Source organism: Lacerta agilis, chromosome 2, assembly GCF_009819535.1.
Source record: "Lacerta agilis isolate rLacAgi1 chromosome 2, rLacAgi1.pri, whole genome shotgun sequence".
Taxonomy (NCBI): domain Eukaryota; kingdom Metazoa; phylum Chordata; class Lepidosauria; order Squamata; family Lacertidae; genus Lacerta; species Lacerta agilis.
The window spans coordinates 103,696,888-103,967,450 of NC_046313.1; the positions used below are offsets into that span (position 1 = coordinate 103,696,888).

General features: G+C 45.9%; 19 protein-coding genes, 1 long non-coding RNA gene, 3 other non-coding genes and 1 pseudogene across 26 annotated transcripts; 10 read left to right on the forward strand and 14 right to left on the reverse strand.

The window, feature by feature from the left end:
- The first annotated feature begins 3,592 nt into the window (after positions 1–3,592).
- On the forward strand, positions 3,593–13,944 carry LOC117042044 (E3 ubiquitin-protein ligase TRIM39-like). The gene is made up of 8 exons (XM_033141496.1): positions 3,593–4,197; positions 4,363–4,458; positions 4,995–5,075; positions 7,361–7,543; positions 9,883–9,905; positions 10,229–10,335; positions 12,262–12,303; positions 12,712–13,944. The coding sequence occupies exons 1-8, from the start codon at positions 3,754–3,756 to the stop codon at positions 13,227–13,229; spliced, it is 1,494 nt and encodes a 497-aa protein (XP_032997387.1). The 5' UTR covers positions 3,593–3,753; the 3' UTR covers positions 13,230–13,944.
- A 4,766-nt stretch (positions 13,945–18,710) lies between these two features.
- LOC117042058 (zinc finger protein RFP-like) lies at positions 18,711–40,802 on the forward strand. Its single transcript, XM_033141517.1, has 5 exons — positions 18,711–19,292; positions 36,381–36,476; positions 38,266–38,448; positions 40,320–40,342; positions 40,658–40,802. The coding sequence occupies exons 1-5, from the start codon at positions 18,849–18,851 to the stop codon at positions 40,785–40,787; spliced, it is 876 nt and encodes a 291-aa protein (XP_032997408.1). The 5' UTR covers positions 18,711–18,848; the 3' UTR covers positions 40,788–40,802.
- Positions 20,844–21,950, forward strand: LOC117042075. Its single transcript, XR_004426044.1, has 3 exons — positions 20,844–21,022; positions 21,551–21,573; positions 21,890–21,950. It is a non-coding gene; the product is annotated as an uncharacterized LOC117042075 (long non-coding RNA).
- LOC117042358 (thaicobrin-like) lies at positions 40,803–42,710 on the forward strand. The gene is made up of 4 exons (XM_033141910.1): positions 40,803–40,830; positions 40,951–40,992; positions 41,615–42,172; positions 42,208–42,710. The coding sequence occupies exons 1-3, from the start codon at positions 40,803–40,805 to the stop codon at positions 42,133–42,135; spliced, it is 591 nt and encodes a 196-aa protein (XP_032997801.1). The 3' UTR covers positions 42,136–42,172; positions 42,208–42,710.
- A 2,263-nt stretch (positions 42,711–44,973) lies between these two features.
- Positions 44,974–45,450, forward strand: LOC117042065 (histone H2A-like). The gene has a single exon (XM_033141526.1). It carries the CDS (start codon positions 44,974–44,976, stop codon positions 45,448–45,450), a length of 477 nt encoding a protein of 158 aa, XP_032997417.1.
- A 2,622-nt stretch (positions 45,451–48,072) lies between these two features.
- On the reverse strand, positions 48,073–48,594 carry LOC117042064 (histone H2A-like). Its single transcript, XM_033141525.1, has one exon. The coding sequence runs from the start codon at positions 48,592–48,594 to the stop codon at positions 48,118–48,120; it is 477 nt and encodes a 158-aa protein (XP_032997416.1). The 3' UTR covers positions 48,073–48,117.
- Positions 48,595–51,656: 3,062 nt separating this feature from the next.
- LOC117042063 (histone H2A-like) lies at positions 51,657–52,133 on the forward strand. Its single transcript, XM_033141524.1, has one exon. It carries the CDS (start codon positions 51,657–51,659, stop codon positions 52,131–52,133), a length of 477 nt encoding a protein of 158 aa, XP_032997415.1.
- A 20,524-nt stretch (positions 52,134–72,657) lies between these two features.
- Positions 72,658–85,823, reverse strand: LOC117042047. Its single transcript, XM_033141503.1, has 6 exons — positions 85,588–85,823; positions 79,853–80,010; positions 79,558–79,671; positions 77,690–78,262; positions 74,326–74,406; positions 72,658–73,226 (listed from the first exon to the last, which is right to left on the reverse strand). The coding sequence occupies exons 2-6, from the start codon at positions 79,884–79,886 to the stop codon at positions 72,784–72,786; spliced, it is 1,245 nt and encodes a 414-aa protein (XP_032997394.1). The 5' UTR covers positions 79,887–80,010; positions 85,588–85,823; the 3' UTR covers positions 72,658–72,783.
- Positions 85,824–91,829: 6,006 nt separating this feature from the next.
- TRNAY-GUA lies at positions 91,830–91,918 on the forward strand. The gene is given in 2 exon segments: positions 91,830–91,866; positions 91,883–91,918. It is a non-coding gene; the product is annotated as a tRNA-Tyr (tRNA).
- Positions 91,919–93,058: 1,140 nt separating this feature from the next.
- On the reverse strand, positions 93,059–93,147 carry TRNAY-GUA. The gene is given in 2 exon segments: positions 93,059–93,094; positions 93,111–93,147. It is a non-coding gene; the product is annotated as a tRNA-Tyr (tRNA).
- A 6,918-nt stretch (positions 93,148–100,065) lies between these two features.
- MGAT1 (alpha-1,3-mannosyl-glycoprotein 2-beta-N-acetylglucosaminyltransferase) lies at positions 100,066–139,936 on the reverse strand. Of its 4 annotated transcripts, XM_033141498.1 has the most exons (4): positions 139,841–139,936; positions 137,857–138,433; positions 131,390–131,523; positions 100,066–101,764 (listed from the first exon to the last, which is right to left on the reverse strand). In XM_033141498.1, the coding sequence occupies exon 4, from the start codon at positions 101,683–101,685 to the stop codon at positions 100,336–100,338; it is 1,350 nt and encodes a 449-aa protein (XP_032997389.1). In that variant the 5' UTR covers positions 101,686–101,764; positions 131,390–131,523; positions 137,857–138,433; positions 139,841–139,936; the 3' UTR covers positions 100,066–100,335. The 4 variants fall into 4 exon arrangements, with proteins under 4 accessions (XP_032997389.1, XP_032997390.1, XP_032997393.1 ...); XM_033141499.1 differs by lacking the exon at positions 131,390–131,523; XM_033141502.1 differs by lacking the exons at positions 131,390–131,523; positions 137,857–138,433; positions 139,841–139,936 and adding an exon at positions 120,594–120,721.
- A 6,869-nt stretch (positions 139,937–146,805) lies between these two features.
- On the reverse strand, positions 146,806–147,957 carry LOC117042048 (carbohydrate sulfotransferase 5-like). Its single transcript, XM_033141504.1, has one exon. It carries the CDS (start codon positions 147,955–147,957, stop codon positions 146,806–146,808), a length of 1,152 nt encoding a protein of 383 aa, XP_032997395.1.
- Positions 147,958–152,613: 4,656 nt separating this feature from the next.
- Positions 152,614–153,558, reverse strand: LOC117042053 (olfactory receptor 2G3-like). Its single transcript, XM_033141512.1, has one exon. The coding sequence runs from the start codon at positions 153,556–153,558 to the stop codon at positions 152,614–152,616; it is 945 nt and encodes a 314-aa protein (XP_032997403.1).
- Positions 153,559–161,263: 7,705 nt separating this feature from the next.
- Positions 161,264–162,218, reverse strand: LOC117042056 (olfactory receptor 2G3-like). The gene has a single exon (XM_033141514.1). The coding sequence runs from the start codon at positions 162,215–162,217 to the stop codon at positions 161,273–161,275; it is 945 nt and encodes a 314-aa protein (XP_032997405.1). The 5' UTR covers position 162,218; the 3' UTR covers positions 161,264–161,272.
- A 5,459-nt stretch (positions 162,219–167,677) lies between these two features.
- On the reverse strand, positions 167,678–168,649 carry LOC117042055 (olfactory receptor 2G3-like). Its single transcript, XM_033141513.1, has one exon. It carries the CDS (start codon positions 168,647–168,649, stop codon positions 167,705–167,707), a length of 945 nt encoding a protein of 314 aa, XP_032997404.1. The 3' UTR covers positions 167,678–167,704.
- A 10,794-nt stretch (positions 168,650–179,443) lies between these two features.
- On the reverse strand, positions 179,444–180,448 carry LOC117042069 (olfactory receptor 2G3-like). Its single transcript, XM_033141531.1, has one exon. The coding sequence runs from the start codon at positions 180,437–180,439 to the stop codon at positions 179,513–179,515; it is 927 nt and encodes a 308-aa protein (XP_032997422.1). The 5' UTR covers positions 180,440–180,448; the 3' UTR covers positions 179,444–179,512.
- A 5,394-nt stretch (positions 180,449–185,842) lies between these two features.
- On the reverse strand, positions 185,843–186,794 carry LOC117042052 (putative olfactory receptor 2B8). The gene has a single exon (XM_033141511.1). It carries the CDS (start codon positions 186,792–186,794, stop codon positions 185,850–185,852), a length of 945 nt encoding a protein of 314 aa, XP_032997402.1. The 3' UTR covers positions 185,843–185,849.
- Positions 186,795–189,402: 2,608 nt separating this feature from the next.
- On the reverse strand, positions 189,403–195,931 carry LOC117042359 (annotated as a pseudogene).
- A 3,768-nt stretch (positions 195,932–199,699) lies between these two features.
- LOC117042057 (putative olfactory receptor 2B8) lies at positions 199,700–200,667 on the reverse strand. The gene has a single exon (XM_033141515.1). The coding sequence runs from the start codon at positions 200,665–200,667 to the stop codon at positions 199,723–199,725; it is 945 nt and encodes a 314-aa protein (XP_032997406.1). The 3' UTR covers positions 199,700–199,722.
- Positions 200,668–211,070: 10,403 nt separating this feature from the next.
- On the forward strand, positions 211,071–212,015 carry LOC117042361 (putative olfactory receptor 2B8). The gene has a single exon (XM_033141911.1). The coding sequence runs from the start codon at positions 211,071–211,073 to the stop codon at positions 212,013–212,015; it is 945 nt and encodes a 314-aa protein (XP_032997802.1).
- A 2,117-nt stretch (positions 212,016–214,132) lies between these two features.
- Positions 214,133–218,185, forward strand: LOC117042068 (DNA-directed RNA polymerase I subunit RPA12-like). Its single transcript, XM_033141530.1, has 5 exons — positions 214,133–214,217; positions 215,013–215,163; positions 216,063–216,163; positions 216,767–216,876; positions 217,958–218,185. The coding sequence occupies exons 2-5, from the start codon at positions 215,034–215,036 to the stop codon at positions 217,980–217,982; spliced, it is 366 nt and encodes a 121-aa protein (XP_032997421.1). The 5' UTR covers positions 214,133–214,217; positions 215,013–215,033; the 3' UTR covers positions 217,983–218,185.
- Positions 218,186–222,405: 4,220 nt separating this feature from the next.
- On the forward strand, positions 222,406–231,387 carry PPP1R11 (protein phosphatase 1 regulatory inhibitor subunit 11). Its single transcript, XM_033141528.1, has 3 exons — positions 222,406–222,661; positions 226,315–226,423; positions 230,256–231,387. Exons 1-3 carry the CDS (start codon positions 222,596–222,598, stop codon positions 230,474–230,476), a joined length of 396 nt encoding a protein of 131 aa, XP_032997419.1. The 5' UTR covers positions 222,406–222,595; the 3' UTR covers positions 230,477–231,387.
- An 8,198-nt stretch (positions 231,388–239,585) lies between these two features.
- Positions 239,586–259,606, reverse strand: RNF39 (ring finger protein 39). Its single transcript, XM_033141529.1, has 3 exons — positions 259,231–259,606; positions 242,139–242,164; positions 239,586–240,468 (listed from the first exon to the last, which is right to left on the reverse strand). The coding sequence occupies exons 1-3, from the start codon at positions 259,579–259,581 to the stop codon at positions 240,465–240,467; spliced, it is 381 nt and encodes a 126-aa protein (XP_032997420.1). The 5' UTR covers positions 259,582–259,606; the 3' UTR covers positions 239,586–240,464.
- TRNAY-GUA lies at positions 241,071–241,157 on the reverse strand. The gene is given in 2 exon segments: positions 241,071–241,106; positions 241,121–241,157. It is a non-coding gene; the product is annotated as a tRNA-Tyr (tRNA).
- Positions 259,607–270,563: the final 10,957 nt, after the last annotated feature.

Below are 270,563 nucleotides of genomic sequence, written 5' to 3' on the forward strand. Positions count from 1 at the left end.
CTGCTGTACAGGCTGCAGTTTCCATCCTATGCTCCAGTCCCTGCTTCCGTCTTCAGCATAAGACAAAGGTGTTTTGGTTTGACTGTGCAGATGACTACTTTATAATTCAGTACAGCAAAGGAGCACTATAATATTGCAAAACAAAATAAAATAAAAAATTCCTTCCACTAGCACCTTAGAGACCAACTAAGTTTGTTCTTGGTATGAGCTTTTGTGTGCATGCACACTTCTGCAGCTACTATTCAGATAATATTGCAAATAATCGAAACAAAATAGAAAATTCTTTCCAGTAGCACCTTAGAGACCAACTGAATTTGTTCTTGGTATGAGCTTTCGTGTGCATGCACACTTCTTCAGATACACTGAAACAGAAGTCACCTGATCCTTAAATATAGTGAGGGAGTGGGGAGGGGTATTGCTCAGAAGGGTGGTGGGAATGGGTGATCAGCTGATAGGTGTGGAAAACCTGTTGACAACTCTTAACGGCTGCAATTAGTCTTGCAGGGAAAGGCAAGGGGTGAGATGGCTAAAGATAGCTTTGTTATGTATAATGAGATAAGAATCCAATGTCTTTGTTCAGGCTAGGTTTCTCCATGGTTTTAAGTTTGGTGATTAGTTGCAATTCAGCCACTTTGTTCCAACTATGGCAGACCAACAGGCTACCCACCTGTAATTGCAAATAATGTTGCTTTAATTTTGCACCCTCTTGGTGGTGCCAATGGGGAATTTCCTTCCAATGCAAGTAGCAACTTCAGAGGGATTTTCCTCGGGACCAAAGCAAAGGAGGAAAGGGTTACCGTATTTTTCGGTCCATAAGGTGCTACGGACCACAAGACGCACTTGTTTTTTAAAGGGGAAAAACCTCTAAAAAACATGGAGGGGAGCGCTGGAGGGGAAGCCCCTTCTCCCTTCACAGCGGCTCATCCCCGCTTCCTTAAAGGGACATGGGGACGAGGGGAGAAGGTTTCTCCCCTCCTCCCCATGTGCCTTTAAAGCAACAGGGGATAAGCCTGCTTTTGGCGTCGGGGCGCAGGGTGGTGGAGAAAGCAGCAGCATCCCCGCTGTTTCCTCCACCATCCCATGCCTTGCACCGATCCCAAAAGCCTGCTTTTGGGATTGGCAGGCAGCGCGTGGGGTGGTGGAGGAAATCCTCTACCAACCTCCCTGCCGCCCACCGATCCCAAAAGCAGGCATCGCAGCTGCCTCCCCCCACCTCCCTCCGAATACGGCGGGGGATGGGGGGAGGCGGCGGGAAGCGAAGGGGATGTTGGTGGATCGTGCTAGCAGCAACGGAGCTGCTGGCACGATCCACCAACATCCCCTTCGCTTCCCGCCGCCTCCCCCCATCCCCCGTTGCGTTCGGCGGGACATGGGGGGAGGCGGCGGAGGTGTTGGTGGATCGTGCTAGCAGCTCCGTGAACGGAGCTGCTGGCACGATCCACCAACATCCCCTTCGCTTCCCGCCGCCTCCCCCCATCCCCCGTCGCGTTTGGCGGGAGGTCGGGGGAAGCAGCGGAGATGTTGCTGGACCGCATTTTGTGATTCTCATAATCATCAGCTTCTTCCCTCACTCAGCGTTTTGCAGTTTTAAAATACTGCATGCTAAATGCAAGGCCATATTTTGTCTGGTTTTGATCGTTAGTTTATATTAACTTTACTATTTATTAGCATGTAACTCCTCAGGTTTTTTTCTTTAGCTTCTTACCTGTGATTTTATGTCACCATTGTGGTCTTTTACTCAATTCATTAATCCGTCAATAAAGTTATAAAAAAATCCTTTTAACCTTTGTTTTGACTCAACTAATTTTTTATGCTGCAGTTCTGTTAAGATATGTGTAGTATATTAAATTGATTTTCTTAAAAGATTAAAGGCATCCTAAAAACTTTTTTTAAGTACCATACTGAACAAAAATGATACAGATAATGTTCATAGCATAAGAATTATTTTTTAAAAAACCACCATCCCAGAAAAATAAGAAAAGTACGCTAACCAATTAACCAGGCCTATGTTTAAAACCATCCCATCCTAACCCTTTTTCTTTTTTAAAAAAGAACCATACTGAACATTCATATTCATAGCATAAGAATTATCTATGAAACCCACCATCTCAGAAAAATAACAAAACCAGGCTAGCCAATTAACCTGTCCTATCGTCACCTCACATCCCATGAAATGCCTGCAACTATAGGAACATCTTAGCATTGTGCCAGAAAAATGACAATGTTGGTGCCAATATTTTAAGATACATGTTTTCAAGATGGAGTATTGTATTTTGTGTGAGGCCCCAGTCTCCTGTCCCTCTCCCCCCCCCCCTTTAAAAAAAGGTTTTTACTATTATTTTGAACATTGGGCAGTTGAGCATGCTGCTAAGTGCAACCCCAGTTAGACCCCTGCTGGAAATGGAGGGGTGCTGGGATACTGCTAGTGGAATACCATATATTTTTCCAGTTGGCTGCTGAAAAATCCTGTCACTATTTATTGTTTTTATTGAATATTTATTGTATTTTATTTTCAATGTATTATAATACACACCATCCTAATCTGCACGAGCAGAAGATTCCAGGAGTTGTAGCTGTCCTTACCAGGGATTGTGCCCTGAGCGAGGACAAAATTTGGTACCACCCCCCTAAATATTTATTTTCACAATAATTCCTTATTTATGTATTACTGTTTTGCCCCCCCTCACCTTGGCGCCCTGTGTGGGGGAACATCCTGCACCCCCCTAAATCTGGTGCTGGTCTTTGTACCCTTTGGGGACAATGAGGACTAGCAGCATGGGAACACTTTGGTAATCTGGCACCTTGGGCAAGGCCAAAATTTGGTGCCCCCCATAGATCTCTTCGATTATTCCTTATCTCAATTTTGCACCGCCTCAGGGACCACCAAACAGCCCTAAACCTGGTGCTGACAAGAGAGACTGTGGTCTCTTTATGACACATGGTATTGTTTACATACAAACTGCACCTACATGGAGGAGGGATCACAGAGCATTTACTGTTGGGTTCAATCAGAACCTGTTGGGGATTGTCAGAGCACCAAAGACCTGCTGGCGTTTCCCTACTAGGCAACCAAAACTCCTATTCCCTTGGGTCCAGTACCAGGTTTCCAAGTATTGTTCATAAGTGTACCAAGCAAACATGTACATGAATGTAAGGGCCACATGTCTGAAGCCGCACAGGAAGACAGGCCTGACACCATTTTGACACCCCCCTGACCAAGTGTTTCTCTGCAAGGAGGGAGGAGGTGAGGAAACCTTCCCATTGTGTCAGGAACAAAGTGGGGGTTGCCCCTCCAGCTACTCAGCAGCCCTCTGCCTGAGTGAAAATCTCTGGCATTCTGATACCTGAGTGCCAGACACGTAGCCATTCCGGAAATAACAAACCCAGATGAAAACAAGGGTGTGATTAACTTGGCTGGGAGACAGGGAAATGTAAATATCTTTTCATGGGTGCGAGTCATTTCCTGAAAAGTGCATTTTCTGTAACCTCGCGGCACTTTCTCAGTTCCCATCAGCGCCACGCCCCCTTCAGACGATTGACGTCTTGCTCGTCTCCGTGTTGTGCTACGTGTTCACTTTCGATTTCCCCGTCTCCTCGGTTCGAAGGGATCTTCGCTTTGCAGGGATCCAGGCTGCGGCGACAGAAGGGATCCTCCGTCTTTGGACCCCAAATTTACCTATACCGCGGCGGGGCCGGATTCTCTTTCTCCCGCGCTGCCCAGACCGCGCATTTTGCGCTCAAGGAGGCGCACCCATGGCCGCCGCCGGGGACCCCTCCATAACTCTCCAGGACGAAGCGACTTGCTCCATCTGCTTGGATTACTTCCGCGACCCGGTGATGATCATCGACTGCGGGCACAGCTTTTGCCGAGCCTGCATCACCCAGTGCTCGGAGGGGCCGGGCCGCGACCTCTCCTCTTGCCCCCAGTGCAGGATAGCTTTCCCCCGGGGCGACCTCCGGCCCAACAGGCACTTGGCGAATATGGCCGAAGCGATCAAGCGCCTCCGCCTGCAGCGCCTGAGCCTGGCCGAAGGGGAGCCCAAGAAGGAAGCGCCAAAGTTGTGCGGGAAGCACTACGAAGCCCTCCGGCTCTTCTGCCAAGAGGACCGCGCCTTCATCTGCCTGGTCTGCAGGGAATCCCGGGCGCACAAAGCGCACGTCGCCCTCCCCATCGACGAGGCTGCCCAGGATGCTAAGGTAATAGAAATCGCCCTTCGTTTGGGGAGAATTTGGAGCAAGAAGGGGATGGGGAAAGGGTGACCATCCAGAATTCAGACATAGGCAAACTTTTGTGAAAAAGTGGTTTCTAAATCTTTTAATTAATGGTATAAGCGCTGAATGCCATTTTTTCTTTTCTTTCAGGATCAGCTCCAAACTTGCCTAAGAACCTTGAAGAAGGAGAGAGATGAAATTTTGAAGGAGGACTGGTGCAGTGAGAGAACAATTCAGAAGATGAAGGTAGGCAGGCTCCCAGTATGCCATCCACTGAACGCAGCTGCCTCCTTTTTGTGCTCTCCAGATGTTCTGGACTGCAGCTCCTCTCAGGCCCCTTAGAGGAGTTGTTGTTATTTAAATGTATATACAGACCTTCATCTGAGGCTCACAGGGAGTTGTCATCCCAAACATGTGGAGGGCATCAAGTTCAGGAGCCCAGAATATCTGTGTGTGCTCTCATGGGACTAAAATGACTAAAATAACCTGTGTATATTCATAAAGGTCTATAGTTGATAAATCATTGTATGACTAATAATCAAGAATGTTCACGGTTATATGGGCATGGATGCATGGGACTAACAACAAATCACAGCTAAATGCAGATAGGTCCATACAGCATAAGCTGAAGTGTATCAAGGCACCCACAAAATGCTTTCATAACATTTAAGATATAGAGATGGATGAACACGTTTAGGGCTTTAGAGGTCAGCACCAACACTTTGAATTGTGCTCGGAAATTTACTGGGAGCACTGAATGCCAATTTTTTTTTTTCTTTTAGGATGAGCTCCAAAGTTGCCTAACAATCTTGAAGAAGCATAGAGATGGAATTATGAAGCAGAAAACAGTTCAGAAATCGAAGGTAGGCTGGCTCCTAGTTTGCCTTCCACTGAACGCAGCTACCTCCTTTTTGTGCTCGCTAGATGTTCTGGACTGCAACTCCTCTCAAACTCGTTAGAGGAGTTGTTGGTGTTATTAAAATGTACATATCGACCTTCATCTGAGGATCACAGGGAGTTGTCATCCAAAACGTATGGAGGGCATCAAGTTTAGGAGCTCTGAATACCTGTGTCGGCTCTCATGGGACTAAAATAATCCGTGTATATTCATATAGGTGTATAGTTGATAAATCATTGTATGACTAAGAATGCTCAAGGTTATATGGGCATGGATTCACGGGATTAAGAACAAATCACAGCTAAATGCAGATAGGTCCATACAACATAAGCTGAAGTGTATCAAGGCACCTACAAAATGCTTTCATAACATTTCAGATACAGAGATGGATGAACACAGGATTTCAGTCGTGAATAGCTTTCAGGGGCAAAATGTGCAGCTGAAGACCTTTCGCTGGCAGGGGTGCCAACTTGAATAAAATATTGGAGGGGGCCAGGTAAGCCCCGCCCCACATAATTGATCATGTGAGGCAGTGCACACATACCATTTGAATGGCAATGCCTATCAACTTTGGGGGGCCCAGCCCCCTCAAATACCTTATTGGGGGTTGAAGACCACTATGAGCTGGCACCTCCTATGTTTGCAAGTACAGTGGTACTTAGGAAGTCGAATGTTTGGGAACCAAGGCGTGACTTCCGATTGGCTGCTGGATGTTCAGGTTCCAAAGAACATTCGAAAACCAGAACAATCCCTTTGTTCGACTCCCAAGGCGTTTGAAAACCAAGGTATGACAGAAGGAATCAGATAAGATAGTGGGCCAAGGTTGGAAATGTGTGGTTTGCAAAACAGGAGGAAGTAATGTTCTCGTCCAGGTCAGTAATAGCAAAGAAGTGGGTGAAAGGTTATCGCCAGGAGACTGGTGGTGGGTTTGGGAATGAATGAGAAAGAGATGACCCCAAGATGGCTGCTGGGAGTGTTCATTCTATTCTCACAGTGGCCAAACAGATGCCTTTGGGAAGCCCCCCCCCCCCCAAAAAAAAACCACTGGAAAAATGACCACCTCACCGATGGTTTTGTTAGGTGACACTTTCTGTTTGTTATGGTGCAATGAATAAGCCCTGGAGGAAGACCCTTCATCGCCTACAGACAGCCACCCAATCTCAAACAACTCCTCACCCACAATAATACAACAACAACAGGACTCAACATGGACACTGGCACCAGAGCCTGCAATAAACCCAGATGCCAACTTTGCTGCCACATAAACCCGGACAACACCATTACTGGTCCCAACAACATCAAACATACCATCTCAGGACTATTTAATTGCTCATCTTCCAACATTGTGTATGCCAGGGGTGTCCAACCAGTAGATCGTGATCTACCAGTAGATCCCCGGCTGATCCTGGTAGATCGCGGGATCCTTATCGTGTACAAAAAGTTACAGGGGGAAAGCTAATAAACTCTGTGCAATCCAATGACAATGGGTAGATCACTGCCAGGTTTTTTATACTGGGAGTAGATCACAGTCTCTTCGGAGCTGGACATGCCTGGTGTATGCAGTCAAATGCCAACAGTGCCCTTCAGCTCTCTATATTGGACAAACAGGCCAAACCCTACACCAAAGGATAAATGGACATAAATCTGATATCAGGAATCACAAGACAGAGAAACCAGTAGGAGAACACTTCAATCTCCCAGGACATTCTATAAAAGATCTCAAAGTAGCTGTCTTAATACAAAGGAATTTCAGGAATAGATTGGAAAGAGAAGTGGCTGAATTGCAACTAATCACCAAACTTAAAACCATGGAGAAACCTGGTCTGAACAAAGACATTGGATTCTTATCTCATTATACATGACAAAGCTATCTTTAGCCATCTCACCCCTTGCCTTTCCCTGTAAGACCCTGTAAAAATTGCAGTTGTCTTTCCTCACCTATCAGCTGATCACCCATTCCCACCACCCTTCTGAGTAATACCCCTCCGCACTCCCTCACTATATTTAAGGATCTGGTGACTTCCGTTTCAGTGTATCTGAAGAAGTGTGCATGCACACAAAAGCTCATACCAAGAACACACTTAGTTGGTCTCTAAGGTGCTACTGGAAGGAATTTTTTATTTTATTTTGAATAAGCCCTGGTGAAACTAAGCACAACTGGCTCTTTCCCCCTGTTTGTGCCTGTTTCCCTGGGGATGGAATCACAACAGCATGCTGAATTCGGTGTCTTTTGTCCTCTACTCTTTGCAGAAAGGTGCGGAAAACACCAGGAATCAAATTGCGAGAAACCAGGAACTTCTAGATGGAGTTGAAGAGATTAAGAAGTCAATTGACAAAACAGCCAGGGAATTCTCAAAGCGCAGTTCTCATCTCGCCAAGCTGATTAAAGAGATAGAGGAGAAGTGTCTGCTGTCTGCCTTTGAACTCCTGCAGGTGAGATTGCACTAGTAGATGTAAAAGCCCAGGGAAAATGGCGTGGAGGGACATTCCTCTCATCATTATTTTCTTGTGTACCCCTCCCCAACAAAAAAATGGGAAAATTTAAAAATTGTTGGACTTTGACATGTGAAAAGCGTACTGCAGATTTGTTTCAGGACAGACAAACCTTCATTTTTTTTACAAGTCATTATAAATATGATGGCAAATATGAAGACGCAGAATCTGATAGCAATATCACACAAAAAATGAGACTTTTGTGTTCTCTCACCCCCTCCCCTTTTGACACTGGAGAAGCCATAGGGTCGGAGTTAGTGCTAATCCTACTCAGAGTAGACCCACTAGAGACTTCCGGCGGCGACGCCATCGCCGGGTGGTCGAAGGCTGCTTCGGGTCCGAAGCGCCTTGTCCATCCCGGGGGTTAGGAGCCGCGCTACCGCAGCGCGCGGCTCCGGTTGGGGTGCGGGAAGAGCGTCCCGCACCCTGGGCTCCCCGGCTGCGCCCGCGGAGGCTCCGAACCCTTCCCCTGCCCCCCTGTAAAGGGGGAGTGGGGGTGAAGGGACAACGGAGCCGGGCTTACGGGGATATGCCCCAACCGGGATGCAAATGCGGCGGCAAAGCCCGCGGTGAGCGTCTAAGTTCTACCTGTGAAGAATGGAGCCAAAGGAACCCGGTGGTCGTGAGTAAATAATCTTGGCAGAAATCGTGTTTTTGGAACGATCCGGGGGGAAGGAGAAAGGCAGCCTGCCTCCCTCCCTTCGAGCCTAAGAAATTAACCAATTTGAGGGATTGCTGCCACAGAACTGGTTATAAAGTATTTAAAATCGATACATGAGACTGGCAAACTTTTTTCTTGGGAAGCTAACTAGCGGAAAATATCTCTATTTAAAGTTGCGGTGTTTGCGCTCCAGCTTAGGAAAATGGCGACGAACAAAGAGACAGGAGAAGAAATATGATACCCACTTCCTCCTCCTCTGCCAGTATGCTGGGTTTCGTCCTTGAACTGGTATTGAACTCTGGACTAACAGATGAACAAAGGCTCACTGCCTTGAAGGTGGAACTACTTTACAGAAAAGTTAAAGTCTTGTGTGGGGGTCTGAAATGGAACCAACTGCCCACAGAGGAGGCTAACAAAACTTTTGACACTTTGGAAGAAAATCTTGTCAAAGAGCTGAGAGGATGGATGGAAAGATGGAAAGAAACGAGTGAGCTACTTCGGAGAAGAAATTCGCTTGTTGGGGGTGGCAGCCCCAAGGCGATGTCAAGATTTGCTATATCCAGTCCCCGAGGTGTGAGCTCGGGGGCCAGGGACAGAGAATTAAGGTATTTACAAGAAGAAAAGGAATGCTACAAAGAACCGGAGAAGCTGAGAGAGGGAGAGTTGGACACCTCGGAGCTCGTGGCAAGGAGAGCTTTGGACTATGCCTGGATCTGTGGACGTTTGGAGAGGGAAGATGCATGGAAGTTCAGTGCTGATGCCATCAGGAGAAGAAGAATGGACAGAGGGGGTGTGGGGTGATGTATTAAGCAAAATCTAAAAGTAATCTGTTATGGTACTTTGAAATTGGAGGGTGAACACTGTCAACAATAGTTTGTTTTATTATCTGTTTGAACATGAAAAGAGATATTTTAAGTTTTTATGTTATTAGCAGCAGTTCAAAGGACAGAAGAGATAGATTTGATGAGGATGATCTGTGAGGATTTATGAGGATGTAGTATAAATAAAGTCGATTTAAGTGGTTTAAGTTTATAGATTAAGACGATTAAGATTAAGATGAAGATTAAGATGAATGTTTTTCTTTATATATATAATTAAGTTTAATTTTTTAAATGAAGAGGTTAAAAAGTAGATTATGGATATAAACTCGAAGGTGAAAAGGCAGGGGAAGTCAACTGTCAAGATTGGAAAAAGAAATTTTTTTTTTTTTTGAGATGTCTAATTAAGAAGGAAAATCATGGCAATTTTTGTATTAGATGTGTAATTGTATTTGTTTAGTATGTGTATAAATGTAGGTGTGGTTAAGGTTGTATGTGGTTATATGTAAAAATGTCAATAAATTCTTATAAAAAAAAAACAGAGTAGACCCACTAGAGTTAATGAACATGGTCAACTTAGGTTTGTTAATTTCAATGGGTCTACTCTCAGTAGACGCTATTTGAATACAACACATATTAATGGTCTTTTTTACTATAGTGTTGATGGTCTGTCCTGTTTTCATTGTCCTGTCTTGAAAGGAAGGTGGGCTGTAAATTTGCAAAATGCATTAAGAGTTAGTACTTGATGAACTGTAATAAACTTTGAAAAATGGAGCTCATTGATTTATCTTTCCTCCCAGGATATGGATCCCTTGCTGAGCCGGTAAGCCCCTGTTTACAGAATCATAGCATTGTAAAGTTGGAAAGGATCCTGAGGATCATCTTAGTTCCACCCCCTGCAATGCAGGAATATGCAGCTGTCCCATATTGGGATTGAACCTGCAACCTTGGGGTTATCAGCACCTTGCTCTAACCAACAGAGCTATTTTGCAAGATTGGGACAGTCCTGCCATTAGGCAGATTAAGGCCGCCATCTCAGGCAGCTGATTATGGCATGAATGTGAAGCAATTGCCAGTTATTCAACAGGAAAGTAATCAAGGAGCAATATAAGGCAATGCTTTATTTTAAGTCATATGTTCTTCCAGGTGCAACATAGAAATATCTGGGAAACCCAAAGCTGATCTGAATGAGAAAGTTGAGTTGTTTAATGAAAAACTACAGCTGGTGAAGACCAAGTTGCGTGAGGTTTCAGGTAACAGATTATGTTTTAACTAGGATAATAACAATCACATGAGTCAGTCAGGCTCACCCCCAAAAGAGACAGAAGTTTCCACTGCTGAGTTATATATATGGGAGTCCTTCCTCATCTCACATAGTGCATATCAGTATTGGCAGTTCACAAAGCCAGGTCTTGTTCTGTGTCTGTGGTTAATCCTGAAGTAATTAGAGCAGATCCTTATAAAAAGTCTGTAGAGTTATTCAGAGTACCGAGTCACAATAACACGACAGCTCAACCAAAGCTACTACTCAGTATTGAGAGACTCAAACTTTCTTTCTGAGACTGCTTTCCCTCATAGGGAACGAAGTAGTAAATATTAAACAAGTGTCCCTTTAACTCCCAGCATGACCAGCTAAAATCTTGCCTGCACGATTGGGACCACAGTTAAATATTGCAGCCTTTCTGGTTTCTCCCTCCAAAAATGAAGAGCAGTCACACACACACAAACACATATCCTGGTATATAGAGTATACATCGAATGTGAACTGTTCTAACATAGATGGTATCTGAAACTTTGTCTGAGTTTCCTCTTCACCTTTCTCTCCCCACCTCCAAAACTGACCAGTCCGAGAGCAGGTGAATTTGCATCCATCCTGGAATGGGAAAGAAGCATTTGGTCTAGAACCTTCCATGAGATATGAATGTTAGCAAATGTCCCACCCGGGGTCAGTTGTGAGACTGCCCCGAAACTGGAACAAAGCCTTGTGCACATTCCCAGCTACAAGAGTCCGGTGGCACATTCACATGCAATTGTTGCCCAGCGTGAAGAACAACACACACAAGCCATTGATTGAGGCTAAACTATTTATTGTAGGTAAAATGCAGAGTATGTCTCTGCTTGCCAGCTCAGAAAGCCAGAGCTGTGTGTAAACGCATCCAGCATCTATTGAGCCAGAAGAGAAAGTAAATAATGTACAATAACATCACATGGGTGAGAAAGCAGATAAGACAGCTGAATGCAGCTGGCTTTCTCACGGGTAAAAACGGACACAAATCACACCAGCCTCGCTGCTGCTGATTTTGCAGCTCGGCCTGTACAAATGTCCCAACAATAAAAGCTGGGCCCCAGTGGCTGGCATGGTTGGGCACTGCTGCTGAGACTGCTTTCAGATGGAGGGGAACTGGGAGGTGTTTGGCCTCATGTGCATGTTCAGACATGCGTATAAGACTGAAATTAACCGATCAGAGGGTGACTGTTGTGTTTTTGAATCCAGGAGGTGTGCCACAGCAGCTCAATCAGCACAGAGCCTAGGGGTCTTTTCCTGACCATTGACAATTGTTTTTGACCATTAGTTTGCGGGTCTAACGACACTGGGTCATCAAATGGGGTGAAATAGACGAATGCATGCCGTGCCTCTCCTGCCCCCTAGAAAGGAGGCAAAGAAACAGCGAAAACGTATATTTAGGAGTGACCGATTTTCGAGACTGTAGTGCTATACTTAATACCTCGGAGTAGGCCCAATGAACTAGAGAGGGCATTCTTCTGAGAAGACGTGTAGTCCATCTAGCTCAGGGGTGGCCAACGCCCAAGAGACTGCGGTCTACTCACATAGTTTTTTAGGAAGGAGGAAAGCCCCGTTTGGGGGGGGGGGTGAAGGGCAAAGATGTTGAACTTTTTTTAGGGGAACCAAAGTTGTTGAGCTTCTTGGGGGGGGACAAGGGTGCTACCGGTACATCACGATCTACCTGTTGGACGTGCCTGATCTAGCTCAATATTGTCTGCACTGGTTGGCAGCAGCTCTGGGGTTTCAGGAAGGAGTCTCTCCCAGTCCTACCTCAAGATTCCAAGGCTTCAACCGGGGACAGTAAACAACACAACTTCACTGGTATATGATTAAACATGCTGCAAGGTCTCTTCTGTTGGCCTTACAGCGGATATTTTACCTTTTTCTCTCCTAGACCGTTATCATTCCAACACAGTGAAATCAAAATGGATAAAAGGTAAGCTTCTATTTCTGGAGAGCAAAAACAGGCCGTTGCCACCCCAGCAAATGGTTACATTAACCATTTTCCAACTCAAGGGCCACATTCTCTTCTAAACAGCCTTTCAAGGGCCACTTGCCATGGCGTGGGGGGCCAGAGGGAAAAGTGGGTGAAGCAGCGAATGTAAATTTCATCTTCGTTTCTTCACACACAGTCTCCAGCTTTCAGCTCTCACCCTCCGGGTGCCCCTGTATTCTTGCCATCCAAAATTGGTTGTATGAATTGGCCTACTTTCGTCCTGCATTTCTCCCCTCCCAAAGAATACATGCAATTTGCGAGCTCGGTACGCTACCTTACGGAAGTAACTGATTCTGTTAAGTGTTTTGTCTTGTTTGTTTTACCATCCTGCTTCATGTTGTGTTTCAGAAAATGTGGTGTTGGATCCGGATACAGCCCATCCCAGATGTATTGTGTCTTCTGATGGAAAATCAGTACGGTGGGGAAAGGTCCGTCAGGACTACCCCTACAGTCCAAATAGGTTTGAATATGCTCGCTGTGTACTAGGAATGCAAGGATTCAGCTCCGGGAAGCATTATTGGACGGTGGATGTTGAGGATGTTGACCATTGGGCTGTGGGTGTAGCCAAAGAGTCTGTGGAGAGGGATAGAGAAATTGATTTTGAACCTGAAGAAGGGATCTGGGCAGTGGGGTTTAGCAATGGTCAGTTGAAAGCTCTGACTTCACCTCCTACCCCTTTGGAACCAGAAGAGGATCCAAGAGAGATCCAAGTTTCTTTGAACTATGAAGCAGGGACTGTGGCTTTTTATGATGCTGAAGATAAGACCCGCCTCTTTATTTTCCGCTCAATTGATTTTGAAGGGGAGGAAGTTTTTCCCTTTTTCCGGATCGTCAATTCGTCAACTTGCCTCCAGCTGGGCTCTTAAAGCACGAGGTCCTTGGCCTGTGCTTTGCCTTTCCTGTGTGCTCAGACGTTGCTGCCGAAAATCGGCTAATATCCATTCTATGCACATTGTCTTTGGAAGTCTGCACAGAAGAGCTTTCCGAAATGTGTAGCGGCACATTAGTGTGTCAGCTGCAGTGTGCAGGTGTGTCGTGCCAACGCTCCCCGTGCTCCTCCCGGGGCTGGGAAGCGGTTTAACCTTTGCTTTGCTAGTAAAACTGAATTACTGTGTCGTGAAATGATGCATCTCTAAAAGCATGTCACCAACATGGATATTCTGGAAAGCTCTGCTGTACAGGCTGCAGTTTCTATCCCATGCTCCAGTCCCTGCTTCCCCCTTCAGCATAAGACAAAGGTGTTTTGGTTTGACTGTGCAGATGACTACTTTATAATTCAGTACAGCAAAGGAGCACTATAATATTGCAAACAATGTTTCTTTAATTTTGCACCCTCTTGGTGGTGCCAATGCGGAATTTCCTCGCAATGCAAGTAGCAGCTTCAGAGGGATTTTCCTCGGGACCAAAGCAAAGGAGGAAAGGGTTAAATCTTCCACCGCATTTTTTTGATTCTCATAATCATCAGCTTCTTCCCTCACAGCATTTTGCCATTTTAAAAACCTGCATGCTAAATACAAGGCCATATTTTGTCTTGTTTTGACCGTTAGTTTATATTAACTATACTGATTATTAGCATGTAACTCCTCACGTTTTTTCTTTAGCTTTTTACGTTTATAAATCTGTGATTTGATGTCGCTATTGCAGTCTTTCCCTCATTTCATTAATCCGTCAATAAAGTTATAAAAAAATTCCTTTTAACCTTTGTTTTGACTCAACTAATTTTTTATGCTGCAGTTCTGTTAAGTATATTAAATTGCTTTTCTTAAAAGATTAAAGGAATCCTAAAAACTTTTTTAAGTACCATACTGAACAAAAATGATACAGATAATGTTCATAGCATAAGAATTATTTTTTTAAAAACCACCATCCCAGAAAAATAGGGAAAGTACGCTAACCAATTAACCAGGCCTAGGTTTAAAACCATCCCATCCAAACCCTTATTCTTTTTTTTAAAAAGAATCATACTGAACATTCATATTCATAGCATAAGAATTAACTATGAAGCCCAACATCTCAGAAAAACAACAAAACCAGGCTAGCCAATTAACCCGGCCTATTGTCACCTCACATCCCATTAAATGCCTGCAACTATAGGAACATCTTAGCATTGTGCCAGAAAAATGACAATGTTGGTGCCAATATTTTGTTTTAAGATACATGTTTTCAAGATGGAGTATTGTATTTTGTGTGAGGCCCCAGTCTCCTCTCCCTCTCTCACCCCCTTTTTTAAAAAGGTTTTTATTATTATTTTGAACATTGGGCAGTTGAGCATGCTGCTAAGTGCAACCCAATTAGACCCCTGCTGGAAATGGAGGAGTGCTGGGATACTGCTAGTGGAATACCATATATTTTTCCGGTTGGCTGCTGAAAAATCATGTCACTATTTATTGTTTTTATTGAATATTTAATGTATTTTATTTTCAATGTATTATACACACCATCCTAATCTGCACTAGCAGAAGATTCCAGGAGTCGTAGCTGTCCTTACCAGGGATTGTGCCCTGAGCAAGGACAAAATTTGGTACCACCCCCCTCAATATTTATTTTCACAATAATTCCTCATTTATGTATTACTGTTTTGCACCCCCTCACCTTGGTGCCCTGTGCGGGGGAACATCCTGCACCCCCCTAAATCTTGCACTGGGAACACTTTGGTAATCTGGCACCTTGAGCAAGGCCAAAATTTGGTGCCCCCCATAGATCTCTTCGATTATTCCTTATCTCAATTTTGCACCGCCTCAGGGACCACCAAACAGCCCCAAATCTGGTGCTGACAGTAGGGACTGTGTGCGGGGATTCGGTGCTGGAGCTTCCCGTGCGTGGGTCTAGGCCACCCACGCACGAGATACCAGTTGCTGGGGATTTGCGGCCAGCGTTCCGCGTGCGTATTGGCACAGGCGCCGGCCAAGCCTCAATATCTGAAGGTGCGTGAGTCGTTCGGAATGCCTCGAAAGTGAAAGGATGCCTCGAAAGTGGATAGATGCCTCGAAAATGAATGGATGCCTCAAAACTAATCTTAAAGGGACTTGTGACCGCCTGTACTGTTACTAAAGCAAAGGCTACTAAACCAAGGGCAAAGTTAAAGCATTAAGTAAAACTGACTTTTTAAAATAAAATTAAATACTAAACCTTTTCCCCAATAAAGACAGACACCGATGTTTCTTTTATGGCTTTGGCTGACCCGCATAGGCTCTTACACTGACTTTGACCTACCACTATTCTAATCTTCTTCCCTAAGCTCTCAGTCCCTGCACCGCCAAATCTTCCGCAATGTTAAGACTAGCTAGATCTTTTTTTAAAAAATGTTTTTTATTAATTTTATATGCATACAAACCATAAATAAAAATTATTGCAGAAACTATACATTGAAAAAATAAACTTAGAAAATAAAAAGTCATATCACAAATAATCTTACAAGATCTTGAGTCTTTTGACTTCCCTTCTTTCATGTTATGCCTTCTTTATATCACATCATTATTTACACGTTTTTTTTTTGCATTTCCTCATACCTAAATTGCCCTTCTACACCTTCCCCTTTCCCATTCACCCTTTACAATTTATGAAATCCCATCTTCCATTTAACCCCTTCTTTGTCATTTCATTGACTTATTTAATTTGTTGTATCCTCTTATTTCTGTTTCTTTGTACGCCTTGAGTTAAATGTCAATATTCACAATTTGCAAACCTTGTCTAGATAGTCAGCATATTTTCCCCATTCTTTCTTAAACGTTTCCTCCCCCTGTTGTCTGACTCTCATAGTTAGTTTAGCAACTTCCATATATTCGGTGACTTTTTGTTGCCACTGCTGTGTCGTTGGTATCGTTTTTTGCTTCCAAACCTGAGCCAGCAAAAGTCTCGCCGCAGTTGTAGCATATAGAAAAAACTTTTGATCAGTACTCTGGATCTCGTGACCTACCATACCTAGAAGAAATGCTTCTGGTAGTTTTTTGAAAGTATATTTTAATATTTTTTTAAGTTCATTATAGATATTTCCCCAAAACTGTTTTATTAAGTCACAAGTCCACCATAAGTGATAAAACTCCCCGTCCTTTGCCTCACATTTCCAGCAGATTTTACTGCCTGTTTTGTATAGTTTCTTTAATTTTATCGGTGTGAGGTGCCAGCGATACATCATTTTATAGAAATTCTCTTTCAATGATGTACATGCTGTAAATTTCCAATTTACATTCCAAAGTTTGGTCCATTTTGAGAGTTCAATATTGTGGCCGATATCCATAGCCCACCTTGTCATTACACACTTGACCTCCTCATCTTTCAGATTCCATTCTAACAGATAATCATAGGCCTTAGAAAGTATTTTGGTGTTGTTTTGGACAACCTCTTTTTCTAGCCATGACCTATCTGGTTTAAAACCTTTCATTTGCTTATCTTTCACAAAAACACTATTCAGTTGGTGATATTCCAGCCAACTTGTTATTTTTCCTTTAATTTCTTCATATGGTTTTATTGTTGGAATGTTTCCTTCCATCTCCAGTAGGTCTCTATATGTTAACCAATTTAATTCCGTATTTGGTTTTTTAATTGTAAAGGCTTCCTGTGGTGACAGCCAGCCTGGCGTTTTCCCTTCGAACCAGTCCTTATATCGGCTCCACACTTGGTATAATGGTTTTCTGATTGTATGGTTCAGGAAGCTTTTGTGAACTTCAACCTTATTATACCAAAGGTAGGCGTGCCACCCATATCTGTTTTCCACCCCTTCTAGGTCAAGTAAGTCAGTATTCTTTAGCCTAAACCATTCGCCCAGCCAGTCAATGCACGCCGCTTCATAATATATTTTAAGATCAGGTACCGAGAAACCCCCTCTGGTCTTTTTATCTGTTAAAAGTCTGTATGCAATTCTCGGCTTTTTACCTTGCCAGATGAATTTCGAAATTGTTTTCTGCCATTGGCAGAAGACTATAACACTAGCTAGATCTATACCGCCAAATCTTCCGCAATCTAACCTATGCTAGGTCTAAAGGCTATCTAACCTTTGCCGCCAATTCTTCCGCGAGCTAAACCCTAACTACCACCTGCACGCGCTTCCAACCCGTTCAACCCATCCAACCCTCAGCCCCGAAAACCCTTAAACTAAACTGAACTGAACTAAGATCAAACTAAGAATACTGCCTAAAGCGGGGAGCCTCAGCCTTTTATTGATAACCAAGTGTGACATCATAACCAATATATTTACCAATAGGAATGCTGTTGCTGCCCCCCAAAAAGGCGGGAAGCAGAATAAACGACCATTGATAACTTTGAAAACCTCTGGAACTAAACTTTTAGGCGGAGTGATCTCAGTGGCAAAATGCCTACTGAGTCTTACTTTTACTTTCACTTTTAAATGGAAGGATACATAAAATAGTACTTAAATAATCATTAAATTAAACAAATAACCGCGGATTACAAAGAATCCATGAAGTGTATTCCGACAACTGTGGTCTCTTTATGACACATGGTATTGTTTACATACAAACCACCTGGATGAAGGAGGGATCACAGAGCATTCGCTGTTGGGCTCAGTCAGAACCTGTTGGGGATTGTCAGAGCACCAAAGACCTGCTGGAGTTTCCCTAGGCAACCAAAACTCTTATTCCCTTGGGTCCAGTACCAGGTTTCCAAGTACCAGGCCCCTTTGTAGCAGAATATCATGCATCTTCCAATAGCATAGGAGTCACATGTCCAGCAGGGAGTGTAGAAATAAACCACAGGAAACAATTCAGTACAGACAAAAGTCCTTTACTGTTCTTGTGCGTAATGGTTACAAATTCTACAATCATCTGACTGAGAAACAGGAAGTGTAATAAGAATATTAAGGTCTTGTATATATAATAATTGTTCATAAGTGTACCAAGCAAACATGTACATGAATGTATGGGCCACATGTCTGAAGCCGCACAGGAAGACAGGCCTGACACCATTTTGACACCCAGCTGACCAAGTGTTTCTCTGCAAGGAGGGAGGAGGTGAGGAAACCTTCCCATTGTGTCAGGAACAAAGTGGGGGTTGCCCCTACAGCTGATTATCAATCAGCCTGAGTGATAATCTCTGGCATTCTGATACCTGAGTACTAGACAGGTAGCCATTCCGGAAATAACAAACCCAGATGAAAACAAGGGTGTGATTAACTTGGCTGGGAGACAGAGAAATGAAACTTATCTTTTCATAGGTACAAGTCATTTCCTGAAAAGTGCATTCTTCTGTTTTCTGTACCCTCGCGGCACTTTCTCACTTCCTATCAGCGCCACGCCCCCTTCAGACGATTGGCGTCTTGCTCGTTTCGGTGTTGTGCTACGTGTTTGCTTTCGATTTCGCCCGTCTCCTCCTCAGTTTGCAGGGACCTTCGGTTTGCAGGGATCCAGGCTGCGGCGACAGAAGGGATCCTCCGTCTTTGGACCCCAAATTTACCTATACCGCGGCGGGGCCGGACTCTCTTTCTCCCGCGCTGCCCAGACCGCGCATTTTGCGCTCAAGGAGGCGTACCCATGGCCGCCGCCGGGGACCCCTCCATAGCTCTCCAGGACGAAGCGACTTGCTCCATCTGCTTGGATTACTTCCGCGACCCGGTGATGATCATCGACTGCGGGCACAGCTTTTGCCGAGCCTGCATCACCCAGTGCTCGGAGGGGCCTGGCCGCGACCTCTTCTCTTGCCCCCAGTGCAGGATAGCTTTCCCCCGGGGCAACCTCCGGCCCAACAGGCACTTGGCGAATATGGCCGAAGCGATCAAGCGCCTCCGCTTGCAGCGCCTGAGCCTGGCCGAAGGGGAGCCCAAGAAGGAAGCGCCAAAGTTGTGCGGGAAGCACTACGAAGCCCTCCGGCTCTTCTGCCAAGAGGACCGCGCCTTCATCTGCCTGGTCTGCAGGGAATCCCGGGCGCACAAAGCGCACGTCGCCCTCCCCATCGACGAGGCAGCCCAGGATGCTAAGGTAATAGAAATCGCCCTTTGTTTTGGGAGAATTTGGAGCAAGAAGGGGATGGGGAAAGGGTGACCCTCCAGAATTAAGGCATAGAAAAAAATTGGCCCTCCGGATGTTTTTGGGACTACAACTCCCATGATCCCTAGCTAACTGGACCAGTGGGTCGGTGAATTGTAGTCCCAAAACATCTGAAAGGCCAAGTTTGCCTATGCCTGCTCCAGATAATGTTGGTCTTCTGGTGCCACCATTCCCAGGATTTTATTTACAGTTTTACTTGTATACTATTATGAGAGCTCTTTAGTGAAAAAGTGGTTTCTAAATCTTTTAATTAATGGTATAAGCGCTGAATGCCATTTTTCTTTTCTTTTAGGATCAGCTCCAAAGTTGCCTAACAACCTTGAAGAAGGAGAGAGATGAAATTATGAAGCGGAAATGGTGCAGTGAGAGAGGAGTTCAGGAAATTAAGGTAGGCAGGCTCCCAGTATGCCATTCACTGAACACAGCTGCCTCCTTTTTGTGCCCTCCAGATGTTCTGGACTGCAGCTCCTCTCAGGGCCCTTAGAGGAGGAGTTGTTATTGTTATTTAAATGTATATACGACATCATCTGAGGCTCAAAGGGAGTTGTCATCCCAAACATGTGGAGGGCATCAAGTTCAGGAGCCCTGAATATCTGTGTGTGCTCTCATGGGACTAAAATGTGTATATTCATATAGGTGTATCAAGGCACCTACAAAATGCTTTCATAACATCTAAGATATAGAGATGGATGAACACAGGATTTGAGAAGAGAATATGGTTACATTATAGATTTCTGGAGCGAAATGCGTAGCTAAAGACCTTTCGCCAGCGGGGGTGACAACTTGAATAAAATATTGGAGGGGGGACAGGTAAGCCCCACCCCGCATAATTGATCACATAATGCTGTGCACTCCCCCATTTGAATGGCAATGCACATCAACTTTGGGGGGGCAGCCCCCTCAAATACTTTATTGGGGGGTGAAAACCCCTAGGAGTTGACACCTCCTATGTATTGTGTTTCTAATATTCGATTGGGAGCCGCCAAGAGTGGCTTGGAAAACCCAGCCAGATGGGCGAGATATAAATAAATTATTATTATTATTATTAATTATTGCTAGTATAGCTTAACTGAAGGTATCAGATAAGATAGTGGGACAAGGTTGGAAATACGTGGTTTGCAAAACAGGAGGAAGTAATGTTCTTGTCCAGGTCAGTAATAGCAAAGAAGTGGGTGAAAGGTTATCGCCAGGAAACTGGTGGTGGGTTTGGGAATGAATCTCAAAGAGATGACCCCCAAGCTGGCTGCTGGGAATGTTCTTTCTATTCTCACAGTGGCCAAACAGATGCCTTTGGGAAGCCCCCCCCCCAAAAAAAAAACACTGGGAGGAAATGTCCACCCTACTGACTTTTCCATTAGGTTACACCCCGGTGAAACTAAGCACAACATGCTCTTTTTCCCTGTTTGTGCCTGTTTCCCTGGGGATGGAATCACAACAGCATGCTGAATTCGTTGTCTTTTGTCCTCTGCGCTTTGCAGAAAGATGTGGAAAACATCAGGAATCAAGTTGCGGGAAGGTGGGAACTGTTAGATGCGTGTGAAGAGATCATGAAGTCAATCGACAAAATAGCCAGTGAATTCTCAAAGCGCAGTTCTCATCTCGCCAATCTGATTAAAGAGGTAGAGGAGAATTGTCTCAGGTCTGCCTTTGAACTCCTGCAGGTGAGATTGTACTAGTAGATTTGAAAGCCCAGGGAAATTTGGGGTGGGTGGACATTCCTCTCCCGAAGCCTTTTGTTGTTGTTGTTGTTCCTCCAACAACAACAAAATATGGAAAAATTAAAACAAAGTTGGTCTATGACATGTGAAAAGGGTACTGCAGATTTCTTTCAGTCCAGACAATCCTTCATTTTTAGAAGTCATTATAAATGTGATGGCAAATATGAAGCAGAAACTGATAGCTATAGGGTGGTAGTCAGTGCTAATCATACTCAAAGTAGACCCACTGGAATCAATGAACATGGGCAACTTAGGTTCGTTAATTTCAATGGGTCTACTTGGTAGACACTATTTGAATACAAACCATAATAAGGCTTGCCTTTTTTACTACTGTATAGTGTCCTGTTTTACTATAGTCTGTCCTGTTTTCATGGGTGGGCTGTAAATGTGCAAAATGCATTAAGAGTTAGTACTTGATGAACCGTAATAAACTTTGAGAAGTGGGGCTGATCAATTTATCTTTTCCCCCAGGCTATGGATCCCTTGCTGAGCAGGTAAGCCCCTGTTTATAGAATCATAGAACTGGAAAGAATCCTGAGGATCATCTTTGTCCCACCCCCTGCAATGCAGGAATATGCAGCTGTCCCATATTGGGATTGAACCTGCAACCTTGGGGTTATCAGCACCCTGCTCTGACCAACAGAGCTATTTTGAAAGACTGGGACAGTCCTGCCATTAGGCAGATTAAGGCCGCCATCTCAGGCAGCTGATTATGCCATGAAAGCGAAGCAATTGCTAGTTTATTCAACAGGAAAGGAATCGGGGAGCAATACAGGGCAATGCTTTATTTTAAGTCATATGTTCTTCCAGGTGCAACATAGAAATATCTGGGAAACCCAAAGCTGATCTGAATGAGAAAGTTGAATTGCTTAATGAAAAGCTACAGATGGTGCAGACCAAGTTGCGTGAGGTTTCAGGTAACAGATTATGTTTTAACTAGGATAATAACAATCACATGAGTCAGTCAGGCTCACCCCCAAAAGAGACAGAAGTTTCCACTGCTGAGTTATATATATGGGAGTCCTTCCTCAACTCACATAGTGCATATCAATACAGTGGTACCTCGGGTTAAGAACTTTACCTCAGGATGAGAACAGAAATTGTGCGGCAGCAGGGTGCCCCATTAGCTAAAGTGGTACTTCATGTTAAAAACGGTTTCAGGTTAAGTATGGATCTCCGGAACGAATTAAGTACGTAAACAGAAGTACCACTGTATTTGCAGTTCACAAAGCCAGGTCTTGATCTGCGTCTGGTTAATCTTGAGGTAATTAGAGCAGATCCTTATAAAAAGTCTGTAGAGTTATTTTGAGTACCGGGTCTCAATAACAAGACAGCTTAACCAAACTATTACTCAGTATTGGGAGACTCCAACTTTCTTTCTGAGACTGCTTTCCCTCATAGGGAACAAAACAGTAAACACGACCAGCTAAAATCTTACCTGCACAATTGGGACCACTGTTAAATATTGCAGCCTTTCTGGTTTCTCCCTCCAAAAATGAAGAGCATTCACACACACACACACACACACACACACACCCCGCGGTATATAGAGTATACATCCAGTGTGAATTGTACATGGTATCTGAAACTTTGTCTGAGTTTCCTTTCCACCTTTGTCTTTCCAGCACCTCCAAAACTGGCCAGTTCGAGAGCAGGTGAGTTTGCATCCATCCCGGAATGGGAAACAAGCATTTGGTCTAGAACCTTCCGTGGGATATTAAAGCTGGGCCTCAGTGGCTGGCATGGTTGGGCACTGCTGCTGAGACTGCTTTCAGATGGGAGGGATACCGGGAGGTGTTTGGCCTCATGTGCATGTTCAGATGTGTGTGTAAGACTGAAATTAACTGATCAGAGAGGAATGGGGTGACTGTTGTGTTTTTTAATCCAGGAGGCGTGCCACAGCAGCCCAATCAGGTCATATGTGCTTCTGTTTTTCACTACCCAGGATATGCTGCAGGTAAAAAATGGGAGAGCATGGGGATAAATATTTGGGTGGCCAGTGGCTGATGGGAATCTAGCAACATCCTGAAGGCTCCAGGTTTGCCATCCCTGAGTTGCAAGCTATTTAGCAAAATGAGACTGTCCCCTCACTTGGCCCCTCCTTTGACAAACTGCCTGTTTTACCTTTGGACAGGTAACCCAATGACTTACATACAAGTAATGTACGTTCTTGCCCTGAGCGTAACTCTTGTCCTCATTTATGTCTCCTCTTTTTCTTTTGCCAGAGCCTAGGAGTCTTTCCCTGACCGTTGATAGCTTTGACTATAAGTTTGCGGATCTAACAACACTGGGTCGTCAATGGGGCGAAATAAACAAATGCATGCCATGCCTCTCCTGCCCCCTGGAAAAAAAGGCAGACACAGCAGTTGTTCATATGACAGTTAGCCTTAAGAACATGATTCATGCATTAGTCAATAATTATTGTGAATGATTCTTGTAGTTTAATTAGCAACAAAATTTCATTGCTGCATGATTAAACAGGCCGGAAGGTCTCTTCTGTTAGCCTTACAGCAGACATTTTACCCTGTTCTCTTTTCTCCTAGGCTGTTTTCCTCCCAACACGAGGAAATCAAAATGGATAAGAGGTAAGCTGCTATTTCTGGAGAGAGAAAGCAGCCCAGATGTTGGAGAGTTTCAGCATTTGATGTCCTGACGTTTCTCTTTTGAAATAAAAGTTGCTGCAGGGGGAGATCAAACTGGGCTGAGGCCCCGGCAGCAGTGCTGATGGGTGGAAGAAGCGAGTTAGTCCCTGCGCTGTCACTCCAGTCTAACCCCCCCCCCCAGCAAGTAAATGGCTTAAGGGGGACTTAGATTGGGGGAAATGGTGTTGTGGAAAGGGTTACATTAACCATTTTCCAGCTCCAGGGCCACATTCTCTTCTAAACAGCAGAGGGAAAAGTGGGTGAAGCAGTGAATGTAAATTTCATCTTCGTTTCTTCACACACAGTCTCCAGCTTTCAGCTCTCACCCTGCGGGTGCCCCTGTATTCTCGCCATGCAAAATTGGTTGTATGAATTGGCCTACTTTCGTCCTGCATTTCTCCCCTCACAAAGAATACATGCAATTTGCGAGCTCGGTACGCTACCTTACGGAAGTAACTGATTTTGTTAAGTGTTTGTCTTGTTTGTTTAACCATCCTGCTTCATGTTGTGTTTCAGAAAATGTGGTGTTGGATCCGGATACAGCCCATCCCAGATGTATTGTGTCTTCTGATGGAAAATCAGTACGGTGGGGAAAGGTCCGTCAGGACTACCCCTACAGTCCAAATAGGTTTGAATATGCTCGCTGTGTACTAGGAATGCAAGGATTCAGCTCCGGTAAACATTACTGGACGGTGGATGTTGAGGATGTTGACCATTGGGCTGTGGGTGTAGCCAAAGAGTCTGTGGAGAGGGATAGAGAAATTGATTTTGAACCCGATGAAGGGATCTGGGCAGTGGGGTTTAGCAATGGTCAGTTGAAAGCTCTGACTTCACCTCCTACCATTTTGGAACCAGAAGAGGATCCAAGAGAGATCCAAGTTTCTTTGAACTATGAAGCAGGGACTGTGGCTTTTTATGATGCTGAAGATAAGACCCGCATCTTTATTTTCCAGTCAATTGATTTTGAAGAGGAGGACGTTTTTCCTTTTTTCCGGATCGTCAATTCGTCAACTTGCCTCCAACTGGGCTCTTAAAGCACGGAGGTCCTTGGCCTGTGCTTTGCCTTTCCTGGGTGCTCAGACGTTAGTGCCAAAAATGGGCTAATATCCATTCTGTGCACATTGTCTTTGGAAGTCTGCACAGAAGAGCTTTCTGAACTGTATAGTGGCACATTACTGTGTCAGCTGCAGTGTGTCGTGCAAACGCTCCCCGCACTCCTCCTGGGGCTGGGAAGCGGTTTACCCTTTGCTTTGCTAGTAAAACAATTACTGTGTCGTGAAATGATGCATCTCTAAAAGCATGTCACCAACATGGATATTCTGGAAAGCTCTGCTGTACAGGCTGCAGTTTCCATCCCATGCTCCAGTCCCTGCTTCCCCCTTCAGCATAAGACAAAGATGTTTTGGTTTGACTGTGCAGATGACTACTTTATAATTCAGTACAGCAAAGGAGCACTATAATATTGCAAACAATGTTTCTTTAATTTTGCACCCTCTTGGTGGTGCCAATGCGGAATTTCCTCGCAATGCAAGTAGCAGCTTCAGAGGGATTTTCCTCGGGACCAAAGCAAAGGAGGAAAGGGTTAAATCTTCCACCGCATTTTTTTGATTCTCATAATCATCAGCTTCTTCCCTCACAGCATTTTGCCATTTTAAAAACCTGCATGCTAAATACAAGGCCATATTTTGTCTTGTTTTGACCGTTAGTTTATATTAACTATACTGATTATTAGCATGTAACTCCTCAGGTTTTTTCTTTAGCTTTTTACGTTTATAAAACCTGTGATTTGATGTCGCTATTGCAGTCTTTCCCTCATTTCATTAATCTGTCAATAAAGTTATAAAAAATTCCTTTTAACCTTTGTTTTGGCTCAACTAATTTTTTATGCTGTAATTCTGTTATATGTTTAGTTTATTAAATTGTTTTTCTTAAAAGATTAAAGGCACCCTAAAAACTTTTTTAAAGTACTATACTTAACAAAAATTACACAGATAATGTTCATAGCGTAAGAATAGTTTTTTAAAAAACCACCATCCCAGAAAAATAACAAAAGTACGCTAACCAATTAACCAGGCCTATGTTTAGAACCATCCCATCCTAACCCTTTTTCTTTTTAAAAAAAGAACTGAACATTCATATTCATAGCATAAAAACTAACTATGAAACCCACCATCTCAGAAAAACAACAAAACCAGGCTAGCCAATTAACCCGGCCTATTGTCACCTCACATCCCATGAAATGCCTGCAACTATAGTAACATCTTAGCATTGTGCCAGAAAAATGACAATGTTGGTGCCAATATTTTGTTTTAAGATACATGTTTTCAAGATGGAGTATAGTATTTTGTGTGAGGCCCTAGTCTCCTGTCCCTCTCCCCCCCCCCACTTTTAAAAAAGGTTTTTACTATTATTTTGAACATTGGGCAGTTGAGCATGCTGCTAAGTGCAACCCCAGTTAGACCCCTGCTGGAAATGGAGGAGTGCTGGGATACTGCTAGTGGAATACCATATATTTTTCCAGCTGGCTGCTGAAAAATCCTGTCACTATTTTTTATTCTTTTGATTGAATATTTAATGTATTTTATTTTCAGTGTATTATATTACACACCATCCTAATCTGCACTAGCAGAAGATTCCAGGAGTCGTAGCTGTCCTTACCAGGGATTGTGCCCTGAGCGAGGACAAAATTTGGTACCACCCCCCTCAATATTTATTTTCATAATAATTCCTTATTTATGTATTACTGTTTTGCACCCCCTCAGCTTGGCGCCCTGTGTGAGGGAACATCCCGCACCCCCCAAAATCTGGCGCTGGTCTTTGTACCCTTTTGGGACAATGAGGACAAGCAGCATGGGAACACTTTGGTAATCTGGCACCTTGAGCAAGGCCAAAATTTGGTGCCTCCCATAGATCTCTTCAATTATTCCTTATCTCAATTTTGTACCGCCTCAGGGACCACCAAACAGCCCTAAACCTGGTGCTGACAGTAGAGACTGTGGTCTCTTTATGACACATGGTATTGTTTACATACAAACTACACCTAGATGGAGGAGGGATCATAGAGCATTCGCTGTTGGGTTCAATCAGAACCTGTTGGGGATTGTCAGAGCACCAAAGATCTGCTGGAGTTTCCCTAGGCAACCAAAACTCCTGTTTTCCAAGCGGAGAGCGCTTACCTGACAGCGGCTGCTTGGGGGGGGGGGGAGGAAGAGCAGCCCAGGTTGACGCCCCTCCCTGGCCCACCCCTCGCCTCCGCTCCAGCTGGAAAAAGGAAAGCGCGCGCCGAGCAGGTTTGCGAGCAAGCCATCAGCGAGCGCTTTTTACCTGGCGGCGGGGCTCGGCTTGGGCGTCCCAGGGGGGCACCCAGAGTGTCACCCCCTCCAGGGTGGAACAGGGGGCGGCAAGCACTCAACGCCCCTACCTTGCTACGCCACTGGTCCAGCAGGGAGCGTAGAAATAAACCACAGGAAACAATTCAGTACAGACAGAAGTCCTTTACTGTCATTCTTGAGCGTAATGGTTACAAACTATACAATCGTCTATCAGATCCCTCCAGTTCAAATTTATCCAGGCCTAGCGCCATAAGCTGCCAGACCGTTTCTCACACTAAGAGAGCATAGATCTCTAAACATCCCTTTTTCCAGCCCAGAAGCTTCAGAGTGACAAGCCCAGCTTCTGGACATTTCACCATGTTGTTTATGGAATCGATGACGCCCAGTCATGTCCTGTGGGGGTCTGGTTTCCCCCTGAAAGGCAGTAGTGGATTTATAGGAGATAAAAAAGCCAACCTCTGTCTCTTAGTTGCAGCCTGCCATCCCCAGCTCACGTGGTATTCTCTGCAAGGATCATTCATAGTTGAACCCCTAAACCTGACTTTCTCTCTATGCACTAGCCCCCATCAAGGAAGAGGGCCCACTCCCCTATGCCTGTCACTCTTGTCCTCTAAGGGGTTTCCTTGATGGGCTATCACTGGTCCCCGCTAATGACCCATCCAGCCAGCTCTGCAGATGTGGCTTGGCTCATTAGCATAATTAATCTGAAGAAGTGTGCATGCGCATGAAAGCTCATACCAAGAACAAACTTAGTTGGTCTCTAAGGTGCTACTTAGTTTTTTTGACAAATGAGGTGATGCCGGATCACCTCATTTGTCTCCTGAGAAATCTCTATGTGGGACAAGAAGCTACAGTTAGAACTGGATATGGAACAACTGATTGATTCAAAATTGGGAAAGGAGTACGACAAGGCTGTATATTGTCTCCCTGCTTATTTAACTTATATGCAGAATACATCATGCGAAAGGCTGGACTGGATGAATCCCCAACTGGAATTAAGATTGCCGGAAAAAATATCAACAACCTCAGATACGCTGATGATACAACCTTGATGGCAGAAAGTGAGGAGGAATTAAAGAACCTTTTAATGAGGGTGAAAGAGGAGAGCGCAAAATATGATCTGAAGCTCAACATCAAAAAAACTAAGATCATGGCCACTGGTCCCATCACCTCCTGGCAAATAGAAGGGGAAGAAATGGAGGCAGTGAGAGATTTCACTTTCTTGGGTTCCATGATCACTGCAGATGGTGACAGCAGTCACGAAATTAGAAGACGCCTGCTTCTTGGGAGAAAAGCAATGACAAACCTAGACAGCATCTTAAAAAGCAAAGACATCACCTTGCCGACAAAGGTCCGTGTAGAGGTTTGGAGCTTTTAGAGTTAACAAGCTCAACCAGATTGTCCCACCCACAGGAGGAAGAGCGTCACCGGATGCTCTGTGTACTGTTGTACTGTGTAATGTGATACTTTCTGTTTCTGTTGTCCGGAGAACGGAGAGAAGGGAGAAGCCACCAACATGGCTTGCGACTCTCCCGGAATGTAATGATTTATGCCTTGTAAAATAAAGCTTCTAGATTAGAAAGAAGCCGGACTCTGTTGTCTGTAATATGCTGGCATGCACACATCCCGTTGCGTGAGAGAAGATAAGAGAAGATAACTCTGCGGAATAGCACAGGAGACGGCAGCAAGGAAAGGCGCTTCAGTAAGGTACGCGCAGAGGAAACGTGCCGGGCTCCAAGAAGTGCAGAAGTTGGTTTGAAGCGTTTCCAACAATCAAAAACACTTCAGGTTATGGATCCAGGTTTTCCCGATTCTGGACTGATTCTGGAGCAGTTCCAAGGATCCAGAACGTGTGTGCCAAGCTGAGAAGTGCCTCCCTGGTTTGGACTGTGATGGAGCATCCAGGGAAGTTTGCTTTGCCAGCAGGAGCATTCAGCAGTCTGCTGAATGGCTCAGGAGCCTAAAACCTGCTGCCAGAGGTTGGAAGGCAGCAGGGAAGCCCAGATTGAGGTGTGCCCAAGCAGTGTACCCTCTCTGGTGAAACCCCCATCTGTGGAGCCGGGTGAGAAGCTACAGATTCGTAAGTACGCTACCCCTGGGCAAGATGGAGGGAGCCATAGCATTCCCAGCAAGGAGGAGGGAAGCTTTTGTTTGCAAGCACCTCCAGCCTCATAGCTTCAATGCAGAGGGCTGTTCCCTGAGAGCGTTGATGTTCTGGCCAACGCCTGTGAGGAGGAAGGTCTGGCCAGTGCTTGTGAAGCCTGGAAGAAGACCCTAGCCCAGTTTCACGGGGCTGAGGGACTGGCTGAAGTGGCTTTGGAAAGCTCGCCCCCAGCTCGGCTTATGGCTGTTGTGCAGCAACAGTGCCATGGAAAGCAGGAGGGGGGCCAGATCGCCGTGGGCTTTGCTCCCAGAAGAGGGGGGGCTGTTTCCAAGTCTGAAGCCAGCGTAAAAGTTTTGACTGTGGATCTGTGTTTTGTCACGTCGCCTGCACCTGGTCTTTTGTTGACGTGCATGGCTGAAGATAAGGGCAAGGCCATTTCTCACAGCCATCAGGTCACGTGCCCAGCTGAGTGAGAAGGACGGAGCCAAGATAAGCCCTACTGTTGTGATGCAGTCACCGAGGCAACGCTGAGAGAGGCCAACCCTGGTGGGCTGCGAGTGATGAGTGCCTGTGCAGCGTCTCTTTGCATCGTCATCGTTCCTCCTGGTGGACATGTGAGGAACTGCGAGTCTCCTATAGAGCAGTTTGGAGAACTGACTGTTGGAGGCAAGAAAAGGCTTGACTTTTTGCTAACAGTCAAGGGACAGATCCAAGGGACAGAACTGGCGTTTTCTGTGGCTGTTGACATAACTCTGTATTGGTTGTTTATGTCAAACCTTCTGTCCAATGTTTTTGCTGTTTGCTTTGTGATTATCACCTGTTCTGATTGCAGGGGCCAGAAGATGCTTCTACGCATGGAATGCAGCCAGGACGGGCTGTTTGCTGTTAAGACGTCTCAATCCAGAACAGGGGGAGGTGGCACTGATGGAATGTTTGCTCGGTGCACCAGTGTGCCCATGCACCACTTATGTTTGTGTCAGTGGTACCAAAGGCTGGCAAGTCGCCACTGGGACAGTGTGCTGAAGCAGCCTGAGTTCTCTGAAGGGTGCAAGTTAAGGGCATGTAACAGCTTTCTTGATTGCAGGGTTTGCAAGGTCGAGGAGTCGACATCCTGCTACCCCGCGTCTGAAAGGGAAACCACGCGTCCCTTTTCCCTGGTTCATGTGGCTGTTTCTGAAGGGAAGCCAGAAGCTAACCTGGGGGGAGCGTGTTGTTCTGAGTGTTTGGCTGATGCTTTCTCTCACCACATGTGGTCTGCGTTGCTCAAGGAGCCAACTGAGGGAGTACCACTGGTGGAACAGCAGGTTTCTACTGGAGTAGGCTGTTCCCAGGTCCTCAGTGAGAGGGGGAGTAAGCACAGTGTGACTAACCTGCTTTCTTCACAGGTATGTGGTTTTGCAGAGAGGCAGCAAAGGATGCTGCATGCTGCCACTGAAGACATGCTCTTGGATGCAGAGCTTCCACAAGGGTTCCGGGTGGAACTGGGTGATACCAAGGTTCTGAAAGTGTCTTTCTGTGGGTGCGAACCCAGCTTGCATAGCTGGAGGTTAGTTAACCCAGATAGTGACCAGACCCAGGTTCTAGTCAGCAGGAGTGCTGAATTTTGTGAGCAGAATGGATTGGAACACATCCCTAGAAGCCCTGATGTTCTGGATGGTCCTGTCAGTGCTGGACAGGATGCGCCACCTGCTGGTGGCAGTGGTCCAGGTGGACCAGCCCCAAGAGGGGGTATTGCTGTGGCTTTGGCACCTGCTGGTGGCTTGGGCCGAGTTCCCGGCCATCACCAGGGTGCAGCGCAGCTAGGGGCAACTCCAAGGCAGCAGCCTGGGAGTGCACCCGCAACTCCTATGTCAAGGACTAGGAGGCAGGCCACGCATGGTGACTCTTTGTGTGGCAACTCTTCTCCAGGAGAGCCTGGCGCAGGCCTCGTCCTGGTGCAAGAGGGGGGTTCTTTGGCAGTGAAGCAGGAGCCCAAAGGCGCGCCAACGTCATCCTTGGGTGGTTCAGTTAGGATGCACAGGCGCAGCAAGTCTGTAGGTGAGATGCCTGACGTCAAGGACGTGCAGGTGGAATCCAGTGCAACTGGAACAGAGGGAGAATCTGAAGTGGTATCACAGCAGTCTGCACGATCCACTGAAGGGATTCTGCCCGAAAGGTTCACGGCCACTAGCGTGAGTGCTTGTTTGGTTCAGTGTGAACCGGAAAGCCTTGTGAAGGTTCAATGGGTATCTCAAGGTGAGGCCCAGAAATGGCAGGATGCCATGGTAGAGCAGGTAAGCTCAATGAGGTCTTTGGGTGTGTGCACAACCACGACGCTGTCAGAAGGTCGTTGGGTGTGCAGACTCAAGACGGCAGCAACTGGCGAGTTGCAGTGCGAGGCTAGGTCAGTAGCCAGAGGTTTCACTCAGGAGGAGGGGGTCCATTGTTCCGAGGTACTGGACGCGCCCTCTCTCAGAAGCGAAACCACGCGCATGCTGTTAGCGGTCGCGACTCAAAGCAGTTTTGAGGCAAGCCACTTTGGTTTGGATGCCTGTTTGGATTCCGACCTGGATGAGGAGAGGTACGAGGTACCTCCGCCAGGGTTCAAGGACAACGGGCCAAATCAGGTGTTGAGTTTGCACGAGGCAATCACTGGCTTGAAGGAGTCAGCCAGAGATTGGTCCTCAGGCATGCAAGAAGCTTTGAGTAAGCTAGGTGTCAGCCAGAGTTGTGCTGATAGCTGCCTGTTTCTGGCAGGAGTAAGTCCAGAGCAGGAGCTAGTTCTGCAGTCCGGTGCGGACATGTTTTACCTGGCGGAGTCCAGGGGACAGGTGCAACGGTTCGCAGAGGAGCTTGGTCAGTCTTTCCAGCTCAGGAACCTAAGCCCTGTTGGTGTTTACCTAGGTGTGCAGGTAGACAGAGCCGAAGACGGTAGTGTCTTGCTCAATCAGACTGGCAAGGTAGTGCAGTCGTTGAAGAAGTTCAGAGTGTCTGAATGTGCTAGTGTCAGAACACCCATGGAGACGTGTCTAGGTGAGGACAGTCAGACCGGGGAACGCTCTGAGTTCGAGAGCCCCGAGGTGTTTAGGTCAGCTCCTGGGAGGCTGTTGTTTCCTTCACGGTTGAGCAAACCTGACATAGCAGTTGCTGTGGATCTGTTCAGCAAGGTGGCTGCAAATCCCAGCATGCATGCCTGGAATGGCATGGTGAGAGTGCTCCAGAGTTTGCAGGAGACTTAGGAGTTTTGCCCGGAGTTGTCAGCTACCGGTGAGCCCCAGCTCACGCGCTGGTGCGATGGCGGTTGGGCAAATTCCGAGGACAGGAAATCTGTGTCTGAAATGGTTGTACAGTGTGAAGGAGCTCTAGGCGGGCTGAAGTCCCAGTGCCAGAGCCTCATTGCTCGTTCTCGTGCAGAAGCCAGGTACAGTGCGTTGTCAGTGCTTTGCAGGGAACTGGAGTTCTATAGGTGTTTGGTCCAAGAGATCTGCGTTCAGAGTTGCCTGCCCGTGATGGTTTGGGAGGACAACCAACTCTGTTTGTTGGTGGCAGAGTCTGGACAAGTCAAGGCCAGACCCAAACACCTAGACGTTCTCTTTCGAGACGTGTGCGTTCAGACCGGCTTGGAGAAGCTGAAGTACTGTCCTGGTCAGGTGAACCAGAGGGTTGGGTTCACGAAGCCCCTGAGCTTCCAACGGCATGGGGAGTTCTAAGAGGGTTTGTGTGAGGTAAGCTGCAAGCTTACAACGCCCCTGTGTGCGGGACAAGAGGGGGTGTAGAGGTTTGGAGCTTTTAGAGTTAACAAGCTCAACCAGATTGTCCCACCCACAGGAGGAAGAGCGTCACCGGATGCTCTGTGTACTGTTGTACTGTGTAATGTGATACTTTCTGTTTCTGTTGTCCGGAGAACGGAGAGAAGGGAGAAGCCACCAACATGGCTTGCGACTCTCCCGGAATGTAATGATTTATGCCTTGTAAAATAAAGCTTCTAGATTAGAAAGAAGCCGGACTCTGTTGTCTGTAATATGCTGGCATGCACACATCCCGTTGCGTGAGAGAAGATAAGAGAAGATAACTCTGCGGAATAGCACAGGAGACGGCAGCAAGGAAAGGCGCTTCAGTAAGGTACGCGCAGAGGAAACGTGCCGGGCTCCAAGAAGTGCAGAAGTTGGTTTGAAGCGTTTCCAACAATCAAAAACACTTCAGTCCGTATAGTTAAAGCTATGGTTTTCCCAGTAGTAATGTACGGAAGTGAGAGCTGGACCATCAAGAAGGCTGATTGCCGAAGAATTGATGCTTTTGAATTATGGTGCTGGAGGAGACTCTTGAGAGTCCCATGGACTGCAAGAAGATCAAACCTATCCATTCTCAAAGAAATCAGCCCTGAGTGCTCACTAGAAGGACAGATCCTGAAGTTGAGGCTCCAGTACTTTGGCCACCTCATGAGAAGAGAAGACTCCCTAGAAAAGACCCTGATGCTGGGAAAGATGGAGGGCACAAGGAGAAGGGGACGACAGAGGATGAGATGGTTGGACAGTGTTCTTGAAGCTACTAACATGAGTTTGGCCAAACTGCGAGAGGCAGTGAAGGATAGGCGTGCTCTGGTCCATGGGGTCACGAAGAGTCGGACACGACTGAACGACTGAACAACAACAAAGGTGCTACTGGAAGCAATTCTTTTTTAAATTTTATTTAGCATAATTAAATACAGGTGATTTCAGTATTTGGCAAAGTTTAATCAAACCTTGATAATTTAAACTTTTCCTAAATCCAGGAATTATGGGAAGTCTGCTCCCCCCCCCCCCAATTCAAAACAGTATATTTCTTTCTTTTATTGACATGTTTTAATGTTGTTCACTACTTCTGGGAGTTTTGGGGCTAAAAAGCGGTATATAAATAAAACATATCCTAACAAGACCCCAGACACCCACCAGTCCTGGTCCTCTATAGTCAACTGGATCCTGAACTGATTAAGAAAGAGGAAGCAAAGAGCAGGAAAAAGGCAAACTCAGGTACCACTTCTTAAAATTTGGACACAGGTGGGTTCCCATCCGCACGTGGCAGCACTCTGCCACGGCTGCTCAGCATAACCTACCCAACCGAGTTGTTGTGAGGGTTAAGCGGGAGAAGCTTCTCTGCCTTTTGGCGAAGATCAAACGTAGTACCAATTTAATATCTTACCAGTATAATATCTGACATGGCCTCTGTTCGGTGCCGGATTTACGTATGAACTAAACAAGCTGTAGCTTAGGGCCCCACTCTCTTGGGGGCCCCAAAAAATTTTTTAAAGGGGAAATCCCTGGATGTACATTTCCAAAATATAAAACCTACATACAGCAACAGTGGCAAATGGCTTTAGAAAACTATTAGGTCCATAAATTACCATATAGTACATATTCAGCACAAAAAAACAGTGACAATTTGTTGTTGACAAAGGACAGCTGGACATACAAAGGGCCCCATTACCTTCAGTAGCTTAGGGCCTTATCAAACCTAAATCCTGTCTCTGTTAAACAATAATTACAATATTTGACCTTTTAAACTTCTGGGGGGGGGGCAGGCCATTGCTTATGAAATAAGCAAAAATCTACCCTTATTCCCTTATGGGGTACACAAGAGCCCTTGTAGGTTCTCCATCAGTAGGGGAATATAACAGGCCCACCAGAGAAGATTGAGAAGCAAAGTCTTTATTTTCGCTGTCCTTATTTTCCTTTCCTTATAAAGACATTTTTTAAATCCCTCCTCCAGTCCAGGCCAACCCCCAGAACCCTCACACATACCGGTACATCACAGAAGAAGTGCAGCCCAAAGGCCCGTCTCCTAGACACACCACACCTACATCACACAAAAAGACGGCCTCCAACAGATTTAAACAGGAATCTGAGAAGTTTGTTTTTCCCCTTCCTGCCAGGCTACCTGTTAAAAGCCTTATCTGATTGCCTTTTGTTAGCAGCATGGCCATTCCTTTGAGATGGTAATGTCTTTGAATTCCTGGGCAATTGGGAAGTAATCTTCGGATGAAAGGCGGAGCAGAAATTTAATACATGCCGCCGCCCTGCTCTCCTTAAGGCAAAAGCGAGATGCAAATGTAAGAAAGACAAGTGGTGCAATCAAAATCAAAAGTGGTGCAAAAAATTAAGCCCTACGATCAGGCATATCTTCACAGGTGTGAGTCATTTCCTGAAAAGTGCATCTTCTGTTTTCTGTACCCTCGCGGCACTTTCCCACTTCCCTCCAGCGCCACGCCCCCTTCAGACCAATTGGCGTCTTGCTCGTCTGCATGTAGTGCTGCGTTTTCGCTTTCGCCGGTCTCCTCCTTTCCGTTCCTCCTCGGTTTGCAGGGATCCAGGCCGCGGCGACAGAAGGGATCCTCCGTCTTTGGACCCCAAATTTACCTATACCGCGCTGCCCAGACCGCGCATTTTGCGCGCAAGGAGGCGCACCCATGGCCGCTGCCGGGGACCCCTCCATAGCTCTCCAGGACGAAACGACTTGCTCCATCTGCTTGGATTACTTCCGCGACCCGGTGATGATCATCGACTGCGGGCACAGCTTTTGCCGAGCCTGCATCACCCAGTGCTCGGAGGGGCCTGGCCGCGACCTCTTCTCTTGCCCCCAGTGCAGGATAGCTTTCCCCCGGGGCAACCTCCGGCCCAACAGGCACTTGGCGAATATGGCCGAAGCGATCAAGCGCCTCCGCTTGCAGCGCCTGAGCCTGGCCAAAGGGGAGCCCAGGAAAGAAGCGCCGAAGTTGTGCGGGAAGCACTACGAAGCCCTCCGGCTCTTCTGCCAAGAGGACCGCGCTTTCATCTGCCTGGTCTGCAGGGAATCCCGGGCGCACAAAGCGCATGTCGCCCTTCCCATCGACGAGGCAGCCCAGGATGCTAAGGTAGGCGAAATCGCCCTTCGTTTTGGGAGAATTTGGAGCAAGAAGGGGATGGGGAAAGTGTGACCCTCCTTAATTAAGGCATAGAAAAAATTGGCCCTCCGGATGTTTTTGGGACTACAACTCCCATGATCCCTAGCTAACTGGACCAGTGGGTCGGTGAATTGTAGTCCCAAAACATCTGAAAGGCCAAGTTTGCCTATGCCTGCTCCAGATAATGTTGGTCTTCTGGTGCCACCATTCCCAGGATTTTATTTACAGTTTTACTTGTATACTATTATGAGAGCTCTTTGGTGAAAAAGTGGTTTCTAAATCTTTTAATTAATGGTATAAGTGCTGAATCCCATTTTTTTTCTTTTAGGATCAGCTCCAAAGTTGCCTAATAACCTTGAAGAAGGAGAGAGATGAAATTATGAAGCGGAAATGGTGCAGTGAGGGAGGAATTCAGGAAATTAAGGTAGGTAGGCTCCCAGTATGCCATTCACTGAACACAGCTGCCTCCTTTTTGTGCTCTCCAGATGTTCTGGACTGCAGCTCCTCTCAGGGCCCTTAGAGGAGGAGTTGTTGTTATTGTTATTTAAATGTATATATGACATTTGCTTTTGAATTATGGTGCTGGAGGAGACTCTTGAGAGTCCCGTGGACTGCAAGAAGATCAAACCTATCCATTCTCAAAGAAATCAGCCCTGAGTACTCACTAGAAGGACAGATCCTGAAGTTGAGGCTCCAGTACTTTGGCCACCTCATGAGAAGAGAAGAATCCCTAGAAAAGACCCTGATGTTGGGAAAGATGGAGGGCACAAGGAGAAGGGGACGACAGAGGATGAGATGGTTGGACAGTGTTCTTGAAGCTACTAACATGAGTTTGGCCAAACTGCGAGAGGCAGTGAAGGATAGGCGTGCCTGGCGTGCTCTGGTCCATGGGGTCACGAAGAGTCAGACACGACTGAACGACTGAACAACAACAACAACAATGACATCATCTGAGGCTCAAAGGGAGTTGTCATCCCAAACATGTGGAGGGCATCAAGTTCAGGAGCCCTGAATATCTGTGTGTGCTCTCATGGGACTAAAATGTGTATATTCATATAGGTGTATAGATGATAAATCATTCTATGACTAAAATCAGGAATGTTCACGGTTGTATGGGCATGGATTCACGGGACTAAGAACAAATCACAGCTAAATGCAGATAGGTCCATACAACATAAGCTAAATTGTATCAAGGCACCTACAAAATGCTTTCATAACATTTAAGATATAGAGATAATAATAATAATAATAATAATAATAATAATAATAATAATAATAATTTATTTGTACCCCGCCCATCTGGCCGGGCCTCCCCAGCCACTCTGGGCGGCGTCCACCAAACATTAAATACATTTAAAATATCAGTTTAAAAACTTCCCTAAACAGGGCTGCCTTCAGGTGTTTTCTGAATGTCAGGTAGTTGTTTATTCCCTTGACTTCTGATGGATGAACACAGGATTTCAGAAGTGAATATAGTTACGTTATAGATTTCTGGAGCAAAATGCGTAGCTAAAGACCTTTCGCCAAATATTGGAGGGGGGACACGTAAGCCCCACCCTGCATAATTGATCACAATATGTTGTGCACTCCCCCATTTGAATGGCAATGCACATCAGCTTTGGGGGGCAGCCCCCTCAAATACTTTATTGGGGGGGGTGAAAATCCCTAGGACTTGACACCTCCTATGTATTGTGTTTTTAATATTCGATTGGGAGCCGCCAAGAGTGGCTGGGAAAACCCAGCCAGATGGGCGGGATATAAATAAATTATTATTATTATTATTAATTATTGCTAGTATAGCTTAACTGAAGGTATCAGATAAGATAGTGGGACAAGGTTGGAAATATGTGGTTTGCAAAACAGGAGGAAGTAATGTTCTTGTCCAGGTCAGTAATAGCAAAAAAGTGGGTGAAAGGTTATCGCCAGGAGACTGGTGGTGGGTCTGGGAATGAATCTCAAAGAGATGACCCCCAAGCTGGCTGCTGGGAATGTTCTTTCTATTCTCACAGTGGCCAAACAGATGCCTTTGGGAAGCCCCCCCCCAAAAAAAAAGCACTGGGGGGAAATGTCCACCCTACTGACCTTTGCATTAGGTTACACCCTGGTGAAACTAAGCACAACTTGCTCTTTTCCCCTGTTTGTGCCTGTTTCCCTGGGGATGGAATCACAACAGCATGCTGAATTCGTTGTCTTTTGTCCTCTGCTCTTTGCAGAAAGATGTGGAAAACATCAGGAATCAAGTTGCGGGAAGGTGGGAACTGCTAGATGCGTGTGAAGAGATCATGAAGTCAATCGACGAAATAGCCAGTGAATTCTCAAAGCGCAGTTCTCATCTCGCCAATCTGATTAAAGAGGTAGAGGAGAAGTGTCTCAAGTCTGCCTTTGAACTCCTGCAGGTGAGATTGTACTAGTAGATTTGAAACCCCAGGGAAATTTGGGGTGGGTGGACATTCCTCTCCCAAACACCTCAACAACAACAAAATATGGAAAAATTAAAAAAAGTTGGTCTATGACAGGTGAAAAGGGTACTGCAGATTTGTTTCAGTCCAGACAAACCTTTTTTTAGAAGTTATTATAAATGTGATGGCAAATATGAAGCAGAAACCATGGGTGTTTCTAGCCCCTTGGCTGCCTGGGGCGGGAAGCCAAGAGGGACCCCTGGGGGCGGGGCAGGGCGTTGTGTGCGTGCATCATGCCCCCATGGGTGCTGGGCGGCGAAGGCGGCACCCCCTCAGGCCGCGGCTGTTTGCGCAGGCAGGCACGAGCAGCCGCTGCACGAAGCGGTGCCGGGCAGCGGATTCGGGGGTGTGCAGCCCGCAGAGACACCCTAAGCCGCCACCCGGGCTCCCTTGGCGGAGCGCAAGTCGGGGCAGGGAGAGGGACAGGCCCCAGCTCCGCAAGCCAGGCAGCGGCGGAGCGCGGCATAAAGGCAAGGGGTGGGCCAGCGAGGAGAGGGTGGCACCCCTCTTCGCTGGCCCGCCCCTTGCCCCCATACCGTGGCAAAAAAAGCTGCTGGAAGGGGGGGACTATGTTCGGCGCTGCTGGGGTGGAGCCGCAGGGGCGGCCAGCGAGGGGGGGTGACACCCCTCCTGGCTGGCTGCCCCTGCGGCTCCACACCGGCAGTGCTGAAAATAGCCTAAAAAAATAAAATAAAAAATAAAAAAATAAAAAGCCCAGGGGGTGGGGCCAACGCCCGAAGTGTCACCCCCCCCAAGCAGGGCACTGCCCAAGGGCCCCCCCTTGCTACGTCCTTGGCAGAAACTGATAGCAATAACACACTCCTTTTTGACACTGGAGGAGCTATAGGGTGGTAGTCAGTGCTAATCCTACTCAAAGTAGACCCACTGGAATTAATGAACATGATCAACTTAGGTTTGTTAAGTTCAATGGGTCTACTTGGTAGACGCTATTTGAATACAACCCATAATAAGAAGGCTGATCGCCGAAGAATTGATGCTTTTGAATTATGGTGCTGGAGGAGACTCTTGAGAGTCCCATCGACTGCAAGAAGATCAAACCTATCCATTCTTAAAGAAATCAGCCCTGAGTGCTAACTAGAAGGACAGATCCTGAAGTTGAGGCTCCAGTACTTTGGCCACCTCATGAGAAGAGAAGACTCCCTAGAAAAGACCCTGATGTTGGGAAAGATGGAGGGCACAAGGAGAAGGGGACGACAGAGGACGAGATGGTTGGACAGTGATCTTGAAGCGACTAGCATGAGTTTGGCCAAATTGCGAGAGGCAGTGAAGGATAGGCGTGCCTGGCATGCTCTGGTCCATGGGGTCACGAAGAGTCGGACACAACTGAACAACAACAACAATAAGGGTTGTCTTTTTTACTACAGGTGAAACTCGTAAAATTAGAATATCATAGAAAAGTCCATTTATGTAAGCAATTTGTTATAATTGTGATGATTATGGCGTACAGCTGGTGAAAACCCCAAAGTTGAAATTGTTGATTTGGGGTTCTCATCAGCTGTATGCCATAATCATCACAATTAAAACAAATAAAGGCTTGACATATCTTGCTTTGCATGTCATGAGTCTATCTCATATATTAGTTTCACCTTTTAAGTTGAATTACTAAAAAAACGAACGTTTCCACGATATTCTATTTTTTTACTTTCACCTGTATAGCATCCTGTTTTACCAGTCTGTCCTGTTTTCATGGGTGGGCTGTAAATGTGCAAAATGCATTAAGAGTTAGTACTTGATGAACCGTAATAAACTTTGAAAAGTGGGGCTGATCAATTTATCTTTCCCCCCAGGCTATGGATCCCTTGCTGAGCAGGTAAGCCCCTGTTTACAGAATCATAGAATTGGAAAGAATCCTGAAGATCATCTTAGTCCCACCCCCTGCAATGCAGGAATATGCAGCTGTCCCATATGGGGATTGAACCTGCAACCTTGGGGTTTTTAGCACCCTGCTCTGACCAACTGAACTATTTTTCAAGATTGTGACAGTCCTGTCATTAGACAGATTAATGCCGCCATCTCAGGCAGCTGATTATGGCATGAATGTGAAGCAATTGCCAGTTATTCAACAGGAAAGTAATCAAGGAGCAATATAAGGCAATGCTTTATTTTAAGTCATATGTTCTTCCAGGTGCAACATAGAAATATCTGGGAAACCCAAAGCTGATCTGAATGAGAAAGTTGAGTTGTTTAATGAAAAACTACAGCTGGTGACGACCAAGTTGCGTGAGGTTTCAGGTAACAGATTATGTTTTAACTAGGATAATAACAAGAACATGATTCATGCATTAGTCAATAATTATTGTGAATGATTCTTGTAGTTTAATTAGCAACAAAATTTCGTTGCTGCATGATTAAACAGGCCGCAAGGTCTCTTCTGTTATCCTTACAGCAGACATTTTACCCTGTTCTCTTTTCTCCTAGGCTGTTTTCCTCCCAACACGAGGAAATCAAAATGGATAAGAGGTAAGCTGCTATTTCTGGAGAGAGAAAGCAGCCCAGATGTTGGAGAGTTTCAGCATTTGATGTCCTGACATTTCTCTTTTGAGATAAAAGTTGCTGCAGGGGGAGATCAAACTGGGCTGAGGCCCCGGCAGCAGTGCTGATGGGTGGAAGAAGCGTGTTAGTCCCTGCGCTGTCACTCCAGTCTAACCTCCGCCCCCCCCAGCAAGTAAATGGCTTAATGGGGACTTAGATTGGGGAAAATGGTGTTGTGGAAAGGGTTACATTAACCATTTTCCAGCTCAAGGGCCACATTCTCTTCTAAATAGCCTTCCAAGGGCTAGCTACATGCCATGGCGTGGGGGGGGGGCAGAGGGAAAAGTGGGTGAAGCAGCGAATGTAAATTTCATCTTCGTTTCTGCACACACAGTCTCCAGCTTGCAGCTCTTACCCTGCATGTGCCCCTTTATTCTCGCCATGCAAATTTGGTTGTATGAATTGGCCTAATTGGTTCTGCATTCCTCTCCTCCTAAAGAATATGTGCAATTTGCAAGCTCGGTACACTACGTTACGGAAGTAACTGATTCTGTTCAAGCGTTTGTCTTGTTTGCTTTGTTTTACCATCCTGCTTCCTGTTGTGTTTCAGAAAACATGGAGTTTGATCCGGATACAGCCCATCCCCGATATATTGTGTCTTCAGATGGAAAAACAGTATGGTGGGGAAATGTCCGTCAGGACTACCCCTACAGTCCAAATAGGTTTGAATACGCCCGCTGTGTGCTTGGAATGCCGGGATTCAGATCAGGGAAACATTATTGGACGGTGGATGTCCAAAATGTCAGCAATTGGGCTGTGGGCGTAGCCAGAGAGTCTGTGGAGAGGAATAGGGAAATTAATTTTGAACCTGATGAAGGGATCTGGGCAGTTGGCTTTAACCGCCGCGATCAATTCAAAGCTCTGACTTCACCTCCTTTCTATTTGGACCCAGAAGAGGGCCCAACACAAATCCAAGTTTCGTTGAACTACGAAGCAGGGAAAGTGTCGTTTTATGATGCTGAAGATAAGTGCTGCCTCTATATTTTCAATTCAATTGATTTTGAAGGGGAGGAAGTTTTCCCCTTTTTTCGGATTGTAGATCCATCAGCTTGCCTCCAGCTGTGCTATTAAAGCACATGTTCCTTGGCCTTTGCTTTGCCTTTCCTGGGTGCTCGGATGAGTCCAGGTATTAGTTCCAAAGAGCAGCACGTATCCTTTCTGAGCACATTGTATTTGGAAGTCTGTACAGGCCGCAGTTTCCATCCCAGGCTGCTGTCCCACATTCCCCTTCAACAAAGGACCATGGTGTTTTGGTTTGACTGTGCAGATGATTGCTTTATAATCCAGTACAGCAAAGAAGCACTGTATTATTGCAGATAATGTTCCTTTAATTTTGCACCCTCTCAGTGGTGCCAGTGGGGAATTTCCTCCTAACACAAATAGCAGCTTCAGAGGAGGGATTATACTCGGGACCAAAGCAAAGGAGGAAAGGGTTAAATCCCCCACCACCTTTTTTGGGATTCTAATAATCATTAGCTTCTTCTCTTAGCATTTTGCAGCTTTACAAACCTGTATTTTTAATGCTAAACCAAATATTGTCTATTTTTGACCCTTAGTCTTCCCATATATTAACTGTACTATTTGTTAGCATAGAACTGTTAGCATTTTACTTTTAATAAACCTGTGATTTGATGTCACCATTGCATTTTTTCAGTCATTTCATTAATCTTTCAATAAAGTTTTTTTTAAAAATACATTTAACCTTTGTTTTGACTCAACTAATTTTAATGCTGTACTTCTGTTATAATTTTAGTTTATTCTATTGCTTTTCTTAAAAGATTCAAGGCATCCTAAAAACTTTTTTTAAAGTACCATACTGAACAAAAATGATACAGATAATGTTCATAGTGTAAGAATTTTTTTATTTATTTTTTAAACCACCATCCCAGCAAAATAACAAAACTAAGTTCACCAATTAACCTGGCCTATATGTTTAAATCCATCCCATCCTATCCCCTGAAATGCCTGTGAGTATAGGGATGAGGGGAGTTGTAGTCCCAAAACATCTGGAGTTTGCCTATGCCTGGCCCAGGGTCCTGACTCCCAGGTATTTTGTGTCCAATCTCCTGTCCCTCCCTCCCACTTTTTTTTTTTTTAATAAAAAAAGTTTTATTATTTTGAATATTGGGCAGTTGAGCATGCTGCAAAATGCAATCCCGGTTAGATCTAGAGATGTGAAGGCCCGGAAAAACCCTGGAAAATTCGGGGGGGAACCATTTTCTTCCGCTTTTTTCCTGAAGCCTTTTTTGTTTTTTCCCGAAAAACTGGAAAAATTGTTTCAATCCGAGCAAACATTCAGTTTTTAGAAGTCCATAATAATAACTGTGATAATGACAGACACAACAGAGTAGATGCAGAAGCAGAGACTGAAACTGATACTGATCATTACAGCTCAGAAAATGATTCTGATTAAATTACATTCATTGAAATTTAGTCCCACTACCTTCTTCAGTTCTTTTTATGAGAATGTTTTTTTTTAATACTGTGGAGAGGAAATATGAATAATTGTTAGTTCTTTTAAAAATTGTTTTGTGGAGTTTTGTTTGTTTGTTTGTTTGTTTTTGTTCCGCATAAACTAGTAAACAGTTCAGGAGATTGTTGCTCCATTTGTTACAAATACAAATAGTATTTTAAAATGACTCCAATTAATTTCAGTGTATCTGAAAGCTCATACCAAGAACAAACTTAGTTGGTCTCTATAAGGTGCTACTGGAAAGATTTTTTTTATTTTTTATTTTGTTTTGACTGGCAGGCCAACATGGCTACCTACCGGTACCTGTAACTCCAATTAGTTTCTCAGGCACATGCAAAAGATCTGGCGGTAGGCAGAAAGGTCAGCCTTTGTTGGATGGCCATCTGTCAATGTTGCTTCAGCTGAGATTCCTGCATTGCAGGGGGTTGGACTAGATGACCCGTGGGTTCCCTTCCAACTCTTTAAGATTCTATGATTCTGCTTCACACCATGCTTTGAAGGCGCTCGGAAGCAGGGAGAGGGATTATTGCTGCTTTCAAGTACCGGCAAAGGCCAGCACTGAAAGAGGCCGACTTCTTCCCTCCCCTGTTCCCTTCAGCTTCAAGAAAGGACCTCATCACACTGCTTAGCTGCTCTCCTAAGTTTTTGGTTTTTTTAACTTTTGTACAGCATTTACAATATTTCTGCTCTCCTAGTACGGAGAAGACTCGCATGTCTCTACAAAATAAAATAAAAATTCTTTCCATTAGCACCTTAGAGACCAACTAGGTTGTCACATGTCTCTGTCATCCTTTCAACCCACTGAGGCGCTTGGCCGCCATTTTCCCCAATTGCACAGAAGCGTCAAGCCCCGCCCCGCTCTGCTTTCCTCACCGCAGCCTGGGCCTGTTAAGTCCTAAAGTGAGAGAGGGGCACATTTACGAAGTATTGTAGGGAACTGCCTAAAGCAAATGGAGTAACAAATATTTGGGCAGACCACTGTAGCTTTCACGGGCTGGAAATGTAGAGGCAAAGGAATGGGCTAGAGACTCTATACACGGGGGAAACTTGCAAAATATCCCCAGCTCTCACCAAACTTCGTATGGGTAAAAAAAAACAACAACAATCCACGAGCATCAATAGTTCCATTAGAAAAGCATTCGGGAAGGGTCGGATGAACCGAAAGCAGAGAGAGACAGTACAGTATTTGCCCTTCCTTCTACATTATTAAATATATTATTGTAAATTAATCTGCTCCCCTCTCGCAGGAAGACCGCACCCGCGCGCACTCGTTTCCCATTGGTTTAGAAATAGAATCCTTTTTTCTATTGGCCTGTTCCCCTTCGACCAATCGCAGCCAGCTCAAGAAATGTATAAAAGGCGCCCACTCCAAGCACCTGCAGTCTTTCCGTTATTTCTTCGAGAAAGAAGTCGGGAGGTGTTTTTTTTTTTTTAAGATGTCCGGTCGTGGCAAGACAGGCGGCAAGGCGCGAGCCAAGGCCAAGTCCCGCTCTTCCAGAGCCGGCCTGCAGTTTCCCGTGGGCAGAGTCCACCGGCTGCTGCGCAAGGGAAACTACGCGGAGCGCATCGGCGGCGGGGCGCCCGTTTATTTGGCCGCTGTGCTCGAGTACCTCAGCGCGGAGATCCTGGAGCTGGCCGGCAACGCAGCCAGGGACAACAAGAAGAGCCGCATCATCCCGCGCCACTTGCAGCTGGCGGTGCGCAACGATGAGGAGTTGAACAAGTTGCTGGGCGGAGTGACCATCGCGCAGGGAGGCGTCTTGCCCAACATCCACGCCGTCTTGCTGCCCAAGAAGACGGAAGCCCTGCATAGCGCCCCCAGCGCCAAGGCCGCGGCCAAGCCCGTGACCAAGGCCGCCAAAGGGACCAAAGTAACCCTCAAGGCCAGCACCGCGCCCGTTGCAGTCCAGTGAGGCCAAAAGGCCAAATAGCCCGGACCAGGCCCGCAGACAAAATAACCAGACCCAAAGGCTCTTTTCAGAGCCACCCACAACGCTCCTAGAAGAACGAAACACTGACGCAAATTAAAAACAAACACATAAAAAACCTTTGAGCTCGCGCGACACTTACCAAATTAAGGCTCCCTACCGTTTTACGCCTTACTTAAAAACACCTTTAGTCTGCTGCTGGTCACAAGGGGGAAGTTACATACGGTACACATCACTGCTTGCTTTACAATCTTCACTCACTTGGGAATGGAAATCGACCTTTTTGTGCCCATGATAGCTATTTCATGGCACCCACAGTACATCTATATAAGCGCTACGACCAACAAGGACTTTATGATCCCCTGTCTGGTGAAGAAGAGATACAGCCTGCAGCCAATAATCTAGCAGCTACACGCCTTTTTCTTTTGTAAGCCAATTTGTACCAAAAGACACTGACTCCACGGCTCTGCACTGTTCTCCACCTGCTAAAGAATGCTAGGACACTGGGGGATTTCCAAAAAGTTCTGAATCGTTTTTTTTTAAAGAAGTACCACCACCAGCAATGCCAAAGCATTCAACACACCCAGCCCCTTTCCTAGGTTGCTGAAACAGCGACAGCTTGGAGTGAACCAGGAGCGGTTTATGGGGTATCATAATTTTGAAAAACAATAAAAAAATGGCTAAAAAATGGCAAGAAGAGGGGATTGTGGGGAAAACCAATATCAGTTCTGGTACAAAAAACACAGGTTGCGCAGGTGCAATATATTGCCCTGCTTCCCCCTCTCCAGTGTTTTGAATCAGCATCCTATGATAATCCAAAGATTCACCAAAGCAGAACTGACAAACTCATCTCTAAGAGGGGACCCATGTGTCTTATACTTGTCTGTGGTTTCATCTCTTCTCCACCCCTGTTGTTAAAACTTTATCCTTCCTCTGCAATATGGCTGGGTGACATACAGCTAGCCTGGCTAGTCTCTCTAGCAAGCCATACTACAGAGGAATGGTAAAGTTCTAAAGTCCAATTCAGAGCCTTCAAGTACACCTGGGCTCCATATCTCAGCAGCATGAAGAATGGAACAATTATCTCCCCAGCAAAAGCAACTGTCATGAAAGTGGTAATCAAACTACTGGAACTGGCATCAAAAAATGCTATTCTCCCTCCCTCGTAGTCCTGATAAACACGGATTCTGCTGGACTATGCCCCCCAGGGCAGAAAATTGAGTTATGATTTCAGAGCCCAGATCCCCTCATCCAGATCCACTGCAATTTCACCTGTCGTTTTGACAGATTCCATAGCAGCATCCACACCCCAATAAATTATCGCTACCTCCCAGTAATGCCTCCCTGAGGCAAACCCCTCACAGCACAGTGCACAGAAAACCGAATCAAAATACATTAGGTAGTTAGAGATCCATGCTTCATGCACTTTCAATTTTCAAACAGCACTGGGTGTGGATGCACGCTAGTTGGATCCTTCTTCAGATTTGCTTGTGGAAGAGCAGAGAAAATATACATTAGAGGCAAGCCCAGGCTAGGGGCAGACTTGGGTAATACGGAGCCCAAAGCAAAGAAAAAATTAGGCTTCCTAAATATTTATTTGGTGCCCTCCTCCCATCACTTTCCGTTATGTGTATGCTCTCAAGTGCACTACATAATAGTCGTGGCAACTCCATAGCCTTTCTGATTGGGGCCCAACTGATGATACCTCTGGTTACGTACTTAATTCCTTCCGGAGGTCTGTTCTTAACCTGAAGCACCACTTTAGCTAATGGGGCCTCCCGCTGCCGCTGCGCCGCCAGAGCACGATTTCTGTTCTTATCCTGAAGCAAAGTTCTTAACCTGAAGCGTTATTTCTGGGTTAGCGGCGTTTGTAACTTGAAGCGTATGTAACCCGAGGTACCACTGTACTTGTATAAATGTAGGGATTTATATGACAATATGCCTTAATGCTAGTTCCACATCTCCCAGATGTAGCATTCTGTAGCAGATGGAAAACAGGGCAAGCGCACTGGAGCTAGCGTATTTTTGTGCAAGTTAGTATACAAAACAAGAAAAAACTCAGTTGGTCTCTAAGGTGCTACTAGAAAGAATTTTCGATTTTGTTTTGACTATGGCAGACCAACACGGCTACCCACCTGTAACTAAAACAAGAAAAGTTACTAAGTATTAATTGCTACAGGCTGTAGCTGCAAATTTAGGGGATCAAGTCGTTTAGTGCCTGATTGGGGTTATGCAGTGCTTTTCACAGAACGTGGGGTCCTAGTGTTCATACTGATGTGTTGTGGATGCCAGCAGAAAATACGGTAGCTGTCATGGGCAGCTGGGCTCAAAAGATGTTATAATCCTCTATGCAAGCGAGCAGTCGGATGGATTTCCATTCCCATGGGACTGCAGTTTGTAAAGTAACCAGGGATGTGTATGTAGACTTCCCCCTTGAGACCAGCAGCAGCCTAAAGGCGTTTTTAAGTAAGGCGTAAAACGGTAGGGAGCCTTAATTTGGTAAGTGTCGCGCGAGCCCAAAGGTTTTTTATGTTTTTTTAATTTGTGGCAGTGTTTCGTTCTTCTAGGAGCGTTGTGGGTGGCTCTGAAAAGAGCCTTTGGGTCTGGTTATTTTGTCTGCGGGCCTGGTCCGGGCTATTTGGCCTTTTGGCCTCACTGGACTGCAACGGGCGCGGTGCTGGCCTTGAGGGCCACTTTGGTCCTTTTGGCGGCCTTGGTCACGGGCTTGGCCGCGGCCTTAGCGCTGGGGGCGCTATGCAGGGCTTCTGTCTTCTTGGGCAGCAAGACGGCGTGGATGTTGGGCAAGACTCCTCCCTGCGCGATGGTCACTCCGCCCAGCAACTTGTTCAACTCCTCATCGTTGCGCACCGCCAGCTGCAAGTGGCGCGGGATGATGCGGCTCTTCTTGTTGTCTCTGGCTGCGTTGCCGGCCAGCTCCAGGATCTCCGCGCTGAGGTACTCGAGCACAGCGGCCAAATAAACGGGCGCTCCGCCGCCGATGCGCTCCGCGTAGTTTCCCTTGCGCAGCAGCCGGTGGACTCTGCCCACGGGAAACTGCAGGCCGGCTCTGGAAGAGCGGGACTTGGCCTTGGCTCGCGCCTTGCCGCCTGTCTTGCCGCGACCGGACATCTTAAAAAAAAAAACACCTCCCGACTTCTTTCTCGAAGAAATAACGGAAAGACTGCAGGTGCGTGGAGTGGGCGCCTTTTATACATTTCTTGAGCTGGCTGCCATTGGTCGAAGGTGAACAGGCCAATAGAAAAAAGGATTCTATTTCTTAACCAATGGGAAACCAGTGCGCGCGGGTGCGGTCCTGCGAGAGGGGAGCAGATTAATTTACAATATATTTAATAATGTAGAAGAAAGGGCAAATACTGTACTGTCTCTCTCTGCTTTCGGTTCATCCGACCCTTCCCGAATGCTTTTCTAATGGAAATATTGATGCTCGCGGGTTGTTGTTGTTGTTGTTGTTGTTTTTACCCATACGGTGTTTGATGAGAGCTGGGGATATTTTGCAAGTTTCCCCCGTGTATAGCGTCTCTAGCCCATTCCTTTGCTTCTACATTTCCAGCGCGTGAAAGATACATATCTTTTGCAAGATATTAATTTAGAATGTATTTAATGTAGACTGCCTCATTGGCTGTATTCACCCAGCAACCCAAACCAATACTTTGAATTTTCTGTTCCTTCCTTTTGGCTTCCACGCACTCGAGATGGTTTGCAGTGATTTATAATCTCAGATAGGAGATCTTTGCTCCGATCAATCTCGCGTCCCCCGGGCTGTATGGAAAGGAAAAATAAAACAAAACAAAACGCGGAGGCAATTTATAACGGCGACTACCAATGCAAATACGACTGAGCAAAACAAAAAGGGTTTCCCTAATGAGTTCATACAAGGGATGCATCATCTGGTGGTACCATGAGTGGTATCGGCTTGGGGATCGTGGATTCTTTGAAATTGATTTAGCTTTGCCACAGCTCTGCACGTTTCAGTGCATGATTCCGCAATACGTTTATTAGGAGAAGCCAAAAGTCACAAAACATGGAACAAGTTGTCGTGTTTACAAAGCTCTTCGTTATGTAAGAACAGCAAAGGCGAAGTGAGAGGCGGGAAAGCTGTCTTGATATCAGCCTCTTTATGCACATACACAAACTCCTGTTTTGTTTACTAATCATCCTGATGATTAATACAGATTGGATTCTTAAAAAGTAGGTTCTAATTGGTCTACAATTTAATAATAAGTTAGTAACGAAGGTCAATGCATGCATGTATTTAAGCCAGACTGTTCCCACTGAGTAAAGGACGGGATAAGTACCGGGGGGGGGGGAATCTGCCAACAAAACCTCACGCGTTAATTTGGACATCAAGGAACAGAAGAAGGATTTTGCGTGGTGTCAGAAATGTTTACACTAAAAATGGGATGACTGAAAGGTGAAAGGAAGCCAGGATGTTCTGTGGTTCTATGGTATTATGCAGATTTGGCAATTGGTAAATGAAAAAGACTTCATAGTGGATAGCAATATGAATACAATAATAGCTAGAGACTGTTCATGGCGATGGCTAATATGTTGGAATTGTCTGGAAAATACAGTGGCGCTTGGATCACATCTCAGTCCGGTCCTGATGTGAAGTGAACGCAGAGATTCCTACAATTATTTTGCTGCAACTGTAAAACCTTTACTGCTACAGAAATTAACGAAAGTCATGCTCAGTCTGCCTCTCTGACATTCGTTGGCAATAACCGCCTTGAGATCATATGATGAAGGGCAGTATATAAATCGAATGAATGAATAAAAGGACGTAGATCTGAAATCTTTTTCCAGGTTTCAGACTCTGAACTAACCAGGAACAATTTAAGGCTGCGCTTGTGAGAGAATCAAATCAGCCGCACTATATACATACAGAGTAATACTATTATTATTTCAATTTATTTGCCGCCTAATACAAACGCCCAGAATATTTCTGTGCATATTTTTTAAAAAAGAATCAAATCTAAAAATGAAACAATGCACCCAAAATATAACACAAACGCAGTTCAGTATGATATTCCTATTTCCTCAGATACCTGGAAGAGGTGATATATTGTAGGTGTGTCCCACTGTATTCAGTGGCTTACTGACAGGTAAGAGGGCACACAATCTGTAAATCCTTAACATCTTTAGATTAAAAAATGTAAGATAAATGTGGGACTGCAGAGCACAAAAAATGCCACAATATACTTATTAGTTTTTTTTAAAGTTGCCATATTAAAGACTGCGGTGTTTGTCGCAACAGACAAAAACGTGGCTCCTCATCCACTTATAAGATTACACATAGGGGTGATTATTATTGAAAATCAAAAGTTTTTGAAATAGAAATTGGAGTTCATGAAAGGTAACCATGTCGCACAGGGATTATATTTTAAACGAAAAGATTAAAATGAGGTATCTCCTCAGATGTTATTTGTTGGTAACCTTCTTTTGCCTATGTGAACATCAAAAGTGATTAAATTTACGTCTCCCAGAAGTGTCTTTTTGAGCGGCACTTTTCCCTCAGGCAGGCGAGCGAGGTGCCGGGGAGGGGAAAAGGCGGGAAAATCTGAAGCGCTTGGCCGCCCGCCATTTCCCCCAACTGCTCGGGACCATCAAGCCCCGCCCCCTCTGCTTTCTCCTCCGCAGCCTGGCCCTATTTAGTCTTGGAGTCTAGAGGGGCACTTTTACGAAGTATTGCAGGGAATTGCCTAAAGTAAACGGCATAAGAGATATTTAGGCAGACCACTGTAGCTTTCACGCGCTGGAAATGTAGAAGCAAAGGAATCGGCTAGAGACTGTATACACAGGGGAAACTTGCAAAATATCCCCAGCTCTCACCAAACATCGTATGGGTAAAAAAAAATCCACGAGCATCAATATTTCCATTAGAAAAGCATTCGAGAAGGCTCAGATGAACCGAAAGCAGAGAGAGACGGTATTTGCCCTTTCTTCTACGTTAAATATATTGTTAATTAATCTGCTGCCCTCTCACAGGACCGCACCCGCGCGCACTCGTTTCCCATTGGTTTAGAAATAGAATCCTTTTTTCTATTGGCCTGTTCCCCTTCGACCAATGGCAGCCAGCTCAAGAAATGTATAAAAGGCGCCCACTCCAAGCATCTGTAGTTTTTCCGTTATTTCTTCGAGAAAGAAGTGAGGGGTTTTTTTTGGGGGGGAAGATGTCCGGTCGCGGCAAGACAGGCGGCAAGGCGCGAGCCAAGGCCAAGTCCCGCTCTTCCAGAGCCGGCCTGCAGTTTCCCGTGGGCAGAGTGCATCGGTTGCTGCGCAAAGGAAACTATGCGGAGCGCATCGGCGGCGGGGCGCCCGTTTATTTGGCCGCTGTGCTCGAGTACCTCAGCGCGGAGATCCTTGAGCTGGCCGGCAACGCAGCCAGGGACAACAAGAAGAGCCGCATCGTCCCGCGCCACTTGCAGTTGGCGGTGCGCAACGATGAGGAGTTGAATAAGTTGCTGGGCGGAGTGACCATCGCGCAGGGAGGAGTCTTGCCCAACATCCACGCCGTCTTGCTGCCCAAGAAGACCGAAGCTCTGCATAGCGCCCCCAGCACCAAGTCCGTGGCCAAACCCGTGACCAAGTCCGCCAAAGGAACCAAAGTAGCTCTCAAGGCCAGCACCGCGCCCGTTGCAGTCCAGTGAGGAGCAAATGGCAATAAGTACTGCCCAGGGCGACCAAATTTCCAGACCCAAAGGCTCTTTTCAGAGCCACCCACAACGCTCCTAGAAGAAGGAAACCACTGTCTTAAAACAAAAACAAAAAACTTGCCTTGGAGAATTGGCCCATTGATTTTTAACACGCCTGGAAAATGTTTCAGGGTCATCTTAGGCCATTTTTAAAACCGCATTTAAGCTGGTCACAATCCCATCCCTTTCTCTGGTTAGACACTTAAATCCCATGTGAGCAGAAATCCCAACTTTTTATGGGACTCACCACTTGCACAGGGGATTAGCAGTTTTGGGGACAATGACGGCTAATTTGTGCTTGCATGTGCAATACATCCATATGAGCACCAGCACCCCATGTTTTAGGAAAAGGACTGCATAACTCCAATGGGCCACTTACCTGATGATTTCCTGTCTTAACTGGTGGAGCTAGCTGTACTGTCAGGGATACAGCCTGCAGCCAGTTATACTTTATTATACTTTCCAACTGCCTGCAGGGCTCTGCGCTATTCTCCCAACTGCTACATAATGCTAGTACACCTGGGAGATTTACAAAGGGTTCTGACTCACTTTGTAGCAGCAAGGCCTCAACCCACCCCATCCCTTTTGCAGGTTGCTGAAACGGTGACAGCTTGGAGTAAACCAACAGGGTATTGTGGGGAAATATAAGCTCTTCTGGTAACAGAAATACCATACACAGGTTGAACAAGTGTTATGTATTTCCCTGCCCCCAGCCTCAGGTCACTGTTTTGGATCCGCATTCTGTGAGAATCCAAAGATTCACTAAAGCAGAACTGAAAAACTCACCTCTGTCTAGGACAAACCATGTGTCTTAAACTTGTCAGTCCTTTCATCTCTTCCCCACCCTGGGGGCGGGGCGGGGGCAGGTCTAGCGGCATAAGAAAACACAAAAGCTCAGAGAAATATTTCAGCACTTTATTAATTTTTAGCTTTGGAGGAAAATGTACAACTTTTGAGATTTACAAACAATCCTATGAAAACATTACCCAGTAAGCAGCTTAACTCTAAAACTTAGCATTACTAGACTGGCTAGCTTCTCTAAGTACCGGTAAGTCGGTTGCCAGTCCATAGCCTTTAAGTACATAATTTCATCTGGGCTCCATATCTCAGTAGCATGAAGAAAGGAAATATTGTCTCCAGGCAGAGGGTATTCTTGGTAGTGATGTCCTCCCTGTGGAACACCCTCCCTTTAGATGTCAAAGAATTAAACAACTACAGTACCTGACTTTTAGAAGACATCTGAAGGGAGCCCTGTTTAGGGAAGTTTTTAATGTTTGATGTTTTATTGTATTTTTACTATTCTTCTGGGAGCTTTCCAGAGTGGCTTGGGAAATGCAGCCAGGTGGTTGGGGTATAAATAATAAAATTATTATTATTATTATTATTATTACTAGCAAAAGCAGCCTTTGGGCATGTGGCCAGGGATCTTGAGCCTCTAACAGCTGTGTGGCTGGCAGAAACCCAACAGGTCAAGCCTTTCCTATACAGTACAGTAGTATGGAAACACTGCAAGAAATGCGTATGCCAAAAGGCAGAAGTATCTCTTTGGAAAAGTTGAAACTGAGGTGTCAGAGCTTTGCCAGCACCAGACAATATAAGCAGTTTTAAAAATTGTACCTGCAGTCCAGAATCACAGGCTCCTTAAGAATCTCTAGGCAGATCGGACAGGTGGCCTCAGTGTGGGATGTGGACTAGATCAGCTTTCGCCAATCTGGTGAGCCCTCCAGATGTTTGGGGGCTGTAGCTCCCATCAGCTAAAGCCTCTGGAGGGCACCAGGTTGGCATAAGCTGATCTAGTCCACATCCCATAGAAGCCAAGAGGTCCGGACATAGACGGACTCCTAGCAATGGGCACTTACTACCTACACAACGGAGCTTCCACTGTCATTTTGTCTATAACTGCTTGCAAAGACCTTGCACAGAGTTGATTGCCGCACCTTTAAATACCCAAGACACCTAATCAGGACACAGGTATGTCACCTGCCTGCTCTAAGGCAGAGTTAGAATGCCAGTGGCCACAGCTGGTAGCATTCACTTTTGTTGTTGATCTGCAGCAATGAGCAGGAGATGATGTTTCATCCTCATCATGAAAAGCTTCATTTGCTGGTTTCTGCACACCAGTCCGCTTAAGGGACAGGAGCAGGCAGGTGTCTTTCTCTAAATAGCAAACAATCCTAATAAACAAGGTGGATGGCAGAAGACAGGGAAGAAGCGGCCTCTATGGCAAAACAGGAAACATATGCAAATATTCCCGTTATAATTGTATTTATATAATGGTTTTGATTTCTACGTTGTATTGATATTATGTTATGTAGTTGTGTGGTGTAAAGTGCCCTGTGGTCTTCTGATGGAAGAGTTGTATATAATAATAATAATAATAATAATTAATAATAATAATAAAAGAAAGTGAAGTTTATGTGTCTGAATTAGCTCCTCCACAGACAAAAAATTCAACAGGTATGGCTTTCTCATCTCTGCATTAAAGGTAAAGGACCCCTGACAGTTAAGTCCAGTCAAGAATGACTCTGGGGTTGCAGCACTCATCTCACTTTACTGGCCGAGGGAGCCAGCGTTTGTCCGCAGTTTTTCCAGGTCATGTGGCCAGCATGACTAAGCCGCTTCTGGCGAAACCAGAGCAGCGCACGGAAACACCATTTACCTTCCCGCCTGAGCGGTACCTATTTATCTACTTGATCGGCAAGCCCAAGGCTCAGTAGTTTTAGAGACCACAGCACCACCCATGTCCCTGCATTACCATGTTGAAAAACAGCACCTTCTGTACAATGGTTCTCAGCTCAAGCCCAGATGAAAAGGTGACCAACTGCAGCAACCCTATCTAGGTGTCAGCATAGCTTAGTCTGCCTAAAGGTCCCCCACAGAGTTTCATGGCTGAGTGGGGATTTGAACCCTGGTCTCCTAGGTCCTAGCCCAGCACTCTAACCACTACACCACACTGGCCCACTGCCTTTTCCCCTTCCCATATTTTCTATACATCCACTTCAGCTTTCTCCTTGCCCCCCCCCTTTTCATAATGATCATAAGGGGCGCCTCTTTTAAGGGAGATGTGGGGCAGATGTTACTTTACCTTGATGAGATTTCTTTCCAGCATATTCCAGTGTGGGGAGAGGTATAAATTGTCTGCCCCCTTAGTTCTAGACACTTGGGAGTCCCCAAAGGAATGGAGTCTTGGTCAACGAGAGCTCACAACCTTGAGTACATTTTAATAATGATAACTCTAAACATTTATGCAGCACCACAGATTGCTGAAAATATGTTCTCTTAGCATTTCTTATGACACTGCGAGGTAGGTTGGAATATTAGGGTCCCCACATTAATTTTTATGTGTGATGGGGAGGAGACTAAGGGAGGAGAAAATGAGTCAATTGAACTTCATTTTGACTTTAAATGTAATTGATAATGGTGAGGTAATACGTCCTGGGTATATGTGAAGTTAATCTCATCCAACCCCTAATTAAACAGACTTGTTCCTGCCACACGGGCCTCTGCAATTGGTGGCACAGTGTCTACCTCTGGAAAAAAGTCTTGACAATTGTAGGTGAAGTTAGGAGTGAAGCCTTGAGTGTCTCTACTTTGGGAATATCGAGGGGGGCATCGATTGCCACAAATTGGTTGCCCTCCCCCCTCCCTTCCCCCAATTTGCCTCCTCCTCCTGCCAGCTTTATATAATTATAGCAGGCATCCCCAAACTCGGCCCTCCAGATGTTTTGGGACTACAGTTCCTATCATCCCTGACCGCTGGTCCTGTTAGCGAGGGATGATGGGAGTTGTAGTCCCAAAACATCTGGAGGGCCGAGTTTGGGGGTACCTGTATTATAGGAATATTTATAAAACAAAATAAAAAAAATTCTTTCCAGTAGCACCTTAGAGACCAACTAAGTTTGTTCTTGGTATGAGCTTTCGTGTGCATGCACACTTCTCCAGATACGAAGACACGAAAGCTCATACCAAGAACAAACTTAGTTGGTCTCTAAGGTGCTACTGGAAAGATTTATTTATTTATTTTTTACTATGGCAGACCAACACAGCTACCCACCTGTAACAGGAATATTTATGCTGTACAGTGGTACCTTGGTTCTCAAACATTTCAAAAGTCAAGCGGACTTCCATAACAGATTAAGTTTGGCGCTTTTGTTTTTTTTCTGTTTTTGTTTTTGAGGCTTTTTTGATTAATTTTTTTTGTGACTGTGTGGAATCCAGTTCAGCTACTGATTGTGTGTCTGCAGAAATGGATAAAAGCCCCCCCCCCATCCAAACAAGCACTATAATCAGTGCAGGTAAGATTTATTATTATTATTATTATTATTATTATTATTATTATTATTATTAATTTTTATGATCTACAATACTATCTTAATTATTTTATAGTACAGTACATTGATTACTGCTTTCATTTTATGGATCAATGGTCTCTTTAGATAGTAAAATTCACGTTAAATTGCTGTTTTAGGGGTTGTTTTTAAAAGTCTGGAACGGATTAATCCGTTTCGCATTACTTTCTAGGGGAAAGCACGCCTTGGTTTGGGGACGCTTTGGTTTTGGAACGGACTTCCGGAACGGATTAAGTTTGAGAACCAAAGTACCATTGTACTAGTATCCAAACCTTTCACATACATTCTTTTGCAATTCTTACAACAAGCCTGCAAGGTAGGTCAGCTTTATTATCTGCAGGCTGAAAATGGTGGAGGTGATGAGAGAGAGAGAGAGAGAGAGAGAGAGAGAGAGAGAGAAGCTTGGCTAAGATCCCTGAGTGGACTCATTACAAGAGAGGAGATGGCAATTCTCGAATTCGTAGCACAGGTGTTCAGCCATTATGCCACAACATCCCTTTCCTCTACATGAGAGCCAGCCGGGACCCACGTATTTCATAGCTGCTGATATATATATCTCGCCCTAAACCCGGAGGTCTCACAGAAAAGATCACAATATATACCGGCATATATATATATATAAAAAAATGACCCAATAACACCCGCCAAAAAAGGGCTGCATTTTAGTAACTATGAATTTTACAAACTCTACTAGGATAAAAGAAAATATGATGAAAATCCAACACAGATGGTATCTCACCCCTTCAAGATTGTCGAAAATTTATAAAGGATCTAGTAGTGTGTGTTGGAGATGTGGGGGAAATAACGGAGATCTATTTCATATGTGGTGGGCTTGCCAAAAAATAAAGAAGTTTTGGGGTTCGATTTATGAAGAACTTAAAAAAATGCTTGGAATTACTTTTCCTAAAAAACCTGAATCCCTCTTATTAAATATTGTTGATAAGGGAATTCCAGTGAAATTCAGAGAGGTTTTCCTTTATTATTTTTTTTATAAGGTTTTATTATTTTCCAATAAGACAAAGAGAAAACAAAATACAACATCAACACAAAAGATAAGAAACAATAAAAAACAAAATCAACATTGAACATAATCAACAATAAACATAATCAACATTCGAAACAATAACAGCAATAAAAACATAAAGAAAACATATACAAACCTTAACCAATATCTATCTTTGTATATTTCTTGTTTCTAACTTCTCTATTTGGGGACTTCCCCCGTTCCCTCCACTGTCTTCAAAGAAACAAATACTTCTTCAAGGTAGCTTTATATATTGTTCGATTCACATTTACCCAAATTTTAATATACTTAGCTTTTACTTAGTCAAATATCTCAATAACTATGTATCTTATCTTGACGACCTATCTTAACATATTTTGACACATACATCTTTCACATAACAACAATTCCTCTTACCATTTATATCTGACACATATCTACCAAAGCCGATATTCTGTCTAATTCTGCTCAAATATTCAGTTTAACTGATTTAACTAAATAGTCTTTAAATTTTTTCCACTCCTGCGACGCCTTCCCCTCCCTCTGGTCCCGGACTCTGACGGTCAGTTCTGCGAGTTCCATGTATTCCATCATCTTCATCTGCCATTCCTCCACCGTTGGTATCTCTTCACCTTTCCATGTTCTTGCCAATAGAATTCTGGCTGCTGTTGTGGCATACATAAAAAACACTCTATCCTGACTGGGTATCTCTTCATTGGTTATGCTCAGAAGAAATGCCTCTGGTTTCTTACAAAAGGTAACTTTCATTACCTTCTTAAGCTCATTGTAAATCTTATCCCAGAAAGCACTTACCGCTGGGCACAACCACCACATATGAAAAAAGGTACCTTTCGCATGTTTGCATTTCCAACATACATCTGACATTTTGGTATTCATCTTAGCAATCTTAACTGGTGTCAAATACCATCTATAAACCATTTTCATTATGTTTTCTCTTAAACCATGACAAGCAGTAAATTTGATACCTTTTTGCCACAATCTCTCCCAGTCATCCATCATAATATTATGTCCTACATCTTTTGCCCAATCTATCATTGAGGATTTAACCAGTTCATCTTTTGTATGCCACTCTAGCAGAAGATTATACATTTTGGAAAGGTTTTTGAAGTTCGATTCTATCAGTTCTGTTTCCAGTTTTGATTTTTCTACTTGAAAACCAACTTTTTTGTCCATTTTAAATATTTCATAAACCTGATGATAGTGCAGCCAGTCGGGGACCTGACTTTTTACTTGATCATAGCTTTTTAGCTTAAAAGAGTCCCCTTCCTGCTGCAATATGTCCATATATCTTAACCAGTTTGCAGACATATTCGGTCTCTTATATGCCTTGGCCTCCACTGGAGAGATCCATCTAGGAGTCTTTCTCTCAAACAAGTCTTTGTATCTAGTCCAAACCTGATATAGGGATTTTCTAACAATATGAGACTTAAAAGTTCTGTGGATTTTAACCTTGTCATACCAAAGGTATGCATGCCAGCCAAACATATTATCATGTCCCTCCAAGTCCAACACATCAACGTTCTCTAATTTAAACCAATCCTTTAACCAGCAAAAGGCCGCAGCTTCAAAATAAAGCCTTAAGTCCGGCAGGGCAAAGCCTCCTCTGTCTTTAGAGTCTGTTAAAATCTTAAATTTTATTCTTGGCTTTTTGCCCTGCCATATAAATTTCGATAGGTCCTTTTGCCATTTCTTAAAACAGTCTAGTTTGTCCAATATTGGTATGGCTTGGAATAAAAACAGCATCCTTGGTAGGACATTCATTTTAACCACTGCTATTCTTCCCATTAACGACAATTTAAGTCTTGTCCAGATCTCCATATCTTTTTTTATCTCCATCCACAATTTTTCATAGTTATCCTTATACAGGTTCAAGTTCTTATTTGTGAGATTGATACCTAGATATTTTACAGATTTAACAAAATTGAGGCCTGTGGCTTCTTGAATTCTTTGGATCTGTTCTGCACTCAAATTTTTACCTAAAACTTTGGTTTTCTGCTTATTTAATTTGAAGCCAGCTACAAGTCCAAATTGTTCAATTAATTCCAAGGCTCTGGGGACACTGCCTTCTGGTTCTTGCAGGGATAGCATCAAATCGTCCGCGAAGGCACGTAGTTTGTATTCCTTCTCTCCCACTTTAATTCCTTTTGTCTGTTTATCTTTCCGAATCATATTTAGAAGGACTTCCAGGACCGTAATAAAAAGTAAAGGGGAGATAGGGCACCCTTGTCTTGTTCCTTTCTCTACTTCGATCTCCTCCGATATCACACTGTTTACAATGACTTTTGCTCTTTGTTCCAGAGAGGTTTTCCTTTATGCCACGGCGGCTGCAAGAATTTTAATTGCAAAAAGATGGAAAAAGCAAGAACCACCTTTAGTGATTGAATGGCAAAGCAAGCTACAAGAACTTGCCGAAATGGCTCAGCTAACTAATAATCTGAGAGGGGGATCAAGGCAAAAGTTCCAAGAAAAATGGGGTACATATACAATATATGTACAAAAATACACTAAGGGACAAATAGCTATGCCAGCCTTTCAATAGTCTTGGAGATAGAAAGAGGAAGATGATATGATAACAGGGTACCGGTTGATATTGCAGTGGAATGATGATGTCATGATGTAATGAAGATATGTGGATTTGTCGACCTACACTTACAAGTAAGAATTGGTAATATGTTTGGGGCGGACAGGAAGTCAATTGGGTTTGGATCATATGTTAGCATTCGTTTTTGTTGTTTTTGTGTGTGTCTTTGTTTTTCTATTGGTGGGTGGGTGGGGGTGTTTCTTTTTTGTTTCTTTTTTATTATTTCTTTATTTTCCTTTTTTCCCCCCTTCCTGTAGCTATTTATTTATATGTATATTATTGATGTTACTTTTAGGTGTGGTTTAAGACTAATTGTTGTATGGTAAATATTAACTGAATATTATTTAAAAATAATATGGATGTATGTTTAGAGATAAAGATAAAGCGTAAAGAGTTTTGGAGCAATAATTAAGCAAAATGATAACAAAATGGGACAACAGATTTCTGTTCAAAGTTTTTTTATTTATATTTGTATTTGGAATATTTACCGTACATCTTTGTAAAATACTGTGTATAAGATTAATTTAAAAAAGAGCTGCATTTTAAAAGGGTATAGGATGTTGATCAGGTCAACCAAATGCCTAGTTAAAAAGGAACATTTTTGCCTGGCGCCTAAAGGTGTATAATGAAGGCGCCAGGCGAACTTCCCTGGAAGAGCATTCCACAGACCGTTTGTCACTGCAAAGAAGGCCCGTTCTTCCCAAGACCTGCCATGAGGGTTCCTTCAGGGGAAAGCAACAGATTCAGTCTGATTCGCCCCACTCTCTCCTTTCCATGTACGTGCTCAAAAGATCCCTGATCTCCCGCGCTCGGGGGTTGGCTGCGTACACCGGCTGCCTCTCCGGCTGCTGGTAAGACCGCGAGACGGATCTCACCACTTCCTGCCAGCCTTCTTGGAGAGGCTCCCCTCTGGTCTCGCAAATGTTGTGGAGGATGCAGCAGGCCACGATGACCCGGGGGGCATAGCGCTCCCTCACGTCCAGGCGGGAGAGCAGGCACCGCCAGCGGCCCCGAAGGCGCTCAAAGGCGGACTCTGCCACAGCGTGGCAACGGCCGAGGGCGTCGTTGAACCACTGCTGTCGGGCATCCAAGTGCCCGCCGTACGGAGTCATCAGCCAGGCCAGCAGCGGGTAAGCGGGGTCTCCGAGGATCACCGGCTTCAGCTGCTCGCCCCCCACGTCCATGGTCACGCCGGGACCAAATGTGCCTTGGTTCATGGCGCGGAAGATGGGCGACCCACGGAAAATCCGGGCTCCGGGAAGCTTCCCAGAGCGCCCAGCGTAGACGTCTGTGAACCTGCCTCTGTGGTCCACCAGCACCTGCAGGACCATGGAGTAGTAGCCTTTGCTGTTGATGTACTCGGTGGCTCTGTGCGCTGGGGCAATGATGGGGATGTGGGTGGCATCGAGGACCCCGATGCAGTGAGGGAAGCCCTTGGCAGCAAAGCCTTCCATCACCTCCTGGGCGCAGGCTAGGTGGACCACGTGGTGGTAGACGTCGTAGAGCGCTTGGCAGACTTCCATGACAATCCTGGAGACCGTGGAGCGGCCCACCCCAAAGCACTCGGCCACCGAGCGATAGCTATCTGGGGTGGCCAGCTTCCAGACGGCGATGGCCAGCTGCTTCTCAACGGTGATCGGAGCGCGCATGTTGGTGGTCTGCCGCTCGAGGACGGGCCTCAGCCGGTCGCACAGCTCCGTGAAGGTCCTCCTGCTCATGCGGAAGTTCTCTTGCCAGAGTTGGTCATCCCAGTGGGGCAGAACCACTTTCTCCCACCACTCGGAGCGGCCCGGCTGCACCCAGAAGGCCCTCTCCATAATGTAGAGTTCGTCAATCAGGCCAGCCAGGACAGCCGGCGACTGGAAGAGGCACGAGCACATCATGGCCTTCAGAGAGTCAATGCTCGATTCCACCACTGCCCGGAGGCGCATCGACGCGGCGTTCTCCACCATCTCCTCCAGCTCGGCCAGGTCGTCGTGCCCTCGCGGCAGAAGCTTCCGGTGTGTTGCCAGCCGTGCAAAGATGCGCGACTGGATCCCCGCGACGGTTGCGATGGCGGCCACGGCAGCTGTGGCGGCAGCGAGAGCCGCTGACGCTGTCTGATCGCTTTCTGGAGAAGAGGAAAGACAAGAAAGATCGTTTCAAGAACACCAGGAAGGACCTGCTTTGTACCAGGGCATATTCCAGCGATGGAGCCCCATGTCTGATAGGCAATGGGTCTCAGGAGCCTCAGCGGGGAAGAGCCTCGCACCAACTTTGGCCTGAGCAGGAGATGCCCAAGACTGAAGGTGCAGGCCAAGTAGCCTCTCTCCGGCTGAGCTGCAGTCCTCCTCATTTCCAGAAATGGGCATCAGAGAACAGGATGCTGGAATAGATGGGCCACTGGCCTGATCCAGCAGGTTCTTCTTATGGTCTTACTTTGGGGTGCTTGCACCAACAGTTATCTATTTACCTGGAACTTCCCCTGACAACTAGTAGAAGAAGAGTAATTTGGATTTGATATCCCGCTTTATCACTACCCGAAGGAGTCTCCAAGCGGCTAACATTCTCCTTTCCCTTCCTCCCCCACAACAAACACTCTGTGAGGTAAGGGAGGCTGAGAGACTTCAAAGTGTGACTCGCCCAAGGTCACCCAGCAGCTGCATGTGGAGGAGCAGAGACCCGAACCCGGTTCACCAGATTACGAGTCTACTGCTCTTAACCACTACACCACACTGGCAAGTGAGAGCACTTGCAGGGGTCAGCTGCCCCTCAAGATGCCATAGCAGCCAGAGGTTTCCCCCCCCTCCCCATCAGTGCATTTGGCTGGCCTGTGGAGGCCGTGAGACACAATATTTGAATGCTTCCTCCTGTACAAGGAGAATTTCCACATTTGAAACTTGCAGTCATAGAAAAGGCCAGGCTACTTCTGTAGGTCCAGGATTTTGTTGTTGTTTTTTTTACATTGAATAGGACAGACTTAAAAAAAGAGAGGGATTTCCTGCTTGTAGCCGGAAATGCTGAAATTCTTTTGAGTTTTGCCAGCCGTTGAGAGTATAAAACAACCTTGACATGTTGGTTTAATCTCTCAAAAGCTGAAAACATCCCAGAGTTTGCACAAGCTAGGGCCGGACTGGTATGTCCTTGGAAGCCTGAGAATATCAGTTTTGTATGCACACCCTTCATAGCAACCCTTGAAGGCTCTTCCTGGTCACACACCCACATTCTCAAATCTAATAAACTAAAAAAACAAAAACCCCTACCCTCTTTTAATTCTATGAACATGTACCTAGGCATGCATCTTTTAAGTCTAATAGCTTTGCAAGAGTTACAAATATAAACAAAAACACTAGCTTATTCTCCTACTTTGTGAAACGAACAACTTATTGTGGGCCAGAGGATACCCAGTTTAGATGTACAGTCGTACCTTGGTTGACAAACGCTTTCCGAGTTAAACGTTTTGGCTCCCGAATGCCGCAAACCCGGAAGTGATTGTTCTTCAGGTTTGCAAACATTCTTTGGAACCCGAACATCCCATGCGGCTTCTGATTGGCCGCCCGCAGGAGCTTCCTGCAGCCAATTGGAAGCCGCCCCTTGATTTTCAAACGTTTTGGAAGTCGAACGGACTTCTGGAACGGATTCTGTTCGACTTCCGAGGTACGACTGTACTGGTACTTCAAAAGGCAGCCTCTTAGGCACACCAGAAAGAAGGAACACAAAGGCCAGCAAGCACATCCATCTCCCACCTGATGAAATCAAACTTATGACTCACATGGCTGCCACTGAAATACTCTTCTGTTTTGTTTTTCTGTCCCGAGTCCTTACCTGGGCTGCTATTCCTTGGCACCTCCTCTTTCTCAGGATCCTGGGGGTCCAGGTTCGATGTTTCTTCTTCTCTCTCCATCCTCAACCTCACCTTAGGCTTTAAGAAAGGAAAAACCTAATCAGGAAACAGGTAGACTTCAAAGAAGCGTGACTAGCCCAAGGTCACTCAGCAGCTGCATGTGGAGGAGCGGGGAAGCGAACCCGGTTCCCCAGATTACAAGTCTACCACTCTTAACCACTACACCACACTGGCAAGTGAGAGCACTTGCTGTGTTGGTCTGCCATAGTCAAAACAAAATAAAAAATAAAAAAAAATTCCTTCCAGTAGAACCTTAGAGACCAACTAAGTTTGTTCTTGGTATGAGACTTAGTTGGTCTCTAAGGTGCTACTGGAAGGAATTTTTTAATTTTTTATTTTGTTTTGACTAATCAGGAAAGAGAAGCCGGAACGAAGGCCACCATCAGGGGCTGGCAGAATCCAACAAGGCCTGCCGCTCCTACTGCACCAAGATGCTGCCTTTACAAGATGAGAAGCTCCAAAGATTATAATCATCCTCGCAGCATTTGAATAATTTCAGTAGTAGCTTTAAGAAAGATATGAGACCTAAGATAAACCAATAATTAGTTAATCTATGATAAAAGTGGGTACTGGCAACAAATAATAAGGAAATAAGGAAATAGGCGGGAGGTCGGGTCTATAGTTCAAGGGCCACTTTTTGCTTTATTGATTTGTAATGAATACTGTCTTTATCACTGTTTTTATTTGTATTTTTGTTTTGTTTTTTCCTTTTTTGTGTATCAATAATAAAAAAAGATTATAATCATCCAAGCATGTGCTGAGCAGAGTAGGTTCTGGAGCAGATTTTCATAGGATTGTAGAGTTGGAAGCGACCTCAAACGTCATCCAGTTGGTGGAGCATGAGACTCTTAATCTCGGGGTCGTGGGTTCGAGCAAAAGAATCCTGCATTGCAGGGGGTTGGACTAGATGACCCCTGTGTTCCCTTCCCAACTCTATGATTCTAATGCAGGAATTACAGCTTGGTTTCCTGGTAGAGCTGGAAAAGCTGCAGAAAAACGCAACCAAAATTGTCAAGAGGCTGGAGGCACTCACATACTCCGTATGACCATACTGAGCAGGGGCAATGCCCGACATCCTTGGGCATCAGAGCTGATCTACCCAGCGCTCTGAACAGTGCCAGGCATTGTGGCTTATCCTCCATTTTAATGCCCACCAGACCCCGCAGCAACACCACATCCCCATCCGTACTGTACATTTAAAGCAGTATCCTTCCGCTCAAGAGTCATGGCTTCCCCCAAAGAATTCTGGGAAATGTAGTTCGTTAAAGGTGCCGAGTGTCATTGGATGTCTCTGACTACCGGTACCAGTCGCTGGGAACTGCAGCGGGGCAGAGTACTGTTGTGGTCATGTCCTGCTGGCAAACTTCCCCACAGGCCACTGGGGGAACAGGATACTGGTCTGGATGGGCCACTGGCCCATAGCTGTCAACTTTTCCCTTTTCTTGCAAGGAATCCTATTCGGAATAAGGGAATTTCCCTTAAAAAAGGGGAAAAGTTGACAGCTATGCATTGGCCTAGTGAGGCAGGTAAAGGTACGGGTACCCCTGACCGTTAGGTCCAGTCATGGATGACTCTGGATTTGTGGCACTGATCTCGCTCTATAGGCCGAGGGAGCCGGTGTTTGTCCGCAGACAGCTTCCAGGTCATGTGGCCAGCATGACTAAGCTGCTCCTGGAGAACCAGAGCAGCGCATGGAAACGCCATTTACCTTCCCGCCGGAGTGGTACCTATTTATCTACTTGCACTTTGACGTGCTTTTGAACTGCTAGGTGGGCAGAGAGCTGGGACCAAACAACGGGAGCTCACCCCGTCGCGGGGATTCAAACCGCCGACCTTCTGATCGGCAAGCCCTAGGCTCAGTGGTTTAGACCACAGTGCCACCCACGTCCCTAGTGAGGCAGGTAGGAGACCCCTATTCCACTCGCAGAGCTGCCATTCCCAGAGTTCCCTGGGGTTAAACAACACTGTTCCCAGTTCCCAGCATTCTTTGGGGGGGGGGGAAGCCATGGTCTTTAAAGTGCCATGACGCTGGTTTAATGGTATATAGTGCAGAAGATGAGTGTTGGACCCACTTCCAGGGAATTGTGCAGGCGGGTGCAGACTTAAAATAGCAACCCTTAAACAAGCTTCCTGGGAAGTGAGTCTTGCTGAACTCATTGGCGCCTGCTCCAAAGGAAACATGCTCAGGATTGGGCTGGGATTGGGGGAGGTGGTCAGGTTTAATCCCAGGCACCTCAGGATTTCAGGTAGCTAGCCTGAGAAGGCTTAGGACAGGCATCTCCAAACTTGGCCCTCCAAATGTTTTGGGACTACAACTCCCATCATCCCTAGCTAACAGGACCAGTGGTCAGGTAAGATGGGAATTGTAGTCCCAAACATCTGGAGGGCCGGAGTTTGCCTATGCCTGCTCTAGGGCAGGGGCGCCCCCAGTGTGGTGCTTTCCAAATGCTTCAAACTACGACTCCCAGAAGCCCCTGCATTGCCAAAGGTCAGGGAGGATGGGAGCTACAATCCAAAACGGTTTAAGGGTGCCGGTGGAGTTACCTTGTGTTTCTGAGCAGCAATAATTTATTTCCAGGGCCAGAAATGAATTGAGCCAGAGCTGAATTTCACGCATAAGTCCATTCCTGATTAGGGTGTTGTTTTGTTTTCCATTTCAGGAATTTATGTTTAGGTGGAGAACATCATTTCTTCGCTGCAGATGGGACGACCGAGCGCTGGAAGCCCTCGCCGATCTACTGCAAACCATGCAGATCTCAGCAGATCTCGAGCCACCTTCCGCCTACCGGATTCCCACTTGATCCAGCCTTGTCGGCGTCTTCCTCACACCACCCTAACGTTTGCATTCAGGGAGGCGCCGGTCTCCTTTATCGCAAGCTGCGGACCACAGGAATCATCTTGGTCGCTCTATTTGGGAGATGAAAAGATCTCAGATCCCACCCCAGGATCGGATCGGATCGCAAAGTTGGGTTTCTAAAATCCGCCCCCAATCCCTCGCACGATTCCTACGCCTTGTAAGCAGCAGAGAAGACTGGGATCTACTGGGATCCCCCACTTCCCGGAGGTCTCGCGGATTCTGCAAATGCACGCAGGAAATGCGCGTGTGTACCGTTGCAAGGAGAGACACGAATCCAGGATCGGCAGCAAACCCTCCTCCGGCAGCCACGGGGCCCGAGGAGATCCTCTTCCTGTTGCGGCTGCGCCCGAAGATCGTGTCAGCTCCCCTCAGGGTCCTAAAGCCAGCCAACTCGTAGGAGTTGTTATTCTGCGTTGGCTTATTCACCAAGACTGCCTGCGATCAGTGCCGGATTTACGTATAAGCTAAACAAGCTATAGTTTAGGGCCCCACTCTCTTGGGGGCCCCAAAAAAATTTAAAAGGGGAAAAAACCTGGATGTACATTTCCAAAATATAAGATAAAAAACAAATAAAATAAAACCTACATATAGTAACAGTGTTTTGTGTTGTGTAGGCTCCTAGGATCTAAGTGATGGGCCCCGCCTGCTAGCCTGCCCCCTAAAGTATCACAGGTTTGCTCATTTCTATATATAGGGTGCCTACATTCTGCATGGACTGGTTGCATGGCAACACGTGCAAATAGTTTTAGATACCTATTAATATAGCATATTTTCAACAACAAAAAACAGCAACAATTTGTTGTTGACAAAGCACAGCTGGACATATAAAGGGCCCCATTACCTTCAGTAGCTTAGGGCCTCATCAGATCTAAATCCGGCCCTGCCTGCGATGCAGTTCTTCCTGCTACTAAGGCATCATGACTGTGCCCTGGCACCAGGGGTTGGCCCCATGACCGTGGGTGCCCGGGGCCATGGGTGCCATGCAGCATGCATGGCCTTGGGGCCGAAATTTGTGGGTGCCTGGGGAATTTTGTGGGTGCTCGGGCACCCAGTTAGCCGGCACCTGTGTCCAGGAGACTCTGGCTCCTTCAAACTTCATGCAGTTCCTCCAGACCCCGGGACTGCCATGGGTGCAGGGCACACAGGGTGATCAACTTGGTCAAGAATCAGCCTGGCCTGCTCAGACAGGTCAGGCATCCACAGGAGTGACCAGAGGGGGAAATGACCGCTGGGTGGAGCCCAGAGAAGAAACACCATGGGACATCGGCAGTGGCACAACTACAGTGGTACGTCGGGTTACATACGCTTCAGGTTACAGACTCCACTAACCCAGAAATAATGCTTCAGGTTAAGAACTTTGCTTCAGGATAAGAACAGAAATCGTGCTCTGGCGGCGCAGCGGCAGCAGGAGGTCCCATTAGCTAAAGTGGTGCTTCAGGTTAAGAACAGTTTCAGGTTAAGAACGGACCTCCGGAACGAATTAAGTACTTAACCAGAGGTAGCACTGCAGACGCCATCATCTGCCCCACCTGCAACAAAACATGTCTCTCCTACATCAGTCTCTACAGCCATGGTAGGTGCTGTGACTCTCCAGCGGTTTGACTTTACCCCCCCCCCCCCGTACACTCTTTCTTGGAATCATAAAACTGTAGAGATGGAAGAGAACCGGAGGGTAATCTAACCCAACCCTCTGCAATGCCGGATTCTCAACTGAAGTACAGTGGTACCTCAGAAGTCGAACGGAGTCTGTTCGATTTCCAAAACTTTCGGAAACCAAGGCGCAGCTTCCGACTGGCTGCAGGAAGTTTCTTCAGCAACCGGAAGCCGCGTCGGACGTTTGGGTTCCAACGAACGTTCGCAAACCGGAACCGGTTTGCGGCGTTCGGGAACCAAAACGTTCCGACTCACAAGGCGTTTGGAATCCAAGGTAGAACTGTATATCCATGATGGATGGCCACCCAACTTCTGCTTAAATAACCCCCAAGGAAGGAGAGTCCACCACCTTACAAAGGAGTGTCCATTCCACTTTTGAGCAGCTCTGACCGTCCTGATGTTTAGTCGGAATCACTTTTCTTGTAACTTGAAGGCCATTGGTTCAAATCCTGCCCTCCGGAGAGGAAAGAAGGAGCTTTCTCCATCTACCATGTGATAGCCCTTGAGATATTGGAAGGTGGCTATCCTATCTCCTTCTCACTCTCCTCTTTTCAAGTCTCCCGAAGCTCACAGGGACCAAGTAACACACCTGATTGGCTTTCAACTGGCTGCAGCAGAAATGTTTAGCTCTGCGAGGAATTCTCCCACCAATCATCCCATCACTGTCTCATGGGAGATGAATTCTCCGCTACCTGTAGCCTTTGGGATGTTACTGGACTTCCAACCCCCCACCCCTTAGGGATGATGGGTCTTGTAGTGCCATGTCACCTGGCAGCCTTGGGGTGTGTGTGAAGCTTTGTGTCTGAATTCCCAGTACAGAAACGCTTACGCAGTAATACTTAGAAGAGAAATGGTAACAAGGAAGGAGGGCGGGGTTGTTTGGGTCTGCGTGATTCATGGTTCAAGGCCCGCCCCGCCCCAGTGTGGAGGCTGTTTGTTATATTGTGTCTAGGTAGGAACAGCTGGTTCTTGCATCCCAGAAAACAAAAGTTGCTCCAGGCCATTCTCAAAGAAGAGGCCAGGTGGGTCAACAAGAGCCCTCTTCACGCAAACAGACCCAGCCAGGCAGACACGTCTTAACCCCCCCCCCCCCCGCTGCCACCTCCAAAGCTTTTGCCAAGGACAAATCTGTAGTGAGAGAGCAAGGTATTCTGGGAGTTGGGAGAGTAGGCTGATGGGAATGGCCTGGGACTGGCCTTGGTCAGGAATTCAAAGCGTTATCTTTAAACCCTTTTACAACCAGCTATTCCGCTAGGGAGTGTGAAGCTCACATGTGAACCATATAGCCTTGATGCCCTGATTACGGGTTCCGGGGGCAGCTGGACATCGTTAGCTGCTATGAGAAATTTAGGGAGGTAACATCAAAAGGCTACAGCTGTCTCTTCTTTTGACAGCTGAAGAGGAATGACCAAAGGATAGGGATTGGCTAATTAGGGCGAGAGGGTCCTAGCTAACTGGTGGAAAATCGGGACTCCACGTGGGGAAAATCCTTTAATTACCTGGCCCCTTTGTGAAGCAAATGAGCTCCAGCAGGGATAAGCTATTACCAACATGCTAACCCATCAAGGGCAGACGCCTAAGAGTTACCTGCTTTTTTAATGCAGATTCTGGCTAGAGAGGTCCATGCCATTAGGAGATTAAGTTTCTGAGTTAGTGTACTTGGTGTTTTTATTTTCTTTGCTTGTATCTGTTATATGGGAACCATGAACTGTGTTATTTTCAGTATTCTTTTAATAAATACATAAAGGAATAATTGTTCTGTGTTTTGTTCATCCAGGTGGCGCTGTGGGTTAAACCACAGAGTCTAGGGCTTGCTGATCAGAAGGTCGGCAGTTCGAATCCCTGCCACGGGGTGAGCTCCCGTTGCTCGGTCCCAGCTCCTGCCCACCTAGCAGTTCGAAAGTACATCAAAGTGCAAGTAGATAAATAGGTACCGTTCCAGCGGGAAGGTAAACGGCGTTTCCGTGTGCTGCTCTGGTTCGCCAGAAGCGGCTTTGTCATGCTGGCCACATGACCCGGAAGCTGTCTGCGGACAAACGCCGGCTCCCTTGGCCTATAGAGCGAGATGAGCGCCGCAACCCCAAAGTCGGACACGACTGGACCTGATGGTCAGGGGTCCCTTTACCTTTTTAAGTTGCTGCTTGGCTAAACCAGTGCCTGCCGCTTAAATCCATGCTACTGGGGAAAAGGTTTTGATCTGTGGCTCCATTGAGCAAAGGCAGTTGCGTTGCCGGTATGGGACCGGGATTCCCTTTTATCTCTGTCCTGGGAACGCAGCCGAGTTTGGAACAAAAAGGGTGGTGGCAGCAAACCGAGAGGAGGAGTTTTGGGGGCAGCCTGGGAGGCTGGTCCAAAACAGACACGAGTGGAACGCGCATCCCTGGCGCCGGCAGTGGGAGACTGCTGGGCAAGGGGGTGCACGTTCACTGCAAAATTACCACTTCTTTGATGTAGCACCTCCCCTGAACAGCTTGCAGAAAGGCCACCCCAGAACCCATTTTCCTGCCTTGTCCATCCTCCTCCTCGTCCCCACAGCAACCTTGCTCAACCCTGCCTCCCAGTGTCGTCTTCTCCCCCCCCCATAGAATCATAAGAGTTGGAAGGGTACCCCATAGGTCATCTAGTCCAACCCCCTGCAATGCAGGAATCTTGCCCACAGCCATCCCTGGGTGGGCTCAAAACACCAACCTTCTGGTTAACATCCAGGGGCACCGACCCATTGCGCCCTTATCCATTGCTGCTTGCTTTCATCTCCATCTTTCAGCCATCCTGCACTTTATCCTTCTGTCCTCTGGGCTCCCTTCCACCACCCAGTTCTAATACTGCCACCCCTCTTATCAACACACACATACGCAGAGAGTTTACTTCCAGCCCAATCCATTCTTCATTTCCTTCCCAAGCGATTTGTCAACAGTATGTAACTGTATCACTTCCCCTTCTTCACTTGGAATACTCGACAATATTCCATGATGTTGCAGCAGCTTAGCCAATGGCTGGGGGTTATTTAAAATGCCAGCTTATTCTTTTAACCTATCCTAGCCAGTCATTCTCCAGCATGGGGCTTACAACTTCCTGCATATGGATCCCACAGTAGAAGCAGCATAGAGGAACCATACGTTGAAGAAATTGCCTGTAGATTTATTCTTTTAACCTATCCTAGCCAGTCATTCTCCAGCATGGGGCTTACAACTTCCTGCATATGGATCCCACAGTAGAAGCAGCATAGAGGAACCATACGTTGAAGAAATTGCCTGTAAATTTATATATGCTGGCTCCCACCCACTCAGACAGATTGTGGGAGGGGCTGTTTTGTTCCTGCTTTATTATGCATTTTGTGTTCACCTAGAGGTGCATCTGAGATCCTTTGCGATGTCACCGAAGACGCTGCCACCAACTTTTCTCTATCCATGGTCTCCAGGCCATCATCCATCATTGTAAATATATGCCTGGAGACAGACAGGTCGTGTATCTGCAGCAGTGACCAGAGGAGGAATGACCACTGGAGGAGCAGAGAGAGAAGATGTGCCATGGTACATCTGCAGCAGCACAACCGGATGCCTTATTTTGCCCCAGCTGCAACAAAACATGTCTCTCCTGTATCAACCTCTACAGCCACAGCAGGTGCTGGGACTCTCCAACAGTTTGACTTTGCCCCAAAAGGCGCACTTCTCCATTGTCTCCCGAGACAGACAGATGCCAACAAAAAACCTTCACCCTATGGTCCCAGATATGTGACATACCGTATATTTCCATGTATAAAACTAGGTTTTTTCCCTAAAAAAAATAATGTCAAAAATTAGGGGGCGTCTTATACACAGATAGTGCCGAAGGTGTACTGTTGATTGGGGCGTCTTATAGACGGAAGGGGGTGGCTTATACATGGGGGCGGAAAAATACGGTATATATGGGTGTGTGTTTGTGTGTATACATACAGAGAGAGAAATATGAGGGTGGCACAAAATGCTTTTGTGTTGAGTGGCACCTGAGTCTCTGTGCTACAACATTCAACCCCCCCCCCCTTATTTACCAGGACTAGTAATGTGGGGAAAGAAAGGGGAGCGGGGAAAGAACCCCACCCTCCAACTTTTATCCCACCCCCCTTCCTAATTACACAACTGGCCCGCCAAAATCATTAACTGCAAAAAGGTTTTTTTAAATTCCTGAAAAAGAAAACTACAACCCGTTACAAACGCAGCCCGGATGCCCCGCACGCTAACGGAACTACTGCCAAAGAGCGCCGCCACACCCGTCTCAGGAGTCACCTCCGGTACCTCGCCCGCGCCATGTGCCGCCTGGCGGACCCCAAGCGCAAGGGAGAAGCGTCTGCCGTATGACCGGGCTGCCCGAGCCGGGGTAGCCGGGCCTGCCGGGTTAAGGCCGGGGCCGGGGGAGCCTGTGCCTCTGCCTGCTTTCGCACGAGCGACTCTAGTAGTTCCGTCTGGCGGTTCATGAGCGCAATGATCTGTTCAGTGTCCACGCGGTCCCGCTCCCGCTCCTCCAGATCGGCCTTCACGTACTCGCCCAGGGCCGCCAGGATCCGGTCGGTGGCCGTCTGCACCCTCCTGTCGGCCGCATGGGTGATTTCCAGTGCCAGATTCTGCCTGTTTTTCCTCTTCCGCTTCCGGATGTTGGCGAGGCGCTCTGCGGCGTACGACCTGGCGGGGTCAGGCAAGGGACTTGGGGAGGGGGTTATGGCCCCGTCTGAAAAGCACGAAAGAAAACCATGCTGAGAACTCACTTCCTCAACAGCGAGTCCCGTTGAACAAAGTGGGACTTTCTGAGTCAACATGATTCGGATTTTCAGTGTTAACTTGAAGAAGCAGTGCATGAGTTTGCTTCTTCCCCTCTTCCTTCCTCCTCCTATTTTCCTTTTGTGTTGTGTCATTTTTTGGAATATGGATCTGTAAGTTCTCTCTACCGTGGGTTGGTTCAACTGAGCCACAGTGCAAAGTAAAGGCAAGCGTGTTGGCTCCTATCCATCCCTTGCGAGTCGGCTTGTTGGTACCTACCTACCTGCCAGGTTGCTTGTGGCAAGAAAGAAAAATGCCTCCCGGTAACCCAACAGGGAAGAGTTATGCTTTGGCTTGTGGGCTGCAAATGACTAACATAGTTTTAGTAACAGGTAGGTAGCCGTGTTGGTCTGCCATAGTCAAAACAAAATTAAAAATTAAAAATTCCTTCCAGTAGCACCTTAGAGACCAACTAAGTTTGTTCTTGCACACGAAAGCTCATACCAAGAACAAACTTACCGGTAGTTGGTCTCTAAGGTGCTACTGGAAGGAATTTTTTGTTTTGTTTTGTTTTAACTTAGTTTTGTGTGGGCTGACAAGCTCCTGCAGATGACCATGTGCGAGTGACATTTGCAGAAAAACTTGCAAGGCTGTTCCCTCGAACAGCGTCCCTGTGGACACGAGACAAGCACTTGCTATCAGTACTTTCTGGAAATGAATGACATTTCTGGAAACACTGAAGACGAATCTGTTTCGACACAATTTTCCACCTGGAAGAAACGGCCTTAGGTTTAACAATACAAAATGACAACGTCAGCTTTTTCAAAGGTTGGTTTTTGGTGCTGCTTTTAAAAGCTTGTGTGTGTGTGTATGTGTGTTCTGCTCCTTCTGTGGCCTGCCTGCAAATTGCCTTGAGACAGTATGTAAAAAGTGATTCATAAATTAATACGGCTACCTATTAACATAACTCCACCTATTAGAAATGATTCTTCTTTGCCCCAGGCGAGCATCTAATTTACATCCAGCCATTCAAAAGATTAACCTCATGAATTGTTTCGTTCTGTTCTTACCTACTGTTGAGGCAGAGCTGCTCGGTTTATCGCAGGGAGTAGACAGAAGAGGAGGAGCTGGACTGCTGGCTTCTGCTATTCCTGAAGACAGACATAACATTGATTAATTTCAGGAGCATAGCTGGCCTTTCACAGCAACGACCCTACCCCTCCCCCACTCCGTTTCTGCTCTATTGTATCACAAACCACTTGCAGGCTACACAACATATGCATATTGTTGTGCAGAATGGGCTGAGGAAATGCTTGGGGGCAGATGTGTGAAGAAGAAGAAGAAGAAGAGTTTGGATTTGATATCCCGCTTTATCACTACCCGAAGGAGTCTCAAAGCGGCTAACAATCTCCTTTCCCTTCCTCCCCCACAACAAACACTCTGTGAGGTGAGTGGGGCTGAGAGACTTCAGAGAAGTGTGACTAGCCCAAGGTCACCCAGCAGCTGCATGTGGAGGAGTGGAGACACAAACCCGGTTCCCCAGATTACGAGTCTACCACTCTTAACCACTACACCACACTGGTGAATGCAGAAAGCGTAAGAATGAAATGATCCATCATATTCAAAACACACAGCAATCCCTTGGAAATTAACCCAGCCCTTGCATTTTGATTATCGAGTTCAAGAACGTAACAGTCTTTTCCTCAAGCACTATGCTGGCAGCCAAAGACAACCAAGCCTTATGAGGACCAGTTGAAGCAGATGGGTATGTTTAGCCTGGAAGAGAGGAGACAGGATATCCATCTTCAAGGGCTGTCACATGGAGGATGGAGCAAGCTTTTCCCCCCTCCCGCTTTAGAGGGTAGGACCAAAACCAATGATTCAAGTTGCAAGAAAGGAGATTCCGACTAAACATCCCATAACTAAACAACTGCATGAGAGGAAGGATGTGCGCTGATGCTCCCTCTCGCCTCCTGCAGAGCACATGCTGCTTCATGCCCTCCCCAAATCTGCTCTGGAGGCTTGGAGGCAATCCCAGAACAGATTTAGGGATCACACCGTGGGGGTGGGAAGTCTCACTGCACAAGCGGAAGCAGCTCTGCCCTTGCAAGATTTTATCGCTACTTTGGATATGACTGTCTGTAACGCTGGAGGTATTACGGAGCCATCGTGAGTCACTGGTGTGTTTTTTATCCTCCGTGAATTTCTCCAGTAAACTCGTCTAAGCTGGCCGGCTGTCACTACATCTCATGGTAAAAGGTAAAGGTAAAGGGCCCCTGGACAGTGAAGTCCAGTCAAAGGCGACTATGGGGTTGTGGTGCTCATCTCGCTTTCAGGCCGAGGGAGCCAGCATTTGTCCATGCAGACAGCTTTCCAGGTGATGACTAAACCGCTTTTGGCAGAACAGGACACCATGACGGAAACCAGAGCTCCAGTTACAGGTGGGTAGCCGTGTTGGTCTGCCATAGTCAAAACAAAATCGAAAATTCTTTCTAGTAGCACCTTAGAGACCAACTGAGTTTGTTCCTGGTATGAGCTTTCGTGTGCATGCACACTTCTTCAGAAACCAGAGCGTACGTGAACGCTGTTTACCTTCCCGCGGTACCTACTTGCACTGGCGTGCTTTCGGACTGCTAGGTTGGCAGGAGCTGGGACAGAGCAACGGGAGCTCACTCCATCGCGGGGATTCGAACCGCCGACCTTCCGATTGGCAAGCCCAAGAGGCTCAGTGGTTTAGACCGCTGCGCCACCCGCGTCCCTGTACATCTCATGGTAGCTAATGTGCACCACCAGCAACACAGTGGCCAAGCAGCAGTGCATTATGGGAGAGGGATGAAAGCCAAGGGGCACACCAAAACAAAACCATCCGCTTGGATCTACATGCTTAGAACGACTGCAGCAAAGGAGAGGATATACACACACACCCTACTTTTCTTCAAGGAGCTCCAGGCAGCACATGGTTGTCACCCCACCTCCCAATTTTATCTTCGCCAAAACTTCGTGAGCTTCCTGGGGATTCGAACCCTGCCGTCACGGTGTTGTGCTTCTTAGTTTCTCAATTTGAGCATTTTACATGGTTTTTGTTTGTTTTGCAGTATTTTATTCATCGTGATTTGCTGTTACTTTTATTGATTGTAGACTGGCAATCCTTTATTGTGGTTGAACTGTTTAATTACTATTTGCTGATGTTTAATTTCACTGTTTTACTATTAAATTCTGACGGATTGTTGAACGTTGCTTTGTTTGATGGAAGTTGTTTATTTTAAAGTTATTGCGACTTTTATATTGGATCAGATTGTTACTATTAATGTTTATGTTTTTTATGTCTTGGAAGCTGCCTAGAGTGGCTTGGGAAACCCAGCCAGATGGGCGGGGTATAAATGAATTAATAATAATAATAATAATAATAATAATAATAATAGCCAAAGTTAGCCATGCTCGCAGAATCTCAGAACTGCAGTTAGGAGGATTCCTGAGCAATGAAGGAATTTCAGCTATTAGCATTCAAAACTCAGTGTAGGATGGGTTATTTAACACCTCTAATTTCAGCATTGGATATCAGTGCTTCTTGAGTGAAAGGTGGAACACACATTAAAGCCAGATGGTAAGAGTGTCAGACTAAGACCTGGGAGACCAGGCCGTGCTTTTTTTCTTTCTGGGGGTACTCAAGGGTAAAGGTAAAGGACCCCTGGACGGTTAAGTCCAGTCAAAGGTGACAATGGGGTTGTGGCACTCATCTCGCTTTCAGACTGAGGGAGCCGGCGTTTTTCCACAGACAGCTTTCCGGGTCATGTGGCCAGCAGGACTAAACTGCTTCCGGTGCAACGGAACACCGTGATGGATGCCAGAGAGCATGGAAACGCCGTTTATCTTCCCGCTGCAGTGGTACCTATTTATCTACTTGCACTGGTGTGCTTTCGAACTGCTAGGTTGGCAGGAGCTGGGACCGAGCAGCGGAAGCTCACCCCATTGTGCAGATTTGAACCGCCAACCTTCTGATCGGCAAGCTCAACAGGCTCAGCGGTTTAGACCACAGCGCCGTACTCGCATCCTTTTTCCCTAGACAAAAAGAACTGGCTAAAAGTGTGGCATTTACTGCAACGACCTCATGGTGAGTACCGGCACTTTTTTCCCCTACAAGAAAAGCACTGAGACCTGGGTTCAAATCTGCACTCTGCCATGAAGCTCAATGACCTTGACCTTGGACTACTCACAGGCTCTCAGCCTAACCTACCTCGCAGGGTTGTTGTGGGGGATTAAATGAGGAGGACAACCACGTGCGCTACCTCAGCCTCCTTGGAAGAAAAGGCAGAATCTAAATGAAGTAAAGTAAAATGAAAGACACTGTCTCCCAGGGATTCTGTTTTTTGTAAAGGCTATTTTGAAAACCTCATTCCATAGGGCTCTCCTCAGACACCAAATGCCGCCACTGACCCATGGGAGACGTCACGGGCATTTCGTCGGGGGCTTCCTCCTTTATGTACTGTACAGGGAAGCCACCCCCCAGGCTGGGGACCTGGGGGGGCGACTGCGTCCTTAGAGCCAGCATCTCCTGGCTGCCCGCTTTGGCCCCCTCCGCCGCAGCTTCCTCCTCGGTGGAGCACTGGGACATCGAGTCGGCGACAGATGCTCCGCGCCGGCTCAAGGCGGGCAGCGCCTCCGGGGGCGGGACGTCTGCCTCGTTGGCCAACAGGTGGTCGAGCTGGTCATAAAAGAGCCAGGCCAAATGTCCTTTCCCCGGGGAGTTGTTGGCCTTGGCTATCCGGTAGTCCCTCTTCAGAGTCTTGATCTTGGAGCGGCACTCCAGGGCAGAGCGCTTGTGGCCTCTCTGCGCCATCTTGCCGGCCACCACTTGGAAAGTCTCGATGTTCCGGTGGCTCCGCTGCAGCTCCTGCTGGATCTCCCGCTCGCGCCAAATGACCAACAGGTCTATGATCTCGGGGTAGGTCCACGTGGTGCCACGATACTGCCTGTAGGGGGCGATGGCCGGCTCGGGCATTTCGACGGCTGGAAAGCCAAGTGGGAGGGAGGTGAAGCCAAGTGGGAGGGAGGTGAAGAGAGAAAGAGAAAGGTTAAATCAGACAGAACAGGGTGGGGAGAAAAGAGCTAAGAAAATTTAATTATCTTTTTTTGCATGTGTGTCCTGAGGCATCGCAATTACAGTGGTGCCTCAAGTTTCGAACTTAATTCGTTCCGGGTGTCCGTTCTTAACCTGAAACTGTTCTTAATTAGAGGCATGCTTTTGCTAATGGGGCCTCTTGCTGCTGCTGCTGCGCCGCCGGCACACAATTTCCGTTCTCATCCTGGGGCAAAGTTCTTAACTCGAGATAACTCTTCCAGGTTAGCAGAGTTTGTAACCTGAGGTGTTTGTAACTCGAGGTACCACTGTACAAGAATTTTTAAACTCTTGAAACAGAGGGAGGTATCAACAAAAATAAGGACTGCACTAGATCTGAAACTAAGAAACTAGAAGGTTCTCAGCATTGCTCAAATGGACTCTGCTGTACAGCCAGGCTTGAGGCACACAATGCACGAATCCCCTGGGATAGCTCAGTCGGGAGAGCATGAGACTGTTAATCTCAGGGCTGTGGGTTCGAGCCCCACATTGGGCAAGAAATTCATGCATTGCATGGGGTTGGACTAGACGACCCTCGTGGTTCCTTCAAACTCCACAATTCTTTGATTCTTCTTTGATGCTTTGAATGAGGAAGGCTACTGCGGCTTGTGTTTTGTTAGCCCAAAAATTGAAAGTGAGCAAAGTCCCAACTAAAGAAGAATGGCAGCTTAAATTGATGGAATATGCGCAGCTTGCGGATCTAACATATAGAATAAGATTACAAGAAAAACATTTGTTTAAAGAAGATTGGAAAATGTTTATTCAATAGATGAGGGGGGGAATTGTGTACACCTGAAAACGCTGACAGCATTAAGATAAATTCAACAGTGTCAACAAGTTTTGGTGGATGTAATAATGGAATACCGAATGGTTTCGTTTATGTAAAATATGCAGGGATTTATGATATGCAAAATGAACCAGGGAAAGAAATGAGTATTCTAAATTATAAAACAGAAAGTTTAATAAAAACTATAGCAAGAGAGAGTAGACCTCCTGGTTAGATGGCATGCCCTAGCCAAGGCATAGGCAAACTCCGGCCCTCCAGATGTTTGGGACTACAATTCCCATCATCCCTGACTACTGGTCCTGTTAGCTGGGGATGATGGGAACTGTAGTCCCAAACATCTGGAGGGCCGGCGTTTGCCTGTGCCTGCCCTAGCCCTTCCAGGTGGAGTTGGCCCCTCACCTAACTTGCTTCCAGGCAGGATCCGCCTCCCTCTCGCGGCTTGCTCGCTTGGGATCCACGGCTCTTCCTCGGACTCAATCTTGCAGATCAGCTCTGGCTCGTCAACAGGCAACCCTGCGCAGGAAGGAGCAGAAGAGCAGCAAGGCCCAGATCAGTTGGCCACTCCACCCATCATTGGCTAGGGAGACGTTATCCACTGCTTCACCAGGAGCCCACGTTAAAAACAATTCCATCATTACTGGATTGAAGGTTGGGGGGGGCAGGGAGGGAGAGGGCAGGATTTGGGGGTTCTTACCCAGCAAGGCCATCGTTGCAAAGCTGTTCTGCATGAAAGTTGTTCTGGTCCAAAACGGCTCCCTGATGAAGTCCCACCACTGTTGGGCTCAAGAGTCACCACCATCCAGAGAAATAAACAGGGGCCAAATTTCTCCGCCCACGGTTTCGACCAAGGAACTGTGACATGTAGGGGGAAAGCAGAGGAAACGGTGAATCATTTGGGAGCACTCAGTGCTGCAACATGGTCGAAGCCAAAGCCTGGTTGCGCTGTTGTTGTTTTTTCCTGATTCTGTGCTTCTAACTCATTCAGGAGTAAAAAGTAAAAAGTAATATGCAAGAGCTGTATAAGATTATGATTCTAGCCGGAATGGCAGTTATTGCACTGGGATGGAAAGAAAAGGCTAAATGGGAAATGGGAATGATTATGTTTTTTGAATACGTACAATCTGAAATATTTGCACAGATAGCAGCAGAGGATAGTTGGGAAAATAAATGCCAAAGAATTACAAATAAATGGGCATTTTACAGGAATTGGATAGAAAGGGGTGAAGCCAACCCAAACATACAAGCTCGAATGAACAGATTGTGTACACAGATAAAGATCTGAAGAACGAAGGTCTGTCCAGAGGGGAGGGTGGGAGGGGAGGGGGAAGGGGGAAAAAGTCTCCTAAAAGCTTGGTTGTTTACTCAGGCCTATTGGAGATGTTTGAGAGCGCTACCTTGTTCAGTGGTTGTTTTAAATGTTGCATTCGAAATGTATTAATTGTCTTCTGAACTTTGTGCATATCTTATTGTACTTTGATTCTTTTTTCTGTAAATCAGCTGCAGATTTTTGTTAAGCGGTATATACATTTTCTGAATAAACAGTAAGTGGCAAAAAAAAGGAGTTCCTTGTTCTCCAGTGTGTCTTGGTCCTTTTCATTTTCCTGCTCCGTATGCTTGGAATCACCTTCCAGGAAGCAGTGGTGTGTAGTTACCCTCTCACTCCATATGTTCAAATCTCTCTTTAAAATTTGTCATTTTTTCCCCCTGGGGCCTTTGGCTCTGGTTAGCTCGTTCTGTTATACCCGGTGTAACTGTCTGTGAATTGGTTCCATTTTAAACTACGGATGTTTATCGCATTGCTTATCTTAGTTGCTATAGACCAGCATTTCTCAAACTTTCTTCTCTGGGCCACACTTTCAGAATGAAAATTTGTTTGCATGTACCACAAAATATTTTATTGATAAGAAATACATTGGGGATGCAACAACTTCTAGCAGTGTTTGATTTATAACATAGAACACAACTGCTTTATAATATGATCATGGGGCAGCCAGAAAGTATAAAAGATGAAGTTGATTGAGTATATGGAACTCGCAGAACTGACCGCGAAACTCCGAGACCAGAGGGAAGAAACGGTGCAGGAGGATTGGAAGAAATTCAAAGACTATTTGAAACGACGTGAAAAGATAGACATTTGAAATTAAAATCAGAGGATATATAAGGTTACAGCAATGTCAGAAGCTATTTTAAGATAGGATATAAGAAGTAGTTAGAAATGTGTTATGTTTATTTTTATTAGGATTAAGATTATAGGTAAATGATGATTATGGTTTTTAAGATTAAGATTAGTTGAGAAGGAAGATTTTATAATGTTATAAAGTTACTAAAGATAATTAGAAATGAACGCAGAAGAGAGGATGTGAGGAGGTCCCAAAACAATGTTAGGAATAAGATAAGAATAGTTGGATAAGTGTTTGTTTGTTATGATTTTTGTATTTTTTGTAATTTTGTAGTTTTTGTTGTAGTGTTTTGTATTTTGTTTTATTGTTAAAAATTTAATAAATTCTTTTTTTAAAAAAGTATAAAATGATGCAGCTACATAAGAACGTGAATCATGCCCAAAATATAATATTGATTGTCCTGGAATCTTCCTGCCAAACTTGCCATCTTCTCTTGAACCGACTGTGGTTGATTATCAGTTAAACATCTGGCAAGTTCAGATGACAACCTTGAACTCGGCTAAGAGCTTTGAGAACTTAAAGAAGGAAAGTCACTTGATCCTGGGAAAGTCCACATATATATATTGGCCTATTCTAACCTCTTTTTCTTAATGGTGACTGTTCCTTCTCAGGCTGCACGGAAAAAGCATCTTGGCTCCAGAAATTCATTCTGAATGCGCAGCAGATAAAATATAACTGATAGATTTCTACAGGATGGGGCATTAGTGTGTGAAAACAGTCCAGATCCAATGATCCCCAGATGTGGCATCAGGTGACAGAGCCCCGGCCACTTGTCAAAGTTGGTCCACGAAGGCCAAGTTCTAGCCCCGCCAGAGCCAAAATGTAGCCCCAACAACCTGGCAAACAGATCCAGCGTCATTATGGCTGAAGCCCAAGCTCAGAAATTGGGAGTTGGGCACCCAGCCTACCCTCCACTAGACTCATCGGCCTGCCATTCACACAAACACTCATATGCTGTATGTATATAAAATTCAGGCTACCGTGCCAAAGGCAGAAACCAAAAGTGCTGCCAAGAGCCACTTAATTTGCCTGATGGGCTAATAATGTGCCATTATGTAGTTTGGCAGTCATTAGTTGTGTCTGGGTGAAGTCAGGCATTTCCTGTTACTGCTCTTGTTGGAGAGAAACAACCAAGTTCTTGTCTAGCTTCCAGCAATTTTCCGGTGGAAGGGGATCCTAAGAGGTCCTCTAGCCCAACCCCGCTGCTCCATACAGGACCTACAATACAGGGACGCAACTACAGCACCCCTGAGAGGGCCACCAGGTTTCGGAAGCTGCTCTGAGCCTTCCGGGACACCCGACCACAGCAATTTCAGGGTGGATTTTTCCTCCCTGGGTCCTGCGTCAGAAGCACCATTAAAACCTGAAAAACCAGTTTGAACAGAGATCCCAGCTGGTGGAGTTGGGGACAGAGACTGTGTGTATACATATAGTTGAGCAACGACAGATCCCACCTCCGAATCTCAGGAGAGATTATTTTCTGTGCTGAGAGCCTGTCTCTGCGGTTGGCATTATTATTCCTTGCCCACCCTTCACCCTAAGGGCCTGGGGAAGAATTGCAACAGCAAACTGCAATATTAAAAACAGTTTTATAGTCACAAAAATAAGGCAGCGCTAAAAATGGACACCTCAAAAGCAAGGGTAGAGAGCTATGTCTTTAGCCTCCACCAGAAACTGTGCAGTAGAGGTGCCACTCTGTGGGGAGAGACCCCTACAACTTAGAGCAGGCATAGGCAAACTCCAGCCCTCCAGATGTTTGGGACTACAATTCCCATCATCCCTGACCACTGGTCCTGTTAGCTAGGGATGATGGGAATTGTAGTCCCAAACATCTGGAGGGCCGGAGTTTGCCTATGCCTTGACTTAGAGGTTGCCACAGAGAGTGCCCTCTCCCAGGCTGCCACCCACTGAGGGTGGAGGAAATGCCAGGGGGGCACCCGGGAAGGACTCCAGGAAAGGAAGACGGACTTCCAGATAGTTGGGGTGTGTGTGAAGGCATTTAGAGCTTTAAACACTATTTTGAGCATCTTAAATCGGGCCTGGAAATAAACCGGCAACCAGTCCAGCTGCTTTAAAACAGGTGAGATCTTAACTGGAAGCCCAGCCAGGAATCTTGCCTGATACTTTTTGGAGTACAGTGGGCAAGTCGTGTCTGCCTAGCAAGGAAAGTGGCTGAAACCAGATTCCGAACGCCTTGTTGATTTCTTTTAAAAATAAGAGCCACCGCTTGGGAAACAGTCCCGAGATAGAAGGAAATCAAAGCACGGTAGCAAATGTAACATAACGTATTTGGAGACTGTCTACTGCAGGAACAGCCGAACAATAAAAGGAACTAACAATGCACACACACACACACACACACACACACACACCAGGACAACACTGCCTCTCTCATGCCACCTGCAACTCTCTCTTAAAAGTAAATAATTAAAGATATCCCTGACCATTAGGTCCAGTCGCGGACGACTCTGAGGTTGCGTGCTCATCTTGCTCTATAGGCCGAGGGAGCCGGCGTTTGACTGCAGACAGCTTCCGGGTCATGTGGCCAGCATGACTAAGCCGCTTCTGGCGAAGCAGAGCAGCGCATGGAAACGCCATTTACATTCCCGCCGGAGTGGTATCTATTTATCTACTTGCACTCTGACGTGCTTTCGAACTGCTAGGTTGGCAGGAGCAGGGACCGAACAACGGGAGCTCACCCCGTCGCGGGGATTCAAACCGCCGACCTTCTGATCGGCAAGCCCAAGGGTCAGTGGTTTAGACCACAGCGCCACCCGCGTCCCAATAATTAAAGTAGTGACATGCTAAAAATATAAATCAGAACTCGGGCCCTATACATTATCTTGTGAATCGCCCTGAGATTTTTGGATGAAGGTTGGTATAGAAATTTTAATAATAATAATAATAATAATAATAATAAAGCAGTATCATACCATACAAAACCACCATGGCTTCCCCTAAAGAATCCTGGGAACTGTAGTTTGTTATGGGTGCTGAGAGCTGTTAGAGGAGACCCCTATTCCCCTCACAGAGCTACAGCTTACAGAACTACAGCTCGCAGAGGTTCCTAGGAAGAGGAACTGATTGTTAAACCACTCTGGGAATCGTAGCTCTAAGAGGGGGAGGGACAGGGTTCTCCTAACCACTTCCAGCACCCTTAACAAACTACAGCTCCCAGAATTTTTTTTTTTGGGGGGGGAAGCCATGATTGTTTAAAGTACTGTGAAGGCTCTTTATCGTAGCTTTTGACAACTAGAGGTGTATATTTTTAGGACCCCTCTTGATTGTAAGTTATTATGTTGTGCTTTAACGATGAAACCCACCATGGGGTGATGGGCAGGTAAATAATAATAATAATAATAATAATAATAATAATAATATCGTGCAGCTGAGGCCACACACAGAGGGAGGCAGGGGTGAGGGTGTCAACTGAGGACCCCAGGACTAAAAAACGAGAAAGACATTGGAACTTCAGTGAGGAAAGGGGACAGAGTGGCAGTACTGATCTCAATTTTCTTTAGGGAATTTGAAGAAACCAGGGGCAGAAGCAACTCGCTTCTTGCCCAGGACTTCTCAACCTTCTGTTCCTCATCCGGGTGGATTTATGCAGGCATAAACAGGAACGACCCCCAGCCCAAAGCCTCCCACCAGTTTATTGCTGTCTTCTCAGAAACAAGCTCCACTTAGTTCCATCACGTTGCGCTTATTTCACAAGCGGAACTTCCCCAACTCCACCACCGGCTTACACAGCCCCAGGGAAAACGTCCACCACCCTACTTTCCCCAGCCCTAACTTAAAACCCAAACAAGTCGTTCTTAGCAGGAAGCGGCCGGGGGGGGGGGAATCTCAGCTCCCTAATCGCCTTCTCCGCTTCTTGTGTTTCAGTGGGAGGGAGAAACCCCTGTTTCTGGATTTCTATCAATCTGAAAGATTTCTCTTTCTGCAAAGTCCAGAGGACTTGCTGCTGTTTCCTCGCTCGATCCACCGCACCCACCCACCCACCTCCAAGCCCCAAGACCTGCAAGAGAAGCAGGAACAGCGCGGAAGCAAAAAAAAGAAAAGAAGAAGAAGCACGTGAGAACGCGCGATCACGGGAGTTGCGGGGTCCACTCGCATTATTCCGCAGAGCACCCCAAACTCTGATGCACTTCCAGGGCCATCCCGACCTGCCAGAATGACTCACACTTCGCCCAACTCCGGTCAGGTCCTAGAGACGCACCTTTTTCTTTTTTCTTTTTTACCCCCCTACCTGCTGGTGGGTGTTCGGTTTCTGCAAAAGTGACGCGTCTGCAAAGGCTCCGCGGTCCTGGAGCGCGTTTGCAACGCGAGGAGGAGGAGGAGGAGGAGGGAGCCTCGCCGCCCGCGGTTGCAATGGCTCCGGCTGCTGCTTCCGAGGAAAGGAGGCGGAGGAGACTCGCCAGCACGTCCACACACTTCGCGGCACCGAGCGGGGAAACATGGAAAAAGACGACGACCCAGGCACTCGGAGCTGTCGTGGCTTCCCTTGCAAGGCAGCCCGGGTACTGTAGTTCCGCCAGAGGCGGCGCCTCTCTTCGCCGGAGTCTCTCTGTTCCCCGCCAGAACTACAACTCCCAGAGTTCCCTGGGAGAGAGAGAGCGGACCCGGACTAGCTGAACTAGTTTTGGAACCGGTTTGTGTTTGTAGTGCAGATGCCGAGAGGAGCAAGCAGCGACCAACGCCTTCGAATGGAGGGGGGGGGCGGAATGCAATGAGGGTTTCAAAATACTGTACATATATGTTTTAAGGAGCGCTGAGAGGCCAAATTTGCATGGCTGATTGTGGGGTTGTTGTTGTTGTTTTTTTAAAGTTGTGATTTTGTTCCTGGAGGCTTTATGGAGCCTGGAAGGAACGCTTTTGTTTCGGCATATGTTTAGAAATAATCCGTTTTTAGTCTATTGTTTTATTGGGGGGGGGAGTTTTAAATTATTCCATAAATTTATTTTGTATATCGCCATCCATCCGCAGATCTCATGGTGGTTCACACACACACAATATTCAAGATTAGGAGGGAAAACACACAAAATATGTAATAAAAATATTGTTAGTTTTCCTTATTGATAATTTTACTGTTTTGTTCTGTTTTGTAAACTGATTTGAGTGTTTTGTTTGTTTGTGTGAGTGTCTGGAGGCGGTTGGAGGATGGATGGTGGCTAACAGATTGAGGTTGAATCCTGGGGAACAGGAGGTGGGCAGGTGTGGAGGACTCCCTGGTCCTGAATGGGGTAACTGTGCCCCTGAAGGAGCAGGTGTGCAGCCTGGGAGTCATTCTGGACTCACAGCTGTCCATGGAGGTGCAGGCAGGGGCATCGCTAGGGGGGCGGTAGGGGCGGGACGCCCCGGTTGACAGGAGGGTGGGGGTGACAAGCGGTGGCCCCTCCCGCCACTCCCACGCGCCGTCGCTCCGTCTGTCACCCCGGGAGCAACAGCGCACAGCCGAGCGAGGACCCCGTCCATGCAGCGCTGCTGCTCCCGGGGTGACCGGCGGTGCGTGGGGAGTGGCGGGAGGGGCCACCGCTTGTCACCCCCATGCGCTGCCGCTCGCTCCGTCGCCCCGGGAGCAGCAGCGCACGGCCCGATGACGGAGTGCGCCTGCGTGACATTTCACGCAGGCGCACTCTGTCGTTGGACCACCGCTTCCACGGCACCCTTTTGAGCCGCAGAGCGAAAAGGCGGCTCATGGGGCTGCCGTGCGCAATCAGCGGGGAGCCGCCAATAGCGTTCGGCAGCCCCACGAGCCGCCTTTTCGCTCTGCGGCTTAAAAGGGGGCTGCGGAAGCAGCAGCAGCCCGCCGATCGTGACGTCACAATGTGATGTCACGACACCCCGCCCCCGGAGTGTTTTCTTTCACCGCCCCGGGTAGCGCGGAGCCTTCCTCCACCACTGGGTGCAGGTTAATTCTGTGTCCAGGGCGGCTGTCTACCAGCTCCATCTGGTACGCAGGCTGAGACCCTACCTGCCCACGGACTGTCTCGCCAGAGTGGTGCATGCTCTAGTTATATCTCGCTTGGATTACTGCAATGCTCTCTATGTGGGGCTACCTTTGAAGGTGACCCGGAAACTATAACTAATCCAGAATGCGGCAGCTAGACTGGTGACTGGGAGCAGCCGCCGAGACCACATAACACCAGTCTTGAAAGACCTACATTGGCTCCCAGTATGTTTCCGAGCATAATTCAAAGTGTTCGTTCTGACCTTTAAAGCCCTAAACGGCCTCGGTCCAGTATACCTGAAGGAGCGTCTCCACCCCCATCATTCTGCCCGGACACTGAGGTCCAGCGCCGAGGGCCTTCTGGTGGTTCCCTTGCTGCGAGAAGCCAAGTTACGGGGAACCAGGCAGAGGGCCTTCTTGGTAGTGGCACCCGCCCTGTGGAACACCCTCCCACCAGATGTCAAAGAGAAAACCAACTACCAGACTTTTAGGAGACATCTGAAAGCAGCCCTGTTTAGGGAAACTTTTAATGCTTAATAGATTATTGTATTTTAACATTCCGCTGGAAGCTGCCCAGAGTGGCTGGGGAAACCCAGCCAGATGGGCGGGGTATAAATTGTTGTTGTTGTTGTTGTTGTTGTTGTTGTTGTTGTTGTTGTTGTTGTTGTTGTTGTTTTGCAATCAAGCAGTGTATAAATTATATGAAAAAAAGAATCAACAAACATTTTGAAATAGATTTGTTGTGGAAGCCTATGCATGACTACTCGGAAGTCAGCCCCGTTGAATTCAATGTGATTTAGTCTCTGGGATGTCTGTATAAGATGTCAGCTGCAGGCTGCAATTCCAAACATGCTTACTAAGACGCTTGGTAGGATTTACCTCTGAGTAAACACGTGCAGGATTGCTGCCACCCTTCGCACATTTACCTGGGAGTAAGCCCCACTGAATTTAGCTGGGCTTCTGTATAAGCATGCACTATTAGGATTGCTGAGGACTGTTCCTCTGCCTGCTCCCTTCCACCCTGGAGCTTCAACAACACCTAACCAAAACAAAATTAAAAAATTCCTTCCAGTTCCCGTAGCACCTTAGAGACCAACTAAGTTTGTTCTTGGTATGTTGGTCTCTAAGGTGCTACTGGAAGGATTTTTTTATTTTATTTTTATTTTGTTTTGACTATGGCAGACCAACATGGCTACCTACCTGTAACTGGAACGCCTAACCAGACAGATACCTATCAGGTGAAGCTTTCACCTGCACTTCATTTGTATGCTGGGGTGGGGTGGGGCTTCGCTTGCAGAAATTATGTACATCAGTCAGCATGCGGCAGTAGTCACACTCTGGGAATGGCTTTGACTCGCTGGCTAAACCAGGTGAGGGTATCCGGTGGGTCTCAAACCCTCCATGAGTTAGGATCTTCTGAATACAAAGATAGCGGATTGAGCAGATGAGATCAATAGTGGGTCCAACGGTCAAGATGGTGGCTTCCGCACGTGCTGTAGAACAGATGGGGCCCATCAGCCTGGGAAGGTAGCCCATCTAGGAGATGGAATTGTGAAAGTATGAGTTAAGATATTAGATAAGATTAGTGATATTTTATAGTCAAGTAAGGTATTTAATGATGGTAAGAAGTTACTAAAGATGATCGACAAGGAACGCAAGAAATGGAGATGAGAGGAAGTCAAGATACAATGTAAAGGACAGAAGTTAGTGATAATAATATGTTTTACTTTTTTTGTTTTTAAATGTAGGTTTGTTTTCTCTTTTATGGTTGTAGTGATAAAGTTAGTGATACTAATATGTTTTTCTTTTTTTGTTTTTAAATGTAGGTTTGTTTTCTCTTTTATGGTTGTAGTGATAAAGTTAGTGATACTAATATGTTTTTCTTTTTTTGTTTTTAAATGTAGGTTTGTTTTCTCTTTTATGGTTGTATTGATTTGTATTTGTTTGTTTTATTGTTGTTTTCTTTTGAAAAATTAATTTAAAAAAAATTTTTTTTAAAGGAGATGGAAAACTGATCCTAAACCTCTGCTGCCTTGTGGATATACCGGTACTCATTTGTGAACCCTGAGGGAAAATGCATACTTGCTGGCTTGTGGGACATCTTCGGAAGAAACAGCTAAGGAGTAACCCCTACACAAATCAGGAGTGGAGTCCCTAAAAGGGTCAGATGTTGCCTTGTACGCCTCCTTCTGGCAACTCCTGCAGCCAAACATATTTCTTTCCTTTCCTTTGAACCACATCAGCAAGGCCAAGAGTGCGGTCTTGTTACCTGGGCATCCCAGGACCTCCATATACATTGCCCAGGCTTGCAGCCCAGGGAGGTCACTTCTGTGCTGCAAATGCAGAAAAAGCAACAGTTAATGAGACAGCTTTTGAATGCATAGGAGAAAGGTTAGTGAGATAAGGTGGCAACTTGAGGCCATTTAAAAAGAAACCGCCCTTAAGAAAGCGAGGCTGCCATTGCCTGTGAGAGCACTGTTATGAAAGGGCACATCTCCTGTGCTAGACATAATTTTAATATTATCTCTCCCCAGGCCAAGGAATCCCAGGATTTAAAGTTCTGTAAGGAGAGCTGGAGGTCTGCTACAGAGATATTGGCACTTCGCTGAATTGAAACTGCAAGGATTCTCTGAGCCTGGGAAGCAACGATTTGGTATAAAATCTCTCCAGGCTTTCCACTCTGCAGCAGCTGGTGAGCTTAGAAGCACTCAGGCACAGAATAGGCAAAGATAGCCACTGAATAGATCAATCTGAGATAGGCCCTCACCCAGGAGATCTTGAATGGACACAATTAGAAGCCCAATTTAGGCTAAGCTGGAAAGGGCAGGAGAGAAGAGGGATCTTGTGCTCGGAGCCTGGTTATGGTTTCCCCCACAGGCATCTGGTTGGCCACTGTGAGAACAGGATGCTGAAGTAGGTGGGCCATTGGCCTGATCCAGCAGAGCTCTTACGTTCTTAGAAAAGCACCAGTTTTTAGTGTACTGTAGTTCTCACCTCATGAGAAGAGAAGACTCCCTAGAAAAGACCCTGATGTTGGGAAAGATGGAGGGCACAAGGAGAAGGGGACGACAGAGGATGAGATGGTTGGACAGTGTTCTCGAAGCTACTAACATGAATTTGGCCAAACTGCGGAAGGCAGTGGAGGATAGGGGTGCCTGGCGTGCTCTGGTCCATGGGGTCACGAAGAGTCGGACACGACTGAACGACTGAACAACAACAACAAGTTTTCTCCTAAGTCAACAACCACACCATGTCTCAGGGGCTATCTGAGGGGAGAAGAGGCACCAGAGGTCACGGGTTCAAATCCCTGGCAAACTCTGCTGAGGGGAGATGGGCCAGCTTCATATTAGAAAATTGGAGGTTGGTATGGACTGCAAGTGGAGAAGGAACTGGCAAAGCACTCCAGTATTTTGCCAAGAAAACTCCATGGACATAAAAAAGGAGAAGCTTTGAGGAGAAAGTGAGAGTTTCCAAGGCATGCTTTGGTTCATGGGGTCATGGAGAGTTGAACATGACCAAGACGACTAAACAACAACAACATGGACTGCAAGAAAATCAAACCTATCCATTCTTAAGGAAATCAGCCCTGACTGCTCACTGGAAGGACAGATCATCCTGAAGCTGAGGCTCCAGTACTTTGGCCACCTCTTGAGAAGAGGAGACTCCCTGGAAAAGACCCTGATGTTGGGAAAGATGGAGGGCACAAGGAGAAGGGGACAACAGAGGACGAGATGGTTGGACAGTGTTCTCGAAGCTACCAACATGAGTTTGGCCAAACTGCGGGAGGCAGTGGAAGACAGGAGTGCCTGGCGTGCTCTGGTCCATGGGGTCACGAAGAGTCGGACACGACTAAACGACAACAAATCTTGCACTGGACTCCGCCTGACTTTGGCGATCCCTTTCGGCAGCGGTTTGCATAACAAAGTGATCTTTAATGAAATTGCCTCAAGAAGGCCACCAGGTGGCAGCAGATACAAAGGAACGCAAATTTGAGGTAGGGAAAGGCTGAGTTTTAAACTTGATGCAAGTTGTGATGGATGGAGAGATATTCGTGCCATTTTTGTACTGAGATTCCTGCATTTCAAGAGGTTGGAACAAATGACCCTTGGGGTTCCATGATTCTGTTATTCCCCTCACATCATCCTTCTGACAACACCCCCCCTTGTGTGGAATTCCTTTTCCAATTTGTACCTGCTGCAACACACGATCATTTAAAAAGAAACTACTTTTTTTTTAAAAAAAAAAATCCTGTTTCTGCATTAGGGTGCAAATCCATGCAGACTTAATCAATCCATTAAAATTCATTTGATCAACCAAGTAGGATTTATTTAACAGGATCACTGCCCTGACGTGGGCTGATTTGCCTGTGTGCCACTACACTTTGATTCTTGATCATTTGCACTGCTGACGTGTTTAAATTAGCAGAATTTTAAAGGTACCTGTTCAGCTTTACAATTTTTTTTTAAAGGGACAAATGCACAAGGCAAAACACTCTTGAGCAGGCTAGTGTAAACGACGTTCCTTTGATGCCTAAGCACGCTCCTTCGATAGCTCAGCTGGTAGAGCGGAGGACTGTAGAATACTTAAGAGAGTCATCCTTAGGTCGCTGGTTCGATTCCGGCTCGAAGGAAAATATGTTTTGCGGAAAGGCCGAAGGTGGGCATTTCCAGTGAGGGCTGAGAGAGATAGCTGCTGCCAGACAGTGTGGACAACGCTGAGCTGGGCGGACCAAGGTCCGGTATAAAACAGCGTTGTATTTTTTCCTAATCACTTCGGGACAAGATTCTAGTCCACAGTGATCAACAGTTGTTCTCGAATTCTGTGCCTAGTTACTCAGTGAGATCGCTGTGGCTTCTCCAATGTGCGCTAACAAGAAAAATGTGGCATTTTCTGTTCCATGTGCTCAAAGCGGATGAACAGAGAGTCAAAAAACTAAAGGGAAGAAAGCAGAAGTGGGATGTCTAATTTAAAAAAAGCAGTAGCCAATGGGGTGGCCCAAGTCAACAGACCAACCAATAGCGCTCACTGCTTCCATAGTAGTTTGCACCCAATAGCGTGACCTCCTTACAATTTCAACGAGCCAATCGCAGAGCTTAGTTCCAGTTCTGTACTTAAGTATTTCTATTCCTACCCCTGTACTGTTTTTACGTAAGGAAACTCCAGGTGCGGCCTAATAACAGACCATCTCCGTCATTGTTGTGGTTACCCTTCTTGCCCGATCCTTTGCGTGGCGCCCTGCCAGATGAAGCGTTCTGCAGACTCGGAAAACTTGCCATGCTTTTGTGACCTTTTAGATGGTCCCAATAACGGTATTATTACCCGATCGTGGGTTTTGGAGTTGCAGTACTAAAAAAAGAAGAAGAAGAAGACAAACAGCGCGATGCTGTGCATGTCTGCTCTCGAGTAACACCCATTAGTTCAACGAGCATCTCCCCTCGTTGCAAAACTCACACCTGCAACCCAAACCCACGATCAGAAAGCAGAGAAACAGATTTAAACTTTCATTATCTATCTATCTATCTATCTATCTATCTATCTATCTATCTATCTATCTATCATTGCCAGAGAAACATGTGAGATCTGATCCAGCGGACCCTAACAGTATTTCTGGATAGCAGGTTCTCTGGTCGTAATACCTTTATAAGAAAATGCATTAGACTTTTGATGCTCTCAGCCTCCAGCGCACTCTGATCACCTGTGAATTAAATTGAGAATGCATCTGAAACTTGGTGGGGCATTTTATAATAGAAAAGGGAAAAAAAACGCAATGTCCTTCGAGCCGGAATCGAACCAGCGACCTAAGGATGACGGCTTTTTACATTCTACAGTCCTCCGCTCTACCAGCTGAGCTATCGAAGGAGCGCACTCGTGGCTTTTAGTCACAGCAAATAAGCGCCTCCGCGATCAGAGTTTCGTTTCTTTGCTTTTCCGCCTTCCTAATTCCACATTTGTCGACGCAACAGAAAAGATGACGTTGAAGGCAATTGATCAGCACGTTGCTAACGCTAAAGCAACGCATTCCAACCACGTTCTGTAAAGCTGACCAATTTAGCATGGAGGGGGAGGCAATCATATATATATATTTGCTTTTTGCAGACAGATGGGAACGCTGGTCATCGTGCAGCTACTGGTCGATGCTATCCACGTTGACTTGGAAGCTCCTCAGTGTTCAGAAGGGATTACTCTCAGATTATTGCGCGCAGTCAGGGTGGCAATCCTGCTAATCGGACTGCGCGACGTGGCGGCAGGGCGTGAAGGACAGACGCGGAGAGAGGCACAGGAACGTGTGCAAATGGGCGCGCGTGTGCGTAGGCGCGCGTAACGTGTGAATCTGCCTTTGTGCGCGCGCGTGTGCTTATGCATATTTGCAGCTCAGCTTTCCAAGCAAAACAGCTGCCCTACCTTGGTTCCGCCACACGGTGGCGGTAGGTCAGCGGCGAAGCTGGATCAAGATATGCGGGTCCGATTCTGCCAGTGGTTCCAACTCTGACGCTTGGAATCTTGATACAGGTTCTTTCCCCTCCTGGCCCATTTCTATTTCTATTCTATTTTATTCACACCAGCAAGATTTTCGTGGAGCCAGACTGGAGATTCCAGGGCTAGAGTGTGGCGGCAACTAAACTTTGGAACTCCCTGCCTAGTGAGATCAAGCAGGCACCTTCGCTATACTTTTGGCACCTGATTAAAAACATTCCTGGCGAGACAAGTCTATGCAGATGCTTAGAAAGTGGTGGCAGTTTTAATATGTTTTAATATTTTAACTTTTGTAATGCTTTAAGGCAGGGGTCAACAAACTTTTTCAGCAGGGGGCTGGTCCACTGTCTGGCCTCAGACCTTGTGGGGGGCTGGACTATATTTTGAAAAAAAATATAAACGAATTCCTATGCCCCACAAATAACCCAGAGATGCATTTTAAATAAAAGGACGCTGATTCCTGGACCATCCGCAGGCTGCATTTAGAAGGCGATTGGGCCGCATCTGGCCCCCGGGCCTTAGTTTGGGGACCCCTGCTTTAAAGCATGGGTGGAAAATGTTCCGGATTTTTATGGTTTAATCTTTTTGCAAACAGCTAAGAGGGCTTTTTAAACAATCAAGTGGTGCATAACCTTTTATGAAATAAAATAAATAAATAAAACAGGCTGTCAAGCTGAAGGTCGCCTGCTACATCGGCAACATCTCACTTGTTGTTTTTGTCTTTTGTTATTGAGATTCTGGTTGGCTGCCCTAGGTGACTGGCAGGCTGTTTGGACAGGCCTGCTTTCAAGCACGCAGGAGTTGCAACTGGGGAAGGATTGGGGGGGACGGTGGGGCAGGAAAAGGGGAAGAAAGCGCAGCCCTCTCTCCTGAACTGTCACTTAAATGCACAGAGAAAGGAAACAAAACAATTTGCTGGAAGATCCAGCAGGAGCCATTCCAGGAAGTTTGGCTGTTGTTGGCAAAACGTTCATAACCTGCATCTGTTCCCTTTGCGTGTGAGAGAATAACTGATTTTAACTTGAAATTTTCTTGATCCCCTTTGCTGTTCCTTCCTGGTGCAGAACAAGGAACTCTTTCCCTTAAATCACGGTTGGTTCTCTCCTTTACTGTATAACAGCAGCAGGGTTCACCTTCAGGCCTAAGCTTGTTTTTCTCTCCCCTCCCCTCCCCTCCCCTCCCCTTTCCAAAAACCCATCTGTCAATTTTGCTTCTTCCTCTTTTCCATCTCTCTCTCCCCCTGCCCTGCTCCGCTTTCTCTCCTTAAAAGCAGAAATAAAAATAGTAGCAATGGCACTGCTGTGACCATTCAGATCAGACAATATCCCAGGCCACTTAATCAAGCAGGAAAGCGGGGGGGGGGGGGGAGTGGCAAGAGATTTGCAGCTTCCGGGTCATGTGGCCAGCATGACTAAGCTGCTTCTGGCGAACCAGAGCAGTGTACGGAAACGCTGTTTACCTTCCCGCCGGAGCGGTACCTATTTATCTACTTCCACTTTGATGTGCTTTCAAACTGCTAGGTGGGCAGGAGCAGGGACCGAGCAATGGAACCGCCGACCTTCTGATCGACAAGCCCTAGGCTCTGTGGTTTAACCCACAGCGCCACCCGCAACCCTAGTACAAATATAGAAACCTACTGACCCTATCAGGAACCACCACACATTGACTGAATGCTATTGTAGGACCTGGATAGCTCCGTTGGTTAGAGCATGATGCTGATAACACCAAGGTTGCAGGTCTGATCCCAGAAAGTGACAGCTGCATATTCCTGCATTGCAGGGGGTTGGACTAGATGATCCTCAGGGTCCCTTCCAACTCTACAATTCTGCAATTCTGTGACTCCAGCTGTAAGATTAAGGCGGCTTGCCGAACTTAACTTGCGGTCATTGTCTGGCTGATCCAGCTTGAGCTGAGGAAAGCATGCGCTGAGAGTTTGCTCTGGGGAGTGGGGGGGGGGCTCCATCTTATTCAGTGAGGAGACAGACTCACCTGCATGAGTTATTTGAGCCTCTTTCTTTGTGGGGCATAGGAATTCATTCATCCCTCCCCCCAAAAAAGAACAGTCCTGCACCCCACAAGGTCTGAGGGAACTTATTTTGTATAAACACCAACTTCATTTGAATACCTATTCAGACACCCCAACTCTACAGTTCTGATTTGGAGAGCATATGTCAATACATTAAGTGCAAATATGAATAGATCTATATTTATTCGAAAATTCTTTCTAGTAGCACCTTAGAGACCAACTGAGTTTGTTCCTGGTATGAGCTTTCGTGTGCATGCACACTTCTTCAGATACACACGAAAGCTCATACCAGGAACAAACTCTATATTTATTGTATTGTACTGTAGCTGGCAATTCTGTTTTTGTTTCGTTGTCACCTTGTGCATGTTTGTCTTTTCTTAAATAAATTCCCAGTGAAAATAGTATATGAGAAAGGAACTGCCCACATAGCTAACCTCAACATGTAGCCACATGAGGAAGCTGCTGTTTTTATTCATGTTACATCACATTTCAAACGTCAGTGCCAATTATACAGATGCCTCTTCCACCTGAGGCGTATTTACTCAATAGGATGAAGAATAGGTTAGCCAATGGCTCTTGTTAGCTATGTTAACTAGGTATGTAAGCTCCATATTCAAAGTATAATGGAGCTGTCAGGTTAAGCGGTATGCTGCCTCTGGACCCATTATGCTGACAATGAACAAGAGGGCAGGTGTAATCAATCACTATTGCATCCTGCTTCTGAACTGTCCAGGAGCAACTAGCCAGCCACTTTGGGAAAGAACAATGAAGTAGATGAATCTTTGGTCTGAACCAATAAGGCAATGCTCATTCCCTGCCCACTCCCCGCCAGACCTTTGTTACAGACTCTTGTGAAACGCTGAAGAATTGACACCGAGCGATTCTGCAAGATCAAAGACACAAAAGACAGGAGCTGTTTGAAAAGGACCGGCTTTTATTTTGCTGTGTAAAATAAGTTTTTGCATCTTCAAACATTTCACCAATTGAAATTTGGACATTAAAAACAGCATCTCTCTAGCAAACACCTTAAGAGTTCAACCACCCCAAAATTTCACAAGCTTTTACTTTCAGTTGGAATTTCAAAATGGACCGTTCCAGGAGCAGAAAGGGAGCTTGGGAGAGAAGGAGGGAACTGTAGATGCGGGTGGATGCTCCCCAACTGACCCAAAACGTTCTTCTGGGGCCAATGCCATCTCAGCTGATCTCAAGTCCCTTCACTTGAAGCACTCTGGGAATGCAAAGGGAGGTAGTAGCACTGTGAGCTAGGACATTCACACTAAACACGGACCACATGCCACAAGAAAGAGTTCAGGCCACAGATGGCATGGATGGACAGAACTGTGCCATCCAAAACAATGGGTTGGGTGGGAAGGACAGAGAGAGTCCTCCATGTCAGGCCCTTGCATTGGTGTTAAAGGTAGAGTTAGTTCCCTAAAAACACTGTCCCATCCACTGGCTGAATCTTCAGAATTCTACAGGTGGATAATACAGTGGTACCTTGCAAGATGAATGCCTCGCGAAACGAAAAACCCGCTAGACGAAAGGGTTTTGCAATCGCAGTGGTGACTCGCAAGACGACTTTTTCTATGGCCGTTTTTCGCAAGATGAAAACGTTTTGCGATCCCCCCCCCATAGCCGTTTCAATGCAAGCCGTAATTCGCAAGACGACATTCTCGCAAAACAAAGTGATTCGCGGAACGAATTAATTTCGTCTTGCGAGGCACCACTGTAATACCAACTCCTGCCTGGACGGGAAGAAGAAGGGCAGATACACAGGCAAGGTGAGCAACAGTGGTAAAAGGGAGAGGATGGAGACAGATTACCAGTTCTGTCCTTCCCATTCTAATTCAGGGGCCTTTGCCTGTGCCCCTAAAGACAGAAAGGAGATGCATAGGGACAGAATGTGCTCCTCCTTCCTCCAACCCCAACCTCACTAACTGCCTTTCACTGGTCAAAGGTGTCATCTCTCAAGGTGCTTCCTTCCCTGCACTGGAGATCAGTTTTGAGTCTAGGAATGTGAATCCCAAACTAAAGAGACTCCTGGAGCTACTCCTAATTTTCACCTTGATGTCTCCCTGCCACCCCCAATTCAAGCAAATTTCAAAGAAGGGTGTAGGACCTACTGAGAGTGAAACTCACCATCACCACATGCTCTCTGAGTTTCCACAGGTACCCATTCAAGGGGAGAAGAGAAGGCCTCTGCCTTCAATGGAGAATCCCCCATTCATAAGTGAACACCCTTTTGAACGGAATATTTTCCCCCAAAACCTCACCAATATGTATCCCCTTACAGAGGTTCCTCCTCTGAGAGAAAACCAAGATGGATCACCCTTTGAAAAAGAAAATAATAAACCTCATGATCAGGGTTTCCAACGGAAGAGACATCTTTCTCTCACAATCCCAGTAGCAATACTGCTTTTTCAAGGAAGTAATAACGAAACATAATTAAACAGATGCAACAAGATCATTCAAATGCGGTTCCCCCGAGGCACCATCTCCTGCTCTTCCATCTGCACCAGCTAGGAAAACAGAGATGCGGAAGGAAGGCCTCCCACACCCATTTCGCTGAACTTGGCCGCAGGAGAGAAATTCCTTACTGTAGTGGAATTCCAAAGCGGAGACAAGGGGCCGTATTCAACTAAATTGTGGAACCAGCGAAAGCCAGCGGAAGGATCCCAGCTAGCTCAATAGGACTTTCTCCCCTCTCCTCCCCACGCCCTTCCCATATCTGCTCCAGAGGGTTAGGAGAACCCAGAACAGCACACGGATGGAGGAGGACAGGGGAGATCATTCTGTTGGACCAGAAGAAACAGTTGCACTGACGGAACGATCTCCTTAGTGCTAAGTTGAATACAACCCCATATTTCTTTCTTCATTCACCATGGAGAGTTTTGTGTTGTTGTTGTTTTTTTAAAAAAAAAGACAAAAAAGTAATACAGCATCCAAAGAAACAAACAAAATACTACCCTTTGGTGTGGTCTGAATTTTGGCCATATGAGGTCCGAAACTCCTTCTCCATGCTTACTTTATCTAGTGGCTCTGGAGCAGCTCAGCAGCGCCTTCTAGAGGCAAGAATGGGGAAAGAAGCTTTTGCACCGCTGAGTAAGGCTGGGCTCCTCCCATGGTGTGTTCTGCTGACTTGGGGATTCTCCCTCTGCCCTGTTGCTCCTACAGAGCTGGTGGTGGATTAGTGCTAATATGACAACCAGTTGCAAAAAATGCTACTGCGGGATAAGCCACCTCTGTGGTGGGGCTGAATTTAGGGACCGCCCCTCCCCCAAAAACCCAAGGCGAATTAAGGCAGCCATTGGGGACAAGTTTCCTCACTCAACCTGGGAAGAGAACGTGGCACCACGCCATAATTAAACCAACCTCCCCTTAAATGTCATGTAGGTATTATATAATGGTGGCTACAAAACATAACTGAGAGCAAATAGGCACTCAAGACGGTACCATTTCTGACTAAGTGGGGGTTCGAATGCTCCTTCACACACGTCATGGAAAAAGCTAGCCCAAGACCACCTCCTGGACATGCTAGCCTTGCACATATAAGGGGAATTTCATGTGGGTGAGTTTTCAAATTTAATCCCCCACCTGCCACCTGAAATGGTCCAGCCGATCCGGATTTCAGTCGCCGTAGCTTACAGAAAGGACCAGCTGACAAGAACTTCCTTTGGCAACTGACTACATCTCCCCCCCATGCCACCGTTTCCTTATTACCCAGGTAAAAACAACTGGAGATTTAGACACTCGCCTCACCTGAGCAATCCTTCCATCACCTTTATTAGTGCATGCACCTTACCTCCCATCGAACACAGTTCAAGAATGAGTTATTCAGGAGACCCAAGTAAAAATGGCCAATATGGTCAATAAAAGTGGTCCTTCTAAGGGACCCACTGAACGTCCAAAGGAGTTTCCTGTTTGCAATGGTAGCATTCAACTATGTCCAAATGAGAAAGGAACAGGCAGTCAGGAGGGGAGAAAAGACCCTCATTTCCTTCCTTTTGCTCAGGCCTGCACAAAGCGACCTACCAGGAGGCCAGCAATTTTTTTGCTTGCCTGCATACGTGGAACAGGGAAGTTATCAAGCCATGTTGTGTGCCTGCGGAGCTGCACCTGGCTTGCTGGGCCGCAAGCTGCACAGGCCTCCGTGAGCTCAACGAAGCTGGGAAAACCTCGATGGGTTGCTGCTTTGGTTTAGCACGGGCTTTGACCTCAAAAACACACCGACTCGGAGAAGCCACCAAGGATCTAATGAGTGAACAGACCACCATGTCAAAAAAAAAGGAGAATAGGCACTGGAGGGTAGAATGGAGAGAGCACTCGGAACGCTCCACCTCACCCCCTCTTTGGGGCATCGGAATAACCCCCGCAACCCCGCCCCTCCTACCCCATAATTTTAAGTGCACAAAACCACCCTCATCCCTGGAATGCACTCGAATGCCACACAGGAAAAGAAAAATACAGAATTTTGTCCCCGCTCCCCACTCCCAACTCCAAGCACCCCTTTGACAACAGGGTCCAACATGCTTAAGGGTCATCAGATGCTAACTCCAGCTAGGGTCGTAGCCTGTCCAGTCTGAAGGAGGAGCTAAGTAAACGCGGCGGCCTCTGAAGAGGAAGCTGACGATGCCCTGGTAGCCGGCACGGGGCACTCCGGACTTGAGGTCGTCCATGACCCCTAAGGCCTTGGCGAAGGCCTTGAAGGAGTCGCGAGTGGTGTACTGCACTCGGACAGTGCCCAGCTCCCGGCGCTGGTTACCCTGCAGCTCCTCGACCCGTAGCTCAGGGGCCCCGTAGACCTGGGCTAGGAATGAGCGCTCGTACTCATCTTTCTTGAGGTAAGAGAGGTCCATCTGGGTGAAAGGCACGAAGCGGTCGTTGAGCTTGATGAACTTCAGGTACTGGTCAAAGAACTGACCGTGGCTCACGCCCTTGCGGCCAAAAGTCATGGTACGCGACACTTCGGGCCTGATGCACGAACGGCCCTGCCGTTGCTCAGGGTGTCGCATCCAATCATCCCAGAAGGCCTTGGGCCACTTGGGCTCCAGCTCGTCCCACAGGTCGGACAGCAGAAGCCAGCCCAGCCCGGGGAAAAAATCCGTACGGTAGAGGAGCTCTGGGTGGCTGGCATCCACCATCTGCTCCTTGCCGTTGTCGTTCCAGGCGGAGAGACACCAAAGGGTGGGGTCGGCTAGCAGGAGCGGAAAAGCGGCCTGGAAGTATTCAAAGAAGTCTGGAGCGACTTCCAGGTCATCTTCCACCACAATGGCCGCCTGGTACTTGAAGTTCCGGAAAACCTGGCTCAGGGCCCAGCGATAGTGCCGGGCGATCTTGTAGTAGCCTTGGAACTTGCGGTGGTCGGTGGGCACAGGGATGTCGCTCAGGTTGGGCTGCTTGATGTGCATGATGGCGTCTCCATAGGAGGCGATGACCCTGGCGGTCTCCTCGTGTCCGCAGTCCTGGCTCACGATGATGGGGAAGCGCTCCTTGGAGGGGCGGTAATGCAGCAGCTTGTCGAGGCAACGGCGGACCGTGCTGCGGTCGCAGGCAATCACCAGCACTGGCAAGACGGCGTCTGGAGAGATTTGGCTGCGGCGGGGCAAGGGGGCAGCTGTTGAAGGCAGGGCAGAGGATGCAACCGAGAGGTGGAGCCTTTTGGCTTCGGTAGCCTTCCTCCTGTTCCAGAGGGCGCTGTAGCGGTAGATTTGATGCAGGAGGTCCTTCTGGCGCTCCAGCTCCACCTCTGCGTCCTGGGCCAGTCGGATGACCTCTTCAGTGAGGCGGCTGTGGTCAGAGGAGGACTGAGGCCGAGTCCACAGGAAGAAGAGGATCAGGGCGTTCCAGGCCACAAAAAGCACCACGCCCCAGAGAACCAGGTTGCTTTTCTTCAGCATCCTTCACAGGCGCAGGCCCCCACCCTGTCTTCTCGTGCTCGCTTTCCCCTCCGATGGGTGTCACAATACCACCATGGACCTGCACAACAAGTGGGAGGGGAAAAAAGAGTGTTAGGGGAGGCCACAACATGTTCCACCTGTTTTTCTCCTCCTTCCTTGCCTTCAGTGATGTGGGTTTTCCAAACACAAAAATCCTATGCAAATTAGGATAATCTGCTTGGAGGCAAGTTCCGATACCTTAGAGAATGAACTAATTTATCACGTTTATTTTGCTTGTAAAAAAAAAATCCCATGTTACTTTTTCCCAACACACCACAAAAGTTTGACCTGATATATTTGAGGGGATGGAAATCAAAGCCTTCCTTTATCATCATCATCATCATCATCATTTATTAAATTAATGTGGTTTAAATGTTGCATTATGGGGGTGGGGGAAGAATTACTGGGAGAGACTTACAGTTAATAGCATGCACTTTCCTTATACAGTACTGTTCAAATTTAAGCAAAAAAACAGAGGTGCTGAAAACTGTTGACACACTAATCCATTTTAGCAATCTAAAGGCTGGTGCATGATATGTTGACTATCTCATTGCCAGAGATAATTACTTGAAAAACAACAATCACAACTATGAAAACTGCCAAGCTTGCATAATATTGCATTTGCAGTTGGCATCTATTCATTAGTTTTTACCCCACATCACTGCTTGCCCTCTACCAACCCAGACTGTTAAAAAGAAGATGATACATGCAATGTTTAACACAGATCTCTGAATGGAAGGTGCGATTCTGCAGTAGGTAGGAGAGATTTAATGGGCCTGCACTCTCAGTGCTTTCCAGATATTTCAACAAGAGAAACATCAGAGGTATATTCAGTCTCGATTCATCATCTACCTTCAGCATCACTTTTACTTTGAGGTCCACTCCACCTTACTCCCTTGCTCCATGGAGGTCCCACCATTCATTTTAGCAGCATTAGAGGAGGGCAATGGAAGCAAAGCAGTTATGCTAAACGAAAGCAACAGGCATGCATGACTGAATGTTTGGGCTACTTGAAATACAGAACTGTTGCAAGGAAATAAACACAATGCCGGAGTCATTGTGGCAAGAAAACATGGTCATGTCAAATCAGAGGCTTACACAATCTAGCTTGTTTGGACTGGCACTGATTGCCCTATAAATATCCATTTGATAAAGTCCAACAGGGCTCCTATGACCAATCACTGAGAACCATCATTTTGCAGAGAAAAAGAATCAGCTGAGGGCATAGTCCTGTCCAGCACAAAGATTATACTGTGGTACCTCGGGTTAAGAACTTGATTCATTCTGGGTGTCCGTTCTTAACCTGAAACTGTTCTTAACCTGAGGTACCCCTTTAGCTAATGGGGCCTCCTGCTGCCGCCGCGCGATTTCTGTTCTCATCCTGAAGAAAAGTTCTTAACCCGAGGTACTATTTCTGGGTTAGCAGAGTCTGTAACCTGAAGCGTCTGTAACCCGAGGTACCACTGTACTACTCACTGTAGACAAAGCAGCTGTACCAGCATGTCCAGAAAATGTTACAAGCCCACATACATATATATATTTTTTACTATGTCAGTCATTTTGTAGATTAAGAAAGACTTTTGTTAAGTTCCCTGTCTGGGCATTTGGAGATAATTCGTCTATCACAGGCAATCAGTTACCATATTTTCTGGCGTATAAGACGACTGGGCATATAAGACGACCCCCAACTTTTCCAGTTAAAATATAGAGTTTGAGATATACTCGACCGCAGATTCTCCACCCAGTGTATAAGACGATCCCTGACTTTTGAGAAGTTTTTCCTGGATTAAAAAGTAGTCTTATATGCGTATTTGCATGCCTGCAATTACAGTAGCTGGTCTGCAGTGCAGCATTCTTGAAAATAAGAAAACCTTAAAACAGGGCAAAGCCATACCCTCTAACATGCCTCCAATGAAAATAGGGACATCCTAAGGAAAAGCGGGAAATTCTGGGATCAAATCAGAAACCGGGATGGCTTCTCTAAATCAAGGACATCCTTGGAAAATAGGGACACTTGGAGGGTCTGAGCAAAGTATCTGAATTTATAGCAGGAAAAGCACAAAAGCACAAATGCTCAATGTAGCAGCTTTGGAAGAATCTCTGCAGGAGACTGGAAGCAATCCCAACATCTGCCCTATAAACACCCTCCAGTTCCATTCTTTTCTGAAGTGAAGTGTGTTTAACAGACCAGGATGGGGTGGAAAAATCTCTGCCTATTTTCAAAGCAGGTGTATTGGCTAACGGCAGCAGCTACCACCCAGGGTTTCTTGGTTTTGTGCCCTACACAAACTCCTTTCCCGTTCTGTGTACCACACAGAAGAGACCTGAAAACTTAAGGCACATTTCTAGTCATGCCTAGTCAAAAGTAAGTCCTGATGAACTCAGTGGGACTTATTTCCAGCTAAATGGAGTTAGGACAGTCTTAGCATCTAATGCAGGGGTGGGGAACTGAATCTGGCCAGCTTATCTCCCCCACCTGCGGAGGGCCAGGTTTGACAGGTGGGTAGTGCTGCCCACCTGTCAATCACCAGGCATCACAATGACACCAGATGACCCCTTTTTTTGCCTGCAAAATACTAATCAGCTAATTCTTCGTAAGAAATGTGCCCCACACTCTGCCCCACAGGCTGAATTAGGCCCAACAGGACAGTATGGTCAAGCCACACCCTCCTGCCCTAAGGCAAAGCAGACCAACAGGCTTAAACAATGAATTAAGGCCTTCCCATCTCCCCTCATTCCTTGCTGAAGGCCGACATTTATTTTCAAAATCTTTGCATGCTGTGTTTCATGGCAAGGCTATCTACAGGCTGCGTACAAAAGATGAGTAAAGCTATACCTTTTTTCAGTGTACACACAAAACAATTCAGTGACAAAATCAAAAATGCACATTGCCATTCACTGCTTGGGTTGGGCAGAAGAGAAACACACTTCTTTATAACCCCAGCCAGCCTTTCAGTTCCACCAACCAGTAGAAGCGAACACAAACACTTCTTTTGACAATAGTTTTTTTTGGCAGAGGGAGATTAAAAGCTTGAGGGGGGAATCTCCTTTCCCACCACTAGGCAACATCCCAAATGCTGGGGAAGGGCACATCAGTTATACCCCTGCTTAGACTTTGCTGAGCAATTGTGCTGCACAACACGTGCCGACTGGCCTGCTGTGTGTGTTTGGGGCTGTGGCCTTGAAATCTCGTGTCCCTTCTCCATTCAGTCCCCATGTTCCTTTGCTCAGCTCAGTCCATTTTCACCAGGCTTCTCCCTCCAGAAAACCTCAAGAACTTTAGTTCAGAACAAAGAAAGTAACATGAGCTTGTTGCGCACAAGACAATTCTGTAGCACTTCCATTTGCATAATTTATTTTGAAAGCTGAATCCGATCTTTTGGGAGAACAAAGCATGGACAGCTCTCCTTTCAGGGCAAAGAAAGAGCACAATTAACTTCTTGAGGAAACCACAAAACTGAATGGAGACTACCCAAGCACGGCACGGACTGGCACGGGGCCCAACCCAGTGCTGCAGAGCCATGATTTGAGTATCCAGCAGCAGTTTGCTACAGGCCAGGGTGAATCAAAGTCAGGTCTTTCTTTCTTTGGCTACAGATATTGCCACCGCAGTAAGGAAGGAAAGAGGAAATATTTGAGACAGCTTTCTAGCAGTGAGTGGCAGCCTTAATTAAAAATGTAAGCTCCTAAGAGAAATCTAGAACATGCAAATTTATTATATGAATCAACCAGCTTATCAGTTAAGAAGTGGCTTATTATCAACCAGGATTCATTTTGTGGTAGGCGGCCCTATTACGATGCACACATTTGCTTCTTTGGGTCTTGGATAGCGAGACGAAGGAATAGAGAGCCCTGAAATCACATACCCCTGTCCACTGGAATTCTGCTTAGACTCCCTGCTAGGCTGCAATTGGAAAAGCCTTAAGGCGGCTGCAATCTGAACTCTGATCCAAGTGAAACACTTTCCACTGGGCCCAAGTCCTAAGCAGATGACCAACTTATGCACAACTAGGGGTGCCCAGTTCTATTACCGTGTTTCTCCTAAAATAAGACACCGTCTTATATTTTTTTTCGCTCAACAAAACACAGTATGGCTTATTTTCAGGGGATGTCTTATTTTAACCGTGTCGCATCGGTACGCTGCATAGCCACGCCTCTCCAGGCTGTTTTAATGGGAGGTACCATGTCACTATGGCTTATTTTCGGGGTATGGCTTATTTTTGGGGAACGGCTTATATTTCGCAAATGCATAGAAATCCTGCTATGGCTTATTTTATGGCTATGGCTTATTTTAGGAGAAACAGGGTAGGACGGAGGGGCTTGAGTGCTGCTAGACTCAGGATAGCCAAAATGGTGACCTCCAGATGTTGTTGAACTACAACTCCCATTGCCCTTGAGCATTGGCTATGCCAACTGGGGCTGGTGGGGATTAAAATCCAAGAACATTTGAAGGGACCCTTGTTGGCTACCTTGGCACTTGACTATTTCACAATGAATCAGTACTGCCGTTACCAGCAATGAACCTAGTCATTGAAACCAGCACACTCAGAATGAGAAAGAAAGCAAGGCCTGCCTAACCAAGATCCCTCCTGTAGTAAAGTTATATCCACAAGTTCCTCTGTGAGCAACCAAGGTTCAGATCAGCTTCTCTCCCTCTCAATGACAGTAGGAATTTTGGATACAGCCAGTAGTCATCTTAAGCACTACCTTGATAAGTAGAAAGATGGGGATACAAATGAATAAATTATTCTAATAATACAACGCATTTCATGAGTGGGTGCAGAGGTAATGTGAAAAGCGAACTGAAAGCTTATAAAAGAAGTGTTTTGAGATCAGCTGCAGCAGTAAGAGTTTCAGAGTAGTAGGCTGAGTAAAGCTAGTTTGTTCAACGTGTCAAGTCTCCAGTGGCATCAACTTCAAGAGTTCATAGCAGTAAATTATCAAGGGCTTAAAAGCATCCCTGCTCATAATTTGCTTGTCATGTGATAGGGGAACAGCAGCCATAAACCCAGTTATGGGAAAATGGAAAATACTGGCAAAAACCACACAGCATAACAAAGTTGATAGCATATGCACCTATGCAGCTGTAGGTTTCATGAATGTGAGGTTGCAGATAGGGACTTTGTAAGAGGCATACAAGTATGGTTCAATAGGCTTTCATCTAAACCTTCACACTTCACGCTATGGGTCTGTGGTGTGAGTGACCTGCAAATCCCCCCCGATTTAACCCTCCACAACTCTACAGCTGACCCCCATAACCACTTGTCCCCTTAAACACTAATCCTCAATCCTCTAATCTTCTTGACTCCCTTTGGTCCCTGCTGCTTAGCAGCTGCATGGGCAACCTTCTTAATCCCCACTCAGTAAGAGAACCAGATATATACATTTAACATTGCAGGGTTGGATATGGACTTTGCAGCCAGGCTTGTGCAAAGCCTAGTCATTCTGAGGCCCTGGAATCCCACTTACCGGTAATAGCCAGACTACTCTGAGGGAACCTCAGCTTCTTACAGAAGACGACAATCAATATTGACTGGCTTGCCCATATATAATTCGACTCCTGAAACAAATAAAAATGCCCTGTGGCAGCCTGCAGCTTGTGTGGTATGCAGAAAAAAAGAGAAGCAATTGCTTGGGGTCCCTGAGATCAAGGAAGGCAGGCAGAAGTTACATTTAGGTGCTTGTCTGGTGTCCCTCTGTGCTGCTCAGCAGAGCTCTCAAGATGTTTCCTTCAACATCTGTTTAAGTTAGTCAGATTCCTGAAATGACCACCTCTTGTCCAGGTAGGGGTTAGAAAGACCACAGTCAGGATAGCAACCACCCAGGCAGTACAATAAAGAATTCAAGCTGCCAGAGGACATGGGATGATGATCTCAAGGAAAGGTTCCACAGTTTTCATGGGTAAGATTTTTTTTTAAAAAAACCAGATCCAGTACTTGAAAGAGACAAGCAAGGCAGAAGCTCCAGTGGATCTACACCCAGCAACACAGATCTCCCTCCCTTTCCTCCCCTCCAATAGTCACCGCTTTCTTCCAAACGTTTGGCAGCAGAAAGGAAAAACCCAGACGCTGTGGCCCTTGGGATCCAGACACAACGTGTTAACTATCCAAGCAGACTGCAGAGGAATACAGAGGGTCTTACTGGATCAGATCCAATATACATGAAGTAGGCTAGTCCACCCACAGACTGAAGCAGCTTAGCATCAGTTTCTTGTCTGTGTTCTGGAGAAAACTGGATGGCCTGAACAAGTGACCAGTTGTTTGCCTACTGATGACACCACATCCCCAGATGGCTTCAGTCAGTGGCACCAAATACAACAGAAGATGATACTGATCCTTGTGGAATCTCACAGGAGTAACTATTCTCTAGCACTGCCTTCTGAATTCTACCCTCCACATAAGAGCAAAACTGCCACAATATGGTGTCTCCAAACACCAATCCACAAAGGGAATCTGGAAAGATAACTTCTCTATGAAACCTGGTCACAATCCCCCATACTTCTCTTGGGGGAAGTCATCAGCCAGAGCAACCATGGTCGTTTCCTTTATTGCAACAATGGGTGCTAAAATCAGACCGCTAAGGATTTGGGGGGTGGGGAAATAGCTTCATCTAAGAGAACCTGGAGAGACAGACGCTGAAAACAACCAGCAAGTACTTAAGGTCATCAGGGTCCTTCAAAGGTTTAAGGAGGGGCAATGATTGAGCAACCACTGGTGCCCCATACTCTCCTATAATGTTGCCCTTTTCTTCATTTGAAATCAATTGAAATTCATCCAAATAGCAGCAACTCACTAAAGCTAAGGTGATTTCATGAACAGACTCCAAAGCAAGTGGCAGTGGAATGGAGGCAAGTGATTCAAGTGCAAACATGCTTGGCAAAATTGGTGATAGTGGGCTGCAGATGTCTCCATGCAAAGATTGCAACAGCAATCTAACCACTTGGTGTAGCTCCATAGGACAACATGACAAATAGGCTTCTTTGTTACCAACTCTGCCTACTCTTTCTAAACCACATTCAGGCTTATTCACACTTACCTTTCCTCTGCTCTTTCCAGCACAGTCACACTTCAAAGCTCTGTGTCCAAGCTCGCCCGCCCACTGTTGTTGTTTTTTTGCTCCAGAGCTTTCACCATGAAAACCCACTCTTTAAAGCTTTATTGAAGTAAACAGCAATCCACAAAAAACCTGAACTGATACTTGCTTTGATTGAGTGCTAAAGTACGGGTTTTCGTGGGGAAAGATCTGGGCCAAAAATAATAATAATAAAAATGCTTGTACACGGAGCTTTTAAGTGCGGACTTGCGCCTGGAAACAGTGGGGCAAAAAATAAGTGTGAATAAGCCTTCAGTCAGATTTTCCTTGAATAGTCTACCACTTGCACTCTTGCTGCCATCCCAACTGCTTAATCTCCTAAGGTAAAGGGACCCCTGACCATTAGGTCCAGTCGCAGACGACTCTGGGGTTGCGGCGCTCATCTCGCTTTATTGGCCGAGGGAGCCGGCGTACAGTTTCCGGGTCATGTGGCTAGCATGACTAAGCCACTTCTGGCAAACCAGAGCAGCGCATGGAAATGGCGTTTACCTTCCCGCTGGAGCGGTACCTATTTATCTACTTGCACTTTGACATGCTTTTGAACTGCTAGGTTGGCAGGAGCAGGGACCGAGCAACGGGAGCTCACCCCGTCGCAGGGATTCGAACCGCCAACCTTCTGATCGACAAGCCCTAGCCTCTGTGGTTTAACCCACAGCGCCACCCGCGTCCCTGCTTAATCTCCTACAGCTCCTCAAAAACTAAGGACTAAAGGAGCAATAGTCAGCCACCCATGTTAATACCTTACGCTAGGAACAGACCAGCGATTTGACAGGAGAGCTTGCAAAGTCTGCTGAAAAAACCCAAAGAGTAGCTTGGAAAGCCAACAGATTCAACTACTCCTAGGGGCAGACCATTTCAACAGATCCGCTGCAGAAAACAACTAAATCCTGTGATACTTACCTTCACAGTTTATGGCTAAGACACCAGAAACAGGTCTCATAGCCTATGCAAAACCCAAAATGAATCTATGACTGGTAGAATGTGTAGAGCTCAAAATACACTGGCCTCCTGGTTGTCTTGGACTGCACTACAAAAGAAGAATGAATCGCTTTGAGATGGTTAAACACCAAATTTGAGATTACATCTGCACAGTCTATCAGGGAGTCAGGCACTATGATGGGTGGAATGATGACCAAGCCCCCAGGCTGTCCCTGCCATACAAGATAAATGTAGTATATAAAACCCTCTGCAGGACAAGGTGTCTGGTGAGAGTGATAGAATCTTTATAGATTCCTCTTCTGCTTCTACCACCACTACACTGATGCTAGACCAAATACCTGGCTGCAGAAAGTAGGGCAGTCGCAGGGTCAGCTGCCTCATCCCACCAGCTCTGTGATCCAAGCCAGAGTGGCTTCATTATCCAGGATCAAATGCTGAATTACCGCTGTTCCTTTTAAGACTGATCTGGCATTTATCAGGAACAGGCAAAGAGAAGCTGACTTGGCAATTAGAGTCCCCAGTAAAGGAGATAGAGTAAAAAGAGAAGTTTGCTATTTGCCCAACATTTCCTTATCTCACCTGGCATCCCCAGCCACCACTGCCATATCTCTGTCACAACACGCAGATGACAAATGGTGACGCCCTATCCTATGCCTGACTAATCAACTGAAGTAGCACCAAACATGCCTACCGTTTGAATGGGGGTCTTAAAAATGAAGCAGAAAAACAAAACTAAAGTAGGGCAGTCAAGGAAGGAAACCTAGTTACTTCCCACCTCTGGCCACCCAGTTGCAACAATTGATCCCACAGGAACACATTGCTAAAACATTGCTAGAACACAGAAGACAATACCCTCCCTGGGGCAATCAAAGGTACTCACTCCCAGCCTTGCACCCGTCACATACATGATGCTTGCATTTCTTCACAATCATGAGGATTACAATCTCCAGTGCCTGGATTCTATTCCAGAGTGCATGTTCTGCAAAAGGTCTGCTCAGGTATTAACTGCATAGTATAAACAGCTCCGGATACAACTTTAGAGGGCCTCATGAATCTGGCCGAAAACAGTTGTGTGCTTGAATGCCAGACCAGGCAAGAAGAACAGGTTTGTTTTTAACTGTTTCAGAGGAACTGTATTTGCCTGGCTAAAAAAACTGAGGGCAGTTTAGAACAGGAAGTTGTGGTTTTTTCCATATGCCTTGCAAAAATAAAGATTAGTCAGGAATTTAGAAGGGGGCTGGGGGAAGGATATGGTGATACAAAAGAGAACTCTTAGCAGTAGCATTGTTCTTCAAACATTACAACATCAGTGTCAACAGAGTCTGAAGAGAAATTCCCCTAAATGTTTTCAGTGACATGGGCCCTGGCAAAATCAACTTGTTGGCTTGCGAATGAAGAGGGCCTGACGCTTTTGCAAGGGCAGCCACCTTAAGAATGAACCAGAAGTAGAAGCAGCCACACATTTCTGATTCAGCAAAGCAGAGAGATGAGAGAACAATTCCATCTTTGCACTCCACAAAACCGAAGACTGCATGTATTCTGCATTCCACCCATGGATGCCAGAAATAACAAGAGAAAGCAGAAGGTTGCCTAAATCAGCAGTGAGCAAGTCAGAAAAGTGCCTTGAGTAAGGTAGAATTGTCAGGATGGCATTCCCAAGCACATGCTCATCTTCTTCCTACATCTGCCTGGCTTAATACTAATCACTCAACACCAACCGGCAGCAGCTCTCCAGGGTTGTAGAGAGGGGTCTTTCTGAGCCAAACCTGGAGATGCCAGGGACTGAACATGCAATCTTTTGCTTGCAGAGAATGTGTTCTTGCCACAGCACCACACTCCTTCCTTATCTGCAAGGCATACGAGAACCAAATCAGCTTTAAAGCAGATTATCCCAGCAGCACACTGATCTCAAAAGCCAAGTTCACTAAGCCACTGATATAAATGAGGAGAAAGTGCAACTGTATCTGTCAAAGTCTTAATGGAGAAGAAGCACTCATATTCATCCAAAGCCAGACAACTGTGTACTTCCAACAAAGAAGTGCAAGGCATGTAACATGCAGACAAATGCCTTGCATCCAGAATAGGAATTATGCAAAACAAAACAAAACAAAAAAAATCCTTCCAGTAGCACCTTAGAGACCAACTAAGGTGCTACTAAGGTGCTACTGGAAAGATTATTTTTTTTATTTTGTTTTGACTATGGCAGACTAACATGGCTACCTACCTGTAACAGGAATTATGCAAACTGTCGAGTTAAGTTGCATGATTTATTCCAACCCCATTACTCCCCCCCCAAAAAATGTTGATTGTACTAGCATGGGCAGCATGGTGGAAAGCAAAGAAAGGGAGCTGTGGAATGAGAACTATGGACATTTCTGGTATGGGCTTTTATCTGCCTGGAGTCTCATTTTTATTTCCCAATGGTCACTGAGAAACACCATGTGCAAACAAACCACAGGGTGATGATGGGAAGAGAAGGCTTCACTATCCATGGGATGCAGTTGTGGGTTTAACCTTTAATAACTAGCAATACATAGAACTTATCTCAAGATTTACTAGTCAGTGTTCCAGCTCTTATTCTCCAACTCACAGCAAGCTGTGCTGTTCATAACCCAATCTGCTAGATGAGTGAAATCTGAAAGAGTGTCTGCATTGTTACCTGCCGTCTCCTGCATTTACTGGCACTAACTGGTGTAAACTTTCGGTATCTTTCCTGGCACCAAATTTCTCCTTGTCAATCTTCTTCAAATTCTGAACGCTGTATTTGAGTTTTTGCATAATAAACAAATGGGTCGAAAAAAATATTCTACAGGTGTGCATTTTTCCTGGGGTAAAACAGAAAGAGCTTTGCTATGAACACCAAGGCAGTAGCCATAGGAACAACAGTTCAGCAGATGCTTTGCATAGAAGAAGCTCCAGTTGCCATCCTCAGTCGCTCCAATTGAAAGGCAGCACTAGGAAAGATCTGAGACACTGAGGAGCTGATGCTAGTTTGAGTAGACAGCCCTGGCCAAATAGACCTTTGGATGGACTCAATGTATGTCAGTTTCATATGTTCAAGAGAAAGGTAAATAAGGAAACATGAAAAGGAATGGAACCAAAGACGGAGGACAAGGGGCAGCTCCTAAGCAGTAGAAGTCCTACTCAAGGGGGCCACTTCAACTCAAAGTCATTTTATATTTCTTTAGAACAGTGGCTTTTGAACTGCAGGAAAGCTTGGGTGGGAAATAGGTGGAAAACCTGGAAGAGGACACAAATGTCCAGGGAAGAATATGACTGAGAAAACTGTACCCTTCCTCTGCCTACCAGCCAAGAGGATCCTCTCTGAGTAATCCCGGATTGAGGGACGCCTTCTCTCAAATTTACACCACCACCCCAATCAGATTTGGGAAAAGGAGCTTTAGGAAGGGATCACAGAGGTGTCTTATTCCACTCCTTTTCTAATCACAGAATCTTAAGAGTTAAAAGGGACCCAAGGGTCATCTAGTCCAACCCCCTGCAATGCATGTCATGTGAGTGTCACGTGCCCTTCACAGATCTTTGTACTGTGCTGAAGGGCTGCTGTGCACCCTACTGTAGAGCAGATGGTTAGCATTGGGTAAAGCGAGGCAAGGGGCAGAATGTAGGGTATGTTGAGCGGGCAGGTTCAAAAAGTTTGCAATGCACTGCTCTGCCACCTCAAATGCAAGAATATAAAACAAGTTCTTAAGCTGTTGTCCTGCACTACAACACTGGAAACCACAGAAGCATTAAAGCACCCCCTTGTGCCAGATTCAGAACAAGCACAGAGAAATGGCCAAATTACAGAAGGCAGGAATTAGAAGGCAGAGAAGTGATAGTGAAACAGCAACAAAGGGAAAGGGGATAATGTCTAAACAGGAGAATTCTACCCTGGTAACAAAACACCCTCTAAAATGGATGGAGAACCTCAGATGTGTAGGACAGATTCCACCTCTTTCCATTTCAATTCTAGGCTCTAATCAAAGTTGTCCATTAAGATAATTTTGGGAATGTAGGCAGAGAATAAATTTAGAGTTCTTCTAGGGAGGCAAAAGAGAGGGGAGGAAGGTTAATACTCTCCTCCACAACCAATAAAAATCATAAGAGCCCTGACCATATCAGGCTAAAAGTCAATCTATCACTTCTCCTGGTATGTCCCATGTAGGACCTTAAGGTCCTCAAGTGATAATCTTTTGGAGGTCCCGAGCAACAAAGACGTTAGGTTGGCCTCAACTAGGGCCAGGGCCTTCTCAATATTGGCCCCGACTTGGTGGAACAGCCTATCACGGGAGACCAGGGCCCTGCGGGATTTGGCATCTTTCCGCAGGGCCTGCAAGACGGAGCTGTTCCACCTGGCCTTTGGGTTGGTTTCTGTTTAATATTTATGCTTCATCTTTTATTGGTGGGTTATTTTGAAATTGAGACCTGCAGTTTTAATTGAATTTTAAATTTGTATTTTAATCTGTTATTTTAAATTGATCGTTTTTATGTTTTTTGTTGTGATTTTAATTGATGTTAGCCGCCCTGAGCCCGGTTCTCTGGCTGGGAAGGGCAGGGTATAAATAAAATTAATTATTATTATTATTATTATTATTATTATTATTATTATTATTTATTATTACTCCAGCAACCTACTCTCACTGTAGTCAACCAAATGTTTATGGGATCCCTCCAACGGTGTCCTGCCCACCTGCAACTTCCAGCAACTAGCAGAGGACTATTGCTCCCAAAGTGGTGAAATAACATAGCCATCGTGCATAGTAGCCACCAAATTTGTCTATGCTTTGAGCAGCAGTTTTTATTTTCCCCCTATATATTTGTATAATAATGAGAAAGCAACAGTTATTCTATGCAAACATATGCATGCTTGCATGTGCAAGCATGTAGATATGCTTGCAGATAAAGCCCTCTTGCTATTTTACTTCAGATTCACATGCTATATACCAGGGGTGGCCAACTCCCAAGAGACTGCAATCTACTCACAGAGTTAAAAACTGGCAGTGATCTACCCCCTTTTGGGGGGTTTAGGTCAAAGTTGTAGAGCTTCTTTGAGGTGAGCCAATGATCTACCAGTGATCTACCACAGACGTCCAGTGATCTACCAGTAGATCACAATCTACCTGTTGGACGTATCTGCTATATACCTTAGGATCAGGGCAATTTACACCATACTAAGTATCAGTACAGTCAAATACCATCATCCTCATAACCTGAGCAGAATCTGCCCCCTCCCTTCCCCTTAAGAATCCTCAAACAGGATGCATTTTTAAGAGGTTCAGCAGCAGAACGATCCCAATTAAGTATCCTTCTGCCAACTTCTACTTTCATGGCGGGGTGGTAGTGGTGGTGGTGAATGACCCCTCGCCTAATGTTGCTCAAATTCAACTTCCCCTTTTCTTGTCTTATCTTCCAAACACTCCTTCCTTTCCCAATTACTTGACGAACTCCACTGACCCCAGATTCTGCTTTCCAAACACAACATCCTCTATAAAATTAGCATGAGGACTCCTCATGCCCTAAAAAACCACCACAGAGCAACTCATTCTTTCCCCACCGCTAAAATGAAGTGGGATGAACTTTGGATTGTGAAATATGTGCTTTTTCAAAATGTAACGTGTGCCAGCTCTATAAAACCTTTTAAATGACCTTCAGCATGAACACAAATATACACACCTACAGAAGCTGTAAAAGCGATCCAATGTCCCCAAGGGATCTGGATTTAATTTGAAACTGGGGGTCCAGGGGCCCTCAGTGGCAAGGTGTGCCCATCAACCTCTGTTGGTGCATCAACTACAACCATACCTAAACTGTGGTAGCCTTGGCTACAGTGGTCCATACACTGGTAACCTCACAATTAGAGTACTGCAATGCAGTACTCTAATGTATGTGGGGCTACACACTTGCACCTGGTTTGAAAGCTCCTGCTAGTACAAAATACAGCTGCTAGGGCACTCTTCTATTTCTTTGTTTGCTTTTTCTATGACACCTCATAAAATAAATTATCTGGGCATCTTTATGCATATTGTACTTGCACTGAAAGATCTGCACTGGCTGCTAATAAGCTACCAAGTAAAGTCCATCTTTTGTTACAGGCACTTAAAGCACTAAACAACTTGGGACCAAGACATCTTCCAGACTGCTTCCCTTGGTTCAGACCAAGCCAGGAGTGTTAACTCCTAAGTTAAGCCTTTGAAGAGAAAGAGCTGACTGACAACATTTATTAACACTGGGTAGGCCACGATTGCTGTGCTTGCAAACATGGCAGGAAACCCACCCCCCAAGAGAATGATGGAATGAGATGCCTCCATGTAATAACTGCGAAGAACCTGGCCTGTATTAACCATAATATCCAAAGTTTGGCCAGCCTGATGTTTACTGATCTCAATTTTAAAACGGACGAAACTCAATTTCTCCCAGGTAAGTGTGTTCAGGAATTCAGCCCTAGTTTGTAAAATGCTTCAACCAACTCACTAAGCACAGCATCATCTTCCAGTTCCCCGGAAAGAGATGTAAATAATTTTAGGTACACCTCTGAGGCAACTACAAAGCCTCCAGCTGGGTTGGGGTGATAACTCTGGGATCTTATGACCAAATCCAAACACAATATTAGCTTCAACAGGCCTTTTCTTTCTTTGGGCTGAACAAGGCTTCCTCAGGGCTGCCTCATGTATTCCCTTCAGCCCCTAGCAAAAGAAAACATTCCAAGTGCATGAACACATGTCGCATGGATTAGTCATGCCCACAACTGGACTCAGTGAGACTTGCAGGATTCAACCCCCTCCCGTTTTGAGTTCCATGTTTCAAGAACATTGGAGCATTGGGTCTGTTTTATACCCAACACCCCTCCTTTCCCCCTATTCCAACCCCCAACACAGGCACAGCAGAATCCAAACAGATATTTCCTTTGAGAGCTGCAGGCCACAGTAAGTTCTAAGCCCCCCACTTCCCAGTCATGGCTGGGCGGGGGGAACCCACAACAAGTGCCTCAGCCTGGTCTACTGTCTTGCATGACTGAAGTATAGCTGAGTCAATGAATGAGAGTTATTTATGTATCGATAGTGGCTTCCTCAGCATGGGGACTTCAAATAAGAAGAACATCTTCCAGACCTACCACTTTCCAAATCAAAACACCTTGAGCATTCTTTTCCACCAGGAGCTGAGGTCCAGACAAGTCCATCCAGCCAAAGCCAGGAACTCCCTCACCCACCCCCGCCAGCAGACTAATAGCTATGCCAAAACTTCCAAAGCATCTGTCAAGCTGTCAGTGGAAAACTCCCAGCCAAACATGTTTGACTGTCCAATGCTGAGCCCCGGCCTGGATTAGAAAATCAAAGGTGGAAGGTCAACAAATCCCTGATGCTCCCTGTTTTGTCTGGCTTCAGCTCTATCCACAGGAGGAAAACCCTGGTCCCAAAAGGGAACCTAGGAACAGATACTGCTGAGTTTTAGTCAAATTCCTCACAGCCCCACATGCACAACTGAAATATTGTCAAAGCACTAGATATCCGTCACAATATTTGCATCAGTGGAGAAATTAGTTCCTTCAAAAAATGCAGGGAGCACTGAAACATTTTTTCTGTATTAGATGTATATGTATGCATACACACCTCACATTAGAATAATGGGATTTTAGCTCTGGATTGGATCGTTGAAATACTGGGTAACAATTGTGGGTACTGCTCAGGGTTTTATAGTGTCTGTGGTCTTATACATTTGTTCCCCTTATGGCAAAACAGCACTCCTTCAAATTCATATGCTGACACTTCAGCCCTCTAGATATGAAGGACACAAAGTAATAGGGATCTCACCATAAACAGCCATAACTATGTGCCATTTCTATATCAGAGATGGGGATTGATCTTGCTAGCTAACTGGGACATGCTCCTATTGTATAGTGCTTCTCTGCTGAAATCTGGGAGGTACACAGGGCAAAGTCACCGCAGAATAACCATGATTTTTCAAATGTTTGCTAGGTTAACACAGGAAGGGGGAAGAAAAAGGGTTCTTGGCAGCGTGAATAGAAATTCCTGTTCCATTGGAGAGCTATGACTAGTTCTATTTCCTCACGCTGCTGGGAAGGAATATGCAACTGGCTGATCCTAGGAATAGTTTCATGAAACATGCCTTCGGCTTGACGTAGCACCTCTAAGCAATGGGCTCTAAGGCCTTAAATCTTAGAAGCCTACACAATGCTGTTCCAAGAAATCAAGCAGTTCTAACAATTCAATTATCTCTCTCATTAAAAAATAAACAACTTAAATATGAAGAGGAGGCGTTTCACATTCCAAACTACAGACTAAGGTTTACACACTTCCTATCACTAAAGCATTTACGGAGGAGACCCTGAGAAGGTCAGGTCTGGGCACGGTGGTGTTCAGATACAACATGAAGAAGTCATGCTTACTAAGGGAAGGGTGGAGATTTTGAAGCAGAAGAGTCATCTGAGCTTGCGTCTTTTACCTATGCTTATTGCTTACCAGAGTATACAATCAATGGGTAAACTGGAGACAAAAAGCAAATGAGAAAATAGTATGCAATGCGATTTGGATGATCAGGGCCTCCATTTTTATCATTGCAAGGTTACTGATATTGGAGCTGTAATGCATACACTGAGAAGGTGCCTGGTCAAACGCCTTGACTGTTACAATGACCCACAACCGTGCATCAGACAATGCAATGGAACTTTCTGCAAAGACAGTGAAATTTGGGGATTCACAATTTCATAAACGTCATCTCAGGATTTGAGGAGCAACTACACTATGTGCAACAAGCCTGAGGCTACAGTGGGAAAACAACCCAAACCTCAACACATTCAGCCCTGTGCAACTTATTCAGACAAGCAAGAGACTAACCCCAAATATAATGAATCATACTCCTTCATGGCTCAAGTTTTCCAGCCCTGCTAGAATTGAGCATATTCTTTCCCCATCCTGCCCACCCCCAAAAGAGAGAGTTAGAGTACTCTTTCTAGTTGTGTGTATCCACAAGCAAAAGGATAACATATTTACTAAAACAGAATACTGTAGATGTAGGGTTTTGATCTTGCCTGAAAGGTAGCCTCTAGGCAAATTCTAGGTCAGTTCATCATTGCTATGTGACAGCTTAGATAACACTTTGCCCTGCCCAGAGGAAGTAAATTCTGTTTTTGTACTTTCGTGAAGCTAAATGCAGAAGTGAACCTTTCAGGAAGTCAGCACAGCTGCCAGCCTCATGGTTACTGGTGCTAATGTTCAGAACGCTCTTCCCTCCATCTGGGTTTAATGCTCACAGGAACCAGGTTCCACTTTCTACTCTGCCAGGCCCATAAAAACAGCTGCAGCCACCATAGTTGGTTATGAAAGCTTCACAAATTCTGTAACAGGCACGAGGAAGCTTTGTCCCTCCAGACTCCAATTCCCATCCTCCTTGGCCATCAGCCACATTTGCTGGGACTGATGGGAGCTGTAGTTCACTAAAATTTGGAGGGCCAAAGATTTTCTACACCTGCTCTAAATGGAGCATGAGAAGAAAAGCATTTGAGGTTACAAAGTCTGGGGACAGAAGGTTAATGGGAAGCAGAACTACCTGAAGACTGAAAAGAAAAAAGAAAGAACATGCAACAGTCTCAGCTGTTCAGCAAACAAACGCCCAGCGACTAATCACGAGGTAGCCTAGCAAGACAGGATACCAGTATGTCCGGCTCCATGCTTTAACCTTGGACTTAGAACTAGTTACAGTTAAACACACAGAGTCCCAGAGGCTCAAGCAAGTCTGTTCAGATAGTGGCTCAGTCGCCAAAGGCATCTCAGTGTATTAAATAGCCAGCTCTTAAGACAGCCTCTGCAGTTATTTTGTATATTTTGTCTAGAAACCACCATAAGTATCCAGCTGCGTGGTAAGATGAGGGATACAAATGTTATGGGAGAATACAAGGTGACAACAGGAGAGAGACCATGACCATGCAAAATTGCTCCTTCCAAGTGATTCTAAAGCAGTGTTTTTCAACCTTTTTTGGGCAAAGGCACACTTGTTTCATGAAAAAAATCACGAGGCACACCACCATTAGAAAATGTTAAAAAATTTAACTCTGTGCCTATATTGACTATATATAAAGTAATTTTTCAATTTTTCCCACGGCACACCAGGCAACATCTCGCGGCACACTAGTGTGCCGCGGAACAGTGGTTGAAAAACACTGTTCTAAAGGGTGCAGACCATTCTATTACCGGTACCTAATTCCTTGCACTTACACAGAGGGCAGGACGAAGAGGCCCACTATCCAAAGAGCACTGCTGGAAAAGTACATGTACTCATGAGCCACAACAGACACAAACAGTCCTGGATCTAAAACCGGTCAGATAACGTCTCTCAAAAGTTTTGCTCCCATGTCTAATACCCCCCGCAGAACTGTAGAGATTACTACATAGGAAACACATTCAACACATGCAGGGCTGTTTATACAGTTCTTTTGCACCAAGTTCATCAGATATAAACAACTAAACGTAGAATTACCAGAACAGTCTAGAATTCGTTCCTTTTTAAAAGACCGCGCCACTGTAAAGTGTTCCTAAATCCCCTCTCCATAGTGCCTTAGAAGTTCAACTTGTACCCACCGTCACCATTAAGTTGCTGTTGCCACATGGTGCCAGCACTTTCCCCTCTATCTGAAGCTCTGTGGAGTTAACACACAGCGTTTGTCCCGAGCAGATTAGCAAGTCCAGCTCAGGAGACATTCCTTGTGCGCTCGACAAATAAGTCCACTTCAAGAGCACCCTGCCGCTGCTGCTATGTTCAGCTTTTACCTCCCCTCTCTGTCCCGCTCTCCGATCAACAGCCCAAGTCCAGTGTTATAAACTTGCCTTCTGTCTCTCTAGCAGTTTTAATTGCTTGAAAAAGATCTTTCCGCCGATATCCAATTTCCAGTGGCAGGAGAGCGGTAGGGCAGAATCTGACAGATTCGCTGGATGCCTGAATTGAGGAAAAGGGAGGGGGGGAAACACGGCAAGGCACGCTGCCTTGCTGCAAAGTTTTGAACCCAGAGAGCTAGTTTCACTTCCCCGGGGAAATCAGGAAACGTGGCCCCTCCTTTGTAGGAGGGAAGGGGGCAGGGTTAAGAGGGTTGCCACAGGGCAGCCCTCTCTATCAGGAAGTCAGGGCCCCTCTCCTCCTTCAACCTGAAGAGGGAAGGCTTAACCCTCACACACCCAGAACATCCATAGGGAGGCTGAAGATAAAAGGGTTGGATTCTCAAGTCTGCATCTTACAGCGAGTGTGGTGAAGCTAATGCAATCCTGAAACTGTTGCACTGGCCGATATGGGAAGGTGAGGGCTGGATTCTGACCTCAGTTACTAGCATTAGCCCAGTGTGGATGATTCCACTGAGTCAAAGCTGGGATCAGATTCTGACCTAAGTGACAGAAGTGTATGGCAAGCTCCCCCTCATACTGCATTTATGCCAAGGAAACAGATCAACATGACCCTCTCTTGCTAAAAGTGGGGTTTGGTGGAGTTGAAGGAGAGTATCAGCAAAGAAGCACAGGCAAAAGGTACAATATTCTTGGTAAAATACAAGGAATAGGTCTGGAAGAGAAAACAGCTCTCCTGGAGATGATTAGCTAAGCAAAGCAAGCAATGACCGCAATGAGCTAATTTCTGCTGCCACGTTTCCCCACAGAGGAGCGTTAACCATTAACTGCTCTCTTCCCAGCCAGCTGGTCGCATGTTTCTGGTGGTGGTGGTGGTGGTGGGGGAAGTGTGTGTGTGTGTGTGTGTGTGCGAGAGAGAGAGAGAGAGAGAGAGAGAGAGAGAGAGAGAGAGAGAATGTGCTGGTTTAGAGGTAAACAGGATACAGAAGAGGAAGGGGATAATTGTGGGGAAATTAGGAAGACCACTTTAGGCGAGCTGTGCAATAAGGGTGCAATGTACACCACCACTCAGAGTCCCATCATGGGAAGGGGATTAAGGGAGAAGAAGCATGAGCATGATCTCAGACCACTCAGAAGTCTCAATGGGACAGCAAGGGAAAAAGTGAAGTGCTACCTGTGGCTGGGTGTGTACTTTTGTCTCCCACACCAGCACAATGGAACTGTGAGAGAAGGGAAGAGACTGCTGGGGAGGAAGGAAAAGAGATACAATGGTAATGTGCCTTGGAGCACTTTAAAATTCTCCTCAACCAAAGAGGCTGCTGGGGGATGGCGGGAGAGAAAGAAGAAAATCTTTACTGCATTGGGAACCAGTTTAATTATGACGACAGGATTCAGCTTGACACAGACGGCAAAGACGGTTAAAATTCCTAATCAGACACATTGAGTCCACCAAACTCTCTTGCTCTCCCTGATTTTATGACATTTGTTTGGAGGACAAATTGGAGTTTGGTGTTATATCTGTAACACCAAACAACAAAAACATTTATTGGATGATTTGGATCTAGTTTGCATCAGAAGATCAAGGCTGCAATTGAACACGGGGAGAGCCAGACGCAAAATTAGGACCAGATCACTCAACTCCATCCCCACCACAGCTGCCTACTCACTAATAGGAAACAGAACTCTGTCCCAGCCTGCCTGGTCTTCTGCGTAATTATGTTAGGGGGGAAGGGAAATGAATAGAATGGACAAAAAAAAAACAGGAAGCCATCAACAAAACAAGGCAGACAATTAAGAGCAGCCTTGGTAGATCAGGCCAAAGCCCAACTAGTCCAGCATTATGATCCTAAGGTAGCCAACCAAATGACTAAGCAAAGCCCACAAGCAGGACACGAGCACAAGAGCACTCCTGCTGATGATCCTCAGTAACTGATACTCAGAAGCATGCCACTTTGGATAGCAGAGGTAACATACATTATCACTGATAATCCTCCATATGCAACTTTTACAATAAAAAATTTCTACTTAATAGCCCAGAACCATTGAAGGAACTCTGCATTCCTTAACCTGGTATTCTCCAAATGACTTCTGAATGGCACCAGGTTGAGGAAGGTTCAAAACATGGATTTTTAAATTTTATTTCTCACCTTGCTTCCACAGTGTAATTCCAAGTAGCATACACAGTGTATCCAAGGCTGTCTCCCAACCAGGCGCTGGCCAGACACAAACCTGCTTAGCTTTAGCAAAGTTGCTATATCCCGTGCCTTCTGACTATGGAAACAACATGCATTTCCACAGCAGAGGGCAGACAGGTCTGGGCAAATATATTCCTATGATCTATTCCCTCCCAAGCTAACATGCATATAGCCAAGTCAATTACAGAAGGAAGGCTGAAGGATGGCTGGAAAGGTCATACTGTCGAGCTGATTCAAGCCTAGAGATGAGAAATAGTCTCATCTCTGTGCAAAGACGCAGTTCCTAGTTTCTCAGTAGTCCTGAAACAGGCTAGCAGCAAACCCAAGTTTGGCCCACAGGGCTTCCCATTTGGCCTCCAAGATGGAACCCTCCTTGTTACTTAGGCAGCTCTTCGTTAGGCAACTCGGTCACTTTCTCCTATGGGAGCTCACATATTGGAAAAAAATCTTCCTGTGCCAACAGCAACAGAAACATTGGCAGCATTCACATACACCTCAGCTGCTCACTCCCATTTGCCTGTGTTTTGACTCACACAGGGGACTGTGCAGCTGTGATACATCTTCAGGGGAGAGCTCTGTCCAAGTCTATGTTGTGCACTGAGGAAGAGGATGGGATTAAAGAACACTGGCCCATACACTGTACTGGAGTAAGTTAGCAGGCAGGTCTAAAACTGCTGGCCCTTCCACCGTTGCTCAGTTATACAGCCCCCAGTATGAAGCTAACTGTCAACCAGGCCACTAGTTCAAGTATTTTGCTCAGGCTTGATCAGAACTCCTTTGTTTTAGCCAAAGCTCTAGATTAGGCATTGTCAAACTTGGCCCTCCAGATGTTTTGGACTACAATTCCCATCATCCCTGACCACCGGTCCTGTTAGCTAGGGATGATGGGAGTTGTAGTCCCAAAACATCTGGAGGGCTCTAGAGGATAAATGTCTCAAACTGAAAGTCCTCAAAGCAAGAAAAGAGGAGCACTTCAAGTTCATGCCTATGAGCAGAGCAGGCAAATGGAAATCAGAGAAAGCTCCCCACTGAGACCAACCCCCAATCTTGAAGTCTCCAAATCCCAGTGACTGGAGAAACAGCAGCTATAGGAGCCCAAAGGGGAAAAACTCCAATGCCACATTCTCTACCCTGATGGTGATGAAGCAGCAGCAGACCAAGATGACCTCACCTTTTGCCCCTCAGTTTCACTTGCCGGAATACAAGTCAACAATTATCATGATAGTTTTCTGGACCAGATGAATACTTAACAGGAGAAAGATATGTGAACTCGCACAGAGTTAAGGCGGCAGCCAGGAAGCCTTGTTTCACAGGTGTGCAAAAAAAACATGCCTTCCCTTGAGACTCCAGGATGGAGATATTCTAGTCCAGCTGGTTCCCTCATGATACCTAACTTCCTCCTCTGTGAGCATCAGCTACCCAATCAGGGAGGATTAACCTTTCCCATCTAAAGAGGGGTGTGTGAAGAAGTAGTGAGAGGAAGAGAGAAAACTCAGTGAGTAAATTGATAATGTTTTGCTCAGTGGCTTTGCTTGCTTGTTGAGTGGAATTGAGTAATACAGCACTCTCCTACCAAGAAGGGGCAACAATAAGCTGGAAAAACGGAAACAGACTCTTGAAGCTTGGCTGCTGACCAAGCCTGTCAGAATTGGGGCCACCAGAGCTAAGGAATGCAAGCTACAGAAAGGGAAATAAAAAGCTCCGGAGCCAGGGAAACCTTGCCACTTGAAGACCTCATAGAAAGTCCCTTTTGCTTTGTAAGCCTTTCATTCGCCCCATCTGCACAGCTTTAAAACTTCAAAGCAGTGGAGACCAAAAGCCTGTGTCACTTGGAAAGCATGCAAGTGCAATGCTCAAAGAGCCAAATCCCATGACAGGTTCTGTGCTCTGTGACATAGCACAAAATACGCATACCCTTGGGCACAATTTGTCCCTTTTCAGGAAGTGCCAGCTTCAGGTGGAAAAGGGGTGGGATGAGGAGGAGAAGGCTGAAGGCTTAGAAACAAAGTCTCTTGCTCTGTCTTATCTCAAACAGCTAGTCAGCAGCAGGAAGGATTCCTTAGAGCCTGTTTCAGCATCAACTGTAGGAAGGATTCAAGGTTGGAGACAGGCAAAGACAACAACATCTGGACCTGCTCTGGCTGGACTACCACCACCACCACATAAAGGATCCCAATCATGTTTTATACGTTGCTGCAATTTATTGTGTTTTTTAATGTAGTTTAATCTTATTAGTAATCTGCCTTGGATGGATTTGTATTCTGAAAGGTGGGACAAACAACTGTAATGAATAATAATGGACCACCCAAGACAGATAGAAACCCAGCAATTAGATCCTGCAACATATCCAGATGCTAACTTTGCTTGCCCGCCTATCCACTCAGACAACACTACTGTAGGGCTTACCAGTAATAATATTTGCCACACCATCAAGGGCTCATTCAACTGCTTATTCTTCTACCTCCACTGTTGGATATCAGTTGCTGGGAATAACAAATGGGAAGGATAGGGAGAGTGCCTTGCACTCAGGTCTTGCTTTCAGATGTCTCACCAGCAGCTGGTTGGCCACTGTAAGAAAAGGAAGCTGGACGATGGCCTTGGGTCTGATCCAGCACACCCTCCCCCTTATCTTCAACATGTGATGGAAGCCATCACTTGCCAACAAAGCCCTTCTGATAGTATATGGCGCAAATAGATCAGTCACTATGCAGGAGTATAAATGGATACAAGCCAGACTTATAAACACCAGCAGGAGAACATTTCAGCCTTCCAGGATACTCTGCCACTGACCTAAACATTAATATTTTTCATGCAAAAAAACTTCCAAGGGAGAATCCAGCATGAAATTGTTGAATAACATTTACCAGCAGGTTTGACTGTATTCATGGGCTTACATCAGAACCAAGGGTGAGGGGAAGTAGGGGAGCTGGGGAAGTCCCATTATCTAAGTAGAAATGCTTGTGCTGATGGGATGCATTAGATACCACTTCAACAGAAAGAAATGCTCTTAAGCATGTGAAATTTGGATTTCAAACTGAAAACAGTACTGTGTCATGACTACATGAATAAATGCTGTATGCTTTTGCTAAAGAAATGCTAAACACATTTACTTGGAAATAAGCACCACTTTGTTGTAGATACGGTCCTAGTGTATGATCTGAAGGCACACACACGAGGCCTTGCTGAAGCTAAGCAGCTCTGGGTCTATTCAGTGCCTGGATGTTTACTCCCTTGGAAAGAGAGGTGGGATATAATGGAGGAGAGATGAGATATAAAGTAAAATTTAAATCAATAAACATAAACAACAAATAAACTATTCTGATTGTTACTTCAGGCATTTTGTTAACTACCTTGCCTCTTCTTTTGGAAAGAAAAGGCAAAACAAAAATTGTAAAAACATAGGAATAATGCACACCATGGGCAGAAATCCCTGGAAATTATTCTGAGAGAATCTGATCTGTAGACATGTTTTTAACACCCATTGTCTTGCTTTGTAGCCTCTCCTTTATTCTTCAGAAGAACTGGCGACAGATTCCTTCCCTGGGCATAATGGGCACTGTAAGCAATCTGCCTTGCTTGGGACACAGTGACCCAGCATGATAAAGGGCTACAGGCAGGGTACAAGAGACTGAACACTTGAAACAGATTCCTATCTCTGCATAAAGGGGGAATTCAAAAGGTTTAAGGAAGGAAGTAATCAGATCATAGATGAATGAGGGGTGGTGTTGCTTTCAGCTCTTTTGCTTTCCACATCACCCGAGGATTTAAAAATATTCGAAGGAAGGCTAGCTGTAAGCACCTCCACCATGAAGCATGGTCCATGCACCTAAGATGTATGGTTTCCTCCACAGTGGTGCCCCAATGATGGGAGCTCTTTATCCAGAAAAGCTCACCTGACCAATTCTACAAGCAGTTTAGAAGACTGGTAAAGCTTTCGTCCTCTTGGAACAATGTCAGAATCTGCCTACAGATTTTTTAAAAAAAATTATTACTCATTTGTTTTCCTTGTTGGCTGTTAATTTGGAACACATTTTTTTCCTGATGGGGTTCCATTGTCTCACTGAACTTTATGCTGCATTCCAATGTGAGCCATCTTTGAGATCTTTGCTAAGACACAAGCTTATACACCTGGATTTTTAAAAAAACCAATAACGTGAGAACTGTGGTACAGTCATAATGGGTTATCAGGCTAAGTAATACTAATAAGGAGTGGCAGAAGTGGACAATTGGTGACCCAAGGTTGGAACACAATATAAGACACAATGTGACATGCTAATAACGTATGTAATAGCCTGCTGTCTTTCTCCTCATACTATGTAATGAGCTGAGCTTGACTGAACAAGTTGAGCTCGAATCTTGGCAAGAAAAAGGCACCGTGGGTGAGTGGTTCTGGTGTCTGGGAAACTGGTCAGCTGTCTGTCCTGGATGGGCCTGCACTCCCCCTAAAGGAGCAGATATGCAGTCAGGGGTGCTTCTGGGTCCAGCTTTGTCACTGGAGCCACAGGTAGACACAGTGGCTGGAAGCGCCTTTTACCAGCTGCGCTTGGCACAACAGCTTTTATTCTTCCTGGACTGGGAAAACCTGACCACAATAGTTCAGACGTTGGTGACTTCAAGTCTGGATTGCTGCAATGTACTCTAAGAGGTGCTCCATTGTGCTTGACCTGGAAACTGCCGTTGGTGTAGAATGCTGCAGTACAGTTGCTAACAGGAGTGAGACCCTGCTCAAATATCTGCACTGGTTGCTGATTTCTTACCGGGCAGAGTTCAAGGTGTTACTATTAGTATACAAAGCCCTTCATGGCTTGGAACTAGTTTACTTGTGAGATCGCCTTACCCAATATGTGCCCTCTAAACCACTTTGATCTAGAGAACTGGCACTGTTACAGGTGCCACATAATACCTGCTCCACAGTTTTGAGGAATCAAGTCTTTGAGTATAGCAGCACCCATACTTTGAATTTACCTGCCTCTGGACATTGGGCAAATGCCCTCACTACATTCTTTTTGGCACTTGCTTGTAATAGGTTTAGGCAATCCTAACCAGACTCGTAAATGTTGATGTGTTTTAATATTTTCCACAGTTTATTTTAATTATTTTAGCATTGTTTAAAATAGCTTTTCTGATAATTTTGGTATTTCTTGGAAACCACTTAGAGGTTTTATTATAATCAAGTGGTATAGAAAATGTTAACGGGACGTGGGTGGCACTCTAAACCTCTTGGGCTTGCCGATCGGAAGTTTGGCAGTTTGAATCCGCATGACAGGGTGAGCCCCCGTTATTCTGTCTCAGCTTCTGCCAACCTAGCAATTCGAAAGCACACCAGTGCAAGTAAATAGGTACCACTGCAGCGGGAAGGTAAACGGCGTTTCCATGCACTCTGGCTTCCATCATGGTGTCCCATTGCACTAGAAGTGATTTAGTCATGTTGGCCACGTGACTTGGAAAGTTGTCTGTGGACAAACGCTGGTTCCCTCGGCCTGCAGCAAGATGAGTGCTGCATCCCATAGTCACTTTTGACTGGGCTTAACCATCCAGGGGTCCTTTATCTTTATTTTTACCTATATAAAATGTTGCTAAATAAATATGTGCAGTGTGGCTCGTTCTATGCTGAGCTGGCATTCTGCTGCACCCTTAATAAAGGAATCTGACCCCAGTATTAGTCTAGGACATGGACAACTTTGAACGCACCAGCAAAATAACCTCCTGTGCCAGGTGTGTGCACCCTATTTGCCTGTTTCAGTTTCAAGCAAATTGCTGCAATTTGCACACTGTTTTCTGAAACCAGAAACCTGCCACATTATAGTGGGGAGACACCTCTTCATCAAACAATATGCTGGTTTTGGAGAGGCTATCCTCATGCACAAAAGCAGAAGTTACTTGAACAATCCTCCCATGGCTCGCCTTCTCATTTCCCAACCTGCTCTTACTATTTGGCTAGCCTTGTAAATAGTTGGCATCGGCTGTCTGGGTTGAAGAAGATTTGCCACCCGATGGGGAAACAAGGAAGGAAGAGCTGGAGTCTCCCAGCACCCTTTCAGATTGCCAGTATGCCCGTAAAGGACTAAGAGTCACCAGGCTGTCAAGTACAGTAATTTTTGTGAACCACTTTAAGGTGATGTGCAACACTTGCTAATAACTAAGGTTATTGGTCAAAAATACTATTGTCTGCTGGAAGCCTCAGGAAGGTTTTAAAATAGTGTTTGTTTGTTTGTTTGTTTAAAGCAACACAGAATGAAATAGCACCCATTATAGCCCCCAATCTTTTGTCATCTTATTATGGGGTGCTATACCATTTCGTTTTATACTTGCAGGCTACATTTCTCCCTGTGCTTTATTCTATCTACCTTCAGCAGCTGCCTCTCTTTCTAGGGCACGTTTTAAGATGAATAGAGACAGCCACAAAGGTTGAGCATCAAAAGAAGGGAAGAAATGTCATGCCTGACTCCAGGAGAGAGATGGTATGCTTTGCAGCAGACTGCCACTGAGCCAGAAGAAAAATAAAATGGACATAGAAGATCAAACAGCAAATATAGGGCAGGATTGTTAGCATACCTGCATTTAACAGAAAGAATAAAAATGAGAGGCATAGATAAAACGGTTCCAATACCTTGAGCAATTTAAAAAACTGGACCCTAAAGACATACTTTTGGCACTGTATTGACTTGGGACATATAGCCTTTAAGCCACTGCACTTGCCTCTCCTACCCCACTTTCAAATCACAAATGAGAATTGCTGCATTTTTCCTCAGCACCCAACTGTCATCACATCCCGATCCAAGCCCCCCAGGACAAAACAAGTAGCAGCCCCCCCCCCGGCTCCCTCCCCTTCCAGTGTGGTGTAGTGGTTAAGAGTGGTAGACTCGTAATCTGGGGAACCGGGTTCGTGTCTCCGCTCCTCCACATGCAGCTGCTGGGTGACCTTGGGCTAGTCACACTTCTCTGAAGTCTCTCAGCCCCGCTCACCTCACAGAGTGTTTGTTGTGGGGGAGGAAGGGAAAGGAGAATGTTAGCCGCTTTGAGACTCCTTCGGGTAGTGATAAAGCGGGATATCAAATCCAAACTCTTCTTCTCTTCTTCTTCTTCCTCCCCAGCATGCCTCTTCTGCATCCCCCCTCTCCTCTCAATTTCCATCCAACGTCGCCCCCTCAACAGTCTTCTCTCCCCTTTTGCAGGGCTCCCTCCAGAAAATGAGGATATATTTGGCTCAGGGAGACTCTCCTTGCCTCCAACTGGGACTTACTGATTTAATTCTCCCCCCTCCCTCCTTTACCCGCCTCCTGTCTGGACACCCCTCCCCCCAGCACCCTCTCCTCTTCCTCCTGACCACGGGTAGGCAAACTAAGGCCCTGGGGCCGGATCTGGCCCAATCACCTTCTCAATCCGGCCCGTGGAGGTTCTGGGAATCAGAGTGTTTTTACATGAGTAGAATGTGTCCTTTTATTTAAAATGCATCTCTGAGTTACTGTATTTTCTTGCATATAAGACTACTTTCTAATCCAGGAAAATCTTCTCAAAAGTCGGGGGTCGTCTTATATGCCGGGTGGAGTATCTGCAGTCGAGTATATCTCAAACTCTATATTTTAACTGGAAAAGTTGGGGGTCGTCTTATACACCCAGTCGTCTTATACGCTGGAAAATACGGTATTTGTGGGGCCTGCCTGGTGTTTTTACATGAGTAGAATGTGTGCCTTTATTTAAAATGCATCTCTGGGTTATTTGTGGGGCATAGGAATTCATTCATTCCCCACCCCCCAAAAAATATAGTCCAGTCCCCCACAAGGTCTGAGGGACAGTGGACCGGCCCCCTGCTGAAAAAGTTTGCTGATCCCTGCTCCAGACCCTCTTCCTTTCCTTCCCTCTCTCTCCTTCTGCCAGGATCCCTCTTCCATTCTCTCCCTTTCTTCGCTTCCTAGAGCAGACTCCCTCCCTCCAAGGGCTTTCAGGCAGCTTAGTTTGCAGTGATGGGAAGGGAGATGCAGTCAGGTCTCGCTTTGGAAAAGCAGTGCCAGGGCTGTGGGAGCATCCAAGAGCCCTTACGCTGCCTTCTCAAAATCAGGCAGGCTTTGGGAAGGTGGCAGGTTCCATCCAAAACAACAATTTTCACTTTTGGAAATATGGCAACCCTAGTTAACTGTCATGTGGGAACTCATTCCCAGCCATTCTGTGAGAAAATGAAAGCCTTTCGGGACAAAAGGTCTTCACAACAACAGGGTTATAAAGTCATATGCTCAAAGTCATAAGCCATGACAAAATACATGAAATTTCTCTGGTAATAAACTTGGTTATCTCAAATGCAGAGCTAACTTGTGAACAAGCCACCTTTGCACTGGTTTCAATAATATTATTTATTTATTAAATTTGTATACTGCTTTTCATCTGTAGATCTTAGGGTGCTTCATAACATAAAAATGCAGGATGCACATTCAAATAAGTAACCCAAATCAAGTTTTAATATTTCTATAGCAGCCTGTTTTAAAGATAAGTGATAGTTGATGCTTGGCACTCCCACATCTAAAAAATGTAAGCTGGTAAAGTTTGATCCTCCCCCCGCTACTTCCACAACAGACCCATGCTCATTGAGTCCCCACCTACCTTTTTCTCAGAAGCAGGCACAAAAAGCTCCTTATATTTTTAAACGCAAGTATAGCGTGTAAGACAACTCCCATGATGACATGTGTGCAGACGTTATATCCACTTTGTGAAAGACTCAAGACTCCTGAAGTCACCTAATTAAAAAGAAAAAGTAAGTCTGATACTTGCTGCCAAAGAAACATTCAACTATAACTAGTATAGGTTGATACACACCATTAGGATTTCTGTACTGCACCACTGATAGATGAGGCATGGCACAGAGATCAAGAGAGAGATGTCAGAAGACCAAGTTCCATTTTTTCAGAAAGCTTAATCTCCATGCTCTGGATGGTGAAACTTGGATTCCCGGCACAAATTTTAAAAATGCAGCTTTCACACAACTTTTGCAGTCATGCTGTACTCGCAGGACATGCAAATACACAGTCTTATAAACTGTGTAACATAGTGGAAGCAGATTGGGAGGGGGGTGCAGGGGGAATAGGCAGCAGAGCATATAATAAAATATGGGTCTTTACATCAAAAGGGGTAATGCATTTTAGGTTTAATAAAAAATAAAATAAAGACACAAAGTGACGTAATTCAGATTCCTTTTCAGATGTGCCAACATTTCTACACAACAGCAGCCACTGAGGGTTCCTAAATACCTGACAATATGTCAGAGACTAAACAAAAAAGAACCCCTGTGTTGTGAACAGAACAATCTGACAATCCAAAAGCAACATGGTAGGCTAATAATATAATTACAATACTTTTATATCACTATTGAATTATGTCTTAATTGGCAATCAGATAACGTACAATATATACATGGTGACACCAACATATGTATCCTGTGTACCCATTTGGACGTTTTACTTGGTAATGTATCTCTTACTGTGTAATAACCATTTGCACAATGTTCAGGTATATCATCTCATTTATTGTATTTGAATGTAAATGATTCTATTTGGTATTATTATCAGCTGAGGAAGAACACTGATTGAAACAGTCAGTCATCCTGGAAGGACTGTCCTGTTGCTGTGTTTGGAGCACCAACATTCTTCAGCTTACTCTCTGCAAATACTGCATATTTGCCTCAAGCTTTAGTGATTCTTCGTGACGTTATACCAGCCTAAAAATCCCTTATTTTGGGACATTTTCTTAACTCACATTAGTTAGTGTCACCATGTATATATTGTACATTATCTGATTGTAAATTAAGACATAATTCAATAGTGATACAAAAGTATTGTAATTATATTATTAGCCTACTGTGTTGCTTTGGATTGTCAGTCAATATGTCAGAGACTTAACATTCACACATGATGCCTCCCCCATGATTCTTAAAAGCCCCATCTTTGACTGGCATCCTCTTGGTTTCCAGGCTTATCCACTGAAGCCTTGAAACCTAGAGAAAGGTCTTCAGAATGATAGACTAATCCAACAGATTTCAGCCTTGCCTGGTTAGAATTGTAATGCTTACCAAGTGAGAGACCAAATGTCAACCAACAGCCTATCTGATAATAGTGTCCAATTGTGGCTAAGCATTCCACATGAAAAATAATGCTAATGTGAAACTGGCATTCTTGCAACAGTGCCATCCATTCTCAACGGCAGGAGTAAGGTTTCCATGCTGCCCAGCCATGCATCCCACCCTTCCTATACAATCTGCCACCATCTGCCCTGAAACTCTCCCTCCGGTTCTACTGCCACAATTAGAATTACACAACCCAGCTTCTCCTACTGACATATCTGAACAGAAATAAGGAGAGAGTGGTTAGGAGCAAAACAAAAAGAAACACACAAGCAGTGGCAGAGGGGACAGGTCTAGTGCTGCCAACTAGAGAATTTTACGGACTTGGCCAATTGCCATCACGAGGGAACGCAAAGCCAAAAAGTTCCAGATGAGCAGTTTGTGCTATTATTGTGCCCATGTGCGCCGTTATAGCAAGCGCTGAGGCATCACATGGGGGCAGTAACTGCATTTGCAGTGGGGTACACATGCGAAAGCACTGAAAGCTTTGTACTGCTACTGCAATGAACATTGCATTGCTCCGTTCAGCTCTGCCTCTCAATACGAGGCTATCAGGGAAGTGGCAGGCACCATTTTGTAGAGTGCACTTGGAGAGACCACATGAGTATGTATATAGTGGTTGTCTCGATGGGTAAAGGCAAGTCAGCAAGTGCAGCAGAGGGGCCAAACCTCTCCCTCTCAGCTGAGCCACCATCTCACACTGGGTCACTTCTCAGACAGGGCTGCAGTTGTGAGGCTGCAGTCCCTGGAGGCAGGAGAGGGGAGGACACCAAATTACACACACACACACACACACCCAGACAGGGAAGCATTATCCTCACAAAGGAAAGGCGCTCCGAACATGCTTGGGAGCACACTTGCCCCTGAGCCCTTATCTGAAAGAATTTCAGGTGGTGAACATAGAGAAGGTGAAGTTGGCCATTCTCAGAGGCGCTCACTTAAGCAAAACACAGCACAGGCCACAAGTGCCCGGAAGTCAAGATTATTACCAAGTTAACTGCATTTGGGGTGGCGAGGAAGGTGCTCAATTTCCATTCCATATTTTCTCCAGGAGTTCAGAACTACCTACAGTGTTCACCACCACCTTTAATTTGCTTGCCACCCTTTGAGGGAGGTTAGATTGAGAGATAGTACTGGGAAGCCTTGGGCTAGTCACTTTTTGGCAGAGCTGCTTTTTGAAGCTAGTCCTCCCTGTTCTACAAACAAAACCCTAGCTGTTACATCACACTAACCTGGCTTGTTGACCTGTAAAGGTTGTAAGTCGGGGTGCCCAAACTTTTTTCAAAGGGGGCCAGATTTGATGACGTGAACATGCGTGAGGGCCAACCAAAGTTGCTGTTGTTGAGCTTTTTTTTAGGATTGAAGTTGTTGACCTTTTTTTTTTTACAATTTGCAATTTGGTGACTATTTTTTTTTTTACAATTTTGCCCCAAAGTTGTTGAGCTTGATTAGGCTCCCGAAGCAGACTTTGGACATGTCTGTTGTAAGTAGAATAGAAATCTTTTGGCTTCTAGAAGGCAGACATTTCTGCAAATTAGCAGTTCTGCTACTCTTCCTAAAAACAAGCTCTTAAAATATGTTATCAGTATTACACAGACTCTTTTCTACCACCAGTCAAATGGCAACCAGAATTCTCAACAGAGCCAGCCAAGGTTTCTAGATCTGCAGATCACAGCAATCTGTCAGAAAACACATGCCTGCCCTTTGCAATGTTTCTTGGGTTCTGCCAAGCAACAGAGACTTACCGGTAATTGAATGGCTTTCAATATTTAACACTAATGAAAAGAGTTCTTCCCCAGAACACAGAAGCCATCGCTGAGTTCTGAACACTCATTCAAGTCAGTCTCAGCTGAACTCTGAATCAGATCACCTCACAGAATGTAAGATGGCCAGCAGCTTAAATGGCTTTTTAAAATGCCCAAACCAATTTATAGAGTATAGGCCTATCAATCACTGTTAGCCATGAAAGCTAAAATGAAAGCACCACAGATGGAGGCTGTACAGATCTGAATACCAGTTGCTGGAGGGTAAATCATAGAGAGAGCCATCACATTCATGACTTGTTAGAGGGCTCCCCAGAAACATCTGGCTGATTTCTGTTAGAAAGTAAATGCCAGGGAATTCTTGTAGGTCTAATGAGAGATTGAGATGTTTCTACCTGCAATCTTGTTAGATTCTACAGGCCAAGGCCCATTGTGACTTCTTCTTGAGGTTGTGAGGACACTGCAGAATAGGGATGGAGAATCCTAGTGTTACTGAGCTACAACTCCTGGCCTGGGGTTGATGGGAGTTGGAGCCCAAAAACATATGGAAAGCTACAGGCCTCCCATCTTAGCACAGAACATATTGCACGTACCTGTGCCTACTTACTACAAATGTGTTATACTGGGCATAGCTGTAAACAGAAATAATGTAATTTATGCAATAATCTCACAGGAAAACAATTCATTGGTTTCAGAATGGAGATAAGCAGCTCACAGATGGAGTGAAATGTTAAAGAGTTTTCCAGCTGTGAGAGGGGCCACCCTCATGAAGCACAAATAGTTTCTATAGGGGAGGCAAGCTTCACATCCACCCCAGTTTGTCTCACATTTCATCCAGGATGTCCCTTCCCATTGACCTGGCTAGCTAAGACTATTTTTCCACTGGCTTTTATGTTCCTATTGGGTGGATTCCCAGGAACCAAAATTACACAGTAAACACATACAACTATTTCCAAGTGAGGGAGTAAGAGATGCAGCCAACGCACTGCTTGTTGAAGTGTCCTGGCTATACTTGAGTAGAGTTTATCTTGATTTAGAGTGGCACGCTAATTAAGTTTGGGATCGCCCACAATCAAGGCAATAACAACACAACTCTCAGGTGTTGCAGAAGAGTAGAGAGAAACCACATATGACACATTTCAGTCTAAATAGCCCTCTGGTCAGACAGGATAAACTATTATGCTGTGCATTTTGAGTAGCCAAACAGACAGCTACCTTGTTTGTGTGTAACACTAAACCATTGTTCAGTGATACGTGCACAGGCCAGAATGAGTGAGAGCTCACATGCTCCCCCTTTACTCCTATAACAGTTGGGAGAAGGAATTCAGTAGTGTTTACTTTGAAAGAGATCTGTTGTTTTATACCAATCAAAGATTGGAATTTAAAACAAACTGGTCAAATAAACAAGCCAACTTCAAACCATAGATTATTACATTGCATGCAACAAGGCAGCAGGATTCTGTGAAACCAAAAGTAAATGCAAGCAAAGTCTTCCCCTTGCCACATGGAAGTGAAGAACAGGTGTAAGTCCAAGGCTTTGCTTGGGCTCATTCCAGGTAAGGGGATAACATGTACCCTCCAGAAAAGACCCTGGAGCTGCTATCGAAAGCCATCCACCATCAGAATAACATCTTCAGTTTAGCCTCTGTGGTCACCTGGATATCAGTTTCTCTCTTCCCCATTAATTTGCACAAAGTCATAAGAGGCCAAACATACTTGGAAGAGATGGAGTTAATTAGGGCCTCAAAGTACTTGTACAGTCATGATCTCAGAAAACCAGAGATGGGTGGAATTCAGTATTCACAGGGAATACTGTACGTGATGTTGGAACTAAACAGGGAGTCACTGAAACATCTTGCCCATAATACAAGCCTGGCCAACCATTATTAAATTACTTTAGTATCACGGACCTTATAAGCCAACATTTAACTTTAAATCAGGACATGTTGCATAGAATACTGAATATACAGTGTAAAACACTGTGGTAGATTCAACTTGACCCCATTCAAGGCCTATCTTGCAATGTTAAAAGCAAGGGGGCTGCTTATTGGAGACTGAGGGAGGGATTCAACTAATGAGTCATCAGAGGAAGCCCCGTCAGAAGTATTGTCAGAGGAGGGGGGACATCAGTTTCCCCCTCACCACTGGAGGGGGGCTCAAGGGGGGGGGGAGATACATAACTACCTCCAATAGCAAGGCATGAACCACTTACTGGACTATCCAGTCATTACTTCCCACAAGACTTTACCAGCCAAGATTGACAGGGATCAAGAGGGTGCATAGCCAGCCCCCACTCAGGGGTTCCCTACCCCTGAACAACAATGCTCAATGAGACTGAAATATTAACTTACAAAAGCCTTGTAATCTGAAGCATTCTGACAAGCATTCTATCTATATACTGCGATTATTACAACCATTATAATACTGTGATTACAAAAATAATGATAGGATATAGATCTGGCTAAAGAAATAAGTAAAATCACTCCATTAAGTCAATCTAGAAATATCTCATATCCAAACTAAATGAATCTCTAGATCAAATAAATGCAAATTACACCCAACACAACCATATATTATGATGATAAAGAGAAACAAAGAAACATATGATCAATGTGCCCAGCATATTTTAGCATATGTGTTCTCCACCAAAGAGATTTCTTCAGAAATACATACCACATTTCTGGACATCCAAATCTGTTCCTGCAATGATTATTTTTGTCCTTTCACAGGTCTCAGGCACTACATGCACAACACTTATACCGGTCTCTGATTGTCTGTTGTTAACCGATACAGGAAAGCACCCAGATCTACTACTGGGTGCATTTAAAAGGCTCTCACATCCTTCCTGTTGCAACAAGATTCAATTACTATGAAGGGTTATGTATACCTAGCTAATTGGCAGTTCTGCAACAAGTATAAATTGTGAAAGCCAAACAGATGCACACAAGTCTACTTAACTTACCTACTTTATTAGGGACATGAAATCCTACCTATTCACATAATCTACCAAGCCCAGATTTCAACAGATTGAAGGTAAAAAAAACATGGGGCTTGATTCATTCACTTCATACTTGCACTTTCATAACACTGAACACACAGTGCATGACATCCAAACACTTGAAAGCTAAACAGAATATATTTACAGTGCAAAACAAGTGCAAACTTTGAGTGAATTGCACTTAACTACTCACCTGGAAGGTGTCATATTGCCATAGATATAGGGTGGCCAGCCTAATGTTCTTCTCTCCTGGGGGAGGGGGGTCTCTTGGCACCCCCCTCCCCCTTCAAAGACTCCACCTTGAAGAAACAGTAGAGGGAGACAAGCCAGAAAATGTCTTCTTTCTTCAATTTCCTACACAGACCCCACTATGCTCAAAGGTAGGGGTGAAATGTTCCTGCAGCCTTAGCCACCACTAAAATGAATGGCAGCATGGTCTTCTGGTGCCAGGATAATCCCCTTCAAGTCTTTTTAAAGGCTTGTGTGGAATCTTCCATTTCACAGAGGGGAAGTTCAGTCTTCACAATTGATCATAAACTCCGCTACAGAAAACCCACGGAGCACAGCACTCTCATTGTCCTCAGTGTCTAGCTGTTCTTCTCAGTTGTCCTTAAGCCTGGTTCCACATCTCTTACCACTGTAGATTCTTTTTTTGACACAATCTCAAAAAAGACACAAGTTCTTGCTGGATTTAAACAATCCCAGTAGGATTCCCTGGCCAGAGGCACAACACTGCGTCGCCAATTGTTCTGGCCTCAGTCACCATGCCCCTGTGTAGCAAATAAAACTGGATTAAAAACCTTCTGTCTTTCAAGCAACTCATTCCTACATAAGCCTTGATCACTACTACTAATTATTATTATTATTATTTGTACCCCGTCCATCTGACGGGGTTGCCCCAACCACTCTGGGTGGCTTCCAACACTTATAAAAACATAATAAACATAGAGACCAGAATTTTCCCATGAATAATAATAATAATAATAATTTATTATTTATACCCCGCCCATCTGGCCGGGTCTCCCCAGCCACTCTGGGCAGCTTCCAACAAATACCAAAATACAATACAACAGAATAACTCTGTTGCTCCATACAAACACCACCCGGGAGGGCAGTCATCTAATCATTTCTCTAAAATGCAACCTCTTGCCCGATGCTGAAAGAGAGAAGGGACCGCTTGTCATACACCTTCCCTCACATAGATTGCAGGGGTCACATAATTAATTAGTGTTTTGATTTGTTGGAAGCTGCTCAGAGTGGCTGGGGGAACCCAGTCAGATGGGTGGCTTATAAACAAACTATTAATAATAATATATTATTATTTTGTTGTTCAGTCGTTCAGTCATGTCCGACTCTTCGTGACCCCATGGACCAGAGCACGCCAGGCACGCCTATCCTTCACTGCCTCTCGCAGTTTGGCCAAACTCATGTTAGTAGCTTCGAGAACACTGTCCAACCATCTCATCCTCTGTCGTCCCCTTCTCCTTGTGCCCTCCATCTTTCCCAACATCAGGGTCTTTTCTAGGGAGTCTTCTATATTATTATAAACATGGCAATAATAATTTTCTTTATTAGGCACATTTCTAGCCCACCCTTCATCACAACAGATCCCAGGTCAAAATAAACACACACACACACACACATATATATAGCACGTGTGTGTGTGTGTGTGTGTATACAAACACCAGTGCAGCTTTTAAGATTTGGGACAGCTACTACCTGTGAGAGAAAACGATACTGGGCTACCCAGTATCAGGCAGCATCCTATGCTCACCTATATATTGTAAGGACAGTGCTGCTTATATGCGCCCTTACTGACCAGGGGAAGGGAAGTCCTATGGGGAAAATGTCTCCCCTTTAAAAAGTGAAGAGACAGGGCCTTTCGCGGCTCCTTCTCTGCGCCCACCTCCTGGCCGACTGCGAGCAGCCCCTTCGCTTCCCTCAGGCTCGCTCCCTAAGCACAGGCGCTACTAAATACGAGGATAAATAGGGCGCGGGGCGGAGAAGGGCTGCCCTGCTCCCTCCCTCGTGTCCCTCGGTTCCCCCTCCCCTCCGTCCCTTCCCCCTCCATACCCCTCTCAGTCCCTCTCTCCCCCGCCCGCGTCACTCTGGGTGGGCCCGCGCTGCCCACCAACGCTCCGGCGAGAGGGGCGCCCCCCGCCTCCCCGCGCACTGACCGAGGGCAACGGCAGCAAACGGCAGCCAGCAGCAGAATTCCAGCCACTTCCGCCAGGCAGCGCCGGAAGCGAACCCATGGCAACCAGCCGTCCCTCCCCCCCTCACCCCACCCGCTTTCTGATTGAGGCCACGCCTCCCTTCCCTCATGCGAGTCAGAACCGAGGGCGGAGACTGGAGGGCGGTTTCTTAAGGGGAGCCCGCCCTCTTTCCTTTCTCGCCGGAGGCCACGCCCTCCCCCCTCCCTCCGCGCTCCTAACCAAGACACGACTCGGATCGTTCGATCCGGCGTCGGCCACGCCCCCTCGCCCTTGACCCGCCGCGTCAAAAGCGTCTCCTCTTACGTAGGGAGGACGGGGGAAGCGCGGCAGGTGACGTCGCTCTCGCCTCAGAAATATGTATATTCATACGCGCGCGCTCTTGAAGGGACGTAAAACGACGTAGGTAGGACTCGTCGCCTTTTGCTTTGCTCCAATCCACCGCCCGGCAGCAGCCCGTACCAGACACGCCCACATTTGGGAACCGCCCCCTCCAGCTTCCTGCTTGGTTTCAAGGGCTGGTTTTTCCCTCCAGTCGCGTCTCCGTCCGTGTGCCCCTTGCGCCCCCTGGCGGTTCAGAATAATCATTTGCAAACTAGAGCTTCCTTGCATAGAACGTCAATTGTCCCTAGAAGAACTCTTGTGTTTTTATAACCAGTTGTGGGCGCATGGTGAATATGCCCATGCATACTAAACATTTACTGGCACGCATCACGAGCCTCCAAATTTTACCGATGGCACTGGTTCCCACTGTCCCTGGCATCTTTGTCCCTTCTTGCTCCTTTGCTGCATAAGGAACTCTGAAATTCGAGAGAGGGCATGTCTCAGAGAGGACCACAATTTCTCTCAAACTGCAGACCCTCCCTATTTTCTAGGTTCAGGTAGGGAGCCCTGTTGGTCTGACGCGGTCAAAATAAATAACAAAATTAAATTTTTAATTATTTATTTTCCAGGCAGGGGCAATCCTGGATTTACAGAAGCCATCCCAAGTTTCTGATTTGATCCCAGAATGTCCCACTTTTCCTTAGGACGTCCCTATTTTCATCAGAGAAATATTGGATGGTACGGAGTTATCTGAAGGCAGCCCCGTATAGGAAAGTTAAAAAAAAAATTAAAAATGTTTTATCATGTTTTTTATATATGTTGGAAGCTGCCCAGATTGGCTGTGGTCTTCGACCTGCGTCTGCGAAGGTAGCAAGGCTCTGCAGAGTGTGTTGCACGTTGACACCTTCTTTAATAAAGTGCTACAACTGGCCATTCTGGCGCTTTTCACATCCTTCTTTGGTTTCCCTGGATCAAACCGGTCCCACAAGCCCTAGAGTCACCACCATCATGTAGACCTGGGACCCTAGAACACAGTTACATGCATAGTTTTGCACTGTCAGTCTCTGACAAGTACAATCAAAAGATACAACACTTAACCCTGCATGGCATCAGATTAACAGTAATCTCACATCAACATGCTCATGTATTTATTGTCAGCTTCCTTTTCAAAATGCAACATTTTCCCAAGGTGGCTTATGATATTTCATAAAATCACTGGAAAGCATGTACAATATTAACATAAGAAATGCAGCAATAAAGAGCAGGAGGCAAGGAATATCAAATTATTTCAAACTCATTCCAGCACAAGCACTCAAAACGGGGGCAGCTAAAGATGGAAGGATATGTCTATTTTGGTCCTCTCCATTTCTCATTTTTCGAATCTTAAATTCAGTTCTCCACATCTTTGCAGCAAATTTGCGATTTATTTATTTTTTGCAAGCAGTTCCCCCTAATATAACACATTTTGTATGCTTTTTTATTTTTACAAAAATATTCATTTTTTTATGCACGCTCTCCCCACATAATCAGCATTTTTGTGAGCATTGGTTAGTTGGAGAAGTGCGTCACAGAATTCAGGCAACTGTGAATTTCAAAGGACGACCTTGTTTTGGTTCTCACTTGGTTCCTCAGAACCGCTCCCCCCATTAACTAAATTTTTAAATGTCCCCCAGGGACAAAAGTGAGATGTGGCCATAACTAGAAAAGTAGGACAGCTCAGGAATAAGAAAAGAAGCAGGGTGAAACCAAATTAGGGCTTGGCATGTTTCATGGACGTAGCCAGGATTTATGTTAAGGGGCAGGCTTTATGTTAAGTGAGCAGAACCCCAGTTAGTTAAGTATTCTTTATTGATTTACTTGATGGGGGGCAGCTGCCCCACTCCCCCTTTGGCTATGCCCATGGCATGTTTGTTGCACAGAGATTGTTCTTGCTGTCCATTGGTCATGTTTTATAAATATAGGCCTACCTCCGAGATATTGCGGGGTTCCGTTCCCGACTACCGCAATAAAGCAAATATTGCAATAAACCAAGTGCATAATTCCCCCCCCACCAGTGCATATAAAAGTTACGTTTACACTATACCGTAGTCTGTTAAGTGTGCAACAGCATGTGTTTTTTTTTTTTAAAAAATGTACATGCTTTAATAAAAAAAATACTATATTGCTAAAAATGCTAGCCATCATCTGAGCCTTCAGCAAGTCATAATCTTTTTGCTGTCTTGGCTCGATGTTGATGGCTGCTGACTCCTCCAGTCCTTAATTTTGTGTGTGTTTTTTAAAAGCAATATCTGCGAAGCGCAATAAAGTGCTTCCAACATACAGAGCTGGAAGGGACCATGTGGTCCAACCTCTTGCAATGGAGGAATCTTCTGTCTGTCCCACGTGGGGCTTAAACTTGCAACCCTGAGATCAAAAGTCTCATGCTCTTCCAACTGAGCTATGGAGGCTGTTCATTAAAATGAGGTATGCCTGTAATGTGTTGAGAAGGAGCCTGGTGCAGGGAAATCTGCAGCTGAACTTAAAATATTCTGTTTGTTAAAAAAAAAAAAAAAAAAAAAAAAGGCGAAGGACTCCAAGATGGTTAAGTCCAGTCAAAGGCGGTTGCAGCACTCATCTCGCTTTCAGGCCGAGAGAGCCGGTGTTTGTCCACAGACAGCTTTCCGGGTCATGTGGCCAGCAGGACTAAACCGCTTCTGATGCAATGGAACAACATGACGGAGACCAGAGCTCATGGAAAATGCCATTTACCTTCCAGCCACAGTGATACCTATTTATCTACTTGCATTGGTGTGCTTTTGAACTGCTAGGTAGGCAGGAGCTGGGATAGAGCAACGGGAGCTCACCCCGTCATGGGGATTCAAACCTCCGACCTTCTGATCGGCAAGCCCAAGAGGCTCAGTGGTTTACACTGCAGCGCCACCCGCATCCCTGTTTGTAGCAACAGTCCTTCTTTGCAATGGCGAACTTAAAGTTGCCATCTAGTAGTCATTGGCTCTGGCGCCACCTACTGTTGGGCTCCCTCCCCACCACCCTACCAGTTTCAATGGACATCAGCCAACATCGTTATATATGAAACAAACGGGCATATGTCTAGCTGGGTGGGCGGGGGGGGGGAGGGGTTACTGGCAGCGGCAGGGGATGGGGAAGGGAGTTGTTGAGCCAGTGTGGTGTAGTGGTTATCAGTGGTGGACTTGTAATCTGGGGAACCGGGTTTGTGTCTCCGCTCCTCCACATGCAGCTGCTGGGTGACCTTGGGCTAGTCACACTTCTTTGAAGTCTCTCAGCCCCACTCACCTCACAGAGTGTTTGTTGTGGGGGAGGAAGGGAAAGGAGAAGGTTAGCCGCTTTGAGACTCCTTAGGGTAGTGAAAAGCGGGATATCAAATCCAAACTCTTCTTCCTAGAGGCATCTAGTTACTCATTGTGGGAAGTTAGGCTGTTGCTTGACCAGAGGGACCTTTTGTGTGGTCGCACAGAGCCCCCCAAGGGATGCAGCCACAGTGAATTTACCCTCTCTCTAAAAGGCAAAACAAAAATTGGCACAGGTTTCTCTACTCGGATATGGGAGAGAGCCTCTAACAAGACAGGCGTTTTTAATTGGCCGGATGATTGCTAGCAGAAGCTTTTGCAATGGAAAAGTCAGACTGGCTTCTTCCCAGTGAACCCGTAGAGCGATACCAGAGTTTGCAGTGGCCCATGAAACCAAAAGGTTAATCTCAGCTATTGTTCTTTGTCAACTATGTACATGGATTAACTGTGTGCATTTTGCAGTTCTGGGGATATTGTTTTTAAAGCCGTTTGACAAACTTCCTTTGGATCAATGGGCGGGAACATCTTTTGTCTGTGGGGCTTTTTAGTTTAGAGAAAAGACAACAAAGGAGGGGTTGATGGGGAGAGATGGGTTTATAAATCTATTTGTGGTTGTTGGGCAGAGGAGGGGTGCAGGAGAGAGAATGCCTTCCTTCCTTCCTCCACTCCTTCAAAATCCTACGCAGCCAACAAAAGATGGTGTTTCTTATGTGTAATGGTCATGTCGCCACCATACATTTAAAGCACATTTGAAGGGCCTGGCTTCTCCCAAAGAATTATGGGAACCAGGGCCGTCTTAAGCATATCCGGTGCCGTGGTGCAAAGATTCCTCCGGCGCCCCACCCCCCGTTTCACAGAGTTGTTGACCTTTCCCCAAGCCTCTGCAGGGATCGCTCTCCTCCCGTGGGGGCTTGGGATTCAAGCTGCATGCCCGCCACCCATATGGTTGACGGGGCGTAGCTGGTGGGCGTGCAGGAGGGAAAGGGGAGGCTGCTGGCAAAGCTGCGCAGCTCCCCCACTTGCTGGGGTGCCCCTGGGAGGCCGGCGCCCTGGTGCAACGCGCCAGTAAACCCAATGGGAAAGACGGCTCTGATGGGAACTGTAGTTTGTTAGGGCTGTTGGGAATTGCAGTTCCTAAGAGGGGTAAACTATGGTTCCTAGTCTGTAGCCTTTGAGATGTTTTTGGGCTCCAACTCCCATCAACCCCAGCCAGCATAGCCCATTGTCATGGGTGACAGGAGTTGTAGTGTGACAACATCTGGTCGGCCACAGCTCCAACCTGCATGCTAGGAGCAAAGAACACCACTCTTTGGGGATGCCCAGAACCTTCCAGCTGGCCAGATGGGTCTTGGTTGGATCCAACAGGGCAAGTCTCTATGTTCTTTTAAAGCAGAGGCTCATGGATGAATGATTGCGGTATGAAGGAAGGGAGGGACCTCCCTGTGCAGGGGGGTGAGAGGGCCCTGTAGCCCTTCAGATGTTGCTGGGCAACTCCCATCACCTCTGACCATTGGTCATGCTGGCTGGGGTGGATGGCAGATGGAGCCCAGCAATGTTGGAGGGGGCTGGACTAGATGACCCTGGGGGGCCTCTTCCAACACTGTAATTGTTGTGTATTGATTCAAGGGTTATAATATCTGTATTATTATTGTCTGTATTCACATTAGGGGATAGTAATTGCCTTCCTGTTCCAGAAGGAACAGCTACTATTGGTTCATTCAAGTTGCTGCATTTGGATCCTCAGTCTTATTGGTTCCCACCAAAAGGCAGCTTTGTGACTGCTTGAGATTGTTCCCTCCAAAATGTATCCTTTCTAGCCAGTCTTTCTTTCCCTATAAAAGTGGCATCCCTCTCCTCAGTTCCCCAGTCTTGTTTGTCGGAATAAAGAGTGTTACATGAAGAAGCTGTCTCCTGCCTGCTATGTCAGAGCTGAAATCACTTGCTGAATCACGATTCCCATGTTACAACAGTAATTCTATAAATATCTGCAATCCCTTTGGAGGAACCTTCGGGGGGGGGGACCACATGCCAGCTTGTGGGCAGGGCCAAATGCCAAAGTGGGGGGTGCGATGGATGTTATTTTTGTCCTTTGTACAGGAAGCAACTTCCTTCATGGTCAAACACCCCTCTCTGTTTTCCATCAGGCAAGCAGGAAGCACGAGCAGGGTTCAAGGACTCATTCCAACCAGGCAAAGCCATTAAAGGAAGCGGGAGAAGGGTGTGGCTCAGGAGGGCGTGCCCTGGGGAGAGTCCTAAGGGCCAGACAGAGAAGCAGAGGGGGCCAAATATAAGGTTCCCCACCCCCACCCCTCGTTCTCATGCCGGGAAAAGCTTCAGATTAAAGTAGCCCACCACAATGTGGCAGAAACCTGAACATGGAGGCTGCGGGTGATGTTCTGGAAGGCACTCAAATGTGGTTCTTCAGTTGTGTGTATACGCAAGGGAGACTCTCCTGTTTCAGAGTGCCTGCTTCAGTTTTGGAACCCGTTCAATGTCAAGAGAGAGCAGCCAAACTACCCGTGACTATGCTTTCCCTGGCAGGCTTCCTAAAGCAGCATTGGTTTAAGCAGGGGCGTACCCAGGATCAAAACTAGGGGGGGGGGGGCAAGCCATGGTCGTTCAGGTTGTGACATTTCAGCACGGAAAGGCGAATGAAACGGTAGTTATTACAATTATTTGCTTGAATTTTTTTTAAAAAAATTATTCTAGTTACATGTCTTATACCAGGGGTGGCCAACTGTGATCTACTTTCAGAATTAAAATCTGGCAGTGATCTACTCCCGTTTTTTAGGGGTTCGGTTCGTTTTTAGTTGTTGAGCTTTTTTTAGGGACTAGACCTTCTGAAATAATTGATTTAAAAACTAACTCAGCAAGACAGAAGACTGCCTGCCCCGTGTCCGCTTCTCTGGAGCAGCAGAAAACAACCTTTCACCCTCCTCTATATGACATCCTTTTTATATATTTGAACATGGCTATCATAGCACCCCTTAACCTTCTCTTCTCCGGGCTAAACATACCCAGCTTCCTAAGCCGTTCCTCATAAGGCATCGTTTCCAGGCCTTTGACCATTTTGGTTGCCCTCCTCTGGACCTCTTTCACAGAGGAATAAAACTTCAGAGGAAATTGGAGGACAGATTGCAGCACATTACCATTGTAGAATATAGTGGACATTCTTTGGGCAAATATCTCCAGAGACCACCACCCCCCGCCGCCCCCAGTGTAAGGTGAGGCTGTGGCTATGGGGTTCCATTTCATCCTTCATCTTCTCTCTTGCATTATAGCCCATCTGCATGGGACTTAATTTTTTTTCCTGGGAAGGACAAGGTCTTTTGTCAAATCTCTCTGCTCCTCCTCTGATGCAGCTGGCTTGTAGCCAAAGACTTCCATGGCTTCCTTGCAGATGCTTTGAACGTCTTGCACCTCCTGGAAGCTGAGGTGCTTCCTCCAAGCTTGGGAAGCCACCTTGGCATTTTTCTGTATCTCCAAGGGGTCCACACTGGATATGCCAGGCTTCCAGTCACTGTTGGCGGTGGGCCAGTGAGTTATGTTGTAGACCCAGGACTCAAGCCTACGGGAGGAAGTCAGGCCGGTGAACTGGTACCACTTGGCCAGGTGCTCCAGCGGGTCCCTCACCAGGTCTTCATACCGCGTCAGGAGGTATCGCCCCCTCAAGGCCGGAGGCATGCGGTACGAGGCCGTGAGGTACATTTCGGCCTGGGCGAGGCAGACCCTATGCATGACTCCGAGGGTGCTGGGAGTGCTGTTGATGCCGTTGCCGATGACCAGGTCATCGGGGTGAAGAGACACGGCCTGTCGCGATGCGTACACGGCGCGGGGGTCCCTGACCAAGTGGATCACCCGGAGACGGAGGGAGGGATCTGCCAGGAGTGGGTAAAGCGCTTCCATCTGGAAGAAGCGGACGGATTTCACCACCACGTGGCTGTAGGTGGCACAGGCCTCGGAAATCTTCTCAAAGGGCGTTTGGCCGCAACGGGCCTCGCACTCCTTCACCCCGATGATGTCGGAGCGTTGGAAGGCCTCACAGGCCGGAGGGGAGCAGAGCGCCCTGCTCATGGACCACATGAAGAGCTGGTAGACCATGCTGGGGTCCTCGATGTAGGCACAGAGGGCCCCCATGTCGCAGAGGAAGACGGAGCGCAGCAAGTCCCTCAGGGCCCCCTGGAGGAGTTCGGGGCTGCCCCAGGGCATGCGATGCCACACGTGCTTGGCTGGCTCCATCATGTAGAAGACCGACGGGTTCTGGCTGAAGAGCTGCCCTGCGAAGGTCGAGCCAGAGCGCCAGCTGGAAAGGATCAGCACATGGGTCTTGGTGGGAGCCGAGACTCCTTCCTGGGGCTCGAGCCTTCTCCAGGATGAGAACAAGAGGAGGAGGAGGAGGAGCAGTGCCGAGACAATGAGAAGCAGGACTGTATTGAATCTGATGAGCATTTTTCCGGTGGAAGAGAGGGACCTGCAGGTGAGAGGTGGAACAAGAGTTAGAGACATATGAAGGGGAGGCTTGGAACAAAATGTTGCAGTGTGGAGTGCTTTGCGTTTGGGGGATCCAGGCAATTGATTTCGCTCACCCCTCCCCAATTTTCCTCTTTCCCCTCCTCTGTCAGCCAACCAGCATTCCATGCACACTGAGCATGCTCAGTTTCCATTGGACTGCTTTGGGGTCCCCCCTTCTGTTTAGGTCAACAAAAGAGGTTTAAAGACTCTCTCAAGGCATATCTTTAAAAATGTACTATAAACACCGACAACTGGGAAACACCGGCCTGCGAGCGCTCCAATTGGAGAACAACCTTTACCAAAGGTGTCATGGGCTTTGAAGATGCTCAAACTCAGGACGAAAAGGTGAAACGTGCTAAGAGGAAGGCATGCTTAGCATACCCTTACCATGATCAACTTCCGCCCGGAAACCTATGTCTCCACTGTGGAAGGACGTGTGGATCCAGAATTGTCCTGCACAGTCACTTACGGACTCATTGTTAAAACTGTGTTTATGGAAGACAATCTTACTTGGCTAAAAGTGATCGCCAAAGAAGAAGAAGAAGAAGAAGAAGAAGAAGAAGAAGAAGAAGAAGAAGAAGAAGAAGAAGAAGGTTTCTCTCTCCATTTTGAGCTGGGAGGGTTTACTAATCGACACATTTATGCCCAGTGACAGATACATTGAAATGATTTATCTGGCCACATCTCACTTTTGTCCCTAGGGGACATTTAAAAATAACATTATCAGTGCATACCAGACCAGAATAGGAGAATGAGATGGTTTTCGTGCTACCCTTTGGATATCTACATGTCTCTTCCTGTGTTCTCTCCTTCTAACAGTGTCAGCAGTAAACCACACTGAGCATGTTGGAATTTACTCTTTATTATCAAAAACAGGATCTGCATGATCTCGTCTCTCTCCTACTTAGACTTTTGAGTCCCCCCCCCACCACCACCTAAAATAGTGCAGCAACGACTAAAGGTCTCTCTCTACTTTTCCTGGGATAGATAAGGGAGCCAGTTTTACCTTCTGTTGCAGCTGCCTCTACCTCTCTCAGATGGCTTTCGTTCCTGTTTGAAGAATGAAGCTCCCCTTGAAGAGGACTATTGCTTTTTTCTCTCCCTCTCTGTGTGCTCAAAGGGTGTGCTCAGCCCTGAAGGAAAATGATAATCTGGGGCCATGCAGGAAAAACAAACAACGATGCTCTGGGCAACTTCAAAACAATGCATCTGTCTGGAACAGCTACAAAAACAAAACAAAAAAACCTATCAGTGTCACCCATAATAGGAAGTAGCTTGGTTTCTAATATCTAGAGGGCCATGGGTTATAGGAACAGTTTGATATTGATCTTTCCTGCCCATCCTCTACATGCTCTCAGTCTAAGGTAAAGGTAAAGGTAAAGGGACCCCTGACCATTAGGTCCAGTCGAGACCTACTCTGGGGTTGCGGCGCTCATCTCACGTTACTGGCTGAGGGAGCCGGCGTACAGCTTCTGGGTCATGTGGCCAGCATGACTAAGCTGCTTCTGGTGAACCAGAGCAGCGCATGGAAACACCGTTTACCTTCCTGCCGGAGCGGTACCTATTTATCTACTTGCACTATGACATGCTTTCAAACTGGTAGGTTGGCAGGAGCTGGGACTGAACAACAGGAGCTCATCCTGTCGCGGGGATTTGAACTGCCAACCTTCTGATCAGCAAGCCCTAGGCTCAGTGCTTTAACCCACAGCGCTACCCGCGTCTAAGGTATCCAGGTGCAAAAGAGGACAAGGGGCTCCTGCACCTTTAATAGTTGTGCAGAAGATTATTAAAGGTGCAAGAGCGCAGTTCTCTCTTTCGCATCTGGCCATTCTAGGTGGTTGCAGCTAGGGGTGTCCAACGAGAAGAGAAACAGGAAACTGCTGATGCAGTCCCATATCCAGAATGGAAATCAATCAAGCGAATACAATTGCTATCTATTATTCAGCACCTGAACCTGAGGTTCTCCCCGCCCCTACTTAAGAGCTGCATTATCAGGGGACATTTTCTCCATCGCTCCATGCAGTCACTGAAGGTTCTCGAGTTTTTCTGGATACCTGTAGAAGTGCCATCTCCCCTATGGATTCCCTGAAACTTTGCTGCAACATTCTCTGACTTTGTGACTCCTTAGCTCTCCCTTTGGGGCTCATCAAGAAACTCCCACATACTAAAGAACCGAATGCTTGTTTACAGTCTCCGTTAAGAAGAAACAGGGCTCTCCTGTGTTGCCATCCCCAGCAGAGAGACACTAACAAGGCCCGCTGTGCCACATGGTGGCACTTAATGAGGAATGGTGGGGTGCAATGATGGCTTCCAGTAGGGAACAGAATCCCTTGGATGGCACTTCACTCCCAGCTTGTTCAATCTTCTCTATAGACAGAGATAGCCTAAACAGACATGGCTCTGGAGACCTGTCATTGGACTGGCAACACCTCAGAAATTAATTTAATAGGAGAAGAGACATTGGGGGTATGTTTGTTAACTCCTTCCTGTTGTGCTGTTTCCATAGCCTAAATCGCCATTGTTGATGCTGCAGATACCAGTCTTTTTAGTCCATAGAGCTGTTTAGATTAGGGAAGTAAAAGAGGTCAGGAATGTGCAATCTCTATCTCCCCCCCCCCAACACACACACTTGTTGAAGGCCACGTTCATTAAGGGCCCACATGCCACAGAATCATAGAATTATGCAGTTGGAAGGAACTCTGAGGGTCATCTTAGTCTAACCCTCTTGGAATGCAGGAATCTCAACCAAAGCATCCATGACAGGTGTCCATCAAACCTCCACTTTAAATCCTCCAAGGAAGGAGAGGCCGCCACCTCCTGAGTAGCCTACAGTCTTTTAGGCGCCATACTTAAAATCATTTTACACCCTTGGGCTTTTGGCAGCTAATGATATGCCTGGGGTCCCGAGACTGTGGCCTCTGTGTTTGTGTTTCCTAAGGAGCAACTGGAGATACAGTATTTAAATGCACCTCCTCAAACCTGGGGAAGGGGGGGGGGAAGAAACCTGGCAGATGGAAGTCAAGGCACTTATAAATGGCTTGTTTTGTTGAGCCTTCATCCTGATTTATTTGCAGGGGGATTAGACCATGTTGGCTATTTAGTGAGCATTCATCCTGATTTGTTTGCCGGGAGGTCGGATGATGCTGTGTCAAAGCAAGTGTTAACCCACACTTCCCCATGTGCCTTCCAAATCCATTCTGGGTCTTCCTTCCGGACTCTGGAACAACAAGCAATGTGGACACTTAGGAAGTTCCTTGAATAAATTTGTTTTATTGCTTATTAATATTCAGAGCAGTCCAAATTGCTGATTGGAAACGCGGAGAGGTGTAGCACTTAGAGAACAGGATTTTGTCCAAGGGAATCTGGGTTCATGTCGCCACTCAGTCACAAAATTCACTAGGACAGAGGTTTTTAACCTTTTTGAGTCCCTGGCTCCCTTGACCGACTACTACACCCCCGTGGGGCTCAGCAGCCCAGTTATGTCACCGCTTGCCTGCCAAGCTGTCAGCCTTTCACCCTTTTTCAAACACCCTCCTTTGTGGAGGGCTCCCTCAGCCTCCTCGCCTTTCCCCTCTATGGGCAGCCGCTGCCGCCGCCCCAGTTTCTGAGCTGCCCCCCCCCAAGAGAGGTGCCTCCCAGAGGCACCATTCGCCAGGTAGCTTGTAGCCAGGGCTGTTGCAATAAACAGCTGTGCAAGTCTTTGAGAGGCAGAGAAGCGAGAGGGCACCAGAGGAGGGAGGAAAGGAAAGAGAGACAGAAGCCAATGTTGCCCGTGGAAACCCTGACCATCATTCAAGGCAGTCCCAGGTGTCACGGCACACTGGTTGAAAACCATTGCATTAGGAGATGATTCGCATCAGGGTTCCCCCCCTCCATTGCTTGTCTCCTTGCAATGCATACGACTCCCCCTACTTGTGTTGTTCACTCCCCCCCACTTGTGTTGATCCTGCTACTCAGAGCCCTTCCAGTTATTTTCTATTGTTCTTCAACACGTTCCTGACACAATAATTGTGCATTAGTGGCGGATTTATTCTGCTTTAGTTTGTTCTATGATGCCTCCTAGGTGCTGCGACATTAATAATTCTCAATATAGGCTAGTTTGTTGGATTATTGTGTGGGCGATGACAAAAAAAGAAGCTTTGTGTAAGCCGTTACTGTCATAGAAGTGATCGTTGAAGGGTTTTTATTATTATTAAAATATATTGTGGAGCCTCTGAATAAAGCTGGGAGACATTGGGCTTAATTCTTCTTCATCAGAGACCACAAGGGCCATCCAGTCCAACCCCCTGCCAAGCAGGAAACACCATCAAAGCATTCCTGACAGATGGCTGTCAAGCCTCCACTTAAAGACCTCCAAAGAAGGAGACTCCACCACACTCCTGGGCAGCAAATTCCAATGTCAAACAGCTCTTGCTGTCAGGAAGTTCTTCCTAATGTTTAGGTGGAATCTTCTTTCTTGTAGTTTGAATCCATTGCCCTGTGTCCGCTTCTCTGGAGCAGCAGAAAACAACCTTTCTCCCTCCTCTACATGACATCCTTTTATATATTTGAACATGGCTATCATATCACCCCTTAACCTTCTCTTCTCCAGGCTTAATTCCTCTTCGTCAGTCTTCTTAGAGCTTTGTGCACCTCTTTGTTCCTCAGGGTATAAATTAGTGGATTGAGCATAGTGGTGACAAATGTATAGAAAAGGGAGGCCACCTTGGCTTGGTCATGGGCGTTGTTGGACGGGGGCTGGAGGTAGGTGACTATGGTTGCCCCAAAAAACAGGGACACCACAATCAAATGGGAGGCACAGGTGTTTAAAGCCTTTCGCTTGCCCTCAGCTGAGTGGATTGCGAGCGTGGCAACTGCAATGTGGCCGTATGAGACCATAATGAGGCCTAGTGGTACTACAAGGAACGCTACACTGGAACCAAAGAGCACAGCCTCATTCAGTGAGGTGTCAACACAGGCCAATTTGATTAAGGCTGGCACCTCACAGAAGAAATGATCCACCCGGTTTTGTCCACACCAAGGGAGGCGAAGAGTCATCACTGACTCCACCAGTGAGGTGGTAAGGCCACTAATCCAGGAGACGGCAGCCATTTTGAAGCATAGGGATTGGCTCATAAGGGCAGCATAGCGCAGCGGGTGGCAGATGGCAGCATAGCGGTCGTAGGCCATGACAACCAAAAGAATACATTCTGTGGCGCCGAGAGCATGGAAGATGTAGAGCTGAGCCACGCAGGCACCGTAACTGATGGTCTTGCTTTTCCTCCAGAAGTTTACCAGGATCTGAGGGCCCACACTGGTGGTGAAGCAAAGATCAAGGAAGGAGAGGTTGCTGAGGAAGAAATACATGGGGGTGTGGAGACGGGGGTCCAGCCGCAACACCACAATGATGGTTGTGTTGCCCAGCAAGGCCATCATGTAGCAGGGCAGGATAATGGCAAAGAGCAACATCTCCAAGCGTGGATGGTCAGCCACTCCCAATAAAATGAATTCTCCTTGGTAGCTCTGATTACCTTCTTCCCATACTGCTTTCCTGTACATTATCTGGAAAAAGGAAAACAGAAGTTCAAAACGGAGCTAGTATAAACAGCTGACACAAAAAGAATAATGGTATCGTTCTAAGACTATGATCACCCAATGATTCCTATACATGAAAAGAAAATAGATCTCCACATTCTATTCTAGGGTTGCTTTTTTTGGCAATGTTGTTGAGCTTCGTTTGATATTTTTGAGCTATTTTTAAGGGAGATCGGCAAAAACGACACTGCTGACATGGGTTTCCCAAACATTTTGTCCGGACACTACTTCTGACTGAGGGATTCTGTGTATGGCCGGGAAATTTAAACATGTGGCAACCCTACCATATTCTATGTCCAATCTCTAGTAAGTGCCACCTCTATCAAACAACTGCTGAATCTATGAATATGAACCAGAAACCATGTGTACAACAAGAAAACATTCTTATTTCCACATAGCTTAACTGTGGTCCTCTAGATGTTGTCAAGCTATAGCTCCTGTTAGCCCCTGCAAGAATGGCCTATAGTTATGGGCGATGTGAGCTTTAGTTCAGCACCATCTGCAGGACCAATGATTCACCTGCTTTAATACATCACACCTTGCTATAGTAATGCATGGGGAGAAATCCCACACTTGACCCCGAGGTGATTCCTTAGCTCTTCTGACTGGTTTTCCTACCCAGACCATAGCTATGGGATGAACTATATCCTCAAGGGTTACAGAAGACAAGTCCATGCTACAGTGCATAGGTAGGCAAAATAAGGCCCGTGGGCCGGATCTGGCCCAATCGCCTCCTAAATCCAGCCCGTGGATGGTCCGGGAACCAGTGTGTTTTTACATGAGTAGAATGTGTCCTTTTATTTAAAATGCATCTCTGGGTTATTTGTGGGGCCTGCCTGGTGTTTTTACATGAGTAGAATGTGTCCTTTTATTTAAAATGCATCTCTGGGTTATTTTGGGGGCATAGGAATTCATTCACCCCCCCCCAATATAGTCCGGCCCCCCACAAGGTCTGAGGGATGGTGGACCGGCCCCCTGCTGAAAAAGTTTGCTGACCCCTGCTTATAGTGCATAATATATAGTTGAGGATAGCTATGTTTGTGTATTACCGGGGGGGGGGGGGAAATCCAGAGGTAAGAGTAAGATGAGACCATGGCTGAATCTAGACATATATAAAAAAGCTGCAAAAATATATAAAAAAATATATAAAAAGCTGCATACCGGGGGATACGGACAAGCATGGCGAGCCCCTGGATTCCTTTAATGGAATTCCCAGCGCAGCAATAGCATTGAAGGGACAGCCACAGCCAACCCTGCCCCTCCACCAACCAATTAATAACCAATGCCTAACCGCCAACCTTACAAGTTGTGACTAATTGCTACGCAGTAGGCGAAAACCAATGGCACCAGCCAATCAGTCAAATGGAAAAAATTTCTACCAGGCCCCTGCCCCAAAAGCAGACGACCCCATAAAAGGCATAGCAAGGTCATACGCAGAGGCCTAATAATAGGGAGGGGGGCAGGTGATCCGATGCATGCAGCAAAGAGGTATATCACGCTGCGAGCCAAGCAATATATAATCACTGGGCTGTCCATCAACAATTGCAACATAGAAATCTCCTCAATGACACCCAGACCCCAATCACAGCAGTGGCCATCTATACAATCCTGCCCAGCAACAGAGGGGTGACTTGCTGGCCCCCACCGCAACACGTGCTCTCCATGAAGGAGAACCCACTTTATATTTGCAGCCGTGAAGCTGAGCCCCATCTGACCAACTAAACCAGGGTTGGGGAACCTCACGCCCAGCAGTGAAATGCAGCCTTCCAGGTCTCTTAGAGCTCTCCCCACTGTCTCTGCTTTGCGCCCCCCCCCCCCCCAGTGTTTCTCACTGGCTGGAATCTGCTCTTGAATCCTGCTACTGTCTCTTGCTTGAGGGTAGGGTGTGTACTGTGTGTGTAGAAACTAGCCTAACGTATGAAAGTAAAGCTTACATTTGCTGTTCCACCCACTTTTGTACTTGGCCCCTCCCACTGACAAGTGGTTCTCAGAAGGTTGCCAGAAGGAATATGTCTTTGGGTGAAAAGTCTCCCCTACCCCAGAACTGAGCAATCACAAGGAATGGGGTGAAATTTTCACTTCTCATGGCACTGGATTATATGCTTTCCCCACCTTTTATTGTTGCAGTGGTTTCCTTAACATCCAGCCTCATTTAGCGGTCTGATGACCTGCGAAGCCAACTCATTTCTTCTTGATCATTAGTTGCCATTTTATTGTTCCCCTGTTTCTTTTGGCATCGGCAGCTCAGCCCCTCTCCTGGTTCTCCAGCCCCCCCACACTTGCAGGTGCTTCCAGATTGAGGCTGGATATCACAAATGGGTCAACAAATTCATCGTTAGAAAGTTACTGAGTTTGAAGCTCTTCTAGACTAGGAAAATCTAAGAGTTTGGATTCCTTTTAGTTTAGAAAAAAAACTTGAAATATTATTATTGACCTAACTACGCATTAGCTGCAAACTCAAGCAACAGAAACACTAAAGCTGTTTTTTTTTAAAAAAAATGAGGGAGAAAGTTGCAATAAAGATATTCAATCTGCTCCCCACCTGCATTTTCAAACTACCTTCTTCTGACGCATTTTTTCCCCTATTCATTTCCGAGCACATGTCTCAAAAGTGTGACGGTAACTCGGTAAGAAACTTTAGGGAGGAAAGCAAAGCACAGCAAAATGCACACCAGGGTATCATGAAAAGTGCCACATCCCATGAATGGAAAAATGTCTTTTGAATATTTCATCTCTGCTAATCTCTTTAATTCTATAATTCACAGCCCCTTTCTTTCTTTCTTTCTCAAGACGTTCCTCACACTACCTCTCCTCTGTCTCAGTGAGAAGCAGATCCATTGTGTCCAGCTTAGTTTTGCATGTGGGCTACGGGTATCATTTTATTTCTTTAAAATGTGAGTAGCCTGCACTGCATTCTGAGATCTCCGAGGTAGTCTGGGTGGGGGAACGATTGAAGCATGGAAACCCAAGCCATTTGCAATAAATAAAATTAACAAGAACTTAAGAAGAGGAGCCCTGCCGGGTCAAACCAATGGCCCATCCAGTCCAGCGTCCTGTTCGCACAGTGGTTGACCAGATTTCCTGTGGGAAACCCACAAGAAGAAGTCAGCACAACAGCACTCTGTCCTCCTGTGATTCCCAGCAACTGGTATCCAGAAGCATAATGCCCCTTATAGTAGTGGTAAAACATAGCCATTGGTAGTCTTGTCCTCTATAGATTTGTCTAATCCTCTTTTAAAGCCATCCAAGTTGGTGGCCATCACTGCCTCCTGTGAGCAGAAGTGGTTCCATGGAGTGGTCCATAGTTTTGTCTCTTGGTCTGATAGGAGAGCCTTTGTTCAGGGAGCTGGTGGCTCAACCCTGGGCGAATGAAGTTCTCACTGGACTAACTCTGGGTAGAACTCTCAGGTCAGCCTGGATAGCTCAGTTGGTTAGAGTGTGGTGCTGATAATACCAAGGTTGCAGGTTTGATCCCTGTATGGAGCAGCTGCATATTCCTGCCTTGCAGGAGATTGGACTACTAGATGATCCTCAGAGTCCCTTCCAGCTCTACAATTCAAAGATTGCATGATTCTGCAGTCCATAGGTTCATGCAGTCATGAGGCTACAGTGAGGAAGATACCAGAGGTATCTTAGGTGTGCCTATGGACGAAGATAGAAAGCTGCCTTGCACCAAGTTAGAGCATTAGTCTATCTATCTCAGTATTGTACCATGTTCTTCTACCTTGCATCCCCAGATGTTGTTGGACCTCAACTTCCACCATCCCCAGCCACCTTGGCTGATGGTGGCACTTGCAATCCAACAACACCTGGGGACCCAAGCTTGAAGGACATTGGTTTATACTGATGGCAGCAGCTGCCCAAGGTTGCAAGCATGGGTCTCTCCAAGCCCTTCATGGAGATGCCAGCAATTGCACCTGTACGCAGAGCAGATGTTCTGCCACTGAGCTACAGCCTTCCTTGTGTGCCTAGAAGGAGAGGGGCAGAGAGAAAAGACAAAGACTGTGGGAGACAACCAAGTGAGGGGGAGCCAAGCAAAGGAGGAGACTGTGTAGATGGATAGAGGCAAAGAGATGGAGAGAGGGGGGCAGAGAATTAAAGCAGTGTGGAACAGTGGGAAAGGGAAGGCTTTGAGGAAGATGCTATGGCAGATGATGGAGAGAGGGAGGGAGGAGTGGATCTAGTTTAGATTTGGAAAGAAAATCACAGCATTCAACACATAGCCTTTTTTACACATTCTGTCCTCAACCTGGTGCCCTCCAGATGTTTCAAGACTACTACTCTTGCGAATAAACGTAACAATCCCATCCTCCCTGACTATTGGCCATGTCAGCTGGGCTGATGGGAACATCTGGAAAGCCCCATGCCAGGGAATGCTGCTTGACACCTCTGTGTTATGTACAGAAAGAGCTGAAGCAGATGAAGAATGGAACTGAAGGCAGAGAGTCGAAATGCCATGCATTTTGAGCCAGCTTCATAATGGTCAATGATGGCGGGGCGGAGGGAGGGAAGGAGAGCTCCCTCGCCAGCTCTTACCCTGGTTGGCCTTCCTAATTCAGCCCAGCGCCTTGGCTCCTCTGGCTCAGCATTGTCTTCAAAAGTACCTACATGCATCTGCCCACCTGCATGGGCACACTAGCATGATTTCTCTAACTCAAAAGGGGCCTGGTGGGGTCAGGAGAGATGATTTTATTATGACGTCACGGAGAAGGGCAGTAATGTCTCTTCCTGCTTTTCAGCAGCTCTCCTGTCATGGGTGCCCCAGAAAGACCAGAGCTCAGACTGAATTATTAGAGTGAGAAAATACACATTATAATGAGCAAGGAAGCCCCAAAGGCTCCCCATCCTCCTCCTCCCTTGCACAGCATCCTCAGGAGGAGTTGACTTGCACCAGAGAAGGGATGGGAGGAGAAGAGCTGCTTAACCCTTTAAGGGCAAAGGGCAGTGGAGGAGTGCCATTCCAGTATTTAAATCCTCAAGCAATAAGTAAACTTTAAAAGTTGCTGGAAGACATTGATTTTCCCGAATACTCCAGATTACTGTTTGGAGACACCTACATCCACCCTAAAACATTTGTGCTTTAAAAAGTTACGGGATTGTGGCAGGAAGTTATGGGATCTGAATGGGGATGAAGCAGTGTGACTTATCCCAGAACTGTTGAAGGTACAAGCAATATTGAAAGTGAGATTGCACCACGGGCATAGAAAGGTTTTAAGTTGGGGGGGGGGGAACGGAGTTATCTGTGACCTGATTGATCAGTTAGTTTTATTTATTTATTCACTTCATTTCGGGACACAGCTGCCCCCTATTCCCCCCCCCCCAGCTACGCCCATGAATTGCACATAACCCTTGCTCATAGCATCCGGAGCACAAACAGTTATGGATGTGAAATAAAAAGAGGCATCTGGAAAGGCATACAGCTCCAACGCTTTGTTCCAGGATTTATCGGACTTGCTTTATGCCAACTGCATTGAGACATATTCAGAAGACCGTTGTACCACAAGGAGTTATGTGCAATGTTCTGAAGATTTCCCCCTTGAATGCCTTCAGAAGTGCCCAGGCATAGGCTGGGCCTAGCATTTGCAGCCTTGCAGAGCATAGCTCTCTAAGAATTAAGTGCATTAATTGTTACCTTTAAGAGATACGTTAATTTTTAATAGATAGGTTTTAATTCTATTAATGTTTATTAATGTCTGTCTCCTCTTGCTTCGTTCTTTATTTCTCTCATCCTGTTAATAAAACCCGCCAAAGAGCAATTTTGATGGTTTTTGCTGTCCGCCTGTACCCTAAAGGTCCACTGTCTTAGGTAGAACACCAACCTTTTATGAGTTAATGCATCTGACTGGAGCGAGCTGGCAGTAAATCACACTGAGCAAGTTGGAGTTCACTCTTTACTAGCAAAAACAGGATCTGTGGGAGGAGTGTCAGGCCTAATGAGCACAGCAACTCATCTCCAGAAGGTCTTGCCCCCATGAAGCAGTTGTTGAGTCTCCCCATAGCTGCCCAAGTCCCCTCCTCACCAGGGTTACCCACCCCAAGCAATCTGAGACTGCGCCTGGGTGAAGCTAACTTCTCCTCCCTTTTCATACCTCTCCTGGTTATAGGAGACCAGCAGGGAGGGGAGCTCATCACAGCAGGTGGGGGAGACACCCATGCCTCTTCACCAGCCAAACTCATTTCTCCTCTTGGTCTCCCTCCTTTCTTGCTTCAGCTCCTGTCTCTGATTCTGGACTTCTCTCTGCTACAGGCCCCTCTGAGTCACTAAGCCCTGCAACCTCTTCAGCTTCCAACACTTCCTCCCAGTCTTCTCTCTCTTCTCCCTTTGACCACTCAGTGTTGCCCCACCAATCCCCAAGCTCTGAGCTGCTTCCTCCCAGCATTCAACTTCAAACCAGTCCATGACAGCATTTTACTATGTATGGCTGATCATGTCATGGGAACCAAGAGTGTTGTATTACTACTGGGAGCAGCTTCAGTACTGCAGAACCAGTTTGGCATTGTTCCCCCTCTCCCCACCCTGCATCTTTGGTCTTACAGTGGATCTTTGGGAAGGAAGACTGATCCTCCTTTTTTATTCGCATCTACCTAATGGTCATATTAATGACATTTTTAAAAAAGGTAAAGAACGACTCTGGGGTTGCGGTGCTCATCTCCCTTTACAGGCGGAGGGAGCTGGTGTTTGTCCACTCCGCAGACAGATTTTCCAGGTCATGTGGTCAGCATGACTAAGCTAATTCTGGCGCAACGGAACACCAAAACCAGAGCAGCACACAGAAACACCATTTACTTTCCCACTGCAGTAGTACCTATTTATCTACTCACACTGACGTGCTTTCAGACTGCTAGGTTGGCAGGAGCTGGGACCAAGTTCACCCCATTGTGGGGATTCGAACTGCTGACCTCCTGATTGGCAAGCCTGAGAGGCTCAGTGGTTTAGACTACAGCACCACCCGCATCCCCAATGACAGTCATACTGAAAGAAAAAATAAAGTTTTTATTATTATTAAAAGATACTATAAATATGCACAGCCATTGTGTTGAGGCTCTAAATATCAGTTGACATGATCCAAAAGTGAGGAGTGTGCTTAGGTCTTGCTTCTGGCTAGACATCTCATTGGTCATTGTGAAAACAGGATGCTAGACTTAGGGTTGCGGTATTTCAAGAGGTAAAATTCCGGACACAAAAATTTGTTGAGCTTTTTTTAGGGAAATTGCCCGATAGCACCTCCGCTGCCGCTGAGCCCTAGCTACCTATGCCAGAGCCCAGGTAGGCAGCGCCAGAGCCTGAGTTTGAACCAGTCACCCATGCACATTTTTTCTTTTAAAAACCCCAAATCCATGACATTTGCTTTAAAATGTAAAATTCCCCCCAGATGGGAATGTAGGACCCCCAAAAGAGGACATGTCTGGGAATTCCCAGACATATGGCAATGCTAGACTAGGTAGGATTTTGGCTTGATCCAGTTTGGCTCATCTTAAGCAACTTGTAGTCGGCCTTCGGGAATAACCGTTGTAATAATGCCAAAAGTAGCCTAATTCGTTGGATTATTCTGTGAGGGATGCAAATAGAAAGGGGAGCTTTGTAGATTTGAACAGTGCCATATAAGTGATCAATGAGGACTTTTTTTAAATTAAAATTTACCAAAGAGCCCCTAAATGAAGCTGGGAGACATTGGTCTTAAGTTCTCTTCATCAGTCTTCTTAGAGCTTTGTGCACCTCTTTGTTCCTCAGAGTATAAATGAGTGGATTGAGCATAGTGGTGACAAATGTATAGAAAAGGGAGGCCATCTTGGCTTGGTCATGGGCATTGTTGGACGGGGGCTGGAGGTAGGTGAAAAGGGCTGTCCCAAAAAAGAGAGACACGACAGTCAAGTGGGAAGCACAGGTGTTGAAGGCTTTCCGCCTGCCCTCAGCTGACCGGATCCTTAACACAGCAGCCACAATGAAGCTATAAGAGACCATAATGAGGCCTAGAGGTGTTACAAGGAACAGCACACTGGAAGTAAACAGCACAGCCTCAGTCAGCGAGGTGTCAGCGCAGGCCAGTTTGATTAAGGCTGGCACCTCACAGAAAAAATTGTCTATCCGGTTCTCTCCACACCGTGGGAGCCGAAGAGTCATCACTGTCTCCATCACTGGGTTGCAAAAGCCACTAACCCAGGCAAAAGCAGCCATTTTGAAGCATAGAGAGTGGCTCATAATGGTAGTGTAGCGCAGCGGGTGGCAGACGGCAGCATAGCGGTCGTAGGCCATGACAACCAAAAGAACACATTCTGTGGAGCCCAGAGCAAGGAAGATGTAGAGCTGGGCCACACAGGCACCGTAACTGATGGTCTTCCTTTTCCTCCAGAAGTTCACCAGCATCTGTGGGCCCACACTGGTGGTGAAGCAAAGATCAAGGAAGGAGAGATTGGTGAGGAAGAAATACATGGGGGTGTGGAGATGGGGGTCCAGCCGTGACACCACAATAATCGTTGTATTACCCAGCAAGGTAATTGTGTAGCACATCAGGACAAGACCAAAGAGCAACATCTCCAAGCGTGGGCGGTCAGCCACTCCCAGTAAGATGAATTCTCCTTCATAGCTCTGATTACCTTCTTCCCACAATGCTTCCCTGTACATTATCTAGAAAAGGAAGAAACAAAAATAGCAATATGCTTACTCAAAATGGAGCTGGAGTGAACAGCAGGCACAAAAGCAATAGTGGCGTGGTTGCAAAACTGTGATCACCCAATTATTTTCATTCTTGGACAGGAGACTAGTCCCCGTTCTCCAAATCCAAGCTCCAGTTAAGTGTAATCTCTACCCAAACTACAGTCATACCTCAAGTTACGGCCGCTGCGGGTTATGTCTTTTCAGGTTGCATTCCGTGCCGAACCCGCAAGTACTGGAACGGTTTACTTCTGGGTTTCAGAGCTTACACATGCGCAGAAGCGCTAAATCACGCTTTGCGCATGCGCAGAAGCACCAAATTATGTCACACGCATGCATAGACGCGGCGCTGTGTGATACGAATGCTGCGGGTTGCGGATGTGCCTCCGTCACGGATTACGTGTGCAACCCGAGCGTCCACTGTACTACTGAATCTATGCAGCATGAATATGAACCAGGAACCATGTGTACAACGAGAAAACCTTCTCATTTTTACATGGATTAATGGAGGGATGGGGAAGATTCAGACCTCCAGATGTCGCTGAAGCACAATTCTGTTCAGCCCAAGCAAGCATGGCCAAAAGCCTAGGATGATGGGAGTTATAGTTCAGCAACATCTGGAGGGCCAAAGATAATCTACTATTTCAAAACAACAACAACAACATTTAAACCAGATGATTGTCAGAAGAATAGGGTGCAGACTTACATGCAATTTTATACACATTACTTGGTTGGAGAGCTGCGCTGTGAATTTCAAAGAATGGCAGTGTTTAGGTTGGCATATTTTTTTCAGAAGGAGCAAATTATGTAACTTCAATTTAAATTACAAGCTCAATCAAATGTCTCCTCCATCCCCGGTCAATACACATTTAATCAGCATGAAGACATGGTGTAGCTTTGTTTCAACAGTATTGTTGCATGCCCCCTGAATATTCAAAGAGTCCCAGATGCTTACCCAGTGTTCAGTTTCCTTGGACTGAGGGACAGCGGAGACGGTGGTTTCTTTGCACATATATAAAACCTGGGCCTATGATGGCAGGGTTGCCAGCATTACACTCCAAGAGGGTCTTTCTTCTCCCATAGCCACAGCCTTGGATTCCAGTAGAAATCAGGTATGACTCTCCCTCTGCCTTCCTAGCCGGTAGCTTTTACTCCAGCTTCTAGTTCTCCTAACTCAATTCTGCACTCTGGCCTTGGTCTTCCTAGCTAGCAGGTAGTTGAGGGAAGGAGGCCCACCCATTTGCACAGAGCCATTTCCTTTGTTGCCTTAAATCATACTTAGCGGGCCATTACCAGGCTGGTCTAGCTAGTGTGGGAATACGTTTTTGAGGTGCTCCTGCACCTGTTTGTTTATGTTTATTTTAAGGTAACCTTCCGCATTAGGAAGGAAGGGCAAAGGATCCAGCAGAGAGTTTGCTGCATGGATCCCTCCGTGTTTGGGCAAAGCGCGCCAATTTAGCCAATGTAACGGTCAGTTGATAGTTTCCCGCCCAGAAACTGGCTTAGAGACAAGGTTGTGATTGGTTCTTGTAAATGTTGTGACGATGTTTGATTTCTTAATAAATAGCCTCCGCCCTCTGTAGCGTGTGTGGAGAACGCGCGAGACAAGCCAGAGAGAACATCAGTGCGAGACAAGCCAGAGAGAAACTGAAAGCAAAACCAGCCGCACAGAGCAGTTGAGAGCTTCTTCACCATTGACTGCAGTCTCTTAGTTTTTATTTCTTTTATTTCAAAAGCTTTTATTTGGCCTTCTAAGTTTTGGCCACTACCTAGCTTAGCCTATCTTTCTATCCGGAGACCTCCGGAATCTCTGGAACCTTCAGATACCTGCAGAAAACCTTCGGAAACCTTCAGAACTCACGACAACTACCTTCAGATCATAGCCAGCAGACCCTTTCACGACGCAGTGGGAGCAGGAACTCCGGGATTACTGGTCGTCCCATCTGCTGGCTATTCCCACAAGCTAGTCCAAGAACTGAATCCATGCTTGATCCAGGAATTAGAAGGGGCCCAGGCATACAGCCTGTCACCCCTCAAACTCATAAGAGTATTTTCATAGAATCATAGAACTGTAGTGTTGGAAGGGACCCCTTTGGGATGTAAAGGTGCAGTCAAGTGCAACATTCCAACAGAGGACTAATGGCCGCCATGTTCTAACCGGTTGCTGTGACAACCAGTTTGTCGGTTGCCGGTAGTTTTGAAAAATAACTGCTCAGTTGCCGTCACCTCAGGACCAACTTCCCGCTGGTGTGGTTTATTTGCTTGTTATGTAGCATTAGCCTGCCTTCAGGTACAGTTCTGTAAACCTGAATGAATCTGAGAGTAAAATAGTTTTATATTAACATAAGTTTGATTCGTCTGTGTATTCTATAAGAGGGATTCAAAGGGATTTTTAACCAGGAAGGCATCTTTATTAGTAGAAGTCAGATGAGTCAGCAACAAGCTGATCCCTGCATTAACTTATAAAGGGGATTGTTTAACTCTGCTAAAGTAAACCTTCCCACTACCCCAAGGGTCATCTAGTCCAACCTTTGCAATGTAGGACTCTCAACTAAAGCATCCGGTTTTTTTGGTTTGGTTTCTTAAACAAAATCTCTTCCAAAAGGCTCTTTCAAAAGCTGGACATTCATGACATAAGTGACTTCTTTGTAAATGGACTGGAGTCAGAGAGAATAGTGTGGTTTTCTGTTTTGATATTAGTAGCTGTGAAGTATTCAGAATTGCAAAACTTTAAGCAGAGATCTCCAGAGGGAATCTCTCCAGGTTTCACTGGGGCAACCAGCTCTTCATATCTAGGATGAGTTTGACTGGTCCAGCAGCTGCAGAATACATGGCTTCAATATGAGGATGAAATATCCATCCCTTCCTCCCAATGCTGCTCTGGGTGGCAGATTTGGGGCTTTTATGCTTAGAAAATTGATCCTAAAGTGGGGACTTGATTGAAGTTTCTGACATAATAGAGGCTGTGTTGAGAAAGTGGATAGAGAGAACCTTCCTTCCTTCCTTCCTCTGTCATGTTACTAGAAGCTGGGTTCTTCCAATGAGGCCAAATTGTGGGAGATTTAGGACAGAGCAAAAGAAATAGTTTTTCCACACAGAGCACGGCAAAACAAGATACCATATTTATTGCTTGTGTGTGTGTTAGGGGAAGAGGGTGAAGGGAGACAGCTCAAAGCAGGAGACAGGGATGCAGAATCTCATATATTTGGAGACATCTGCATAATGATCAATGCAAAAGGTGGAAGAAAAAGGAAAATGATTCCCCCCACCACCAAAAAAACACCTCTTACTTGGGTTGGCTTGCCTAATTCAGTCCAGCGACTGGGCTCTTCTGGCTCAGCACTCTGTCCCATAGTATCTGTTAGTACCTGCTCATCTACATGACCGTAGTAGCAGGATCTCTCTCAAAAGGGGCCTTCTGGAATCAGGAGAACTGATTTTATGATGTTATCCAGCAGGCAGGTGGTGGAGGAAATTGCTCTCTCTCCCCATTTTCAGCAGCTCCCTGAAGAACCATCATGCAGCCCCAGAAGGAACAAAACTCAGACTCAATAATTAGGGGGAAATCTTACATTGCAGCCCTGAGCAAGAAGGCTCAAAGGACTCTCCTGCTTCTCGCTTGCATCATGTCCTCTGGAGGCTGTGGCTTGCATGAGGGAAGGCATGGAAAGAAAAATACTACTTAACTCCTTAGGGAGCAAAAGTCTTTGAATTAACTAGCTATATGGCAATAGGCAATACTTCCATAGAGTGTATAAGGTCCAAGCCCACCAAAGGGAATCTCATTGCAGACCTTCCTGTAGACCCGTTCGACCCGTTGCCTGCCCAGGAAGGGAGATTCTCCAGCAACAGATGGGGCCATAAGATCTTGTCTGTCTCCTCTTCCTTCGTTCTTTATTTTCCTCATCCTGTTAATAAAACCTGTCAAAGAGCAATTTTGATGGTCTTTGTTCTCCATCTGAATCCTAAAGGTCCACTGTCTTAGACAGAACACCAACCTTTTTTGTTAATGCATATGCCAGGAGCGAGCCAGCAGTAAATCACACTGAGCAAGTTGGAGTTAACTCTTTACTAGCAAAAACAGAATCTGTAGAGGAGTGTCAGGCCTAATGAGCACAGCAACTCATCTCCAGAAGGTCTTGCCCCCATAGCTGCCTAAGTCCCCTCCTCACCAGGGTTACCCAACAAAGCAATCTGAGACTGCACCTGGGTAAAGCTAACTTATGCTCCCTTTTCATACCTCTCCTGGTTATAGACTAGCAGGGAGGGGAGCTCATCACAACAGGTGGGGGAAACACCCATGCCTCATCACCAGCCAGACTCATCTCTACCTCATGGTCTCCCTCCTTTCTTGCTTCAGCTTCTGTCTCTGATTCTGGACTTCTCTCTGCTACAGGCCCCTATGTGTCACTAAGGCCTTCTACCTCTTCAGCTTCCAACACCTCCTCCCAGTCCTCTCCCTCTTCTCCCTTTGACCAATCAATGTTGTCCCACCACCAATCCCCAAGCTCTAAACTGGTTCCTCCCACCATTCCTCAACTTCAAACCACTCCATGACAGCATTTTTCTATGACCGATCATGTCATGGGAACCAAGAGTGATGTATTACTGCTGGTGGGAGCAGCTTCAGTACTGCAGAACCAGTTTGGCACTGTTCCCCCCCCCATCCTGCATCTTTGGTCTTACAGTGGATCTTTGGGAAGGAATGGTCATATTCAGTCATACTGAAAGAAAAAATAAAGCTTTAGGAAAGTGAAGAGTGCCACAAAAGTGATCAATGATGTTTTTTATTATTATTAAAAGATACTATAAACATGCACAGCCATAGTGTGGAGGCTCTAAATATCAGTTGACATGATCCAAAAGTGAGGAGTGTGCTTTGGTCTAGCTTCTGGCTAGACATCTCATTGGTCATTGTGAAAACAGGATGCTAGACTTAGAGTTGCCATATTTCAAGAGGTAAAATTCCAGACACAAAAATTTATTGAGCTTTTTTAGAGAAATCGCCCGATAGCAGGTCCTCTGCCGCCAAGCCCTAGCCACCTATGCCAGAGCCCAGGTAGGCAGTGCCAGAGCCTGAGCTTGAACCAGAGTCACCTATGCACATTTTTTCTTTAAAAAACCCCAAATCCCGGATGTTTGCTTTAAAATGTTAAATTCCCCCCAGATGGGGATGTAGGACCCCCAAAAGAGGACAGGCCTGGGAATTCCCAGACATATGGCAATGCTAGACTAGGTAGGATTTTGGCCTGATCCAGCTTGGCTCATCTTAAGCAACTTGTAGTCGGCCTTCGGGAATAACTGTTATAATAATGCTGAAAGTAGCCTAATTTGTTGGATTAATCTGTGGGTGATGCAAAATGAAAGGGGAGCTTCTTACATTTGAAAAGTGATCAATGAGGACTTTTTATTAAAATATACCACAGAGCCTCTGAATGAAGCTGGGAGACGTTGGGCTTAAGTTCTCTTCATCAATCTTCTTAGAGCTTTGTGCACCTCTTTGTTCCTCAGTGTATAAATGAGTGGATTGAGCATAGTGGTGACAAATGTATAGAAAAGGGAGGCCATCTTGGCTTGGTCATGGCCAATTTTTGACGGGGACTGGAGGTAGGTGAAAAGGGCTGTCCCAAAAAAGAGAGACACGACAATCAAGTGGGAAGCACAGGTGTTGAAGGCCTTCCGCCTGCCCTCAGCTGACCGGATCCTTAACACAGCAGCCACAATGAAGCTATAAGAGACCACAATGAGCCCTAGGGGTGTTACAAGGAAAAGCACACTGGAAACAAAGAGCACACCCTCAGTCAGCGAGGTGTCAATACAGGCCAGTTTGATTAAGGCTGGCACCTCACAGAAAAAATTGTCTATCCGGTTCTCTCCACACCGTGGGAGCCGAAAAGTCATCACTGTTATTATCACTGGGTTGCAAAGGCCACTAAACCAGGCAAAAGCAGCCATTTTGAAGCATAGAGAGTGACTCATAATGGTAGTGTAGCGCAACGGGTGGCAGACAGCAGCATAGCGGTCGTAGGCCATGGAAACCAACAGAACACATTCTGTGGATCCCAAAGCAAGGAAGATGTAGAGCTGGGCCACACAGGCACCGTAACTGATGGTCTTCCTTTCCCGCCAGAAGTTTACCAGCATCTGCGGGCCCACACTGGTGGTGAAGCTAAGATCAAGGAATGAGAGGTTGCTGAGGAAGAAATACATGGGGGTGTGGAGATGGGGGTCCAGCCGTGACACCACAATGATGGTTGTATTACCCAGCAAGTTAATCAGGTAGCACATCAGGAGAATACCAAAGAGCAACATTTCCAAGCGTGGGCGGTCAGCCACTCCCAGTAAAATGAATTCTCCTTGGTAACTCTGATTACCTTCTTCCCACAATGCTTCCTTGTACATTATCTAGAAAAGGAAGAAACAAAAATAGCAAAATACCTACTCAAAATGGAGCTGCAATAAACAGTTGGCACAAAAGCAATAGTATGGTTGCAAGACTGTGATCACCCAATGATTCTCATGCTTGGACATGAGACTAGTCCCCATTCTCCAAGTCCAAGCTCCAGTTAAGTGTAATCTCTACCCAAACTGCTTCTGAATCATCTTTGCAGTATGAATATGAACCAGGAACCATCTGTCCAACGAGAAAACCTTTTTTTACATGGCTTAATGCAGGGATGGGGAACATTCAGACCTCCAGATGTCGCTGAAGCACAATTCTGTTCAGCCCCATCAAGCATGGCCAAAAGCCTAGGATGATGGGAGTTGTAGTTCAGCAACATCTGGAGGGCCAAAGGTAATTACTATTTTTTAAAACAACAACACCAACAAAATTTATATCAGATGGTTGTCAGAGGAATAGGGTGAAGACTTACATACAGTTTTATACATGTAACTTGGCTGGGGAGCTGCGCTGTGTGAATTTCAAAGTATGGCGGTGTTTAGGTTGGCATATTTTTTTCAGAAGGAGCAAATTACGTAACTTCATTTTAAATTACAAGCTCAGTCAAGTGTCTCCTCCATCCCCGGTCAATACACATTTAATCAGCATGAAGTCATGGTGTAGCTTTCCTTTCAACAGTATTGTTGCATGCCCCCTGAATATTCAGAGTCCCAGATGCTTACCCAGGGTTCAGTTTCCTTGGACAGAGGGACAACAGAGACGGTGGTTTCTTTGCACATATATAAAACCTGGGCCTATGATGGCAGGGTTGCCAGCATTACACTCCAAGAGGGTCTTTTCCCAAAGCCACAGCCTTGGATTCCAATAGAAATTAGGTACTCTCTGTCTTTCTAGCCTGTAGCTTTTACTCCAGCTTCTAGCTCTCCTAACTCAATTCTGGCCTTGGTCTTCCTGGCTAGGGAGGGAAGGAGGCCCACCCATTTGCACAGAGCCACTGCCTTTGTTACCTTAAATCATACTTAGCTGGCCATTACTAGGCTGGTCTAGCTAGTCCAAGAACTGAACCCATGCTGGATCCAGGAATTAGAAGGGGCCCAGGCATACAGCCTGTCCCCCCTCAAACTCACAACAGTATTTTCATTGAATCATAGAACTGTAGTGTTGGAAGGGACCCTGAGGGTCATCTAGTCCAACCTCTGCAATGTAGGAATCTCAACTACAGCATCCGGTTTTTTTTTGTTTGGTTTCTTAAACAAAATCTCTTCCAAAAGGCTCTTTCAAAAGCTGGACATTCATGACGTAAGTGACTTCTTTGTAAGTGGACTGGAGTCAGAGAGAATAGTGTGGTTTTCTGTTTTGATATTATTAACTGCGAAGTATTCAGAATTGCAAAACTTTAAGCAGAGATCTCCAAAGGGAATCTCTCCAGGCTTCACTGGGGCAAACAGCTCTTCATAATATCTAGGATGAATTTGACTAGTGCAGCAGCTGCACAATACATGGCTACAATATGAGGAGGCAATATCCATCCCTTCCTCCCAATGGTGCTCAGGGTGGCAGATTTGGGGCTTTTATGCTTAGAAAATTGATCCTAAAGGGGGGACTTGATTGAAGTTTCTGACATAATAGAGGCTGTGTTGAGAAAGTGGATAGACAGACCTTCCTTCCTTCATGTTACTAGAAGCTGGGGTCTTCCAATGAGGCCAAATTGTTGGAGATTTAGGACAGAGCAAAAGAAATAGTTTTTCACACACAGCATGGCAAAACAAGATATACTGATCGCCACATCTTGGTGAGCATTCAAAGGAGATTAATTCTGTGTGTGGAGGATAAGACATTCATTGTCTACTAGTGCTGATGGTTCTCGGTTACCTCCAGCAACGTAGCCAGTGAATGACATCCGTCAGTGGGCAGATGATGTGTTGTCATTATAGGAGATTGGAATGCTAAAGTAGGGAGTCAAGAGATAAAAGGAACAACTGGCAAGTTTGGCCTTGGAATTCAAAACAAAGCAGGGCAAAGGCTAATAGAGTTCTGTCAAGAGAACAAGCTGGTCATCACAAACACTCTTTTTCAACAACACAACAGATGACTACACATGGACATCACCAGATGGGCAGCATTGAAATCAGATTGATTATATTCTCTGCAGCCAAAGATGGAGAAGCTCTATACAGTCAGCTAAAACAAGACCTGAAGCTGACTGTGGCTCAGATCATCAGATTATTATAGCAAAATTCCAGCTTAAACTGAAGAAAGTAGGGAAAACCACTGGGCCAGTAAGATACAATCTAAATCAAATCTCTTATGAATACACAGTGGAAGTGAGGAACAGGTTTAAGGATTTAGATTTGGTGGACAGAGTGCCTAAAGAACTATGGATGGAGGCTCGTAACATTATACAGGAGGCAGCAACGAAAACCATCCCAATGAAAAGGAAATGCAAGAAAGCAAAGTGGCTATCCAATGAGGCCTTACAAATAGTGGGGGAGAGAAGGTAAGCAAAATGCGAGGGAGATAGTGAAAGATACAGGAAACTGAATGCAGATTTCCAAAGAACAGCAAGGAGAGACAAAAGGGCCTTCTTAAACGAGCAATGCAAAGAAATAGAGGAAAACAACAGAATGGGGAAAACCAGACATCTGTTCAAGAAAATTGGAGATATGAAAGGAACATTTCGTGCAAAGATTACTACAATAAAGGACAAAAGTGATAAGGACCTAACAGAAGCAGAAGACATCAAGAAGAGGTGGCAAGAATACACAGAGGAATTATACCAGGAAGATCATAGAATCATAGAATCATAGAGTTGGAAGAGACCACAAGGGCCATCCAGTCCAACCCCCTGCCAAGCAGGAAACACCATCAAAGCATTCCTGACAGATGGATGTCAAGCCTCTGCTTAAAGACCTCTAAAGAAGGAGACTCCACCACACTCCTTGGTAGCAAATTCCACTGCCGAACAGCTCTCACTGTCAGGAAGTTCTTCCTAATGTTTAGGTGGAATCTTCTTTCTTGTAGTTTGAATCCATTGCTCCGTGTCCGCTTCTCTGGAGCAGCAGAGATATGGATGTCTCGTACACCCCAAGTAGTGTGGTTGCTGACCTTGAGTCAGACATCCTGAGGAGTGAAGTCAAATGGGCCTTAGAAAGCATTGCTGATAACAAGGCCAGTGGAAGTGATGACATTCCAGCAGAACTATTTAAAATCTTAAAAGATGATGCTGTTAAGGTTGTACACTCAATATGTCAGCAAGTTTGGAAAACTCAGCAGTGGCCAGAGGATTGGAGAAGATCAGTCTACATCCCAATCCCAAAGAAGGGCAGTGCCAAAGAATGCTCCAACTACTGCACAATTGCGCTCATTTCACACACTAGCAATGTTATACTTAAAATTCTACAAGGCAGGCTTAAGCAGTTTGTGAACCAAGAACTCCCAGAAGTGCAAGCTGGATTTTGAAGGGGCAGAGGAACCAGACCAAATTGCAAACATGTGCTAGATTATGGAGAAAGCTGGAGAGTTCCAGAAAAACATCTACTTCTGCTTCATTGAATACGCAAAAGTCTTTGATTGTGTCGCAAAAGCCTTTGACTGTGTCGACCACAGCAAACTATGGCAAGTTCTTAAAGAAATGGGAGTGTCTGATCACCTCATCTGTCTCCTGAGAAATCTCTATGTGAGACAAGAAGCTACGGTTAGAACTGGATGTGGAACAACTGACTGGTTCAAAATTGGGAAAGGAGTACAACAAGGCTGTATATATTGTCTCCCTGCTTATTTAACTTATATGCAGAATACATCATGCAAAAGGCTGGACTGGATGAATCTCAAGCCGGAATTAAGATTGCCAGAAGAAATATAAACAACCTCAGATATGCAGATGACACAACTTTGATGGCAGAAAGTGAGGAGGAATTAAAGAACCTCTTAATGAGGGTAAAAGAGGAGAGCGCAAAATATGTTCTGAAGCTCAACATAAAAAAACCAAGATCATGGCCACTGGTCCCATCACCTCCTGGCAAATAGAGGGGGAAGAAATGGAGGCAGTGAGAGATTTTACTTTCTTGGGCTCCATGTTCACTGCAGATGGTGACAGCAGTCATGAAATTAGAAGACGCCTGCTTCTTGGGAGAAAAGCGATGACAAACCTAGACAGCATCTTAAAAAGCAGAGACATCACCTTGCCAACAAAGGTCTGTATAGTTAAAGCTATGGTTTTCCCAGAAGTGACGTATGGAAGTGCGAGCTGGACCATAAAGAAGGCTGATCGACGAAGAATTGATGCTTTTGAATTATGGTGCTGGAGGAGACTCTTGAGAGTCCCATGGACTGCAAGAAGACCAAACTTAGCTATTCTTAAGGAAATCAGCCCTGAGTGCTCACTGGAAGGACAGATCCTGAAGCTGAGGCTCCAATACTTTGGCCTGATGTTGGAAAAGATTGAGGGCACAAGGAGTAGGGGACGACAGAGGACGAGATGGCTGGCCAGTGTTCTCAAAGCTACTAACATGAGTTTGACTAAACTGTGGGAGGCAGTGGAAGACAGGAGTGCCTGGCGTGCTCTGGTCCATGGGGTCACGAAGAGTCAGACACGACTAAACAACAACATTGCACTTCTGTCCTTGTTTGGGCTTCTTGTAGGGATCTGGCTGGTTACTACTAGGTTCCTCCAGAGCTCATTCACACTTCCACTTGCCCCAACAAGCTCTTCTTTCCACCTCACCTTCAACCACCTCCCTCCACCTATGTTCAGTCTCATCCTCCAATGTTGAGATCACTTTTAGTATTTATTTTTACACTGCCCCCATTTCTTTTCCCCTACTTCCTCTTCTTGATTCTTTTTACCCTGCTCTCTCTCATCCACTTTGTTCCTCTTCCTTAAAATGATAATGCTCATAATAATACTAGAAAATGATGGGTGCCGCTGCCAGTGGCCATACCAGATAAATGATGGGCACAGAAGGGCAAATTTTATTTACAGGTTGGCGAGTTGTGTCCCACCTGTTATGATATTTCAAAGAAAAATAATAGTATGCATTAAAGACAGGAGTCCAGCAATTGAGGAGGCAAGTGGTGAGGGCTCTATCCTTGGGGTGGGGTTTGGGGTTGATTTCCCTGGTGCTGACCATAGCTCTTGCTGGTGTGCTTGAAGTGTGCCCTAAGTCTGGCTCTGGAAACAACCACCAGCTGAAGAAAAGTGGACTACAGTGGTACCTCGGTCCATGAACAGACTAGTTAACAAACTACTTGGAATATGAACACTTCTAACCCGGAAATGAATGTTCTGGTTTGCGAACTTTTTTGGAATGCGAACGTATTCCGTTTGGGGGTGGGTAGGTTGCACTTCTGTTGCCTGCTTGCTTGCCGCCCGAAAGCGCGCCTTGGTTTAAGAACGTTTTGGTTCAAGAACAGACTTCCGGAACGGATTAAGTTCGTAAACCAAGGTACCACTGTACATCCAGTTAGGCAGTCACTGAAGACCACATAAGCACAGCCACATGTTGTTATGTAAAATGTGACTTTTTGGATGACGGGGTGCTTACAAGTGTTTCAGAGGAAACCAATTAATAAACATTTAGAACCCTGGAACGAGATCAACACTTCTCTTCAGGTCTTTTAACAGCAACATGGATGGCACTTTTGCCTTGCGCCTTTAGATGGCTTTCGCTTTCGAACCTTAGCTTCTAATTTCCAGTTTATTACTTAATTGTGGACTGCATGTGAAAAGCGCCCATTTTTCAAGTAACCACCTGCGCGGGGTGGGGAGACTTGTCCTTGCCCCCACCCTTACCTGCGCCTCCCCCCCTCCCACGAACAGCTGGATAAAGGGGATTTTGTTACCATTCTACCTGAAAGGCCAACCCGGAAAGGGTGTTGATGGGGCGAAATCCTAATTTCAGAAATGCAACTCCTCCTAAATTCTACCTGCTCTGCTTTTGGTCCAGAACACCCAAACCAGCCTGCTCGGGATCAAGACATCTTCGGCACCCCATCTCTGATGCTGAAGTGGGCAGAGCAGGGCGCCTCTTGGGAGCCGCCCCTTTGGGATCTGAGGAATTAGGAAGCGGAGGCTGAAGCCCTTGCAGGACTCCCTTCCTCTGACTCCCCCACACACCCCACCGCCTATTGAACTGCTGAAAGGGAGAAGGTTCCAGCGCGCGTGGCTAGCGGGACTCTCCGATTGGCCAGCTGCACCACGAGACCCCCATTCATTCATAAAGTAGCGGCACGCTCCAGCCAAGCGCAAGGCACCAATTGTACACGGAGCCTTCGGGTCTGCGCGCCTCACACTTGCGAGGGATTATGCCCAAGCCTCCTCCGCACAGCTCTCAGGTGGGCCAGTGATGTCTGCGTTGCCTGCTCGGTTCAGCATGAGCGCCACCCAAACCAGCCAAATACAGGCTCAATTAACACTCAAACTGGAGGGATGAAAAGCGTGCACGAAATGCCTGTGTGGAAGGAGGTGGCTAAACGGACACGGGAGAGGGGAGTTTAAGTTGCGGGGCGGGAGGAAAGGGAGGCAAAAGTTCTCTCAGAGAAGCCAGTAGGAGCGCGCGTACCCCTCCTCCTCCCTCCTCCTGCCTCAAGCCTGCTCACTTCTCGTTGTCCTTCTGCCTTTGTTATGCGCGTGCGTCATTCTAGAGTGTCCTGAACTCTCTCAGGCTGCCTCAGAGAGAAGTTGGGCTGCGATCGACAGAAATCAGTCAGGTGATCTACGAGTTGATCGCGGTCGACCTGTTGGGCAATCCTTACACTGTAAAAGAAAAGCTTGCGGGAGGAGGATGCCAGGGAGATGAAATTGTAAGACTGACTCGGAGAGTGCAGAGCGAGCAGTTCACCTGGTTTAGATTGGCAAAGAAAGTGAATGAATTAAACATTTAGCCTTTACATCCTCGTCAAAACCCGATGCCCTACAGATATTTAAGACTAAAACTCCCTTCCCTCTTAACGATTAGTCTTGTCAATTGGCATAGATGGGAGTTGTCACTGAAAACATCTGGCAGGCACCACACCAGGAAAGGCTGCTTCGCACCTCTCTTTTCTGTAGAGAAGTAGTTGAATCAGATGAAGAATGAAATGGAATAAGATTGAATAAAGATAAAGAGCATTCAGGGGGAGAGTGTCAAGGGAGACAGCTCAAAGCAGGAGACAGGGGTGCGGAATCTCATATATTTGGAGACATCTGCATAATGATCAATGCAAAAGGTAGAAGAAAAAGGGAAATGCTCCCCCCAACAAACTCTTACTTGGGTTGGCTTGCCTAATTCAGTCCAGCGCCTGGGCTCTTCTGGCTCGGCACTGTTTCCCATAGTATCTGTTAGTACCTGCCCATTTACATGACCGTAGTAGCAGGATCTCTCTCAAAAGGGGCCTTCTGGAGTCAGGAGAACTGGTTTTATGATGTTATCCAGCAGGGAGTTGGTGGAGGAAGTTGCTATCTTTCCCCATCTTCAGCAGTTCCCTGAAGAACCATCACTGAGCCGCAGAAGGAACAGAACTCAAACTCAATAATTAGGCAAAAAATTTACGCTGCAGCCATGAGCAAAAAAGCCTCAAAGGACTCTCCTCCTCCTTGCTTGCGCAATGTCATTTGGAGTCTGTGACTTGCATGAGGGAAGACATGGAAAGAAAAATACTACTTAACTCCTTAGGGAGCAAAAGTATTTGAATCAACTAGCTATATGGGAACTTTCAAAGTTGGCTTGAGAAATTTATTTCATTGCCTATTGATATTTCTGAGTACAGGTGAAACTCGAAAAATTAGAATATCGGGGAAAGGTTCATTTCTTTCAGTAATTCAACTTAAAAGGTGAAACTAATATATGAGATAGACTCGTGACATGCAAAGCAAGATATGTCAAGCCTTTATTTGTTATAGTTGTGATGATTATGGCGCACAGCTGATGAGAACCCCAAATTAACAATTTCAACTTTGGGGTTTTCATCAGCTGTACGCCATAATCATCACAATTATAACAAACAAAGGCTTGACATACCTCGCTTTGCATATCTCATATATTAAACTCCAGTAGCTAATGAAAACAATTGCTAACATAAATGGACTTTTCCACGATAATCTAATTTTTCGAGTTTCACCTGTACTCCAATTTGCTCTTTGGACACCTTGTGTGATGTCACATTTAGAGAACTAGTTTTAGTCAAAGGGGGGATCTGGGTTCACATCATCATACAGCCACAAAATTCACTAGGAACTGATCCACATTTGGTTTTTCTCCCCCTCTGCTTTTTGTCTCCTTGCTATGCATACGACACAGTTCACCCCCACTTGTGGTGATATACTGCTATTCAAGGCCCTGTCGGCAGGCCCGTCTCAGCCATAGACGGTGCCCGGCGGAGCGCGAGCTGGCCAGCCGCGCTGTGCCCTCCGGCGGAACACGGAAGCTCGAGATGGCCGGCCGCACCGCGCCCTCCGACTGCCCGGCGGAGCGCGGGAGCGCGAGATGGCTGCGCTGTGCCCTCCGGCTCCCCGGCAGAGCGCAGAAGCTCAAGATGGCCGGCCGCGCCAGGGTGCTTGATGCGCTTAAGACAGCCCTGCCTGTCGGTGATATTCTGCAACATGTTCTTGACTCCACCGTTGTATATTAATGGCAGTGCTCCCCCCCCAAAAAAAAATGTTTAGGGGAATTCTCATTTTCCTACTCATATTGAAATACCGCCCCTCAATGAGGCCAAACTTAGAGTCACAAAATATTTAGTGGTATGCGTCCCCCCAGGAAAAAAGCACTGATTACTGGTAGCATAAAGAATTTGCTTCAGGTAGTTCTGTGATGCTTCCTCTGTGTTACAACATAACTGCTGGGACTGCAGCATAACAAATGCGGGAGAAACCCCCTATACCAAACATTTGTGGTATAGAATATTTCAACAGGAAGTTTGCACTAAATGGAAATACAGCAATGTGACTGCCCCCAAAATTCTGCAGGTGCAATCAGCATGGTTTGGGCAACCCAGCCAGGTGGGGAGGGTACATATAAAATTGTTGTTGTTGGATTGCATGTGACCACCCCAAAAGCATCCTGAGCACAAAGAGTTATGAATGTGTGTTTAAAAGTACAGCTGCAGAGGCCCTTAATTTGACTTTCTAATCCAAGATCTTTCAGTTTAGCTGTCTGCCATCTCCACAAACACACACACACACACACACATCAACACACTACTTTTCGGGTTAATGCATTTTACAGCTGCTGATTGTCATCGTGTCATGTGAACCAGCCATGTGGCATTATTGCTATTTTGGTGGGAGTGACTTCCATCCTGCAGAACCAGTTTGACACTGTTTTCCCCACCTCTCATCTTTGGCCTTCACAGTAGATCTGTAGGAAGGACGTTTTATCCTCCATTTTATTCCCATCAACCCAACGGTTGTATTAATGGCAGTCTTTTTTATTTTTATTTTTAAAAGGATATTAGTTCTCAGTGCACACCTCCGAATGTAACTTCTCAATAAATAATGCTGCTAGGGATGAAGGAGAACTTGGATTTTGTCCCCATGTTAATGAGAAAGTACCTAATAGGCACCAGCAGTTACCCTTCAACCTTAAAATGAATGCACCTGAACTCTGAAAGTGACATTACACTAAACATGGTTTTCAGGCTCTAAATATCATTTGCCAGGAACCGCAACTGGAGAGGGTGGTTGTTGTGCTCTCTTCAAGCTTATTCACATTTAGCTTTCCTCCATGCTTTCCAGACACAGACCCCACTTTAAATTGTAGGAACGTTTAATATATAATATAGCAGGGTTAAATGTTTCTGTATTTGAATTTACACAGCAGCAAGCGGATTGCTGACTTGTTTCAGTCCTTTTTAATAATTATATCTTCTACCTTCCTGCCTTCTTGGTCGTTAATTCCCTTTGTCTCTCTTAAAAGAAAAATACACATGAATCTGAATGATAACAATATAAACTAGTTTACCGTCTGATTCATTGAGTACATACTTAGGTTACAAAATATAAACTATATATTAGATATTAGTGAGTCCTAAAAAGACTCCATCAGAGCATTTACTACTTCAGACATCTATCAGCAGCAGCCAAACCGACCAACGGACAAAACTGACTGTCACATAGAGGCAGTTAGTCCTTTCTTAGAATGTTGGATTTGACTGACATATCCCACATAAATCTGCACTTGAATGATCTTTTGCTTTAAATAATGTTTTCCGTGGTGAATGCTCTGGAGCAAAATGGGGGTGGTGGTGCTAAAACACAAAGTTTTAAAACACAGACGTGTGCCTGGAATGAACGGAGCGAGCCCCTTGTACCTCAGGATATAGATTAGTGCAATAAGCCTGGTGACAGCCAATGTATAGAAAAGGGAAACCATCTTGCCTAGTCACAAGACTAGTTGGACTGGGGGTTGAAGGTAACTGAAAATGGCCACCCCATAAAACAGCGACACCACAATCAAGTGGGGGGCACAGGTGTTGAAGGCCTTTTGACTGCTGTCAGTTGAGCAAACCTTAACACAGCACCACAGTGCAGCTAGGAAAGTCCATAATGAGGCCTAGGGGTGCTACAAGGAATACTACACTGGAAGCAAAGAGCACCACCTCATTCAGTGAGGTGTCAGAACAGGCCAATTTGACTGAGGCCAGCACCCAGGGCCAGCCCTATCATGAGGCAAACTAGATAACTGCCTAGGACACAGACCTCAGAGGGGTGCAGTACAGACAACAATGTCCAGCCTGGTTCAATGACATATCTGGCAGTCAATTAAAAATGAAAAAGAAGCTCTGGTTAAGAAAAAAAGTGCCATATAAGTGATCAGTGAGGTTTTATTTATTTTTTATTAAAATATAACCACACAGCCTCTGAACGGAGTTGGGAGACATTGGTCTTAAGTTCTCTTTGTCAGTCTTCTTAGAGCTTTGTGCACCTCTTTGTTCCTCAGGGTATAGATTAGTGGATTAAGCATGGGGGTGACAAATGTATAGAAAAGGGAAACCATCTTGCCCCGGTCGCGGGAGTAGTTGGACGGGGGCTGGAGGTAACTGAAAATGGCCGTCCCATAAAACAGCGACACCACAATCAAGTGGGAGGCACAAGTGTTGAAGGCCTTTTGCCTGCCCTCCGCTGAGCGGATCCCCAGCACGGCAGACACAATGAAGCCGTAAGAGATAATAATGAGGCCTAGTGGTACTACAAGGAACACTACACTGGAAGCAAAGAGCACAGCCTCATTGACTGAGGTGTCAACACAGGCCAATTCGATTAAGGCTGGCACCTCACAGAAAAAATTGTCTATTCGGTTCTCCCCACACCGTGGGAGCCGAAGAGTCATCATCGATTCCACCACTGAGGTGCTTAGCCCACTAATCCAGGCAAAAGCAGCCATTTTGAAGCATACAGAGTGGCTCATAATAGTAGTGTAACGAAGCGGACGACAGACGGCAGCATAGCGGTCGCAGGCCATAACAGCCAAAAGAATACATTCTGTTGAGCCCAAAGCCAGGAAGATGTAGAGCTGGGCTACGCAGGCACCGTAACTGATGGTCTTCCTTTTCCTCCAGAAGTTCACCAACATCTGCGGGGCCACACTGGTGGTGAAGCAAAGATCAAGGAAGGAGAGGTTGCTGAGGAAGAAATACATGGGGGTGTGGAGATGGGGGTCCAGCCGCGACACCACAATGATGGTTGTGTTGCCCAGCAAGGTCATTGTGTAGCAGATCACAACAAGACCAAAGATCAACATCTCCAAGCGTGGGCGGTCAGCCACTCCCAGTAAGATGAATTCTCCTTCGTGGCTCTGATTATCTCCCCACATTGCTTCCCTGTACAGCATCTGGAAAAGTAAGAAAGGAAAAACAGCAAAATACCTACTCACAGTGGAGCTGGAATAAACTGCTGGCACAAGAACAATAGTGGCATCTTGGTATGACTGAGATCACCCATGTACCGTGTGTACAATGAGAAAACCTTCTAATTTTTACATGGCCTAATGCAGGGATGGGGTGCTTACTGAAAATGATAACGTTTTGTAGTGATCTAAAGAAGGCAAATTTAAAGTTGAAAATAATAAGATTGAAATAAAGTGCCAGCTACCATATGCTCATATGGAAACCAGTGGTCAGACACACTTTGAATACTGTGTACTATTCTGGTGGTCAAATCTCAGAAAAATGTAGGCTTGCGGTAAAAAATAAAGACAAAGAGTATACAATAAAATGATCCAGGGTTGGAGACCTCCCCTATTAGGAAAATCTGTTTAGAAAAACTTAACAAAAGTTAAATAACTAATTGTATCTGCTGCAAATGCAAGTAACAGAAACACAAAAGCTGCTTTTTTGTTGCTACTTGTATATAAAAGAAGGATCAACTTAAGGAGGGACCCTCCCCGGCCGAAACCAGGCTCAGGGCGGCTAATATCAAATTTATAACATTAATATAAAATCAAACAATAATTAAATTACCTCCTAAAAACAAGTGCATTCAATATTATATCTCTATTCTTCTCTTCATTTCACATCCATCCATCCTATAACTCATGGTCCCTTTCTCAAGATGACATTCCTCACACTACCTCACTAGGGTGTGTCATTTTAGGGGGTATTTCTGAGTGTGAGGAATTCAAATCTGCTATTCTATTTTGTGACTAGACACCATTTAGTTTGATGTCAACGTTTGATGAAGAAGCACATAAACTACCGGTACTTTTGGAAAACCAAATAATACTAGTTTTATCATATAATATACACTGCAACTACTTGGCAATCAATTTTCATAATATCTATGCAATCTTAACACCCATTTTACTTACCAAGCAAATCTAAATTGCATTAATTTAACCAAAATATATTTTAAATTGCCAAGTCATATTAAAACTTTCTGGCACCGCACATTTTTGGAATTTGAAAAATTCAATATACCCTACTATCTCACCCTTGTCACAGTGAGAAGTAAATTCATTATGTCCAGGTCAGTTTTACACACTGGTTATCCTTTTATTTATTTAATATGTGTGTAGCCCACACTGCATTCTGAGATCTCTGGGTGCGGAAAATAAAATAAGATTTGCAATGAAGAATATTAACAACAACAAAAATATATCCCATGGAGTGGTCCATAGCTTGGCCTCTTGGTCTGCTATGACAGTCTGTGTTGAGAGAGCAAGTGGCTCCACCTTGGGCCAAGGAAACTCTCACAGAGCTCACTCTGGATGCAACTCCGTAGTCCAGGTCATCAAGAGGGTACTGTGTGGAAAATACCAGGGGTAGCCTGGGCAGTCATGAAATTGCCTTATAGCCAATAAGAGCATTAGTCCAGCTATCTCAGTATTACACAGTATTCTCCGTGCTTGAGTTCCTGGGCATTGTTGGACTACTAATCCCATTTTGACCGAGACACCTTAATCAATGGTGATGGATGATGGGAGTTGCAGTCCAACAGCTCTGGGGATTGAAGCTTGAAGGACACTGGTCTAGTCTGACAGGCAGCAGCTGTCCAAGATTGCAGACCCGGCTCTCTGCAAGCCCATTCGAGAGATGCCAAGGTTTGAACCTTGGACCTTCTGCATGCAAAGCAGATGTTCCACCACTGAGCTATGGCCCTTCCTATGTGACTGGGGAGGGGGCAGAAGGGAAGATGGAGACTGGGGGAGACCAGAGAGGATGAGCCAAGCAAAAAGAAGCACACACTGAGCCACACTGATAAGAAATCTTTTTTAAAAAAGCGGAGAGTAAGAACATTCAGTATGTGTATGTGTTTGTGAAGGGGAGAGGGTCAAAGGGAAAAAGACAGGAGGAGACTGAAAGAGAAAGAGATGCAGATTCTCTTACATCTGGAGGCATCTCCATAATGATCAATGAATCCAACACCTTTTGACCCAATATCAATTACAAGATCTTCAGGTGATTATGAAGATGGATAAGAGGCACTTAAGAGATTGTCTCTTCAGGTCCGATGCAGAAAGGGATTTAACCATGATTGCCTTTACCAAAAGTTCACCATAGTTCCCACTTATCAAAACAGAGAACATCCGAGCTAGTTATTTGACAAATCTCCCACTTGCCGTACTAAGAATCGCTTTTACAGAATTACGATTCCAATCGTTCCCCCCGGCAGTGGTGGATGGTCAGTACGGCAAAGTACAGTACAAGGAGAGACTTTGTCTGTGTGGGCAACCTTGTGTAGAAGATCTGCGCCACTATTTACTGCAATGCCTCCTATATATAGAATCAGGAGACCGATTTATAAAACCCCTGCTCACGAATGGAACACACTCAAAAAGGGTGGAAAGGGTGAAACAGCTGCTGAGTGATACTGATGACTTTGTAACTTATAAAGTAGCGCTATATGTGTTGGCAGCTAAGAAGATCAGGAGAAAAGAACTAGATAAAATAGCGGTCAATTGCAAAGGTGATTTGGACATTTAAGCTGGCACATTCTACCTGAGAACCCCTTGCTATTCCATCGTATGCAACAAATAATTTTTAGGAGAAGTGATTGTGGTTTATTGTATCTGCAGTGCCTGGTGTTTTATGGTTTTTATGCTTGTTGTTTCTTTTCTTTTTGTTCCCATTGTGAATGATGCCATGGCCTTCGGCTAGTGCAATAAAGTTGATGATGATGATGATGATGATGATGATGATCAATGTAAATCATGGTAGCAAAAGAGAAATGGTCCCCGCAACTCTTACCCTAGGCAGCTTGCCTAATTCAGTCCAGAACCTTGCCTCTTCTGCCTGGTACCGGCACATCTACATGACTATAGTAGGATGATCTCTCTATCTCAAAAGGGGTCTTCAGGGGTCAGGAGCAATGATTTTATGATGTTATTCAGGAGGATGGGAGAGGTGGAGGAAATTGCCCTCTCTCCTCTTCTTCAGCAGCTCTCTGAGGAACCATCATGAAGTCCTATAAGGCCCAGAACTCAGACTTGATAATTAAGGTAAAACTACATGTTACCCTTCAGTCATGAGCAAAGCCCCAAAGGAGGTTGTGACTTGCACCAGGGAAGGGATGGAAAAGAAAACACTATTTAATTCCTTAGGGAGCAAATGTCTTTGAATTAACTAGCTATGCAGAAACTTTCAAAGTTGGTTGGAGATATTTATTTCATTGCATATTGATATTTCTGAGTTAGTTGTTAGGAGACCTCATGTGGTGTCACATTTAGAGAACTGGATTTAGTTCGAGAGGAGATCAAACTATGGGCATGGGGCCCATAGGCCGGTGACTACTGTGGGATATAAAAAAACACACTGGTTCTTAAGACAATGTCCCATGACCCTGTAAAATGAATTCTGAACAAAATTGGTGAAGTAACCAAAAGTTTATTGAAAGAAAAACATCATTTCAAGATAGGTGACCAATGCAGGCACACCTCGTTCAGGGAGTCACAAACATTTTATCCTTTCTCCGAGCACAAACGTCCCTCCTCTACACGCCCACCGGGAAAGGGCGTGCAAAGTTTACAGCGTATTGCGTCCGCCTTATTAACATATTACCATCCTACTTCACCTTGTTAATAATCATACAGATATGGTCAAAAGCCCACTATTGACATAGATTATCTATTTTCTTTCCACAAGCTGTCCTATTTACATGTGTTAACCACTTTATTTGTTCTTAATGCGAGCACAAGCTGGTTTCATATCTGATAAAGCTAAAACCGCAAATCACAATTTGCTTACCAAAGGTTCTAGTCCTAGGTGTAAGAGGGTCTTTGCTTCTGGGTCCTAACCACAAGCTATATGACTTTCCAGGCATTCTAACCACCAGTTTTGCTAATTGTGTATATACCTATCTGTAGCCATTTGTGGTTATCACGAGCTCGGCTAATTTTGCAAACTTTGTCAAAGTCCATGCATCCTCTTGTTCTACTAGGATGCTACTAATTTGCAACTCTTATCAGATTGTATGTGTACTAGTTCTATCAGGCAGTCATCATCATCTTCTTCTTCATTTTATTTGTATGCCGCCTTTCCATAGTTAAGACAGTGCTCAAGGCGGCTTACAACATGACAAGATTTACATAATTACCTGCGTAACAAAAGTCATAAACAATAAATAAAACACATCAAAAAGTACACAACCAAATGGAAAACAATTTCCCCATGAATCATAAAATCTAAAACTAAGAATACAGCATTAATATCAATCACAATTTAAAATGACATTGATTTAAAAAAATTAAGCAATTAAAAAAACTAAACAAAAACGGAGCTCTCTCTGCCCTGCAGTAGGGCAGGGCCCTTTAGGCTCCCAGCAGGTCAGCTGTTTAAAAACATCCTTTTAAAATGGCAAAGCTATGAGGTCTCTAGACCTGCTTTTATAGAAAAGCATTACTAAAAGCATCCTTAAAATTAGAAAAACAACGGAAAGGCAACATATACCTCACAACTACTCTGCCTATTTGGTAATCCGTCACTGAGGACTGCAGACCTGCTGCTTTTCAAAAGATAAGCCACAGACCCTTACTTTTCAATTTTTAAATATCTCTTTGGCAGCTTTTGTTATGTGAATGGTGCCATGGATCCCCTGGGGTCCAAGGACCACCAATTGGGAGCACCGATCTACAGCATTTCCACCTCATCTTTCTATAAAAATGATGTCATTATTACATTGCAAAATTACAACACTGAAATATTCTACACACCAATTAAACACCCGTAAAAATATAATATAATATAATATAAACCAACGAATAGAAGCAGCACTGCAAGTCACCATAGAATGAAGGACAATTTATTATTATTAATGTTGTTGATTTCTTCATTATTCTTCCCTGGAGTAGCTGGATTGACGTTGGAGAAGAAGAAGAAGAAGAGTTTGGATTTGATATCCCGCTTTTCACTACCCGAAGGAGTCTCAAAGCGGCTCACATTCTCCTTTCCCTTCCTCCCCCACAACAAACACTCTGTGAGGTGAGTGGGGCTGAGAGACTTCAGAGAAGTGTGACTAGCCCAAGGTCACCCAGCAGCTGCATGTGGAGGAGTGGAGACGCGAACCCGGTTCCCCAGATAACGAGTCTGCCGCTCTTAACCACTACACCACACTGGCTCTCACACTGGAGGTAACTGAAAATGGCCATCCCATAAAAGAGTGACACCACAATCAAGTCCAGGCAATCCAACATAAAAAGCTCTGGTTGCCATATAAGTGATCAGTGATTATTTTTATTTTTATTAAAATATAACCACACAGCCTCTGCATGGAGTTGGGAGACATTGGTGTTAAGTTCTCTTCGTCAGTCTTCTTAGAGCTTTGTGCACCTCTTTGTTCCTCAGGGTATAGATTAGGGGATTGAGCATGGTGATAACAAATGTATAGAAAAGGGAAACCATCTTGCCCTGATCACGGGAATAGTTGGACGCTGGCTGGACGTAGCTGAAGGTGGCCGTCCCATAAACGAGCGACACCACAATCAAGTGGGAAGCACAGGTGTTGAAGGCCTTCTGCCTGCCCTCTGCTGAGCGGATCCTCAATACAGCAACCACAATATAGCTATAAGAGACCATAATGAGGCCAAGTGGCACTATAAGGACCACTGTGCTAAAACCAACAAGCAAAGCCTCGTTGAAGGAGGCGTCAACACAGGCCAGTTTGATTAAGGCTGGAACCTCACAGAAAAAATGGTCTATTCGGTTCTCTCCACACCGTGGAAGCCGAAGAGTCATCACTGTGTGCACTAGTGAATTACTGAAGCCAAAAAGCCAGGCGATGGCAGCCATTAAGAAACATACTGAGTGGCTCATAATGGTAGTGTAGCGCAGCGGATGGCAGACTGCAGCATATCTGTCATAGGCCATGACAGCCAAAAGGACACATTCTGTGGAGCCCAAACCAAGGGAGATGTACAGTTCAGCCACACAGCCACCATAGGAGATAGACTTCTTTTTCTTCCAGAAGGTCACCAGCATCTGTGGTCCAAGGCTGGTTGTGTAACAGAGCTCAAGGAAGGCGAGGTTGCTGAGGAAGAAATACATGGGGGTGTGGAGATGGGGGTCCAGTCGTGACACCACAATGATGGTTGTGTTTCCCAAGAGGATCATCATGTAGCAGGTCAGGATAATGGCAAAGAGCAACATCTCCAAGCGTGGGCGGTCAGCCACTCCCAGTAAGATGAATTCTCCTTCATAGCTCTCATTACCTTCTTCCCACAATGCTTCCCTGTACATTATCTAGAAAAGGAAGTAACAAAAATAGCAAAACACCTACTCAAAATGGAGCTGGAATAAACAGTTGGCACAAGAGCAATAGTGGCATGGTTGCAAGACTGTGATCACCCAAGGATTCTCATTCTTGGACATGAGACTAGTCCCCATTCTCTAAGCCCCAGTTAAGTGTAATCTCTACCCAAACTGCTTCTGAATCTATGCAGCATGAATATGAACCAGGAACCATGTGTGCAACGAGAAAACTCTCATTTTTACATGGCTTAGTGCAGGGATGGGGAACATTCAGCCCTCTAGATGTTGCTGAAGCACGATTCTGTTCAGCCCCAGCAAGCATGGCCAAAGCCTGGGATGATGGGAGTTGTAGTTCAGCAACATCTGGAGGGCCAAAGGTAATTACTATTTTTAAAAACAACAACAACATTTAAACCAGATTACTGTCAGATTTTACGATGTTATCCAGCAGGGAGGTGGTGGAGGAAATTGCTATCCCCCCTCCAATTACCGCCCAGTCAGCCTGACATCAATACCAGGAAAGATTCTAGAGCAGATCATTAAGCAAACGGTCTGTGAGCACCTAGAAAGGAATGCTGTGATAACTAAGAGTCAGCATGGGTTTCTGAAAAATAAGTCATGTCAGACTAACCTGATCTCATTTTTTGACAGAATTACAAGCCTGGTAGATGAAGGGAATGCTGTGGATATAGCCTATCTTGATTTCAGCAAGGCTTTTGACAAGGTGCCCCATGATATTCTTGTAAAGAAGCTGGTAAGATGTGGGCTAGACAATGCTACCATTCAGTGGATTTGTAACTGGCTGACTGACCGGACCCAAAGGGTGCTCATCAATGGCTCCTCTTCATCCTGGAGAGAAGTGACTAGTGGGGTGCCACAGGGTTCTGTCTTGGGCCCAGTCTTATTCAACATCTTCATCAATGACTTGGATGATGGGCTTGAGGGCATCCTGATCAAGTTTGCAGATGACACCAAATTGGGAGGGGTGGCTAATACCCCAGAGGACATGATCACACTTCAAAATGACCTTAACAGATTAGACAACTGGGCCAAACCAAACGAGATGAATTTTAACAAGGAGAAATGTAAAGTACTACACTTGGGCAAAAAAAATGAAAGGCACAAATACAGGATGGGTGACACCTGGCTTGAGAGCAGTACATGTGAAAAGGATCTAGGAGTCTTGGTAGACCACAAACTTGACATGAGTCAACAGTGTGATGCAGCAGCTAAAAAAGCCAATGCAATTCTGGGCTGCATCAATAGGAGTATAGCGTTTTGATCAAGGGAGGTAATAGTACCACTATATTCTGCTCTGGTCAGACCTCACCTGGAGTACTGTGTCCAGTTCTGGGCACCACAGTTCAAGAAGGATACTGACAAGCTGGAACGTGTCCAGAAGAGGGCAACCAAAATGGTCAAAGGCCTGGAAACAATGCCTTATGAGGAACGGCTTAGGGAAAAACACTACTTAACTCCTTAGGGAGCAATAGTCTTTGAATCAACTAGCTATATGGGAACTTTCAAAGTTGGTCGGATAAATTTATTTCATTGAATATTGATATTTCGGAGTACTCCGATTTGCTCTTTGGACACCTTGTGTGAGGTTACATTTAGAGAACTAGTTTTAGTCAAAGGGTTCACATCACCATACAACCACAAAATTCACTAGGAACTGATCCACATTTGGTTTCTCTCCCCCTCTGCTTTTTGTCTCCTTGCTATGCACATGACGCACTTCACCCCCACTTGTGGTGATGTACTGCTATTCAAGGCAATGTCACTGCAGGAGCCAAAGAGTCATCACCGCGTCCACCACTGCAGTGCTCAGCCCACTAATCCAGGCAAAAGCAGCCATTTTGAAGCACAGGGAGTGGCTCATAATGGCAGTGTAACACTGCGGGAAGCAGTGAAAGACAGGCATGCCTGGCGTGCTCTTGTCCACGGGGTCACGAAGAGTCGGACACGACTGAACGACTGAACAACAACAACAACACAGCTGGTGGCAGACAGCAGCACAGTGGTCACAGGGCATGACTGCCAAAAGAATACATTCTGTGGAGCCCAATGCAAGAAAGATGTAGAGCTGGGCCATACTGGCACCGTAACTGATGGTCTTGCTTTTCTGCCAGAAGTTCACCAACATCTGGTGACCCACACTGGTGGTGAAGCAAAGATCAAGGATGGAGAGATTGGTGACGAAGAAATACATGGGGGTGTGGAAGTGGGGGTCCAGCCCTGACACCACAATGATGGTTGTGTTGCCCAGCAAGGCCATTGTGTAGCACATCAGGATAAGACCAAAGAGCAACATCTTCAAGCATGGGCAGTCAGCCACTCCCAGTAAGATGAATTCTCCTTCATAGCTCTAATTGCCTTCTTCCCTGTCCATTATCTAGAAAAGGGAGAATCATAAATAGCCAAATACCTACTCAAAATGGAGCTGCAATAAACAGCTGGCACAAGAGCAATAGTGGCATCTTGGTATGGTTGAGATCACCCATGTACCATGTGTACAATGAGAAAACCTTCTAATTTTTACATTGCTTAATGCAGGGGTGTATTCAAGATTAAAAGGAGTTAATCCAGGTTACAATCAGAAGACTAGGGTGCTCTGATTTAGCACTAAAGTGTGGACTTTCCGGGGGAAGTAGCAGGGCAAAGGCAAAACCTCTGCCTAGAAAGCACGGAACAAGAGGAAAATCACATGGACCCATGCTTTCTACACAGGAGACAAGCAGAAGGGTGGGTGAGCATATATTCTCACTCCAGGTTATTCTAGCACAGGGACAGCCAACACTGGACTTCAACTCCCAGAAAGCATGGGAAATGATCGGGAATGATGGGAGGCATAGTGCTAATGAAAGAGAATACGTAGCTGATCTTGGATTTTAAGACTGCTCTGCAGTTTTTATTGTATGGTTTTTATACAGAGCTGTGGAAAACCACTTTGGTATTTTTATGAGTAACGGTATATAAGTATTTTCAAATAAATATTTAAATGTGCTCTAGATGGTGCTACCTTTAGAACATACCAGAAGAGTTTAGTTCACACAAAATACAGTAGGTTCCCCTGTTTTAGAAGGGGGAAATGTTGTTTGGCTCTGAACAGGACATGTAAGGGTTGGAATGTTTACTGAAAATGATAATGTTTTGTGCTGATCGCCGAAGAATTGATGCTTTTGAATTATGGTGCTGGAGGAGACTCTTGACAGTCCCACAGACTGCAAGAAGATCAAACCTATCCATTCTTAAGGAAATCAGGGCTGAGTGCTCACTGGAAGGACAGATCCTGAAGCTAAGGCTCCAATACTTTGGCCACCTCATGAGAAGAGAAGACTCCCTGGAAAAGACCCTGATGTTGGGAAAGATGGAGGGCACAAGGAGAAGGGGACGACAGAGGACGAGATGGTTGGACAGTGTTCTCGAAGCTACCAACATGAGTCTGACCAAACTGCGGGAGGCAGTGGAAGACTGGAGTGCCTTGCATGCTCTGGTCCATGGGGTCACAAAGAGTCGGACACGACTAAACGACTAAACAACAGCAGCAGCAGCAGCAGCAGCAGCAGCAGCAACAACAACAACAACAACAACAACAAAAAGAAGGCAAATTCAAAGTTGAAAATAATTAGATTGAAATAAAGTGACAGCTACCATATGCTCATATGTAAACCTGTGGTCAGCCACACTTTGAATACTGTGTACTATTCTGGTGGTCAAATCTCAGAAAAATGTAGATTTGCAGTTAAAAATACAGTGGTACCTCGGGTTACAAACACCTTGGGTTACAAACACTTTGGATTACAGACTCCGCTAACCTGGAAGTAGTACCTCGGGTTAAGAAATTTACCTCAGGATGAGAACAGAAATCGTGTGGCAGCGGCAGCAGGAGGCCCCATTAACTAAAGTGGTACCTCAGGTTAAGAATGGTTTCAGGTTAAGAACGGACCTCCGGAAAGAATTAAGTTCGTAACCAGAGGTACCACTGTAAAGGCAAAGAGTATACAATAAAATGATGCAGGGTTGGAGACCTCCTTTAGAAGGAAAATCTGTTTAGAGAAACTTAAGAAAGGTTGAATAACCTAATTGCATCAGTTGCAAATGCACGTAACAGAAATGCAAAAGCTGCTCCCCCCCCCCCCCAGTATTTAAAAGAAGAATCAACTTAAGGAAGGAGGAGGAATCCGCCATAAAGATGCTTAATCTGTTCCCCAACTTCATCTTAAAATATCCATCCCTGGCACTTTCCCCATATACATTTCCAAGAACATGTCTCAAAGCTGTGAGGGAAAGAAACTTTAGGAGGAAAGACAAGACAAGAAAATTACTCACCAGCATATTGTTAAAAGTGCCATGTCCCAAGAACTGAAAAATGTGTATTCAATATTTCATCTCTATTTTCTTCATCCATCCATCCTATAATTTATGGTCCCTTTCTTTCTCAGATGACAATCCTCACACTACCTTACTAGGGTGTGTCATTTTAGGGTTGAAACTTAGTTTTTGCAAATTTATTCAGTGAGGGGTATTTTTTTTGGTAAGTCCATGTTTGATGAATAAGCACATAAACTACTTTTGGAAAACCAAGTAAGTTTAATATTATCATATAAAATATATAACTGCAAGTACATGGCAATCAATTTGAATGATATCTATGCAGTCTTACACCCATTTTACTTACCAAGCAAAACAAAATTGTATTAATTTAACCAAAATATATTTTGAATTCCTGTCATGTTAGAACTTTTAGCACCCCTCATTTTTGGAATTAGCTCACCCCTGACTCTTGGTCTGCTATGACAGTCTGTGTTGAGAGAGCAAGTGGCTCCACCTTGGGCCAAGGAAACTCTCACATAGCTCACTCTGGATGCAACTCCGTTGTCCAGGTCATCAAGAGGGTACTGTGTGGAAAATATCAGGGGAAGCCTGGGCAGTAATGAAATTGCCTTATAGCCAATAAGAACATTAGTCCAGCTTTCTCAGTATTATACAGAAATCTCCATGCTTCAGTTGCCGGGTTTTGTTCGACTACTACTCCCATCATCCCCTCAAACACCTTAGCCAATGGTGATGGACGATGGGAGTTGTAGTCCAACAGGCAGGGTGAGCAGTAAAGAGGGGTGGTGTGGTAGGAAAGGGAAGGCTGCTTCAGAATAAACCACACACACCCCTGACTATTAACCATGTCAACTGGGGTTGATGGCAGTTGTCATTCAAACCACCTGTCAGGCACCATGCAAGAGAAGGTTGCTTTACACCTTCCTGTTCTCTAGTCGAAGCAGATAGAGAATGAAATCAAATAATGGCAAATCTTCTTTAAAAAAGCAGAGAGAAAGAGCAGTGTGTATGTGTATCAGAAGGGGAGAGGGTCAAGGGGGGGGGAGGCAGGAGGAGATTGAAAAAGAAAAAGATGCAGATTCTCTTACACCTGGAGGCATCTCCATAACGATCAGTGTAAATGATGGTAGGAAAAGAGAAATGCTCCCCGCATCTCTTACTCTGGTCGGCTTGCCTAATTCAGTCCGGCGCTTTGGCTCTTCTGGCTCAGCATTGTGTCCTATACTATCTGTTGGTACCGGCACATCTACATGGCCATAGCAAGATGATCTCTCTATCTCAAAAGGGGTCTTCAGGGGTCAGGATAAATGATTTTATGATGTTATCCAGGAGGATGGGAGAGGTGGAGGAAATTGCCCTCTCTCCCCTTCTTCAGCAGCTCTCTGAGGAACCATCATGAAGCCCCATAAGGCCCAGAACTCAGACTTGATAATTAAGGTAAAACTACATGTTACCCTTCAGTCATGAGCAAAGCCCCAAAGGAGGCTGTGACTTGCACCAGGGAAGGGATGGAAAAGAAAACACTACTTAACTCCTTAGGGAGCAAAAGTCTTTGAATTAACTAGCTATGCAGAAACTTTCAAAGTTGGTTGGACAATTTTTTCATTTCATTGCATATTGATACTTCTGAGTATTCCAATTAGCTGTTAGGAGACCTCATGTGGTGTCACATTTAGAGAACTGGATTTAGTTCGAAGGAAGATCAAACTATGGGCATGGGACCCATAGGCTGGTGACTACTCTGCCTATTTGGTAATCCGGCACTGAGGACTGTGGACCCTCAGCTTTTCAAATGGACCCTTACTTTTGAAATTTTTAATATCTCTATGGCAGCCTTTGTTATGTGAATGGTGCCGTGGATCCCCTGGGGTCCATGGACCACTAATCAGGAGCACTGATTTACAGCATTTTCACCTCACTTTTCTATAAAAATAATGCCATTATTACATTGTGCCCGACACAATGTTACAACACTGAAATATTCCAAACACCAATAAAACATCCATAAAATAAACATTAAAAACAAATGAACAGAAGCAACATTGCAAGTCACCATAGAATGAAGGACGATTCATTATTATTAGAGTTGGCAGCCACTCTTCCAAATTTGGAACAGAATGAATCTTTCCTTATTAGGCAGAGTGTTGACCATAAAGGTGAACGTGTTGCCAATAATGTTATTTCTGTTTCAATCGATTCCAATGATCGGCAGGACAGATTGTTTTTGAGCATGACAAAAATATATTTCTAAATATATCTGGCAAGGGAAAAAACAGAGGATAAAATATAAAATATTAATAGATGCAAAAGAAAGAGGAGGTTTTTTCCCTGCTGGATATGAGATTATATTATGAAGCATCCTGTCTTTGTTGGTTGAAGGAATGCATAACATTAGAGAATTCACATATTTTAGACTTAGAAAGTCATGATAATATTTTTGACTGGCACACTTATTTATGGTACAAAAAGGTGAATGTTCATAAAGGATTTACAAACAATATAATTAGAAAAAAAATGTACAGAGTGTGGGATAGTTACAAGAATTTACTAGAAGTAAGAACACCATTATGGCTCTCACTGCTGAAAGCAATAGCAGTAAAGAAAAAGAACATTACAGAAGGGTGGACAACTTATAGAAATTTATTAAAACAAGAGAGAGGAGAATATAAATTAAAAGAATGGAAGGAATTATCTGGGAAATTGACACCATGGTTACAATATCATCATTTGAACGAAGTGTTTAATAAAGATAGGATATGAGAGTTTGGGGAACAAATATCAAAATTGGAGAGAGACCTGTTGGACTGTAATGTCTAAAATGTATAAAATATTATTAGAATGGGAGACAAAGGATGAGCAAATAAAATCCTCAATGATACACTGGGCAATAGATAAAAGTCATAATATAGATATGGAAGCATGGGAACGATTGTGGAATTTGGAGATAAAATCTAAGCATGTTATGGTTTAAGAGAAAATTTTATGAAAATGATATATCGTTGGAAAATTGGCAAAATATTAATCTAAATCAAACAAATGTTGGAAACGTAAAGAGAAAGATGGTTCTTTTATCATATGTGGTGGTCTTGTAGTAAGGTTAAAACTTACTGGGAAATGATATATAATGAATTGAAAATGATGTTCAAAATAACTTTTATAGAATTTTTTTTATAAAAAATTGTTTTAGGAATTATAGGGACACAACTACCAAAATTGTATATAAATTTATTTATGTATGCTACTACAGCTGCAAGAATGTTACTTGCCCCAAAATGGAAAGAAGTCCCAGTAAAGGAAGAATGGATACAAAAACTTATGGAATATGCAGAAATGGTGAAACTTACTGGAAGAATAACAAACTATTTATAAAAGAATGGGAATGGTTTATTGATTATTTACAGACAAATTGTAAACACATAAAAACATTAGCAGGATTATTGTAATAACCTGCAGAAAAAGGGGGAAGGAAGTCAAATTTTGAAATGTTAAATTGATTGTAAAATTAATGAAATGTATCAATTTGAAAAGTATAAATAAAAAACTTTTTTAAAAAAGTTGGCAGCCATTCGGTTCAAGTTGTTGATTTCCTCATTATTCTTCCAAGAGCTTTGTGCATCTCTTTGCTCCTCAGAGTGTAGATCAGTAGATTGAGCATAGTGGTACCGCGCGGGTTAGAGAATAATAATAATAAATCTTTATCACGGTCATAGACCAGCAAAAGAGAAAATAAAACGATAGTACATAGTATAAATATTTCTTAAATATCGTCTTTTAGCAATACTATTTCAGATCCCGTGTTAGATTAAAATTAAACTAAAATTTAATGGGAGGTAATTCCATTTAAGTATTATCTGCTATGGCTTGGTGGACGGCTTTATCGCTGTTGTTAGTTGATGTCACATGACGCGTCTCAGTCTTGATAGTGGTACCAAATGTATAAAAGAGTGACATCATCTTGCCCTGCTCCCTGGAGTAGGTGTATGGAGGCTGGACGAAACTGCAAATGGCTGACCCGTAAAAGATTGACACCACAATCAAGTGGGAAGCACAGGTGCTGAAGGCCTTCTGCCTGCCTTTGGCTGAGCGGATCCTTAACACAGCAGCTGTTATATAGCTGTAAGAGGTTATAATGACACTCAGTGGTAGCAGAAGGTAAACCGCCCTGGAGAAAGGAGCTCAGCCTCATTGAGTATGGGGTCAACACAGGCCAATTTGATTAAGGCTGGCGCCTCACAGAAAAAGTTTCTATTTGGTTATGTCCACACCGTGGAAGCTGAACAGTCAACACTGTGTGCACTTAGTGAATTACTGAAGTCACAAAGTCAGGCAAAGGCAGCCATTTTGAAACATGCAGAGCGGCTCATAATGGTGGTGTAGCGCAGCGGGTGGCAGACTGCAGCACATTGGTCATAGGCCATGACAGGCAAAAGAACATATTATGTGGAGCCCAGAGCAAGGGAGATGTACAACTCAGCCACACAGCCGCCATAAGAGATGGACTTGTTTTTCCTCCAGAAGCTCACCAGCATCCATGGTCCGACGCTGGTTGCGCAACAGAAGTCAAGGAAGGAGAAGTTGCTGAGGAAAAAATACATGGGCGTCTGGAGGTGGGGGTCCAGCCGCGACACCTCAATGATGGTTGTGTTTCCCAACAGGGTCATCGTGTAGCAGATCAGGACAAGACCAAAGAGCAACATCTCCAAGCATGGGCGGTCAGCCACTCCCACTAAGATTAATTCTCCTTGGTAGCTTTGGTTACTTTCTTCCCACAATGATTTCCTGTACATTGCCTATAACGTCAAAGAAGAATGATGAACAGCAGATGGTTAGGAAATGGAGGGGGCTGGAGGGTGGCCATTTTGTGATTTGGGTTCACTTCCCCAAGTGTCTCCTCTGGAAGGTCCTTCAACCCATCCCTGCTTATAGTCTGAAGATTCATAAGAAAATAAAAAGAGCCTGGTTGGATCAAGACAAAGGTCCATTGTTTTCTTACAGAGTCAACAGGATGCCAAAGGGAAGTAGGACCTGAGTGCAACAGGTTTCTCCCCACTCCCCTGCTGTGGTTTCCAGCAGTCACAAACTATTCCTCATTCTCCTCGCATTCTTTTTTTTATTCTCTCTCTCTCTTTTAATTCTCCTCGCATTTCTGAGCAAGAAATAATCATCAAATCATCTGGAGCCGACTGCTGCTTCCCAGGTATGTCTCACCTTCTATTGTGTGTGCTGCGTGGTCCCTCCTCCTACCTGGCCAATCCCCCTGGCAACACCTCCCCAGGAGGGATTGGACTGTGGTAGGCGGAAAGCACAGGTATCTGACCTGGCAAGGTGGTGCCAGCCCGAACTACCAAGTGCTGCTCTGTGATCAAAGGGGGGCTGCGCGTGACCACGCAAAATGCGTACCCCTTTGTGATGTGGGGAACGGTCATTAGGGGAGACTTAGCAGTTATACAGTAGGGAGGATGGGGTTTAAAACAAGCAAAGCTCCTGGCATCCCCTGCCCCGCCCCAGTTCGAAAGCTCCCATGGAATCAATGAAGGAAAGGTTAATTAAGCCTTGGGAGGAGGGAGGAAGAACTGCACACAGCCCTTGTTATGCACCCACTGCCTACACACTCCTCTTCCTTATAGATTTAAAGCTTCTGCCACTGTTGAGATACAGCTAGCACAGGGGAAAGGGAAAAGAACCCCCTGTTTTGTCCTACGCGAGAGTAACGGCTGGGAGCTGGGAGGTAGGGGAGGCAAAAGGTGGCGGACGCCAAAAGGTAACCAAACGCCAAACAAAAGTTAAAATAAATAAAATAAAATAAAGGTGTGCAGGAGGGGTAAGTAAAGTGTAGAAATTTAACTCAGGAGGAAGGAAAATGCAGCGGTAAATGGGGTGGGGGTGGGTGTCCAGGAAGGGATGAAAGCAAAGCGCTCAATGAGGGAAACTCCATTTGTAAAGCACCCAGCTCTCACACGCCCTTCTCTCAGCAAAGTTTAAGGGGGGGGTGGTGGTATCGTAATGAAGCGAAGCTGCAAACGACGTGGAAGCTGAGAGGAGGGAAGGAAACCTCAGGACAAAAGGCAAAGCGCCCAGAAACCTCTCTCGCCTGTGACTCCATTTTGGCTTGGATAGACTTTTGTCGTCCAGAGGCTAGGGGTGAAGAGCTTTAGCAGAAGAAGCTTCACAGAAGTAGTGTTCCGGTTTGCGAACTTTACCTCGGTCTATAAACGGAAGCCGAATGGTGGAAGGGCGGCGGCGGTGGAGGCGGAGGCGGCGGAAGGCTTCATTAGGCAAAGTGCCCCTGGTTTAAGAACGTATTCGGTTTAAGAACAGACTTCTGGAACGGATTAAGTTTGTAAACCGAGGTACCACTGTACTATGATTTAGCATATCCAAAGAAGCTGTTCTGTGCCTTAGGAACAAATGGGTTGCCTTCCTGTCGCCACCTTATCTGGCTGGTACATGGAAGAACAACATCCTGAGTTGTGTAAACTGGAGAGAGAGACATGTTTTGCTTTGTGAGTTGAACTTTAGGGTTGCTCTGGAAACTACGTAAATGGGGAAGCAAGATCTAGTGGGATGTTAGTGATGTGAGCTCCTCCATCCTGTGCTCAGGTTATATACATGTGTAAATAAAACCATATATTCTAAAGATACCAGTCTCTGCTGACCTTCAAATGGAGGTCTGGGTAAAGGCAGGAACCACTAGATTCTCTCACTGCTCAAAGACTGTGCATAACATTGCATATGTAAGAACATAAGAATTTTATGGATCATGGCAATGACCAGTCCAGCATCCTGTTCTCACAGTGGCCATCCAGACAGGTTATTGTTTATCTTTGTGATCTCACCTTCAATACTGTTTATACCTGCAAATATTTGGGGTAGACATGCTGCTTTGTTTCTGTGCATGTCATATTTCTGTGCATGCCATGTAGCTTCCTGCTGAAATCTTGTAACTTTTTATACTGTAAACCTTCCAGTTTAATTTCTGTTTTTGTTATGTTACTGCACACAAGCACCCCTCTAGTTGGCAATACTGCCGTATCATTGGGGAAACATTCCAAGACATCAAATATGTGTGGATGCCCAGGTATAAATCCACCACTAATTTGGAATATGTAGTCATATTTAATCATAACAAATAAATTAAAGAAAGAAGTAAACATCTAGCAATTGGGGAAATGTGTGAAACTTTTTGGATGGCTAGGAATTCAGTTATAAAGATGAACATACACAAATCCTATTTACTGATGTCAAATACACCAATGAAGGTGAGCGAAACTTTACTTCAAAAAATGGGAAGAACTATTCAACTTTTTATGAGCCGGTAAGAAGCCCAGAGTAGCAGCAAAAACACTCTACCAAAAATGCTTTAGCATTTCCTAATGGAAAACGTTTTTAACCATGCTGCAATCGAAAATATTGGTTTACAAATTCTAGAGTGTCAAAAATGGAAGAAGATGGCCTACCCTCTGCAATTAGAGAAAACCCACCACTTGGTGTACTGTGACGGTGAAAACCTCTTGACAATAAACAGAAATGTAATCACTAAAAATATCTATTCAATATAGAGAAAATTTAGGAGCAAATCAAGAACACGAGAGCCTATTGGATCAGGCCAGAGGCCCATCTAGTCGTCTCACAGATGCCTGCAGAAAACTAGCAAGCAGGACCCAAGTACTAGAGCACTCTATCCTCCTGCAACTTCTAGAAACTGGTATTGACAGAGGATGTAGAAAGTAGTCATTGTGACTAGTAGACGATGATAGCTTGAAAAGAGAGTTGGAGAAATGCATGGAGGACAAGGCTTTATAGGTTGGTGGCCATCACTGCCTCCTGTGGGAGCAAGCACCAAAATTTATATACAGTGGTACCTCGGGTTAAGAACTTAATTTGTTCTGGAGGTCCGTTCTTAACCTGAGGTACCACTTTAGCTAGGGCCCTCCCGCTGCTGCTGCGCCACTGCCACACAAGTTCTGTTCTCATCCTGAGGTAAAGTTCTTAACCCAAGGTACTATTTCTGTGTTAGCGGAGTCTGTAACCTGAAGTGTCTGTAACCCGAGGTACCACTGTATGCGCTTTGAGGAGAAATACTTTCTTTTATCTTTTGACAGCTTCGTTTGAGGTCCACAAGTTCTGGCGTTATGGGAAAGAGAAAAAAGAGGGCTTGAGCTACATACAAGATAAATGTCCTGCTGCAGTACTACCATATCCTGTCTGCTGTGGTGCCTATGTATCATAGTAATCTGTGAATAAAATATTTTGGTAGAAACATAAACTTGAATTTGAGTACTCTGTCAAGAAGCAAGGGCCAGAACAGAAAGAAAGAAAGATAGATAGATTTATTTTCAACATCTCCACCCCAACTTTCTATAACAATTTCATTAAAACATTATTACAGCATAATAAGATTGCAGTAATCAAAACAGCAATAAAACATTCACAAAATAAACATTAAATAATATAGGACCAAGAAAAGCTACAGATTCCTACAGGAAGGGGAATCATACAGATGATTAATGAGAGATTTTTTTTAAAAAAAATTAAAAGGTAAAACTGAGCTTCTGAATAAAGTTGGGAGCCATTGGGGTTAATTCCTCTTCATTACCCTTCCAAGAGCTTTGTGTACCTCTTTGTTCCTCAGGGTGTAGATTAGTGGATTTAGCATGGTGGTGACAAATGTATAGAAAAGGGAGACCATCTTTTCCTGGTCACGGGAGTAGCCAGATCGGGGCTGGGCGTAACTGCAGATGGCTGACCCATAAAAGAGTGACACCACGATCAAGTGGGAAGCACAGGTGTTGAAAGCCTTCTGCCTTCCTTCAGCTGAACGGATCCTTAACACAGCTGCTACAATGTAGGCATAAGAGATGGTGATCAGGCCCACTGGTAACAGAAGGATGACCACAGTGGCAAAAAAGAGCACAGCCTCATTGAGTGAGGTGTCCCCACAGGCCAATTTGATAAAGGCGGGAACCTCACAGAAAAAATGGTCTATTCGGTTGTTTCCACATCGTGGAATCCTAAATGTCAACACCGTCTGCACTAGTGAATTGCTGAAGCCACTAACCCAGGAGATGGCAGCCATTGTGAAACATACAGAATGGTTCATAATGGTAGTGTAGCGCAGCGGGTGGCAGACTGCGGCATATCGGTCATAGGCCATGAAAGCCAAAAGGACACATTCTGTGGAGCCCAGAGCAAGGGAGATGTACAACTCAGCCACACAGCCGCCATAGGAGATGGACTTGTTTTTCCTCCAGAAACTCACCAGCATCCGGGGTCCGAGGCTGGTAGTGTAACAGAGGTCAAGGAAGGAGAGGTTGCAGAGGAAGAAATACATGGGGGTGTGGAGATGGGGGTCCAGCCGCGACACCACAATGATGGTCGTGTTTCCCAACAGGGTCATCACGTAGCAGATCAGGATAATGGCAAACAGCAGCATCTCCAAGCGTGGGCAGTCAGCCACTCCCACTAAGATGAATTCTCCTTGGTAGCTTTGGTTACCTTCTTCCTGTGATGCTTCCCTGTACATCATCTGTAACATCAAGGAGACCTTAATGAATCACAGATAACCAGCAAATGCAAGCAGTAGTTTTTTGGCTGGGAGATTGTGCTTTCTCCAAGAATCATAGAGCTGCAGAGTTGGAAGAGACCCTGAGGATCATTTAGTCCAACTCCCTGCAGTGCAGGAATCTCAACTAAAGCATCCACAACAGATGGTCATCCAACCTCTGCTTAAGAACCACCAAGGAAGGAGGGTCCACCACCTCTCATAGGACTTCCATACTTGGACTGGCACTTGAGTTTTGGCCTCGAAATTTTTGGTCCAAGTTATAGTTAGCGGCCTGCTGTCATCTCCATACCCAGAAAAGTTGTTTTGGACAGCACAATGGGGATGCAATGGAGGCAGCCTTCAGTGCCTCTAGGTAGGCTTGATGACTCAGTAGGTTAGAGCGTTCCAGTTGGAGAACAGCCCTTAATTATTTTTCTGCCTGTTGTGACAATTGTAAAGTGCTAAGGTAGATGCTGTGTGATTTTTAATTGCATTTTAATTGTTTTAATTTCTGGCATTCTATTATGTTGTGTTACAAATTGCATTCCATAGAATAAAAATACAACTATTCATATACAATGTCTATATGTGTATCCATATACCATATTCATATTCATTTATATTTATGCAATATTCATATTTAATACGAACAACACCACAGAGCACCTGAATGAAGTTTGTGAATCAATGGTGATCCGCACACCACAGTTTGAGATCCTCTGTCCTTATGGATTATGTTACTGGTTAAAAAAAACCCAAGAGATCAAGGGGAGACAACTGTCTGTATTGCTAGTCCTACTCAAAGCAGATCCACTGATGAATTTCAGTGGCTCTACTTTGAGTAGAACTTAGTTGTCTGCAATGCAATTTGACAGTTTATGGGGGCAAGAAAGCTGTGGGGTTTGGTTTCCCCCCTCAAGATCTGCATTGAAACTGCGGACTTAACATATAGAATAAGAGAACAAGAAGAACATACGTTTAAAGAAGATTGGAAAATGTTTATTGAATATATGGGTAAAAATTGTGTACATTTGAAAACGTTGGCAGCATTAAGATGAATTCAACAGTGTAAATAAGTTTTGAGGTATGTAATAATGGAATACTGAATGGTTTAGTTTATGTAAAGTATGCAAAATGAACAATGGAAAGAGAAGAAGGGAAGTAATTGATATTTTAAGGTTGTTTAAATGAATACAGTGGTACCTTGACTTACGAATTTAATCCGTTCCGAATGCACATTCGTAGGTCGAAAAATCTGTAAGTCGAAAAAAGCGATTTCCCCATAGGAATGCATTGGAAACGAAAAATTCGGAAAAATTTGTAAGTCGAGTAAACCCCATCTAAAACCGCCAACGGATGTTCATTTGTAAGTCGAAAAATTCGTATGTCGAGTAATTCGTAAGTCGAGGTACCACTGTATTCTAAAGTGTGTGTGTGTGTGTCACTGCTTTTACTTAAATGATTCATAAGCAGGTCAAGGGTGCAACTTGAACTAGTCAGGTTTTCTAATAATGACAGTAAACTATTCATCATAGTAAAATCTCAGATTCTGAAGAGCTCCAAAACCAAAATTGTCTAAACAGGCAACAGTAGAGGAAGTGAAATTCAGCATAAGGCTAAAGTGATGCATAGCAGGGCAAAGAGATCTGAATTTCACAAACATGCTAACGCTGTCTGAATGGGGCTGTGGGCTCCCAAGGTTTTCCCAGAATATCCTGGGGCCATATCAGAAAGCTCACTTATTGTATCAGTGTGCTGTAATGATTAAAAAGAGAGAGACAAAACAATTCAGTGCCAGTAATTGTTAGGAAAGGGACTGAAAATAAAGGAGCATGGTGATTAGTGAATCACTTCCTATAAAACATCTCAAAGTGACTTAATATGACATGGATTAATATGCCAGGCTTTCAACCCATGGGCTTATTTGGGTTTTGTTATGGCTTTTTAAATGTGTTTTTTTGTGTGTGTGTGGGTGTTATTGGTTTGTCTTTGTTTTATTATGTATTTCGTATTCTCATTTTGTGTTCTTATGTTGTGAACTGCCCTGGGATCTTTGGATGAAGGGCAGTATACAAATTCAACGAACAACAATAATAAATACTGAAAACTGTGTTTTGCTCTGGTTTCCGACTCTCCCACAGTTCTGTAGGTGCAGAAAAAGACAACTGGAAACAATACAGTCAAGGAATGGAGCAACTTCAAACCAGGAATGTATAAAGAAGTTGTGGGGTAGGGAAGTGCAGAAAGAAAAATCAACAGAGGACACTTCTAGATGGGTGTTTTATTGCATGTGTCTCCTGCAACGTGTTATTGACACAGGAATAGGGAATTAGTAATGGATTTATCCTGCTTTAGGGCTTGTCCACACTTCCTCTTGCTCCGCTGCTTTCTCCTGGGGAAAACTGCTCTTTCTAGGCAACGGACAAGCGGAAGTGTCGACAAGCCCTCAGTTCTTAGCATGTTATTGCTGTCCAGATGCAACGGGACAAAAATAAACTGGAACGTTGTGATAAAAAGTTACAGGATTTCGGCAGCATGTTACAGGATGTGCGCTGCTATGAAATAGTATGACTACTGTATCTTAAAGCTTCTGCAGGCACAAACAGTATTAAAAGTGGTGGTGGGTACGACCACTCAGAGCGCAAATCAGAACAAATATGCATTAAAGAGTGTTTGGGGGGGGCAGCTGCAAAGGCCTGTTGGCACAAAATTTTGCAAAACCACAAGGCCTAGAAACTTCAGGCAGGAGTAAAAAAAGCAAATTAAAGTACTCACCTCGGCATGAAGGTAAAGGCTGCTTCCCATAGATTGAAAGACAAAAATCTCAGCTCTTCTTTTCATCTCACGTATATTGGTACTCTAGTACAAAGTTATTGTTCTTTTGCTGGGTCGGCCGCTTCCTAACCTCACTTCTGTCTTCGTAACAATCCCTTCTTCCGGTTCTTTTCTCATGTGATGACTAAGGATTCATCTTTTGCTTCTATTCCATGGATGAATCTGTTGCTCTGGATTTTGTCTTGCTACTACTTGTAGGAGACCAGAGCAATCAGCTTGTCTTAGGGCTTTGCTCCCATCAACAGATGCACTCTGGATAGGCCTTTATGGTTTGGAAGCCATGGCCAGAGATCACAGGCTGTGGCAGAAGTTGGCTTTGGAGAGAGGCTGGGCAGAATGGAAGGAGCTTGCTCAGAAGAAAGCCAAGCAAAGTGATGCAGGCAGGTGTGGAGAGGCAGGCAGAGAGAGAGAGAGAGAGAGAGAGAGAGAGAGAGATGTGGAATGCGGAGAAAGGTAATGCTGACTATGTTCCCAGGAAAGTGTCCAAGGATTGTAGACTATAATGAATTAAATGTTGATGTGTTTTCTTGTGACAGAAAAAAGAGGTGAGAGAAAGGAGCTGAATGCAGTTAGAGGGGAGGAAGCATCCATTATGTGTGTGTGTGTTTGTGGCCGGAAAGGGAGAGATTAAGATCAGGAGAATGGAAGCACATAGGAATATAGACTATCAGAAAGGTTGGAGAGATAGCTGTAGAGCCTCAAAGATTAAAAAAAGAGAGAGAAGCTGGATCTTCCCTCTTCCCACAACTCCAACCCTGATCACCCCAGCATCTTTGCTATTCTGGCCGAGAATTGCACCCCAACTACATGTACCTAGGGACCTCCCACAGCTTAAGCCTACTTCTTGCAGGGCATTGGAGGGGAAGGGAGCTGGCTTTATGGGGATCTTACTGAAGAAGGGGCTGTTGTTGCTGCGTCTCCAGAAGCTACTGGACAATGCAAGGAAGTTTCCTGCACATCATGGAGCCTCAGGGAATCAAACTTCAAGCTGAACAATTGGGAGCAGGCTCCCCATCAAGACATGCAGTCCCAAAGGCCAGCTGCCACTCGCATGGCATCCTCGGGGAAGGTGACTTTCCTTAGAGTTCTTTCGTCATTTGCAGAAGTACTTCAAACTGCTATAATTGTGCCAAAGTTGTGAAACTTGTGTTGCAAGTTCAGCAAAGTTATTAACTTTTAGTCTTATTGATTCTTCATTTGGACCCTTTATGTTCTTCTTCCTTGATGCTGCTTTTTGGTTTGGCAACTATTGGTGGCAATCCTGCCAGATGGGCAGAGTACAAATAAAACAACAACAACAAAGTTTTCTGTTATTTTTATGCTTGTTTTCATAGTTCAGAAGGTGCTTTGAGCTGCTCCTTTTTGGAAGGGGAACGTGGATCTTGTTTGCTGCTGTGGTCCATAGATTTCTAATTTTTTAAAATGCTGTCCAATTCTGTAGAATAGGGGTGGCCAACTTCCAAGAGACTGTGATCTACTCACAGAGTTAAGAACTGGCAGTGATCTACCCCCTTTTGGGGAGTTCATTTCAAAGTTGTTGAGCTTTTTTTTTTTTTAGGAAGGAAAGCCCTGTTTTGGGGCGTTCACATAAAAGTTGAGCTTTAGGGAAGAGGAAAGCGATGTTGAGCTTTTTTTTAAGGAAGGAAGCCCCTGTTTTTGGTGGTTCAAGTCATTTTAGGGGTGTAGGGCAAAGATGCTGAGCTTTTCTTAGTGGAGCTGAAGTTTTTTAGCTTCTTTGGAGGGAGCCAGTGATCTACCACAGACGTCCAGTGATCTACCGGTAGATCACTATCTACCTGTTGGACATGCCTGCTGTAGAAAATTGTAGCTCTTTGAGGAGAACAGAGGTCTTCTGGGAGCCAGTGTGGTGTAGTGGTTAAGAGCTAATATTTTTAACATTTTCCATTGTCACAGTGTCCATATCCATCTGTCAGAACCACATAGAAGTGAAATGCCATAAAATAAGTCCAGTCTTTTTACCCTACACCAACCCTTTCAAAAAACAACAACCCAAAAGTCAAAACTTGCTGGTTTCTGTTCCTGTCTGTCCTCTTGCAGCATTGTAGCATTCTCGTAGTAAAGTGGCAGAGCCCTGAATGGTTACACTTCTTTACCTTCCTTCTGAAACATGGCTTTCCCATTGTTGATTCCTTTTTGCATGCAGACTCCAATTGATTTTTTCTTCTTGCGGCTTCTCTTCTTCCTCTTGCAGTGGTGTTATATCCTCCAAACTGTCACTTTTAGTCTCTAGTCTACTATTCTGTAAAGTCAAATTCAATCTTTCCGACAACTGTCCCATACGCTCAATTTTCCCAGCTATCTGCTGCAAGAGTTCCAAAGTTTGTTTCTGAAATTCCACCGACCATTTTCCCTTAGCCATACTCAAGGTCGAAAAACAACTTTCCAGTCAAAACAACTTATTTCCTTTCTGGGTACGGCACCATTTTTGCTTTGTTCTTGCCAAGCTTTTTGAGACCCCCGGTCGGGTGCCAAGCTGCACAGTCAGGAGAAACCTCAGCTCCGAGGTTTCTCTGTTGCTGCGGTGGGAGGGGGAGTTGCAACTGTGCCGCGACCCCTCTGAAAAACTCTAGGTAGAGAGTCCTGGAGGCGTGGATCCAGCGGGTGCCCAGAGAGCCTCCCCTACTCGCCGGGAAGCCCTAGTAAGGGCTGCCACGAGCAAGCGGGGTTAAAGGCTAGGGCACTGTGGAGCAAAGCACTACCATCGCAGCGAGAAGTAGCGGCTGCGGGCAGAAAGAGCGCTCAATTTCTCCAAGATTAGGAACCTATTTGGACTTTGTAAGTACCAATTTCATTAAGGAAAAAAGATTTTTAACAACAACAACATGGTTTTCTGTTATTTTTTATGCTTGTTTTCATAGTTCAGAAGGTGCTTTGAGCTGCTCCTTTTTGGAAGGGGAAAGTGGATCTGGTTTGCTGATTTAATTTAATGCTGTCCAATTCTGCAGAAAATTGTAGCTCTTTGAGGAGAACAGAGGTCTTCTGGGAGCCAGCGTGGTGTAGTGGTTAAGAGTGGTAGTCTCGTAATCTGGGAACCGGGTTCGCCTCTCCTCTCCTCCACATGCAGCTGTTGGGTGACATTGGGCTAGTCACACTTCTTTGAAGTCTCTCAGCCCAACTCACCTCACAGAGTGTTTGTTGTGGGGGAGGAAGGGGAAGGAGAATGTTAGCCACTTTGAGACTCCTTCGGGTAGTGATAAAGCGGGATATCAAATCCAAACTCCTCCTCCTCCTCCTTCTTCTCCTCCTCTTCTACACTACCAGTCGTCAACAGGTTTACCACAGCTATCAGCCAATCACGCATTCCCACTACCCTTCTGAGTAATACCCCTCCCCACCCTCTCACTATATATAAGGGTCTGGTGACTTCTGTTTCAGTGTATCTGAAGAAGTGTCCATGCACACAAAAGCTCATACCAAGAACAAACTTAGTTGGTCTCTAAGGTGCTCCTGGAAGGAATTTTTTTTACCAATAGTTGCCAAACCAAAAAGCAGCATCAAGGAAGAAGAACATAAAGGGTCCAAATGAAGAATCAATAAGACTAAAAGTTAATAACTTTGCTGAACTTGCAACACAAGTTTCACAACTTTGGCACAATTATAGCAGTTTGAAGTACTTCTGCAAATGACGAAAGAACTCTAAGGAAAGTCACCTTCCCCGAGGATGCCATGCGAGTGGCAGCTGGCCTTTGGGACTGCATGTCTTGATGGGGAGCCTGCTCCCAATTGTTCAGCTTGAAGTTTGATTCCCTGAGGCTCCGTGATGTGCAGGAAACTTCCTTGCATTGTCCAGTAGCTTCTGGAGACGCAGCAACAACAGCCCCTTCTTCAGTAAGATCCCCATAAAGCCAGCTCCCTTCCCCTCCAATGCCCTGCAAGAAGTAGGCTTAAGCTGTGGGAGGTCCCTAGGTACATGTAGTTGGGGTGCAATTCTCGGCCAGAATAGCAAAGATGCTGGGGTGATCAGGGTTGGAGTTGTGGGAAGAGGGAAGATCCAGCTTCTCTCTCTTTTTTTTAATCTTTGAGGCTCTACAGCTATCTCTCCAACCTTTCTGATAGTCTATATTCCTATGTGCTTCCATTCTCCTGATCTTAATCTCTCCCTTTCCGGCCACAAACACACACACACATAATGGATGCTTCCTCCCCTCTAACTGCATTCAGCTCCTTTCTCTCACCTCTTTTTTCTGTCACAAGAAAACACATCAACATTTAATTCATTATAGTCTACAATCCTTGGACACTTTCCTGGGAACATAGTCAGCATTTCCTTTCTCCGCATTCCACATCTCTCTCTCTCTCTCTCTCTCTCTCTCTCTCTCTCTCTCTCTCTCTCTCTCTGCCTGCCTCTCCACACCTGCCTGCATCACTTTGCTTGGCTTTCTTCTGAGCAAGCTCCTTCCATTCTGCCCAGCCTCTCTCCAAAGCCAACTTCTGCCACAGCCTGTGATCTCTGGCCATGGCTTCCAAACCATAAAGGCCTATCCAGAGTGCATCTGTTGATGGGAGCAAAGCCCTAAGACAAGGTGATTGCTCTGGTCTCCTACAAGTAGTAGCAGGACAAAATCCAGAGCAACGGATTCATCCCTGGAATAGAAGCAAAAGATGAATCCTTAGTCATCACATGAGAAAAGAACCGGAAGAAGGGATTGTTACGAAGACAGAAGTGAAGTTAGGAAGCAGCCGACCCAGCAAAAGAACAATAACTTTGTACTAGAGTACCAATATACGTGAGATGAAAAGAGCTGAGATTTTTGTCTTTCAATCTATGGGAAGCAGCCTTTACCTTCATGCCGAGGTGAGTACTTTAATTTGCTTTTTTTACTCCTGCCTGAAGTTTCTAGGCCTTGTGGTTTTGCAAAATTTTGTGCCAACAGGCCTTTGCAGCTGCCCCCCCCAAACACTCTTTAATGCATATTTGTTCTGATTTGCGCTCTGAGTGGTCGTACCCACCACCACTTTTAATACTGTTTGTGCCTGCAGAAGCTTTAAGATACAGTAGTCATACTATTTCATAGCAGCGCACATCCTGTAACATGCTGCCGAAATCCTGTAACTTTTTATCACAACGTTCCAGTTTATTTTTGTCCTGCTGCATCTGGACAGCAATAACATGCTAAGAACGGAGGGCTTGTCGACACTTCCGCTTGTCCGTTGCCTAGAAAGAGCAGTTTTCCCCAGGAGAAAGCAGCGGAGCAAGAGGAAGTGTGGAGAAGCCCTAAAGCAGGATAAATCCATTACTAATTCCCTATTCCTGTGTCAATAACACGTTGCAGGAGACACATGCAATAAAACACCCATCTAGAGGTGTCCTCTGTTGATTTTTCTTTCTGCACTTCCCCACCCCACAACTTCTTTATACATTCCTGGTTTGAGGTTGCTCCATTCCTTAACTGTATTGTTTCCAGTTGTCTTTTTCTGCACCTACAGAGCTGTGGGAGAGTCGGAAACCAGAGCAAAACACAGTTTTCAGTATTTATTATTGTTGTTCGTTGAATTTGTATACTGCCCTTCATCCAAAGATCCCAGGGCAGTTCACAACATAAGAACACAAAATGAGAATACGAAATACATAATAAAACAAAGACAAACCAATAACACCCACACACAAAAAAACACATTTAAAAAGCCATAACAAAACCCAAATAAGTCCATGGGTTGAAAGCCTGGCATATTAATCCATGTCACATTAAGTCACTTTGAGATGTTTTATATAGGAAGTGATTCACTAATTAAATCATCATCATCACCATGCTCCTTTTGTTCAGTCCCTTTCCTGATAATTACTGGGACTGAATTGTTTTGTCTCTCTCTTTTTAATCATTACAGCACACTGATGTAATAGGTGAGCTTTCGGATATGGCCCCAGGATGTATTGGGAAAACCTTGGGAGCCCACAGCCCCATTCAAACAGCGTTAGCATGTTTGTGAAATTCAGACCTCTTTGCCCTGCTATGCATCACTTTAGCCTTATGCTGAATTTCACTTGCTCTACTGTTGCCTGTTTAGACAATTTTGGTTTTGGAGCTCTTCAGAATCTGAGATTTTGCTATGATGAATAGTTTACTGTCATTATTAGAAAACCTGACTAGTTCAAGTTGCACCCTTGACTTGCTTATGAATCATTTAAGTAAAAGCAGTGACACCCACCCACCCACAATTTTACATTTTAGAATATTCATTTAAACAACCTTAACATATCAGTGACTCCCCTTCTTCTCTTTCCATGGTTCATTTTACAAAACATAAATCCCTGCATATTTTACATAAACTAAACCATTCAGTATTCCATTATTACATCCATCAAAACTTATTTACACTGTTGAATTTATCTTAATGCTGCCAACGTTTTCAAATGTGCACATTTTTCACCCATATATTCAATAAACATTTTCCAATCTTATTTAAACATATGTTCTTCTTGTTCTCTTATTCTATATGTTAATTCCGCAGTTTCAATGCAGATCTTGAGGGGGGGAACCAAACCCCACAGCTTTCTTGCCCCCATAAACTGTCAAATTGCATTGCAGACAACTAAGTTCTACTCAGAGTAGAGCCACTGAAATTCATCAGTGGGTCTGCTTTGAGTAGGACTAGCAATACAGACAGTTGTCTCCCCTTGATCTCTTGGTTTTTTTTAACCAGTAACATAATCCATAAGAACAGAGGATCTCAAACTGTGGTGTGCGGATCACCATTGATCCGCAAGCTTCATTCGGGTGCTCTGTGGCGTTGTTCGTATTAAATATGAATATTGCATAAATATAAATGAATATGAATATAGTATATGGATATACATATAAATATTGTATATGAATAGTTGTATTTTTATTCTATGGAATGCAATTTGTAACACAACAAAATAGAATGCCAGAAATTAAAACAATTAAAATGCAATTAAAAATCACACAGCATCTACCTCAGCACTTTACAATTGTTACAACAGGCAGAAACATAATTAAGGGCCCACCTATACCTTAGTTTATGTGGAATGTGAACTACTTGCGCCTCCTTCAATTCCCCTACGTCCATGCATTGTTCTCCAACTGTTGTTGTCCCACACCCTAAATCAATGCAGCTCTAGTACTTGGATTTTCAAAGCATAGGCAATATCCAGTTTTGAGGATGGGAAAGTGTTGGACAACAGCAGTCGGAGGGGAATGCTCTCAGTAGACTCAATCTCAGGGTTGTGCGTACATTTGTTAAAGATCACAACTTAAAGATCGCTGCATGTGGTCCCTTTCACATACCCTCCAACATTTCTCCAATTTCAAGTATGGAAGTCTTATGAGAGGTGGTGGACCATCCTTCCTTGGTGGTTCTTAAGTAGAGGTTAGATGACCATCTGTTGTGGATGCTTTCATCGAGATTCCTGCACTGCAGGGAGTTGGACTAAATGATCCTCAGGGTCCCTTCCAACTCTACAGCTCTATGATTCTTGGAGAAAGCACAATCTCCCAGCCAAAAAACTACTGCTTCCATTTGCTGGTTATCTGTGATTCATTAAGGTCTCCTTGATGTTACAGATGATGTACAGGGAAGCATCACGGGAAGAAGGTAACCAAAGCTACCAAGGAGAATTCATCTTAGTGGGAGTGGCTGACCGCCCACGCTTGGAGATGCTGCTCTTTGCCATTATCCTGATCTGCTACATGATGACCCTGTTGGGAAACACGACCATTATTGTGGTGTCGCGGCTGGACCCTCATCTCCACACCCCCATGTATTTCTTCCTCAGCAACCTCGCCTTCCTTGATCTTTGCTTCACCACCAGTGCGGGCCCTCAGATGCTGGTGAACTTCTGGCGAAAAAGCAAGGCCATCAGTTACAGTGCCTGCGTGGCCCAGCTCTACATCTTCCTTGCTCTGGGCTCCACAGAATGTGTCCTTTTGGCTTTCATGGCCTATGACCGATATGCCGCTGTCTGCCATCCGCTGCGCTACACCACCATTATGAACCATTCTGTATGTTTCACAATGGCTGCTGTTTCCTGGGTTAGTGGGTTCAGCAATTCACTAGTGCAGACGGTATTGACTCTTCGGCTCCCACGATGCGGAGAGAACCGAATAGACCATTTTTTCTGTGAGGTGCCCGCCTTAATCAAATTGGCCTGTGGGGACACTTCACTCAATGAGGCTGTGCTCTTTTTTGGCACGGTGGTCATCCTTCTGTTACCAGTGGGCCTGATCACCATCTCTTATGCCTACATTGTGGCAGCTGTGTTAAGGATCCGCTCAGCTGAAGGCAGGCAGAAGGCCTTCAACACCTGTGCTTCCCACTTGATCGTGGTGTCACTGTTTTACGGGTCAGCCATTTGCAGTTACGCCCAGCCCCGATCTGGCTACTCCCGTGAGCAGGAAAAGATGGTCTCCCTTTTCTATACATTTGTCACCACCATGCTAAATCCACTAATCTACACCCTGAGGAACAAAGAGGTACACAAAGCTCTTCGAAGGGTAATGAAGCGGAATTAATCCCAATGGCTCCCAACTGTATTCAGAAACTCAGTCTAACCTTTTAATTTTTTTAAAAAAATTATCTCATTAAACATCTGTATGATTCCCCTTCCTGTGGGAATATTCTGTCCTATATTATTTAATGTTTATTTTGTGAATGTTTTATTGCTGTTTTGATTACTGCAATCTTATGATGCTGTAATATTGTTTTAATGAAATTGTTATAGAAAGGTGGGGTGGAGATGTTGAATATAAATAAATCTATCTTTCTGTTCTGGCCCTTGCTATTTCTTCTTCTTCTTCTTCTTCTTCTTCTTCTTCTTCTTCTTCTTCTTCTTCTTCTTCTTCTTCCTTTCAGCACATTAAAGTTAGGGTTGCCATACATCTGAAATTTCCCAGACACAGCCAGTATTCCGCCCTTGTAAACAGTGTCCGTTCGGTAAACTGCTGAAATGTCCAGGAAAATCTGGACATATGGCAGCCCATGTCAGTAGTGTAGAGTTTGGCGGTTTTCCTTTTTTTGAGATTTGGCAATAATAATGAGAAGGTTTTTGAAATATGGAAACCCTACTTAGGCTACAGCTTGCAGCATTCTTTGGGGGAAGCTGTGGCTGTTTAAAGTGGTATCATAGTGCTTGAAATGTATAGTGTGAATGTGGCCTCTTATGGCATGATGGTGTCGGACAGGTAGGGAGACAGGAGGAATGTCACTACCAGAACCTAGGACCAACTGCTTCTCCACTTTCTGCCCCCGCCACACACCATGAAAAGGGGCTTCTCAGAATGCGCAATTAGGATGGGAGCTGCATCATGTACCCTGAGACCTTCCAAAAAAGGTCTTCTGTGTGTGCCCCCACTTACATTCTGGATGACGCATAAGATTTCTAGATAGAACCTTATCAGTGTTGACAGCACAGTTTCATGGACAATTCCTGGACAATGAATTATTATTTTTTAACCTCCCATGTTAGATCTTAGGAGGTAACTAAAGGATGTGTTGGTTCAGAGATCATTCAATTACACCAGGTTGGGGAGCCTGTGGACCTCGTTGTTGCTGGACTACAAATCCAATCATCCCTGATAACTTGCTATGCTAACTGGGGCTGATGGGAGTTGGAGTCCTACATTTAGAAGGCCATTGTCTCCATCCCTGGATTATTTTTTCAGTTCACATTTAAGGTGGAAAATGCATGGGTTCCATTCTTGTCTATCTGTTTTGTTTAATTTTGGGTTTGCTCATAATTTATGAATGTATTTTTTAATGTTATTTTTCACAAACTGTTTAGAGACATATACTAATTAGCAGTCGAAAAATTTAATTTTTTTAAAATGTTCAGACAGAAAATGGTCATATATTGAAGCAGAGTTTCACTCCTTGCCACCAGTCCAGTGAGGAGCTTTTACATCCACCACAATCACTTTTCACACCATCTTTGCAATGGCAATGAATATGGTAGCTTTGGAAAGAACTGTAGCCTATTTTCCTTTTGACTATTTATTCTCAGTATACGTGAGATAGGCTACATAGCTAGCTGAGACTAAGCCAGTCCGCCACTAATATCTGGGACACGGTCATTGCGTATTTCCTTCTCCATCCCCATTCATTTTCTTTGTGTGTCATGTTTTTCAAGACTGACGATCTTGTTTTTTAATTTTCTTATTGATCTGACAGCTGCTCTGGGAGGCATTTTTTGGCGGGTGTGTTGAAAGCTAAACGAAACAAAGCGACAAACAAATAAATAAGCGTTTTTATTGTTTTTGCCATGCATATTTGTGTTTTTTTTATTGTACACCGCCCCGTGATCCTCGGATGAAGGGCTGAATTGAAATCTAATAAACACACAAGCAAACAAACCCCAGTTCGGTAAATCCCATCTAGTCTGATCCTATATGTGCATTTACAGGGAAGCAAAGCGCTCTTGTCGATGGGTCTTTAATCCTAATGCGAACGATTCAAGCTGTGAAATTCGAAGACCTCCATGGATGGAGACGCTCTAGCGGTCCTCCCGTTCACCTCTCTAGAAGCACGGGCGCTCTAGGCTCCCGAGCTTGTCTCTCCAGGAAATGAAGTGAGTGTTCCATGCAAGCACGTGCGGAATCAGCTGCCGGTGGAACCAGCCACTGGATCAAACACGGTTAGAGGACGCGGGAGAGAACCTGGGGAGAATCGGGCTGCCTGCGTCTGCCTGATTTGATTTGCAGAGCTCCGGTTCTGTTCCTGTAGGTCTGTTGTTGTAGCCTCGGCTCAGCGGCTTTAGCGGGGGGCAAGTTCTGACCCAATATGTTTATATATGTGGTGTTATAAAAGAAGTCAGAAAGGAAACTGGTCATTTTTGGGGGTTGAGGACTTATATTTATTTATTTAACCGCGAGACTACCCGGGATGGGTTTATCCTAGCTGTAACTCCTTAGAAGTTTGCTACAATGGCTTCCTGGAGGAATCCATTTTCAGTTTGCACAATGCATGTGATACATTGAACGATTGTCCAGATAAATGGTTGAGTTGTGGATGGTAAAAGGGTAAAGGTAAAGGGGACGACTCTGGGGTTGCGGTGCTCATCTCGCTTTATTGGCCGAGGGAGCTGGTGTACAGCTTCCGGGTCATGTGGCCAACATGGCTAAGCCGCTTCTGGCGAACCAGAGCAGGGCACGGAAATGCCGTTTACCTTCCCGCTGGAGCGGTACCTATTTATCTACTTGCACTTTGACGTGCTTTTGAACTGCTAGGTTGGCAGGAGCAGGGACCAAGCAACAGGAGCTCACCCCGTCTCAGGGATTCGAACCGCCAACCTTCTGATCAGCAAGCCCTAGGCTCTGTGGTTTAATCCACAGCGCCACCCCCGTCCCTATGAGTTGTGGATGGACGGGACTATTATTTAGCTGGGCAGTCACCCAAGGGATACGAGGTACCACAAGCGGCTCCCAAAGCCTTCCTTTCCTAAAGCATTGACATTTGTTTTCACTTGGACTAGCTGATGTTTTCATGACCATGTGTGTGTTTTTCTCCCCTCACAGTTTCCACTTACTTCGGTCATTATGACACAAGGCAGGTCCTGCTTTGAATCAGAACTCGATTTCTGCCCTGAGTGCGGTACTGTCCTGCCTTTGCCGGGGATCCAGGACAAGGTGACATGCCCCTGTTGCTCTTATTCCATTGATGTGCGAGGTAAGGGCTTTGGTTTATTCCTGACGCATTCTGGGGAGGCCCCAGGCAGACAGACAAGCAGTGTGGTTGAGTTTCAACTTCTGACTGAGTCTGTTCACGTGCGAAATTCCTGAAGGCTGGTGTGGTCATCCAAGAGGTGGGCATAAGTATAATGGTGGGCTGCATCTCTACACTCACCCAACTTATGATGTGGAGCCGCCATGTAAATACCTAGAACACTTCTGGGAATCTCTTATTAAAAGAGGAATGACAATTATGCACCCCTCTTGAAAAGTTTTGGGGGAGGGGGTCACCACTTTTTCTTCCACAAAATTGGTTTTTTGAGGTGCCTGCAACAGATTTTGCCTGGACCCAAAAAGAATGGAGACGCTTTCTGTGCTCTCAGATTGGTGAAAGTGTAGAATGGCCTTGTAAATAAACCCACAACAGTTGCTATCCTGCTTTTTTAGGTTTGTTCTTTTTACTTCACTACTAAGAGGCTGATAGGCCGCATTTCTGTGCTGGCAGTGGATGAAGAATTGCCTTCTCCTCTCCACCACTAGCAGTCTAGCATGGAAACCAAATGAACTGATGGAAGAGGGGCCAGGTGTGTATGAATTGCTGCACCCCTCCATCAGCCTGTTGTCTTGATTGAGAAGATGAACCCACTCCTTATGCAGCCAGCATAAGAATGCAGCAGGCTAACACAGGAGGGATGGAGCCATCTGTCCCTCAGCTGCTGCCTTTCTCAGTTGCCTGTATGGAAGTCCCTACACATGCCTGTTTGGATTTCCTTGACACCTCTGGCTGCCAGGTGAGATATTAAATGGAAGGCTGTTATAAGAGTATTAGGAGCGACTTTTAAGCTTGCATTTTTGAGTTCTGTTCTGTTATTCCTCATACGTTTTTTCTCTACACAGTTTTTGAGATGCGAATTGTGCATACATCCGTCACATTCAACAGTGCAGATTCCATCTCTTTGAAGATGGAGGATGAAGGAAGTGCAGTCAAGGGACCATTGGTAAGTGGATGAGGAAATGAAAGTAGGTGTTATACTGGATTCAGTTGTCTGTAGCAAAGGCATCCCAAGATCCTTGTTCCTTTAACTCAAATGAGTTAGCTCAGAACTGGTGGGGTAGCATGCAAGTTGTTGTCAGGACAGTGTTGCTGTTCCATGCCTGCAGGTATACTTGTTTATGGTGGACTATATAAAAGAGTCTCCTTCATGGATCACTGACTTGTTGTGGCAAAGGAGCTTGAATAATTTAGAGAAGCTATGAGCTATGCTGTGCAGGGCCACCCAGGATGGACAGGTCATAGTGGAGAGTTTTGACTAAACGTGATCCACCTGGAGCAGGAACTGGCAAGCCACTCCAATATCCCTGCCAAGAAAACTCCATGGACAAAGACAACAGGCATCCTGCCCATGCAATCTGGCTGACATGATTCACACATCAGAAAGAAAATGTTAGGGGCACAATTGTAATTCCCACATTTGCGATTTGGATGCTGAACTTGGAATTTTAGATGTCTTTATATTTTTTCCCCCCAAGCGGGTTCTCTGAAATTCCTAATGGAGAAACCCACCTCCCGGTCTGAATCTATCCTATGTTTCTTCTCTCAGATTGACAGGAAGTGTCCCCAGTGTGGGAACGAGGGCATGGCATACCATACGAGGCAGATGAGGTCTGCGGATGAAGGGCAGACGGTCTTCTACACCTGCGTTCGATGCAAGTAAGGATAGGCTACTAACAGCTTGTTTGTGCCTTGCCTTCCTTGGACACTGTTCGCTTTGTCCATGCTTTGCAAAATGTGTTTGTTTGTCCCCTGTTGGATTATTAGCACCATGAGCAACCCCATCCCCCCAACTGATTTGCCAAGGAACATGTGCTACAAACTTTTATTAAGATTGCGTCATCCAGCCTGGTTTTGAGACAAAGAACTTGGGTTGCCTTGGTGAATAGTCTCCATTGAGATCTAGATAGATGCATCCCTGTTGGTTCTGCTGGGCTTTGCAGTAGGTTTCAACCCTTCTGAGCTGCCTGGAAAGGCAAGGAAGTTGCCTTTTCCTGTGTCAGACCATTGGTTCATTTAGTTCAGTGTTGCCTACACCAGGTGTAAGGAACCTTTGGCTCCCCCAGATCCCGGGCTATTGGCCATGCTTGCTAGGGCTGATGAGAGTTGTAGTTCAGCAGCGTATGGAGCACCAAATTTTACCCATGCATAGTCTACATTGACTGGTGGTAGCTATCCAGTGTTTCAGACAGGATATTTGCATCCCTACCTGGAGAAGCCAGGGACTGAACCTGGACCATCTCTCTGAGCTACATCCCTTCTGATTCAGCAGGTATCACTTTCCATTCAGCAGCAGCTGGTCTGCAATGACTGGCATCCCCAGAATCTTTCCCAACCCTACATGGAGGTGCTGGGGGTTGAACCTAAGACCTAATGCATGCACTCTTATGGCCAAGCCACTGTCCTTCCCTAGGATGAATGCTGGAGATACCACTTTATGATGGTTCTTGAGTTTCTTGGAGAGTAGGTCTCGCAAGATGGTATTGAGGGAAGATCTGTATATCTCCATGGCTGTTGCCTTTTGAGAGCCTGTGAGAATCCATCTCACCCCTGACTTCCCTCAGTGCTGTATCTACATGGACACTACTGGGAGAGGTTTGCTCAAGAGTTTTGGAGTGTAGTGCTACAAAACACCATTCTCTTTGTCATCCAGTCACCATTCTCTGTGAGTTGCTTCCGTTGGAAAGTTCCATTGGGGAATGGCCTTACAAATACATATGTATTTGTTTTTCACTTCCAGGTTCCAGGAAAAGGAAGATTCTTGATCGGCTTTACCCAAATGTGTGGGGGACACTGTGTCCGAGGAACTTCACTTCCGAGGGTCATTTTTGCCTTGTTACTGTGGCCATGGAGTCCTTTTTGGGTTCCATAGAAACATTCTGTTACTTGAGATGGGGGATTTTGTGCATAGTGCCTATAGCTCCCCTTGTAACTCTACGCAGAATAAAGCACTTTATGGTTTTCTTTGCATATGTGTCGTCTTGTTGGTTTTGTGGTTGATGAGGGAGAGGGGGCTGGGTCCTCATGTGGATTATTTCCTGCCTGCTGTACTTTAACTACCTTTTCAGAGTACTCTTGATATTTTGTTGGAAGCTGCCCAGATAGGTGGGGTATAAGAATTATTATTATTATTATTATTATTATTATTATTACTACTACTACTCAAAATCAAAGTGGTGAAGAGTGGCTTTCCCTCATTGAAAGTTTTCTTCTTGGTTATCATGATTCCCGTCAGCAGATTGTTACTGAAAGTACAGAAACAAAGGGCTGCATCTATCGTCTTTTTAGCAGGTCCCCAGCCTTTGTCACACTTAATTGCGACCGAGGAAACAGAAGTCAAGGCAGGGTTCTGAAGATGGAAGTATCAGGCTACACAGCTAGAGGTGGGCTCTGGTCAAAATGGCTCCCACTGAGTTTAGTGGGACAACGTAATCTGGATCTAATTTGATATATAGTATATTCTGGCGTATAAGACTACTTTTTAACCCAGGAAAATCTTCTCAAAAGTCAAGGGTCGTCTTATACGCTGGGTGGAAAAATCTGTGGTCGAGTATATCAGAAACTCTATATTTTAACTGGAAAAGTTGGGGGTCGTCTTATACGCCCAGTCGTCTTATACGCCGTAATATACGGTACTCAGTCTGAAGTTCTACTAAAAGTAGAGCTATTGAAATGAATGGATCTAGTCTAGCCTTGTTAATCAGTTTCAATGAGTCATAGAATCGGAGAATCGGAGAGCTGGAAGGGAACCTGAGTGCCATCTAGTCCAACCCCCTGCAATGCAGGAATCTCAACTAGATCATACATGACAGATAGCCTTCGCTTTAAAAATTCCCAAGGAAGGAGAGCCCACCAGCTCCCTAAAGAGTCTGTTGCATGTCAACTGTCCACTGAATCTACTCTGAGTAATAATTAGTTGAATACTACCTATATATTTAGCCTCATACCAAAAGTGAACACCTTCGTCTTACGTGATACAGTAGCAGTCATTTAACAAATGACGTGATACAGTAGCAGGAGGTTTAACAAACTGAAGGACATCATCCTCTTTCTATGCTCCTCCCGATGGAAACATGCAGATGGGGACAGATATACCCCCTGCTTTAAGTCATTTACATACTGTCTTCTCTTGTATATTATTTACCACAAAGCTTGATATCTAAGCTCTTTAGCAACCAAACATTTGATTACTGGAACGATTGATTACCAAGCACTGAACCACTACTCTATCACAAGTGGACTAATTATTACTGCGTTTGCAATTGTTCAAGATAAAATCTAATTTGGAAAGAGAAGAAATGAGCACTGAACCACTGATATATCACATGTGAACTCTTTATTTACCGTACTGTGTTTGCTATTGTTTAAGATAAAACCTATTTGTGAAAGAAAGTACTGTTGCCATTTTTATGGACGTTTATTTTTTATTTAGATAGTTGCCTTGGTGATATGATGATGTACACACAGGCAGTAGTATATAGTTTGTAATATATAGTTTGCATAATATGGCAGTTTGATGTTTTCTACTTTGATAATGACAAGGTTCTTTGACTCTTGTGTGCCTTGGAGAGCAATGGGTGGGGGTTGGCTGAATCCAGCCACTTAACATCCCCATTGAGAAGTTTATTTGAAATATCTAAATTGTTGTAGAAATTAAGGTATAAGTTACTAATAGGAGGGATGAGAGAGGTGGGATATCTATTTGAATTCCAAGTCAGCAATTTGCCCAGAGTTGCTTACTGTCTCACACCTGTTGTTAAAATGAGAATGATGGTACCCAGCTTCACTGCTGAAAAGTAAATGATACCAGTCTTAAGCCTGAGCCATAAATGTAACACATATATTATAAACAAATAAATGAGTAAAAAGCCATTGAGGCAAAACTGAAAGCAGTCACCTAATTTTTTTTTTTTAATTGTCCAGTAGCACCTTAAGAGACCAACTAAGTTTGTTCTGGGTATAAGCTTTCATGTGCATGCACACTTCTTCGAAAGCTTATATCCAGAACAAACTTATTTGGTCTCCAAGGTGCTACTGGACAATTTTTTAAATTTTATTTTGGCTGCGTCAGACCAACATGGCTACCTACCTGAATCTACAGTCACCTAAAGACAGATTTGATTGATAATATTCTACACGCTTGCAGCTGAGTTGCTGCTATCTAATCTTAAATATATTTTAAAAATGGGCCTTTGTACCTTGCCATGAATCTTCCCACTCACCCTTCAAAACAATCTGAAAATGTCCCTTGTGTTGTTTCAGTACCCTACGCAAGTTTGGTAGCTTATATTCCCGCTGTGCAATTCTAGGAGGAGACAATTCTGGAAGGAGCTGTGGTTTGATGGTGTTTTGTGAGCAAAAGGTTCAAAGGTAAGTCATCCCCAACATGTCTTATTTAGGCCGAGAAAGACTCCTGCCAGTCATAGACAATACTTAGCTAGATGGACCAACAGTATGATTCCATACAAAGCAGCTTCTTATGTTCCTAATACACAGCTGTAAGATCCATTGTGCATTATGTGGCTTATTCCCTTAGAAGTGTGTTTAGACTTGCAGCCTTAGACTCCTCTGCTCACTCTCTTTCATAGCCCCTACCTTTCTTTCTTTCTTCGCCCCTGGCACTTCCTGTTGTTATGAAGTACCCTAACTTCCCAATGCTACATTCCAAATGAAGATATGTTTTTCTAGGCTCCTCTCTACCCTCAAGGCTGAAAATTATTTGCATAACATATATATATATATATATATATATATATATATATATATATATATAATAACCACAATAATTTATTGTAGAATGAGGGGACGACAGAGGATGAGATGGTTGGACAGTGTTCTCGAAGTGACTGGCACGAGTTTGGCCAAACTGCGAGAGGCAGTGAAGGATAGGCGTGCCTGGCGTGCTCTGGTCCATGGGGTCACGAAGAGTCGGACACGACTGAACGACTGAACAACAACAACATTTAAACAAATCCAATTAAAATTCCATAAAACAAAAAATAGCCATGATATCTAGAGGAGTTGTCAACACTCTGACCGTTTCAATGCAGACACAAAGGAGACTTATTGTGGCGTGAGCTTCTATGGTCTAGTAAAGATTTTTGAATCCATGGATGCTTAAACCACAATAATCTTAGGGCTTGGTCATGTACACAGAATGCAAGATGGCAGGATCCCCAAGGAGGTGGTCCACAGGGAGCTGGCTTCAGGCACCAGGCTGGCGGGAGACACGGAGGAGCGCACCTTTGGGGGTGAAGTCAAACCACTGGAGAATTACAGCGGCTGTAGAGACTGATAAGGGAGAGGCCTGTTTTGTTGCAGCTGGGGCAAATGAAGGCTGCTGCAGATGCATCAAGGCGTTTCTTCTCTTTGCACTCCTCCCAGGGGTCATTCCTCCTCTGGTCACTGCTACGGGTACACAACCTGCCTGCCTGTCTCCAGGCGCTGTGGTCCTCCACAAGCGGTTCCCACAGGCCAGGGTTGATGTTGCCAGCCTTCATGCCACAACTGCAGACATATCTGTAGTGCAGAGTTGGTCCGCCGACGGGCCTGGTCCCCAAAGCCAGCTCCTCATGGAGCACATCCTTGGGGATCGTGCCATCTTCCATTCTGTGGACGTGACCGAGCCAGCGTAGACGTTGGTTGCCGAGACAGGAGTGCAATCATGCTGGGAGTTTGGGAGAGCACATCTTTGCCAGTGACTATGCGATGCCCAAAATCTTCCTGACGCTGCGCATGTGGAAGGCGGCGATCCCTAATGCAGCTATTGCAGAGATATCTCCAAAGCGTGCCTGTAATTATATATATATATATCCCGCCCATTTGGCTGGGTTTTCCCAGCCACTCTGGGCGGCTCCCAACAAAGTATTAAAAATAATGCCTGGCAAAAGCGGGGAGCCAATGCCGAGCGACTTCTGCGACCACACAAGCGCAAGCACAAGTACTTTGCTGAGCAAAAGGCAGGCCTCTCTCGAAACAACGCGAGCCCCGAGGTTCCTTTTACTACGCGCGCACCAGTGCCTCCTGTTGTTTTTTTTCTTTTTTGTTCCTCCTCGTCGTCCTGCCGCGTACGGCGGAAATGACTCTGGGGCCCAGCCGGGGGACCGGTTAACGCGACGGACTCCTGAGCGGAAGTAGGAAGTGGCGGGGCCGGAAGTCGGCTGTGGGAGAGGCTGCTGCACCTGCAGGAGGAGGAGGAGGAGGTGGAGGAAGGGAAATAACGAAAGAGGGAGAGGAGCTGCGTCGCGTACGAACAGCTGCCGGCAGGTTCCCCCGAGGCTGCGAAAGCTCCGGGCAAGGTTTTGGCTCCGGACCCCTCCGAATCCCCGTCCCCCCTGCAACTGGCGCCACGGCGGACAGGGCCGCAGGCAGCCGCACCATGGCGGAGTCCACGACCGCCATGGCAGCCTCTTCGACGGTCACCGAGACCGAGGTGACAGAGCCGGTAAGGAAGGACGGGAAGCTGAGGGAGCGGCCGGCGCGAAGGGGGGTGGCGTGCGTGCGGGCTGGGAGGGGGGCTGCGTTTGGCGCCATGGCAACCGCGGTGATGGAGGTGGGAGGGGGAGGAGGAGCAGCGCCCCCGGTGTCTGGGTCCGGGTCCCCCTCGGTTGCCGTAGCAACCGCGAATGCCTCTGAAAGGGGGGGTGAGTGAGGCAGATTCACGGAGGGAGTCAGGTGAATCTGTGGGCGTTCGTCATAGCCAGAGGTGGGATGCTCCTTTGAGCGTTGGAGGGTGGGGCATCCAAAGGCTTTGCGCTTTCCCTTTCATCGCTTTCTCTTGTGGGAAGCAGGACGCTGGACCTCTGTTCTGGCTGACCATGCAACAGGGCTCTTTATTTATATAGGGATCCGCACCCTGCGCTTATTTCATCCTGCCCCAAGGAGCTCCCTGCACCCATTTTATCCTCACGGCCTGCCCTGTCAAGTCAAGTACAGCTCGGAGGCCCAAGGTCATGCCGTGAGCTTTGGTCGTAGTGGGGGTTTGAGCCGGCACGCTCCTAGTTTTAACGCTCATAAACTACTGCACCATGCCGACTCTCCTGTGTAAAAAGGATGGCTGCCGCAGCTGCAAGTTTGAGTGAGTCAGCCAGCCTGCCTTTTGCTGAAGCTAAGCCTTTGGCAGCCGGCGTGATGGTCATGTCTACCAGTTGCTGGGTGTCACTGTCAAGGATTTGTGAGCTGAAGAGAGAGTCGGCACAACTTAACCCAGTATTGCACGGCCATATAGAAAAGAATAGATTGGTAAACTGCTCAGGTCTCCTGGTCCACCACCATTATCAGTTGTTTTCTTATTCCCATCAGCCTTGCTTGACCCATCTACTGTGCATTTGCAATGGCAGCAGTATCCAAATATATTCAGTGCAATTAATAAGCAAAGTGATTTGGGCTGCAAAGGCAACAGCAAATGGATAAGTGGAAGGCGCTTATGTGGATAAGTGGTGACAGGCTGTAGCTCAGTGTTAGAGCATCTGCTTTGCACGCAGAAGGTCCCAGATTCAATCCCTGGCATGTCCAGATAGGAGTGGAGAAATAACCCTGTCTGAAGCCCCAGAGAGTTGCTGCCAGTCAGTGCAGATGGTACTGAGCTGGATGGACCATTGGTCTGACTTGTGATAAGGCAGCTTCCTGTGTTCCAGGCTACAGTAAGAAAGAATCAAAAGTGCTTTTATAGCTACAGTACTTGGTTGTAAGGACTGTTACAGCTTGGTTCAGAGGAAGGCAGCATGGCTAGTTAACAGTATTGAAAGACTGGGAGTCGGGAAAGCATGGTAGCATTCTTCCAAGTACCTGAAGGGCCGTCACACAGAAGATGTCAAAGGCTTGTTCTCTGAATCCCCAGACGGCAGAGCTAGATCTAATGGTTTTAAGTTACAGATTTCTGTTGAACGTTAGGAGAAACAATAGGAGAGCAGTTCAGCAGTGGAGCCAATTATCTATGTCGTGATGGCTGCTCTCTGTCTCAGAAACTAAACAGCTCTGTATATTCTGTATTAAGCAAGGGGTTGGGCTGGACTGCCTACAAGGTTTGCTCCAGCTTTAATTCTATGGAACAGTTTAGAAAAGCTAAGTAGGCCACGATGCAAAGCCCACTGAATCTGCTGGGTACCAGAGTCACTTTTCACAGATTTTGGAAAACAAACCAGCAGTATAAGGGAAACTGGCAACCTAAGGAGCAGAAATGGAAAGCAAGGAAGGTTCAGAGGGATTAAATATAACACATTTTTAATTTCAGCATAAAACAAGCAGGTTGATAAACAATTGCATGTCCCACTATTTGTAGTTCCTGTGTAAAATATTGTAAAATATTCCCAGATATTGATGGAATATTTATTGCATGCCCATAATTGCTTAACAAAATAAAAAAAATTCTTTCCAGTAGCACCTTAGAGACCAACTGAGTTTGTTCTTGGTATGAGCTTATCTGAAGAAGTGTGCATGCACACGAAAGCTCATACCAAGAACAAACTCAGTTGGTCTCTAAGGTGCTACTGGAAAGAATTTTTTTTATTTTGTTTCGACTATGGCAGACCAACACGGCTACCTACCTGTAACCATAATTGCTTAGTTGGTGACCTTCTTCATCCAGTCTTCTGCCATCTGCCTAGTTCAAGAAGTAGTAGCGCTCTTTCTCTCTCTTTTTCCTGACAAGCTCCATCCACTCTGTACTATGGTGCCATCATGCCCAACAACAATGTGAGTGCGGCCACTACAATGTCTGCTTCAGCCTATTCCACCCACCTCTATCGGGAAATTTCACAGACTTGTAAAAATGAAACAAAAATGCAGAACCAGTTTATGGATTCGGTGCAAGTTCTTTTTCCTTCTCACCGGAGCAGAAGTGAGAGCTGCCAATAGGAATCAATGAAGAAATCCAGGATTTTAGCTTACCTGTGATTGGACATTTGTGTGTTTCTTTACTTCTTGCTGCCCTTCCAAAAGATGGCAGCAAAGGCACAGTACAGTGGATTTGCCAATACTGTAAAAGTAATTGATTAATCCTTTAACACTCCTTAATAAAAGCACTAAACTTGATATATGCAGACGATGCATCATGAGACACAAAAATTAAGATAGGGGGCATTCCTAGCGTTTTCAAAATTCAGAATCATGGCTGATTTTGAAAGTAGTTGGGGATTATAAATGGATTCTGCAGATCTGATTGGCATTTCCTTTACAGCAAAGTGTCCATAGTTGTCCTTGCCTTATTAATAGATAACCATTGTAAACTTAGTTGGAGAAGACATCCAGAAGCTGTAATGGGCAGCTGTTGACTGATGCATTGTGGTTACAAAAAAAAGCTGAATCAACTATTCTAACATGCACCGCTTTGTGTTTTTTGGGGGTGGTGGAGGCACTGCACAAGTGCATTGAGGCTTGATATATGCACTTACATATAAATAACAAAGAGTTGTATGGCACCTTCATGTCAAATCTTAATACGGGTCTTCAGGGTGCTGCAAGGCTATTGCTTTTGCTACAACAGACTGGCATGGCTGTGCCTCTGAAAATGGTTACATATAAATGTACTAAAAAGCAATGTATTGCTTCACAGTACAGTACTGCTGCATGTTAAATTGCTGGCTGGCTGGCTGGTGCTTTTTATGGTGATGCAAAGAAAATGCAAATCTGATCCCTAGAACCTGAGATCATATTACTTATAGCTGCAGTTAAATCTTACTTATAGCTGCAGTTAAATCTTGTTAAATCTCAATTGATTTCTTTGGGCAGCTCCCATTTCTGCCCCAGGGGACATTTAAAAATGGCTGGAAACAGTCTGCCCAGGCAGTGAGGCACGCCTCTGCAGGCCTTTTTCTTATTTCTGTGGGAAGGCCTGTGACATGAGGATATTGTCATACTGGCTTGATGAGAGAAAGAGGAGGAGCCGCTAAGACTTCAGAATCCACTGCAATTGTACATGGATTTACTATTGGCAGAGGCAAAGCGCTCCTAGGCAGACATGCTGATGCAGAAAGCGTTCCTCGAGGACTCGAGGTTTTGACAATCAAGTACTCGTGTATTGAACGGGGGAATTGGCATACCATTTTCTGTTGCGCATGAGACAAATCTTCTCCCTGCTTCTCACCATTACGTTCACAGGAGAATCGCAGTCTCACCATCAAACTGAGGAAACGGAAACCGGCCAAGAAAGTGGAATGGTCAAGTGACACGGTGGACAATGAGCACTTGGGGCGCAGATCTTCCAAATGTGAGCCATACTTTCACCTATCTCAGCTTCTTTAAGAGACCGACTCCTCGCTATACAGTTGTACCTCAGGTTACAAACGCTTCAGGTTACAAACTCCGCTAACCTGGAAAAGTTACCTCAAGTTGGGAACTTTGCCCTAGGATAAAAACGGAAATTGTGTGCTGGCGGCGCAGCGGCAGCAAGAGGCCCCATTAGGGAAAGCACTCCTCTAGTTAAGAACAGTTTCAGGTTAAGAACGGACCTCCAGAATGAATTACTGTATATATTCGAGAATAAGCCAAACCGAATACAGTGGTGCCCTGCTAGACCAATGCCTCGCAAGTCAAAAAACTAGCTAGACGAAGGCAGCAGAAGGCTGCCCTGCAAGACGAAAAAGTCTATGGGGCTGCCTCGCAAGACGAAAATTTTCCGTCTTTTTTTTTTTCGTCTAGCGAAAGCGCGGCTGTCATTGCCGCTTCGCTAGACGAAAAACCCGCTAGACGAAAATTTTCGCAGAACGAATTATTTTCGTCTAGCGGGGCACCACTGTATAAGCCGAGGCACCTAATTTTACCCTCAAAAGCTGGGAAAACTTCACAGTATAAGAGTATAAGATGGTTCACCACACCACAAACCGGCGGAGGAGGAACGAGCAGCCTGAAAGCAGCCCTTTTGGGCCTCTCGTCCCTCCACCGCCGCCTCTGCCGCTTGCAAGAGCAGGCATAGGAACCGCGGTTGGGAGAGACGCAGCACAGCTCCTGTGCCTGCCCTTGTGAGAGGTGGGTGGTGGCGGAGGGACCAGCGGTGAGAAAGGGCTCCTTTTGGGCCGCTCGTACCTCCGCTGCCGCCGCCGCCCGCCTCGCTCGAATATAAGCCATGGGGGGCTTTTTCAGCATAAAAAATGTGCTGAAAAAGTCGGCTTATACTTGAGTATATGCAGTAAGTTCGTAACTAGAGCTACCACTGTATTCTCATTGTATCCCCAGAGGGCCCCCCCCCCATGAACCCATCTCCCTGGTTCTGTGGTGAGATCACGGAGTCTGCTAGCCAAGTTCCTGTCATGCTGTCTTTTGTTCCCGGCATTCACCAGCACTTGTCCCCCACCTGCCATCGTTTCTTATGTCCTTTGGTGTGCACAGCAGCACAGTGTGGCATTTAAACTTAGTAACCTGGAGCAGCCGGGAAGCTAGATGCCCAATGCTCCCAATCCAATAAGCTCATCAAGCCAGATGTCATTTGTGGACCACCTGTTGAGGAGTCATAGCTTTAGGGATGTATTTGGCTAGTTTAGCCACCATTTTATTATTGTTGTTCCATTTTTATTCCGTACTTTCCCAAAGCATCTAGGACAGGTATATGGCCCCTCTCTTCTCCCCCCCCCCCTCCATCTAAAACCTGGCCACACCTATTTAATTCTTTTATCCTTACAAACAAATTGGTGAGGTAGGTTAGGCCGAGAGACGGTAATTGGCCTGAGACAAAGATTCATGGCCAAGTTCTGATCTGAACCCAGATTTCCTCGGTCCCAGTCCATCACTCTCAGCTTCACTATATTGACTCAACTTTATAGCAGTGGTGGTAGTAGAAATGCTTTGGGGGTTTATTTGTCTGCCGTTGTTTGGGAGCAGTTTTGCACAGGGATGACCAACTGGTGGTTCTAGGCAAGATCTGAGGCTGAGGCAACTTTATTCCCTCCCTTCCCTCCCTTTATTCTAGCTCTCTCCCCACCCCACATCCACTGACAGCTCTCCCTAATTTCAGTCAAGATTTTTTCCCACTGGAAAAGGGAAGCAAAAGCTTTAAAAAGCAAAATATTCCATACACTGACAAAAGAAGTTACATGTATATGCATAGATGTTTGTATTTGGTGCCAAGCCTGCGAAGCCCTTTCTGCTAGAAGCACTAGCTCTTCTATAGCACCTGTCTACTCACGAGGGGTTGCTTTTGATTGGCAAGGCACCTTTCTGGCACTGACACTACTGTCTGGAGGGCTACATGGACCACGAGAAGACCACAGTTTGCCATCCCTGGTGTATTGGAATGGCAGTAGTGGTTGTGATTTATGTGTGAGGAGGCCTGTAGACTAGTGTAGATGAAATTTTAAAATCCCTGGTATGTTTACTTGCGGGTAAACTCCTGCATGATTTTGAATCCCGGCCCAACCACAATAATCTCGTCCCACATTAGCCAGCACCCCCTGAAAACGGCTGATTGCCGTCTTCTAATAATATGCTTATTGAATATGACTCAGCAGTAGGCACGTGGGTGGCCGCTTTGAGAACAGGATGCTGGGCTAGAGGGGCCTTTGTTCCGTAGGAACAGGGCTCCTCTTACCGTCCCATGACAGAACTTGAGTTGGAAGCGATAGGCATTGGAGACCAAAGGCTGCTTAAGCCATGCTGGACAGGGATGTACCTGCTGTGGTTGGCTGCCAGTTGCCAGCAGGAATCCCAGAGGCTCAGCGCTTCTATCTAGATGCTTGAAGGGAGCACGTCAAGTGATAGCTGCAAAGGGATAAGGGGAAGAATTGCTACCTTAGCAGTGCCTGGATTGATTGGAACAGAGGAGGCCACGGAGAATAAAACTGCATCGCAGTACCTGCGAGATTTTGCAGGGCACAAGCTGTCTGCAGTCATTAGGTGCAAACGTTATACTTTCAAGAGTGCATGAATATATAATGAAGTGTGTTAGAGGGAAGGAACCAGCATATAGACTGAGAAGCGAGGGGCAATATAGACAGGTGGAGAAAAGGTGTGTTTGTGTGTGTATGGTACTGGGCATTTGTTCTTGATCTTGCCATTCTTATGCTTGAATGTCAGCTGTGGGCCGAATCTGGTGCTCTCCTTTGTAAGGGATGCGCCACTTTGATCCAGTTTCAGTCAACAGAATGGGGATGGAGACCATTTTTGCTGGTTCCTCCTCTTTCCTCATCCCCCCTCTAGTGCCCCCCAGAATCTGCTCCAGATGGTTTGGGGATCCTTCAGCACAGCATGGGAGGTAGTTGCAGGCAGCAGAAGGGGGGATCACTAACAGTGGCCTCCCTTCCCATTCACCCGACGGGAGCCTCTGCTGGGTCAGAGAGTCTTCCGTCACTGCAAGGAATGTTGCTGGACACAGCTTAACAGATTTTATAAGGAAGAGGTGATACCTCCGGCTGCAGTAGGAGAGAGTCCTTCCTTCTTTCCTTCCTCTCTCTTCACATGCGAGGAGTGGAGAAGCCTGACAGTAGGTTTTCTCATCCTTTTGGCCTCTGCTTCTGTGCCCTTCCACTGGCTCCCTGGCCACACCTGAGAGGGAGAGAGTTGAATTGCTCACTCTGACAACGCAGGTTCAACACCTGCAGCCGTCATTGCACAAGAGATAAATTTGCCCACTTGTGTGAATTACTGGTTGATGAGAGGGGCACATAGCTGGGCCTGCTCCCAAAGAATATTGATCATTTGCAGACTGTTGTCTGATTCTCTCTCCCTTCTTCCTCTGTCCCTCTTTTCCTTCACTCCTTGTGCCCTTCCCTTTACGCTCTTCTCCCTAATGCTCTACTGCCCTGTAATTGCTGTTTCCTCTCTTCCATCATGACGCACCTCTTCTTTTTCTCCTCCTCCTACATATTCTCCTTATCCCTGTTTTCCCTCCTGCTTAATGATTCTCCTCCATCCCATTTTCCCGCCCCGTCTCTTCTTAAATCCCATCCTGCTTTGCACATCATGGTCCTCCACACGCTGGATGATGACCCATATTCTTAAATCCTCCCTCCCTCTCCCATCTTCCTTACCTTGACGTCTCTCACCATCTCGCCTCTGAACGCTCTCTGTCCCTCACCTGCCTCCTTTCCCTCCCCTCCCACCCGACACAGGCTGCTGCATCTACGAGAAGCCGCGGGCGTTTGGCGAGAGCTCCACAGAGAGCGAAGACGAGGACGACGAAGGTTGTGGCAACGCCCACTGCATCCGGGGCCACAGGAAAGGCCAGCACGGGAAGGGGCGGGGCAAAGCGGGAGACCCCAGCCCGTTGGAGAGCAGCCCCCAGAAGTCGGAGCCACCTGACCAGAACCACGCCGGGGCAATGCAGCACTGAACCCCTCCCTGCCACGGGGCGGGGGAGGGGAGCCCCAGCTTCTGCCGCAAACAGGGACTGACGCTGCCCCAACTCAGGGGCAAGGGGGAGGGAGGGGAGGGTCTGCACAATCAGCTACCCATCCGTCTTGTGCCGGCGCTGGTGCTGCCTCGGTCCCAGGGGGAGGGGGAGGGAGGAGAGGGGAGGGCACGCGCATCCAGCTCGCCACCTGCATTGTGCCAGAGCTGCTACTGTTGTCTGTCTGTCCATCTGTGGCTGGTGAGTCCGTCTGGTAACACCCATCCTCACTCCACCCAACGTGGAATGTATAGAGAGAGAGAGAGAGAGCCTGCTGGGTTTCTTGGCTGAATTTCTGCCCCCACGCTTCTTCATTAAATATTTGCATCAGTGATAAACAAGGTGGGAAACGGGTGCTGCTTCAGAAAAGGGCAGCGATGGAGCTGTGCCCGGGCTCCTGTCGGACATGCATGCCCTCTCGCTCCCCGTTCCCGGCTTTGAGTGCCCCTCCGTCACACCTCCATTTTCTGCCTGTACACCTCCTCCCCTTGTCCTTCCCCAGCAATTTCCTTCCCTAATCAGCCCAGTTCTAACGCTCGATGATGTTCATTCTCTCTCGCTCTCACCCTGCCCTCTCTGATCCCTGTTGGTCCCACCCCCACTTCTCCTCTCTTCCACCCCCGTACCCCACTCTTGGCCTCCCCACTGCTGCAGGGCCACTGCTTCTGACACACAGCTGCCTCGAGGGTGCAGCTGTGGGGTTTCCCCACCGTCCTAAACTTTTCCAGGAGCCCTCGGTTCCTCCTCCGCACTGCTACAACAACTGTGATTGGTTGTCTTCAGTTGTGTCTTTCTAAGAGGGCACCCTTCCCTTCCACGATTCCTTTTTTTAAAAAAACCAAAACAAAACCCAACAATGTTTCTTTTTCATTATGTTATGGAAGGCTGTGATATATTTTCTTTTAAGTGGGGCTGGGGAGAAAAGAAAGGAAATCAGGGTGGGTACACCTAACTCGTGAGGTGATGGCTGGGGGTTCAGAAACTGGTGCTGGAGTTGGGGAAGAGGTGTTGTGGACGTGGAAGGAGGCTGAGAATTATGTGCTATGGTAGACTCTGGAGCAAGGTTGGTCCTCCTTTGGAGAAGGTCCACGATCGAATAAAACAGATCCTGACCAGCTTTCACGGTGAAGTGGAACATCAGCAGAAGGTGGACTCCACGACCTTGCGTGAAGAATACCAGCCTTCTGTTGACTTTCCATCCTTTGGCTGCAGGATCATACTAAACGAGCTCCCCCCTCCCCCCGAAATCTCACATGACCACAAAGGGATCCTGGCATTGCGATGTGGGACAGGGGCACCTTCCCTTGCATGACTCACAGATCATTCTGTCGCTCTCACTGCCCGCGGTTTCATGAAAAAAGTTATGGGCTGAATTTTTCAGTTCTCTGTTTCGTACAGCCTCGAACCCTCTCTGGCCCTTGTGCACCAATGTCAGCTTGCTTCTAATTAAAAGTCACGCTACCCCAGAGAACCACGTGGCAAAGCATTTCCCACAAGGTTTCGAGCAAGTTAGGGGACCCCTGCCCGGTTTGGAGAACTCCTTATCAGCAGCATTTCTCCAGCTTCTGATGGCTGAGGCATAGGCCCGCCTGTCTGAATTAAAACTTGGAGGCACACACTCTGATCTGAAAAGATTCTCTGTCAGGGAGTGAGCACAAGTGCTGGACGGTTGCTCTCAAGGCTTACTCCATCCATTTCTGCATCAGTCACTCTTTTGAGCAAGAACACATTGCAGAGCAGGAGATCAGAGATGCAATGGGTTGCCGCCACCTCCTCTCTTAGCAAGTGCTTTGGGTTCAGGGAAGCCTCTAGATGAATTTCTCTTGTGCAGCACGCTTTCATTCCTGTAGCCCAGTGTTCAGATTGCCTGATGGGTAAAGTGGGCCTAACCACCCTCTTTTGTGATAGACCTCATTTGCAGGCACAATTTGGCCCAAATCAAGGAAAGTCGGGGATGTGGGGCTTGAGGATTTCATCACTTGGGGCCCTATGTTCCCCCAATAAGTTGGAACACAGTTTTGGAGCAACTACGCTAGGGTAAGCCACAGATTTCTGTACACGGGCAGGGTGAGGAACTTCATAGGTGAGTCTTTACTCTGTTGTTATTATTGGCCTGTCTTGTTTGGACAAAGGAAGTGTGGTGACATGTTCAGCTGTCCATCTTGGGCACGTCCTCTGTTGGCCTTGGAAGTGCCTATTGGCCACAAGACGGGAGGCTGAGCAAGTGGGACCGCTGAGCTTGTAGCCGCATGTAGTTGCTCTACAAACAATAAGCACCCCCATTTACCGGCCAAAAAAAGGGGGGGCAAAATGCTCCTTAGCGAAGCTGCTTTCTCTCCTGCCTAGGAAGACAATTAGATGCAACACCTTAAGAAGGTGCCTCCAGAGTTTAAAATACAAATGCCTGTGGGTTTGTACAGAAATCTTTGCTTCTTTGGTCACTCCAGTAGCCCCAAGTCCTGTGCTGCTCAACCGGCTTATAAGATACGCGCCCATCTCAAATGTATTGCAACCCAAAATGCCAAATTTTGTCAAGCTCATTACAAATGGCATACATTACGCAAGTGTTGTGATTATTTGATACACCGATTAAATTCTGGTTCGTTTAAACACAGTTGCCTTTTAGCAAATGCGCTGAGGAATGAGTCAAGAACTTGCTGCTTCCAGCATGCTGGGGGTGGTTTCCTAGTGCGGTAACAAGAAATGGGCCATATGGACAATTGGCAGGCAGAGAGGGTGACAAGAGAGGAAACTGGCTAATATCCTTCAGCCTTGCTGTTGTTCAGTTGTTCAGTCGTGTCCGACTCTTCGTGACCCCATGGACCAGAGCACGCCAGGCACGCCTGTCTTTCACTGCCTCCCGCAGTTTGGTCTCTCAAGCCTCAGCAGCCAATGTGTTCACTTTTAAAGCTTATTTCTGCAACACTGAGGACTAGGAACGTGCTTTTATTTTTTATTTTTAAAAAATAAAAGCTAGATCTCATGTATCTGACAGGAGCCTTTTTATTTTGCAAGCTGTGTTATATAAGTTCATAGTGAAACAGAGGCAGCCTGAGTTATGGTTTGAAGGCATATATGCTGTAACAGTTCTGGTGTTGTTGTTTTCTGCATGGAAAACCAAATTTATTTACCGTATATCGCGGCGTATAAGGCGACTCGGCGTATAAGACGACCCCCCAACTTTTCATGTGAAAAAAAGAGTTTGGGGTATATTCACCCAGCCCGGGCTCCATGGTGGCTGAGGTGGCGGCGGTGGCTGGAGCAGCGGGGAGAGCTTCCCCCGTGCCGCACAGGCGATCTCACAGCGGCCTCCATGGCTGCTGAGGCGGCGGCAGCGGCGGGGAGAGCTTCCCCCGCGCCGCACAGGCGATCTCCGCGCTTGCCGCCCAAGCGCACAGCGGCCTCCATGGCTGCTGAGGCGGCGGCAGCGGCGGGGAGAGCTTCCCCCGCGCTGCACAGGCGATCTCCGCGCTTGCCGCCCAAGCGCACAGCAGCCTCCATGGCTGCTGAGGCGGCGGCAGCGGCGGCTGGAGCGGCGGGGAGAGCCTCCCCCGCGCTGCACAGGCGATCTCCGCGCTTGCCGCCCAAGCGCACAGCGGCCTCCATGGCTGCTGAGGCGGCGGCAGCGGCGGCTGGAGCGGCGGGGAGAGCCTCCCCCGCGCTGCACAGGCGATCTCCGCGCTTGCCGCCCAAGCGCACAGCGGCCTCCATGGCGGCTGAGGCGGCGGCAGCGGCGGGGAGAGCCTCCCCCGCGCTGGACAGGCGATCTCCGCGCTTGCCAGCCAAGCACACGGCGGCTGAGGCGGCGCACGCACACACGCAGCCAGTGGTGGGGCGGAACTCCACATCACGTCAATGATGTTGCCGGCGTACAAGACGACCCCCGACTTTAGAGAAGATTTTTCGGGCTTAAAAAGTCGTCTTATACGCCGCGATATACGGTAATCTGTACCACTTGTATGGTTCACAGTGCTGGCACGGAAGGCTGGGAGCTATATGTGTGCTCTCTTGAGTTCCACAGAGGAAATACGCTCAAGGAATAAAACTTCAACTAATAAGGCAATGCTGTTAAATGAACTGACCGCTAGAGGGCAGGAAATGGGGTTTAAAGTACTGTACCTGCTTCTGTTTTATTAGGCGATGCTAACAAGTCCAGCCTCCTTTTCCCAAAGTGGCATGGAGAAGCCCACAAGCAAGATCTGAGCAAAAGGGCATTCTCCTGCAGTTTCCAGCTACATGCCTCCAACCATGGCTGGGTAGTAACCAACTTGTCTCATGGGTCTAAAACACACTTTTCCTAAGGCGATACAAGAGTACCTTATGGGATATTTACGAGAGCTTCCCAGTCTCTCTTGTTGCATTTGAATTACAAGGGACAACAGTGCCCCCGCCTGCCGGCAAACATAAAAGCTGTAGCACCGTAAAAGAGCTAAGATCTTGCATGAGGAAAGACCTAGGCTTGAGATTAGAAGATCTGAAGTAGCAGGGCTGATAAAGATGCAATATGGACTTGCTCACCATAATAAAAGCGGTTTGAGATCTTCACACCAAAACAATTGCAGAAGGCTTTTTTTGGGGGGGGGGGAAGGTCTTGAAGAAAATCCTTTTATTCCCTGGTCTGTGGGTGGGTGGTTTATGAACAGATCTGTGCATATCCTGCACTTAGGCTGGGGGATCCTAAAAACTCTAAACCATGGTCTAATATGGCCGGTTCCCATATTTTGAATAATTTATTCTGCAGTTACCATTTTGCATAAATACTTGGCTAGTCATATGTCTTAACAGCGCCTCTGGCTTCTGATAGGCACACCCAATTTCAAGTATATCATAAGGGATGGAAACATGGTTTAAAATTAGGGTTGTTTCTAAGGAATGCCCTGCTTCCATGTCATATATTCCCCAGCAGCTGTACAAACCAGGAAAGGGAAGTTTCATTCAGAAGAAAGTGGTTATATTGTGCCTGAAAAGTAGGTTGTGGTAAGACACATGCCCAGCATTCTTTCAGTATGTACATGTGTGTGCTAGGCTGCTGGTAAAGATAATAGGAGCAAGAACATTAAAAAATTGGAGAGGCAGTAAAAAGGAGAAAAGCAAGCCTTCCGTCCCATCCATTTCTTTTCCTGATAGGCTTGTGTGCTGCAAAAAGCTTGGGTAACAGTATTTCCCCCCTGCCTGTCCGTTTTCCATTGACACTGTCTGCCAGCTCTCCCATTGTAGATGAGTTGCATTTTCTCATTGTCTCCCCTATCCCCAGTTCATTACAGGCCCAATTAACATAATCACGGATGGGCAGAAAGTAGATTGGGATCCATCAGTAATCTCTGGTGATTTTCTACAGATCTGCAAGAGTTTCTGGTTTCCAATTGTTTAGCAACAGTGAGAGCAAAACTAGTCCCCACCACCACCTGAATTGGGCTGCTCAAATGGAGAAAGTCAGCTGGGAGTGGACTTTGTGGGAAGAGAGTGTGAGCACAGTTCAATTCTGGCACAGAATAAATTCCTAGGCTCAGGATGAGATGTTCGCAGGCAGGTGCAGGACCGGTGCTAGGGCGTCTGGCGCCCTAGGTGACACCAATCTTCTGGCACCCCGCCCCCGCCAAAGCCTGCTTTAGTGGGAGGTGGGGGGGGGGTGGAGAGGCAAGCAGCGGTTTCTCCGCTGTAGCGGAGAAGCTGCTGCTTGCCCGTCCCACCCCCCGCCAAAGCCTGCCTTAGCAGGAGGTGCGGGCGCAGGCGGACCAGCGGCGCGGCGCCCCCTCCATTTCGGCGCCCTAGGCGTCTGCCTAGTCCGCCGAAATGGATGCACCGGCCCTGGGCAGGTGTATTCTCTAATTCTAACAGTATGCTCCTTGCATCTTCCCTGCTTTAAATCTTAGGGTCCTGAATTCGGGCTGGGCAACATCTGGTTTTCAACATCGTGATATATCACCAGCTAAACATCGTGATATACTGATATATCATGATGACTGAAATAAGGATTTAACTATGTAAAGACATTGACTAGCTTCAGGGATTTTCCAGCATGGTGATTTTTGCATAGTGCAAGCACACATACACAAGGGCTGGGCAAGGTTGTTGTTGTTCAGTCGTTCAGTCGTGTCCGACTCTTTGTGACCCCATGGACCAGAGCACGCCAGGCACGCCTATCCTTCACTGCCTCCCGCAGTGGTATACATAGTCAAAAATAGGTTCGAAGTCCACACTGTTGTAAGAGTTTCAAAATATTCAATGTTAAATAGTGGGAAAGATGAACGAAGGACAGCTCTGTTAGATTCACAACAGCGTAGCTGGCTGCCTTATATAATACTAAGTAACTTGTAACAGTAACAAATTCCAACTAACCAATTAGTGAACGCAGCTCTCAATCCTTCATTTGCATTCTGGTGGCCCTGAGTGAGAACTGCAGCCAAACGTAATGCATAACGTTCAACATGGCTATATATATGTGGAATGCCCTCACTTCAGACGTCAAGGAGATAAAGAATCACACAACTTTTAGAAGACATCTGAAGGCAGCCCTGTATCAGGAGGTTTTCAATGCTTGATGCTTTTATCATGTTTTTAGGTATGCTGTAAGCCACCCAGAGTAGATGAGGAAACACAGCCACATGGGTGGGGTATAAATAAAATTATTATTATTATTATTATTATTATTATTATTATTATTATTAGTGAATCACTAATCATGTGTGTGGGTGCTATGTAAAAAACTGTGATGTGTGAAAAACCATCAAGTCAGTCGTCACTTCTCTCACAATTCCTTCTGCCCCTGTCCTCTATGTAGTTACGTCCTTGTTGCAGACATCAGGATATATTGGTATATCATGATATTTAGCTGGTGACATATCAAAATGTTGAAATCCAGACATCTCTCAGAACCTAACACACATCATGATTCCTAATATATTGCCAGCTCAAAAATTATGAAACCAATATCACGATTTACACTTCAAACCAGTTTTGGACGATGTATCGATATAGCTCCCAGCCCTAGTCCTGATTTGAAAAACAAAGTACCAGTAGATTCAACAAGCCTGAAATCGACTCACTCCTGAAGTGTGTGGCCAAAAGGCCGAGGAAGCTTTACCTGCCCTGCTAATGCAGGGTGTGTGTTGCCGTTTTACCTGTCAAAGTTATGCCTGCAGTGCCATCGTTAAAAGGCACAGAAGGCTTTGGGGCGGGATGGGGGAGAGGGAACCCTAGTTTTTAGAAATCATTCCTCAATACGCACAAATGATTCTTAGGCACTCTGCAAACAAACATCCGTTAAAAGGTATAACCTTGCTTGGCTCCAAACCTGGCTGTATCCCCAACAACACCTGTAAAGGTGGTTGTTTTTCCTCCCCCCTGCTGTAGACATGCCAAGGCAGGAGGCTGCGCTAATGTAGGAAGAATCCAGGTGGGGTTTGTGAACGGGGCCCCCAGCCTCTGGGACAAAATTCAAGGCTGGGTTTTTAACAGTTCTGACAAGAGAAGAATGTTTAATTAGCTTGGCAAGAGCTGGCTTGAAGGGGCTTGGAGAGATGCATCATATTTGGACGGGAAATGTATTTTTAGTACGGGAGCTGAGAGATGTCACATGGGTTCCCCACATCCAACAGGGATGAGGAGGGAGGCTCTGCCTTAGCTAATCTCCGGGCAAGTTTATACATTCTACAAAACACTTAAGCTTTTTCTAGAATGTTACCACTTTAGGATGCAAAGGGTGTGTGTTTGGGGGAGGGAAGAGGCAACTGGTTCGTAGAAAAATAAGTTGGTGGGACCTTGCTGCTTCTCTAGCTAGCGAGGTCTCCCTTTCACTAGCAGCTAGAAGGCATGAAGCGGCCTACTGATCAGGAATGGGAACCAATGGCTCCCAGGGTCAGACTCCCAACTCTCATCTGCCCCAGCCAACATTGTCAGTGGTCAGGAATGGTGGGAGTTGTGGTCCAGCAACATCTGCAGACCCGCAGCATCCTCATCCCTGCTTCAGAAGATGGCCTCTGTTGCCGGTGGACAGGGATGGTGGGAGATATTGGCCACCGACATTTGGAGGGCATCATGCTTGCTGGGGCTGGTGGGAGTTGTAGTTCAGGAACATCTGGAGGGCTAAAGGTCTCTCACTCCCACACCAGAACTGTCCCTTACACTTAGAATCGTAACCCCCTGCAATGCAGGAATCTCAGCTAAAACACCGGTGACAGACGGCAACCCAACCTCTGCTTAAAAACCTCCAAGGAAGGAGAGTCCACAATCTCCCGAGGGAGACCATTCCTCTTCTGACTGTCGTGCCACTGTTAAAGACATGGAAATCCTGCTGTAGGGCAACAAATCAAGACTCTGGGTTTCAAATCTACTAAATTAACCTTGAATTGTGCTGCGTGGTTAGTTCTCCACACATTACTGGGGGAAAGGAGAAGAAAATTGCTTATGTGGTGTTATGCTAGGCCTTTGGGGAAATTTCCATTGGCTGTTCACTCAAACCTTCCAAGCCAACTCCTCATCAAAGAAAACAACCACCACCACAGATTTCTTTTGGGATAATGCCTTTTTTTTTAATTACTTGCCCATGGATTTACAGTTAAAAGTCCATTCCACGGAAGGACTCAAACAACTCGAGACACACAAAAATTGAAAATAATTATATATAGTACATGAAACAAACACAACATTATTTGTGGTATAATACATTTTCTTCCTTATCAGCAACAGGTAGGTAGCCGTGTTGGTCTGCCATAGTCAAAACAAAACGAAATAAAAAATTCCTTCCAGTAGCACCTTAGAGATCAACTAAGTTTGTTCTTGGTATGAGCTTTCGCGAGCATGCATGGTATCTGAAGAAGTGTGCATGCACACGAAAGCTCATACCAAGAACAAACTTAGTTGGTCTCTAAGGTGCTACTGGAAGGAATTTTTTATTTTTATTTTGTTTTTCCTTATCAGCAGTATAATATATTGTGGAAAGGGGAGTGGACTTTGGAGAAATAAGGTATGTACATTGAAGTTCAAATTTCTCCCTTCAGATGGTACCTGGGTCAAGGTTAGAAGCTGGTTAGAATCACTGACAGATGTTGTTTTTTAAGCTAGCCAGAAAGATAAATGACAACACAGCACCACCCACTGGTCATTTATGAAATAACTGCATTAGGAACTTCAGATCACTTTAATGCCTTTCAGTGAATACTAGTTCATGTCAAATACGGTAGTTATTCCTTCTGCCATTTAACATGGTGTCAGCAGTGTGTACTAGACCCTGTAAAGAACAGAGAAACTGGGGGTGGGGGGTGGGTTTGCCTAGAAGGTTTACACTTCCCAGACAAGGCAGACAAGAAATTAGTAGAGGAAAATGGCAGGGATGGATAAACTAAAAGAAAACCAATTATTCTTTTCCAAGATCTAGTCTTCTCCCACGTCAAGTGACACTTGGAGGTACCAGCACTTCTGAAGACATAGTCAAACGTGGAACCAGTCACTCCTCGCAGATTTAGCTTAACCAAAATCTGTTCTGCTCAGTTATGGGGCACGGCTTAATCTGAACCAGGGGATGACGGAAGCCTGAAATCTGATTCCAAACTCTAACAAAGTAAAGGGGGTTCTGCCATGTATGGAGCACTTTTCCTGCCCACCCCCCTCACTAAGCCAATGCATCTTGTAGCTTCTGAGACAGCTTGATATCTCTCTCTAGAAAATAACCTAAGGCCTGCAGCACGAGAGTCTCCCTCGTGAATCCAGAGCCTCATGCTTGGCTGAAATCTCAGTTTCTCCACCACCAGCAGCCCTCCACAAATATAGCTGCCTCCATGCCGTAGCCTGAGCTATTTGGAGATGGCTTGTTTGGCCATCCTGTTGAGGGTCTTCAAAGCTTGGGAAGCAGGGATTGCCTCTTCGAGGGGCTCCAGGTAGGTTGTTCTGCAGGTTCAGGTGAATATGGCTGTCTGGGAGCATCCAAACCACATTAGCTGTGGAGAGAAAAATGAAGATACACAAACAATAAATATCAAGACTCGGGTGGAGGGCAGCACTTGCATTTCAGGGTGCCAGTGGAGAAACCTCAAGGGTGATTCTGTATAAGAGGCGTCAGACATCTTATTTTTATTTTATTCCATGAAATTTGTAAACCACTTGATTGCAAATGGAATCCCCAAGCGGTTTATAAAAAAGAAAGCAAACATTAAAATTATCAATAAAAAGGAGTTTAAAACAGCCATTTTTAAAAATGCAGAAAATAATTAAAATATAAAATAAGCAAAAAGCATATTAAAAATACTTGCTGGCTTCCGCATCTGGATAGGCCTGTCTGAAAAAAATGTTTTTAGCAGGCGCTTCCAGGCACAATTAAGATTGTGATGACATTTATTGCCCCTCAACATTTCAGAGCCAATATATTAAAGGGCCGTCTACATCAGGGAAGGGGGAAACAGTGGCATTCTGGTCATTGATGGACCTAAACTCCCATGACTCAGAGGGTTTCTCCAGATTGTTTGTAGTCATGACAAGGGAAGCCACAGTGTATGATTGGTTGAGAGGTCAGGACCTACTTCTGGCAAGCAAAAACACTCTGTCCTTCGAGCCGGAATCGAACCAGCGACCTAAGGATGGCTTGGCGACAATCTACAGTCCTCCGCTCTACCAGCTGAGCTATCGAAGGAACGAACCCAAAGCTTTGCCTTGTTCTTTTCAACTTTGGATGTGGCTTCCTTTTTAAAAATAGATAGCAATTAGCCTACAGGGCATGGAAGTGGAATTTCAATGAAAGCTTCCATATATTCCTTGAGAAATCTTGGCACAAAGTCATGACGCTGTTGAGGCAGCAGTGGCAGCTGCGGTACCTGTGTGGATCACAGCATCACCAAAAGATGATGAGCTGAGATGCGGGGAATCCCTTATAACCTCCAAATGCTTCTGGGGCTGATGGGATTTGGAGTTCATGACCCCCTGAAAAGAGCCCAAGGTTGCCCCCTCATCCTAAAATTCTACCCTGGCCTGCAATTTGATACTTAAGCAGCTATCTCCTACAAACATGTTTAGGGTCATCTATAGTACTGTTTGAGTCCGTGTTTGCAGGGCTGGATTTAAGTTTGATGAGGCCCTAAGCTACTGAAGGTAATAGGGCCCTTTATATGTCCAGCTTTGCTTTGTCAACAACAAATTGTCGCTGTTTTTTGTGTTGAATATATGCTATATGGTAATTTATGGACCTAATAGTTATCTAAAGCCATTTGCACATAACAAAATATGTATTTTATCAAAGTAATGGTTGAACTGAAATACAATTAAGAAGGAGTATATTAATAGTGAAATACAATTAAGAAGAAGTATATTAATAGTGATAGTGATATTTTAGGGAGCAGGCTAGCAGGCGAGGCCCATTACTTACATCATAGGAGCCTACACAACACAAAACACTGTTGCTGTATGTAGGTTTTATTTTATTTGTTTTTTTATCTTATATTTTGGAAATGTACATCCAGTTTTTTTCACCCAAGAGAGTGGGGCCCTAAGCTATAGCTTGTTTAGCTTATACGTAAATCTGGCACTGTGTGTTTGGCTTGCACAAAGCTGTCAGATTCAATGCCTGGCAAGGTTAGTTTTCAAGTATCTGGAAATCGAGAAGGTGGAGTAGACTCACCATCTGCAGACTTCTCTGATGACTTCCTGGAAAAAAGAGAGAGGAGGTGAAATTAGATAGATAGGTCAAGGTGGTAATCTCGTCTGTATCGATGGAGCAGGAGCAAACGGAAAATGTGTTGAGTCAGATTCATATTGATTGGCAGCAGGTTCAGCAAAGCCAGAACTTATTCTATATTGTTTATTTATGATGGTGTTTATATACTGCACTCTCATAAAATATCAGGGTGGTGAACAGCAATATAAAACCTTTAATTTTTTTTAAAGACAATTAAAAGCCTTACAGATCAATCATGAAAATGACCAGCTACTCAATAAAATTTTAAACAGCTGCATAGGCCCGTCGACACAGAAAACAAAATAAAATGTTTCTTTGCACAAGTGTAATTTAATTGGAATTCAATGCCAAAAGATACACGGTGATGACCATTGATTTAGATGGCTCATAAATGGAAGCAGTCACATCCACAGAGGCCTCGGTCCTGTATACCTGAAGGAGCGTCTCCACCCCCATCATTCAGCCCGGACACTGAGATCCAGCGCCGAGGGCCTTCTGGCAGTTCCCTCACTGCGAGAAGCAAAGCTACAGGGAACCAGGCAGAGGGCCTTCTCGGTAGTGGCGCCCCCCCTGTGGAACGCCCTCCCATCACAGGTCAAGGAGATAAAGAACTACCTGACATTCAGAAAATACCTGAAGGCAGCCCTTTTCAGGGAAGTTTTTAATGTGTGATATTTTTGTATCTGATTTTTGTTGGAAGCCGCCCAGAGTGGCTGGGGAAATCCAACCAGATGGGCGGGCAACAAATAATAAATATTATTTATTTATTTATTTGCTTACTTATTTGCAATATTGATAAGGGCCCTGTTGGATCAGGCCTGTGGCTCATCTAGTCAAGCATCTTTTATCACAGCGGCCAACCAGATGCTTGTGGGAAGCCCCCAAGGAGGAGACGAGCACCTCAAAAACCAATTGCTCCTGTCTGTGCATTATGCTTATTTATTCCACATCATCCCAGTCAAGGCAGAGCTCTTATTAATGCAAACTAGGCAATGCAAGTGTCCAAACGAAGGTCAGCAGAGGGCTTGAAGGCAAGCGTCCCCAAGCCCAGATGAAGACATATCTTCCAGCACCTCACAAGTTAAATAAAGCCAGGCCATGCTTGTGTCACCCCAGTTCTCATGCCAAAGATTGCTGTCTGAATGTTGTTCCCTCCTGAACCAGGTACACATTTTGTGTTGTATTTGTTCCTTCTGCCGCAGCCTGCTCTCCAGTCTCCGCAGGCACGAGGGTATTTGGGTTAAAGGAAAATGAAACTGTCCTGCTGCACTAGGGATGGAGGGATCTGTGGTTCTCCAGATGTTGTTGTGAGCTTCTCATGAGCCTCAGTCAGCACAGCCAGGGGCCAAGGATAATGGAAGTTCGGTCCAAGTGCACTAGATGTTCACAAGTTCCTCCCTGCAACTCTGGCCTGATGATAGGGCAGCTCCTGGTTGCTCCTTCAGAATAGTGAAGGGGAGCTGGAAGAGATGGGTGGAGAACTAGCAGGAGGAAAAGAACTCTGGCTCCTCCAAAGGGTTACTGGTCTCTTGCTATTATTATAATTCCAGGCTTTGCAATGAAATAAACGATGTTGTTGTGTTTGCTGTGTCAGGGTAGCTGGCATGATGTTGCTGGACTCCCATCATCCCCTGCCAGAATGGCCAGTTGTGAGGGATGATGGCAGCTGGGGTTCCAAACACATTGGGTGGGTGGGACATTGACTCCTTCTGTGTGCTTATCATTTAAAGGGGCAGGCCCGCTATTTTGGACACGCAGCCCCAGACCCAAGGTACGAAATGAATTGCTAAATTGAAGGGTGTGCGTGCTGGTCTGAAAAACAAGGCAACCAGCTGCAAAAGGACAGGGCTCACAATGACACAGTTTCGACTCCTTAACCGAATTACAAATTTCAGTAAGTGCAATTTTGTCTGTCCCTATGGGGCAGGCATGTTTGCCCAATTTCCCTCCTCTACACAACTAACACTGGTCCACCAGTGTGCCTTATGTGGTCACCCTAGTGAAAAATCTGCAATTTGCAGGGGAAACGCTGCTATGGGATTCGCTATCCTCCCAAGAACTTGTGCACTCCTAAAATCTCTCCTTTCCCCAATTACACTTACATAGGCTATCCCACCCACCCACCTTCCCAGACAGAGGATCTGTACCTTTAACAGTTGCTCGTCAGCCTGAAATTCAACAGATGCAATCATGGTCACCTTTGTGTTGGGAAAAGCTGTGCCTGTTTAATTTCTCCCAGGCAGCTGTTAACGATAGTTACATTGTCTTTGGTGGGGAAAAAGTTGGAGCCCCTTCCATGTACACATTTGGACACACATATATAAACACCGACAAATGGGAAACACTGGCCTGCAAGCGCTCCAATTGGAGAACAGCCTTGACCAAATTTGTCATGGGCTTTGAAGACGCTCGAACTCAGGACAATAGGGAGAAACGTGCCATGAGGAAGGCACACTTGGCAAACACACACCGTGATCAACTTCCGCCCGGAAACCTATGTCCCCACTGTGGAAGGACGTGTGGGTCCAGAATTGGCCTCCACAGTCACTTACAGACTCACTGTTAAAACCATTTTCGTGGAGGAGGAGGAGGAGGAGGAGGAGGAGGAGGAGGAAGAAGAAGAAGAAGAAGAAGAAGAAGAAGAAGAAGAAGAAGAAGAAGAAGAAGAAGAAGAAGAAGAAGACTCTGTGTGCCATCTGCTCACCTGGGATTCCACGTGCTGTTTATGCCTGATAATCAGGAGTGGTTGGCTACAACCCAGGTTGGGGCATGGAGCAACATAAACACATCATTGTCCTGGGCTGCCTTACCTAATGGTTGGCCTACGAGTGATTGAGTCACGGGGGAGGGCGGTGTCCCTGAAATCCTTCCCATCAGTTACATGCCTTGAGCCTCAGCAGTGCCAATTAAAGTTTGCAACCTTCGCTCTGCTCGGCAGCATGCTCCAGCCACTCGATGTGCATGAGGTCACCCACAACCACCTCAGCCTCCAGGAATTTATGAGCCGCGTGTGTCTGGGGCAGAGGTGTCACGCACGAGTTTTCCTCCAGCACCACGGGCTCGCCCGTCCACAAGGATGCCATGATAGTCTCCTGTATCTAAAGCAGCGTAGGAAGCTCCCTTATCCAGAGTTGATTCCTTGGTCCATCTAGTTCAGTATTGTCTACACTGACTGGAAGAAGCTCTCCAGCCTCTCAGGGAGGCTTCTCTCCCAGCCCTACCTGGAGATGCCAGGGATGGAAACTGGGACCTTCTGAACTCAAAGCAGATGATCTACAACCGAGCCAAAATATAGGAACATAAGAAGCTGCCCTCTACTGACAACCAGATCCTCCAGCTCAGTATTGTCTACACCAGGGTTTTCCAAAGTTGGTTCTCCAGCTGTTTTTTGGACTACAAATCTCACAATCCCTAGCTAACAAGACCAGTGGAAAGGGATGATGGGGAGATGTAGTTCAAAAACAGCTGGAGGCCCAAGTTTGGGAAACCCTGGTCTGCACTGGCTGGCTGCAGCAAAACAGGGGTCCAGATCAGGATCCTACCCAGGCTTACCTGGATTGAACCTGGAACCTCCTGCATGCAATGCAGATCATAGAATCATAGAATCATAGAGTTGGAAGAGACCACAAGGGCCATCCAGTCCAACCCTCTGCCAAGCAGGAAACACCATCAAAGCATTCCTGACAGATGGCTGTCAAGCCTCTGCTTAAAGACCTCCAAAGAAGGAGACTCCACCACACTCCTTGGCAGCAAATTCCACTGTCAAACAGCTCTTACTGTCAGGAAGTTCTTCCTAATGTTTAGGTGGAATCTTCTTTCTTGTAGTTTGAATCCATTGCCCCGTGTCCGCTTCTCTGGAGCAGCAGAAAACAACCTTTCTCCCTCCTCTATATGATATCCTTTTATATATTTGAACATGGCTATTATATCACCCCTTAACCTTCACTGTGATATGGCTGAGAATTGTAGCTCCGAGAGGGGAATAGGGGTCTCCTAACAACTCTCAGCACCTTTAACAAGCTGCAGATCCCAGGAGTCTTTGGGGGATTCGGAAGCCATGACTGTTTAAGGCGGCATGGTAGTGCTTTAAATGCGTAGTGCGGACGGAGCTAGAGTGATTGCAAGAGCAGAATACCTTTCACTCGTACAAGAGAACTTATCACTGCAGAGGTTCCCTCACCCCTCTGGAGAAGATCTGGGTTGGGAGCAGAAGGAGGGGGAGCTCTGTCTAGTTGGATTCTACCCAAAGTGATGGGAGCAGCTCAGTTCCCCAGATGCCAACATGTCAGGCGCTTCCAGTGAAAGTAGAAGCATAAGAATCACCAGAAGATGCCACTGTTTAGAAATCTCAACCTGCCCGAGTGAGTGTGCGAGAGCAAAACATGGATATGGTGTCAGCAATCCACAACCCACCAGTGCACAGCAGGTGTGTCCTTTTGTGGCATGACTACGTATGCCTTATATTTACATAGTTAAATATAATGACTGTTTTCTCACTGTGTGGCCCGGTTCGCCCCTGTTTCCTGCAATGTGCGCTGCTTGACGTTATTAGACGGGAGCATCTTTCCCCAAAAGTACTTATTTGACTTGGTACATTCTGCCATGCATTAGTGACTCATCCAGCTTTGCCAGCTTCTAATGAGCAAGTTTATGGATTCCAGGTGCGATGCTGCTGGCAAAAAGAGATGTCTTGCGTTGGTGCAGCTCGACATGACTGCTCCTAGATAGCTATCGGGTTTTGCAGCAGAGCCACCCACCACAGACTTACAGGAGCTGCCTTCCAGGTGAAGAGGGAGAGACGGTGACCTGGAGTACCTCCATGTCATCTTCCATTTAGGTTCTGAACTGTTCCCTGCAGCAGTGTCAGATCAGCAGCAGTGGGCTGAAGTTAGTGGCGATTGGGTAGTGGAAGAGCTGTAGCTTAGTGGTAGAACTTCTTCCTTGAAGGCACAAGGTCCCTGGTTCGATCCCTGGCATCTCCACGTCGGGCTGGGAGAAAATCTTGAGGACAATGCTGAGCTGGACAGCCCAATGGTCTGAGTCAGCGCTAAGCATCTGCCTCAAGTTTATCACCGCGGAGTGAAATTTTCACCAGCTCATTTATGAAGGTCAAGCTGCTTTTAAAGAGCTGACTAGACTAGGTTGTGGTTAGCTGCCTGCTCCATCTCCTGCCCATTATTTTTATGGTACTGGCTGTCCATCCCACTGCATTGCTCTGTGGCACACCTGAAGTCCTAATTGTCCCAGCAGGTGGGGCAAGCAAGCGGAATGACAGAGTTGTAGAGGGAGGAATGAGCAGAGAAGCATGGCAGAGCCACAGCTGTTACTTTTCTTCCTCCTCCAGCAAAGGATCGAAAGGGCAACATCCCGTATCAGAGGTAAGAGGCAGAAAACCTAAACTCCAGGTGTGCCAAACAGCAGGGAAGCGGGAGCAGGGGACTAAGCAACAGGCAAGTGACCTGAGGCTGCTGTGACATCCATTGCATCAACACATTTAGAGGCACAGGTCTCCAGGTTGCAGCCAGGGTGGTGTAGTGGTTAGGGTGTTGAACTAGGATCCAGGAGACCAGGGTTCAAATCCCCTCTTGGCCACAAAGCTCACTGGGTGACCTTGGGCCAATCACTGCCTCTCGGCCTAACCCACCTCACAGGGTTGTTGCAGGGATTAAAGGAGGAGAACCATGTACGCCAGCTTGAGCTCTTTGGGGGAAAAGGCAGGATCTAAGTGTGATAGATAAATAAATAAAAATAAAATAGACCTGCCAACCCTTGATGCCAAGCACTGAACCAATGGCCTCTTGAGCCTCACACTATAATTATCTGTAATTTTCCTCAAGCAATAGTTGAGCTTAATCAGTGGATGTCGTTTGGAGTCATCAGCACACGACAGGTGGTGTTCAGGATGCAGGCACAAGTGACAATGTCCCTGCCCTGAGAGCATTGGGTTTGTTTGTGCTCCGAGTGAGCATGAGGCCAGGGCTGAGACAATGCCCACTTCTCTTTCCCCTGGAACTGTCAGGTGGAGTTTCTGATTGCTTCCCAGTGATGTTGCATACAGCCAAGGAGAGGAAGTCTTCTTGCCACTTCCTCATGCCTGGAATACTAGAAGTCTCTGACAAGGTGCACTCATTGCTGTACACGTCATTGCTGCTCTGCGTCCTGGTGCCTGGTCACTGTTCTGCCGAGTCGATTGCATCACCGTGCTGCAGTGACTAGGGTGTTGGACTAGGATCTGGGAGCCCAGAGTGCAAACGCCCATTCAGTCGTGAAGCTCACTGGATGGCTGTAAGCCAGTCACCATCTCTCAGCCTAAAGTACCTCACAGGTACTTTAGCCGCACAGAATAGGCTGGGGTAACCCAGTCAGATGGGTGGCATATATGTCTATTATTATTATTATTATTATTATTATTATTATTATTATTATTATTAGGGAGGTAGCAGAATTTAAAACCTGAACATCCTTTTAACCCCGATGGGTCCTAAGTGAGCATAAGAACACCTCATAGCCTAGCATAAGACACTTGTGAATGACACTAATGTGGTGTATCTTACACTAGAAGCAGGGGTTGCCAACCTATGGGCACATCTGGATTTTTAAGTGAGTGCCATCGGTGCCACACTCTCTGGCCTCTTACAGTAGAACTAATCGGAGTGTCAGAAACTGCATAGAGCTGGAGGAAGAAGTGGAAAAGAGGGTCACTTGTCCAACACCCTCTGTCAGCTCCATGGACTTTTCAAGGGAGAAAAAGCGAACCCTCCTCATCACCTCCTAAGTTTCATGGTGACCAGCAGACGACCTCAAGGGCACCACTGTGCCCATGGGCACCGCACTGGCAACCTCAACTAGAGACAGGACATATGCAGCTCTGGTGGAAGATGATTGTGCCATCTTTTGATCCTTACTGAAGTCCCAAGTCCCGTGTTTATACGGAGCTAGCTACAGTTCATCTGCCACAATTTCAATTAGAGACTTATTTTAGTTTTTTGATCTGGCTGGAAGGTAGCTTTGCATCTGCATTTTTTGATCATCTGTGAACAGGCACAATCCTGAGCAGTCACTTTCCACTGAAAAATTCAAGCAGCCGGAGTGCTTTTCATGCATTGTGTCCATTGTAAAATGGTTCACCTTCCCACTTCGCCAATGGGCTTATTGCTCAGGTAGAAGTGCCATCTGTTGCCTCGTTCATTACTGAAGTCCCAAATCCCATGTTGACGTGGAACCATTTTCCATCTGCCACAATTTCAGTTACATTTGCTTAAATAAATAAATAAAAATCTACTCATATATCCGTCTCCTTTGTAATAATCCACGGCCATTCTACCTGTCCTCGTATGGTGACATCTCTTTCCAAAACCATCCTTTCCCAAGGGACTGGGCAGGCTCAACCAGATTGAGAAATTAGCCTTAATCAAAGGGATCCTGATCCCATCAGAATCCTCACCCCTCCTACGGATCTGTCATTTTGCTATGTGTGTTTCCTGCCTCCTCTCTCCACTTTCTCTCTTCACTGCTATGTTCATTCGCCATTATTAGAATGCTCTTCTGTCCTGCTAGACCCACCATGGCAACGATGAGCTAAAATCTCTTGAACAAATGAAGTGGGCTTCTGTTGCCAATGCTAAAGGATACTAGGGATGGGTCTTGATTCAGTGCGACAACATCCCATGGAGGCAACCTGGGACTCTCTGCTTGCAGAGCAGGTGCTTTACCATAGAGCCGCTGACAGGTGTGCATGTTTTAGCAGTGATGATCTTTTCTGATTTGTGTGTCCAATGACCAGGCTGGCCCCAGAGCTGTTGTCCTAGGAAGTGTCAGTCCTGGTGCTTCACAGCTGTGTATCTACGGCCAGTTAAGACTCCTAATCCTTCGAAATGTGATGATCATAGGTTGCCAGCTAAGGGATGAGCAAGCGGGACACCCTACATTTCAGAACCTTTGTGCTAACACCTACCTCTTGGGCTACCTTGTTGGCTTAATATTCTGGGGTGACAATTAAAACCGCCTAGGCATTTAAGAGGATAGCGCAAAATATGGTCTGAAGCTCAACATCAAAAAAACTAAGATCATGGCCACTGGTCCCATCACCTCCTGGCAAATAGAAGGGGAAGAAATGGAGGCAGTGAGAGATTTCACTTTCTTGGGTTCCATGATCACTGCAGATGGTGACAGCAGTCACGAAATTAGAAGACGCCTGCTTCTTGGGAGAAAAGCAATGACAAACCTAGACAGCATCTTAAAAAGCAGAGACATCACATTGCCGACAAAGGTCTGTATAGTTAAAGCTATGGTTTTCCCAGTAGTAATGTACGGAAGTGAGAGCTGGACCATCAAGAAGGCTGATCGCCGAAGAATTGATGCTTTTGAATTATGGTGCTGGAGGAGACTCTTGAGAGTCCCATGGACTGCAAGAAGATCAAACCTATCCATTCTCAAGGAAATCGGCCCTGAGTGCTCACTAGAAGGACAGATCCTGAAGTTGAGGCTCCAGTACTTTGGCCACCTCATGAGAAGAGAAGACTCCCTGGAAAAGACACTGATGTTGGGAAAGATGGAGGGCACAAGGAGAAGGGGACGACAAAGGATGAGATGGTTGGACAGTATTCTCGAAGCTACTAGCATGAGTTTGGCCAAACTGCGGGAGGCAGTGAAGGATAGGCGTGCCTGGCGTGCTCTGGTCCATGGGGTCACGAAGAGTCGGACACGACTGAACGACTGAACAACAACAGGCATTTACGCACCAAAGCAAACATCTCTTTGCTTTTATTGAGAGAACAAAAAAGAAAGAAAGAAAGAAAAATCCTTCCAGTAGCACCTTAGAGACCAACTAAGTTTGTTCTTGATATGAGCTTTCGTGCTACTGGAAGGATTTATTTTTTATTTTTTATTTTGATTTGACTATGGCAGACCAACACGGCTACCTACTTTTATTGAGAGGTTAGCGATATTGATGCAGTTGTTATAAGGTATAAGCAGCATCAATTTAATGCAGATGTGTAAAGCCCCAAGTGATTGGGCCCTTAATACAGTGGTACCTTGGTTCTCAAACGCCTTGTTTCTCAAACGCTTTGGTTCTCAAACGCTTTGGTTCTCAAACTCCGAAAACCTGGAAGTAAGTGTTCCGGTTTTTGAACATTTTTCGGAAGCCGAACACCTGATGCGGCTGTTGACTATTGTTTCTGTGGCACTTGCACCCATCAGAAGCTGTGCCTTGGTTTTTTTAACATTTCGGAAGTCAAATGGACTTCTGGAACTGATTAAGTTTGGCGCTTTTGTTTTTTCTATTTATTTTGTGTTTTTGATGCTTTTTAAATTAATTTGTTTTTGTGATTGTGTGGAACCCAGTTCAGCTACTGATTGATTGATTGTGTGTCTGCGGAAATGGATAAAAGTCCCCCCATCCAAACAATCACTATCATCAGAGCAGGTAAGAGAAAAAAAATTAAATTTTAATTTTTATGATCTACAACACTGTCTTATTTATTAATTGATTATTGCTTCTCTTTATTGTTCCAATTTTAGTATATTTGCTGCCGAACACATCCCTTCTGCCCTCAAGGTTTTTAATGCTAAAGTCAGAGCTCAACTGCTCTATGCAATTCCAATCTGGATGTTAGGGTTTACCCAGTCAGTGGAGCGAGTGCAGGCAGCTATTTAAGACTTTCGCTGTCCCACACTGTGTACCTTACGCAGCCTTGTGTCTAGAGGGAGGCCAACATAAGCTAGAGACAGTTGCCTGGATGAGTTTTCTTCTATGCTGGCTAAACATTTGCTTTTCAGCAGATAAAGACAAGTGAAGTTCTGTCAGACTCCCTCCTTTCCCCAGGGTTACAACTGTTTTGCACCAAGATATGGCAACTTGGGCTTTCAGAGGATCTCCTAGGTGCCGTGGCTTTCCCAATCACCAAAGCCATGTTAAAAACTAGGTTATGGGACATAGAGCGTCAGGAACTAATTTTAGCTGCGGAAAAAACATGTTCCCCTCTTTATTTCCGACACTCTTGGGCGCAGGAATCTAATCCCAATTACCTACATTTTCTGTTTAACCCGCAAGAAAGAAGGGCTTTTTCGCTGGCTAGGTTCAATTCTAATCCCTCTAACCTCCTCTGGGGTAGGTTCGCGGGGACGGCAGAAGGAGATGGGACCCGCCCATGTGATGCCCACCTGGTGGAAACTCTAGCTCACATGGTCCTTAAATGCAAAATATATGATGATCTCCGCCAACAATACCTAGACCCAGGGGCGTGCCCAGGATCAAAACTGGGGGGGGGCAAGCCATGGTCGTTCGGGTTCAAAAACAAAAACAGCTTCAAAAAACAAAAACAGCTTCAAAAAACAGAAAAACTTTTCCCCAAAAACAGAAAGCCCCAAATGGCTGAAAAACTCAGTTCCCCAGGATCCTCAGTCCTCACAAAGAACTACTCACCATGCAAGGGAACTCAGTTTCCCAAACTCCCTTCTTGCCAGCACGATGTAGCGTGGATACAAAAAGCAGGCAGAGGAGGAATGATGAGAACCATGATGAGACCATGGTCAGCTCTCGGATTCGCCCCCTGACACTGCCCAAGTCTCAGCCTGCATCCCCATTTGACCAAGCAGGGTGCAGGCTAGGATCCGGTTTCTGATAGGCACGCCAGCTCTTTGTCGGCACGAGGGAGGGGGAAACAGCCGGCGCAACACACACACACACACACACACACACACACACACGGTGGCCAACTGTGGCTCGGCAAGAGGGCAAGAGCTCAATTGTTATTGAGATTTTGGGAGGGGAAGAAAGACCAGTCGTTGAGCTTTTATTCAGGAGGAGAGCTTTTTTTCCCTTTTAGGCTGCCAATAACCATTTTAAAAAATTTTGCTTCTAGGGGGGCAGCTGCCCCCCCTGCCCCCCCTGGGTACACCCATGCCTAGACCAACTATTTATCCCAAAATGGAAACCGGAGATACAGGTTATACACTTCCTATTACAGGGGGGGAACCAGGAGCTCACCAAGACAGTAACTAAGTTCCTCTATTTGATCTTTTGCCGCCGAAGTACATTACAGGACCCTGCCCTTGTTGGAGACCCACAGAGGTGAAATAGATTGCTGGCCTCCTCTTCCCTTTGGCAAGTGACTGTACTGATGATATGGCGACGAGATCGTACTGGCCTATTTATTTTGAATGTTTGTAAGTGATGCCAATAAAGGTTTTGATACTGATACTGATTATCGCTTTCATTTTATGGATCAATTATCTCTTTAGATAGTAAAATTCACGTTAAATTGCTGTTTTAGGCGTTGTTTTTAAAAGTCTGGAACGGATTAATCCGTTTTGCATTACTTCCTATGGGAAAGCGTGCCTTGGTTTTGGAATACTTTGCTTTGAAACAGACTTCCGGAATGGATTAAGTTTGAGAACCAAGGTGCCACTGTACCTGAAGGAGCATCTCCATGCTGCCTGGGTGCTGAGATCCAAAGGTGAGACTGTGCATGCATGCTATGCCTTTAAAACACATTTCCTCCTTCAAAGAAGGGCAGGTCCCTTCTAACTCTACAGCTCCACAGTTGCAATGGAAATTATTCAACCCCCCCCCCATTGCACATCGGGTTTATTATCAAAATTTACAGACTTTCAGCTGTTTGCAATGGGCAAATCAAACAAAAGCAACTGAAATAGCTCAACACAACGGAAGCTTCGTGGTTTCCCCAAATTCAGCTGAAAATGCAACTTCTACTGGTTTGTCCAGGCTCACTGATATTCAACCCCCTGAAACAGAATCACTCACAACAGCACAAATACAACAGGCGTTTTCTCACGCACTCCTGACGCAACTAATAAAGGGCTTCATTTGTTGTACCAGGTGTGCTTGAGCTGGAACACATGAATACCTGAACTGGCTAGGGGTTTGCTGAATTTGGCTGCATGTTAGAAATAGACACAAGTCAGGTGACCTGAAAAAGAGGTTTCTTTCAATCTCACGCAGTCCAAAGTGATGGACTCGGCTGAATCAGCAAAGCTAACAGCTAAAATAAGAGAATGGAAGCCCTTTCCAGACAATTTAAAGAAATATGATAAATTCGCAATCAGGATTTGAACTGGGTAAGCAACAGAAATGATTGGAGATTATGGTTATGATATTGAAGTGAAGAGAGGGAGCAGCAATGAGATTCTTTTTTTAAAAAACACACAGAAAATGGGATGAGAAGTCGATAAAGCATATATATATATATATATATATATATATATATATATATATATATATATATAATGTATTGAAATTTGATGTGAAATTTGTGGAAATTTAATAAAAGATATTATTTTTTAAAGGCGCTTTTTTTCAGGGCCAGATAACGTCGCCAGAGTGCGTTAGACAGCGGCACCCAAAATGGCCACCGAGATCTCGTGTGAAAATACAAGATGTCCCATTTTCCCCCGGGACACTTGGTGGAGATGTTCTTATCCGTGGCTTATTTGGATCCAGGTGTCTCCAGTCCTAGTCAGACACAGAGGAGCCTACTCCTAGGCCAGCGGATCTTATAAACAAGACGGAGCATTTATCCATGTAGCTCAGCCAGTGTCTACACTAGGAGTGGGCTGCCTTTCGTCTGCCTTCTTGTTGGACTACAACTCCCATCAGCCCCAGCCAGTGTGGTCAATTGTCAGGGATGATGGGAGCCGGAGTCCAACAGTGACCAGGAGTGAAAACTTTTTGACCTCACTTTGCCTGAAATACTTAAAAATATATATATGCCCTGCTTTCAGCAATGGCACCACTCATTTGCGTGTGCTGCCACCCTGCTGCCCCACCAGTATCGCTGTGTATCTTGCCTGTCGAGAACAGCAAGGCCACTCTATCTGGTCTCCACCTTAGCTACCGGTATGTAGGAGATGCTGAAGCAGCAGAAGGCGAAGGATTTGTGGGATGTGCCCGATCAATTGTGGCTGGTGCAATCCGGGAAGGCAGATCAGGTGCACGAAATTTCCACTGCACTAGGTTGTTCCACTAAATTCCAAATTCCGTATTATGCTTCTCCTTGTTCTGTTTTTAGTAGGCATTACGTAAGGAAGGCTGGATCTTATCGGATTATCGTCTTGTTGCAGCAGCAAGAATGCACAAGTTTTAAGACTTCCAGGAGAAGGAAAATTCAGTGTAAAAAAAACACAAGAGGGATGTTGTAACTCAGATCTGGGTTTGCGATCAGACTAAATTCATTACCAATGGAAATAGATTGGATTACCCTCAGGATAGTGTATGATAAGAGCAGCAAGCTTTGCAAACACACACAAACATAACAAAAAAAAAATTCTTTCCAGTAGCACCTTAAAGACCAACTAAGTTTGTTCTTGGTATGAGCTTTCGTGTGCATGCACACTTCTTCAGATACCATGCATGCACATGAAAGCTCATACCAAGAACAAACTTAGTTGGTCTCTAAGGTGCTACTGGAAAGAATTTTTTATTTTATTTTGTTTTGACTATGGCAGACCAACACGGCTACCCACCTGTAACACACAAACATAAAACTTTGCTAGGCACTCACACATGCATATTTGCAAGAAGAGGAACCACTGTTTTAAAAATGCCCGTATGGCTATCTTCCTCAATGAAATATGTAATTATTACATAATACATAGTTGTCCATTTTTGGAGCTTTAATTTCTGCCCTCTAATTCTCATCTTTGCTTTTTTGCTATAGTATCAAGTTTCCTCCTTCCGTGAAGACTCTAGTTCAGGTTGCCAACTTCTTTCCCAGCCCACGCACCTGTGCCTTTCATACAGCAGCTTACTCTGCAGACGTTAGCAAGTGATTATGCATATTTCCATGTCTTAAGAAAGATTCACTGGCTGACATAGGCAGCTCAAGCTCTAGTCGAAAGAAACCATGCCTCTTTCTCCCATCCACCCCTGGTTAGTTGGCAGCTGTGATTCTAGTCCAATACAGTGGTACCTCAGGTTACATACGCTTCAGGTTACATACTCCGCTAACCCAGAAATAACGCTTCAGGTTAAGAACTTTGCTTCAGGATAAGAACAGAAATCGTGCTCTGGCGGCGCAGCGGCAGCGGGAGGCCCCATTAGCTAAAGTGGTGCTTCAGGTTAAGAACAGTTTCAGGTTAAGAACGGACCTCCAGAATGAATTAAGTTTCTTAACCCGAGGTACCACTGTATCTGAATCAAATATCTAAGATCCCTGCTCCATTAAGTGTTCACCCTACTCCTTTCCCTCACAGTGCGTTTGGAAATCCCCCTTCCAGAATGGAGGTCACTAGGTTTGCCAAATTTTTTCCTGCCTCTATGAAAGCTGTCCCCTTACTCTGTTGATTTTATTCGTTATTTCCCACATTTGTATGCCACCCCGCCCTCATCAGCCCCAGCCAGAACAGCTAATGGTCAGGGATAATGGGAGTTGTAATCCAGCAAAATCTGCACGCCCGCCAACATTTCTCCCACGAAAATAGGGACGTCCTATGGAAAAGCAGGACATTCCGGGATCAAATCAGAAACCGGGACAGCTTCTGTAATTCCAGGACTGTCCCTGGAAAATAGGGACAATTGAAGGCTCTGCATCTGAAGGGCAGAAGGTTCTTTATTCCCCCAAATAATACAAAGCGGTTTTGTTCTCCTTCCTCTTTCTATCTGCCGCTTTGCGATCCAGGCTACCTGTAATGCTAATGTCAACGGGCATACCAGATAAGCCTGTTTTCCGTTTCGGTTGAGGCATTTTTTGTATGTGTGTGTGTGCGTGTACGCATGTTATTTTAAATGTGGAAATCCTGGGGACTGGCTGTCTGACGGTGAAATCCTAGACATGTTCTGTTCAGTTCCGCTGAGTTCTGTGGGGCTTCTTTCCGTTCAAGTGGGTATAAGGTTGGAGCCTCAGACTGGACAAATGCAAGACAACAAGGAAGGTTTCACTGTGCAGGTCAAAGGCACAGAGCCTTGCTAGGATTTTGAGGAGGGTGGGGTTTGGCGATCTGCAGAGATCCTTCTCTCCCTCTGCTCCTTCTGTGAAACGCATCCTCCTTAAAGGTGATATACAAATCTTCGTGGATCTCGTGCCACTTCCTCACCCCTGCTTTGTGTTTATAGAATCACAGAACTGCAGAGTTGGAACTCCAGCCCCACACAGTGCAGGAATCACAGTTCAAAAAAACCCCAACCATCCAACCCCTGCTTAAAAACCTCCAATGAAGGAGTAGTCCCTAGGGCCGCTTCTCCAGGGGAGCCTCCAAACTGACAGGCCTGCCTTCCCACATAACTCGAGTGTTCCTGCTGTCTTGCCATGGCTGCCTAAGTCTGCAGGAGGAGTGGGACAACCTTGGGTCTCCCAGATAACAAATCGGACCGTTCATTCATCTAGCCCTGACCGCAGTGGCTCACCAGAGTCTCCAACTCTCAGAGTCCTTCCCAGCTTTCCCCGGAGGTGCTGAGAATTACCTGCATGCTCTGCCGCTTAAGCATCGGCCTCTCCCGTAGCTTGGAGGAGACAAATTTGCTCAGCTTGAGAAAATCTACGAACAAGGCTGGAGGGGGATTTCCCATGGGAAACAGCACGTGGTGACAGGGTACGAAAAAGCCCTGTTGTATTGATCCATGTGACTCCCTCGCCCTGTGGTTGCTAATAGACCCAAATTGAAAGAGGTCCGGTGTCAGATCTTCGTCATCTTATCATACCCCTCCAACATTTCTCCCATTAGGGACGTCCTAAGGAAAAACAGGACGTTCCAGGATCAAATCAGAAACTGGGACGGATTCTGTAAATATGGGACTGTCCCTGGAAAATAGAGACACTTGGAGGGTCTTTCTTATGAAGTCTGCTCCTGACGTTCTAGGCCATGTTGTTGGCCTAGTGAGGTTCTAGAACAGGGATGGGGAACCTCTTGTCTTTCATATGTTGTTGGATTCCAGCTCCCATCAGCCCAAGCCAATGGTCAAGGGTGGCAGAAGGACCGTGTGTTTCCTCATCCCTCTTCTAGGCAGAGATGTTTTGGACAACAATTCCCATCAGCCCCAGCTGCAGTTGTAGTCCAAAACTTCTTGAGGGCACCAAGTTGGCGAAGGCTGACATACAAGGCGGGGGAAAGGAAAGATATCTTTTGCTGCTGGTTAAGTCTCTGGTTTTTAGTTATTGGTGTTGTCCAACTGTAAGAAAACATCCCTGTGCTCTTCAGTATCTACTCTGTTTTCTTGGCTTCGTTGCCTTTAACTGCTGGAGTGACAGTCAGAAATTCAATAGGAACTGTTTTCAGCATTCCAGTACTGGGGGAAAGCTTCACTGACTGAATTTCTGCCTGTCCTCTTAAAAGCAGAAGTGGATGGCGACTTTCTTTCTACCCTCAGTCTTGTGCTGTTTATTGTTTATATTCAGTTAAAGGGAAAGGTTTGAAACGGACCTTATACAGCAGGGGTCCCCAAACTAAGGCCGGGGGCCGGATGCGACCCAATCACCTTCTAAATGTGGCCCGCGGATGGTCTGGGAATCAGCATGTTTTTACATGAGTAGAATGTGTCCTTTTATTTAAAATGCATCTCTGGGTTATTTGTCGGGCGCAGGAAATCGTTCATATTTTTTTTTTCCAAAATATAGTCCGGCCCCCCACAAGGTCTGAGGGACAGTGGAACCGGCCCCCTGCTGAAAAAGATTGCTGACCCCTGTTATACAGTATAGTAATAGATCTTCCTGGCAAAGGGATTTGTTTAAAAAATGTGAAAGAAAGAAAAAACACAGGACCCTGGTTTCCTGCAAAGTTATCTCAGATTCTGCGACAAAAGCCTTTTCATGTCTGAAATGAAAGGTGGCAGCTTAATTGGAATTCACGCTTTCTTCATGGAAAGCCCTTCTCCTGAGATCTTTAGGGGCCAGTTGCGGTTGTTGCTTGGGGAAGAAGGGCCAGATGCAAATGTAATACGTAATACCAAATCAATTCAGCAATGAGAGGCACTCTGCACATACTCAGAGACCTTCTATCCTCTCTTTTTTTGCAATTTCTAGAACTGAGTCATGGCATTGACGCTTGGCGAGCCCCAACTCCCCTTACTCTCGTGTCGTACCTTTTCCTCCTGGATGCCGGTTGCAGGAATCCATCCCCCACGGCGCCTCCTGGTCTTGGGTGCGAGGGGCACGTGGGCCGTCTTGGCGTTGAGGTGCTGGGTGATCTTGACCTCCACCGCCAGCTTGACGTTGGTCCGCAGGTTCTTCCTCTCGAAAACTGCCTTGCACTGGGGGCAAGAGAGCACCCTGGGGCCCTTCCCAGTCGCGGCCGCCTCTTCCCAGTAGCGGGTGATGCAGGCCCGGCAGTAGCTGTGATCGCAATCCAAGATCACCGGGTCCTTGAAGTGCCCCCTGCAGGCAGGGCAGATAGCTGCCTTCTGCAGCTGAGCCACGAGCCCTTTGCCTTCCATGCTGCGTGTGTGAGTGTCTCTCTCTGTGTGTTCTGTGGTTTGATGCTGCCAGCCAAGCGCCCTGCTTTTTATAGAAGGGGGTGGGGCCACCGGGGAGGAGCACCCTCCCAGCTCCAGCTGCAGGTAAACAACTCTTGCACAACCAGCCTCTTCACTCTGCGGCGAGCTCAGCTTTCTCTGCCAAGATGTGGCAGGAACTGCCTCTGGGGTGGAAGGCGAGCTCGTTTTTTTTTTGCTCTCGGGAAGATTCTGCTGTCTGATAAGCCGTAGCTGTTAATGCTGGCGGGGGCAAGGGAGGCGAGGGAGGTGCAACTGGGGTTTTATCCGCAGTGCTAGGGTTGGGATCCCGATGCCCATCTTTCCTTGAGCTTGGCAGATCTGCCCCAAAGCAGGAATGGATCTCAGGCCAGCCCAAGACATTTTGCTGCCTGAGGCAGAGGACAAGGTGGTGCTTTTTCTCCACCGCATCTGGGGGCAAGGGCCAGGGGTCAGTGGTGGGGCATCTGCTTTGCATGCAGAAGGACCCAGGTTCTACCTTTGAAGGTGACCCGGAAACTGCAATTAATCCAGAATGCGGCAGCTAGACTGGTGACTGGGAGCGGCCGCAGGGACCACATAACACCGGTCCTGAGAGATCTTCATTGGCTCCCAGTATGTTTCCGAGCACAATTCAAAGTGTTGGTGCTGAACTTTAAAGCCCTAAATGGCCTCGGTCCTGTATACCTGAAGGAGCGTCTCCACCCCCACCATTCAGCCCAGACACTGAGGTCCAGTGCTGAGGGCCTTCTGACGGTCCCTGTCCTGCGAGAAGTAAGGTTACAGGGAACCAGGCAGAGGGCCTTCTCGGTAGTGGAACACCCTTCCATCAGAGGTCAAGGAAATAAGCAGCTATCCTATTTTTAAAAGACATCTGAAGGTAGCTCTGTTTAGGGAAGTTTTTAATATTTAATGCTGTAGTGTTTTTAACACTTTGTTGGGAGCCACCCAGAGTAGCCGGGGAAACTCAGCCAGATGGGCAGGGTACAAATAAATTATTATTATTATTATTATTATTATTATTATTATTATTATTATTATTATTATTATTATTTAACCCCCATAGCAACTCCAAGTAAGAATGGGGGGTGAGCTGCTGCCAGTCTGTGTAGACAATACTGAGCTCGTTGGAGCAACACAAGGCAGCTTCCTCCCATGCACAAAAAGCCATGATGGTTTAGCTGTTGAATCTTCATGGATTGAGAGCTGCCTTGTGATGAGCAGCTGAAATCCTCTTCTGTGTACAAAAGCCAAATGCACTGATAACTGAACCTTACTTCAATGCTGGTAGTGATGGGGGTGACATCTTCCACCACACAGGCTACGTTAAGGAGCGCAGGGCAGGCTGTGGGAAACAGACAGCTCTTCCTTCCAGCTCCTTGCCTCCAGTCCTTTGCTGCCAGTGTCCACTTCACTCTGCCTAATGGCAGGGCCGGCTCTGAATGCTTCTAAAGAGCTCTGGTAAATTCATGCGCATGAACACCGAGAATCATGTACAGTACACCCTGATATTTCACGTGCTACAGCTGCCCTCATCTGTTTTAAAGTTTTGATAAACCAAGACGATTTCACATTTTTCTAGTATAACTCTGGACTTTTTAAGATCTTTGGAACCGGGACAGGACTATTGCAGAGTTAAGTCAATCCAGAATCATAGAAATGTGGAGTTGGAAGGGACCACGAGAAGCCAGCAAAGAGGCTTTCACGATGTACCGTATTGGCCCGAATATAAGCCGCACCCGCAAATATGCCACACCTTTAAAATTCAAGGGGGGGGGGTAGGAGGAAGAAAGACAATTCTCAAATATAAGCTGCTCCCTTAAAATTCTGCAGGCACTCACACCCATAAATGGCAAGCGTAGAAGAAAATCCTACAGCGATATCGCAAAAGCCAAATTTTGTAAGGTCGCGAATTTAAGCCGCACTTTAACTTTTCACGGTTGGAAAAAATAAAGTGTGGCTTATATTCGGGTCGATACGGTATTAATATACAGTGGTGCCTCGCAAGACAAAATTAATTCATTCCGCGAGTCGTTTCGTATTGCGATAATTTCGTCTTGCGAAGCGCGGTTTCACATAGGAATGCATTGGAGGGGAAAACGCAAAACGTTTTCGTCTTGCGAAGCACGACCATAGAAAAATTTGTCTTGCAAGTCAACTAAAGAACGGCAAAAGCCTTTCGTCTAGCGAGTTTCTCGTTGCGCGAGGCATTCATCTTGCGAGGTACCACTGTATCACAAAAGTAACAATCCACACAGCATGTCAGCACGCCATGGGGCCAACATCAGGCTGACATCATGTGAGCAACCAGCAAGATGTGCTTGCATGGCATACTGGTATTGTGTGGCCCCGGGCCTCCTCAATCGTGGGGGCGAGGTGGCCCACCGAGGGATACTTGGTTTGCAAGAATCAGGGTACCCTAATCTGTATGTACCAATTTTCGTTTGTGAAATGCTGGAGGAGGAGGAGGAGGAGGAGTTTGGATTTGATATCCTGCCTTATCACTACCCGAAAGAGTCTTAAAGCAGCTAACATTCTCCTTTCCCTTCCTCCCCCACAACAAACACTCTGTGAGGTGAGTGGGGCTGAGAGACTTCAAAGAAGTGTGACTAGCCAAGGTCACCCGGCAGCTGCATGTGGAGGAGTGGAGACACGAACCCGGTTCCCCAGATTATGAGTCTACTGCTCTTAACCACTACACCACACTGGCTCTCTGGAGCCACTACACTGGAGGTTGTGGCATGGAGAACATGGGTGGTGGTAGGCAGTTATTCCAGGTTAGGGAATCCAGAGTACAAGGTGTGTGGACCCCAATAAAGGGATGTCACAGTCATGGGCAGAAAAAAAGAAAGAAATATGCACTTGATTTGTCCAGAAATGAAAGCAGCTGTGACCGAGGCCTACTGTGCCACCTGCAACCCAACACCACTGTAGAAATATTTGACAGCAATAGCAGGCAAACAAACCCCACCCAAGGTTGGGTCTTTTCTCTCGTCAAATTCTTGTGTTTCCTCTCAGCTATTTTGGCAGTGGTGTGTACTGTTTGTTCTGCCAATAGTATGTTTTGAATGCAATAGAATGGATTTTTCTGTTAGGAAGGGGAATATTTGGACGCTCTCCAGAGCTTCGCTCCACCCTTTCTTTCTTGCTGAAGTTCACGTCGCCCTTCTCTTTCCCAGGAGCCAAAAATAAAAATAAAAAAATGCACAGCAACCCAAGCTTTGAGAGCCTGGGAAACTATTGCAGGGCTGTGAGTGGGAACAGATAGGATTCTTATTTTTTTATGGTACAGGTATTGGTTGGCAGCCATCTGTCTCAGGAGACAATGGAAAAGTCAAACCATTGGAGAATTATAGTGCCTGCTGTAGCTGCTGAGACTGATACACAGGAGAGACATGTTTTGTTGCATCTGGGCGTCCAGTTGTGCTGCTGCAGATGCACCATGGCGCATCTTCTCTCTGCGCTCCTCCTCCTGGCGGTCATTCCTCCTCTGATCACTGCTGACTGTCTCCAGTCAGATAAACCATCCGCCCAATGGATGTGCCGGGCCAAGCTGAGAGAGGCGGAGAAGTTAAGGACATAATGCAAGCCTGCAGGATCAGGCCAGTTGCCCATCTGGAACAGCGTCTTGTTCTCAGATGCCTATGGGAAGCCTGCAAGCTGGACACGAGAGAGACAGCACTCTGCCCACCTGTAATTGCCGGACACTGGCATTCAGAGGCCTACTGCCTCTCTGACAGCGGGGGCAGAACATAGCAGCTGGTGGCCACTGGTAGCCATGCTTGCCATGAATTTGCCCAATCCTCTTTTAAAGGCATTCAAGTTGGTGGCCATTGCTGCCTCCTGCGGGAGAGAGTTCCATAGTTTCAACCACGCACTGCATGAAGAAATACTCTCTCTTATCTGTCTTGAATCTTCCAATGTTCAGCTTCACCAGATGTTCACGAGTTTGGTGGACAAAGTCATTTAGGGGTGTTACAGCTGTGTCCCACTCCCAGAATGACAGCCACCCTGCTGCCATGGAGAAGATGATCTCAGAGAATGAGGATGAGGGACACAATCCATTTGACAGGACCCATTCCTTAGGGGATAAGCAACTACTGTATCCTGTTTTGCTGAGGATACTTCTCTGGCCTGGGATCCTGGTAGCGGGCGATCTGATCATTAGGAACATAGCTGTGTGTGTGTGTGTGATGGGTGAGACACAAATATTCTTGAACCTCAAGGGTTTTGAGCAGACAGGGAATACAGTGGTACCTCGCAAGACGAATGCCTCGCGCAACGAAAAACTCGCTAGACGAAAGGGTTTTGCGATTTTTTAGGTGACTAGCAAGACGAATTTTTCTATGGTCGTGCTTCGCAAGATGAAAATTTCAATGCATTCCTGTGGGAATTAAATTTCAATGCATTCCTATGGGAAACCGTGCTTCGCAAGACAAATTTTTCGCAATACGAAACGACTCGCGGAACGAATTAATTTCGTCTTGCGAGGCACCACTGTAAACCTTGCCATTTCCCCCATCAGACAGGAAATACATTTCTACACCTTAGATCCAACCTAAACATCATGGGGTGGGGGGAATTCTGACAGTAAGGGTTGTTTGACAGTGGGACAGTCTCCCTCTGAAGGTGATGGACTCTCCTTCCTTGGGTGTTTTTAAGCAGACGTTGGATGGTCATCTGTCATGGATGCTTCAGCTGTGATTCCTTCATTGCAGGGGCTTGGACTAGATGACCCCTGGGTTCCTTCCGATTCTACGATTCTGTTTGGGGGACTGTTGTTTCCCTTGTTTCCCCCCTTTCTCTCTCTCTTAGTGTTTTCTTGATAGGTTTTATTTATTGTGATGGTGATTCAAATGTATGGCACCCTGTGGGGGGCAACCCACTTTTCCCCCAAGGGGCTTAAGGCGGTGTAGAAGAGAAGAAGAGTAGTTCGGATTTGATATCCCGCTTTATCACTACCCGAAGGAGTCTCAAAGCGGCTAACATTCTCCTTTCCCTTCCTCCCCCACAACAAACACTCTGTGAGGTGAGTGGGGCTGAGAGACTTCAAAGAAGTGTGACTAGCCCAAGGTCACCCAGCAGCTGCATGTGGAGGAGCGGAGACGCGAACCCGGTTCCCCAGATTACGAGTCTACCACTCTTAACCACTACACCACACTGAGGATGAAACACAATTTCATCCTCCCTTTGTTCGCCTCACAACAATCCTGTGAGGAGGTAGGTTAGGCTGAGAGGCGGTGACTGGCCCAGAGCCACACACCAAGCTTCATGGCCGAGTGGGGATTTGAAGGTCCTCGTCTGACTCTCTAACCACTATGCTGCACTGACTCAATTAATGAGGCATCGTTGATTGCTCCGCACAGCTCGCCCCATCCCCAAAGCCACTGCTTGTTTCAGTAGCACTTGCTGAGCCTTGTTAAGTGTTATTTACACACAAACACACACACACACAAACACAGGCTGGATGAGCTGCCAGTTCCAACGAAACAACTCAAGTGGAGTTCAACGAGATCACTTTGGGTCAGGATTTCACCCACTGGGAGCTAGAACCTGACTGCTTCAGCAATTCATGGAACAACCCTATATGGTTATATAGTGGCTGAAGAAAGGATTTGCATGGGAGCTGAGCCAGGCTCTGAAAGCCTGGGAGCAGGCAGTGGCTCAGGAATCTTGGAAGATTCCTGCCTGCTGAGTATTCTCAGATTACGCTCTTGTAATGTGAGTGAGCTGGCATTTCTCTCCCTTGAATGACGCAGACATATTCCAGAGGCATGTCCATCCTTCTTTCAGCAGGGGAGCGGTGCTCACACTTTGACCTCCTCCAGCTAGACGTGTTTTGAAAATTCGGGGCCGGCCCTGCAATTAGGTAGAGGGAGGCAGCTGCCTCGGGCGCCAGGTCCCAGGGGGCAGGGAGAGGCCGTGAGGTGTTGGAGGACAGAGCCACGTGTGTTTGCCGCGTGGCCTGCCCTGTGGCCCCTAAGCTAGCCTCCTTCCCTCTGGTACAATGGAGGATGCTGCCCCAGCTACAGTGCTCAATTAAGCTGCATTGTATATTTAAAGCACTTGTTTTTTCCTTAAAGAATCTTGGGGACTGTAGTTTGTGATGAGCACTGGGGAATTTTAGGCCCGGCAGTTCCCAGGGTTCTTTGGGGAAAATGATGTGTGCACAGCCTAAGATTCAGTTGCCAGTAGGGTTGGCTTCTGTATTGGAACTGGGGGAGATGGGGAAACTCTATACTGCTGACTGCCTCAGGCAGCAAAAGGCCTGGGTTCAAAAGGGGGCTGTAGGGAGAAGATGCATTTGATATTCTGGCTCATGTTACTGAAAAGGATGTCTGGTGCCAATGGAAGCAAAGCCCGATTGAAAGGGGACTGTTGTCCCCACCCCTTGTTTTGCATTGCATCTACCAGCAGATGTCAACACAGTCATGGAACCCTTTAGAGTTAGTCCATTGACCCATACCCTTTAAGGTTTGGAGACATGACGTAGCTCAGTGGTAGAGCATCTGCTTGGGTCCCAGGTTCAATCCCCAGCATCTCCAGGTAGGACCTACCTTGGCACTCCACACCTGAATTAGTTATTAGGAGTAGGTTGCATTGAGTGCTAGTCAGACGAGACCCACTGTAGATAATAAGCATGACCAGTGCCATTTTTCTAGAAAAAGAGACTCCGAAACTCACCATGAACGTCTCCCTTGTTCTCTTATCATGGCAATGGCACCTACCTGAGAGGTGCCAGAACTCAGTTCCTGTGATTTCTGGCTGGGAAAAAAAACCCTGGGCATGACTAATTTAGCTTCCCTGGACCAGATTCAACATCACTTGGGAAGACAGGCGAACTAATGCCAATGTACTAGAAGAAGCAAAGATCACCAGTGTCGAAGCAATGATTCTTCAACATCAACTTAGTTGAACCGGTCATGTTGTTTGGATGCCTGATTATTGTCCTTCAAAACAACTACTCTATTCCAAACTTTAAAATGGAAAGCGTAATGCTGGTGGTCAACAAAAGAGGTTTAAAGACTCTCTCAAGGCAAATCTTTAAAAAGGTAGTATAAACTACCTTTAAAAAGGTAGTATAAACACTGCGAGAGGCAGTGAAGGATAGGCGTGCCTGGCGTGCTCTGGTCCATAGGGTCACGAAGAGTCGGACACGACTGAACGACTGAACAACAACAACAAATAAACACCGGTGAGATGGTTGGACAGTGTTCTTGAAGCTACTAACATGAGTTTGGCCAAACTGCGAGAGGCAGTGAAGAATAGGCGTGCCTGGCGTGCTCTGGTCCATGGGGTCACGAAGAGTCGGACACGACTGAACAACAACATAAACACCGGCAACTGTGAAACACTGGCCTGCGAGCACTCCAGTTGGAGAACAGCCTTTACCAAAGGTGTTGTGGGCTTTGAAGAAGCACGAACTCAGGATGAAAGGAAGAAACGTACTAAGAAGAAGGCATGCTTGGCAAACCCTCACCATGATCAACTACTGCCTGGAAACCTATGTCCCCACTGTGGAAGGATGTGTGGATCCAGAATTGGCATCCACAGTCACTTACAAACTCACTGCTAACACCATGTTTATGGAAGACAGTCTTGCTCGGCTACAAGTGATCGCCGAAGAAGAAGAAGAAGAAGAAGAAGAAGAAGAAGAAGAAGAAGAGGAGGAGGAGGAGGAGGAGGAGGAGGAGGAGGAGGAGCAGAAGGCAGCACAAGGGCTTCTGCCAAAACTTTCTCCTCTCTCCTCCCCGCACCCTACCTGACATTGTCGTTTAGTCGTGTCCGATTCTTCGTGACCCCATGGACCAGAGCACGCCAGGCACTCCTGTCTTCCACTGCCTCCCACAGTTTGGTCAGACTCATGTTGGTAGCTTCGAGAACACTGTCCAACCATCTCGTCCCCTTCTCCTTGTGCCCTCCATTTTCCCCAACATCAGGGTCTTTTCCAGGGAGTCTTCTCTTCTCATGAGGTGGCCAAAGTATAGGTGCCGTCTTTGAGGGGCTATGGGTGTCTGGGCACTCACCATTTTTCAGCGAAGGAGCCAGGCCTCCCCAAGTTCTAAGTGAATTCCACCCACCCATTTTGATGGGTTTACTCTAAGTAGAGCTCCTTTGGCAACAACCCAGTGGTGCTAAGGTTCGAAAGCTTCCTTATTTGGCCAAAGAATTAATACAATCACCCAACGGAGGAAAGTGCCGTTGGTTCCCTACTTACAGAGTTTCCTAATTACGTGTGCTGTTGTTCTCATTATGGGAAGCAAAAGGTTGTCTCAGCCCAAATATGTGTAATCCTAGAAAATTGCCCTTTCCAGCAGATTAGCAGAAGGTGCAGGCTGGGAGTAATTAAGCGCTTTGCTGGGAGGTAAGCAAATTGCAACCATTAATTGCTGTGCACAGCCCACCTTTTCCCCCAAGGCATCACTTGTCCTGATCTTTCTCACTGCTCTTAATTTTTTCAAAAAATACATTTTTTATGGATTTCCCAGTATCGTTCCAATAACAGCCTCACTATAACAATGCCAATCTTAATTTGCTGGTGAGGAAAGATAGGTGCTAGGTGCTAGGAGCTTAACACCGTTTTCCAGATCAAAAGTTGGTCACGATTTCGTAGAGCTTAATTATGGCCAAGGCCGGTCCAACCATGAGGCAAGGTGAGGCGATTGCTTTATAGAATCATAGAGTTGGAAGAGACCACAAGGGCCATCCAGTCCAACCCCCTGCCAAGCAGGAAACACCATCAAAGCATTCCTGACAGATGGCTGTCAAGCCTCCGCTTAAAGACCTCCAAAGAAGGAGACTCCACCACACTCCTTGGCAGCAAATTCCACTGTCGAACAGCTCTCACTGTCAGGAAGTTCTTCCTAATGTTTAGGTGGAATCTTCTTTCTTGTAGTTTGAATCCATTGCTCCGTGTCCGCTTCTCTGGAGCAGAAGAAAACAACCTTACCCCCTCCTCTACATGACATCCTTTAATATATTTGAACATGGCTATCATATCACCCCTTAACCTTCTCTTCTCCAGGCTAAACATACCCAGCTCCCTAAGCCATTCCTCATAAGGCATCGTTTCCAAGCCTTTGACCATTTTGGTTGCCCTCCTCTGGACACATTCCAGCTTGTCAGTATCCTTCTTGAACTGTGGTGCCCAGAACTGGACACAGTATTCCAGGTGAGGTCTGACCAGAGCGGAATACAGTGGTACTATTACTTCCCTTAATCTAGATGCTATACTCCTATACTTCAGGTGCCAGGATCCACAGGGGCAACAGATCCAGCCTCCAAGGAGCACATCGCCCACTGGTGGCAGCAATAGCTGCGCTGCACTCCTTGGAGACCAGATCTGCCCCCTCCCCAATGCCACCTCTACAATGGTTTTTTGGCCAATAGGAGGCACTGTTGGTCTCCTCCCATCCTTGTTCCTGGTGTAGATCTTTATTTTCACTTTCTTCCTGATGTAGATCTTCACTCACCCCTTCTCCTTGGTGGGCCCATGCAATTTTGCGGTTCATCTCAGGTGCTAAAATGTAGCCCTGTTTATTGCAAAGAGCGTGGTTCACATTTTACATATAGAATCATAGGATTGTAGAGTCAGAAGGGATTCCCCCCCCCCAAGGCTCATCTAGTCCAACCCCCTCCAATGAGGAATCTCAGGTAGAGCATCCATAACTTAAACAATTCAGGGCTCTGGAACCCTCTTACCTCACTTCAGAGAAAGCGATGAATCTTTTTTTCCTTGGAAGCGGTTCAGTTCCTTGGAACTCGCCTCTGCATCTGATGCAGGGTTCACATTGGGTAGTTTCTTGCTCTACAGGCCCTGAAGGAGACTATGAATGTATTGGGTAAGAAACAGCAGTTTGGCTATTGCAGATCCATGAGAAGCAATGCCGAATCGGCCTGGCAGTCCACTGCCTTGGGCTTGTCTCAGCAGCCCTGTGTAATCAAGTCCTGGAGGGCTGACCTTGATCCTGTAACATGATAATATAATCAAAGAGCATCGTGTTGCAATGTGGGCTGGAGGAGGACGTGCAGTTCAAGACATCTGCATTCTTACCAGGAGGAGGACCTGCATAGATCTCCATGTTGGCCAACCCCAAGTTGATGGGCAGTTGCCATAGACTAGAAGAGGGACTGGACCAGAGGGCAAGGCCAGCCACAGAGGCTAAACAGAGGTTGGATGGCCACCTGCCAGGGATTCTTTAGCTGTGATTCCTGCATAGCAAGGTGTTGGACCCTTGGGATCCCTTTCCAGCTGTGATTCTATGTCCAGCAGGAACAGGATGGGTTTTGCAGGATGGTCTGGGCCAGCAGTTGAGGCTCCAGTACTTTGGCCACCTCATGAGAAGAGAAGATTCCCTGGAAAAGACCCTGATGTTGGGAAAGATGGAGGGCACAAGGAGAAGGGGACGACAGAGGATGAGATGGTTCTCGAAGCGACTAGCATGAGTTTGGCCAAACTGCGGGAGGCAGTGAAGGATAGGCGTGCCTGGCGTGCTCTGGTCCATGGGGTCACGACTCAACGACTGAACAACAACAACTGGGCCAGCAGGGGAGTTTGCCCAGCAGAATCCAGAACTGGATCAGCAAAGCCAAGCAAGGAGCTTCCTCCCAGAATTGTTGCACCAGCGCCAGCCCTGCACTTTGGAAGTTAACAGTTGGCCAACGGCGGGGGCTACGGAGGGCCCTGATGGTGGACCCTGCAGTTCTGCATCAAGAAGTCGAAGCCTTCATTTGTCTGGAGAATTGCTGGTCTTAATGTCTTATCACTATTAGAAAAGGCATCTTATTGAAGACAACCCCACTGGTTAACTGTATGTGGACATACAGACTGCATGTGCAGACCTACATGTGCAAAGATGCTAGAGGATTCAGAGACCACGAACCATATTTGAGAGGATGTGATTTTGGATCCCCTACCTCTCTCCCTTCCTTTATTGGATGAAGGT

Excerpts from the sequence above, each read along its gene's own strand:
- LOC117042047 (XM_033141503.1), bottom strand. The coding sequence starts at position 79,886 with ATGCAGAACAGCTTTGCAACGATGGCCTTGCTGG. Across the intron at positions 79,672-79,852 it reads TGCAACGATGGCCTTGCTGG|GGTTGCCTGTTGACGAGCCA; the intron begins GTAAGAACCCCC and ends CTTCCTGCGCAG. Across the intron at positions 74,407-77,689 it reads GCCCGTGACGTCTCCCATGG|GAATAGCAGAAGCCAGCAGT; the intron begins GTCAGTGGCGGC and ends GTCTGTCTTCAG.
- LOC117042358 (XM_033141910.1), top strand. The coding sequence starts at position 40,803 with ATGATTCATGCATTAGTCAATAATTATT. Across the intron at positions 40,831-40,950 it reads TGCATTAGTCAATAATTATT|GCTGTTTTCCTCCCAACACG; the intron begins GTGAATGATTCT and ends CTTTTCTCCTAG. Across the intron at positions 40,993-41,614 it reads GAAATCAAAATGGATAAGAG|AAAACATGGAGTTTGATCCG; the intron begins GTAAGCTGCTAT and ends GTTGTGTTTCAG.
- LOC117042065 (XM_033141526.1), top strand. The coding sequence starts at position 44,974 with ATGTCCGGTCGTGGCAAGACAGGCGGCAAGGCGCGAGCCAAGGCCAAG.
- LOC117042052 (XM_033141511.1), bottom strand. The coding sequence starts at position 186,794 with ATGTACAGGGAAGCATTGTGGGAAGAAGGTAATGAGAGCTATGAAGGA.
- LOC117042053 (XM_033141512.1), bottom strand. The coding sequence starts at position 153,558 with ATGTACAGGAAAGCAGTATGGGAAGAAGGTAATCAGAGCTACCAAGGA.
- RNF39 (XM_033141529.1), bottom strand. The coding sequence starts at position 259,581 with ATGGAAGGCAAAGGGCTCGTGGCTCAGCTGCAGAAGGCAGCTATCTGC. Across the intron at positions 242,165-259,230 it reads CCGGCATCCAGGAGGAAAAG|GAAGTCATCAGAGAAGTCTG; the intron begins GTACGACACGAG and ends TCTTTTTTCCAG.
- LOC117042068 (XM_033141530.1), top strand. The coding sequence starts at position 215,034 with ATGACACAAGGCAGGTCCTGCTTTGAATCAGAACTCGATTTCTGCCCT. Across the intron at positions 215,164-216,062 it reads TTATTCCATTGATGTGCGAG|TTTTTGAGATGCGAATTGTG; the intron begins GTAAGGGCTTTG and ends TTCTCTACACAG. Across the intron at positions 216,877-217,957 it reads TACACCTGCGTTCGATGCAA|GTTCCAGGAAAAGGAAGATT; the intron begins GTAAGGATAGGC and ends TTTCACTTCCAG.
- LOC117042055 (XM_033141513.1), bottom strand. The coding sequence starts at position 168,649 with ATGTACAAGGAAGCATTGTGGGAAGAAGGTAATCAGAGTTACCAAGGA.
- PPP1R11 (XM_033141528.1), top strand. The coding sequence starts at position 222,596 with ATGGCGGAGTCCACGACCGCCATGGCAGCCTCTTCGACGGTCACCGAG. Across the intron at positions 222,662-226,314 it reads AGACCGAGGTGACAGAGCCG|GAGAATCGCAGTCTCACCAT; the intron begins GTAAGGAAGGAC and ends TTACGTTCACAG. Across the intron at positions 226,424-230,255 it reads GGGGCGCAGATCTTCCAAAT|GCTGCTGCATCTACGAGAAG; the intron begins GTGAGCCATACT and ends CACCCGACACAG.
- LOC117042057 (XM_033141515.1), bottom strand. The coding sequence starts at position 200,667 with ATGTACAGGGAAGCATCACAGGAAGAAGGTAACCAAAGCTACCAAGGA.
- LOC117042058 (XM_033141517.1), top strand. The coding sequence starts at position 18,849 with ATGGCCGCCGCCGGGGACCCCTCCATAGCTCTCCAGGACGAAGCGACT. Across the intron at positions 19,293-36,380 it reads AGGCAGCCCAGGATGCTAAG|GATCAGCTCCAAAGTTGCCT; the intron begins GTAATAGAAATC and ends TTTTTCTTTTAG. Across the intron at positions 38,449-40,319 it reads CTGCCTTTGAACTCCTGCAG|GCTATGGATCCCTTGCTGAG; the intron begins GTGAGATTGTAC and ends CTTTCCCCCCAG.
- LOC117042069 (XM_033141531.1), bottom strand. The coding sequence starts at position 180,439 with ATGTGGGGAGATAATCAGAGCCACGAAGGAGAATTCATCTTACTGGGA.
- MGAT1 (XM_033141499.1), bottom strand. The coding sequence starts at position 101,685 with ATGCTGAAGAAAAGCAACCTGGTTCTCTGGGGCGTGGTGCTTTTTGTG.
- LOC117042361 (XM_033141911.1), top strand. The coding sequence starts at position 211,071 with ATGTACAGGGAAGCATCACGGGAAGAAGGTAACCAAAGCTACCAAGGA.
- LOC117042044 (XM_033141496.1), top strand. The coding sequence starts at position 3,754 with ATGGCCGCCGCCGGGGACCCCTCCATAACTCTCCAGGACGAAGCGACT. Across the intron at positions 5,076-7,360 it reads AAACAGTTCAGAAATCGAAG|AAAGGTGCGGAAAACACCAG; the intron begins GTAGGCTGGCTC and ends TACTCTTTGCAG. Across the intron at positions 10,336-12,261 it reads CAAGTTGCGTGAGGTTTCAG|ACCGTTATCATTCCAACACA; the intron begins GTAACAGATTAT and ends TTTCTCTCCTAG.
- LOC117042048 (XM_033141504.1), bottom strand. The coding sequence starts at position 147,957 with ATGCTCATCAGATTCAATACAGTCCTGCTTCTCATTGTCTCGGCACTG.
- LOC117042064 (XM_033141525.1), bottom strand. The coding sequence starts at position 48,594 with ATGTCCGGTCGCGGCAAGACAGGCGGCAAGGCGCGAGCCAAGGCCAAG.
- LOC117042063 (XM_033141524.1), top strand. The coding sequence starts at position 51,657 with ATGTCCGGTCGCGGCAAGACAGGCGGCAAGGCGCGAGCCAAGGCCAAG.
- LOC117042056 (XM_033141514.1), bottom strand. The coding sequence starts at position 162,217 with ATGTACAGGGAAGCATTGTGGGAAGAAGGTAATCAGAGCTATGAAGGA.